The sequence below is a fragment of the Eurosta solidaginis genome, chromosome 3 (genome assembly GCF_040869045.1).
Source record: "Eurosta solidaginis isolate ZX-2024a chromosome 3, ASM4086904v1, whole genome shotgun sequence".
NCBI classification, from domain to species: domain Eukaryota; kingdom Metazoa; phylum Arthropoda; class Insecta; order Diptera; family Tephritidae; genus Eurosta; species Eurosta solidaginis.
The window spans coordinates 55,319,982-55,596,868 of NC_090321.1; the positions used below are offsets into that span (position 1 = coordinate 55,319,982).

At 37.4% G+C, this 276,887-nt stretch overlaps 6 protein-coding genes and 1 non-coding gene across 17 annotated transcripts; 4 read left to right on the top strand and 3 right to left on the bottom strand.

The window, feature by feature from the left end:
• Positions 1–3,421: 3,421 nt before the first annotated feature.
• LOC137243741 (transcription factor Adf-1-like) lies at positions 3,422–8,633 on the bottom strand. 5 transcript variants are annotated; one of them, XM_067771790.1, is made up of 5 exons: positions 8,453–8,633; positions 8,268–8,400; positions 8,077–8,212; positions 7,837–8,006; positions 3,422–3,456 (listed from the first exon to the last, which is right to left on the bottom strand). In XM_067771790.1, exons 1-5 carry the CDS (start codon positions 8,474–8,476, stop codon positions 3,437–3,439), a joined length of 483 nt encoding a protein of 160 aa, XP_067627891.1. In that variant the 5' UTR covers positions 8,477–8,633; the 3' UTR covers positions 3,422–3,436. The 5 variants fall into 5 exon arrangements, 4 of the variants coding, with proteins under 4 accessions (XP_067627891.1, XP_067627892.1, XP_067627893.1 ...); XM_067771791.1 differs by having other exon boundaries at positions 7,837–8,003; positions 8,453–8,632; XM_067771792.1 differs by lacking the exon at positions 3,422–3,456 and adding an exon at positions 4,548–6,364 and having other exon boundaries at positions 8,453–8,629.
• Positions 8,634–23,849: 15,216 nt separating this feature from the next.
• ND-B14 (NADH dehydrogenase (ubiquinone) B14 subunit) lies at positions 23,850–34,059 on the top strand. The gene is made up of 3 exons (XM_067771800.1): positions 23,850–24,097; positions 24,261–24,376; positions 33,805–34,059. The coding sequence occupies exons 1-3, from the start codon at positions 23,968–23,970 to the stop codon at positions 33,931–33,933; spliced, it is 375 nt and encodes a 124-aa protein (XP_067627901.1). The 5' UTR covers positions 23,850–23,967; the 3' UTR covers positions 33,934–34,059.
• On the top strand, positions 28,770–28,851 carry TRNAS-UGA (transfer RNA serine (anticodon UGA)). Its single transcript has one exon. It is a non-coding gene; the product is annotated as a tRNA-Ser (tRNA).
• A 310-nt stretch (positions 34,060–34,369) lies between the features above and the next one.
• LOC137243742 (uncharacterized) lies at positions 34,370–37,634 on the bottom strand. 3 transcript variants are annotated; one of them, XM_067771795.1, is made up of 7 exons: positions 37,260–37,632; positions 37,093–37,193; positions 36,877–37,019; positions 36,099–36,823; positions 35,217–35,935; positions 34,698–34,950; positions 34,370–34,615 (listed from the first exon to the last, which is right to left on the bottom strand). In XM_067771795.1, the coding sequence occupies exons 1-7, from the start codon at positions 37,285–37,287 to the stop codon at positions 34,602–34,604; spliced, it is 1,983 nt and encodes a 660-aa protein (XP_067627896.1). In that variant the 5' UTR covers positions 37,288–37,632; the 3' UTR covers positions 34,370–34,601. The 3 variants fall into 3 exon arrangements, with proteins under 3 accessions (XP_067627896.1, XP_067627895.1, XP_067627894.1); XM_067771794.1 differs by having other exon boundaries at positions 37,093–37,199; positions 37,260–37,626; XM_067771793.1 differs by having other exon boundaries at positions 37,093–37,634.
• Positions 37,635–56,902: 19,268 nt separating this feature from the next.
• On the top strand, positions 56,903–185,713 carry LOC137243743 (uncharacterized). 5 transcript variants are annotated; one of them, XR_010950596.1, is made up of 7 exons: positions 56,903–57,046; positions 57,105–57,202; positions 115,190–115,323; positions 124,746–125,607; positions 128,097–128,549; positions 142,090–142,313; positions 142,368–142,711. XR_010950596.1 is itself a non-coding variant. In XM_067771797.1 (6 exons), exons 1-6 carry the CDS (start codon positions 57,013–57,015, stop codon positions 184,855–184,857), a joined length of 1,803 nt encoding a protein of 600 aa, XP_067627898.1. In that variant the 5' UTR covers positions 56,903–57,012; the 3' UTR covers positions 184,858–185,713. The 5 variants fall into 5 exon arrangements, 4 of the variants coding, with proteins under 4 accessions (XP_067627898.1, XP_067627897.1, XP_067627900.1 ...); XM_067771797.1 differs by lacking the exons at positions 142,090–142,313; positions 142,368–142,711 and adding an exon at positions 184,633–185,713 and having other exon boundaries at positions 56,903–57,043; XM_067771796.1 differs by lacking the exons at positions 142,090–142,313; positions 142,368–142,711 and adding an exon at positions 184,633–185,711.
• A 6,249-nt stretch (positions 185,714–191,962) lies between these two features.
• Positions 191,963–202,357, bottom strand: LOC137243746 (zinc finger protein 431). Its single transcript, XM_067771801.1, has 9 exons — positions 202,253–202,357; positions 201,363–202,176; positions 201,196–201,303; positions 196,505–196,783; positions 196,403–196,429; positions 196,215–196,325; positions 196,004–196,144; positions 193,461–194,004; positions 191,963–193,389 (listed from the first exon to the last, which is right to left on the bottom strand). Exons 2-9 carry the CDS (start codon positions 201,829–201,831, stop codon positions 193,251–193,253), a joined length of 1,818 nt encoding a protein of 605 aa, XP_067627902.1. The 5' UTR covers positions 201,832–202,176; positions 202,253–202,357; the 3' UTR covers positions 191,963–193,250.
• Positions 202,358–230,019: 27,662 nt separating this feature from the next.
• LOC137243747 (uncharacterized) lies at positions 230,020–244,747 on the top strand. Its single transcript, XM_067771802.1, has 14 exons — positions 230,020–230,673; positions 230,750–230,846; positions 230,920–231,453; positions 231,516–231,755; positions 231,821–231,967; positions 232,031–232,306; positions 232,437–233,414; positions 233,653–233,781; positions 233,876–233,926; positions 234,136–234,228; positions 235,291–235,308; positions 235,601–235,888; positions 236,243–237,257; positions 243,952–244,747. Exons 1-14 carry the CDS (start codon positions 230,257–230,259, stop codon positions 244,430–244,432), a joined length of 4,764 nt encoding a protein of 1,587 aa, XP_067627903.1. The 5' UTR covers positions 230,020–230,256; the 3' UTR covers positions 244,433–244,747.
• Positions 244,748–276,887: the final 32,140 nt, after the last annotated feature.

Consider the following 276,887-nt stretch of genomic DNA (forward strand, 5'->3'; position numbering starts at 1 on the left):
AAACTGGTTTCTAAAATTTTGATGTTGACCGGGGCGTGACCTTGAATCTTCGGTGTGATAGGCGGAGCACGCTACCATCACACCACGGCGGCAGCCAATCCCACTTATGTAAACTGGTGGTTATGCGTACTCGCCTTCGTTTGCCGGAAATCATTAAAAGTATTACTAACAATGTTACGGGTTATCTTCCCCGGTGGGCTACTGCACTAGCTAAATATTAATGTCGTCCTCCCTAAGAACCATACGGTTCTATGAAACAATTTTAGCATTTTATAAACCAGCGAAAAAAATGGATTCTTGTGAAAAGCTTATTGACATATTTGAGCCCTCGATTTTGAAAGTGGTATAAGTCAAAAATTGTTTAAATCTAGTTTACCAGCTATTTCATATCGAATCCTAACAAAATAACATAATCTGAAGAGATTAGCTGTGTGCCATGAAAATTAACTCGATAAAATGTGTTTATTATTTGGTTGATAAACAAAATACAGTTACTGTTTTTTTCTGATAGTGGTATAAGTCAGTCTGTGCCCAAAGTTTGGCAAAATAATTGGTAACGAGCCGGACCCGTGCGCATCTTGCGCAACCAATCTAAAAGCCTCTTATCAAATATCAACAGAAATCAGCTGTTCTATCAATGAACTACAACTTATAGCTTGCGCTGCCATCTAGCGTATGATAGCAACTGCCGGCAATGCAGTGCAAATATTCACAATAGAGCCATAGTACAAACAGATTTCTTTGTGTGCTTACAATCGTTTATTTTTAACAAATTATTTTAATAAAATATAGCTAAACAAAAGCACTCCGGCCAAAATTGCCCAAAGCTCGCTAATAGCCCGAATCTCCATCTTGCCAACCAAAACTTTATTTATAGATTTGGACTCCAAATAAGAGCGAAAAAGGGACCCGTACATAAAAACAGCAGAGTCTAAGGATGTGAGTGGTAAATTTTATTTTTTGGAAAATAAAGATTGCCTTTGCTCCAAAAAATGTATAAATGGAATCGGATATGAAGACAGGAAAGCTAATTTTGATTCTTTTTGGAAATTAGCAAGTTTCGAAAAACAGAATTTCTTTCTGTATGGTTTGGTTCGAAAACATTCGATAAAACAAAGACGACCCAGAAATTACGAAGGATATATGAGAAAATGTAGTTTTAAGTTTCATTTGAAGCTTTTTTATACTTTCAAAATATCTAACGGAAGATTAAGTCGCCTCTTAAATGCTAAAACACCTGTAACGGATGGTCGTGGTAAAATGGCTGGTTCATCTAGAAAAACAGATGAAGAAAAAACTAGAGTGGTACGAGAATATATTCTGAGTTTTTCAGCATTTGAGAGCTATTACACGAGATTACATCAGACTTCAGGTCGAAAGTACCTAAGTGCTGGCTTAGATATTCGAAAAATGTATGAGCTGTATGTGAAAAAATTTTATGAAACTAGCACATCACGTGTGAAGGAGTGAACTTACAGGAAAATATTGAACACGGAGTTCAACTTAAATTTTCATACTCCTTATAAAGACACGTGCCAAAAATGTGATTCGGTAAAACTAAAAATTTAAGCATCCAGTAATGAAGACGAGAAGTTGCATCTTATGGAAATTCATGATTCACATCTTAACAGTGCCGAACAGGCTAGACAAATTTTAACAGATGACATACAAAAAGCAAAAAAAGATAACCCCAGTGAATATTACGGATTCATATTTGTTCTACAGAAAGCACTTTCTTATCCAAAACTTTCTGTTTCGGTAGCTTATTACCCACATAGCATATGGAAGATTGATTAAAGTATAAATCACCACAATGAGATATTTTCGACTCCTTTTGACGACTAAAAACTGTTTAATCAATTCTGCGATCAAAAGAAGACGCGAAATCGACTCCCTCTTATGAGTGAAATATGATTTATTGAAAAAGTAACAACAAAATGTAAAGCGATCACAAAAAATGATTAAAATAAGATTCCAAATAGACTCTTAAATGTCTCGATAATGGATCGCAAAAGCTTTAAAATACACTTCAAAATATTCCCACAAGACTCATAAATGATGGTAAATATAACTCGAAAAAGACTAAATACTGATTAGAAATATAGGTTAAAAGAGGCTCACCAAGTGTAGTCGCGCGTAGGGTACCATTTTCTCCCTACGATGGACTCTTTTCTGATCAGAAAATGAGCGCATATATGCTTATTTTGATCATGCTGGAGGCTCGAAAAAGACCCTAATATGATTAATAATTTCAAAAAATTCTGGGTGGGTATAAGCGCAACATGTATGTATGTATACAACTTAGGGTTACAAAATTTCCACAATGAAAATGCTAAAATGTATACATGGGATGAAACAATCGCCTTAAGAGGATCACAGGAAGTTGCGTCCTGCATCTTAAAGCACATTCGCGACATTACTACACAAAAGCATGTCATAGCTTACGAAAAATAGGAAAACAAGAAAAAATTCATAATTAAATTTTCGCTGCATTTGCTGCAAACTATAATATGGCTTTTTCGAAAATAGGCAAATATTTGGTTACGTGCAGCATCTATGGGTAGTTGCGCATGAATTTTATTTTTATTTTATTTATAGTTAAGAAGGGAGCGGCTGCATTCCATTATCCTATTTTTTTGTAAAAACGAAATATTTTTATGGGGCTCCTGACAGATGTTCGCTTAATGAAGCAAAAGGCCCTGTATGAAAAGGAAAACTTAATTATTTCATGAAATATAATTGTGATTCGATGAAGTTTCTGTGTGAAAACGGTATAAGTAATTTATAAAGTCATGCAGTTAATTTTGAAAGTGGTATAAGTCATTTCAACCTTTCAAAAGCACATTTCCTTTTAAAAATGGTTATAAATTTCACAATCATAATAAATACTTGTTTGTTGGCACTACTTTACTGTCGAAAAATCATATTCCATAATACAAAAATATTTTTTTAATCCTTTAAAATTCAAAACTGTAAAGATCTCGAAACAAGGAAAATATGACTTATACCACATTCAACATCAAGGGCTCATTTATACGCATGGCAAAAACCTTTTGGTTTAAGAAAGTCCTTAGTAGTATCTTTAATTACTTACTTAAAAGTTAGTGCTTAACCGTTTAAACGGTTTTGACCGTTCAACAAGTCGCTTCCGTTGCTTCTTTAGGAACAATTAGGGAATATAAATCGTTTTCTACCTGGTCCTTCCAGCGGAATCCGTCGCCCTCTTCATCTCCTTCCGTAGGCGGTTCCGATAAGATTACATCCTTGGCCGGAGCGCGGTCGATGTGTTGGACTTTTGAAGTTGGACTGTTTTGAAGTCTTCATAAAGGTCGTGCGAACGCGATTAAATCTTCTTCGGTACTCGTCATCGCCAACGCGTAGAGGTCCGTAAATTTATCGAAGAGCTTTTGTCTCAAACACTCGCGGAATTTCAAGTCTAACGTTGTTTGCTGGTACCTAAATAAACGAACTATTTTTAGTTTTTCGAACTTCTGGCGTGGTTGTCAAGATGCAAGTGCGCTGACCCTTTCTTGTCTACATTCACCATGAAACCCATCTGATGTGTATACATATACTTAGATATATACATACATATATATAGATACATACGTATGTACCTATGTATTATGCTTTTGCTACTCCGAACGATACCTCCGATAATAATGTAATTATTGAGAAGAAATAACATCGGATTATTAACCAAGGCACTTTAACCAAGGACGTTTCGAACAAATTTTTTTTGGAGTTTTTCGTAGCTTCATTTTCCGTGACTTGAAATTAGGACCTAGGCGGCTGTGTGTTTTAATCTGCATATGTATACATACTTCTATACTAATTATATAAAAATGTTTATATGGGCAATGTTTGTAACGGCTAATCTCAAGAAGTACCAAACCGATTTTTATGAATTTTTTTAAGAAAGTATTGGCGCCAATAAGCAGGGTGTTTATCAGCTTTTTATTTTTTCCATTTTCACAAACTAAAGCCCTTTATTTTTAGGATAAAGTTGATGAAACCCCTCAAATAATGCCAGCATAAGATTTTTCGATGGCCAAGCCGAAGCTACAGCGGGCCAACAAAAACAACTTTGTGTTTGTGAAGAGATACATACATATACTCACAGCCAAAGAGAGTGCGTCATTTCGCTCTTGGCAAATGCACGGGTTTTTTGCTTTGTTATTGTTTTGCGACAACCACTGAAAATCAAAACAGTCAATTCCGTACAAAGCAAGCAACACATATGTACTTATGTATGTAGTAAAGTTGATTAGAAACACACATTATATGCAAATCCAAAATGTGATTTGCTTTGATATTGTTTTGCTACAAACAAAGCAACACATATGTATGTAGCTTAAGAAAATAATAAACGCGCTCTTTCTGTCCCTTCCTCCCTTTGCCATATTTTCAATTCTGTTATTTATTAGGGAAGAATGATGCTCTTTGGACCAAAGGGGCGAGTTGAACAAGCGCTTTTGCACTAAGCCGAGCTGATGTACAATGTACATACATATGGATGTTAGCGCGCGCAAATCAAAGAACGTATCTCTTTTTCAAACTTCATTGTATTTATGATTGTATGCTGCAAAACATTGCTTAGAAGTTACTGAATATTGTTCTTAAATTAAATTAAATTAAATTAAAAGGTAAAGTTTTAAATTAAATAGTTAATTATAAATTTATCATTTTGTAAAATAATCCTTTAGACATGTCAAAAGCAAATGCCCTACCGCAAAATTTGATTGAAGAACTCCCTATTTCAAGATTTGTTTCATCTCGGTATAAATTCAATACATTTTGAGCTGAGATAAATTCTGACATGGAAGCGTTCTTCAATCAAATTCGAAAAAAAATTCTGATGTAGGGTGTTTTTGAAGAGTTTTGAGGTGGGGCGTTTTTGAAAAGCGTAATGTTATTTTAATTGTTGTCTTTTTGCGTTTTTGTCTTTTTTCTTTCAAAGTTGTTCATTAAAAAATCGTTTATATCGTTAATGAATTTAAATAAAAACAAGTGCGGATATTCCCCTATTTCTGTGTTATTGTCAAAGGTGGCTGGTGTTGACGTCAGCATTGACGACATTGAAAATTGGAACGACGTTCAAATTACGGAAGATGACGAAGATTGCAAAGTATCCGATAATGATAGCGAATAATCAGCTGTCGAGCAAGATATGCAACAACAGAAAGTGAGTTTTTCGGAAGCAGTTGGATGCATCAATACCTTGATAAAGTGGTATGAAAACAATAATGATACAAATCAGATATCAGATCTTATTAATATGCGGGCGAAAATTGTCAAAAGCTATTAGGTACACAAAAGAAAAAAAAACAAACAAGTCTCGACTGCTTCTTGAAACCAGCTCTTACAAATTAATAAGTACATATCGACGTGCCATACGAAAAGTAACACAATTTTTTTTTCATAGGATTTCTTTGTAAAAAAAGTTTAAAGTGTTATTTTTCATATGGCACGTCGATATTTACAATGTGAATTAGTTAATATGTATGGTCTGTGAACTTGAAACCAGCCAGTACAAATTAAATCTAAGTTTATGCTCTGTAATAATTAAAACTAAGTCATTTAAATAAATTCAATGTGTTATATCCCAAAAACTATGTTTATTACTGCATTTTTTCAAATTTGAAAACCGCTTAGAAAAGTTAATATTTCGGAAAAGTAAACTACCCTTGCGCCATTTTGGTTTACTTTTTCGCGATTCTACTGGACATGACATAATATGTCATTTACTTCAATAGTGTCATAACTCAAAAAACATAACTTTTGAGTTAATAACATATAAACGTACCCAATATCATGATCTATGTTGTATAAAAAAATCTTTGTGATCAGTTAAAAATTTACCACGTGCTATATAAATGAAAATATGCCTTTATACGAGCAACATATGGCAGTTGAAATCTTTGAATGGATCTCCTGGAAAATTGTGTTTTTTGAATTATGACACTATTGAAGTAAATGAGTTATATGTATATCTATATTAAACTATACCCAAATAGCAAAAACTCTATAGATTAATTTTTTGCGGCGTAACGAGGTAAGCCGGGTACTTGCTAGTAGACATATAACATTAGCATTTTAGTTTTCATTATACCTTCTATTTTTAATTTTGTTTACAACTAAGCTTAAAATATCAATCTGTATTTCATCTTTTTCTTCAGCGCTAAGCCGCGCAAGTTTTACTCGCAATAGATCGAAAAAAGACTCATCATCTTCATTTGCTCTCCTACTCTTCTTTTTCGCTAGTGGGTCTTCCTCCCTTCTTTTTTTGGGCGATGGCGCGATTTCAACGGTTGATTCATGTTCGCTATTCGAAACATGCGAAAAATTGAAAGTCAAAAATGTACTGAAAATAAAAATAAAGATTTTTTGTTGTAGTTGTAACGGGTTGTGAAATACTGTCCTAGCGCCAGTCATTGGTCGAATTTGAATTCGGTAGCCTTAGTTCTGGACTTGCTTGGAGTTTCTAGAACTTAACATCTTCACATGTTGTTGTTGTTGTTGTAGCGATAAGGTTGCTCCCCGAAGGCTTTGGGGAGTGTTATCGATGTGATGGTCCTTTGCCGGATACAGATCTGGCACGCTCCGGTAACACAGCACCATTAAGGTGCTAGCCCGACCATCTCGGGAACGATTTATGTGGCCACATTAAACCTTCAGGCCATCCCCTCCCTCCCCACCCCCAAGTTCCATGAGGAGCTTGGGGTCGCCAGAGCCTCATCTGTTAGTGAAACAGGATTCGCCGCGGATAGGTGAGGTTGACAATTAGGTTTGGAGAAGCTATATATTGCGCTGGCAACCTGAAGGTTTGTTTAACTTCTACATATCAAAGCTACCTTCTCCACCAGAAGGAGTCACTATCTTTTCCTACGCCGATGACTGCACAATAATGGCCACAGGCCCAGGCCCACAGATCGATGAACTTTGTAACAAAATAAACAACTATCTCACTGATATCTACAGTTTCTTCGCTTCGCGAAACGACATTGTCACCGACCAAATCATCGGCGACCTTATTTACAACATGGACGCGCCAAATTTCGACCATTTTAGAACATCCACGTCGATGGCACCACACTACCGACTCTCTTACACCCTAAAATTTTGAGTGGGAAGTTCGAACAGGATCTACATTTTGAGGAGCATGCAGCCGCAATTGTACCGAAAATCCAGAGCCGTAATAAAATCATTAAATCTCTTGCCAGCAGCACTTGGGGTAAAGATAAAGAAACGCTCATTACCACTTAAAAAACCGGCCGATTGCATGCTACGCGTCCCCGATATGGTCGCCAAGCCTGAAGGCTACTCACTGAAAGCAAATACAGGCCTGCCAAAAGACTACTCACTGGAAGAAGCCTTAGGCCTGCCAAAATACAGTCTTCGATCCGCCACGGGTTGTCGTCTTCTTATGTCCCCAGAACACCATCTACATAATGAGGCGAGAATACTCCCCATTAAGGAGAGAAATGAAATGATAACCAAACAGTTCCTGTTGAATACCCAGAAACCTGGGCATCCCAACAGGCATCTGACTGATGAGCCAACACCGCCCAGGGGCTTAAGGAGTCATCTCCGTAAGTATTATGAGGAAATGCGGCACCTGAAAACACAGCCGTATGAAGCCAAAAACTAAACAAGCAGGCACTCAGTGAACTCCACAGACAGGCGTCGGAACTCTGTGTCAGGAATAGCCCAGTGAATCCTGTACTCAAAGAACAATACCCAAAACTTGCAGAAGAGGAACGCACACTCCCTAAGGAAACGCGAGTCACTCTAGCTCAGCTTCGATCTGGATACTGTAACAGGTTAAACTCTTACCTATCCAGAATGAACCCCGACATACAAAATATATTGTGGAACCAACGCCTCTAACACTCATCTCATTATGGTCCATCCCTGTTGAAACAGCAAGTTTCTTTGAACTCCCGTTAGAGGATATTGATGCCAATTTGTGATTGGTCGCACCTATTGGATGGGGCGCAGCACTGCTACAACAAGAACAACAACAACATTTTTAGGCTTGACACCAACTACTTATGAATACTTGTATGTACCCACCTGTCCGCTTGCAGGGCCTCATTAAAAAATGCCATCTCATCCTTCAGTTTCCATGGCTTCCGACCGCTACCACTATGGGCTATCTCTTTACGATTCCGGTCTGTCAACGACCGCCATCTTTGCTTGCAGTTATAGGCTAAAAATGGAATAGGATGTTAGTATACGGTCTATTAAAAACACAGTATGTTTACAAGTATTTGACACCATTTGTGCAACAGATTCCCAAGCTGCCTCCTTAACCTTTGCATTCTTGTAGTCTGGATGTTTTCTCCTGTACAAACATTCATAATTACGTATTGCTGCTATAAGATCTTTGTTGTCGATCTGAAATGCAAATTCAACAAATAAAATGCTCCTATTTACCACATAAATATACTTTATAATCTACGCTTTCCGCCATACTAGCGCGAACACATTTAACAGTGTACAGAAAAAACAAATTCTGTTATTTGATTTGATTTTCTACGCACTCCGTATTTGGTTAAGAAAACTTTGTATATTTGATTGGTCTGATAAATGACTGTCGTGCGTGCATATTATTCGATACACTCAAATATATCGATGGAGTATTGATACAATCGTTTCTTTAACACCACTACCAAATTAAGGGCCATTTTATATTTATTTGTTTAGTGTTTAATTTTATCTGTTTTTTTTTACATCTGTAGACGGTTTAAGCCAAATTAAACTTCCTTAAGCTGGAGACATTGGTGCTTTATCGGTAACCGTATCGATAACCTTATAACAGCTGATTCGACCAACCTTATGAGAATCAATGCAATCGATTATTGGTGCCGCTAAGGTCGTAACCGTATCGTAGCTAACCAATTGGGTTTTGGTTTACCGTCGTAACGATAAACAGCTGATTACTTTAGGGATACGGATACAGCGATACGACATACGGCACCAATGACTCCGGCTTTAACCCTAACGCCATAGTCGTTACCATACCCATATTCATAACCATCTCAATGTGATCGATTAATGGTGCCTTAACCTAAAAACCGGGAAAATTTCATAAAAATTATGAAAACGCAAAAAATTACAAACATATTCCACAAAAAGTAAGTATCTTAGTCATAACGTATCCAAAACAATGAAGAAAATCTAAAAAAAGTTATTAAATTCCCCAACTCAAATATTTTTAGGTTATGGATATGGCGAGAAATCAAAAACCAATTGATTGGCTATGGCGTTAGCGTTATGGTATGGCACCATTAATCGATTACATTCCTTTCCATAAGGTAGGTTCGATCAGCTGATTTATCTGGTTATAGCTTTATGGTTATAAGTCACCATTAATTCGCCCTTTACGCTTAAACTTTATATGGACTGCTAAGCCGTCAAATTTAAATACACCTGTGGAATTGCTGCGCATAAAATTTGTCCTACTAAGGCCCGGCTTATCAGTAGTTCGTTAAGCTAAGCTTAAACTAAGTTTGCTTAAACTCTAGTCAAATTTAAACTCCAGATAAAGTACTGAGCAAATTTTCAGTCACAGTTTAAGGCCACCTTTGGGCTAGGCTGTTTTGAGCGGCAACATTGGTTTTTTTATTATCTAGATAATTTGTAGATACGGCAACAGCTGGATTTTGTTTACCCAACAACCATGGAAAAAATTTATATATACAGTTCCGGAAGTGATATCCAACATCATTATTTAATTATTCTTAACCGAGATAATTCTCGAGTTGATATTCAACTTCATTCTCCAGTCACTATCCAACCTTTGAGAAATTTTGTAAAATTAAAAGTTTTCCAGTTGATCTCCAAAGTCATTAATATTTTCCAATAATTATCCTAATTTCGAGAGATTTTGAGAAATGTACAGTTCTCAAATGAATATTCAACCCATTTTTCCAGTTGATATCTTACATTATATATCGAGTTAAGGTGGAGTTGAAAAAAATCTCCAAGGTGGTACCACCAAAACCAACAGCTGTTTATTGTGAGAAATAAACACCTGGTTGATAGCAGTAATGAAGCGTAATTAATCAAGAATAATTTATATAGGCGGCCGCCGTGGTGTGATGGTGGCGTGATCGGCCTGCCACACCGAAGATCCTACATCAACATCATTGAATCATACATTTGAGTCCAGTTAGAGAACCGCAAGTTGTTAATTACATTTTTTCAACTTAAGTAATAGCATATTTTGCTTTATAAAAAGTTCCCTCTTTTCCTGAGTACACTATGATTCTCGAGTTGAGCCACTGTTTCGAAACAACTTTTGAGAGTTTAGAAGTATGCTTAGTTATCAACATGAGCTCTAATGGTACTCAAGCCCAAATGCTTGTTGGGTATATTCGGCGCCATTTTGTACGAACGCAAATAACTGATAGGTTAACTAGAGTTTAACCCTGGCAGATCGGCCGCTTAAGCTTAGCTTAAACTTCAGTTAAAGTAGACTGAAAAACTGCAGAATAAGTTTAAGCGTAGTTTAACTGACAACCTGAGTTGAACTTCTACTGAAAAACCGGGCCTAAATTTCATTACGCATTATACTCAGATGTAACTGAAATATCTGTCTATGTTTCACCCTCTACACTAATTCTATGTATTCTATGCGTGTCCACAGTTCATCGCAACTGATTCAGCTATATTTTATACCGTATGGCCAGGGCCGTAGGGAGAAAATCCGGGCCCGGGACTAAACAATTTACGGGCCCCTATAAAAAATCGACTAATACATTTGATTAATTCGAATTAATGACGTCTCATTCATGAATCATTATTGATGGATTACATAAAAAAAAAATTTGCCACATCGACTAAATGATTTTTGTACTAAGAGCTGAAAATAAAATTAAACGAGTAAGGAAAGCTAAGTTCGGGTGTAACCGAACATTACACACTCAGTTGAGAGCTGTGGAGACAAAGTAAGGGAAAATCACCATATTGTAAAAAGAACCTAGGGTAACCCTGGAATGTATTTGTATGACATGTGTATCAAATGGAAAGTATTAAAGAGTATTTAAGAGGAAGTGGGCCATAGTTCTATAGATGGACGCCATTTAGGCATATCGCCATAAAGGTGGACCAGGGGTGACTCTAGAATTTATTTTGTACGATATGAGTATCAAACGAAGTGTGTTAATGAGTATTTTAAAAGGGCGTGGGCCTAAGTTCTATAGTGGACGCCTTTTCGAGATATCGCCATAAAGAAGGACCAGGGGTGACTCTAGAATTTGTTTGTATGATATGAGCATCAAACGAAAGGTGTTAATGAGTATTTTAAGAGGGCATGGGCCTTAGTTCTATATGTGGACGCCTTTTCGAGATATCGCCATAAAGGTGGACCAGGGGTGACTCTAGAATTTGTTTGTACGATATGGGAATTAAATGAAAGGTGTTAATGAGTATTTTAAAAGGGAGTGGGCCTTAGTTCTATAGGTGGACGCCTTTTCGGAATATCGTTATAAAAGTGGACCAGGGTTGACTCTAGAATGCGTTTGTACAATATGGGTATCAAACGAAAGGTGTTAATAAGTGTTTTAAAAGGGAGTGGGCCTTAGTTCTATGGGTGGACCCTTTTCGGGATATCGCCATAAACGTGGACCAGGGGTGACTCTAGAATGCGTTTGTACAATATGGGTATCAAATGAAAGGTGTTAATGAGTATTTTAAAAGGGAGTGGGCCTTAGTTCTATAGGTGGACGCCTTTTCGAGATATCGCCATAAAGGTGGACCAGGGGTGACTCTAGAATTTGTTTGTACGTTATGGGTATCAAATGAAAGGTGTTAATGAGTATTTTAAAAGGGCGTGGGCCTTAGTTCTATAGGTGGACGCCATTCAGGGATATCGCCATAAAGGTGGACCAGGGGTGACTCTAGAATTTATTTTGTACGATATGAGTATCAAATGAAAGGTATTAATGAGTATTTTAAAAGGGCGTCGGCCTAAGTTTTATAGATGGACGCCTTTTCGAGATATCGCCATAAAGATGGACCAGGGTGACTCTCGAATTTGTTTGTACGATATGAGTATCAAACGAAAGGTGTTAATGAGTATTTTAAGAGGGCTTGGGCCTTAGTTCTATATGTGGACGCCTTTTCGAGATATCGCCATAAAGGTGGACCAGGGGTGACTCTAGAATTTGTTTGTACAATATGGGTATCAAATGAAAGGTGTTAATGAGTATTTTAAAAGGGAGTGGGCCTTAGTTCTATAGGTGGACGCCTTTTCGGAATATCGTTATAAAAATGGACCAGGGTTGACTCTAGAATGCGTTTGTACAATATGGGTATCAAACGAAAGGTGATAATAAGTGTTTTAAAATGGAGTGGGCCTTAGTTCTATGGGTGGACGCCTTTTCGGGATATCGCCATAAACGTAGACCAGGGGTGACTCTAGAATGCGTTTGTACGATATGGGTATCAAATGAAAGGTGTTAATGAGTATTTTAAAAGGGAGTGGGCCTTAGTTCTATAGGTGGACGCCTTTTCGGAATATCGTTATAAAAATGGACCAGGGTTGACTTTTTTCTAAAGTTATATTTTGCGTCCATAGACCAATACAATTACCATGTTTCATCCCTTTTTTAGTATTTGGTATAGAATTATGGCATTTTTTTCATTTTTCGTAATTTTCGATATCGAAAAAGTGGGCGTGGTTATACTCGAATTTCGGCCATCTTTTATACCAAGATAAAGTGAGTTCAGATAAGTACGTGGACTAAGTTTAGTAAAGATATATCGTTTTTGATCAAGTTATCGTGTTAACGGCCGAGCGGAAGGTCAGACGGTGGACTGTGTATAAAAACTGGGCGTGGCTTCAACCGATTTCGCCCATTTTCACAGAAAACAGTTACCGTCATAGAATCTATGCCCCTACCAAATTTAAGAAGGATTGGTAAATTTTTGTTCGACTTATGGCACTAAAAGTACTCTAGACAAACTAAATGAAAATGGGCGGAGCCACGCCCATTTTGAAATTTTCTTTTATTTTTGTATTTTGTTGCATCATATCATTACTGGGGTTGAATGTTGACTTAATTTACTTATATACAGTAAAGATATTAAATTTTTTGTTAAAATTTGACTTTTAAAAAATTTTTTTTTAAAAAGTGGGCGTGTTCTTCATCCGATTTGACAATTTTTATTTAGCACATATATAGTAATAGTAGTAACGTTACTGCCAAATTTCATCATGATATCTTCAACCACTGCCAAATTACAGCTTGCAAAACTTTTAAATTATCTTCTTTTAAAAGTGGGCGGTGCCGCGCCCATTGTCCAAAATATTACTAATTTTCTATTCTGCGTCATAAGGTCAACCCATCTACCAAGTTTCATCGCTTTATCCGTCTTTGGCAATGAATTATCGCATTTTTTCGGTTTTTCGAAATTTTCGATATCGAAAAAGTGGGCGTGGTTATAGTCCAATATCGTTCATTTTGAATAGAGATCTGAGATGAGTGCTCAGGAACCTACATACCAAATTTCATCAAGATACCTCAAAATTTACTCAAGTTATCGTGTTAACGGACGGACGGACGGACATGGCTCAATCCAATTATTTTTCGATCCTGATGATTTTGATATATGGAAGTCTATATCTATCTCGATTCCTTTATACCTTTACAACCAACCGTTATCCAATCAAAGTTAGTATACTCTGTGAGCTCTGCTCAACTGAGTATAAACAGAATATTTACTATTGTAACGAATTTAGGGAAATTCCGCTTATTCCAAACCTTCTGCTAACGTTCGAATCGCTAAACTGTTGAATAAATAACTCCAATATTCAATAATGCAAAATGGTTTTTATTATACTACTTTGAAAGTACTTCACAATAACACTTATGCTTAACAACCAACAGCGTGCTTCAATCAAAACTGATTAGTCATGCCTCAGCTTTCGCTGCTTTTACTCTCTCGGTTTCCTTGTTCACCCATTTCTCCTAAGGTCTAGTAATTTGGTGAACTTCATGCTTGGTTACCAGCTATATACATGTATATTTGTGGTTTGTAGCCATGTGCGGGTGTATATGTGAGTACTACATCGGCTGATGATGACATGCGTTTGTGAGTATCTCTCTGCTGCCTTGTATGTATGTGTGTACATGACGATTGATTTGTTTACGTGCATACGAGTGGCTGCTTAGTATCGGCTTAGTGATGATAATATCGCTTAGTAATGACAATATTCGTCACACTATAGCCGTGTTTTTTAACACGCGTATATCCGTTTACGCTTAATCTTTATATGGACAGATAAGCGACAAACTTTAAATATACCTCTGAAATTGCTGCGCATAAATTTTGTCCTACTAAATTTCAATACGCATTATACTCACATGTAACTGAAATATGTGCTTTTGTTTCACCCTCTATACTAATTCTATGTATTCTATGTGTGTCCATAATTCATCGCAACTGATTCAGCTATATGTTATACCCTATGGCCATCAGAGCGTTGTGTCTCCGCTTTTCAGTACACTCTGTTGCTGTAGCTAGTTGTTTAACCACAGCCGCTAGATGGGTCTCCTAAGCATTATCTAAGCGAGGATAGGCGTTTTTTTTTACGCGCAAACGAAACGTATACGCGTGTAAAAAAAACACGGCTTATACTGTTTTATTGTATTGTAGAAATAAAATTCTCTTTTAACAGCCAGAAGATATTGTTTCAAATAATCTTTTCTAGTTATTTGGTAAAATTTTAATACGTTTTTGATAAATTTAATGATGATTATAAATATTAATTATTCAATATAGGAGGTTCGGATATCAAAGAGTGGCTTTTCTTGCTTTTTTCGCTGCAAAATTTTTTATAATAATATCAAAATTTAACTGTCTTGCCAAAACGGATTCAACACAAAGCGTGACAAGTCCTGAAACTCGCTCTGAAGATGAACGCGATCTATGAAAGTTTTTAATTCTTGAAAGGACGCTGAAGGAACGTTCTGCACTATCTACAGTGACAGGTATAGTGAAAAGATACGTAAAGCAACACAAATGTTGGGGAAATTGTATACATATTTTGAACATAGATGGCATTTAGCAATTCCAATGGTGACAGACCTTTATCAAAATTTGCTTCGTAAATGTATTTCAAGTGAATTATTTCGCATTCTAATCTTTGAGAAATGTCCGACTTGTGTTTTTCGACAAAATTTTTGCTGCGCTCGCCCGAACCGTAGTTTCATCCATGTCTTCAAATTGCCACGGAAAAGAAAACGTTTCGCTCAAATTTCTCATAGCTGCAAATCGTTCAGTAATGCCAGTGATTACCGAATCAACGATCACCATAAATGTATTGTTTTTAAAATCAGACTCTCAATGATCTGTAATTATCTCATTTAAATTATCTTCAGAACGTATTTTGGGGTTTCTCTTTCGAATGTCCGGACACTTTGGCGAGATGTTCAATTGAATAGCAATTGTTTTGCATTCGTTTAAAATTGTTTCCCATTGGTTCCTTATCAACTTCAAATCAGCTAATAAGGCATGAAGATGTCGGATCTTGTTGTTGTTGTTGTAGCGACAAGGTTACTCCCCGAAGGCTTTGGGGAGTGTTATCGATGTGATGGTCCTTTGCCGGATACAGATCTGGTACGCTCCGGTAACACAGCACCATTAAGGAGCTAGCCCGACCATCTCGGGAACGATTTATATGGCCACATTAAACCTTCAGGCCATCCTTCTCTCCCCACCCCCAAGTTCCGGGTCGAGGTCGCCAGAACCTCGTCTGATTCGCCACGAGGTTGACAATTGGGTTTGGAGAAGCTATATATTGCGCTGGCAACCTGAAAGGGTTGCGCTACACAGCCCCTTGAATCTGGTATGTACGACAGGCATACCTACCGCAGGTATATTCTGACCCCCTAACCCGCTGGGGAGATGTCGGATATGTTTCTCTCTCTCATTTGTCAGATGTCGGACCTCAACATGTATGGTGGCGTGTCTAGCTTGGAGGACCACGTTTCTTTCATTAATGGTAGTCAGTATTTTGAACCAAATTGAGGACAGCAAGATAGATTCGAACTTGTTTATGTACTTGAGAATGCCGGTAACATCGCCGTATGCTTGCGCAGTCAAATTTGGCTTTTGTCTGAAAGACTACGAAGAGAGCTCGGTACATTTTTTTTAGGATGTCCCTTCGTTGTGGACTGCAGCTGAAAGCAGTAAAACATTTTTGTACAACTCCGAAGAAAGTAATTGCAGCCGTACAACTTTCTGCAGCATCAAAACCACATAAATTGAGACTGTGGGTTGCACAAGGCGAGTAATCAGCATTCGAGTTTTTGACGTAATGCTCCGTTGTAAGCTCCTTTCATATTGGCGCCGTTATCGTACCCTTGTGCACGACAATTTTAATGGGATTTCATGTTTACCTAAAGTATGGCAAATTAGATCAGCGATTTCGTTTACCAAGATATATACTTTCGCTTTTGAAAGCAAGGCCTCTTTCCCCCAAAAATAAAATAGTGTCCAAAATTCTATATAACATTTCTTTCCACTTTTGAGTTGCAGTGATTAGCTGTTCATTGATAAGTGTGTCAATTGTAGCCTCCTTTTGAATTAGATTTTGTAAAGATCTTGAGTATTTTCGTGTGGTGGCAGTTTATCGTATAGCTTCTTCTATACCTGGAATTTCGAATATCCGCACAGCAAATTTTAGGTCGATTTAAAGTATTGGTGCTTAACAGACGACATGGTAGGCAATAAAAAGCATTGCTACTCTCACTACACACTAACCAGTCACGCGAGGTAGGAAATGTCTCGCCACGACAATCACGTGGAAAAATAACAGGACACTTTTGATGACCTCGACGAATTATTTCGTTGACTTCTTCAGATCGCAAAAACTCATTATTCACGGTACCGATATCGAAGTCGTTTAAATAATCTGGACTTTGATACAGAGTTCGTGGTATTGTTTGAAGACTTTTTGAAGATGAACCTTCATCAGTGTCACCATGAAAACTTTACGATTTCGGATTCATATAAACATACATTTTTGTTTGATGCTTTTATTGTCTCCCCAGGCCCAGGCAAAATATCATTATCAATATTCGTTGCTTTTGAAATGCGGCTTAAAATTTGCACATGGAACAACTAAGGACGCTCCAGAATTTAAAAAAATGCCTTAGTACCTCTAAATCGCGGCCCCTGAGAAACCCCGGGCCCGGGGGAATCCCCCCCCCCATTCCCCCTCCCCTCTCGTCGGGCCTGCCTATGGCCATTAGAGGGTTTTGTCTCCGCTTTACGGTACAACCTGTGCTGTAGCTAGTTATTTAACCACTGCCGCTAGATGGGTCTCCTAAGCATTATCTAAGCGAGGATAAGCGTTTTTTTAAGCGCAAACGAAACGTATACGCGTGTAAAAAAACCCGGCTTTTGTTACAAATGAATTTTGTCGGCGTGTGTTCAAACTTTGGTAGAAAGGTAAACTCCCATGAAGAAAGCTTGGGGTTGAGTGTCTCTTGTAACCAGCCTGGTCAACTGTTGACAGAGATTCAAGGGGTTGTGTAGCGCAACCCTCTCAAGCATCTACCAGCATAATTTAGAGCTTCTCCAATCTCACCTACCCACTGCGAATCTGGTTTATTTAGCGGAAAAGGCTCGGGCGACCCTAAGCTCCTCTCGAAAGGCGGGGGTTGGATGGCCAAGAAGGTTCAACGTGATCAAATCGTTGCCGAGATGGTCGGAGTAGTACCTCAATGGTGTTATGGTACAGGAGGAATACGCCGCATTATCCGGCAAAAAAATATAGAACAGTTGACATGACTAATGAAGCATTCATCATTATTTTACTGCGCAAGAAAAAAAACTTTCGGCAGCTGTAATAGTATTGAAGGAAGTCTATGGATTAGTTTTATAAGTTTTAAGCACATATGTATGACCATAGTACAACGAAAAGTTCTATCAGAGCGAAGCAGAGGAAACGAAATATCCCTACTTAGTTTTGCGGTACAGGCAGAAAAATAATTCCTTTGGTGCTTGATATTGGTATTAGTTATCTCCACACACTGAAAGCGGGTGTTATTTGCATCGCAATAGCCAAAATCTGTTTTCTTCTTTTTCTTCTAGCGATAAAGATGCTCCCGGAAGGTTTTGGGGAGTTTTATCAATTTTGATTCCTTTCCGAAACTCCGGTACGTTCCTCTAAAAAGCATCAACGTCCTAGTCTCATGAATTCATGAACGCGTTACATTAAGTTGCAATGCTTTTTTCAACGGATTGCTATCAAAAATTGTATTCACTAATTTTATGCACATGGCTCTAATTTGCACATGCACTTATCTGCAATAAATTCCCGAAAGGTTTATCTGTACGTTGACTTATGTCCCATCGCTTGAAACTAGATTATTGTGTTATATTTTTTATTTTTGCCGCATCCTACACAAGTATTATTCTTGTATAGTTAAAATGTTTGTAACAGTGCTTCGCGATATGTTGTATGTGAATGGGCAAGGTTAAATAAGTCTTAATAGCCAAGTCTGAAGTTCCTTTCTATTTACAATCCCAAGATCTTGCGTGATTGTGGTGATATACGGCCATTATTTTGTACTAGGATTAAGTTACCAATCAAATACGACACACGCCAGACGAGGACATGTCGCAAGCGAGCACCGACACCATCAGAGCTCGTGAGAGCACAAACCCTCCCACCAGCAAGTAGTAGCGATTTAAACGCGCAGCCAAGAGATGAAATCGAAATCCCCACTACACAAGAGCTCATCGAGAGCCTTGAACTCGAGGAGCTGGCACTGGAGAGACGGGACGAAAGTGAAAGCGGCTTGTCGAATGACGACGATCCAGTGAGGACGGCCGGGCCAAAATGACCGGAAAAAGCATTAAAATAGCTCAGATCAACCTCCATCACGCCATTGCAGCTTCGGCTGTACTAGCGAGGAGGTTCGCCTCGGATTATCTGGGCATCGCCCTCACTCAGGAACCTTGGGCTTACAAGAGACACGTGAGGGGCCTTAATGTAAGTAATAATAAAGTAATTTGGGATCCCTCTCAGCAGACACCTAGAGCATGTATAATGCTTAAAGCAGATATTAACTATTTTTGCATTACAGACTTTTTAAGTCGAGATCTGGTGGCGGTACAAATCAATGTGAAGGTGAATGGAGACGACTTCAGTATTGTGCTAGCCGAAGCCTAGTTCCCGGGGACGACTACACGGTCCCTCAAGATAACGTGCAAAAGCTGGTGGCGCACTGCAAAAGAGCCAAACTTCCGCTAATTATAAGAAGCGATGCTAACTCCCACAACATGGAGTGGGGCAGCAATGATACCAACCAAAGGGGTGAGTATTTGCTAGAATATATAGCCAGCAATGATTTGAATATATACAACGTCGGCAGTAAACCGACGTTTGGCAAAAGAGCCAGGGCAGAAGTTCTTGATATAACACTTGGCAACAACCTAACTGAGAATATGATCTCGAAAGGGAGGGTCTCAGCAGAAACAGCAGGATCATAAGGTTTGAGCTGTGTGCTCTATAAGGGCAAGCCAACCCTAAAAGAAATCCCAGAAAAACAGACTGGGGCAGCTACAAGAGTATTATAGAGGCAAACATAGATAGCCTCAAGAATAAGTGTAGAAGCACTAATTGTACAGAGTTAGAGAGCAGAGTGGATAGGGCCAATCAAATAATTATAGATTCCTTCAACTCCAGTTGCCGAGTCTCCTTGGTAAAGGGTAAGAAGCCAACCCCCTTGTGTTCGCATGGCCTGACATTACTAAGAAGGAAAGTTGTAGACTGAACATACACATGCAGAAGCTATGCTTACTATCGAACAACACATGCCGATTTTGTAATCGATCAGCGGAGACGGCGGATCATATCCTCCTGGAATGTGACGCAGTCTCAAGACGTAGGGTTTGGTTTATGGGATCACCTTGGCCAGAGCATTCTCACATTAAATCCCTCAAGCCAGGTGAGCTGTCAGGGTTCATCAGAGATGTCGGCTTGGATGAGTTGCTGTGAAGAAGATAGGTCACAATAGACCAATGGTTGCAGTCGAGGTATCAAATGACGCGTCTTGACATCAGTATTAATAATCCAAAGGCGGAAAATAAAAATTTTAACTCGTTCAAAAGATATTAACGAAAAACCGAAAAAAGACACGCAGGTACCTCCGAAACCGGGGGTGGAATACATAGAATTTTGGGCAGAACACCTTTCTGCGTTAGCGGCCTTCGGCCGCGCTTATAAAAAAGGTAATAGTATGCAAATTTGTGTATATAGTTAAAAAATGTTACTTTAGTTAATAAAAGTGTGTGAAAGGTATATTACCAAAGCAAAAAAGAGTATTAAACACCACAACAGCTTGGTTAGACATTGTTGAAGCGTTTAAAATGCTAAAAGGTGTTGGAAACTAGAAATCACCCTTTTCTCTAGTCCGCGGTGGTTTAAAATTACCTTTCATAATTTACAAAGGCACGGGGATGCAAACAACGTTTAATACCTATTTTCCTTTGGTTTCGGGAACGGATATAGCTGAAGAAATTTAATTCTTTATTTTTTCAATAATTGTTTGCTTTTTGTAGCGACGCTCGAAAGTAGCTTCGTGTGCAGATCTTGAGGCGTAGAAAAATGATAGCTATATGAAATATCTTGTATTTTGGGTAGTAGTGCAGTTTACGGTACCCACCCTAAAGTTGGGCCAAGATTTTCGAGTGAGGTATCAGAAGACGCGTATTAATCTCGAGAACAATAATCCGAAGGCGGAAAAGAAAACTTTTATCTCTGTTTGGAGATATTTGCAGTTGAAGTTGCCGATTTTAATGTGGTTGTTGTTGTGTTTGTACCCACAAAAAAAAGGACGTGTGGCACTCGGGGACTGCTGCGGTAAAGCTATTGCATATTATCAACTTATGCAATTATAATATTTATGCAACATTTTGTTTTCTTTGATATTAATTCAAGTTTTGTCTTTGATATTAATTCAAGTTAACCTTTTTAAGCGTGGTGACCGATAAGAAAACAAATTTTTTATTTTTATTGAATAAATGAGATGTTAATATTTAACTTTCACTTTAACTTTATTTTTAACTTTAACTTTAACATTCACTTTAACTTTAATTTTAACTTTAATTTTAACTTTAACTTTAACATTCACTTTTACTTTAACTTTAACTGTAACTTTAACTTTAAATTTAACTTTGACTTTAACCTCAACTTTAACTTGAACTTTAACTTTAACCTTAACTTTAACTTTAACTTTAACTTTAACTTTAAATTTAACTTTAACTTTATTTTAACTTTAACTTTCGCTTTAACTTTAACATTTACTTTAATTTTCACTTTAACTTTAACATTCACTTTTACTTTAACTTTAATTTTATCTTTAACTTTAACTTCAACTTTAACTTTAACCTTAACTTTAACTTTAACTTTAACCTTAACTTTAACTTTAACTTCCACTTTAACTTTAACTTTATTTTTAACTTTAACTTTAACTTTAACCTTAACTTTAACTTTAGCTTTAACTTTAACTTTGACTTTAACTTTAACCTTAACCTTAACTTTAACTTTCACTTTAACTTTATTTTTAGCTTTATCTTTAACTTTCGCTTTGACTTTAACATTCACTTTAACTTTAACTTTAACTTTAACCTTAACTTTAACTTTAGCTTTAACTTTGACTTTAACTTTAACTTTAACCTTAACCTTAACTTTAACTTTAACTTTCACTTTAACTTTAACTTTATTTTTAACTTTAACTTTAACTTTCGCTTTGACTTTAACAATCACTTTAACCTTAACTTTAACTTTAACTTTAACCTTAACTTTAACTTCCACTTTAACTTCCACTTTAACTTTAACTTTATTTTTAACTTTAACTTTAACTTTAACCTTAACTTTAACTTTAGCTTTAACTTTAACTTTGACTTTAACTTTAACTTTAACCTTAACCTTAACTTTATTTTTAACTTTAACTTTAACTTTATCCTTAACTTTAACTTTAGCTTTGACTTTAACTTTAACTTTAACCTTAACCTTAACTTTAACATTCACTTTTACTTTAACTTTAACTTTAACTTTAAATTTAACTTTGACTTTAACCTTAAATTAAACTTTAACTTTAACTTTAACTTTAACTTTAACCTTAACTTTAACTTTAACTTCAACTTTAACTTTATTTTTAACTTTAACTTTAACTTTCGCTTTAACTTTAACATTCACTTTAATTTTCACATTAACATTCACTTTTACTTTAACTTTAACTTTAATTTTAGCTTTAACTTTAACTCCAACTTTAACTTTAACTTTAACCTTAACTTTAACTTTAACTTTAACTTTAACTTTAACTTTAACCTTAACTTTAACTTTAACTTTATTTTTAACTTTAACTTTAACTTTAACCTTAACTTTAACTTTAGCTTTAACTTTAACTTTGACTTTGACTTTAACTTTAACTTTAAGCTTAACCTTAACTTTAACTTTAACTTTAACTTTCACTTTAACTTTAACTTTAACTTTCGCTTTGACTTTAACATTCACTTTAACTTTAACTTTAACTTCAACTTTAACGTTAACTTTAACTTTAAACTTAACTTTAATTTTAACTTTAACTTTAGCTTTAACTTTCACTTTAACTTTAATTTTATTTTTAACTTTCGCTTTAACTTTAACCTTAACTTTAACTTTATGATCCGGGGTGGGCGTGAGCTTAGCACCTGCTAACAAGCCAACCTAATATAAACGCACGCAAGTCATTTTCTGTTAAAAAAGTCTCATGCACATACAACTTGTATGAGAGCAACTCAAATTGAATTTGCTGCGTGAAAACCTAATTTGATTTCCAATTTTTGTTCTGCGTGACATTTTGACTTGACGTTTGCCCACATGCTTTACATTGTCGCAACGCATGCTTATTTGGGTTAGGGCAAAAAACGCCGGTTGTTTGCGTGGGCTAAAAAAAACGCAGTGCGGTTTTATTAAGCTGGAGACATTGGTGCTTTATCGGTAACCGTATCGGTAACCTTATAACAGCTGATTCGACCAATCTTATGAAAATCCATGCAATCGATTATTGGTGCCGCTAAAGCGGGAGTCATTGGTGCCGTATGTCGTATCGCTGTATCCGTATCCCTAACGTAATCAGCTGTTTATCGTTACGACGGTAAACCAAAACCCAATTGGTTGGCTACGATACGGTTACGACTTTAGCGGCACCAATAATCGATTGCATTGATTCTCATAAGATTGGTCGAATCAGCTGTTATAAGGTTACCGGTACGGTTACCGATAAAGCACCAATGTCTCCAGCTTTAGGTTGGCTTGTAAGCGACCATATATGTATACGATAACCGATAGCACAATGTCTACTTCGTGAAAATCAACGACAGCTCTTTTAGTTTGATTTCGATGGTCGTAATGTGAGGAAGTGTCGCACGCGCGCTTAAAACAGAGTACCAAAGAGTGCTCGTGAGACATTTTCACCGTTCAAGCATTGAAATCAAACTAAATAAATAATTGATTTTGCTTTCGTGCTCGCTACGCGTTCGTGTTTACTAACACATTCTCAATTTGGTAACCTGCCCACCGCTGATTATGATAGAGATCCAATATTATGTATTTGGCCTGTTGCTAACACCGAACCTTTACGAACATTTTCGAATCTTTTCGAGCATTTTCGGATCTTTTTTGACAAATATCCGTTACGGTTTTTTTTTGATTTAGTCGCCAAGCCCGCGATAAAATCTATGCAATAGCTTAAAAATTGTGCATCACCGTGGCGGTAGCAAAAGTTGGTTGTGTACGCTGATTACAATTAAACTTTTTACCATCTCTTTTATTTAGATTTTTGACAATCAGCTGATTTCTTCATTGTTGGGAAATTTTAGCTGCCAATTCTCTGCGATTTCTTGCAGACTCAAAATTTTAGTAATTTCATATAAAATAATTAACCAAAAGACGAAGCTATGGCCGGACGTGAAGCCGTAAGAAAAGCTGTACAGCAAGCCCGTCCTATATTGTCGGTGGACCGTGACGAAGCACGTAAACGTGCGCTCAATCTCTACAAAGCTTGGTATCGTCAAATACCCTATATTGGTATGTAGAATGTTCGTTATGTCATCGGTTGGGAAATGTATGCCGCGCTTAAAGCCATAAACAAATAGAAAATATTGCATATTCCATGGCATTGCTCGGGAAGCACCACAGCTTCGTAATAAAAGTATTCGTTTAATTAAACTAACAACTATTTTTCTTTTAGTTATGGACTATGATATCCCCAAATCAGTGAGCCAATGTCGAGCTAAATTACGTGAAGAATTTGAAAAGCATCGCGATGTGACCGATGTGCGAGTGATCGATATGCTAGTCATAAAGGTAAGGTATAAGATGTTTATTCAGCAGTGTACAAAGTGTTGGTTTTTAAAAACTATTCCACATGTTTGCTGAATGCATATACTAACTATAAATACCGTTGTGAAAGGATGAGCGGGATCCATGGTATTATTGCGCAGAGAATGCTGTAAAAAATTACCATGGGTGAATCTTACACCAAATTGGAGATCAAAATTATATCCGCGCAAGACACTTTCTGCACAGTTTCGGCTTTTCCGATATTTTTTGACGTGTTTATCAGTTTTGAGCTTCCGAAAATTTCATTCACAACGAAAATTTGGAAAATAAATCGTCAAAGTCTAAGCCAAAAGATTATCTTTTTAAGCACCGGAACGATCCATCTAAGAAATATCACAACGACAGCATCGCGAAAAACCTTAGGGGATGCGATAACATTAGACTCTAAATAACGCAAGGGCAAAGGCGAAAAAAGTAATTGAAATAAAAATGTTCCAAGGCATTTAGCTCATGAAACTATTCACTAACGGCTGTAAGGACTTACCCCCAACGGGTTAGGGGGTTAGAATATACCCGCGTTAGGTATGCCTGTCGTAAGAGGCGACTAAAATACCAGATTCAAGAGGTTGTGTATCGCAATATATTCAGGTTGCAAGCGCAATATATATAGCTTCTCCAAACCCAATTGTCAACCTCACCTTCGAGCGGCGAATCCCGTTTCACTAACAGACGAGGCTCTTACGACCCCAAGCTCCTCATGGAACTTGGGGGTGGGGAGGGAGGGATGGCCTGAAGGTTTAATGTGGCCATATAAATCGTTCCCGACATGGTCTGACTAGCACCTTAATGGAGCTGTGTTACCGGAGAGTACCGGATCTGTATCTGGCAAAGGACCATCACATCGATAACACTCCCCAAAGCCTTCGGGGAGCAACCTTATAGCTTCAACAAGAACAACTAGACCCTTTCCCCAAGAATTAATGCAGCATACCCAACCAACTAACAGTTGGTGTAAATGATTTAATATTAATATTATTCTAGGTCGTATCAATTTTCTCCACTGTAAGGTGTGAACTAATTGTTTGAGAGCGCACATCAAAGCGACTAACATATACTCGATTCGTGAATATATAGGGATAGTGAACTTTTCTGATTTTTGTTAATTAACACTTTTGCCAATATATTCAGATTAGCCCGGTCCCGGAAAGTCCATGAATAGAGTTTGTACATCAAGTAGTTACTGAAACATAATTAAAATAACATCAAGTTTGGCTTACAATAGGAAAGAAGAACTTTCTTATGATCTGGATACCACGCTTAAAACTCTTAACTGTTGCGGCCGTTGGTTTTAAGTATAAAGAAGTATTGTATTTAGGTATATAACTAATTGTATTGAAGTTATCTAAAATATTTCCTTAATCATTTTTTTTTTATTTTTTTTTTTTTGAGTTTGATCCAACTGCCAGGTAATTCTTCAAACTTGACAAATAATTCAAAAATATTATTGTAGAATTAGTTCTTGACAAAAATTCCAATCTTGATATGTTTCGAATAATCTTGTGTTCTTTATATTAATTATAGAAATAGTTCTTGACAAAAATTCCAAGCTTGATACTCATCTTGTAAATCTTCTTCGATGTTTTTATATTCAGCGTAAGTTTTCCCTTTTAATATTTTTTTTAAATTAATATGTATATATGTATATATATATATATATATATATATATATATATATATATGATATTTAATTATTTAAACAAACAAACAAAAAAATAATAACAATCGGATAAGTGAAAAGAAACAGGTGGATACGACAAAGGAAAAAATTAAATTTTATAATTTCCTCAACAAGTTAAAAAAGGAATAATACTATCATTTATTAAAAATCAATTTTTGTTTCATTAAAGAAGTTAATCAATTGAGCTACTTTGGTAAGATTCATATTAACAAAAATATCATTAAAAGAAAAATTATTAATAAAAAGATCATGTTTAATCTCATTCAAAAAATGACAAACAACAGTCTTATGATATACATCATCAATTAAACCACACCTAAAATAAGGAGAACTTAAAACTCCAATTTTGTGTAGATATTGTAACGAATTTATGGAAACCGCTTATTTCACACCTTCTACTAACGTTCGTATCGCTAAACTGTTCTCCAATATTCAATAATGCAAAATGGTCTTTATTAAAGTACTTCACAAATACACTTATACTTCGCAACCAATAGCGTGCTTAAATCAAACTGAATTGCTCATGCCTCAGCTTGTGCTGCTTTTATACTCTTCGGTTTCCTCGTTCGCATACTTCTAGGCGTTTCTTCTTCTAGAATTTACTACTTAGTTACCAGCTATACAATTACAAGCTATAAACTACAGATGCACGTTTATAGCTTCTCGCTTGGAAATGAGTGATACTTCCACCGATGATTGCATACTTTTGTGCGTTTCTCAGGTATATGCATGTGTTTTTGCGTTTCTCTCCGCTGCGTACATATGTGTAGACATAAAGATTGATTTGTTTATGTACATACCGGTGACTGCTTAGTATCGGCTTAGAGATGATAGTATCCCTTAGTGTTGCTATTATTCGTCATAATATTATGTATCATATGTGTGACCAGTTAAAATTCTGTTAATTCTTTTAATATCATAAGTAGACAAACTAATTTTACCAAACCAACAAAAGTTTTTCTTATATTAAAAATTAAAGCAAACAAATTTGGGTGATCCTTTAACAAATTAAAAAATTTAAATAAAAAGCATCAAAAATCATATTTATTAAAATTTTTTCAGCCTCATCAACAGTGAATTTAACATTTTTAAAAACACCATCATAAATAGCCCTTTTAGCTAATTCATCAGCTTTCTCATTACCATAAATTCCAACATGACTAAGTGTCAAAATAATATGCCTGTTATCAAAATTACTATCAATAATTTTCTTATGAATTCTAATAGCAATAGAATTAATAGTATTATTATTTTTCAAAATTTGACATGAAACTAAACCATCAGTAAAAATAACTGCATTAGAGCAATTATTAACAAAGGCAACATCAATAGCTTCTTCAATGGCTAACAATTCACCAAAAGAAGAAGAAGCTTTAAATGATAAATTAAAACAAATTTCTATTCCATTATTTAAATAAAAAATTCCACAACCAGTACTATCATCAGAAAGAGAAGCATCAGTATAAAAAATTTGAAAATTACGAGATCTATAATCATTTAATCTTTCATTATAATAATATTTAATAATAATATTTGGCAATTACGATTTTTTCATAGGTAAAGTTTTATCAATAATTAACAAATTCGATCGAGAGAAATCATGAATAACCATATCAATATTATCAAAAATTGACTTATATTCTTTATAAATAGAAGAATAGTTAGAATTACAATTCATATAATCAACAATAGAAGATTTAATTGGATCATTATAAGCAAAGATTTTAATTAATTGTTTAGTCATAAGCAATTTACAACGTTCAATCGGCGGCAATTCATTTGATAAAGCAAAGATTTTAACTAATTGTTTAGTCATAAGCAATTTACAACGTTCAATCGGCGGCAATTCATTTCATAAAGCATAAATAGTATAAATAGGCGTAGAAGGAGTGACTCCCAAACACCTTCTAAGATATTTATTTTGTAAAGTGCGTATCTTAATAGAAGAAGATGAAGTATTTACCAAAGATGTATTGGAGTATTCAATTTTATAAAAATTAATATTAGCCGTGTTTTTTAACACGCGCGTATACGTTTCGTTTGCGCGTGTTAAAAAACGCCTATCTTCGCTTAGATAATGATTAGGAGACCCATCTAGCGGCTGTGGTTAAACAACTAGCTACAGCAACAGGGTGTACCGAAAAGCGGAGACGCAACGCTCTGATGGCCATAGGGTATAACATATAGCTGAATCAGTTGCGATGAATTGTGGACACACATAGAATACATAGAATTAGTGTAGAGGGTGAAACAAAGACACATATTTCAGTTACATCTGAGTATAATGCGTATTGAAATTTAGTAGGACAAAATTTATGCGCAGCAATTTCAGAGGTGTGTTTATAGTTTGTCGACTAGCAGTCAATATAAAGTTTAAGCGTAAACGGATATACGCGTGTTAAAAAACACGGCTATTGTGTCCTAAAATCTAGCTTTTTTTCTTATGAAGGGTATATAAAAATGCTGTATTCATGAAAATAGCAACACTGATTAGCAGCTGTGTTTACAAATTTCAATTGATGGCAGCCCCAACTGATTGTTGCGAAGCAAGCTTAAAATAGAATTTGACATTTCATTCTCATGTGCAAATGCTCCAAATATTGGCTCTCCTGTTATGAGGGCAGTACGCTCTCTTTTCGTTCGCCACGAAACTAGCGTTTGGCAACAGTAAAGTATGTAGCTGCGGTGTCCGAGTGGTTAAGGAGATGGACTTGAAATCCATTGGGTTCTGCCCGCACAGGTTCGAATCCTGTCCGCAGCGAGTGGATTTGTTTTTTTAAATTAAACTTTTTTTATTTTCGTTTCGCTTTTTAATTGGAATAAGAATTATCCATCGAGTTGCTATTGCTCCGTTTTACAAAAGTAACACATCTCTCTAGACGCGATACTTTCTTCGACAAAAGATAATTATTAGCTTCCCACTACAACATTCATAGAATGAGAGCTGGGCAGGTCCGTATAAGGAATATATTGCTTTGGACAAATTCTTACATATATCTATAGTCGTGACATCGACTTTAAATTGCGTTTATGAGATTTTGATATAGCGCACTGGTGGATGTATCATCCTGAGAAAAAAGGGGCTTAAGGGCTTAGAATATACCCGCGGTAGGTATGCCTGTCGTAAGAAGCGACTAAAATACCGATTTGATTCAAGGGGTTGTGTAGCGCAACCCTCTCAAGGGGCTGCCAGCGCAATATATAGCATCCCCAACCTAGTTGTCAACCTCACCAACCTGTGGCGAATCCTGTTTCATTAACAGCAGAGGTTCTGGCGACCCCAAGTTCCTCATGGAACTAGGGAGTGGGGAGGGCGGGATGGCGTGGAAGGTTTAATGTGGTCGTATAAATTGTTACCGAAATGGTCAGGCTAGTAACTTTATGGTGCTTTGTTACCGGAACGTACCCGCTTCCCAAGGTAGTCGGTTCTATGAACCGGAGCGACTCGGGCTTTTCCCGACCAAGGACTGTCATTTTAGTGTAACCCCATTTAATTTGTTGCGCCCCTCCCATACACTGTCATCCTCCCAGCAGCTCCTTGCAGCGGGACCGCCCCATATTCTCTTGCTCCGGGAAGGCATCGAAGCCAATCCGGGTCCGTCTCCTGACCCCGGTCCTGAGAAATGGTTTTGCTGCATCTGCCGGAAAAGAATCTTTTTAGGACGGTCATACTCTGTTCAGTGTGTCTCGTGTAAGGGATGGTTGCATCGTTGCTGTTCACGCTCAAGGGCGTCCCGTAGTCTACGCCTTAGCGCCCCCACTACCTTCCAGCACGCCGGAACAAGTACCCGCTGCTGCTCGCTCCCCACGGCGCCAACAACTCAAACGGCTGCTACCACTCATAACTACTATCTCCGTAGTAGTCGGTAGCAATCGGTGCATCAGCCCCTGCCCCCGTCTTCTTCCCCCTCTTTTCCGGCAGCAATCGTGTAGGTCAGCGAAACAGACTCTTAGTCCCTATCCCCGTTTGCCAGCACAGAATATATATGTTTGCGACATCCGCTCAATGCAGCTCCTGCCTTGGGCGGTGCCACTTTCCTAGATGTTCTGGTCTCTGCGACGGCAACCCCCCGACGGGTTTCATTGCGCCATGTTGCCAGGTGGCTAACCCAATTACACCGGGTACCCCAATGCTTATCCACGGTCGTCCTGTCCCAGGGCCACAGCAGCAGTTGCGTCCTAGCCTTTCACAACCCAGGCATAGTCACCCATCTCCTACTCCTAGAGTGACGACGTCTCCCCCGTTGCACTTCAGAATTCTGCAGTTAAACTGTAATGGATTAACTGGGAAGATCACGGAGATAGTCGATTTCATGAAGCGGCACAACATCCGCATCGCCGCGATTCGAGAGACTAAACTCACAGCAATATCTGCTCTGCAGACCTGTTCTGGGTATAATGTCCACAGAAAGGATGGAGACAGCGGAAATGGAGGCGGCCTCACGTTTATCTTACACCACTCAGTGCTATATCATTTATTTGATCCCGACATCGGCCGCAGGGACAGTGTCTTAGAACGTCAAGGCTTATCTGTCCGGTCAGGCGATGCAAACCTAGAAATTATCAACATCTACATCCCTCCTGCCACCTGTTGCCCCAGTGGATACCGCCCTAACATCAGCGCCTTAATTGCATTATTTTAGGAGAGTTCAATGCCAATCACGATCTATGGTATTCTAACTTGCAGTCAGACAGTAAGGGTGAAATGATGGCGGATCAAATAGAAGAAACGACGTTCTGCACAATAAACGGAGATGCCCCCACACGTATGGTAGGATGCTGTCACAGTTCGCCGGATATATCTATCGTGAGCGCAGGACTCGTAAACTGCGTCAACTGGCAGCCGATGGTAACATTGGCATCCGACCACCTGCCTATACTTATTTCGCTCGAGCGTACCGCCGACTTCATTGTCACAGAAAAACGCACTTTCATAAGCTTTAAAAAAGGAACGTGGGACGAATACAAATCATTTACAGACAACCGCTTTGCTGCCCTCCCAATCCCGACTGGTGCTCGCCAAGGGCAGCATGCTTTCCGCAAGGTCATTGAATCCGCCTCGGCTCGCTTCATTCCCGCCGGTAGAATTCCCGAAATTCGGCCTCACTTTCCGGCGGAGGCCGCAAATTTAGCGAGAAAACGTAACCTTATAAGACAGCTCGATCCCGGCGACCCCCAAATAAGGGATATAAACCAACGCATCAGATTGCTTGTGGATGAACACAAGCGGACGAAATGGGAGGAGCACCTAAGCGGTTGTAACCTCTGTGCCGGTGTAGGTAAACTTGGGTCCACCGTAAAGTCCCTATCGAATCCGTCTAAGCACGATGACAAAATTTCCATCGCTTTTGGCGATAAAGTGCTGTCGGATGCGAAAAAATGCGCGAGCGCTTTCTGCCAACAATATATAATGCATTCTACGGTCGACAAAGATAGACGGAGGGCCAACAGACACGCACATAAACATAAATTAAGCGCGTCTCCGATTACCATCACCTCCAAAGAGGTTGAGGATACCATCGGTCATGCTAAGCCATCCGAAGCAGTGGGCCCGGACGGCATAGCCATGCCGATGTTTAAAAGCGTAGGGAAAGAGGGTTTCAAATATTTAGCGCATGTCTTCAACCTGTCTCTTTCCACCTTTGTCATTCCCGAAAAATGGAAAATGGCCAAGGTGGTCCCGCTACTAAAGCCTGCGAAACCAGCTAACATAGGAGAGTCATATCGCCCGATATCTCTTCTGTCGCCAGTAGCCAAGACGCTTGAAGCCATTTTGCTCCCGTACTTCAAAGCAAATTTGCAGCTAGCCTGTCATCAGCATGGCTTTAGAAAACTCCATAGCACCACCACCGCGCTAAATGCCATTAGCACCCAGATAAATTGTGGTTTAAATCAGAAGCCCCACCATAGAACAGTACTCGTTGCGCTAGACATATCAAAAGCTTTTGATAAGGTCAACCATGGCACGTTATTACAAGATCTGGAAGGATCTACCCTTCTCCCATGTCTTAAAAGGTGGACCGCAAATCTGGGTGGTCGGCAGGCATCGGTGCAATTCAGAAACGAAATATCAAATCCAAGAAGAATTAAACAAGGGGTGCCTCGGGGTGGTGTCCTATCCCCACTTTTGTTTAATTTTTACATATCAAAACTACCTTCGCCACCAGAAGGAGTTACTACCGTTTCTTACGCCGATGACTGCACAATAATGGCCACAGGCCCGGGCCCAAAGATCGATGAGCTTTGCAACAAAATAAACGGCTACCTCCCTGATCTCTCCAGTTTTTTCGCCTCGCGAAACCTGGCATTATCATCAACTAAATCATCCGCGACCTTATTTACAACTTGGACGTCCCAAATGTCGACCATTTTGAACATCCACGTCGATGGCACTACGCTACCGACTGTCCTACACCCCAAAATCTTGGGTGTGACGTTTGATCAGGATATACATTTTGGTGAGCATGCAGTCGCAATTGTACCGAAAATCCAGAGCCGTAATAAAATCCTCAAATCTCTTGCTGGCAGTACTTGGGGAAAAGATAAAGAAACGCTCATTACTACTTACAAAGAAATTGGCCAGCCGATTGCATGCTACGCGCCCCCTATATGGTCGCCAAGCTTTAAAACTACTCACTGGAAGTAGGTACAGGCCGGCCAAAATACCGCTCTCAGAATCGCAACGGGTTGTCTTCTTATGTCCCCAGAGCACCATCTACATAATGACGCGCGAATACTCCCCATCACCTGGGCATCCCAACAGGTATCTGATTGAAGAGCCAACACTGCCTAGGGGCTTAAGAATCATCTCCGTAAGCATTATGAGGAAATACGACACCTGAGAACTCAGCCGTATGAAGCCAAAAAATACAAACAGGTCCTCAGTGAACTCCACAAACAGGCGGCGAACCTTTATGCCGGAAATTGACCGGTGAATCCAGTACTTAAAGAACAGTACCCAAAACTTGCAGAAGAGGAACGCACACTCCCCAGGGAAACACGAGTCACTCTAGCTCAACTTCGATCTGGATACTGTAAAAGGTTAAACTCTTACCTATCCAGAATCAACCCCAACATACAAGATGTATGCCCCGCATGGAATGTGTCCCCACATGACACCAAACATCTCTTTAATTGTAATGTGGAACCAACGCCTCTAACACCCCTCTCATTAGGGTACACCCATGTTGAAACAGCAAGTTTCCTTGGACTCCCGTTAGAGGATATTGATGACAATTCGAGATAGGCCGCACCTATTGGATGGGGCGAAGCACGGCTACAACAACAACCGGAACGTACCGGACCTATATCAGGCAAAGGACCATCAACATCGATAGAACTCCCAAAAGCCTTCGGGGAGTGTCTTTATCGTTAATACAAAAACAACTTAAGTTGGTGTATGGGCGTGTCTAATATCGGTAAAACGAAAATCTTTTGGCTTCTAGAAAAGCATCACAATCAAGAAGAATGTGCTCTGCAGTTTCACCTAAACCTTTGCAGAATTGTCATTGCCTGCAATGCCTTGGTCGGGTTCCTGCTTTAATGCAAAATTTGCTTTTGGATATATTGTTTGATGCTGTAAAGCCATCAGAGCGTTTGATTGGCGGAGCCTAGTCATTTGACGCCAAGAACTACAAATATTCCTTTTTCTATTTTATTGAAATCTTTCGCATTCCCTCTTTTATTACAATAAGTAAAATATTTCTTTTTGTAGGGTCAAATGGAGCTAAAGGAATCTGTGGAAATCTGGAAACAAAAAGGTCACATAATGCGTTACTGGAAGGAGAGCCAAGATCCCAAGCCAACTGATTTCTTGTCGAAATTCTTGCAAGGAGTTAATTAGCAAATTTTTCGAGATCATCACATACTTGTATATTAATTACAAATATTTGGCGTATTTGCAACAAGCTGCTAGTACTTGTGAATAGTGATAACTTTAAATAAATAAATAAATGTATAAAAAACGAAAGCTGCTTACTGATTTTTTTTTTCATTGGCAGTCTGTTATATTTGAAATTCATTTAGCATGAAACACGAGAAAACTAATTAAATTTAAACAAAACATGTTATCAAAAAGCTTAAGGCTCTTTTTAATCATTCTTAGCATCGCAGAACAGTCGCTAAAAATTATAGGCAATGATGAATTAAAATTTCAATGCAGAAGAATAGTCTGCAAAGTTACAAGTTCATGTGACCATTTCGATGTTATGTTTTGCTTTGATGAGTATGATTAACTGAGTCTTTACATGATTCCTTCTACTCGATAACTATTCAACAAGTTCAAACAATTCAAAATTTATTTCATATAGAAAAAATATCAATTTTTACAAAAATGTTTAAAAATTTAAACATATAGTAGATATAAATATGTATGTATATGATTTAGGTATGTTTGTATGTATTTATATGTATATAAATAGGTATGTGTATCATCTTGCATCGTATGTATGTTTTACAGCAAACTAATAGGTATGAAGAAGTGGAACGATTTCTCAGCATCTAGACTACAACTCACCACATGATATCTGCAAGTTGTGAATAAAGGCACCAAAACATTTACAAATATATATTTTGGTTAATTTAAAAATACAATCAAAATTATCTAACCAAAGTTTTGTGGATAGATTTGTCCAAAAACATCGTATGCCAAATTAATATCATCCTCATCCATATCTGAATCGGGAAAGTAAAATCCATCATCTTCTTCATCGGTTTCATCGAAGTCATCATCATCCTCTAGCCAACCGTCATCCCAAATATCATAAAGATCGACTTCATCATTAATGCCCAAATCTAAGTTCAATGCGTGGAATGCCACTTTAATAATACCTGCCTTTAAAGCTGAATCATATATTGGGCACTGCAATGAAAAGAAATAAAATTATAGCGCCTAGTAATTGAATGTCTTAAGAAAAGGCAATCTGCCGTTGTTGTCGGAAGTGTGCACATAATTTGGCTCAATTCCACTCTATCTAAATATGGATTTAAAACATTTTCTACGTTCTGATAAAAAATAAATAAAATTGTGCTCATTGATTATTTGCGCTTTTAAGATTTAAAAGCAAGAGAAAAGGTATAAGAACCTTAACTTAGCCAAAAATTGAAAAAAAAATATCTGCTACTTACCACCGCCAATTCATAATCTTCGATAGATGTACCATATACAAAAATTGTTAAAGGCCTTTTAGATTTTTCTTTTCTCTTTCTTAGTATGTCAATTGCTTCCGCAATGAATTTGGTTGAAATATTTTTGCAAAATTGTATATTTAAATGATGTAAACGTGTACAATTTTGCAATAATCTTAATAGCGCTTCATTTGTTATATCCACGGCACCTTTGATGACCAATTCTTCGAGTAATTCTAATTTGCTCAATTTTCGTAAAGCTTCATCGCCTATTGCCCTATTACTGGCACAAAAGAATGTTTTCAATTGTTTTAGTTCTGATATGGGTGTAAAGTGTTCGGAAGTGAGTGAATTTCTAGCAAGAATTTTTAAGCTTTCTAATTGATCCGCTTTATGCACAGCCAATTCTGTGAGCAACATTGTATGCGAAGTGCCGCCAAATGAAGCGCTCCGTAATAGTTCAAGCTGTTTGAGGGCTGGTAATCGAGCTATACGCTCAAACGGAAAATCAGGGCATGACATTTTCAAAACTTCCAATTCCTTGCAATGTTCTGGCATTTTTTCAAAAAAATGTGATGATAAACGTTCACAACGTCGTATGTCGAGTGATTTTAAATTCTTCATTTGTTTGCAAATTTCAATTAAATTCGTTGTTTGTATATTACTACATCCATATAAGTTGAGTGTCTTGAGTTGTGCTAAAGCGCCCATAAATTTGCCTGTGTGTGAGAAGATATACAAAAGGAAACTAGATTATGTACATATAAATATACATATGTAAGTTTGTATATACATACTTACAATTATAGTTGATTAGGGGTTAGTTTATTTTTATATTGAATCTATTTGGAACAACAGCTGTATAGATATTATTTCGCTTACCTGTTACCTCATAGTTTTCGGAGAGCTCTAGTGTTTCTAGATTCTTTAAATGTAATAATGATTGTACTGACATATCATTTAAAGAACAATCATGCAAATGCAATTCCACCAAGTCGGGAAAGTTACGCAGTAATTTCTTCAAACAATCTGGTCGCATTTTACTGTCATCGAATGAAATACGTTTTAAATTCTTACAGAATGAACGTATGAATTCAGCGATACGTTCGCGGTTCTTATATGGTATATTGCCAGCCACGTGCTCAATATATTCACCAGCAAAACGAAAAAAATCACGTATTTCCCACAAGGTCATTTGCGACATTTTACAAAGATCAAAGATTTTATACTCGCGCTTACAATACATTTTGAATACATCGTAGAAACGTTGACATACGCGTGCGAAATGTATTTGGTCGCGCAGCACCAATAACCCACAAATCATTTCTAAGCAATCATCATTTAGCGATAGAACATTTAAATCATTCAAAGTTGCTGATTCAATAGCTGTCATAGCTGTAGCCGCCTCCTCCACTTGAGGTTCTGAAGCTATGTTTGGTGGTTCTTGTACATTTTTTTCTTTGCGCTTTTTTGAGCAAGATGCCGTATTACAGTCATGCGTGTGCATACGTCCCAATGTTTTATCGGCACCAGGCTGATTCCAACTATCACCAGCTTTAACACCAATGCGTGATCCCTGCAAACGATGATTGGTTTTTACCAATGCCCTAAAAACTATACATCAACACATTAACTTCAAAGATGAATACAAGCGATGTACCTGCATGCACTCACTGGGTCGCTGAAGTTAACAAACCCCACTTTGGGTGCAGCTCTCCTTGACTTCTTTTTGTCTGCGACTAAACGCACGCTAGCAACTTCACCAAACTTTGTAAAATAACGGCGTACATCATCCTCGGTAAACTTTAAATGAGGCACAAAGATGTAAAAATGTGCAACACATGTTACTATACACAAAGATAATTCCATCGCTCACCTGTTTTGGTATACTATATACAAAAATGTTGTGAACCAATACGTTATCCTCTGTGAAAGCCTTTTTATCTTTTATAACGAAATTTTGTTTGTCGGAAGCCTCTGTAACTGTAATATTTTCAAGACACAACATTGACGACATCTTTAATGCGGCACGGCAGTACTCACGGAGTTCAAGGACATCAAATAGTGACATTCTGTTTTAATAGGATTCCAATATTGAATGAACAACTTCCACACGTCTTATTCCCACAAGAGTTCTAACCAGGTGCCGCAAGCAAAATATTTCCTTAAATGTTTCCTCTTTTTGGTTTCTGAACAATTTTTTTGATTCTGCTTCTTTTTGCAACATCCGTTCACGTTTGAATGAGCTGCTGAATATACAGTCACCATAGATATGAGGCTGAATACTTGAACGTTTCTCGAGCTGGTATTGGCGCCATATTTGAAAATGAGAAAAAACAAAAAAAACAGTATAATCAGAAAAGAATTCGCGTTCCAATGGCCAGGAGTCCAGGGGCCCTATTCGCTAACTGTGAGTTTGAAAATGTACACAAAAAATTGTGTAAACTTTGAAATTCTTTTTCCGTAAAGCAAAACCTTTGTAAATTTTACCAAGTAGCGCAACTAACAGCTGATCGGTGAAAATTCGCACATTCACACGCACAGTTCTCGACTCAGTTTCAAAACAAAACTTTAGATTATTTAATTCAAATTTTAAAGTGAGATAATCCTTAAAAATTTATGTTTACAGAATATATATGGAATTTTTGTTGTTATTAAAACAATAGTTTTATTTATATTAAAGCTTTTATCATTTTTTTTTTTAACTTTGAAAAATCTCCGAACACCATTCCTTCATTATGTGACATTCGACTGCCTAGTCCACTGCCTTCCACTCTATTCGCAACATAACCTCTACTTAAGCTGCCAAACTATATAGTAAACAATGAGCAAAACTGTGAACAAAAAAGCTCACTGATAAAAATTTCGTGAGTTTTCTTGGCAGCCAGTGTACACTATTCTGACATTCAAAACTCATACGCACTGTTGCAGAATGACTTTTTTGTTTTCATGGCGTTTGATGAATATTTTCTCACTGACATAAGCCGGAGTCATTGGTGCCGTATGTCGTATTGCTGTATCCGTATCCCTAACGTAATCAGCTGTTTATCGTTACGACGGTAAACCAAAACCCAATTGGTTGGCTACGATACGGTTACGACCTTAGCGGCACCAATAATCGATTGCACTGATTCTCATAAGGTTGGTCAAATCAGCTGTTATAAGGTTACCGATACGGTTACCGATAAAGCACCAATGTCTCCAGCTATAAGACTTTTACATTCAGCGCTCATTCAGCAAAACAATGTACACAATAATTTACAGAATCGCATGAAAATTTGAAGTGCAAATTGTGTGTGCAAATGAGTTTTCAATGAGTGTACATTTTTCAGTTTTTCACAGTTACGGAATTGACCCCCAGTTCACGATAAAAATTTGACAAGCAAATGCACTGGGTGCCTTCGGAGAAAAAGAAAAATGTTGTTACTTGGCAAACATGTTTCCGTCAGCTATTGATAGAAATTTTGTTTCATGAACGGCGAGTTGAGCCAGCTGTCAAGTGAAATAACTATCTAATTTTGTTTTGTTGATATTCCGACAGGGTGGATAAAGGAACAATTTTCCGTCATCCCTTGTCAAATTTGGTTTGAGACAACCCGGTTTCGGCGTTGTGCCATCATCAGTGTCGATTTTCGTTCTGATCTGTTGTTGTCGTTTGACCTGTATTTATAGTTCGTAGGTACATGAGCAGGTATTGTCAAAATTGATGCTTGTGTATGTGCTGTGTGTTCATTCAGAACCGAGGGTGGTCGATCGATTTGTGTGGCTGACTGAGGCAGGTAAAAATTTGTTATTTTAGTCGTTTACCTTATTTGTGGGTTTGTTGTTTTGGTGCGTTAATTGTTTTGGGTTTATTTGTTGTTCTGTGTTTGTCTGTTGTACCTATGTGATTACTTTCTTTCTTGTAAACAAGTTTTAAAGGCTCGGATATTGTGCCAGAAATTGTGTTTATCTGTTTGTTTATTATTCTACCGTCGAATGTTTTCTGTTTGTAGATTTCCATGTTTTCGAATACGTTGAGACGTAGGCCTTTTGCTTGTACCCACCCAGCATTTTTTGAAATTATTAATAATATTAGAGTCTTTTTCGAGTCTCCAGCATGATCAAAATAAGCATATATGCGCTCATTTTTTGATCAGAAAAGACTCCCTCGTCGGGAGAAAATGGTATCCTACGCGCGACTACACTTACTGAGCCTCTTTTAACCTATATTTTTAATCAGTATTTAGTATTTTTCGAGTCATATTTATCATCATTTATAAGTCTTGTGGAATAATTTTGAAGTGTGTTTTAAAACTTTTGAGATTATTTCTCGAGACATTTAGGAGTCTACTTGGAATCTTATTTTAATCATTTTTTGTGATCGCTTTACATTTTGTTGTTGCTTTTCAATAAATTATATTTCACTCATAATAGGGAGTCGATTCCGAGTCTTCTTTTGATCGCAGAATTGATTAAACAGTTTTTTTTATTTATTTATTTGTTTGTTAAAGTCAACAAAGACACAAAGCGGTCGACTACGGGATATAAGATACAATACATATAACAAGGAAAGAAAACATAAGCGTAAAAAACAAAATTTCAAGTTAAAACTTAAATAATAAACAATCAAATTAATTAATTTAAATTTTAATTAATACATAAATCAAATCAAAAATAAAAATTAGTTAAAATCAATATTGAAATAAAATTGACATCTTATTTAAAAATTTTTAAAAATATCATACCAGACGTGAGAGTATTTCCGTACGGATAGCAGCAATCGAATACTCAAAACTAATGCAGTTGTACAGTTCGTTATAGCGCGAGCACCAATTGCGAAGAGGGCTATATTTGGCAAAATTACGCCGTAGAATGGGTAAATGAAAGAGTACATAATGTCTTGTAGTTCTCGCAGGAACAGAAAAATTCAGTCTGCTTACAAGGTCAGTGGAGTCTATCTCACCGATAATCAGTTTATGAAGGACATTACTCGGGGTAATGTTCTTCTATTCTCTAAAGTTGGCAAACTAATGAGAAGAAGTATATTTCTATAAGGTGGAAGATGTTGATTTGATTCCCAGTTAAGACCGCGTTAAGCGAAGATTAGAAACTGCTTCTGTACCGATTCAATCCGATCTATATGATTTTTATACCCCGGGGACTATTTACAGGAACAATACTCAAGTATTGGGTGAACCAAAGATATGTAAAGGGTCTTGGTTAAATAAGGATCATCAAATGCTTTAGCCCATCTTTCAATAAATCTGAGTACACCCGATGTCTTGTTTACAGATGAAATATGCATGTTAAAGCTCAATTTCGCATCAAAAAGAACACCTAGGTCACATACTACAGATATACGCTCCAAGGGAGCACCATCTAGCATATAGGATTTTAAAACTGGGTTGACTCTGTGAAATGTCATTAGTTTACATTTGCAGCAGTTCAAAACTAGTAGATTTACTGTACACCACAATTGAAATGAGTCAAAATCGGCCTGAAGTAAATCCAAACGGGAAGAGTCAGAAGGCAAGTATGTATAGCATAGTTTAACATCATCTGCATACATTAGAACATGGGAATACGAGATAACCATTGGTAAGTCATTTATAAAAAGGGTAAAAAGTAATGGACCCAGATGGCTACCCTGAGGCACACCAGAAGTTACTTCTATCGACTCTGAGAGACTGTTTTTGAACATAATTCGCTGAGTTCTATTTAAGAGATAGCTGCGAAGCCAAAGTAATAAATTCTTCGAAAAACCCATTAAGTCAAGTTTATGAGTTAAAAGCTCTTGATTAACAGAATCTAATACTTTGCTGAAGTCGGTATAAATAACATTGGTTTGGTTATTGAATAAAAATCAATCCATGACTAGAGAGATGAACTCAAACAAGTTGGTTGTGGTTGATCTTCTACACACAAAACCATGTTGGCTGGGTGATAATAAAGAAGTACATACATATTGAATTTGGCAGGTGATGATCTTTTCAAACATTTTAGGAATAGCCGAAAGTTTAGCCATGCCCCTGTAGTTCTCGATATTGGACCTACTACCTTTCTTATGTAAGGGAATAATAAATGATTGCTTCCAAATTGAAGGGAATACAGAAGATTCAAGAGATAGTGTAAATAATTTAAGGATCGGCTTAGATAAGTTAACAGCGCAAAACTTTAGAACACAACTAGGGACACCATCTGGACCCGGAGAGGTATTTGGTTTCAACTCCAGAAGACTCTTCAGAACAGTATCTATATCTATGACAGGAACGAGAATACAATTAGAACTTCCTTAGGTGTAAGGATAGAGATCCGATGGAAAAAGTTGAGATGAATAGGTCGACTTAAAGTATTCAGCAAATAAGTTGGCAACATCATTATCCGAGCTTGCGTTCTTACATCCATAAGCAAAAGCAGACGGAAATCCTGAGGTTTTCTCTTAGAATTGACAAAACTAAAGAATTGTTTCGGGTTGTTAAAAAATTTAGGCTTACACCGATTTAAGTAACGTTTATAGCACTGTTGATTAAGACGATGAATCTAGCAACTAAATATATAGAAAAATCGGAGCATGATCCTGATATTTTAAATCGTTTGTATAGCCTAGATTTAATATTATATAGTCTTACAAGATGTCTTGAGAACCACGGGGGTCTGCCCGTTCCAGCATTGCTATGACGAAGAGGCACACGGCATGCAAAGAAACCATCGAGAGAACTGTAAAAAATAGAAGTTGCTGACTCGACATCTTTACAAGCATATAGATCCGACCAGTCATGGGTGGAAATAAGATAATTCAGCTTATTAAAAAAAGTTTAATTCACTGTTGCCAATCCAATTTACTGTAGGCAAATTGAAGTTACCAAGCACCACCAGGCGGTCCCTATCTCGCAACTGAGAGTAAACACTACGTATAGATGAGCTATGTTGAGTATAAACATACATATCCGAACGTGTCGGAATATAGCAGCAGCAAATAAATAGACTAGCACTACGTAATGAGATCTTTACTGCTATAAACTCAATATCAGATTCATAGTCCAACGACAGTAATTCTGACGGTAGGCTAGAGTCTACGGCTATAAGGACACCACCCGCTCTAGATACATGACCACGCCTATACACGACATAGTTACACGAGAAAATCTCTGAGTTTTAATTATCTTCCTTAAGCCAGGTCTCAGAAAAGGTTATCACTTGCGCTGTGAACGAAAAACTGTTTAGAAATAACGAACTCAATTTGGATCGTAAGCCACTAACATTCTGATAATGAATAGATATATAAGACAAACCGATATTTACGTCTGTGGTATTCTTGCCGAGTCCGGTAAGTTTTTTGAAATTCTTACATTTGCCTTTTTTGTGAACAAATGTACCACCGAATGTTTCGGCCAAAAAGACTGTTCAAGAATTTTGTCAAAATATGCATCAGGCACTGATATTTTAAAAGACGAGATGTCCTTTTCATACTTAAAATTAAATTTGTAAACACTTAATTAAATAGGTTTAGAATCAAGCTTGGATACAGTTAGTTATGTCATCTTCCGTCAACGATGCGTGAAGCCGTGATACAAATATCGACCTACGAGGCGACACAGCAGTCACCTCTCTGCGGACCTCAGGTTGCACTCCAGTATTAACATCATTAATAATATTATCAGCGTTATCAGCAGACCTATCATTGGTATTTACAGCATAAGAGGTACTTGAGGTATCGACGGCATCATTATTAGTATGTGGGGCGACAGTATGTACAATATCGGCGGTGGTGAAATTGTTTGAAGTAGCGGCGCCAGAATTTTCAACAGTAGACAGCCTGGCGTCACTGCAGACAGCGGACGGTGACAAAATAATTGACGAAAAAGAAGGTGGGATGGGCACAGAGAGGGGTGTAGGTGTGAGAATAGCCGATGCATTATCAGTTATATGTAGCTGTGAACATTCTAGAGGAGTGTTGAGGGGGGGAGGGGGGGGGGACCCCTACACTGCGAATGCGAGCCAGAAGCAACGGCGAGAAAGTGCATAGATCCATTGCATATGTAAGCACAGCATCGTTGTTGTGTTCTGAGGGCAAAGTACACGAGCAGTGAGCTTTGAGCGCACCAATTTCGGCAGCCAACACACCAATGCTATCACGATTGTTCTTATTGTTTTTGTTTTTATTTTTATACTCAGTTGAGCAGAGCTCACAGAGTATATTAAGTTTGATTGGATAACGGTTGGTTGTACATATATAAAGGAATCGAGATAGATATAGACTTCCATATATCAAAATAATCAGGATCGAATTAAAAATTTGATTGAGCCATGTCCGTCCGTCCGTCCGTTAACACGATAACTTGAGTAAATTTTGAGGTATCTTGATGAAATTTGGTATGTAGGTTCCTGAGCACTCATCTCAGATCGCTATTTAAAATGGACGATATCGGACTATAACCACGCCCACTTTTTCGGTATCGAAAATTTCGAAAAACCGAAAAAGTGCGATAATTCATTACAAAAGACAGATAAAGCGACGAAACTTGGTAGATGAGTTGAACTTATGACGCAGAATAGAAAATTTGTAAAATTTTGCACAACGGGCGTGGCACCGCCCACTTTTAAAAGAAGGTAATTTAAAACTTTTGCAAGCTGTAATTTGGCAGTCGTTGAAGATATCATAATTAAATTTGGCAGGAACGTTACTCCTATTACTATATGTACGCTTAATAAAAATTAGCAAAATCGGAGAAGGACCACGCCCACTTTAAAAAAAAAATTTTTTTAAGGTAAAATTTTTACAAAAAATTTAATATCTTTCCAGTATATAAGTAAATAATGTCAACATTCAACTCCAGTAATGATGTGGTGCAACAAAATACAAAAATAAAAGAAAATTTCAAAATGGGCGTGGCTCCGCCCTTTTTCATTTAATTTGTCTAGGATACTTTTAACGCCATAAGTCGAACAAAAATTAACCAATCCTTTTGAAATTTGGTAGGGGCATAGATTTTATGACGTTAACTGTTTTCTGTGAAAATCGGCGGAATCGGTTGATGCCACGCCCAGTTTTTATACACAGTCGTCCGTCTGTCCTTCCGCATGGCCGTTAACACGATAACTTGAGCAAAAATCGACATATCTTTAATGAACTTAGTTCACGTGCTTACTTGAACTCACTTTATCTTGGTATGAAAAATGAACGAAATCCGACTATGACCACGCCCACTTTTTCGATATCGAAAATTACGAAAAATGAAAAAAATGCCATAATTCTATACCAAATACGAAAAAAGGGATGAAACATGGTAAGGTAATTGGATTGTTTTATTGACGCGAAATATAACTTTAAAAAAAACTTTATAAAATGGTTGTGACACCTACCATATTATGTAGTAGAAAATGAAAAAGTTCTGCAGGGCGAAATAAAAAACCCTTAAAATCTTGGCAGGTATTACATATATAAATAAATTAGCGGTATCCAACAGATAATGTTCTGGGTCACCCTGGTCCACATTTTGGGCGATATCTGGAAAACGCCTTCACATATACAACTACCACCACTCCCTTTTAAAACTCTCATTAATGCCTTTAATTTGATACCCATATCGTACAAACTCATTCTAGAGTCACCCCTGGTCCACCTTTATGGCGATATCTCGAAAAAGCGTCCACCTATAGAACTAAGCCCCACGCCCTTTTAAAATACTCATTAACACCTTTCATTTGATACCCATATCGTACAAACATATTCTAAAGTCACCCCTGGTCCACCTTTATGGCGATATCTCGAAAAGGCGAACACCTATAGAACGAAGGCCCACTCCCTTTTAAAAATACTCATTAACACCTTTCATTTGATACCCATATCGCACAAACAAAGTCTAGAGTCACCCCTGGTTCACCTTTATTGCGATACCTCGAAAAGGCGTCCACCTATAGAACTAAGGCCCACTCCCTTTTAAAATACTCATTAACTCCTTTCGTTTGATACCCATAATACACAAACGAATTCTAGAGTCACCCCTGGCCCACCTTTATGGCGATATCTCGAAACGGCGTCCACCTATGGAACTAAGGATTACTCCCTTTTAAAATACTCATTAACACCTTTCATTTGATACCCATATCGTACAAACGCATTCTAGAGTCAACCCTGATCCACCTTTATGGCTATATCCCTAAATGGCGTCCACCTATAGAACTATGGCCCACTCCCTCATAAAATACTCTTTAATGTCTTTCATTTGATACGCATGTCATACAAACACATTTCAGGGTTTCCCTCGGTTCATTTTCCTACATGGTTATTTTCCCTTATGTTGTCACCATAGCTCTCAACTGAGTATGTAATGTTCGGTTACACCCGAACTTAACCTTCTTTACTTGTTATTTTTAGCACTGCGCTTATTTGAACTTGCTTTTTTCTTCGCTTTGTCTTTGTTGCTACGTTTTTCTTCCTCTATGTTGACAGTTTGGTTACAACAAATTAAGTTTTTTATGCCATCTATTTGAGTAGACAAATCCCTGAATTTTACTTCAAAGGTAGTCATTATGGCTTCCAGCTTGTTTTTGAGAGGCTAGGACGGAGTCAAATGCCTTCGAAATTTTAACAGGCGCATTTACACACTCCGCTCACATGTAGCGTATATGATAATTTGATTTTATTAGTTTGTCATATTCAGTGATGGCGCCCTCACAGCACGCACGATGGAAGCGCTTTTTACAAAATCCATTACACGGCACACTTGTATTGTCAGTACGACCAAAACCCTTATCACATTTTCCGCAAAAGTCATCCATTATTAAGTTGAGATCAAAAACTCGAGAACGAAATACCAACTCAAAAACGAAAACAAAGCGAGCAAGTAGATTCAATAATGAACGTCTGGTCACCTTTATATAAGCTGATGGACAGATGTCTTCACACACAGTGGCGCAGTTGACCGCTTGGCAAGTGTCAGGTTAGTTAGTAATGGCGCAAAGTGTATTTACTTGTTCTTGTACTAGCTGTTGTTGCATGCAATTAAATTTATAAATGCATTAGTTATTGTTGTTGTTGTTGCACTGCAATTTAATTTTAGATTCACAATTATCCACTTTTACAAGAAATACGCCAGAGAGAAAAAAACGTCCATTAACTTCCGATCAATAGAAAGGATATAACCATGTATTTAGAAATTCTCACAATTGTTTGACACTTTAAACCAATTAATTAAATTCTCAAATAGACGAGCAAAGAAACTTTCGACTTGCTTAGCCAGAGTTGCCTTTTTAGTCGCCAAAAGGAGTCTCATTGTGGTGATTTATACTTTAATCAATCTTCCATATGCTATGTGGGTATGTGAAGAATCCTAACTGTTTTATTGATGTTTGCTGGGAACATTCATTCTCGACCATGTGATTCGCGAAGTTAGACTTTGTTTGGATTCTGTATTTTTTTGTTGTAAACTCTAATATGTCCTCTGAACCTCGTTCTTATTTGCCGTCCTGTTTGTAACTATGTTGGCATCCGCAGGTGAGCTTGTATACGCCGTGGCTGTTAATCGGATCATCTGAGTTAGTGCTAGTTCGTAGTTTTCGCCCTAGCTTTTTCGATGTTTTGAATGCTGTGTTAATGTTGTATTTTTTAAAGAAGTTTTCCAATTTATATGTTGCTTTTCTAGTATATGTCATTCTCGTCCAGTAATTATTTTCCTTTTCATTATTTCTTTTTGGTTCTACATTTGTCCTTCTGAGCCGATCTACTAGTGCTTTTTTATATCCGTTGTTTGCAGAGATGTTATATATGACCTCAAGTTCTATCTTATATGCCTCTTATGTAAGAGGTGTTCTTTCAAGTTTATGTACCAAATGCCTTAATGCTTCATTTTTATGCTGTTTGAGGTATTATGTATTGTTACGAATATTAGCAACACTAAGGGTACTGCCATCTCTAAGCCGATGCTAAGCAGCGCTTGTATGCCCATCCATAAATCAATCATTATGTATACACATATGTACGTTATAATTATATGGCAGTAACCAAGTAAATTCTGGAAGCGCCTAGAAGATGCAACGAGGAAATCTCAGAGTAAAAAAGCACCAACGGTAGAGGCGCGAGAGCTAGTTTTGATTAAGCACGCAATCTGTCGGACAATAGTAGAGTTATTTATTGTGAAGTACTTTAATAAAGGCCATTTTGCACTATTAAATATTGGAGTTATTTATTCAACAGTTCAGTAATTCGAACTTAGCAGAAGGTTGCAAATAAGAAGATTTGCAAGTAAATTCGTTAAAGTATTATTGTGTCGGCGACCGTAGACTTTCTATATATGTCATAGTTAATTCTTTTGGTTTCTTTATCAATATTTATCGTGAGGTCTAGATAGTTGATTCCTCCGTCTTTTTCGGTTTCCATTGTAAATTTTATATTTTCGTGCTGCTTGTTGAGGTACTCCAGTACAAGCTGTTCGTTATTAGCAGTTAAAACGCATATTATATCATCTACGTTTCTAGCATAAAATGACACGCCTAATTTTGGCCTCAGCTCCTGTATGTACTTTTCTTCCAGATTTTGCATGAACACTTCCATAAGAATGGCTGATGTGGGGCTTCCCTGCAAAAATAGTTGGATTACGTGTTCCATTTTCTTCGAGTACTCTAACAATACTCCTTTGCAATGCGTTTGCGGACCACCATCAGCCGATCAATGCTCGTTTTTTAACGACAGTGATCACGACACGATGACGATCGAACAGTGTTGCCAAAAGTAAAATATTGCATGCAAATAACTAATAATAAAATTTTACTTTGGCAACTCTGATAAAATGCAACAGCGCACTGGTTTTATGTATACATATTATATTAGTTTCTTTATTCACGTATGCGTATGCGTATTATATTAGTTTCTTTATTCACGCAAATGCTAAATAATATAAAAATATTCGTAGTATAAAATATAAAAGTTGTATTGCCCCTCTTCATTTACTTTCATTTTAAATTAAATTCGCTCCGACAATTCTTTCCGACACAATTCCTCTTTAGTACTTTGGCATATGATCCTCTGTGGGTGCTCCATGGAGTACTACAGTGAAACTACTTTGGAAAGTAATCTCACGTATGCACTCTATGTAATACTCACAAACAAAGCGAGATAGGGATCACCTACTCCTCTCCTAGGACATCGCAATGTTAATTGGAGCACATTTTTTGTATGAATACAGATTAGATTTGGAGCAGTCCTATACTCCCAAAGGAGTATTCCTTACATTATTTATAGAGTACTCGCGTTTTTTGAAGGGTTCCCATTTGTTTGTCTATAACTATCCTTTAAATTTAAGGAAAAGAACTTCTTAAATTATTTTTTACACTCCACCATAATATTAAGAGAAACAATTTCATTAATAACCAATACTTTAAAATGTCAGAGGGGCGAATAAACACATTGAGCAAGTGTAGCGAAAAAATATATTTAATCATTATTTTGAAGTAAAATTCCTACCCTTGAGTGGATCGTAACTAGTCAACGATACCCTCAGAAAATTATCACACAACGACTGCTCAACATTTGTATTTCCTGCAAGCGCCCAATGTGATGTATATGGATCCACTTGTTGCTGCATTTGCACTGTCCATTGAAACACGGAGAGTGTTGACAATACGGCAAAAGAACAGGTACCTTCACCAAAGAGGATAAATACAATAAGAGCCCCCTACAAGAAACGCTGATAGTTTTACTAATACACTCACACTTGTAATTGACAATGCTGATCCTGCAATGACGTAAACATTCATACTCAATTTTATGTACGTTCCTTTGTTCGCTCACGCATGTCCGCATGTACCCAACGACAGCCTATAATCATGAAAAAGGACTCAAACTGGGAAAGCTTCGGACACCTGGTACAGAACAAAAGAACATACAGCAGATACCATTATGCATGTGAGACAGATACATAATTCTCAACGGAATTTTATGTACGCGAGAACAGTTTATCCGATTTAATCATGTTGTCACTACTGACTCTCATATGACCATCAAATGATTATCACGACTGTTTTGTTATTTTTTAAATTCCGCCATTTTCAGCCGACGAAAACCATATAAAATATAAGTTTAAAAAATGAAAAGAGAGCATTTCAACGCTCCATGCTAAAAGAAAAAAATCGAAAATAATATTAAAAAATACCAAAAGCTGTCGGAATGTGTGGGGCGCACTCAAAAAATTGATACGCGAAAAATAATAGTGGTTAGTGGTGATTTATTTTTAAATGTGTTTCCGCATGAGGAAAGCGCTCTTCTGTTGTTTTGTTATTTTCTGAATTTAAATTGAACATTCTGAACTCGAATTCTTATAAAACTATTTATTTTAAACAAATAAGAAATACGTATGCTTTTATCACGTACAAAATTAAAAACGTAATGAAATGAAGTAAATAAAAAGCAAAAAGCATTGTTTCATTTTTGGCGGAATATAACAATGGTCATTTATGATAGTTTAACAGTCAAACCTGATATCTACAGTAAACTATCATTTATGACACTTTTTGATAGTTAGAGTGTCAGCACTGATCCAGGAAAATGAATGAGAGTGAGCAGTACGGCTATATACTTAATCAGTAGGCCATGTTGGTGTATAAGAAGGAGACAAAAACTCACACGTACACAGTTGTTTACATCACATTTGCGCAAGTCCCCTTAAGTTTGGGATAGAAAGTTTGTATGAGGCGCTGATCGTTAGGTTGACATTGCTGACAATCAGATGATAGTCATATGATAGTCAGTATTCTTGTAGGGGCCGTCACTTGTTATTTTTTGGTATTTACTCGATGTGTACTGAGAGGCAGTCGCAACTTTTTTTTTGGGCGAGATGTTTATAAATGTCTTCTATACATTTACATTTTCGTGGGGCGTTTGTGTTTATTTTTCGACTGTATTTAATTAATTTATTTATTTCTCTTTCCAAAAATCACAGTTGCACAAGTGGCCAACACGGCATGGATAAATGCGAGACAATTAAAAATGTCCCTCTCAGAAAACATTCAGCATCAATTTTTTCAATTTCCAGCGAGATACTCGCCACAAAATAACGAGTGACGGCTCTTATTGTATTTATCCTCTTTGCCTTCACCTTGAGAAGCTGAATAATAATTTATTTGGCTTTTGATATTAAACCCAACCAATTACCTAAAAAAAATGCATGGAAATCGCATGATTAGCTGATGGTGCTTACAGAAAACAACCCTAGGTGGGTCCACGCAATACTATCTACAAAATTTTTCTTCTATGTACAATAAAATCATCATGTTCAATCGATGTTCGATTACTTAAATAATTTGCTCAATAGTGTTTTCAAAAATATTTGTAGACGACTGATATATTACATTATAAACATATTTTAAAATGTTTTCAAAACTGGCTGCGCAAATTTAATGTATTAACCAGATTTTAAAAATGAATATTAATATGTAGTCTAATTTTCTGTATACACATTTAAAAGAAAAGTTGATTTGAAACCCAAATGGCAATTCATGGCACTTCAATTTAATAACCGCGAGCAAAAAACAAACCTTTCTTCCATTCTCAGGCCATTCGCGACAGCCGTTCTCGCTGTCAGCTATTATTTGACAGGAAGGTATGGCAATGGAGGAATAGAAAGATTTTTCACTTATATCACGGTTGCCACGTTTGGTCCATTTGGACCAAAAATGGGCCTTTCCAACCACATTTGGTCCGCTGTTCCCTTTTCCAATTTTGGTCCTTTTTAGGCTAAAATCAGTAGAAACCCTGGATGAGAATAGCTTAAGCTGCAACCGTGTTAACTTTTATATTGACAGTCAAGCAGCAATTAAGGCAATAATCTCGCATAGCACAGCATCTAAATGCGTGTTAGAGTGTAAGCAGTCTCTGGAGAGAATCGGGACAGGGAGAAGCATACATCTATATTGGGTCCCAGGGCATATAGGAATAGATGGGAATGAAAAAGCGGATGAACTAGCTAAAAAGGGCGCATCCCTTGAAGCTTGCTCCGTAGATGTCCCAATTAGATTGGGCGAGATTAAGCGAAGGCGAGAGGTGCACATGATCGACCAAGCGGAAAAGGCGTGGGTTCAAGCGCGGGGCTGTAAAGTGTCGAAGATTATGTGTAGGTCTTACAACCTTAGACTAACACAGTTGCTCCTATCATTAAAAAGAGAGGACTGTAGACTCATGACGGGTATTCTGACTGGACACTGCCTTCTGGCGTCACATGCCTTTAAACTAGGCTTGGTCAGTGATAGCAGATGTAGGAAGTGACGGTTGGAGGAGGAAACGATCGAGCACGTTCTGTGCTCGTGCCCTGCACTTGCCAGGCTAAGACTCCAGCTACTAGGAGTGATACAGCTGTCAGATCTAGAAGCAGCAAGTGACTTAAGTCCTAGGAAGCTTCTAGTATTTGCTAAGAGGACGGAGTTATTTTATAACATAGGTCCTGGTTTTTGATAGGGTTTTTCAGTTTGGTCGTGAAAACAAACTTCTGGTAACACTTCGGACTCAATCAGTCTATGTGAGGTCCTCATGGACCGGCCAGTTCAACCTTTTTACTGTGAATTAAATTATTCTATTAATAACTTAAATTTTATTATAATTTTATTTTGAGGCGATTAACTATAAACGATTGTTTGTCCTTCTACTACTGTTATATAAACTCTTTTTAATTGAAAATTATTTTCTATTTTTTAGTTCGGTTTGCTATAAAAGCGTGTTTTTTTTTAGTTTTTTAAACTATTTTTTCTTTGCAGATTTGATCAACATTGCCACTCATGGCCGCATCCCATAGTTCTGCTGCCGCTAGATATGAATTACCAAAGAGGATATAAATAACAAGAGGCGTCAGTTCGATAGGTACTTTTGTAATGTACCCACTTGGCGGGTATTAGAAAATTACCTTCCACACATCTTTAAGAAGTTTATATTAACACATATTGGATTGTTAGAAAGAGGACGAATTGTTTAATTAATACAATCTCTTAAAACAAACAAAAATACGTCATGAAAATTTGTAGAAGCAATTTAAAATTACCCCGTAAATTGGACATTACAAATTTATTTCGCAAAAAGTACGAACTGACGCCTCTTATTATTTCTATTCTCTTTGGAATTACTCTATAAGAATACATGCAAAGAATATTTTGCCGCGTAGTGTAGTACAGCTCAGTGTATCCTTAGCTAAGCAAAAATTACTTAGAATAGACATAAAGCAAAGGACAAATCTTGGGGTATTAAGCGCGAATTAATGGTGACTTATAACCATAAAGCCATAACCAGATAAAACAGCTGATCGAACCTACCTTATGGAAATGAATGTAATCGATTAATGGTGCCATACCATAAAGCTGGAGACATTGGTGCTTTATCGGTAACCGTATCGGTAACCTTATAACAGCTGATTCGACCAACCTTATAAGAATCAATGCAATCGATTATTGGTGCCGCTAAGGTCGTAACCGTATCGTAGCCAACCAATTGGGTTTTGGTTTACCGTCGTAACGATAAACAGCTGATTACGTTAGGGATACGGATATAGCGATACGACATACGGCACCAATGACTCCGGCTTAACGCTAACTCGATTACATTGATTTCCTTAAAGCGCCAAATACACGACACGAACATTTCCGCGAACATTCCCGTTATGTCATGTTTCTGCGACCTTTTCTGTCGTGTATGGTGGTGTTTGCTGTTCGTGCGTGTATGGAGAAATAGCTCATAATCGTAGTAATTTCTGAACGGAACAGACGTGCGCGGAAAAGTAAAATGGACAATAAAAAATTTCTGAGTGAATTTATTGAAGAACTGCTCGTTTTTTAAACCATTCTTTGCACCAAATTCTTTTTTTGCGATCTTCTCTCTTTTTTTTACGCTTAATTGCCACAGTGAGCAATATTGCTACAGCACAATTGTTGTCCGTATTCATCGCTGTCTGAAAGAGAACTAATGTTCGGCCAAAAGTTCGTATGGTGTATGGCCAAAGCTGCGAACAAGATTGCGGAATGTTCGCGGAAATGTTCGTGTCGTGTATATGGCGCTTAAGTTAGATTCGATCAGCTGTTTTGTCTGGTTATGGCTTTATGGTTATAAGTCACCATTAATTCGCCCTTTACTCTACACGACAAAATATTCTTATGCCCGGTTCATTGTGAATCAAACTAAGTGTGATATCTTCTGCATAGACGTCAAAATTCCAAAGTGATTGCATCACCTGATTTGTAATTGACTATCACTGTCTCATTCTGTATCTCTTTCAATCACCCGCTGAAGATAGCCGGCCCTATGCACCGCCATATTGATCACCCTGTCAAAACGCTAAAAAGTAGCCATATTGAACATCCTGTCAGGCAGTTGACAGATAAGATATCACACTTACCCTTCAAAAAACGGGAGTACTCTATAAATAATGTAAGGAATACTCCTTTGGGAGTATAGGACTGCCCCAAATCTAATCTGTATTCATACAAAACATGTGCTCAAATTAACATTGCGATGTCCTAGGAGAAGAGTAGGTGGTCCCACTCTCGCTTTGTTTGTGAGTATTCCATAGAGTACATACGTAAGAGTACTTTCCAAAGTACTTTCACTGTAGTACTCCGTGGAGCACCCACAGAGGATTATATGCCAAAGTACTAAAGAGGAATTGTGTCGGAAAGAATTATCGAAGTGAATTTAATTTAAAATGAAAGTAAATGAAGAGGGGCAATACAATTTTTATATTTTTTACTACGAATATTCTTATGTTATTTAGAATTTGCGTGAATAAAGAAACTAATATTTCTCTATACTATAGTATGTATACATAAAACCAGTGCGCTGTTGCATTTTATCAGAGTTGCCAAGGTAAAATTTTATTATTAGTTATTTGCATGCAATACTTTACTTTTGGTAACTCTGTTCGATCGTCATCGTGTCATGATCACTGTCGTTAAAAACGAGCAATGATCGGCTGATGGTGGTCCGCAAACGCATTACAAAGGAATATTGTTAGAGTACTCCAACATGAAGAAAATGGAACACGTAATCCAACAATTTTTGCAGGGTAGTTTGATTCACAATGGCCCGGTTTTTTAGTGCGAGTTTAAACTTCAGTTAAAGTTGACTACAGTTTAACCTTGCCACTTTGTTCGATAACATAAAATGCTGCTGCTCATCTCAGCTTAAGCGGCCAAAGTGGCAAGGTTAAACTGTAGTCAACTTTAACTGAAGTTTAAACTCGCACTGATAAACCGGGCCTCAATATTCTCATGGAGCTCCCTGCAAAAATTGTTGGATTACGTGTTCCATTTTCTTCATGTTGGAGTACTCTAACAATACCCCTTTGCAATGTGTTTGCGGACCACCATCAGCCGATCATTGCTCGTTTTTTAACGACCGTGATCACGACACGATGACGATCGAACAGAGCTGCCAAAAGTAAAGTATTGCATACAAATAACTGATAATAAAATTTTTCTATGGCAACTCTGATAAAATTCAACCGCGCACTGGTTTTGTGTATACATACTATAGTATAGAGAAATATTAGTTTCTTTATTCACGCAAATGCTAAATAACATAAGAATATTCGTAGCAAAAAATATAAAAGTTGTATTGCCCCTCTTCATTTACCTTCATTTTAAATTAAATTCACTCCGATAATTCTTTCCGACACAATTACTCTTTAGTACTTTGGCATATGATCTTCTATGGGTGCTCCATGGAGTACTACAGTGAAAGTACTTTGAAAAGTACTCTCACGTATGGAATACTCACAAACAAAGCTAGAGCGGGATCACCTACTCCTCTCCTAGGACATCGCAATGTTAATTGGAGCTAATTTTTTGTATGAATACAGATTAGTTTTGGAATACTCTTATACTCCCAAAGGAGTATTCCTTACATTATTTATGCAGTGCTCGCGTTTTTAAAGGGCTATTCACATTTTAGGGCTAATTAAACTTCTTTAACCCTAACGCCATACTCGTAACCATACCCGTATCCATAACCATCTCCAATGTGATCGATTAGTGGTGCCTTAATTAAAAATCGTGAAAGTTTCATAAAGATTAAGAAAACGCAAACAACTAAAAAAAAACATATTCCACAAAAAATAACGTATCCAAAACAATGAATAAAATTAAAAAAACGTTATTAAATTCAAAAACTCAAATATTTTTGGGTTATGGATATGGCGAGAAACCAAAAACCAATTGGTTGGCTATAGTATGGTTATGGCGTTAGCGTTATGGTATGGCACCATTAAGGAAATCAGTGTTCGATTACATTGATTTCCGTAAGGTGGTGTGATCAGCTGTTTTATCTGGTTATAGCTTTATGGTTATAAGTCACCATTAATCGCCCTTTAATCGATTACTTGATTTCCATAAGGTAGGTTTGATCAGCTGTTTTATCTGGTTATGGTTATAAGTCACAAAGCACAACGTGACGTGGCAATGAGCGATAAAGCTGGAGACATTGGTGCTTTATCGGTAACCGTATCGGTAACCTTTTAACAGCTTATTCGACCAACCTTATGAGAATCAATGCAATTGGTTATTGGTGCCGCTAAGGTCGTAACCGTATCTTAGCCAACCAATTGGTTTTTGGTTTACCGTCGTAACGATAAACAGCTGATTACGTTAGGGATACGACTACAGCGATACGACATACGGCACCAATGACTCCCGCTTAAAGTTCATCAAATAGTCAAAGAAATGTAGTCATTCCGATCTTGTCTTTCCGCGTGAGTGGACGTGTGGTGTCGTCCTCAACTCAAAGTCAATTTTTTCGGGCTTTTTTGCGTTGAGTGGAAAAGTAAAATAGGCCTCAAGGTTGGCTGCTTTGCTTCCCTCGGGCGTTTTGGCGGAGTTAGAAGATGCAATGCTTCCCTGACCTGGAGTTAGGGCGGTTTTATGCACTCCTAATAGGAATCAGTGTCATTTGAAATCTGGCGTGGTACCATTGAAAAATCTAACCTTATTTTTATATACTAAACAAGATGTAACGGGATATTGTAATTTAGGCATCCAGGTAGTATAAGGGCTCTTTTAAGCACCTTGCCTTACGACGCTTGCGGATGCAGTGTCTTTTATAGGTAAGGACACATTAGGCTGCACTACGCAGCACTGCATTGCACTACAAAATATTCTTTGCATGTATTCTTATGAGGCAATTCACACCTAGCGTCAGCAGCACTGCGCGACCCGGAACAGCGCGGCAAATTTGATCAACTAGGCAAAAAAGCCGCGTTGGGAAGTGTCGCGCAGTGCTGCTGTCGCTAGGTGTGAATTGCCTCATAAGAATACATGCAAAGAATTTTGCACCAATCTGGGAAAAAGAGTGTGGAACTCTCCTTCCTCATATCTTGAGGATGAGATGTCTTGGACCCATAGCCACGACCTTTTTCTATTCCTTTCCTCTTCTTTGCACAAAATTGAAATAATTACAGCTTCAAAAACTGTGTCGTCCATTTTGCAAACAGAAATAAACACAAACTTTTCCCGCAATGTGTCGCTCGATTGCCGTTTAATGTGAATTGCCAAAATATGTCGCTCTGTGAGGCGCCGCTGCCGATACGTGTCGCGCAGCGTAATGTGCGCGTACCTTATATCCAAAAAAAAAAAGAAATGTCGCGCATTGTAGTGCCTCTAGGTTGAGAGAAAACGGTTCTACCTTGCGCTTTTATGAAATATATTGAGCATCTGACCCAAGCATTAAATTTGAAAAAATTTAAATAACAATAATTTTTTTTTGTGTATGCAACAATTTTAATTCTGTGGGGCTTAAAAATTTACCTCTTCCAAAGGTGGAATACGATTATTTCATTCACAAAGAACAAAAATGGAAACTGGACGCGGTAATAAGAGAGGAAGTGGTAAATCATCAGTTTATTATATGAGCTATTAATATATTTTTAGTATTAAATTTAACAGGTTATGGGTTGCGTAATACAAAGATGGATCCTAATATTGTATATACGGAAGACAAAGTGCCTGTCTACAATGTGACCTTTCAGAAACCGCCAAATAAAGTAAGTACATTCGTTGTAGTCTTCCATTAAATTGTAGGTTAGGTATGCTCCCTGTGAGGGCAGAAAGGCAAAAGCGTAATAAATCGCTTCGACACGTCTTGACATCAGTATTAATAATTTGAAAACCTATAATAAAAATTGGTAACGTTTTACAAGACGGTGCACCACCTAATTTTTATCAAAAATTTTCATAGGTTGTATCCAAAGACGCGTCCCGATTTCCGTTTTAACAATCCGAAAGCGGAAATGAAAAATTTTATTTCTGTTGAAAGTTAGGTAAAAGTTTAGTTGAAGGGTCGACTGCTAATACGGTACCAAAAATATCGAGAGAGGTGTCAAACGACGCGTCTTGACATCAGTATTAATAATAAAAGGTTTAAATCGTTCAAAAGATATTAACGAAAAACCGAAAATATTACCCGCGGGTCCCTCCGGGGATGGTATCCATGGTATTTTTGTGCAGAACACCTTTTGTACCCTCAAGGGTTACTTTACTGTGTTGCAGGTTTATCCGTAAGACTCGCAGCACCATTAGGCTGTGTTCCCGCCAGAGCAAACCTTTTGAACTGCCTTCGACCAACTTCTACCACCTCATGGACCCATTCCAAGCGCTCGATCTCCACTTCTGTTGGGTCGGCCACTGCTCCCAGGCGTTGGACAATTATTAGTGCTGCACGGTACTGCGAGAGAGCTCTTTTACTTCCTCTGCTCCTTACCCTTCTCCACTCTTCTACTCCCTCTTCATTTGTGTGCTTTTCCAACACGGAGTTCATTGAGTCAGCACTACTCTCGCTCCCCGAGTCCGACGCATCACTTAATGCGTTTTTGTCGTCCTTGGCTTGTGACTCAGTCCTCTTATCATCGCCCTTATTACAATTAGGTAATGAGTCGACAAGGCGGGCTCAGCGATCCAGTGTTATATACGGAGAAAATACCGTCCGTCACAGCAGCGCCCCTTACTGTAGTAAGGCCATCAATACTTCCCTAGGTGGCCCGGTATAGGGAAGGCTCCGTTAGAATACAGCCGAATTTATCCCCTGTCTGTAAATCTTCCAATAGGCACGGTTTGCATAACCCTGGATTAGGGGGTTGGCAGTTCTTGGTCACCGACATCCCGCCGCCCTCCTATGAGTCGAAACGGCGTAGATGCCAGTCATAAACGGCTCCGCCTCATAGTCGGGCGCTATGGAGTTCGGCTAAGCCCTCACACCAACGACAAGGTGCCTACCCTAGTGAGGGATATTGGCACAGAGTCAGTCAAATTAAAATAGGTTTTAAATTTACTTGCAGCTTTTTGACAGATTAAAAAATAATAATAAATGTAAGGCGCGAAGAGATTTTAGGCTGAGCTTTTCTTGCAATTTGCGTCGTGCTCCTTTTTATTTTCCTACAACTTGACGGGACGGGACCTACAAATTTTGTGCCGCCTTCAAACGCCATCTGCAAAGTAGATAAGTTTTCACTGAGAAGCTTTTCAAGGCAAAAATACAAACGCTTAGAAAAACTGTCTTCTAATTGAAACAACTTGTTTCTAAAATTTTGATGTGAATTTGCCCGGGGCGTGAACCTAGGATCTTCGGTGTGGTAGGCATAGCACGCTACCACCATACCACGGCGGTCGCCAACCGGGACGAAAACTTATATGCGATATTTTTAACCGTTTGAAAGGGTGAAACTATAAAAAATCGGTAACATGATATATACATATGTACATAAGTACAACAATACTGTACATTAAGTACATGCTTTTTTTATACTCCGTTGAGCAGAGCTCACAGAGTGCACTAACTTTGATTGGATAACGGTTGGTTGTACAGGTATAAAGGAATCGAGATAGATATAGACTTCCATATATCAACATCATCAGTATCGAAAAAAAATTTGATTGAGCCATGTCCGTCCGTCCGTCTGTCCGTTAACACGATAACTTGAGTAAATTTTGAGGTATCTTGATGAAATTTGGTATGTAGATTCATGGGCACTCATCTCAGATCTCTATCGGACTATAACCACGCCCACTTTTTCGATATCGAAAAAATGCGATAATTCATTGCCAAAGACGGATAAAGCAATGAAACTTGTTAGATGGGTTGACCTTATGACGAAGAATAGAAAATTAGTAATATTTTGGACAATGGGTGTGGCACCGCCCACTTTTAAAAGAAGGTAATTTAAAAGTTTTGCAAGCTGTAATTTGGCAGTGGTTGAAGATATCATGATGAAATTTGGCAGGAACGTTACTACTATTACTATATATGTGCTAAATAAAAATTGTCAAATCGGATGAAGAACACGCCCACTTTTTAAAAAAAATTTTTTAAAAGTCAAATTTTAACACAAAATTTAATATCTTTACTGTATATAAGTAAATTAAGTCAACATTCAACCCCAGTAATGATATGATGCAACAAAATACAAAAATAAAAGAAAATTTCAAAATGGGCGTGGCTCCGCCCATTTTCATTTAGTTTGTCTAGAATACTTTTAATGCCATAAGTCGAACAAAAATTTACCAATCCTTCTTAAATTTGGTAGGGGCATAGATTCTATGACGGTAACTGTTTTCTGTGAAAATGGGCGAAATCGGTTGAAGCCACGCCCAGTTTTTATACACAGTCCACCGTCTGTCCTTCCGCTCGGCCGTTAACACGATAACTTGAGCAAAAACGATATATCTTTACTAAACTTAGTCCACGTACTTATCTGAACTCACTTTATCTTGGTATAAAAAATGGCCGAAATCCGAGTATAACCACGTCCACTTTTTCGATATCGAAAATTACGAAAAATGAAAAAAATGCCATAATTCTATACCAAATACTAAAAAAGGGATGAAACATGGTAATTTGATTGGTTTATTGACGCAAAATATAACTTTAGAAAACTTTGTAAAATGGGTGTGACACCTACCATATTAAGTAGAAGAAAATGAAAATTTTCTACAGGGCGAAATCAACAGCCCTTGGAATATTGGCAGGAATACTGTTCGTGGTATTGCATATATAAATAAATTAGCAGTACCCGACAGATGATTTTCTGGATCACCCTGGTCCACATTTTGGTCGATATCGCGAAAACGCCTTCACATATACATCTAAGGGCCACTCGCTTTTAAAACCCTCATTAATACCTTTAATTTGATACCCATATCGTACAAACACATTCTAGAGTCAACCCTGGCCCACCTTTATAGCGATATCTCGAAAAGGCATCCACCTATAGAACTAAGGATTACTCCCTTTTAAAATACTCATTACCACCTTTCATTTGATACCCATATCGTACAAACACATTCTAGAGTCACCCCTGGCCCACCCTAATGGCGATATCTCGAAAAGGCGTCCACCTATAGACCTAATGCCCACTCCCTCTTAAAATGCTCAGTAACACCTTTCGTTTGATACCCATATCGTACAAACATTGTAGTCACACTTGGTTCACCTTTATGGGGATATCTCGAAAAGGCGTCCACCTATAGAACTAAGGATTACTCCCTTTTAAAGTACTCATTACCACCTTTCATTTGATACCCATATCGTACAAACACATCTAGAGTCACCCCTGGCCCACCCTAATGGCGATATCTCGAAAAGGCGTCCACCTATAGACCTAATGCCCACTCCCTTTTAAAATACACAGTAACACCTTTCTAGAGTCACCCCTGGTCCACCTTTATGGCGATATCTCGAAACGGCGTCCACCTATGGAACTAAAGCCCATTCCCTTTTAAAATACTCATTAACACCTTTCATTTGCTACCCATATCGTACAAACATATTCTAGAGTCACCTCTGGTCCACCTTTATGGCGATATCTCGAAAAGGCGTTCACCTATAGAACGAAAGCCCATTCCCTTTTAAAATACTCATTAACACCTTTCATTTGATGCCCATATCGTACAAACACATTCTAGAGTCACCCCTGTTCCACCTTTATGGCGATATCTCGAAAAGGCGTTCACCTATAGAACTAAGGCCCATTCCCTTTTAAAATGCTCATTAACGCGTTTCATTTGATACCGATATCGTACAAGCACATTCTAGAGTCACCCCTGGCCCACCTTTATGGCGATATCTCGAAAAGGCGTCCACCTATAGAACTAAGGATCACTCCCTTTTAAAATACTCATTACTTACTTAATTGGCGCTTAACCGTCTAAACGGTTATGGCCGTCCAACAAGGCGCGCCAGTCGCTCCTTCGCTCCGCCAACCGGCGCCAATTGGTCACACCAAGGGATTTTAAATCGTTTTCCACCTGGTCCTTCCAACGGAGTGGGGGCCGCCCTCTACCTCTGCTTCCATAGGCGGGTTCCGATAGAAACACTTTCTTGGCCGGAGCATCATCTTTCATTCGCATAACATGGCCTAGCCAGCGCAGCCGCTGCGTTTTAATTCGCTGGACTATGTTGATGTCTGCGTATAGCTCGTACAGCTCATCATTAAATCTTCTTCGGTACTTGCCATCGCCAACGCGTAGAGGTCCATAAATCTTTCGAAGAACTTTTCTCTCGAACACTCCCAAAGCCGCTTCATCTGCTGTTGTCATGGTCCATGCTTCTGCCCCATATAGCAGGACGGGTACGATAAGTGACTTGTAGAGTATGATTTTCGTTCGCCGAGAGAGGACTTTACTTTTCAATTGCCTACCTAGTCCAAAGTAGCATTTATTGGCAAGATTGATTCTTCGCTGGATTTCAGTGCTGATGCTGTTGCTAATGTTGATGCTGGTTCCCAAATAAACGAAGTCTTTTACTATTTCGAAATTATGGCTGCCAACATTAGCGTGGTTGCCAAGGCGCATATGCGCTGACTCTTTGCTCGATGACAGCAGGTACTTCGTTTTGTCCTCATTCACCATCAAACCCATCTTTACCGCTTCTTTTTCCAGCTTGGAGTAAGCAGAACTAACAGCGCGGGTGTTTAGGCCGATGATATCAATGTCATCAGCATATGCCAGTAATTGCACGCTTTTATAGTATATTGTTCCAGTGCGGTTAAGTTCTGCAGCTAGTATAATTTTCTCCAGCATCAAATTAAAGAAATCGCACGATAGGGGGTCACCCTGTCTGAAACCTCGTTTAGTTTCGAACGGCTCGGAGAGGTCCTTCCCAATTCTGACTGAGCTGATGGTGTTGCTCAACGTCATTTTGCACAGCCGTATAAGTTTTGCGGGGAAACCAAATTCAGACATAGCGGCATATAGGCAGCTCCTTTTCGTGCTGTCGAAGGCGGCTTTAAAGTCGACGAAGAGGTGATGTGTGTCGATTCTCTTTTCACGGGTTTTTTCCAAGATTTGGCGCATTGTGAAAATCTGGTCGATGGTAGATTTACCAGGTCTGAAGCCGCACTGATAAGGTCCAATCAGCCGGTTCACGGTGGGCTTCAATCTTTCGCACAATACACTTGAAAGGACCTTATATGCGATATTAAGAAGGCTGATTCCACAATACTCATTACCACCTTTCATTTGATACCCATATCATACAAACACATTCTAGAGTCACCCCTGGCCCACCTTAATGGCGATATTTCGAAAAGGCGTCCACCGATAGACCTAAGGCCCACTCCCTCTTAAAATGAGTAACACCTTTCATTTGATACCCATGTCGTACAAACACATTCTAGAGTCACCCCTGGTCCACCTTTATGGCGATATCTCGAAAACGCCTTCACATATACAATTAAGGCACACTCTCTTTTAAAATACTCATTAACACCTTTACCTATATCGCACAAACAAATTCTTATTCTAGAGTCAGCCCTGGTCCACCTTTATGGCGATATCCCTAAATGGCGTCCATCCATAGCACTATGGCCTACTCTCTCTTAAAATACTCTTTAATACCTTCCATTTGATACACATATCATACAACCACATTCCAGGGTTACCCTGGGTTCATTTTCCTACATGGTGATTTTCCTTATTTTGTCTCCATAGCTCTCAACTGAGTATGTAATGTTCAGTTACACCCGAACTTAGCCTTCCTTACTTGTTTTTAAATAGATAAATACTGCGCAGATAAAAGAGCACTATTCCAAATTCGGAAAATAAACAAGTAAGGAAGGCTAAGTTCGGGTGTAACCGAGCATTACATACTCAGCTGAGAGCTTTGGAGACAAAATTGTCTTTTTCATGGATACATACAAATGGTGGTACTAAAAAGTGGAGCAACCTGCCTTTGCTATCTTTCTTCAGCTATCAATTTGTTTTATTTTAATATTTTTTTGTTTAATATGAAAATTTGGTTAAATTTGAAGGTATTTCTTTATCTTTTTTTTTAAATCACCCCTAAAATATTTTCGAAACACTCTTAATTATGAGTCCGATTAAAGTCCGAAATTGTAGACCAGGGTTGACTTTTTTGGAACGATTTTCATTCATCCTTTGTCAAATAAGGGAAAATCAACATGTAGGAAAATGAACCTAGGGTAACCCTGGAATGTGTTTGTATGGCATGTGTATCAAATGAAATGTGTTAATGAGTATTTTAGAAGGGAGTAGGCCTTAGTTCTATAGGTGGACGCCTTTTCGAGATATCGCCATAAAGGTGGACCAGTCACCCCTGGGAATTTGTTTGTACGATATGGGTTTCAAATTAAAGGTATTAATGAGGGTTTCAAAAGGGAGGACTCTTAGTTGTATATGTGAAAGCGTTTTCGAGATATCGACCAAAATGTGGACCAGGGTGACCCAGAACATCATCTGTCGGGTACCGCTAATTTATTTATATATTTAATACCACGAACAGTATTCCTGCCATGATTCCAAGGGCTTTTGATTTCGCCCTGCATTTTCTGTTCATCTTCATTTTCTTCTACTTAATAGGTAGGTGTCACATCCATTTTACAAAGTTTTTTTCTTAAGTTATAGTTTGCGTAAAAAAACCAATCCAACCACCATGTTTTATCCATTTGTTCGTATTTGGTATAGAATTATGGCATTTTTTTTAATTTGTCGAAATTTTCGATATCGAAAAAGTGGGCGTGGTCATAGTCGGATTTCGCCCATTATTAATACCAAGATAAAGTGAGCTCATATAAGTACGTGAACTAAGTTTAGTAAAGATATATCAATTTTTACTCCAGTTATCGTGTTAACGGCCAAGCGGAAGGACAGACGGTCGACTGTGTATAAAAACTGGGCGTGGCTTCAACCGACTTCGCCCATTTTCACAGAAAACAGTTATCGCCATAGAAGCTATGCCCTTACCAAATTTCACAAGGATTGGTCAATTTAGATCGACGTATGGCATTAAAAGTATTCTAGACAAATTAAATGAAAAAGGGCGAAGCCACGCCCATTTTCAAATTTTCTTTTATTTTTATATTTTGTTGCACCATATCATTACTGGAGTTGAATGTTGACGTAACTTACTTGTATACTGTAAAGATATTCAATTTTTTGTTAAAATTTGACTTACATTTTTCTTTTAAGGTGGACGTGTTCGTCATCCGATTTTGCTAAGTTTTATTTAGAACACATATAGTAATAGGAGAAACCTTCCTGCCAAATTTCATCATTATACTTTCAACGACTGCCAAATTACAGCTTCCAAAACTTTTAAATTACCTTCTCTTAGAAGTGGGTGGTGCTACGTCCATTTTCCAAAATTTTACTAATTTTCTATTCTGCATCATAAGGTCAACCCACCTACCAAGTTTCATCGCTTTATCCGTCTTTGGTAATGAATTATCGCACTTTTTCAGTTATTCGATATCGAAAAAGTGGGTGTGGTTATGGTCCGATTTTGTTTGTTATCTGAGATGAGCGCCCAGGAACTTACATACCAAATTTCATTAAGATACCTCAAAATTCACTCAAGTTATCGTGTTCACGGACAGACGGACGGACGAACATGGCTAAATGAATTTCGTTTTTTGCCCAGATCATTTTGATATATAGAAATTTGTATCTATCTCGATTAGTTTATGCCGTTAAGGGGTACCGCTTGCGAGCTCTGCTCATCTGAGTATAAAAATCTGCATATATATGGTAGGACATGTGCAACACCGACCCAATGTATTATTCAGTACTGGCGCGTGTATACTTACAGCATCAGCTGTGTTTTTTTTTACAAGCGTATACGTTTACGTTTACGCGTAAAAAAAACGCTTATCCTCGCTTAGATAATGCTTAGGAGACCCATCTAGGGGCAGTGGTTAAATAACTAGCTACAGCACAGGGTGTACCGAAAAGCGGAGACACAACCCTCTGATGGCCATAGTGTATAACGTATAGCTGAATCAGTTGCAATCAGTGGGCACGCATAGAATAGATAGATTTAGTGTAGAGGGTGAAACATAGACACATATTTAAGTTACATCTGAGTATAATGCGTATTGAAATTTAGTAGCACAAATTTTTTGCGCAGCAATTCCAGAGGTGTATTTAAAGTTTGAGGCTTAACAGTCCATATAAAAGCTGTGTTTTTACATCTATAGACGTTTACGCTTAAACTTTATATGGACTGGATTACGTGTTCAATTTTCTTCATGTTGGAGTACTCTAACAATACTCCTTTGCAATGCGTTTGCGGACCACCTTCAGCCGATCATTCCTCGTTTTTTTAACGACCGTGATCACGACACGATGACGATCGAACAGAGTTTCCAAAAGTAAAATATTGCATACAAATAACTGATAATAAAATTTTACTATGGCAACTCTGATAAAATGCAACCGCGCACTGGTTTTATGTATACAAGTTAAATTACTAAAGGTTATTTAGTTGAAAAAAAATGTTTTATTGGGAGCTATGGCTCCTTTATTACTCAATGTCAGAATTAGAACTAACTTTTACAAATATTATTTTCTTACAACTAACTTATTTTGTCGCCGCTCTACCGACTGCGCTGCTGTTGCCGCTTTGTGAATTCGCTGACGATGCGCTTCCCACCGCTTGCTGCATTTCTGCTTATTTTCGTGATGTTATGACTTGGTTGAAATGTTGACGATGCATTTCTCACCGCTTGCTGCATTCTTAGTTATTTTCGTGGTGTTATGTTTCGTTATGGAATTTTGTTTACCAGCTTGTGCAACAAGTGTCTTCTTGATTTACTATTTGGCGTGCGTCGTGCTAACAGCTCCCCCCCTGAAATTCAAACGTCTGCGTTTGAGGTGCTGGGTTTTTGAAATATTTGATTTAGCCCCTCTATTGCAGCCTCTGTCAGTTCGATGGGCTGCTGCTGGTTAACCTTTTTGAGGGGTAATCTTGACCTTGTAATGGATATAATAATGATTATAGCTACCAGTGCGATACTGATATTAGTGGCATAGTTGAAATGATTTGCAGATTTTGTGTATTCTATTAGTTTCGTGTTATTTATGTTTATCTGCTTTAGCATTTTTAGGGACAATATTTCTTCGGTTGTATTTGATTCTGAAAATGGTTGAAGTACAGCGGGTAGGGGCTTGCTTGTGCGCTTTTCTGTATTGGAAAATTTTTTCCCGTTGATTATAATTGTAGCGTTGTTGTAGTGTATTATAAATGTGCCGTTAAGGGATGTAGTTTCTTCATTTATTACGATTTCTCCTTTAAAGTCGTTCAAAAATAGGATGTCTGTTGAGAGTGCTTCAACTTCCGGTATGTGTTGACTGTTGGTCACTGTGCAGTTCGGTAAGCGGCTGTTTAGGAGATTACTTATACAATAGTCCCTACTTAAATCTAACAAATTATTTTTTGAACATATTTGAATTGAGTTGTATTGTTTACATTCTTTTTGTATGCCATAAAGGTTTCTTTCACAGGTAAGTATTGATTCGAAATTTATTTTATTAATCTTATTGTTTTTCTTTATTGCTCTAATGTCTATTGTTTTACAAGTTTGTTCTTCTACCGTGGGTAGACTTATGATATAAATGATAATTTTGCCATTTGTTGCTATTTTAATTTGTGAAAATTCTAAAGCTTCATCCAAATTTATAAACGGAATATTATCTTTTTCGAAAATCTGTTTGGCAATGTCTACTTCTTCGCTTGACATAATATATGAGTTTACTATATTGGCTTTCGCCCAATGAATAGCATATGCTATATTTATGATTTCTTCCTTTAAAATTTCTAATTTGTATTTCAATTTCAAAAATGCTTCTATTTCCCTGCTTTTGTCATTTTGCAATTCCCTGGTAATATTGTTTGTAATATTTGTAATTTCATTTATCTTTTTTATTGTTAGTTTGTTAATAATAACCTGATTGTTATTATTTTCAAGGACGTTATTTAATTTATTTAAAACTATTTCATGATCCTCGTGGTCTGGATTTCCTGCGATCCATTTCCACGCACTACCTATGAAATTTAGTGACCTTTTCGATCTCCCCTCTATTTTTAGATTTTTTAGATGAGCCTTAATTTGTGATATGAGAAGGGGTAAGAAGGGATAATTGGGATTTTTATAGAGTTCTTCTGCTTGTGTTTTCAGTTCTATATGCTCCAGGATTTCGTTGTATTTGTCAATGTCGATTTCGTGTATTATTCTAAATGTTCCGGTCTGTAGTTTGGGTGTTCCATTTTCTATTGTTACAAGTTGGGAGTTAGAGTAGTCGAGTATTTGTACCTCTGCTAGGCAGAGCGGTATGAAAAATCTGCAAAGAAGAAGTTTTACACATCGTTTAATTAGTTGCGTATCCTACTTTTGTGTACTATTTGTCCTTTTTCGGTAATTACTGTACTATTTCGATCCTCCTTAACTATTTCCTTAGTATATGGCTTACTTAATTTAGTCCCTAACCTCCTGTTTTTCTTGACGTAAATGATTTGACCTGGTAAATATGATTTTACGTTATGTTTCTTTCTGTTGTGGTATTCTATGTCCTTTCTCTGTTTAAGTGCCAGTTTCTCTAAGTTACTTTGCCTACTTCTTTCTATATCTTCTGGAGTAAACGTAACATTTCTACCGAAATATAAATCTACTGGCCTCTTTTTAGTCACAGAATGGATAGTATGATTGTATTCCGACACAGCTCTTTCTAGGAGCTCGTCAAAGTTCCTGTGTCCTCCATTCTCTTTGAGGCAACGCATTATTTCCACCAGAGTAGAATGGAACCTTTCTACTTGCCCGTTTGCCTGGCTTTTGTATGGTGGTGTTGTAAAAACTTCTATTCCCAACTCGTCCGTCATCATAAATTTAATTGAACTAGAATTCAATGAAGGTTCGTTGTCGATTACAATCAGTTTTGGCACTCCGAAATAGAAAATCAAGTCTCTTAAAGGACCTCTAACGTCTACTATTGCCCTGCTTGCAAGCTTGTGCGTATTTCGTAAATTTGTCCAGGGCAGTCATAATTACTTTACCTTCTGTTAAAAAAATGTCTATGTGGACCGTGTGTCCGGGATATGTGGGTAATGGCGTCTCGCCAATTTTGGGTTGGTTGGGATGGCGTTCGTATTTGTTTTCTTTGCAAGTTGTGCAATTAGTTACAATTCTTTTTATTTTGCTGAGCATTCCTGGGAAATAGCTTTTTTCCAGAATCTGTACTTTGTTTTCAACTGCATTTCTGTGGGCGCGTTTATGGATGTCTAAAATGGTGTTTTCCTGGTCCTGTTCGTTGGTGATGTCGTCAACTAATTTTTGGGTATAGCGTATCTTATAGTTACTAAAATGTAGTGGATAGATGTTTTGGATCATGCCCATTATCCTTTCATCTGTGTTGATTCCGTTGATGACGGAGGGGTTAAGGTATCGTTTTAGGTGCGTAGTGAGAATTTGATTGTCATATTGGGGTTCTGTAATTATGTGACGATGGATTGTTGGAAATATTATTTTAAATTGATATGAAGATGTTTCGTCTTGCTTGAAAAATATTTGATTTTTAAAAACGTTTATTGGGGCCTCTGTACATGGTATGAGGTTATGGCTTGAGCTCTCGTCACTGTGGATTGTGGGAGTGAGGGAATTTATTTGGGGAGGTATCCTTGATAAGGCGTCTGCGACCAAGTTGGAGTACCCTGGTTTATACTTCAGTTCGTAATTATATTCCTCCAGGATTGCTTTCCATCGTTTCATTTTGCTATTCGTATTCCTTGTACTTAAAGCGTATGTAAGCGGTTGGTGGTCGGTAAATATATTTACTTTTCTTGACCCGTACAAGTAGTTCCTTAGGGAGCTTAAGGACCATATAATGGCCAGCATCTCCTTCTCATTGGTTGCATAAGATTCTTCAGTTTTGTTGAGGGTTCTGGATATGTATGTTACGGGTTTTTTATTTTGTGACAGTACGGCGCCTATTGCGAAGTCGGATGCGTCCGTGGTCAGTTCGAAGTCCTTTTCAAAATTCGGATGGGACAGAACGATGTCCGGTGAAGTAAGGATGTTTTTTATTTTGTCGAATGCATTTAATGCTTCCTGATCTAGGGTAATGAATTGCTTCCTTGATGCGTTTTTGGAAATATTTCCAAATTCGCCTCGCAAAATGGCCGTAAGTGGCTTGGCGATCTTGGATAAATCTTCTATAATAGCCTGCCATGCCAAGGAACGAACGAAGTTCCTTAAGATTTTTAGGAGGAGGCATATTAACTATGGCTTCTACCTTTTTTGGGTTTGTTTTTATTCCTTCCGGGGTAACAACGTACCCCAGGAATTCTACTTCCTGTTTGGCAAACTCGCACTTGTCTAGCTGTATTTTCATGTTTGCACTCTGTAGGGTTCTGAACACTAATTCAATATTTTTTAAGTGTTCCTCTTCGTTTTTCCCAAATATTATTACATCATCGATGTAGACGTAACATCTTACACCGATATGTTGCCGGAGGATATCATCCAGTGCCCGTTGAAATGTGGAAGGGGCATTCTTAAGCCCAAATGGCAATCGGAGAAATTCGTACTTTCCGTTGTTTACGGAAAATGCCGTTTTCTCGATATCGGACTCACGAAGTGAAATCTGATGAAATCCGCTTTTAAGATCAACAACGGTAAATAGTGAATTATTTCCGAGGTTTGCAAGAACCTCATTTATTTCTGGTATAGGGTACTTATCGGGGATTGTAATTGAATTGAGCTTTCGATAGTCGATCACCATCCGGTATTTCTTTTTACCAGAGGCGTCCAACTTTTTGTCGACTATCCAGACTGGTGAGTTATAGGGGGATTTTGATCTCCTAATTATCCCGTTATCTAGAAGTTCCTCTATTTGCCTTTCTATTTCCTCTTTAAGCGCCATTGGATAAGGATAAGGCTTGGAATATACGGGTGTGTCGCTGGTAGTGCGGATTTCGCCCTTTACTAAAGTAGTATATGTTAGTTTTTCGTCGGGATCCGAGAACAGATTGGGACATTTCCCAATTATGCCATTAATTTTTGATTGAATTTCGGCAGAAAGATGTGGTATTTTTATTCCTACATTATTCAATTCTTGTGACACCCTTTGTTTTAGAGGGATAACTATATTTTCGAAAATTGTCATCATATTTTTATCAGTGTGGATTGTTGCTTGCAGTTGTTTGAGCGTGTCGTTACCTATTATTCCGTGAAAGGAGTTTAATGTTGGTAAAATGAAAAATTTAATTTTGCCTACGCCGTGTCCGAAAATATCCACGTACGTGTGGTGAGTGATCTCTATGTCTCCTGCGACAGAGTTAACTTTAAAAGTATGCTCATTAGGAATTGGATTTCTTATCCTCGAGGATTGTATGTAATTTTTATTCGAGCCGGTATCTATTAGAAAGTCTAGTCCATCTCCGCTCCTAGCAATGAACTCGTAATAGGGGAGTGAAGATGGAGTTAGTCTAAAAAATTAATAGTATCTAGTTCGGTGCAATCCTGCCCGTTCAGGGCCGGATTATTGTTTGTGATTAAATTAAGGTTACTTTTTGGTATGTGGTCTGGTTGATTTTCATTTCCATAATTAGTTAGGACGGGATTATCCTCGTAGATTTGGTGAGGATCTACCTGATCGTAGTATTCATCCGGTTTAGTGTAGTCCGTATTGGCGTAAAAAGTTCTTTGCATTTTATTTGGTGCGTGAGGATGTTGGGTAGAAAGGGGACGCTTCTGCGCGAAGTTGTTTTGGTTATTCTGCGGCCGGTTTTGATAGTTGACCTGCCTGGAATGTATGGACTGGTCTACATCCATTGGTACTGGTGGTTTTGGTGGTAGATTATTTCTGTTATTATTGGAGTAATTATTTTGATTGTTGTATCCTGTTGGGTTCGAACGGAAATTTGGGTTATACTGGGGATAATTGGTTTGGCCGTAGTATCCCGTGCGGAATCCTTGGTCATATCCGGGGTAATTGTAGTTGCTAGGACGATTTGTCTGTGGAATGAATGGATTATTTGGGTACCTATTTGGTTGTCGATTAAACTGTTGCAACCTCGGTGCAAAACTAGGTTTTGGTGCTAAGGAATAAGTCAGCTCGGGATAGAAGGGTCTGTTATTGTTATAATTTGTGGTATTTCGTGGTAGTCGTGGCGGTCCATTGATAATTGAGCTATTCACAGTGTTCGCGTGGTTCATTCGGAAGGACATGTTATCAAGTTTTTGACACAGGTGCAATGCCTGTGGCAGGGTGGTTGGTTCACGGATACTGAGAAGACGGGGTAGGTCTCCATTAAGCCCGCGAATAAACGTATCCAGAGCTTTCTCTCTGTAGGAGTTTGTCATGGCTCTGATGGACTCTTCGCCCAAGTCGAGACAGGAAATTTTGTCAAGGATTAGTGAAAGATGTTGATAGACCTTCTGATAGAAGGTAGAGATATCATCGTGGCGCTGGGCCAGTGTGGTCATTTGGTATTCTAAAGTACCAATATCTCTCTTGTCGGAATAGTGCATCATGAGGCACTTTCTAATATGCATCCAATCTAGTGGAGTACTATAGGATTCGAGAGCCGTGTCGGCATCGCCCACAATTTTGTGTCTGATTGTATGTAGTATGGCGAAATATTTAGGTGTGTCTTTCAAAGATTCATATGCTTTTAGTATTCTGTCGACACTTTTTCTCCAGGAGCTAAATTCACCTGGTCGTCCTGAGAATTCTCTCAGGCATTTTACCATATCTGGTACCCTATCTAGATCGTTTATATTTTGCGCATTTAATGTAACACTATGGTCTGGTGGCAAATCATTAGGGGAAGTCCTATTCATTCTATCCAACGCTTCTATAGCTGCTGATTCTACTGCCGTCGTATTAGAGACTGGAAGATTTCCCTGACGGGTATTTCCGTATTCCAACCTAAGTTGGTTCAATTGATCAACGAGTTCCTCCGCGGATCCTGGCATTTTTCTAAAGTTTTTTTTTTTTTTTTTGTATATATTTGATTGCTAATTTCTTTTAGTTCTTCTTTTATTTCACAAGGCACAACTCTGTTTACTTTTCACAATGATTTCTGTATAATATTTTCTTTAGATTTTATGGATTTGTTTCCTAATTTCTAGTTAATTTTTCTTTCACAAAAAGCAATTAAATTTACTTTTCACAATAATTCCCTTTTCTTTTTGTTTCACAAGCGCAACTCAATTTACTTTCTCGCAATGATTTCTGTGTAAATTTTTATCTTTGATATTATGGATTTGTATGCTAATTTCTCTTTTAATTTTTCTTTTTCTTTCACAAAGTACATTTAGATCTACTTTTCATAATAATTTCTTTTTCTCTTTTTTTCAATTGTTATTATTATTTTTGTTTTCAATTATTTACTTATTACTATTTAATCTTACGCTAGTATCATGTCCATCAAATTAAGGGTACTAATGGGGGTTTTAAAAGGGAGTGGTGGTACTTGTATATGTGAAGGCGTTTTCGAGATATTGACCCAAATGTGGACCAGGGTGCCCAGAACATCATCTATCGGGTACCGCTAATTTATTTGTATATGTAATAACTACCACGAACAGTAATCCTGCCAAGATTCCAAGGGCTTTTCATTTCGCCCTGAAAACTTTTTCATTTTCTTCTACTTAATATGGTAGGTGTCACACCCATTTTACAAAGTTTTTTTCTAAAGTTATATTTTGCGTCAATAAACCAATCCAATTACCATTTTTCATCCCTTTTTTCGTATTTGGTATAGATTTATGTATTTCATTCACCTAGATAAAGTGCGTTCACATAAGTACGTGAACTAAGTTCAGTAACGATATATCGATTTTTTTATCGTGTTAACGGCCGGGCGGAAGGAGAGACGGTCGACTGTGTATAAAAACTGGGCGTGGCTTCGACCCATTTTCACAGAAAACAGTTATCGTTATAGAAGCTATGTCCTTATCAAATTTCACAAGAATTGGTAAATTTTTGTTCGACTTATGGTATTAAAAGTATTCTAGACAAATTAAATGAAAAAGGGCGGAGTCACGCCCATTTTGAAATTTTCTTTTATTTTTGTATTTTGTTGCACCATATCATTACTGGAGTTGAATGTTGACATAATTTACTTTTATACTGTAAAGATATTAAATTTTTTGTTAAAATTTGACTTGTAATTTTTTTTTTAAGTGGGCGTGGTCGTTCTCCGATTTTGCAAATTTTTATTTAGAACACATATAGTAATAGGAGTAATGGTCCTGCAAAATTGTATCATGATATCTTCAACGACTGCCATATTACAGCTTGCAAAACTTTTAAATTACCTTCTTTTAAAAGTGGGCGGTGCCACGCCCATTGTCCAAAATTTTACTAATTTTCTATTCTGCGTTATAAGATCAACCCACCTACCAAGTTTCATCGCTTTATCCATATTTGGTAATGAATTATCGCACTTTTTCGGTTTTTCGAAATCTTCGAATTTCTCCGATTTCGTTCATTTTAAATAGCAATCTGGGATGAGCACACAGGAACTTACATACCAAATTTCATTAAGATACCTCAAAATTTACTCAAGTTCTCGTGTTTACGGGCAGACGGACGGACATGGCTAAATGAATTTCTTTTTTCGCCCAGATCATTTTGATATATAGAAGTCTATATCCATCTCGATTAGTTTATGCCGTTACGGATTACCGTTATGCGAACAAAATTAATATACTCTGTGAGCTCTGCTCAGCTGAGTATAAAAATGGCTTAGGTATGGATATCACTTAGTTTTGTAACGTCGTCGCGTCAAGTTCGTTTTCCCCACATCTCAACCACGTGCTATAAAAGGACGCTATTCATGTGTTTGAGAATAAAATGGCGTATATTACGGAATGTATCTAAATATATAGTAGCCTCAATTACGAAGAAACCTACGCGCATGGTTCTGGCCTTAGTGTATTACCTGTGTTGGTGGAGCAACTGTACAGCAATCTAAAGACATCAAACTTCTGAATGATTTCACAAAATAAGAATTAGTTATGGCATTATAGCTTCTAAGTAAGCTGGGCCAAGGTAGTATTTCATTCAAATAAATAAATGGAAGCAACAAACAAACAAACAATAGGTATGTACATTGTTCACTATATATTTCACATCATATATATCCGTTTATTTGGATAAGTATTACGAATGGGATACGATTATTGTTCAGCCCCATTCATGAAAGGTATGAAGTCTTCGGCAGACAGTACCGTCCTTGCTTGTTGAGTATAACGTATGTACATTAAGATTAATTTTGTGGGCCCTGTTTATACCTTATGGCCACAGCAGTACAGCGCCATCTAATAACGGGTAAACGGAATATATGGTTCCGTGCCTGAGCTTCGACAGAGATCTTGGGGCTACAATTGAGCCTGAGAGTTGGTGCAAGGGTGCAGCAATGGCAGAACATACTAAACACTTGTATACGGATTGTTCCAAATTAATGGAAAGGGGTTGGGTCTGATGTTTACTGTGTAGATCCAGAAATAAGTAGATCCTACAGGCTGACAGATTACTGCAGCGTTTTCAGGTGGAAATAATAGCAGTGAAGAAAGCAACAGCAATTCTGGAGGAAGCGTGCTTAAGCTGCAGTCGCGTCAATATATCTATTTATAGTCAGGCTACGATAAGCAATAATCTCACACAGAACTTCATCAAGAAGTGTACTGGATTGCAAAGAAGCATTAGAAAAATTTACTCAGGGTGGACAATACATCTTTACTGGGCTCCCGGTCATAAAGGGATAGAAGGAAACGAAAAGCCCGATGAATTGGCAAAGGAGTGTGCAACACTTGCTGAGTCGACGATAGACGTCCCAATCCGTTTGAGAGAAATCAAAAGGAGACAGGAGTTGCGCTGCGAAATTTCTAAGATCATGTGCAAAGCCTACGATGTTGGACTCACATAGTGGCTTATATCTCTGAAAAGAGAAGACTTAAGGCACACGATGGGCATACTGACTGGACACTGACTTCTGGCGTCACATGCCTATAAGTTAGGCCTCGTCAGTAACAGCAAGTGTAGGAAGTGTGAGCTGCAGGAAGAAAGGTCAAGGCTCCATCTATTAGGGGTAGCAGAGTTGCCAGGTCTCGAGGCAGCAATTAAGCTGGGTCCTAGAAAAGTTCTAATATTTGCCATGAGAACAGAGTTATTCTATAATAACATATGTCCGGCACCTGATTGGGGTTCTTCCGTTTGGTCGTCAAACAAATTTTGGTAACACTGTGGACACATTCAGTCTATGTGAAGTCTTTATTGACCGGCCAGTTCAACCTATAGGTTAGGTATACATAATTGAGTCATGTCAAGAATTTGACATAACAAAAATACATAGTTATGCAAAGAAAAACTTTTTTTTTCCAGTTGCAATAAATGGCAAGAGGACTTTTAAATTGCCTCTTATATCGCCAGGTTAACAAACGTATAAGGGTAATATACTTGCAACATTAGACGTGCATAAGCAACTAACATATGTCGCCAAGTAAAAACCCGTAGCACAAATTTTCTCCTTAAAAAATAAAAAAAATATTTTCTCCTTATAATTGCTAAATATATGGCTTGTTGCCATGTGCTTTTTCAAAATTTGCAATTCATCCTGAATTATCTTTTTATGTATGCATCATAATTTCACTCCCATCCAGCAAGTGGTACCCCCATCATGCCCAAGCCAGCAGCCTCAGGCATCCTCCCATTGTAAAAAATATTAATAGTCATCATGTGTCGTGTTGATTTGTTAAATTAATTTAGTCACTTTATGTAGATGAATTAAAAAAAAATTAAATGTCACATTAAGTTTGACCATGTGAATAATGCATATGTATGTATTCATAACTGCTCATTTTGTGGTTACTCATGGGTCGTGTTGATTTATTAAATAATCCAGCTGGTACCATATGTGATAATTTATTTTATTCATGTGATTATTAAATTTTTATAACATGTTTAATTTATTTGTATTAGATTTCATACTAAATGTGGAGTCTAACATTTTGTGTAATTCCCATCAAAAACAAAAAACTTGTATGTATATATTGTCACAAAATTTTATCTTATCCACTCATTATACTTTTGTCCAAATTAATTTATATTTTTCCAATTTATAGTTAATGTCTCATACAAAGTTGTATTCATATATAATTTAAAAAGTTCCAGTGTAATAGATAGATTAGGGTATTTTCAATCCCGTTACTTGTACTTTTTGTCCTTTGTGGTGTTATATGTTATCACAATTTATATGTAAGGTATAATCTCTACCCCGTTATATGAATAGTTCATATAATAAATTAAACTTTTATCGTATCCAATCTTTGTACTTTTGTCCAATTTAGTTTATATTTTTCCAATTTACAGTTAATGTTTCATGTCAAGTTGTATTCATACACAATTTAAAAAGATCCAGAGTAATAGATATATCTCGGTTGATTATCCATGTAGCTTCATGCGAAGATTTTATATTAAATGTTGTCCATAACTGTTTTATTTATCTAGATTACTAATTTTTTTTTTAGTAGTATTTTATGTATTTATTTTAACTTTCGATTTTAATGTTACGTAGAACTAATCGCACATGCAGTAAAGGCAATTGATGAAGGAAAGTAGCATTACTGTTCTTTTTACAGTTTCGTAGCTCCGTTATTTCATACAGCATTTTTTTTCCATTATACAAAGTTTAAAGTCTTGTTTTGTAGCTCCATTATCTTCTACAAATTCAATTTTAATGTTACATATTATTAATGTTTTTTATACACGAATGCCTTTTTAATTAGACAAAAAGTTAATTTTAATTGAACAAAATCTATAAATTTTACTCTACATAGCACATTTATTTTTCACAAAACCGTTTTACACTTAAACGAATGTGTAATTATGGCGACATTTTTAACAAAACGATGTTACTGCTTCGGCGGTATACTTGCGATGAAAAAACTTTTTTGTTAACTAGTTAAACCTTGGCGGAACCATACAAGGTGGCAGCACGGTGACATACTTACAAACATAAATAAAAGTTCTATGTACTTTGTTTTTGTAAATTGATGGACTAATGTCAAAATCGTACTGCCCCGGAAGTTGATGTATCAAATTATTTTAAAAAAGTACAAATCAGTTGTCACCGTGCTTCCACCTTGCATAGTTCCGCCATGAGTTAGGTTAGGTTGAACTGGCCGGTCCATGAGGACCTCACATAGACTGATTGAGTCCATAGTGTTACCAGAAGTTTGTTTTAACGACCAAACTGAAAAACCCTATCAAAAACCAGGACCTATGTTATAAAATAACTCCGTCCTCTTGGCAAATACTAGAAGCTTCCTAGGACTTAAGCCACTTGCTGCTTCTAGATCTGACAGCTGTATCACTCCTAATAGCTGAAGTCTTAGCCTGGCAAGTGCAGGGCACGAGCACAGAACGTGCTTGATCGTTTCCTCCTCCAACCCGCACTTCCTACATCTGATATCACTGACCAAGCCTAATTTAAAGGCATGTGACGCCAGAAAGCAGTGCCCAGTCAGAATATCCGTCATGAGTATACAGTCCTCTCCTTTTAATGATAGAAGCAACTGTGTTAGTCTAAGGTTGTAAGACCTACACATAATCTTCGACACTTTACAGCCCCGCGCTTGATCCCACGCCTTTCCCGCCAATATAGATGTATGCTTCTCCCTGTCCCGATTCTCTCCAGAGGCTGCTTACACTCTAACACGCATTTAGATGCTGTGCTATGCGAGATTATTGCCTTAATTGGTGCTTGACTGTCAATATAAAAGTTAACACGGTTGCAGCTTAAGCTATTCTCTTCCAGGGTTTCTACTGCTTTGGTTACGGCTAATATTTCCGCTTGGAAAACGCTACAGTAATCCAGCAGCCTGTATGATCTGCTTATTTCCGGATCAGCGCAGTATACCGCAGACCCTACTTCTTCCACTACTTTGGAACCATCGGTGTACACATGTATCGCCTCGTCCGCCATATGCGCACCCTTGCGCCAACTACCTCTATTGTGGCCTTAAGATCTCCCTCGAAGCGCAGATAGGGAATTAGGTAGTCTGTTCGTCTTGTGATTGATGACCGCCGTGAGTTAAAAACAAAGAGATTTGATCCAGCGAAATGAAATGGACACGTAATTGTTTATTTATATATATGTATGTATGTATTTTACACAGTTGAATTTTGTTATCAAATTGATACATACATGTGTACAATGAAAGTATTTTCACGGAATATATACAGAAAAGAACAAAGGGTACACTTAATTAGTTTGATTTGTTTCCAAGCTGCTAATACGTTCATTGTATACTACCAGAAAGCTATAGTTGGGAACAGTGCACTAAATTCTAAGTAACAACACTGCTCGAACTTACATCGCAAAACATTCTCAGTCGCGGTGATAAGTACACAGTGATAAACAGAAGGAAAGATTTACTGGATTTCTTAAAAAGGTAGGGTCCAATACTCCCCCGAAATATATTTTTTTTAATGATCTTGAAATAGTTCCGAAAACAACGAAGAGATCCGGCGATAGCTAAAAAATGTTCGGTGGCAGTCCCTCCGATATGATTCCCGAAACAATGCTGAAATACTTTCGAAAACAATCTTGAAATATATGGAGATAGTCCCGAATTAGTCTCGACGATATTGTTATGAAAACAGGCATGAAGCTGTACCAAATCAGCCCCGAGAATATCTCTAATACGGTCTCTAAACGGTCCCGAAATAGTCCTAGAAAATCTTGAAATAGCTCCGAAAATGTTCTTAAAATAATCCTGAAACGGTTCTTAAATAGTCGTATTAGTCCTTAAATGTCGAAAATATTCCCGAAACGGCCCCGAAATAATCACGAAAACAATCTCGAAAATATACACGGCGGCCGCGTGGTGGTAGCGTGCTCCGCCTAGCGTACCGAGGATATTGGGCTCAACTCCCGGGCAAAATAACATCAAAAATTTAAAGAAAAGTTTTCCTAATCGGGGTTGCCACTCGGAAGTGATTTGGCAAACACTTCGAGTGTATTTCTGGTTCTCAGTGAAAATTCATCTGCCTTACAGATGCTGTTCGGAGCACTACGCAAATTGGAAAAGAAGCTCGGCAAACAATTTTTCGGAGGCTATCGCGCCTTGCATTTATTTATTTAATTCCTAAATAGTCATAAAATGATCCCGGCGATTTCGTGCGTTCCTTTTCTGCAAGTTTTGGATATTGTTCTTTGAGTACAGGATTCACCGGGCAATTCCTGGCATAGAGGTCCGACGCCTGTTTGTGGGTTCAATGAGGACGTGCTTGCGATTTTTGACTTCATACGGCTGTGTTATCAGGTGCCGTATTTCCTTACGGAGAATACCACTTAAGGCCCTGGGCGGTGTAGCCTCATCAATCTGTTGGGATGCCCAGGTTTCTGGGTATTCAACAGAAACTGTTTGGTTACCATTTCATTTCTCTCCCTAATGGGGAGTATTCTCGCCTCATTATGTAGATGGTGTTCTGGAGACTTAAGAAGACAGCCCGTAGCGGTTCTGAGGGCGGTATTTTGGCAGGCCTGTATTTTACGCTTGGCGACCATATCGGGGACGCGTACCGTGCAATCGGTTGGTCTCTGGACTTGTGGTACAATTGCGGCTGCATGCTCTCCAAAATGTAGATCCTGATCGAACGCCAAGCCCAAGATTTTGGGCTGTAAGACAGTCAGTAGCGTGGTGCCATCGACGTGGAAGTTCAATATTGTCGACATTTGGTGCGTCCATGTTGTAAATAAGGTCGCTGATGATTTAGTCGGTGACAACGTCAGGTTTCGCGAGGCGAAGAGACCTGCTTTTTTTGTTTACAAAGCTCATCGATCTGTGGGCCTGGGCCTGTGGCCATTATTATGCAGTGTAGGAAACGATAGTGGCGAAGGTAACTTTGATATATAGTATAAGTTAAACAAAAGTGGGGATAGGAAAGCACCCTGTGGCACCCCTTGTTTAATTCTTCTTGGTTTTGATGTTTCCTTTCTAAATTGCACTGATGCCTGCCGACCACCCAGATAATTTGTGGTCCAACTTTTAAGACATGGGGGAAGGGGAGACCCTTCCAGGTCTTGCAGTAACGTGCCATAGCTGAACGTATCAAGAGCTGTTGACAGGTCTAACTCAACGAGTACTGTCCTATGGTGGGTGATTTAACCCGCAATTTATCTGAGTACTAATGGCATTTAGCGCGGTGGTTCCGCTATGTAATTTTCGGAAGCCATGATGATGATTGGCTGGTTGCAAATTTGCATTAAAGTGAGGAAGCCGAATGGCTTCAAGTTTCTTGGCTACTGGCGATAGGAGAGATATCGGGCAATATGAATCTCCTATGTTAGCTGGTTTCCCAGGCTTTAGTAGCAAGACCACCTTGGCCATTTTCCATTTTTCGGGGATGACAAAGGTGGAAAGGGACAGGTTGAAGACATGTGCTAAATATTTGAAACCCTCTTTCTCTAGGCTTTTAAGCATCGGCATGTCTATGCCGTCTGGGCCCACTGCTTTGGTTGGGTTAGCATGACCGATGGCATCCTCAACCTCTGTGGCGGCGGTGGTAAATGGAGACGCGCTTTTTATGTGCGTGTCTGTTGGCCCTCCGTCTATCTTTGTCGACCGTAGAAGGCATTATGTATTGTCGGCAGAAAGCGCTCGCACATTTTTTCGCATCCGCCAGCACTTTATCGCCAAAGGCGATGGAAATTTTGTCATTGTGCTTAGACGGATTCGATAAGACTTTACGGTGGACCAATGCTTACCCACACCGGCAGAGAGGTTACAACTACTTAGATTCTCCTACCATTTCGCCCGCTTGTGTTCATCCACAAGCAATCTAATGCATTCGTTTATATCCCTTATTTGGGGGTCGATCGAGCTGTCTTATTAGGTCACGTTCTCTCGCTTAACTTGCGCCCTCCGCCGGAAAATGATGAATTTCGGGAATTCTTCCGGCGGGAATAATGCGAGCCGAGGCGGATTCAATGACCTTGCGGAAAGCACGCTCCCTTGGCGAGCATCAGTCGGGATAGGGAGGGCAGCAATGCGACTGTCTGTAAAGGATTTGTACTCATCCCACTTTCCTTTTTTAAAGTTTATGAAAGTGCGTTTTTCGGTGACGATGAAGTTGAGGTACGCTCGAGTGAAATAAGTATATGCAGGTGGTCGGATGCCAATGTTACCATCGGCTGCCAGTTGACGCAGTTTACGAGTCCTGTGCTCACGATTGATATATCTGGCGAACTGTGACAGCTTCCTACCATACGAGTGGGGCGTCTCCGTTTATGGTGCAGAACGTCGTTTCTTCTATTTGATCCGCCAACATCTCACCCCTTCTGTCTGCCTGCAGGTTTGAATGTCATAGATCGTGATGGGCATTGAAATCGCCTAAGTTAATGCGATTATCGCCAGTGAGTAAGGCTCTGAATTAGGGCGGTATCCACTGGGGCAACAGGTGGCAGGAGGGATGTAGATGTTGATGATTTCTAGGTTTACATCGCCTGATCGGAAAGATAAGCCGTGACGTTCTAAGATACTGTCTCTGCGGACGATGTCCGGATGAAATATATGATATTGCACGGAGTGGTGTATGATAAACTCGAGACCGCCTCCACTTCCGCTCTGGTGATCTTTTCTGTGGACATTATACCCGGAACAAGTCTGCAGAGCAGATTTTGCTGTGAATTTAGTCTCTTTAGTCTCGCAGCGATGTGGATGTTGAGCCCCTCCATGAAATCGACTATCTCCGTGATCTTCCGAGTTAATCCATTAGAGTTTAACTGCAGAATTCTGAAGTGCAGCGGGGGAGTAAGTGACGGGTTACTACGCCTCAGTTGTGGGAGACCAAGACACAATTGCTATTGTGGACCTGGGACTGGCCGTCCCTGGCTAAGCATTGGGGTACCCGGTGTAATGGCGCAATGAAGCCCGTCGGCGAGTTGCCGTCGCGGAGACCATAACATCTAGGAAAGTGGCAAACATATATATTCTGTGCTGGCAAATGGTGCAAAAGGTGGTAGGGACTAAGAGTCTGTTTCCTTGACCTGCATGATTGCTGCCGGAAAAGAGGAGGGAAGAAGAGGGGGCGAGGGCTGCTGCTCGGCATTGTTACCGACTCTACTACGCCCTTGGGCGTGAACAGCAAAGAGCCACAAACGATTTATAAAAGTTACGAGGACGACGGGTTTTGGGATCTAGCCCAGAACAACCTGTCCGATGCAACCATCCCTTGCACGTGACACACTGACAAGAGTATGGCCGTCCTAAAAAGATCCTTTTCCGGCAAACGCAGCAAAATCATTTCTCAGGACCGGGGTCAGAAGACGGACCCGGATTGGGTTCGATACCTTCCCGGAGCAGGAGAGTATGGCGCAGTCCAGCTGCAAAGAGCTGCTGGGAGGATGACAGCTTATGGGAGGGACGCAACAAATTAAATGGGCTTACACTGAAATGACAGCTCTTGGTCGGGAAAAATCCCGAGTCGCTCCGGTACATAGAACCGGCTGCCTTGGGAAGCATGAACTTCACCGTCTTCTTAGTTTCCACATAATTACTTTTACATTGCAACATTTTTGACAACCGCTTTTTTGGCGCCGCTTTCGACGAAACCAAGCCTTTAGGTAAATGGTTTAAAAGCAACAATGTCATGAATTTGAAAATAATTTCGGCTCGTAAAACGAATAGGTACTTTAGGGAGAATAGAACCGCCAGCGGGTTAGGGGGTTATAATATACCCGCGGTAGGTATAAATTCATGGGTTGTGTAGCACAACCCTTTCAAGAGGTTGCCAGCGCAATACAGCTTCCCCAATTGTCAACCTCACCCATCCGTGGCGAATCCTGTTTCATTAACAGCCGAGGCTGTGGCATCCCCAAACTCCTCATGGATCTAGGTGGTGGGAGGGGGGTATGGCCTAGAAGGTCGTATGTGGTCATAGCAAATCCTTCCCGAGATTTTCGGGCTTGGTATCGGAACGTACTGGATCTGCATCCGGTGAAAGACCATCAACATCGATAACACTCCCCAAGACCTTCGGGAGTGTACTTATCGCTACAACAACAACGACAGGGGGGATAGAACGCAATTCAAGGACCTAATCAAGTGAAAACGACTTTATAGCTCGAAATGACATTAAAAGCAAAAATGCTGGTTTCCAAGACCAAAATAATGACGTATCAATTAAAAAATTGGATGTATTTGACAAAAAGCATGCAAAAAAACAATTACGGCTGTATTTCGAAAGATTTAAATAAATTAAAAAACACTCAACAAAAGCTTCAAATTTAGGGACGGACGTCACACCTTTTTTTAATGGGGATTAACCCGGTCTAATGTACATACATCCCACATAAAACAATTATGCGCGTATAATTCACAGCGAACATACACACAAACTCACTTTTCTTTTTACTTTTCTATTAAAAATAGAAAATGCAAAAAAACTGATCACAAGCTACACAATCAATAACTTGCGTACCTAGCCAAAACATTTCAGAACAAAAAAATAATAATAACGCCAAAATGTGAATAAATTCACGAAAACAAAAAATTTATAGATTATGGGTATGGCTGAAAACCAAAAACTAATTAATTGGCTATGGTAAGGTTATGACAAAGGCGGTATGCCATGATATCAATAACAAATACATTGATTTCCATATGGTTGGTTGGATCAGCTGTTGTTGTTGTTGTTGCAGCGATAAGGTTGCTCCCCGAAGGCTTTGGGGAGTGTTATCGATGTGATGGTCCTTTGCCGGATACAAATCCGGTACGCTCCGGTACCATAGCACCAGTAAGGTGCTAGCCCGACCATCTCGGGAACGATTTATGTGGCCACATTAAACCTTCAGGCCATTCCCTCCCTCCCTACCCCCAAGTTCCATAAGGAGCTTGGGGTCGCCAGAGCCTCGTCTGTTAGTGAAACAGGATTCGCCGCGGATAAGTGAGGTTGACAATTGGGTTTGGATAAGCTATATATTGCGCTGGCAACCTGAAGGGTTGCGCTACACAGCCCCTTGAATCTGGTATTTTAGTCGCCTCTTACGACAGGCATATCTACCGCGGGTATATTCTGATCCCCTAACCCGCTGGGGTGGTTGGATCAGCTGTTTTATGCCGATATGGATCGGTGAAGTTTGCCTCAATTATTCCGTCATTTTCTTCTTGTCTATGTTCTATTCATAAACGAGGGGACTTTAAAGCTATTTTTAAAGTTTCATCTCACAACCTAAGGCATTTGCATGCGTCACATCTTAAATGCATACAACCAAAGTTTATTTTTTTAAATCGCAATTACATTTTTATTATTTATTAATTTTTTATTAAAAGATTTTTTTACATAATGTATAAAATCTCGAACTTCAATATTATTTATGCTTATAAATACATTTGGAAAATAGGTGGTGGAAGGAAAAAACCCACCTGCTAGTACCCCACAAAGGTTGCCTTCCGCAACGGCCGGCGCACCAGCATCTCCCCAACACATATCCCTTTTCTGTGCCCCAGCTGGAACTGTTAAACAAATTGCATTTGTTGCTAAATTTACCCCAGTGCACGCATAACGTCTCGCACATTCGTTGGTTGCGAATATTTTAAATTAAGCAGATTGGAGTATAGGCCAAGGTTTCATAATGTTTGCATATTTCGAACCAAATCCACTAACTCGCAATTTTACGCCCGGGTTTAAGTCAGTGCATAAAGGTATTGTTTTTATATTTTCCCGCATGGGGAATTTTTCCTTCATTATAATCACAGCTAGATCCATTCCTACCACTTTCAAATCATAATCATATGGACGAATTATACTCCCCGCAGTGCGAACTTCTTCTTCGTTTAAATTGGATGTACCAGCTACAAAAGTGTATCCAGTCTTGAGAAATTTTTGGTTCAAGCAAAATGCAGACGTAAGCATCTTCTTCGTAGTGATTAAACTACCAACGCAGAGATAATCCCAGTTATCAATATATTGCCGTCAAATATGGGCTGTTCGTTATTTCCGAATCACTGCCACCTATCACGCGATATTGTGAATTTGTATTAGTAAAAACGCAGCTAATGAAGACAGAGTCGCGAAAGAATTTCTTAAATTCATTTTAGTTTTAGATTTTCCGTAGATTTTTAAGTTTAAAGTGAAGGAAGTTGAAATTTGTGGGTGCTATTTATACACAATTTTGTTGTGAAAATAAAAATGTGCTTTGAATTGGAAAAAAGACAGCCTACTAAATTTTTGTGATTGTAACAGCATAAGTGTGACAAGAAAACATTTTAGTGTAGGTACATTCGATTATTGAATACAAAAACAAAAACATTAACACAGCAATATATCGGCACTCTGTACCCAGCCTGTAGTAGCAATATGGAAGTGTGACATACATGGTAATTGGAGCCGCTGAGGGTCCTGGGTTCATCTCCCGGGCAAAGTAACATCAAAAATTTGGAAAAAAAAAGTTTTTCTTTTGCGTAGTCACCCCCTGGAAGTGATTCGCCAAACACTCCGGGTGTATTTCTGCCATTAAAAACTTCTCAGTGAAAATGCACCTGCGGCATAAAACGTGTAGGCCCAGTCCCACCAATTTTTAGGAAACATTAAAAGGAGCACTTCACAAATTGAAAGAGAAGCTCGACCTTACATCTCTTCGGTGGTTATCGCGCCTTGCATTTATTTATTTAATTGTTTATTTATATACAATGATGGGAAAAATAATAGGGACAACTTAGTGCGAAATACTAAATCTATATATAAAAAACAAATTCTGTGTGTGTGTGTGTGTTCGCTATGGAAACGTATTTCCCACACTTCAATCATCACCAAATTTTGGCTATATGTTCCTTCGATCAACACGAATGTTTTAGGCTAAAAATAATTTCGATATGTATAAAAGGGGCGTGGCGACTCCCATACAAATGGAATCTTTGGTACTGCATAACTCTGAAGGTATACATGCCAGAACATTGAAATTCAGTAAGGAGTTATATGAGGTCAATCCATAGCACCACCAAGAAAATGTGGAATTGGAAAAAAGGAGGCGTGGCACCTCCCATACAAATGGAATATATCATACTGCATATCTCTGGATGTAGTAATGGTAGGATAATGAAAATTGGTAAAGAGCTATATGACGTTAAGTCCTAACACCTCCAGTAAAATGTGGAATTGGAAAAGAAGGGGCGTGGCACCTTCCCTATAAATGGGATTTTTCAGAACTATGGCTGCCGTACAAACTTAGATTATTTTAACACCTAAAGTTTGACTGCATTGTTGAGTTTGGCTGTTATTCCCTTTGGACGTTTAGTAATCTGCCGCCGTTAAAAAAAATTTGTTAGCTTCAGTCTATCTACATCTTCTATAAAAATTAAATTCTGTGTGTGTGTTCTCTATGGAAATGTATTTCCCACACTTCAATCATCACCAAATTTTGGCTATATGTTCCTTCGATCAAGACGAAGGTTTTTTATATTTCAGAATTAAGAATTTTAAATAAATTTTTTTTTTGCTGTGCGAACGGGCAATCTTAGCTCCCAAAAATGATCATGTTAACAAAATCAATGATCGCATTCAAAACCAAATTCCTGGTGAAGTGACGAAATATAAATCGATCGAAGATCAAATTGTGAATTATCCAATTGAATTTCTAAACTCTTTAGAACCACCAATCATGCTTCTTCGGAATTTAGACCCACCAAAATTGTGCAATGGAACCAGACTTTGCGTCAAGAAATTAATGCCGAATGTAATCGAAGCAACGAAGGACAATCGCTTACTGTTGCAGGATTAAATTTAGAGAGTCCATGAATTTCCCATGGCCAGCTATATGTTGCTTGCTCTAGAGTTGGAACGCCAAAAAATTTGTTTATCTTTGCACCGAACGAAAGAACCAAAAATATTGTGTACCCACATGCATTACATAAGATACAATAATAAAATGTTTTAAACGAAAATAAATAAATAAACGAAAATTTCACCAAATATGGGTACAAAATTCAATTCAATTTACAGAACAATAAACTAAATTTTCAACAAACAAAACAGAAAAAATTGCGCAACATTCATTCGATCTCGGGCGTTACAACATACGCCGGGTAAAGCTAGTAAATTACATAAGCAGCACTTCAATATCTCTCTTGGAAAAATGCACCCTATAAAAATAGCATTTTAAGGTTTTTCTTTTGCGAAAAAGTGAACCAGTAGAAGTTTGGCTTGGTTCTCGATCTGGATCGGGTGGCTGGGGTGTCTTCCTATTCCCAGAAGCGTTCGAGAGGGCTGCTGAGATCCGGTTATGTTGCCTCACTGACTTAAGTGGTGAAGGCCGATACTAGTTCCCGGACTGATCCGCTGGGTATCCATTCGATTCTGAGGGATAAGGCTTTATTAGGGGTTATACCGCGATAATCCTGTCGATTTTTGAAGGGTTGAGCTGACTTTGGAGACTTTATTAGTTGGGAGAAAATGAGTGAGTTGATGGTGTAAAATAGCATTGGTACAAATCTTTTTGCTTAAATCAGAGGAGCAAAGTGTGACATCGCAAGTTGTTGGATTGGGGACGCCAAAAAGGTTTTTGAGAGCCTTGATCAATGAGCGCACTAATTTTATGATATTGCCACGGGTTGTTTCGCAGCTGCCAAGAAATGTGCTAACACTGTGGGATCCTGAGGTTTCTCCGTCGCTGTTTGATTCGCTGCTTGACTTGACCATAGATGGTTGTTCTTCATCTCTATGGTGCTGAGTTGAGGTTTGGGCCAGGATTATCTGTGGTCTAGAGGCCGTCGCAGATAGTGCGTTTTATTGGGCTTAATGTAGGAGGGAGTGAAGTCTTCTTTGGCAGTAAACGAATGAAAACTTGCACTGACAATCATGCTGGAGATGGTACGAAATACAATTTTTACATATATATTTTTTTTTTATTTTAGGCAAAATTTCATTGCGTAATTGGAGTTACACAGCTTACACTAGACCTGGTATGGCTCTGCATGGAAGTTGTTTGTTTTGTTTTTGTTTAAAAAATGTAGAGTTTCGAGTAGGACTTAGAGGTTGTTCCCAAAGAGAGGGAGTTCCAGTGGGCAGTTTCGACGAGCATGTATACACAAGGATGGGGTCCCATTTAGAGGTTGGTGCTACCAGGGTACATAAACAATTATTTATTGTGGTGTAGTGTGTCTTAAAATTCATTCATTTATGCTTATATATATTTTGACACGAGCCAGATAAAAAGCAGGCACAGTCAACCCGTAGCCAAATCGTCTCTTAGGTTGAGCTAAGCAAATTTGATTACGCTAGGCCAATAGGTTCGTACGTGTGTGCGCACATAAGCATTTTACGGCACGCACAGATGTACATATGTATGCAACTTTGTAGTAACTATGTACTGTAGAAAATAAGTTTTCTTATTCAATGTGCTTTGGATAGCTCTCACCAAATAGCCAATTCTTTTTATTTTGGTTATTTCAGTGGTTTGCTGCTTTTAAATTTTCTCACCATTTTGACAGTATATTTGCTGAAGACTAAAGAGGGTTTTTATTTGGTTATTCATCAATATTCATCGGTTTTCGTACCGAGCTCTAAGGGCATCCCATGATGTCTGGAAGCTGTCATCCGTTAGGAGGTACTATATCTCAAGTTGGCCTGCCTAACCTCTTGTCTTTTGTCGCAGGTGATAAGGTTTTTCGGCTTGGGTTAATCGGGGATGATAACCATAGATAGCCGTAAACATATCTCTAAATACTGGCCAGTCGTCTTAACTTCGGTCTCGCGGGAATGGGGAAAGGGATACGTTTAGTAATTCTGTTCGGTCACCTATCAGGTTTGCTGACCATTTAGAGTAAAAATCCTCCATTCTATTACTTTCGAAAATGAAAGTGAGAAGACTTTAGTCCAGTCCACCAACGGGGAGAGGGATCATTTTTATTTTCCAATTCCATGTTTTGGTTTTAAGTAAGTGCAAAAAAATTACGATTAGTATTTTAATTTTTTAAAAAGTGATGTACAAAATCAAAACCACACAATCATATTTTTTGACCACGAGCAGCAAACCTGCATAAGTGGTACAGCAAAAAAAAAAAAAAAAATAACAACACCAAGGCGATCAAGCATGTAAAGTAAATTAAAATAGTAATATAGCCTATTGTGTCATAAAATGTTATTTATTAAAACAACCTTTAAATGTTATATTTATAGGGTGCACTATTCCAATTAGGATATTGAAGTTCTGCTGATATAATTGATTTAGTATTTGACAGTAAATTGTCCCTATTCTTTTTTCCATCACTGTAAGTATTTGCACAGTTGAGTTGGTATATTAATTTGAGAACGATCGTGTGATATGTGTACAATGACTGTATTATTCAAGAACAAATAGAGAAAAGTACAAAGGGTATACTTAATTAGTTCTATCTGTTTTCAAACTGCTAATTAATTCTATTGTATTCTCCTGCCTTCATAGTTGGGGGTAGTTCACTAAATTTTGAGCAATAACACTGTTCGAAACTAAGTGGGTTGACATAATCAAGATCTTGTATTAATGTTAATGGGACGTAATTTGCTACCGATTTAAACGTTTGTTCATCTTTAACATATTCGTTAAATTTAATGAGCTTAAGACGACATCTGTAGGAATATAGAAATTGAGTTTTCATCGCTACAAATAAACAAATACGAGCTGGACCCGTGCGCATCTTGCGCAACCAATATAAAAGTCTCTTATCAAATATCCACAGAAATCAACTGTTCTATCAATCAATTAAAACTTACAACTTGCGCTGCTATATAGCGTATGGTGGCAACTGACGGTAATGCAGTGCAAATATTCACAATAGTGCCGTAGTACAAATAGATTTCTTTGTGGGCTCACAATCGTTTATTTTTAACAAATTATTTTAATAAAATATAGCGAGCCCAAAGCTCGCTAATAGCCCGAATCTCCGTCTTTACAACCAAAACTTTATTTATAGATTCGGATTCCAAATAAGAGCGAAAAAGGGACCCGTATATAAAAACAGCGATTAGAAATAATATATGTGATAGTTAAAAAAAAACTAAAAAACACTCTTTTAAGTAATATCAAGCTAAAAATTATTTTCAAAATAAGTAAAAACAATAATGAACGAAAAATACTACGCCTTTTCCAGTTTAAGTTCAGAAATTTGCAACTCCAGTTCAGAAAATTGCAGTTCAAGTTGAGAAAATAACAATCAAGTTCAGAATTTCCAATTTAAATTCAGAAAACTACAATTCAAGTTCAGAAATTCCAATTTAAATTCAGAAAACTACAATTCAAGTTCAGAAAATTACAATTCAAGCTCAGAAAATTGCATTTCAATTTCAGAAAATTACAACTCAAATTCAGGAAATTATAAGTAGGGTGTTATTTTTCAAAAGTTATTCCAATTCATACTAAGTAATGTAATACTTATATGTTATTTGCGGAAGTGTTGATGCTTCGTTGACAAGTTTTCCCCATGGCGGGATGTTTGGAAGCAGTGGAAGGGGCTGACCTCCACAGAGTTGCGAGAGGCAGGTGGAGAAAGACTTGATCTGTGCACACAGTACTTATACGTTACTTGCGGGATTGTGGACGCTCCGTTGATTTCGTCATCACTGCTGTCATACTCAATGCAGATCAATGCTTGTGACCTTTATAGTATAGCTGGATGTCCTTGTAACTAACCTCTTATGAGAGGAAAAAGAAAAAGAGGAAACCGTTTTTTTTCGCTATCTCCTTCATGTGAGCAAAATTGACCAACATTTACCATCTTACATACTTTTATTCTCAATTACATGAAACACAAAATTCCTGACAATCTTTCTGAACTTGTATTGTAATTTTCTGAACTTGAATCGTAATTTTCTGAACTTTAAATGTACACCTTTTCCAGTTTAAGTTCAGAAATTTACAATTCAAGTTCCGAAAATTGCAATTCAAGTTCAGAAAATTACAATTAAAGTTCAGAAAATTACAATTAAAGTTCAGAAAATTCTAATTCATGTTCAGAAAATTCCAATTCAAGTTCAGAAATTCCAATTTAAATTCAGAAAATTACAATTCAAGTTCAAAATTTAATTTCAAATTCAGACAATTACAATTCAAGTTCAGAAAATTACAAATCAAGTTCAGAAAATTGCATTTCAAGTTCAGAAAATTACAATTCAAATTCAGAAAGTTATAAGTAGGGTGTTATTTTTCAAAAGTTATTCCAATTCATACTAAGTAATGTAATATTTATGTTATTTGCGGAAGTGTTGATGCTACGTTGACAATGGTGGCTTGGATATACTGTACCCAAGTCTTCTCCAAGGCGTGTATATCCCGAGCTAAGAAATAAAATGGAGGATAACTCTTTGCAACAAGTGCATGAGGACGCTCAGGCCATGAAAGTACTTGGAGGGTACGTGGATGGAGAGACCTCCACAGAGTTGCGAGAGGTAGTACTTATACGTTACTAGCGGGATTGGGGACGCTCCGTTGATTTCGTCATACCTTTACATAGAATATAGCCGAATGTCCTTGTAACAAACCTCTTATGGGAGGAGGAAAGAGAAGAGAGGAAACGGTTTTTTCGCTTGTCCTTCATGTGAGCAAAATTGATTTAAGTGAGTTAAGAAGTCCAATGCTTCCTTAACAGATAGTAGGCCTTCATATCCTTGTGTCAGATTATTAGCGCTAACATTTACCATCTTACATAGTTTAATTGCCATTGCATGAAAGCAAAAATTCCTCACAAACTTTCTGAACTTGAATTGTAATTTTCTGAACTTGAAATGTATTTTTATGAACATGAATTGTAATTTTCTGAACTTAAATTTGAATTTCTGAACTTGAATTGTAAATTTCTGAATTTGAATTGTAAATTTCTGAATTTAAATTGAAAATTCTGAACTTTAATTTTAATTTTCTGAACTTAAACTGGAAAAGGTGTAGTTTGCTGAACTTGAATTGTAATTTTCGGAACTTAAATTGGAGTTTCTGAACTTGAATTGGAACTTTCTAAATTTGAGTTGTAAATTTCTGAATTTAAATTGGAATTTCTGAACTTTTATTGTAAATTTCTGAACTTGAATTGTAAATTTCTGAATTTAAATTGGAAATTCTGAACTTGAACTGTAATTTTCTGAACTTAAACTGGTAAAGGTGTAGTATTATTGCGAAAAAAGCGCCAGGCGCTCGATTTGCGAAAAATATCGCACAAAGCGCCAAATAAGTGATATTTTTTATTTTATTTTATGACTCTCTGAGAAGGGTTCACTCACTTTAATCACAGCTATATCCATATCTAGTGTTTCCAAATTAAAACCACATGGATAAAATAAACGCTGCGCTTTTCGAATTTTTTCTATTTATAAAAATTTGTTTGTGGGAATAAAAAACAAACAAAAGATTTTTCCTCTAGATCTGAGGAATAATAATAATTTTTAATCAAGGTTAAATGAATTGAGGTAAATGCTAATTATTTTATTCACTCCGCCCATTATAGCTTGTGGAAGTCTTTGAGCAAATTATGTACCTCATAAAATTTCAGGTATAATAAAAATTGAGCAAACAGCTTTTCCATAATTGAATAGATTGGGTTAATCGGGGATGATAACCATAGATAGCCGTAAATATATCTCTAAATGCTGGCCAGTCGTCATAACTACCGTGGAATATTTCGGTGTCGCGGGAATGGGGAAAGGGATACATTTTATAGGAATCTACTAGAGCTGTTTTTACCTTAAGGAGTAATTCTGTTCAGTCACCTATCAGGTTTGCTGACCATTTAGAGTAAAAATCCTCCATTCTATTACTTTCGAAAATGAAAGTGTGAAGACTTCAGTCGAGTCCATTTTCCAACTAGCTTTACCCGGCATACGTTGTAACGCCCAGGATCGAATGAATGTTGCGTTATTTTTTCTGTTTTCTTTGTTGTAATTTAGTTGATTGTTCTGTAAACTGAATTGAATTTTGTACGTATATTTGAAATTTTCGTTTGAAACATTTTATTATTGTATCTTATTGTAATGCATGAGGGTGCGCATTATTTTTGGGTTTTAAACCCCCCCTCCCTTGCGTCAGGATCATTTGATTTTTTAGGTCGTTACAATTCAAAATTTGATGCTTTTATGTCAATGTTAATAAATTTCTTTATAATTCTGCTACGTATTCACTTTGTTGGTGATATTATATTTTTAATATGCAAGCATATGTATGTCCGAAGTGAACACTTATATTTTAATCATATTCTGTTTCACATTAATTCTGCAATTTATTAAATATACAAATTTACATGTTAACTTTTACTATAATTTCATAAAGAAGTTTCCTTGTAAATTTGCCTGACGACCATCTACATACATATCAGAGAAGCAGAAATCGAACACAACAACGTTCGTTTACATTCAGCAACATGATCGTGTTCAATGATCCAACTTGCTTAAACGAACACAATCGACATCGACATTGATTTAAAATCAACCAACTTATTGCATGTGTGAATATAATCAATTCAGGCGTTTGCTCGTTTGCCTCAACCGCGATTACATTCATCGGAATGAAAAGGCAAATATGAAAACTCCATGCGTCTGAATATTTGCATGATTCTTCTGCCCTTACGTCACGGCGACAAGGTACATATAAGCTGGAGACATTGGTGCTTTATCGGTAACCGTATCGGTAACCTTATAACAGCTGATTCGACCAACCTTATGAGAATCAATGCAATCGATTATTGGTGCCGCTAAGGTCGTAACCGTATCGTAGCCAACCAATTGGGTTTTGGTTTACCGTCGTAACGATAAACAGCTGATTACGTTAGGGATACGGATAGCGATACGACATACGGCACCAATGACTCCGGCTATAAACATACATATAAACATTGCTTACGGTTCTGTTTGTTTGCCGAACTAAATGATACTAATTCTCGTGCTTTGATGTTATTCTCCACATTTAAATAATGTTAAATTTACAGCATTTTTTCGAAGTACACATTTCCTATTTTGAAATATAATGCAAATTTAACATTATTTTCCATGTGGAAAACACATTATTATAATGTAATATCTACATTTTTTTCATATCAAAAACACATTTCAAAAATGTAAAATTCAAATTATTTGATAAATGAAAAAATAATGTGTTTTTCACATTTTAAAATGTAAAAAACGCATTAGTGTTTTTTCCGTGTAGATATGACTTTTTATACTCAGTTGAGCAGAGCTCACAGAGTATATTAACTTTGATTGGATAACGGTTGGTTGTACAGGTATAAAGGAATCGAGATAGATATAGACTTCCATATATCAAAATCATCAGTATCGAAAAAAAAATTGATTGAATTAAATTTAAATTCTTAATTCTGAAATACCTTTGTCTTGATGGAAGGAATCTACAGCCAAAATTTTGTGATGATTGAAGTGTGGGAAATACGTTTCCATAGGTAACACACAGACACACAAAATTTGATTTTTATGTATATAGATGTAGATAGACTGAAGCTAACAAATTTTTTTAACGGCGGCAGATTACTAAACGTCTAAAAGGAATAACAGCCAAACTCAACAATGCAGTCAAACTTTAGGTGTTAAAATAACCGAAGATTGTACGGCAGCCATAGTTCTGAAAAATCCCATTTGTAAGGAAGGTGCCACGCCCCTTTTTCCCAATTCCACAATTTACTGGAGGTGTTAGGACTTAACGTCATATAGCTTCGTACCAATTTTCATTATCCTACCATTACTACATCCAGAGATATGCAGTATGATATATTCTATTTGTATGGGAGGTGCCACGTCCCCTTTTTCCCAGTTCCACATTTTCTTGGTGGTGTTAGGGATTGACCTCATATAACTCCTTACTGAATTTCAATGTTCTGGCATGTATAGCTTCAGAGTTATCGACTTTTAACTACACGGTGATGCAGAGACTTGAAACTTAGAACATAGTTTGCGAGTCGATGGCACTACAATTCGTGGAAAACAGAATGCCGCCAGGTGGAAGACAAATCGAGATAAACGAAAATCCCTGAAACAACGCAGGGAATCTTGCGATCGATTTTTAAGTAACTTCCCGGTGAGCTAGGGACTTGAAACTTGTGCCGTGAGTCAGAACCCGGTGACAATGCAATATTAGATCAAACAAATTTCGCTAGGTGGCGCATGGATCGAGATATTGAGAAAACTAGTTTTAAATTGGGAATATTGCAATCCATTTCTAACTAACTTCCTGGATATCTAGAGACTTGAAACCTGAAATATAGTTTAAGACTCGGTGACAGTGCAATGGCAAGGGCCAACGCAATACACGTCCTTGCATATTTTTAGGCGTACGCGACCTTCACCACGATTCTTTTAAACTTTCAGGCGTATGCGAATTTTGCCACGATTTTCAGCTGTGCAAATTAAGTAGCTGACAAACGAGGTGGAATTGTCTTGTTATGATGCGAGGTGGAATTCTATTGTTTTCGCCAGTGTTGCCAGCGAAAATTCCACTAATTGTCTTAAATCTTGGGAGTTAACTATGAGGATTATCTTCAAGTTAATTCCGATCAAGGCAGTTAATTTCGGACTTTCGTTCGTCTATCAGCCGCTTAACCCACTATTCTTTATCATGAAGCTTCTTATACTTTGATTTTCTTTGGTGAATTTTTGGGAGCAATGACCTAACAAGTGGTGAATCACGGGTTCTGGTGAATGAACTATTAGTGGCGGTGATGCACCACAGCCAAAAGGTAATTGTCTAAACAAATTATGTTGTTACTAGACTTTAAAATTTTCTAAACTCTGCCGGCACAAATTTTGTATGCTTATTGCGTTAAGCCAGAACTCCATGGATAGCCTCGTGGACTTTGCAGGCGTTCTAGAATTCCACCTCGTTTGTTATCTATTCAGTCTACACAGCTAAAAGTCGTGGTGAAAGTCGCATACGCCTGAAAGTTTGGAAGACGCGCGTTGAGTTGGGCTTAAAGACCTTTAAGGCCCAAGGCCTTTTAGGCGTTCGCAGCTTTCACCACACGGAGAGAAATCTATGGCTCGATCACCCACAACTATTGATACTACATTAAATAAAAATTGTTAATCCTGTCCCATCAATAAATATGGATATGCTGTATCACTGTACGAATGATGAATCAGTATTGAACTGGTATCCAAACAAAGTATGCGTAAGAAATCAATTAACTATTGATAAATTCGACATTCTTAAAAGAAAATTAAATTTGACATTTGGCTTCAGCATGATTAGAACCCTGCTCATCTGGGCTATGAGCCCAGTGCTCTACCATTAGGCTACGGCATGTCATGAAATTTCCAGAGAAATATTCAAATATATGAAATATAAAAAAAAATTGTATCCAAAAAGCATTTCAACAAGTTGTAATATTGCTCTCACGCCAATATAAAATAGTACAGTGCCGTCCATAAATATTTTTTCTTATTAGGTTTATTGAGCTAAAAGGCTTCAAGGTGAATAAAACTTATTTTTTAATTTATATTCATTTATAATTTATTTTGTCGATATTTCAACTTCAATCTGAAGTCATCATCAGGACTGGGGACAAAACAAAACAATAATAATGATTAATTTAATATATACTTAAGTACATATTCAAAACAAAGTCACCACTTACACATGATATGTATGGATATGTATGATCGACTAATTGGAGGAATCACAGAAAAATAACAAATAAGGTAAAAATGCAAAGAGATTAAAAATAAACAATTTGGAAAAATCCCGTAAGTATAGACAATTTTCATGAACCGCAAGTATAAACAAAGAATACAATAACAACATACATAACAACATGACTTAGTTTAACAATTATGTGTGTGTGCATGTTCCCCTGTTTGGATTGTTGTGCTGCTATCAAATGACCGCCTTATGATGTTGTTGTTTCAAAACCAAATTTCTGTAGGCTTGTGCACAATTTTCTGTGTCCATTTTAAAGTTCATTCTTTGTTCATTAGGGGTGTTCAAAATATGTAGCATTTCTAAAGTGAATCTTTTATTATAATGTTTTTCATTCTCTAGAATGGCTACGTTTTCAAAGTCAGGGTAGTGTCCTGTGGCCTTGCAATGGGAAGTTAAAGCCGTCTTGTTGTCCGAAGCATTATTCCTTAATTTTATATTGGACCTATGAGCGGAAATCCTTGTCTTGAGTTTGAGTTTTGTTGTCCCAACATATGCTTTGTCGCATACGTAGGACCCGTCACCATTGCACGGGATTCTGTAAACAACATCAGATTTCTCCTGACTTGGAATTTTGTCCTTCGTTTTGCTGAAAATGGTTTTCAACGTGTTATTGTACGTGAACGCCAACTGATACTTTTCTTTGTCGAGCATATCGGATCTCGTAATCCTTTCCGATACTCCTGGAATATAAGCCATAGATTTGTATATTTTACAGTCTTTATCCTTTTTCACCGGTTCTTTGGCGCTCGTTGATTGATGATTTAGGATTAACTTGTTGATCAAGTTCTTAGGAAAATCATTATTTTCCAAAGTTTTCTTGATTTTTGTGAAACATCTTGTCACTAATTGTCAGAACTATTCTTATATAATTCTTCGCAGTGTTCAAGTTAGTTCTACGTTGGTGTTTGGAATGATAATTTATCAGTCTTCCGGACGCCGTAGGTTTTTTATACCAATCCATGTATAATTTATTATTATTTCTAATTATAAGTGTGTCGAGGAAAGGAAGTCTATTATCATTTTCTACCTCCATAGTAAATCGAATTGTTTTATAATATTTGTTGAGCAATTGAAGCATGTTATCTAACTCCTCTGTTTTAGCGATTGCAAATATGTCGTCTACATATTTTGTTAACAGACGTGGCTTGGTTGTTGATTCTTCCTCGAACTTAGTTAACAACTCCTCCAGAACTATATCTGCTATGACTGGGGAGGCTGGTGATCCCATTGGCATACCTGATCGTTGCTCGTAGATTTTGTCATTATACTTAAAATAACGGTTTTCTTTCACACAAAATTTTACTATATTAAGGAATAGCTCCTTTGTTAACAAAGTGTGCTCTTAAATATCACCCCACTTCGAAGAGATAATATCAATAGCTGCATCTACGGGAATACTGGGGAACGAGGACACCACGTCGAACGACGCCAAGCTCTCATCATCGTATATATGTGTAAATTTAATTTTATCTTTAAACTCCGTGGCATCTTTGACGTTGTATTTTGAACATTTTGTACCATTTTTTAGTGTACCGACAACATATTTACACAGCTTGTATGAAGGAGAATCAATGGACGAGCATATCGGCCGAATAGGTATGCCCTCCTTGTGAATTTTTGGCAGTCCATAAATTTTGGGTGGATTTGCATTCCTGGACATGAGAAAATTCTTTTCTTTTTCCTCAATGAAGCCATTGTTGAACATCTTCATTACAAGTTCATTGTTCTTGTCTTGTAATTTGTTAGTCGGATCTCTTTTCAGAACTCTATAGTCTGAAATATTGTTCACTATAGCTTGCATCTTTACCGAATAGTCCGTTTGATTCATCGCTACAGTTACATTGCCCCTATCCCCATTTAGTACTAGGACATTCTTATTATTATTAAGGAACTTCTTTGTTGAATGTAGAGCCTCTAAAACAATTTTTTCTCGAAATGATGTCTTCTTCTTCAATTGTTCATGTATGCCGTAAAATTATTTCTTTCAATTTCCTGTCGTTCCTTGTTTTGTATTGTTTGAATGATATTTTCCCCGTCATCTATTAATTTAAAAGGTGGAAATGTATCTTTTTCGAATGGCAGAACGTATTTAGGACCGAGGGATAAAAGCCACTGAACTTCTTCAGGAATATCTAAAGATGTGGTGTTGTGAAAAAATTCCGGTACCACCCTAATGTTTAGGTTCTTTTTTTGTTTCTCTTTTAAGCTTTGGAACTTGTTAATTTGTTTTCTTCTAATATTTTTGGCAAGATTCTTTGTGAGAAAAATCTCACTATCGAAGAATGCCGAAGAGTGCTGAGAGTCGAGGCTTTGTAAAATATCTATTTATACTCAGTTGAGCAGAGCTCACAGAGTATATTAAGTTTGATTGGATAACGGTTGGTTGTACATATATAAAGGAATCGAGATAGATATAGACTTCCATATATCAAAATAATCAGGATCGAAAAAAAATTTGATTGAGCCATGTCCGTCCGTCCGTCCGTCCGTCCGTCCGTTAACACGATAACTTGAGTAAATTTTGAGGTATCTTGATGAAATTTGGTATGTAGATTCCTGAGCACTCATCTCAGATCGCTATTTAAAATGAACGATATCGGACAATAACCACGCCCACTTTTTCGATATCGAAAATTTCGAAAAACAGAAAAAGTGCGATAATTCATTACAAAAGACAGATAAAGCGACGAAACTTGGTAGATGAGTTGAACTTATGACGCAGAATAGAAAATTAGTAAAATTTTGGACAATGGGCGTGGCACCGCCCACTTTTAAAAGAAGGTAATTTAGAAGTTTTTCAAGCTGTAATTTGGCAGTCGTTGAAGATATCATGATGAACTTTGGCAGGAACGTTACTGCTATTACTATATGTACGCTCAATAAAAATTAGCAAAATCGGAGAAGGACCACGCCTACTTTTAAAAAAAAATTTTTTTAAAGTAAAATTTTAACAAAAAATTTAATATCTTTACAGTATATAAGTAAATTATGTCAACATTCAACTCCAATAATGATATGGTGCAACAAAATACAAAAATAAAAGAAAATTTCAAAATGGGCGTGGCTCCGCCCTTTTTCATTTAATTTGTCTAGGATACTTTTAATGCCATAATTCGAACAAAAACTAACCAATCCTTTTGAAATTTGGTAGGGGCATAGATTTTATAACGTTAACTGTTTTATGTGAAAATGGGCGAAATCGGTTGATGCCACGCCCAGTTTTTATACACAGTCGTCCGTCTGTCCTTCCGCATGGCCGTTAACACGATAACTTGAGCAAAAGTCGGCATATCTTTAATGAACTTAGTTCACGTGCTTACTTGAACTCACTTTATCTTGGTATGAAAAATGAACGAAATCCGACTATGACCACGCCCACTTTTTCGATATCGAAAATTACGAAAAATGAAAAAAATGCCATAATTCTATACCAAATACGAAAAAAGGGATGAAACATGGTAAGGTAATTGGATTGTTTTATTGACGCGAAATATAACTTTAGAAAAAATTTTATAAAATGGTTGTGACACCTACCATATTAAGTAGAAGAAAATTAAAAAAGTTCTGCAGGGCGAAATAAAAAACCCTTAAAATCTTGGCAGGTACTACATATATAAATAAATTAGCGGTATCCAACAGATGATGTTCTGGGTCACCCTGATCCACATTTTGGTCGATATCTGGAAAATGCCTTCACATATACAACTACCACCACTCACTTTTAAAACTCTCATTAATACCTTTAATTTGATACCCATATCGTACAAACTTATTCTAGAGTCACCCCTGGTCCACCTTTATGGCGATATCTCGAAAAGGCGACCACCTATACAACAACCACCACTCCCTTTTAAAACCCTCATTAATACCTTTAATTTGATAACCATATCGTACAAACTTATTCTAAAGTCACCCTGGTCCACCTTTATGGCGATATCTCGAAAAGGCGAACACCTATAGAACGAAGGCCCACTCCATTTTAAAAATACTCATTAACACCTTTCATTTGATACCCATATCGTACAAACAAAGTCTAGAGTCACCCCTGGTCCACCTTTATTGCGATACCTCGAAAAGGCGTACACCTATAGAACTAAGGCCCACTCCCTTTTAAAATACTCATTAACACCTTTCTTTTGATACCCATATTGTACAAACAAATTCTAGGGTCACCCCTGGTCCACCTTTATGGCGATATCTCGAAACGGCGTCCACCTATGGAACTAAGGATTACTCCCTTTTAAAATACTCATTAACACCTTTCATTTGATACCCATATCGTACAAACGCATTCTAGAGTCACCCCTGGTCCACCTTTATGGCGATATCTCGAAAAGGCGACCACCTATACAACAACCACCACTCCCTTTTAAAACCCTCATTAATACCTTTAATTTGATACCCATATCGTACAAACACATTCTAGAGTCACCCCTGGTCCACCTTTATGACGATATTTCGAAACGGCATCCACCTATAGAACTTAGGCCCACTCCCTTTTAAAATACTCATTAACACCATTCGTTTGATGCCCATATTGAACAAACAAATTCTAGGGTCACCCCTGGTCCACCTTTATGGCGATATCTCGAAACGGCGTCCACCTATGGAACTAAGGATTACTCCCTTTTAAAATACTCATTAACACCTTTCATTTGATACCCATATCGTACAAACTTATTCTAAAGTCACCCCTGGTCCACCTTTATGGCGATATCTCGAAAAGGCGAACACCTATAGAACGAAGGCCCACTCCCTTTTAAAAATACTCATTAACGCCTTCCATTTGATACCCATATCGTACAAACAACACATTCCAGGGTTACCCTCGATTCATTTTCCTACATGGTTATTTTCCCTTATGTTGTCACCATAGCTCTCAACTGAGTATGTAATGTTCGGTTACACCCGAACTTAACCTTCCTTACTTGTTTCAAGTTGCTTTTCTCTTTTTCTTTTTGTCTTTTAAGTTCATGCTTGATACATATAATGTGCTTTAGGAGTTTTATTTGTACATTACCTACATATGTATGTCGATACAACTTTAGTAAACTTACGTGTAAATTCCTTATTGGCAATATTATTGTTGATGGTGTACGTTATATTTTTTGTTGCATTTGTGATGAATTTCGGAAGTAAGCCGCTTCTTTTGCATCTCTCCAAAAATTTCGTCGATTCGGTAAGACGTGTGATTTGTTGTGTTGTCTGTTGGTAACGTTTTATCGTATGCAAATAAAAAAGTAAAGTCCCATCAAAAAAAATTTCTTAATTGCGATATGACTTTCTATTAGATGCAAATAAAAAATACATAAATATTTAACTATTATCTGTTATATTTAATTTAATTTAATTAATTTAATTTATTATTATAAATGTTCAATTTTTATGCTCACGCTGTGCCACTGTTAAATAATTTGTCAAAATTGTTGTGCTAGGAACAAATTTTCAAATAAAATACAAATACAAATAAAAAATAAGATTGATAGTGGATCCATTCCAAATAGATATCGCACGAAATACGTCGCTATCAATAGCAAAAATGATATAGCAGCCCAAGCATTTCCCTCAGTGCACGATGTTTAGATGTGTAAATTGAATAGCTGAAAGCTGTGAAACTAACTATAGCAATACACAATGCAAATACAAGACACAAACCCTTCTGGTTTAAGGCCATTATATCCAACAGATGTCGTTGGGTGATGCACCACAGCCAAGCGAATTACAGCGACCTCTGCTGGATATAATGGTCATATACATATAACCAGAAGGGTTTGTGTCTTGCATTTGCAGATTTACCTTTTGGCTGTGGTGCATCACCCAGCGACATCTGTTGGATATAGTGGAATTACTTAAATTACTAATCAAAGTTGCAATTGCCTTTTTGTAGGCAGTACTATAAACTTGAAAATAAAAAGATGATAAAAAAATTTTAAGGACTACCTTTATATAAATGGGCCAAAAAATAGAAGACAATTTTTCCTTTAAAACATAGTCTTGTTGAATTTTGACTAAAAAACTTTAACAATAGCTCTTGTAAAAGAATTTGGGGATTTAAATTTATAAAGGTAGAGCGCGTGTTTAAATTTTAAATAATCAATTAGTGAATCCCAAGTACATGGTTTGCCGTAAATTGAAAGATTGCGCTCCACCTTTATAGTTTTAAATCCCAAAATTCTTTTACAAGAGCTATTGTTAAAATTTTTTAGTCAAAATTCAACAAGACTATGTCTGTATTAAAGGAAAAATTGCCTTCTATTTTTTGGTCCATTCATATAAAGGTAGTCCTTAAATTTTTTTTATCATATTTTTATTTGGTTTTAAGTGCAAAAAAATTGCGATTAGTATTTGTGAAGAAAATTAAACTTTCCCCTGCAGCAAATTATACTCACCCCACTCACTCGCTTAGAAAAGCTACTTATATGCAAAGGAAATTATACTCACCCGTGAAAATTTCACAAACCTTAATTTATTAAAAAAAACAAAAAATATGACCTTAAGGCCCAGTTTTTTAGTAGTTGGTTAAGCTAAGCTTGAACTAAGTTTGCTTTAACCCTAGTCAAATTTAAACTCCAGTTAAACTACTGAGCACTTTTTAGTCACAGTTTAAGTCCGCGTATGGGGGTAGGCTTTTTGTACGGCAACACTGTTTTTTTTTTGTTATCTAGATAATTTGTAGATACGGCAACAGTTGGATTTTGTTTACCCAACAAACATGGAAAAAAATGTCTCCAGCCTTAGAGAAATATATACATATCTAGTTCCAGAGCTGATATCCAACATCATGCTGTAATTGTTCTTAAACCAGATAGTTATCAAGTTAATATCCAATTTCATTCTCCAATCACTATCCAACCTTTGAGAAATTTTGTTAAATGTATAGTTCTCCAGTTGCCCTCCAACGTCATTCTCAAATTATTTTCCGACCTTTGAGAGATTTTGTGAAATGCACAGCTTTCAAATGCATATCCAGTATATTTCTCCAGTTTATATCCTACATTGGGTATCGAGTTGAGGTGGGTTGAAAAAAAATCCTTCCCCGAGGTGCTACCACCACAGCCAACAGCTGTTTGTTGTGAGAAATAAACACCTGGTTGAAAGCACTAAAGAAGCGCTATTAATTAAAAGTAAGTTATACATATTTTATTTTCTTGAAAATAATGTAGCATTGTAATCTTACATTTGAGTCCAGTGAGAGAACCACACATAAATACAAGTTGGGAACTATATTTTTTTAACTTAAGTAATAGCATTTTTTGCTTTATAAAAAATTTCCTTTTTTGCTCAGAACGTTATGATTCTCAAGTTGAGTCCTGTTTGGAAACAACTTTTGCCTTGTTATCAACATGAGATGTAGTGGTACTTAAGCCCAAATGCGTGTTGGGTATATTCGACGTCATTGCCAACGAACGCAAATAACTGATAGGTTAACAAATTTTTATTTATTAAATTTTTCAAATTTAAACTGAACTTTATTGACAATGTGTTTCCAGTCCAGTTTTATTGAAATTAATTACTAGCGTGCAATTAAAAACTTATTTTTGAATGATAACAAAGAAGTATAACTTCTCACGCGCGTACATAAGTATACGCACCATTTTTCTTTGTAGCGATGTAAACTCGATTTCTATATTCCTAGAATGCCGTCTTAAGGTCACTAAATTATACGAATATGTTAAAGATGAACAGATTTTTAAATCGGTAGAAAATTACGTCCCATTAACATTAATACAAGTTCTTGATTATGTCAACCCACTTAGTTTCGAGCAGTATTATTGCTCAAAATTTAGTGCACTACCCCCAACTATGGCGGCAGGAGAATACAATAGAATTAATTAGCAGTTTGAAAACAGATAGAACTAATTAAGTATACCCTTTGTACTTTTCTCTATTTGTTCCTGATTAATACAGTCATTGTACACATATCACACGATCGTTCTCAAATTAATATACCAACTCAACTGTGCAAATACCTACAGTGATGGAAAAAAGAATAGGGACAATTTACTGTCAAATACTAAATCAACTATATCAGCAGAACTTGAATATCTTCCTTGGAATAGTGCAACCTATATATAACATTTAAAGGTTGTTGCAATAAATTACATTTTATGACACAATAGCCTATATTACTATTTTAATTAACTTTACATGCATGATCGCATTGGTGTTAATTTATTTTTTTGTTTAGGTGTACCACTTATGCAGGTCTACTGCTTGTGGTAAAAAAAAAAATAAGATTGCGGGGATTTGATGTTGTACAGCACTTTTTAAAAATTTTGCACGCTCTAATGTGGATATAAACACATCCATCCATATATTTGCTTTTGCAACTCTTTTCACGAGGATTTTAGGCCCGGTTTTTCAGTACAAGTTCAACGCAGTTTGTCAGTTAAACTACGCTTAAACTTATTCTGCAGTTTTTCAGTCTATATTAACTGAGGTTTAAGCTAAGCTTAAGCGGCCGATTTCCTCACATTAAGTGTAGCATTCGCGGATTAATCGAATGTTATTATTTTTAAATACAACCACACGTACAGAAGAAATATATATATGGGGTATTCCATCCCATTTCGACCAATTTTGAACCCGACCCCTTTAGAATTGACTGAAAGTTTTTCTTCTTTTTCTAGCGTATCAAATTTTTTCATCCAACTCAAAAAAAGTTATGAATTTAAAAAAAAACACCGTTTTTGTTTTCAAAATGCTATAACTTTTTTAAAAATTGACCGTTTGGGATCTTTTTTTTTTTTAAATTTGTTTTTAAATGTACTTTTCGGAAAAAATACAAACAAATTTTTAAAGTTTTTTTTTTTAATTTTTCAGTTTTTCGAGGTTTTTTCAAATTTTGCCATTTTTTTTTTTTCTCATAAAAAACTTAAGTCAATTCTGCAATCATCCCCACTAATCCCGTAGTGGGCCGCTTTTTTTTATATTTTTTTTTTATTTAATTGAAAAAAAAAATTTTCAAATTTCGTTCGTTCGAAATGGCGTCGAATATACCCAACAAGCATTTGGGCTTGAGTACTATTAGAGCTCATATTGGTAACTAGACATACTTCTAAAATCTCAAGAGTTGTTTAGAAACAGTGGCTCAACTCGAGAATCATAGCGTACTCAGCAAAAGAGGGAACTTTTATAAAACAAAGAATCCTATTACTTAAATTGAGACAATTTAATTAACAACTAGTGGTTTTTTAACTGGACTCAAATGTATGATTCCATACTACAGTTTTTTCACGAAAATAAAATGATATATATATAATTTAAAAAATAAATAAATATGACATGCTATCCTCCGAAGAGATTTTAGGCAGAGCTTCTCTCCCAATTTACGTCGTGCTCCTTTTAATTTTTCCTACAAATTGGCCGGACGGCACTTACTGGTTTTATGCCGGCTTCGAACGGCATCTGCAAGGCAGGTGAGTTTTCACTGAGAGCTTTTCATGGCAGAAATACAAACGGAGTGTTTGCCAAACACTGCCGAGAGACAACCCCGCTTAGAAAAACTTTTATACTAATTGAAAAACCTTGTTTATAAAATTTTGATATAGCTTTGCCCGGGGCATGACCCATTACTGCTATCAACCAGGTGTTTATTTCTCACAATAAATAGCTATTGGTTTTGGTGGTACCACCTTGGAGATTTTTTTCAACTCCACCTCAACTCGATATGCAATGTAGGATATCAACTGGAGAAATGTGTTGAACGTTCATTTGAGAACTGTACATTTCTCAAAATCTCTCGAAATTAGGATATTAATTGGAAAATATTAATGACGTTGGAGATCTACTCGAAAACTTTTAATTTTACAAAATGTCTCAAAGGTTGAATAGTGATTGGAGAATGAAGTTGGATATCAACTCGATAACTATCTGGTTTAAGAATAATTAAATAATGATGTTGGATATCACTTCCGGAACTATATATATAATTTCGCTGGAGAATTTTTTCCATGTTTGTTGGGTAAACAAAATCCAGCTGTTGCCGTATCTACAAATTATCTAGATAATAAAAAACCAATGTTGCCGCACAAAAAGCATACCCAAATGCGGCCTTAAACTTTGACTGAAGAACTGCTCAGTAGTTTAACTGGAGTTTAAATTTGACTAGAGTTTAAGCAAACTTAGTTTAAGCTTAGCTTAACCAACTACTGAAAAACCGGGCCTTAGTGTATAAACATTAGTGTACATACATACTTACAAGCATACCAAAAATAGAGGCGCTATTTCTATTTTGTTGGTACATATGTACATCCGTATACATATGTTCATTGCACTCAAAGGAAGTTTGCGCGTGACTTTTGTGTCCCATTTTTTAAATTTTAACTCTCATCAACTTTTCATAACGCGCCTAGAAAGAAACGACTGAGCAGCGTCGAAAAAATGTGGCAATACCAGCCTAATCAATAGTTATTTCTGGTGTCCATTTACAAAAGTCGTATTTTTGAAATATTTTATGCAAAGTACGCAAAGTATGTTATTGATGTGTGAAGGAAAAAATCATGTTTTTTAACCCATTACGACGTGATAAATATTTGCGCCGTTTTATAGCACATAGCTGCTTTCAAACATGATTCAAATTTGCTTTTGGCGGTAGGGAAATGCATGCAATTTTTGTTTCAAAATGCTTATGGGAGGTGTAGCTTTATCAATCAGATGCCTGTTGGGATACCCGGTTTTCTGGGTATTCAACAGAAACTGTTTGTTTAGAATTTTATTCTCTCCCTAATGGGGAGTACTCTCGCCTCATTGTGTACGTGATGTTCTGGGGACATAAGAAGACAGCCCGCCCGTAGCGGTTCTGAGGTGCGTAACCTTTAAGGGCCCATTACTGATACTTAGCATACTTGACTTGGCTTGAGAACTGTCACTTACAGTTCTGTTAAATGAACATTGCATGTTACTGATTACTCAAAACTTAGCAACACTTAACTTGACTTAGAAGTATGTTGAATTTTGATTTTCTATGTAAGTTCTAAGTGACGTTTATATTTTGAGATGCCATTTGCTTGTTTCCATTTCATTTTGACATTTTGTCATACAATTGACATTTATTTAAAAATAAATTTCAACGCTGATTATGATGCCAGGTTGTATGCGCCAAGTGGAGTATAATCGTGGCTAAGCTGCCAAGTTAACGCCAAGTCAAGTCAAGTCTATGCTAAGTATCAGTAATGGGGGCTTTAGGCTTGGCGACCATATCAGGGACGCGTAGCATTTAATCAGCCGGCCAATTGCTTTGTAAGTAGTAATGAGCGTTTCTTTGTCTTTACTGCAAGTGCTGCCGGAAAGAGATTTGAGGATTTTCTTACGGCTCTGGATTTTCGGTACAATCAAAAATGTAGATCCTGATCGAACGTCACACCCAAGATTTTAGGGTGTAAGACAGTCGGTAGCGTAATGCCGATTTCGGGATCAAATAGATTATATTGCGCTGTGTGGTGAGTGATAAACGCGAGACCGCCTGCATTTCCGCTCTCGCGATCTTTTCTGTGGACGTTCTGTCCAGAGCAGACCTGCAGAACAGATCTTGCTGGGTGTTTGGTCTCTTGTATCCGCAATGCGGATGTTATGCCGCTTCATGAAATCAACAATCTCCGTGATCTTTCTAGTTAACCCAAACAATTTAACTGCAGTATTCTGAAGTGCAACGGGGAAGACGTCGTTATTCTGGGGGTAAGAGATAGGTGACTACGTCTGAGTTGAGGGAGGCCAGGACGCAATTGCTGTTGTGGCCCTGGAACTGGACATCCCTGGGTAAGCATTTGGGTACCCGGTGTAGTTGGGTTTGCGGCCTGGCAGTATGGCGCGATGAAACCCATCGGGGGGTTGTCGTCGCTGAGACCAAAACATCTAGGAAAGTGGCATCGTCCAAGGCAGGAGGTGTATTGGGCAGATGTTGGAAACATATATATTCTTTGCTGGCAAACGGTGCACAAGGTGGTAGGCACCTAAGAATCTGTTTCTCTGACCTACTCGAGTGCTAGTGCCGGAAAGAGTGGAAGAAGAAGACGAGGACGGGGGCTGATGCTCGGTGTAGGGTTATCTACTTGTAAAAAATTACTTGTTATATTTTAAATTTATTATTATTAGATTATTTTTTTTTAATTATCAAAAAATTTAAATATTTTATGTCATCAAAAATATCTTTTAAAAAAATAACGTTTAAATATATTAATCCAAATTAAATAGGAAAATATTTTTTCTATTAAAATTTTTAAATAGCATATATTTTCTAAATCTTTCATTAAACCAAATTACAAACAAATTATTTTAATATAACAGAATATTTATCATCTACACATAAAAAAGTTTAATTTTTGAGTAATTTGTGCACACAAATTTGCCATCTACTATCATTCCTAGATTCTCCAATCGCATCATTATAAATAACAATATTTCACGCTCAGGTATGAAGAGATTTTTAACATGAACAACATACCATAGCAATATTAACCCAATATTAATCCACATACACACTACTACAATTAGTCAACACACAAGATTGCGAGAGTAAAATCTATAAGTACATTGAATCATTTAAAGCATCAAAAGATGAGATATTTACATCAATACCAAAGTAACTTAACATTGCTAAAAATTCCGATAAGCAAAAAAAAGTGCAATATATATACAATACAAAATACAAACGATTTGCAGACTTCAACACAAAGTTCTTGCAGTAATCAATATACACTGTAAATTAATATTAAAAAATAAATTTTTCGTTTCAGTGGAGGGGGAGTAAAGCGCAAACTACGGGACGCCCTTGGGCGTAAACAACAAGGAGCCACAAAAAATTTATAAAAGTTACGAGGACTTCGGGTTTTGGGCTCTCGCCCAGAACATCCTGTCCGATGCAACAATCCCTTGCACTTTTCCGGCAAACGCAGCAAAACAATTTCTCTGGACCGGGGTCAGGTACAGGTCCTGGATTGGGTTCGATACCCTCCCGGAGCAGGAGAATATAGCGCAGTCACGCTGCATGATCTGCTGGGAGGATAACAATTTATGGGAGGGACGCAACAAATTAAATGGGGTTACACTGAAATGACAGTCCTTGGTCGGGAAAAATCCCGAGTCGCCCCGGTTCATAGAACCAGCTGCCTTGGGAAGCGAGATGGTTTGTAGTTATTTTTACTTTGAAATCAAAGCCCTTTCGCCAAAAAAGCTATTAAAAAAATTTATAAGCAAGTAAGTAAGTATAAGTATAGGTCTTGAAATGATGCCTCTAAAAACGACTCTTTGTATGAAAAAAATTTATAACTCCGTCTACAAACTTGTTTCAATTTTTTTTTTGCCATCCAATTCAACACATTGATGTATCTATTAAAATTTAGACTTCTTTGAAAAGGTGTCGAATAACACCACAGAGAAATATAAAAAACGTCCAAGCCAATAACAAACCAAATAAACTTCCAAGAAATAAAAATCCCGCATTTTTCGTTAGAATGTCAAAGCCTAATGTGCTATTATTATACTCAGTTGAGCAGAGCTCACAGAGTATATTAACTTTGATTGCATAACGGTTGGTTGTACAGGTATAAAGGAATCGAGATAGATATAGACTTCCATATATCAAAATCATCAGTATCGAAAAAAAATTTGATTGAGCCATGTCCGTCCGTCCGTTAACACGATAACTTGAGTAAATTTTGAGGTATCTTGACGAAATTTGGTATGTAGGTTCCTGGGCACTCATCTCAGATCGCTATTTAAAATGAACGATATCGGACTATAACCACGCCCACTTTTTCGATATCAAAAATTTCGAAAAATCGAACAAGTGCGATAATTCATTACCAAAGACGGATAAAGCGATGAAACTTGGTAGGTGGGTTGAACTTATGACGCAGAATTGGAAATAAGTAAAATTTTGGACAATGGGCGTGGCACCGCCCACTTTTAAAAGAAGGTAATTTAGAAGTTTTGCAAGCTGTAATTTGGCAGTCGTTGAATATATCGTGATGAAATTTGGCAGGAACGTTACTTGTATTACTATATGTATGCTTAATAAAAATTGGCAAAATCGGAGAACGACACGCCCACTTAAAAAAAATTTTTGTTTTAAAGTGAAATTTTTACAAAAAATTTAATATCTTTACAGTGTATAAGTAAATTATGTCAACATTCAACTCCAGTAATGATATGGTGCAACAAAATACAAAAACAAAAGAAAATTTCAAAATGGGCGTGGCTCCGTCGAACAAAAATTTACCAATCCTTGTGAAATTTAGTAGGCGCTTAGCTTCTAGGACGATAACTGTTTTCTGTGAAAAAGGGCGAAATTGGTTGAAGCCACGCCCAGTTTTTATACACAGTAGATCGTCTGTCCTTCCGCTCGGCCGTTAACACGATAACTTGAGCAAAAATCGATATATCTTTCCTAACTCAGTTCACATAATTATCTGAACACATTTTGTATTCGTATAAAAAATGGCCGAAATCCGACTATGACCACGCCCACTTTTTCGATTTCGAAAATTACGAAAAATGAAAAAAATGCCATAATTCTATACCAAATACGAAAAAAGGGATGAAACATGGTAATTGGATTGGTTTATTGACGCAAAATACAACTTTAGAAAAAACTTTTTAAAATGGGTGTGACACCTACCATATTAAGTGAAAAAAAATGAAAAAGTTCTGCAGGGCGAAATCGAAAGCCCTTGGAATCATGGCAGGAATACTGTTCGTGGTATTACATATATAAATAAAGTAGCGGTACCCGACAGATGATGTTCTGGGTCACTCTGGTCCACATTTTGGTCGAAATCTCGAAAACCCTTCACATATACAACTACCTTTTAAAATTCTTATTAATACCTTTAATTTGACACCCATATTGTACAAACACATTACAGAGTCACCCCTGGCCCACCTTTATCGCGATATATCGAAACGGCGTCCACCTATAGAACTAAGGCTCACTCCCTTTTAAAATACTCATTATTACCTTTCGTTTGATACTCATAATGTACAAACGCAATCTAGAGTCAACCCTGGTCCACCTTTATAACGATATCCCGAAAAGGCTTCCACCTATAGAACTAAGGCCCACTCCCTTTTAAAATACTCATTAACACCTTTCATTTGATACCCATATCGTAAACAAATTCTAAAGTCACCCTTGGTCCACCTTTATGGCGATATCTCGAAAAGGCGTCCACCTATAGAACTAAGGCCCACTCCCTTTTAAAATACTCATTAGCACCTTTCATTTGATACCCATATTGTACAAACAAATTCTAGAGTCACCCCTGGTCCACCTTTATATCGATATTTCGAAAAGCCGTCCACCCATAGAACTAAGGCCCACTCCCTTTTAAAATACTCATTAACACCTTTCGTTTGATACCCATATTGTATAAACGCATTCTAGAGTCATCCCTGGTCCAAATTTATGGCGATATCTCGAAAAGGCGTCCACCTATAAAACTAAGGCCCACTCCCTTTTAAAAGACTCATTAACACCTTTCATTTGATACCCATTTCGTACAAACAAATTCTAGAGTCACCCCTGGTCCACCTTTATGGCGATATCTCGAAAAGGCGTCCACCCATAGAACTAAGGCCCATTCCCTTTTAAAATACTCATTAACACCTTTCATTTGATACCCATATCGTTCAAACAAATTCTAGAGTCACCCCTGCTCCACCTTTATGGCAATATCTCGAAAAGGCGTCCACCCATAGAAATAAGGCCCACTCCCTTTTAAAACACTCATTAACAACTTTCATTTGACACCCATATTGTACAAACGCATTCTAGAGTCACCCCTGGTCCACCTTTATAACGATATCCCGAAAAGGCGTCCACCTATAGAGCTAAGGCGCACTCGGACTATAATCACGCCCACTTTTTCCATATCGAAAATTTCGAAAAACCCAAAAAGTGCGATAATTCGTTACCAAAGACGGATAAAGCGATGAAACTTGGTAGGTGGGTTGACCTTATGACGTAGAATAGAAAATTAGTAAAATTTTGGACAATGGGCGTGGCACCGCCCACTTTTGAAAGAAGGTAATTTGAAAGTTTTGCAGCGTTGCTCCGCCCCTTTTCATTTAATTTGTCTAGAATACTTTTAATGCCATAAGTCGAACAAAAAATAACCAATGCTTGTGAAATTTGGTAGGGGCATAGATTCTATGACGATAACTGTTTTCTGTGAAAATTGGCGAAATGGACGACAGATGATGTTCTGGGTCACCCTGGTCCACATTTTGGTCGACCACTCCCTTTTAAAACCCCCATTAATACCTTTAATTTGATACCCATATCGTACAAAGACATTGTAGAGTCACCCCTGGTCCACCTTTATGGCGATATCTCGAAAGACGTCCACCTGTAGAACTAAGGCCCACTCACTTTTAAAACACTCATTAACACCTTTCATTTGATACCCATATCGTACCAACACATTCTAGGGTCACCCCTGGCCCACCTTTATTGCGATCGAAAAGGCGCCCATAGGTGGGAACTATGGCCTACTCCCTTTTAAAATACTCTTTAATACCTTCTATTTGATACCCATGTCATACAAACACATTCCAGGGTTACCCTAGGTTCATTTTCCTACATGGTGATTTTCCCTTATTTTGTCTCCAAAGCTCTCAGCTGAGTATGTAATGTTCGGTTACACCCGAAATTTGCCTTCCTTACTTGTTTTTAATTTTATTTTTTATGTTTTATCTATTATTTTATGCATTATAAAGATAACCGGTCGATTATGTACTTCTATCGGCTTTTGCAAGACGGGGTCTACAGCTTATACGTAAATATTTGTACGATGCATACATATATAAATATTAAGGTGGCCCTTATATACTAAATTATAGATATTTTCCAGCCTCAGCCTTCAAACAATGATACCACGGTCTAAAAAATTACGTATAAATTTTGGTCCCGATTAGAGACGGTTAAAAGTTGTCGCACCTGGATCAAAGTTAAGAGTTTTCTATGGAGACTCAAACAATTCGAATTAAATTTTTTGTTATCCAATACCCAAAATCGATAATGGCCGTGTTTTCTTTTACCTTTACGATCGTCGCCAATTACACATAGTAGTAGTGCATGGTGAAATAGTACAGATCCGTTTGGACTTAATTTATGCCCGACAATTTCATAATTGCAAATAAAGGATCTTCGGTTTGGTAGGCAGAGCACGCTACCACCATACCACGGCGGTCGCCAACCGCGACCAAAATTGCGATATCTTTAACCTTGGTGCTAGCGTTTGAAAGGGTGAAACTAGAAAAAATCGGTAACATGATATATATTGTAACGAATTTAGGGTAATTCCGCTGATTTGCAACCTTCTGCTTACGTTCGTATCGCTAAACTGTTGAATAAAACACTCCAATATGCAGTATTACAAAATGGTCTTTATTAGACTACTTTGAAAGTACTTCACAATTAAACTTCACTTCGCAACTGATAGCGTGTTTAAATCAAACTGCTTCGTCATGCCTCAGCTTGGGCTGCTTTTATAATCTTCCAATTTTTCCTACAAATTGGCCGGACGGGACCTACATGTTTTATGCCGACTCCGAAGGGCATCTGCAAGGCAGATGAGTCTTCACTGAGAGCTTTTCTTGGCAGAAATACACTCGGAGCGCTTGCCAAACACTGCCGAGGGGCGACCCCGCTTAGAAAAATTGTCTTCTAATTGAAAAACCTTATTTCTAAAATTTTGATGTTGCTTTGCCCGGGGTGCGAACCCAGGGCATACGGTGTGGCAGGCTGAGCACGCTACCATCACACCACGGTGGCACTAAGGTCTAGTAATTTCGTGAACCTGATGCTTGTTTACCAGCTATATACACGTATATTTGTAATTTGTATCCATATGCATGTGTATATGTGATTACTTCTGCGGCTGATGATGACATGCATTTGGAGTATCTCTCTGTTGCCTTGTATGTGTGTGTAGATGATGATTGATTTGTTTATATATATACTGCTTAGTATCGGCTTAATGATGGTAGTATCGCTTAGTGATACTAATATTCGTCACAATATGTAAGTACCACACTAATGTACATTAAGCACATGTTTTTTTATTTTTTACAGATAAATGCAGCACAGATAAAACAGCACTTTTCCAAATTCGGAAAAATAAAAAATGTGCATATAACATATGGCAGGACACGTGCAACACCGACCCAATGTATTATTCAGTATTGGAATAAGGAAGGCGCTGGCGCGTGAGTATACTCACAGCATTATTGAACACACTTACCAATTAGTTATTTATTATGTATATTAATCTATTATGCAGTGAGCTTATTTTACTCGAACCATTTTGTTAGTTCAATAAAGCTGTTGATGTCATTTATGGAGCATTTTGATACCTCTCTTAGATCGGACAGTACGAAACCGCCCACCTGATATTAGCCAGGGCTTGACACCCGCAGAGGAAATGGGTGACCGTTTCTGTACAACTTTTTTGGCTGCATCCTCTGAATAGTACGCTGAAGGTTAATCCCACTCATTCTGCGTGTGAGACAAACGGCTAATGTCCTGTGATTGAGGCTGTCATCCTAAATATATCTTTCCTAGACAATTTTAGCGAATCCTCAGTTTTTTCGTGGTTGTAGTCCGCACAAATTCTTTGGTAATCCTACATGTTGGGCGCCGTGTTGTGGTGGTAGCGTGCTCCCCCTACCACACCCAAGATCCTGGGCTCACCCCCGGGCAAAACAAAATACACATTTTGCGATGTTTTCTTCTGAGAAAATAATGTGTCCCTGTTGGTTATTTTGGGCCCTCTCGTTGTTGTTGTTGTTGTAGCGATAAGGATACTCCCCGAAGGCCTTGGGGAGTATCATCGATGTTAATGGTCCTTTGCCGGATGCAGATCCGGTACGTTCCAGTACCAAGCCCCCTAGACCCCTGATGAGTTCGGGGTCGCCAGAGCCTTATTGAAACAGGATTCGCCACGGATAGGTGAAGTTGACAATTGTAGAAGCTGTATATTGCGCTGGCAACTCCTTGAAAGGGTTGCGCTACACAACCCCTTGAATCTATTCGGTATTTTAGTCGCCTCTTACGACAGGCATACCTACCGCGGGTATATTCTAACCGCTAACCCGCTGCGGGATCGGCCCACTCGTGATTTGGTGTGTTTCTTTCACAAAATATTTTCCAGTGGATTAGGAAAGCGGTCTCTTTTTTTACAAATAGAGCCATTTTGCATAGCGTCCGTTGACCTAGACCAAAAGTAGAACTTAAGAGTGCGAAATTGTCCAGAAAAGAAAACGGCGTTAGAAACAAGTTTTTTCAATTAGAAGAAAGTTTTTCTAAGCGGGATTGTTGTAGCGACAAGGACACTCCACGAAGGCCTTGGGAAGTGTTATCGAGTGTTATCCGGGAGGTATCGTACCCCATTCCGGGTCCTGGGAAATGATTTTGCTGCGTTTGCCGGAAAATAATCACCCCTATTACGGTTGTCAACGTCAACCATCACTTCGTATCGTCGTCGACATCACGTCGTATCAACATCAATGTCACGTCAATGCATAATTGGTATTTACTAAGGCAATGTATTGATGTCGACGTGATATCGATAAAAACACGATCCCTATATTTTTGACAACTGTTTATTTACAATTTGTATTGAGTTAATTTTTTGTTTAGTGGACAATTAGTGGATCTAAATAAGTGCTGAAATCTATTAGTGCACAATTAAGCATTCCGGGCAAAATACACACCAAGGAATTTGTTTACGAACCTTAGTGAATATATTGTAGATGATTGGATTTCTCTTTAGTACACCATTAGCAACTCCCTACCTCCCAGAGCGTGGTGCACTATTGGAAAACTTAATCGAATTCGAGAGGGGTATCAAAATACCCGAATTGACCTCGGTATTAGTAATCTGAAGGCGGAAATAAAAAATCCTTGAAATTTCACAAAAACCTTTTAATGAACCACTTGAAAGCTTGCAACTGTTTTTGCAAAATTTTCCAAACGCAAGTAGAATTTTTATATTCTTAATTCGGATTATTAAAATCGAGGTCAATACGTGTCTTTTGATACCTCTCCTGAATTTTTTGGGCGTGTTTTAGCAGTCGACCGCTACCCTAGAACATTACCACAATTCTACTAAACTGACTGTTGTTGGTTATTTTGACTATTTTCTGAAATTGAATAAAAAATTAATAAAAAAGAAGCATAAAAATCATAAAAAAGCTTATTTTTTGAATTTTTAATAGTTGAATTCTGTATTACCGCGCTTGTCGTCACCAAAAACTGTGTCGACAAACTTTGTGTCGCGTCACGTCAACACAACTTCAATATTGTTTTAGCCAATACCAAAAAAGCGTCAACACCTATCAATAGTTATCGACGTTGACAACGCCGATACCAATTCATGAGCGTCGACACTAATTTTCTCACTATTGACAACCGTAATAGGGGTGAATCTTTTTAGGAGGGTTATACTCTTGTCACTGTGTCGCGTGCTAGGATGGTTGCATCGGCCAGGTTGCTCTGGTCTAGATCCCAAAAGCCGACGTCCTCGTAACTTTTATACATTTTTTGTGGCATCTTGCTGTTCACGCCCAAGGGCGTCCCGTAGTCTACGACTCATCCCCCCCCCCCCCCCCCCCCCCTATCCCTCCAGCAGATCTGCTGCTCAGCAAGCCACAACAAGTACCCACTGCTGCTCGCGCCCTACGGCGCCACTAGCTCATACGGCCGCTCCCACTTATAACTACAATCTCCGTAGTAGAGTCGGTGGCAAGGCCGAGCATCAGCCCCCGCCCCCGTCTTCTTCTCCCCGCTTTTCCGGCAGCAATCGTGTAGGCCTGGGAAACAGACTCTTAGTCCCTACCACCTTTTGCACCGTTTGCCAGCACAGAATATATATGTTTGCGTCATCCGGGTACCCCAATGCTTATCCAGGGACGTCCAGTCCCAGGGCCACAACAGCAATTGCGTCCTGGCCTCCCTCAGCTCAGGCGCAGTCACCCGTCACTTACCCCTCGAGTGACGACGTCCCCCCGCTGCACTTCCGAATTCTGCAGTTAAAATATAATGGATTAACTGGGAAGATCAGGGAGATAGGCGATTTCATGAAGCGGCATAACATCCACATCGCTGCGATTCAATAGACTAAACTCATAGCAAATCTGCTCTGCAGGCCTGTTCTGGGTATAATGTCCACAGAAAAGATCGCGAGAGTGGAATTGGAGGCGGTCTCGCGTTTATCATACACCACTCCGTGCAATATTTTATATTTCATCCCGACGTCGGCCGCAGGGACAGTGTCTTAGAACGTCACGGCTTATCTGTCCGGTCATGTAAACGTAGAAATCATCAACATCTACATCCCTCCTGCCACCTGTTGCCCCAGTGGGGCTCATATCAGAGCACTATTCACTGGCGATAATCGCATTATCTTAGGCGATTTCAATGCCTATCACGATCTATGGCATTCAAACCTGCAGACGGACAGCAGGGGCGGATCAAATAGAAGAAACGATGTTCTGCACAATAAACGGAGACGCCCCCACTCGTATGGTAGGAAGCTGTCACAGTTCGCCAGATATATCAATCGTGAGCGCAGGACTCGTAAACTGTGTCAACTGGCAGCCGATGGTAACATTGGCATCTGACCACCTGCTTTTACTTATTTCGCTTGAGCGAACCGCCGACTTCATCGTCACCGAAAAACGCACTTTCATGCACTTTAAAAAAGGAAAGTGGGATGAGTACAAATCCTTTACAGACAGTCACTTTGCTGCCCACAAACGGGCGAAACGGGAGGAGCATCTAAGTGGTTGTAATCTCTCTGCAGGTGTGGGTAAGCTTTGGTCCACCGTACTGTCCCTATCGAATCCGTCTAAGCACAATGACTAAATTTCCATCGCCTTTAGCGATAAAGTGCTGTCGGATGCGAAAAAATGCGCGAGCGCTTTTTGCCGACAATATATAATGCATTCTACGGTTAACAAAGTTAGACGGCGGGCCTACATACGCGCACATAAACATAAATTCAGCGCGTCCCATTACCATCATCGCCAAAGAGGTTGAGGATGTCATCGGTCATGCTAAACCATCTAAAGAAGTGGGCCCAGACGGCATAGCCAAGCAGATGCTTAAAAGCCTAGGTAAAGAGGGCTTCAAATATTTAACACATGTCTTCAACCTGTCCCTTTCCACCTTTGTCATCCCCGAAAAATGGAATATGGCCAAGGAGGTCCCGCTACTAAAGCAAATTTGCAACTAGCCTATCATCAGCATGGCTTTAGAAAACTACGTAGCACAACCACCGCGCTAATGCCATTAGCACCCAGATAAATTGCGGTTTAAATCAAAACCCCCACCATAGGACAGTACTCGTTGTATTAGACCTGTCAAAAGCTTTTGATACGGTCAACCATGCCACGTTACTGCAAGACCTGGAAGGGTGTACCATTTCCCCAAGTCTTAAAAGCTGGACCGCAAATTATCTGGGTGGTCGGCAGGCATCGGTGCAATTCAGGAACTCAACATTCAAACCAAGAAGAATTAAACAAGAGGTGCCACAGGGTGGTGTCCTATCCCCACTTTTGTTTAACTTCTACATATCGAGCCCCGCCCCGTTTTCTTCTCCCCTCTTTTCCGGCAGCAATCGTGTAGGTCAAGGAAACAGACTCTTAGTCCCTACCACCTTTTGAGCAAATGCGCGAGCGCACCAGAAGGAGCCACTATCGTTTCCTACGCCGATGACTGCACAGTTTTTTCGCCTCGTGAAACCCGACATTATCACCGACTAAATCATCGGCGACCTTATTTACACCATGGACGTCCCAAATGTTGACCATTTTGAACATCCACGTCAATGGCACTACGCTACCGGCTGTCTTACACCCCAAAATCTTGGGTGTGACGTTTGATCAGGATCTACATTTTGGTGAGCATGCAACCGCAATTGTACCGAAAATCCAGAGCCGCAATAAAATCCTCAAATCTCTTGCTGGCAGTACTTGGGGTAAAGATAAAGAAACGCTCATTACCACTTACAAAGCAATTGGCCAGCGGATTGCATGCTACGCGTCCCCGATATGGTCGGCATGCCTAAAGACAACTCACTTTAAGAAGCTACAGGCTTGCCAAAATACCGCCCTCAGAACCGCCACGGGTTGTCTCCTTATGTCCGTAGAACACCATCTACTTAAAGAGGCGAGAATACTCCCCATTAGGGAGAGAAATGAAATGCTAACCAAACAGTTCGTGTTGAATACCCAGAAACCTGGGCATCCCAACAGACATCTGATTGATGAGCCTACACCGCCCAGGGGCTTAAGAGATCATATCCGTAAGCATTATGAGGAAACACGGTCCCTGAGAACACAGCCGTATGAAGCTAAAAACACAAGCAGGTCCTCCGTGAACTCCACAATCAGGCGTCGGACCTCTGCCATGAATTGCCCGGTGAATCCTCTTACCTATCCAGAATCAACCCCGACATACAAAACATATGTCCTGCTTGTAATATGTCCCCACATGACACCAACCATCTCTTTAACTGTATTGTGGAACCAACGCCTCTAACATCCCTTTCATTATGGTCCACCCCTGTTGAAACAGCAAGTTTCCTTGGACTCCCGTTAGAGCATTGATGACAATTTGCATCCACATGCAACCTTCTAGGCCATACCGCCCTCCCACCCCCTAGATCCATCAGGAGTTTGGGGTCGCCAGAGCCTCGGCTGTTAATGAAACAGGATTGCCCACGGGTAGGTGAGGTTGACAATTAGGTTGGAAAAGCTATATATGGCGCTGGCAACCACTTGAGAGGGTTGCGCTACACAACCCCTGGAATCAATTTGGTATTTTAGTCGCCTCTTATGACAGGCATACTACCGCGGGTATATTTTAAGCCCCTAACCCGCTGGCGTATTTCTAAGCGGGATCTTCCTCGGCAGTGATTTGGTAAGCACTCTAGTGTATTTCCGCTGTGAAAACTCATCTGCCTTGCAGATGCCGTTCGGAGTCGGCATAAAACATGTAGATTCCGTCCCGCCAATTTGAGGGAAAAATTAAGAGGGGCACGAAGCAAACGGGAAGAGAAGCTCGTCCTAAAATCTCTTCGGAGGATATCACTCCTTATATCTTTTTATACTCAGCTGAGCAGAGCTCACAGAGTATATTAACTTTGTTCACATAACGGTAATCCGTAACGGCATAAACTAATCGAGATAGATATAGACTTCTATATATAATGTAATGTATTTATTTATTACGGCTTTCCTAAGCCTAAGTTAAATCTATTTTACATGTTTATAATTGTCTTCTGGACTATGCAATCTAGAATAGTTACATCTATGTCCTACCTTGGAGTACTATGGACGGGAGACTTCCAGATCATGCGAACAAAGTGTTGTGCTAGTGTAGTATGTAGGCATTTTACGCATGTTAGTAAAACGCGAAGGCAACATCTGCACGGCGATGCACTGAGTTAATCGAGTGATGCGTTTCAGTATGTGCTTCGGCAACTTTTTTGTATGCGTACAAGAGCTTGGAAGTCTATGTCAAAATGAACTGGGCGAAAAAAGAAATTTATTTAGCCATTTCCGTCCGTCCGTCCGTCCATCCCTCCGTAAACACGATAACTTGAGTAAATTTTGAGGTATCCTGATGAAATTTGGTATGTAGGTTCCTCGGCGCTCATCTCAGATCGCTATTTAAAATGAACGAAATCGAACTACAACCACGCCCACTTTCGATATCGAAAATTTCGAAAAACTGAAAAAGTGCGATAATTCATTACAAAAAGACAGATAAAGCTGTTTGGCTGTCTGATTTACCGCTGGACCGTTAATAAAGTTTTCCAACCGTAAGCAGCAGGCCTTCTCTATTCCAAGTAGCTCTGCTTGAAAGATACTAGCTAAGTTTGGAAGACGGATTGAGATAGCGACTACAAAGTACTCGGAGAAGACCCCGTCACTAACACCACAGTCTATTTTAGATCCGCCAGTGAATAGTGAGGTGACACGCTCCTTGCATACTATGTTGGCTGACCAATCCGGCTAAACTCATACATTTTTCACACATTTTTATACTCAGCGTGCTTTGCACACAGAATATATTAACTTTGATTCGATAACGGTTGGTTGTACAGGTATAAAGGAATCGAGATAGATATAGACTTCCATATATCAAAATCATCAGTATCGAAAAAAAATTTGATTGAGCCATGTCCGCCCGTCCGTCCGTTAACACGATAACTTGAGTAAATATTGAGATATCTTCACCAAATTGGTACACGAGCTTATCTGGACCCAGAATAGGTTGTATTGAAAATGAGCGAAATCGGATGATAACCACGCTCACTTTTTATATATATAACATTTTGGAAAACAAAAAAACTGATTATTTAGTAAATAATACACCTAGAATGTTCAAATTTGACGTGTGGACTGATATTGAGACTTGATAAAAATTTGAAAAAATTTTTTAAAATGGGCGTGGCACCGTCCACTTGTGATAAAATCAAATTTACACAAATTATTAATCATAAATCAAAAATCGATAAACCTATCATAACAAAATTCGGCAGAGATGGTTTTGCCTTTACTATAAGGAATGCTTTGAAGAAAAATTTACGAAATCGCCCACTTTTATATAAAAGGTTTTTAAAAGGGTCGTGGACGAATAAAATAAGCTACATTTTTGCAAAAAAGAGATTTATATCAATGGTATTTCATTTCCCAAGTGGATTTATAATAATAAATAGGAAAAACTTCAAATTTTAAAAAATGAGCATGGCACCGAAGAAAAGTTAACGGATCGTAATAAAATTGGTTACACAAATTTTCCCTCTAGCAGGAAATATTTCTAGAAATAAAATAGTTAAAAAAAAATTTTAAGTTAAACGGTTTTATTGAAAACAATACTTACATGAAATATACTAAAAGCTAGAAAATATTTAGGTAGGGCCTAGGTACTAGTCATCACACTCCTCCTCAATCTAGGGCGTTGATCAGACAATTAAATAAAAGCGTTGGGCGAGTGAAATTTCTAAAAATGTGAGGCGTAGCATCATAACCTGATTAGGGTTCAGTTGGTCTTATATAGTTGATGCGGAGTGTGATGACTACATAGTACCTATGACCTAACTAATTACTTTCTAGCTTTTAGTATTATTATTACTTCATGTAAGTATTGTTTTCAATAAAACTGTTTAACTTAAACATTTTTTTTGTAATTATTTTATTTTCAAGTTTTTAGTCTTTGTCTTTGTCCCTTCTCCAAATCCAAAATATTTTGATGTCACTTCTACCGGACTGTATGTAATATTTGTTCCAAATATGAGGCAATCCGGACATCATAGGTCGCTTTCTATTCATGTATGTATTATGTGTACCAAATATGGACCAAATCGGACCACAAATACGATTTTTTTGAATATCTCGATCTTTGCGCCACCTAGCGGCGATTTTTTTCATAGGTCGCTTTCTATTCTTGTATGTATTATGTGTTCCAAATATGAGCCAAATCGGACAACAAATACGATTTTTGTGAATATCTCGATCCTTGCGCCACCTAGCGGTGATTTTTTTTCATAGGTTGCTTTCTATTCATGTATGTATTATGTGTTCCATATACGGACCAAATCGGACCACAAATACGATTTTTTTGAATATCTCGATCTTTGTGCCACCTAGCGGCGATTTTTTTCGTAGGTCGCTTTCTATTCTTGTGTGTATTATGTGTTCCAAATATGAGCCAAATCGGACCACAAATACGATTTTTGTGAATATCTCGATCCTTGCGCCACCTATCGGCGATTTTTTCTTATTATTGCATTGTCATCGGGTTCTGAACTCTATTCCAGGTTTCAAGCTTGTAGCTTATCGGGAAGTTACTTAAATTTCAATTACAAAATTCTTGCCAACCAGCCAACCAACCATCCTGTCAAGTCAAGCTAAATAAAACCGTTTGAAATGGACGAGATCAGTTAAAGACCACGCCCACTTTTATATAAAAGACTTTTAAAAGGGTCGTAGACGAAGATAATAAGCTATATCTTAGCGAAAAAGAGCTTTGTATCAATAGAATTTTACTTTCTGAATTGAATTATAACATTAAATTGGAAAACACTAAAGTTTTTGAAAATGGGCCTGGCACCGCCCCTTTTATGACTAAGCAATTTTCTATGTATGGGCAGCCATAACCCGAAGAAAATTTAACGAATCGTAATAAATTTGGGTACACAAATTTTCGCTATAGCAGGAAATATTTCTAGGAAAAATGGACTAGATCGGTTAAAGACCACGCCAACTTTTATATAAAATATGTTTAAAAGGGTCGTAGACGAAAATAATAAGCTATAACTTAGCAAAAAATAGTTTTGAATCAATGATATTTCACTTATCCAGTTTTATTGTAAGAGGAAATGGGGAGATATTTTTTTTAACGGGCGGTGCCACGTGTTATGTAGAAAACTAATTTATCTGAAATGAAATGTACAATTGAAGCTCATGCTTAGTATATAATGTTCGGTTACACCCGAACTTAGACACCTTTACTTGTTTTAAATTAACTGAGCTAAAAAAAAATCTGCCTCTCAGCAAGTAATTTTTAGTATTCCATGTTTTACTACTATTCGTTCCTAGTTATACTTTTCACATTTCAGAGCTTTGAAGCAACGAACTCACCAATTCAATCAAGAACGTGTCACATTAAAAGCATGTCCTAGTTGGGAACAACCAATCGAATTTGAAAATTTCTTAATTGATAATAATAATGTTAATTTAATTAAACTGAATGATTATTGCTTAGAGATAATTTTTCAAAATCTTGATTTATTGCATCAAATACGTTTGTCATTATGTCATCCACGTTTGGAGCAAATATTTGTACGTATGATATGTCCACGTATGCAACGGCATCTTGATTTGCAGAAGTTATATGGATTTTCAACATGGGAATTACGCCAATTCTTCCATACTTTTGGTATATATTTGGAGGGTATTATTGTTGGTCAAAAATATCCCTACTATAGTTCTACATCTAGTATTTGTAATTTTATGCAAGAATGTAATGTACGCATTAGAAGTTTACATATCATATCACGTTCACCCTGGCAATATGTTTATTTCTTTAATGTTATAAAACTGGACTGCATCACTGAATTGGAATTATATAAATGTAATTTAAAAGATTCCGATTTGGAGAACTTACGTAAATTACATAATCTACAAACGCTTGGTGTTGCTGGTAATCATAATATACATGGAACTTCATTAAAATATTTGTGCAAATTGGAACGTTTAAGTTTATGCGGTTGTGAAAGTATTTCTAGCGATACATTGATGGATTGTTGCCGATATTTAAATTTAATTTTTTTGGATGCTCGTTTAACTTGTCGCACACTCAATACGGTAACTATTAACTATTGTGAGACACTGGAAACGCTTAAGGTGTCACGACTCGATGAGAATGTTGCAAAATTGCCGAAGCTAAGGTCCTTGGAAGTCTATAATTTTAACACGACGGTATGTATAATTAAAGCTTATATTTATGTAGGACCGCACCTTTCTCTTATGTAAATTTGTTCATTCTCTTTTATTTATTTATTTATTTTTAATATTACAGTCTTTTGACTTAGATTAAATCTATGAGATCACAATTATACATTGTACAGTCTTTGGATTTTGCATAATTGATTTTGATTTATAAAATGTATTTTTGAACTCCTTATTTTTACAATCTTTTAAGTCCCTAGGTAGTTCATTGTATTCTTTTTAACAAATTCGGATTTTACAATTGGCAAGTGAAAATTATTATATTCAGCGTGCTTTGCACGCAGTATATTAACTTTGATTGGATAACGGTTGGTTGTACAGGTATAAAGGAATCGAGATAGATATAGATATATATGCAAATATAGATATATATGCAAATCATCAGTATCGAAAAAAAATTGATTGAGCCATGTCCGTCCGTCCGCCCGTCCGTCTGTCCGTCTGCCGTTACTACGATAACTTGAGTAAATATTGAGATATCTTCATCAAATTTGGTACACGAGCTTATCTGGACCCAGAATAGATTGGTATTGAAAATGAGAAAAATCGGATGATAACCACGCCCACTTTTTATATATGTATATAAAATTTTGGAAAACACAAAAAACCTGATTATATAGTAATTAATATACCTAGAATGTTGAAATTTGACGTGTGGACTGATATTGATAAAAATTTGAAAAAAAATTTTAAACTGGGCGTGGCACCGCCCACTTGTGATAAACTCAATTTTACAAACATTATTAATCATAAATCAAAAATCGTTAAACCTATCGTAACACAATTCGGCAGAGAGGTTGCCTTTACTATAATGAATGCTTTGAAGAAAAATTTACGAAATCGGTTAAGGACCACGCCCACTTTTATATAAAAGATTTTTAAAAGGGTGGTCGACGAATAAAATAAGCTATATCTTTGCAAAAAAGAGCTTTATATCAATGGTATTTCATTACTCAAGTGGATTTATAACAATAAATAGGAAAAACTTCAAATATTAAAAAAATCGCGTGGTACCGCCCCTTTTATAACTAAACAATTTTCTATGTTTTTGGAGCCATAACTCGAAGAAAAATTAACGGATCGTAATAAAATTGGGTACACAAATTTTCCCTATAGTAGAAAATATTTCTAGTAAAAATGGACGGGATCGGTTAAAGACCACGGCAACTTAGATATAAAACAAGTTTAAAAGGGTAGTAGACTAAAATAATCAGCTATAACTTAGCAAAAAATAGTTTTGAATCAATGGTATTTCACTTATCAAGTTTTATTGTAAGAGGAAATGGCGAAACATTTTTTTTTAACGGGCGGTGCCATGTGTTATGTAGAAATGAAATGTGCAATTGAAGCTCACGCTGAGTATATAATGTTCGGTTACACCCGAACTTGGACACCTTTACTTGTTTTTATTTAATAATTTGGGAAAAATTTAAACAACGTGACATCAGGATGGACAAGGTGACAGCTATTTCGATTATACCTTGTAAATCTCTTCAAAGCCGGGAGTGGAATTTGAATCCGCACTCCTACGTTGGTTGAAGTGTTACAAACGCATTCAGCCACGTCATGCCTTAGTTGTTGTAAACTTTATCCCAATTGTTATTATTATCAAATTATTTTTGTTTCTTGTGCTATAGTTATGAACATCATTGTTGTATTTCACATGAACATTTAGATAATTTGGTAGGTTTCCTAATTTCATATTGTGTATGAATTTCAATGTCAACCTCACCTACCGAATCATTTTAATTAATAGCCGAGGCTCTGGTGACCCCGAAGTCCTGATGGATCTAGGGGTGGGAGGGCGGTATGACCTAGAAGGTTTCATGTGGTCATACCAAATCGTTCCCGAGATGATCGGGCTAGTACCTTTATGGTGCTTGGTACCGGAACGTACGGGTTCTGCATCCGGCAAAGGACCATCAACATCGATAACACTCCCCAAGGCCATGGATGGATATTCAATTGATTAGTCATCTGTCCGGTCCACGCCGTGAGGAGGTCGCTTTGGACTTGATTATCCGTCCAAATTGTGTTAGGTCAATAAGCTTGAAAGGCTATGGAGATAACCATCAATTTTCAAGCATACCTTATCTATAAAAGGGCGCGAGTCCACTGCCATTATTGTTTAGTATCTTTGTTCGTTTGTTGTGCTTGCGTTTATTGCTTCATTTTTGCTGTTGTAACAGTACTTCGCCATGCTCAATCGGTACATCAATTCATGGATTGTGGTACACATCTTCTAAAGGAAGGCATTGTGGAAATTTGGTGCTATAACTTTCAGTTTGCACATATATGGTTTTGTCATTTGTATTCCTGTTGCACTGCCTATGTTACCACCCATCTCTCAGTACCTTCTGTTTCTGTCATCTGTTTAACCATTTCTCATAATCTTATAGCTCGTTTCGCATAAATAACTGATTTGATCCAATGATAAAAACGTTTTTATTTTCATTTAGCATATGGCGTCACATTTCTATACAGCTTTAGCTCAAAATCATGCTGACGATTTATTAGAATTAAAACTAACCGGCCAAGCGTACATACTGTTCCCAACAATTGCTTCCAATATAGGACGTCTACATAAATTACGAACACTTTGGTTGGGTGATAATAAATTTAATGTTTCTAAAGGTGTATTAAGACTGATAGCAAGTAATCTCCCCAACCTGGAAGAAGTATGTCTCAATTATTCGTCCCGCATTAATGATAAACACGTATTGCCACTCATAAGAAACTGTACTAAATTGCAACGCCTCAATTTACGTCGATGTCGACATATTACAGACGAGTTGATTTGGAATATATTAGTTATACTACAGAACCGTGCAATAGCAGAAAAAAGAGGAAAGAAAGCTCAACCGCTTCTTATATTGGTGTATGGCACACGCATTAAAAAGGATATTTTACAGGTATTTCAACCATTTGAAAAACTCACTTTAAAATTTGTCCCAACGTAGTGAGAAGTACAGCTAAGTTTAAAGGCTTTAGATAGATAGATAATTAATTAAGGATCGCACTGCGATCATTGGTCTATTGTGCCCTCATCTTCTTCACAGCACATCATCCAACCGACCTCCTTGATGAACCCTACCAGTTCACTTGGCTTGAGTTATTCAATGTGAGAATGCTCTGACCATGGTGAGCCCATTAAAAGCTTTATACTGTTTTCACACAGAAACTTAATGATCTCATTTCACCTGCTAATGAAATCGTAAATTTTTTGCTTTCACACAGAAGTAACTGCTCGATTAGTATGAAGGATGAGACAGACAATCATGGCGGAACGATACAAGGTGGGAGCATGGTGACATACCTACAAACAAAAAAAATTCCATGTACTTGTAAATTCGATGGACAAATGTCAAAATCGTACTGCGCCGGTAGTTGATGTATCAAATCAAATAAAAAAGGTTATAATCAGCTGTTCGATGCGGCCACCTTGTATCGTTCCGCCATGCAGACAATGACATTTGCTTTGAAAACTAAGAAGCGGAAACGGAAGCGGAACGGTGCCAACAGAGTTGCATTGTGCTTTTGACTTCATTAGGCATTCGATTAGCTACTAATGAAATAATAATAGATTCGAATTTTGTAGGGAATATTGAGCTCAATAAGCGTCTTAATGTAGAAAACTGCCTTTATTATTCAATAAGCCGTCTGTGTGAAAACAGTATTACAAACAGCATGTTTTAAAAAGGCAGCGCTGAGCCACCGGCCAGTTGATATATTAACATATTCTTAAGTTTTAAGAAAAAGGGCTTCGTTAATTACACAGTGCTACAGTGATTTTGCACTTTTCAAGTGACCTAGTTTACGTTGTAGGCCTTGACGAGTACATCATGATAATGTGTTTAAAAATTGTCTAACACCTCCAAATTTTCAAGTTATTGTCCAAAAGCCGTTTTTCGTCTACTGCGCGCACTCTAACAATCATAACGTCTTTTACCCAATTTTCGATAACTTTACGATTTTGTAAAGAAGAAGAAGCTTCAAGCTGATATATATTTGTTTATACTATATACGAAAAATTGGGACATTTTCCAAAAGTTATCTAAGATTTATCCATTTTTTCCCCATTTTTCATAGTTCGACGTCTTTTTTATGTAACATATAAACAAAATTACTTTTTGACTATCATTCCCAAAGAACTATTTATCCCGAGTAAGAAAAGTCATGGTTTATCAAAATCGGTTGATAAATGTTTATGTTACAACGCTTATTGTAAAAAAAAAAATTAACAAAAAAATTCTAACAATGGTCTGTACTATGTTAGTTGCTGTGAATCGCATGTATAAATTGAAAATATTTTCACTTAGTTATAGATATTAGAGAAAAATTGTAAAGTTTACAAACGGCGATGGTTACTAGGACATGTTTCTGAATTTCACTTCTTCATCAGCTAGCTGTTCGGGAGCTGAGTATTGAACTCGAATCTCCAACATTCATACCTGTGTAAAGGCAGATGCCTTTAACCAACCACTCAGTTATATGAATGCCCCGTTGCTCGCTTTACAATTGGTCTCTAAGAATTACCTATTTGTTTCTATTCCTTTTATTCACCATTTAGGCACATACACTGTGTATGTAGTTTATTCCCAATAGTGTGGATATGATTTTAGGCGCGCTTATGAAAGCTTAGTAAAATTTGTTTGGATTTTTATGGTATTTGTTTTTAATACTTCCGCTGTTACTATTATATCAATATGATCATATCATATCATTGTCCTAGTAACCATCGCCGTTTGTAAACTTTACAATTTTTCTCTAATATCAATAACAAAACAATTGTATAAAGGAATATGAGCAAAGCTCGCTAATTAAATACATATTTTCACTTAGTTTTGGAAAATTAAAAAATTAGAAAATTAAACTCGTGTAAAGGTCTATCGCTGTTTTATTTCTGATACAATGTGTTATAATCGTAACAAGTTTTGTTATATCTGTGGTTTGTTCGTTGACAAGCAGCATCGCGTAAAATTAGAGATGAATAAATACGTGAAAGACGCTTTTAACAATTTCTTCGACCGCGCGTATGGTAAAAGTGTTTGGTATGAACTAATATATGCCTGTCCAACATGCTCCAGTGCACTGAAAAAATGCAAAAAACGACCTTTACCATTTTCAACCCCAATGGTTGGGCATCGTCAAATTTTCCGTAAGGAAGAAGATTACTATTTCTGCCAAAGAAACACCGTTAGTCATCACTATAATACACGCGACCGCATAAAGTATGCTGTTGTAGTAACCGTATCTCGCCCAGTGAAGGACGAAAAAACGAATACTCATGTTGCAACTCTTGAATCGAAAAATGCATTGGAATAAGAAGAAAATTCTGACTGTTCAGAAATTGACAAGGTATTTCTTCCAACTGGGGTTCTAACAACGGAACGTCATGTAGTCTAAAATGAAGATTTCCGTGACCTTGTGCGTGATTTAGAAGTATCTTGGAGGCAGACAGAAATTTTGGGATCGAGGCTGAAACAGTGGAATATTGTGGAAAACAACTTTAAGGGTACATTCCCGAGGGATGACAGCCTATGTCGTTCGAAAAAATATTCCGAGTTAACGACGTCAACAATCAACTTGTTTATTGTTCAGATATAGATGAGCTCTTTCTTTGTCTTGATCACGAACACTCACCAGAAGAGTGTCGTTTATTTTTGGACGGTTCGTGCGAAAGTACAGTGGCTCACAGCTTATTTCGTGCAGCTATGGAACAAAACTTTTGAGCTATATAGAAAGGAAACTAGTGACGGTGTCAAAAAAAAATTCAAATGCACAATTTTAATAAAAATATGCTTTTATTTCAACAAATACTTCATGTGTTTACACGTTTGTGCTAATTATTTAATAAAAACTAAAATTATCTCAAAAACTAAGGTCACAGCTTATTTCGTGCACTGCGCCCTGTCTTAGAAAAAACTACTTTTTATTTAGTTTAGTACCTCGTATGACCACCTTTTTGTTAAATAACATCTTCAAGATAATTTTCCATAGATGAAATTCGTTTTTGAGCGACTTCGGGTGGTACCTTATGCCTTTCTTCGAAAAGAGTAGTTTTTAAATCACTAATCTTACCAATCTGCCTTTGCCGTGTAGGCGATTCCAAAATTGACCATACATTTTCATTTAAGACGAGAGATTGTGGAAGTGGATTCATGAGGTGTGGACAGTTCCATATTACCCATGCATGTACAATCCCGACACACTCCCGGATTTGCGAAATCGATCACGTACACCTAAATCAGGGGCGATTCGCAACAAATTGCCTTTCGTAAGGTTAAATACAAATTTTTGTCCATTGTGGCATCAAAGAAAGTTATAACCCATCACACTTCCACCGCCATACCCTACAGTTGCCTTGAAAATTTTATTTTTGAGATCTGAAATTGCTTAACACCGCACGTATCATCTCTGAATCAATATTTGTATATATTTGGCTTATATGGCATGATTAAAGTGAGGTGTAAAGCAAATAAAGAACTCAAAAAGCAATTTCAGAGCTCAAAAATAAAAAATTGAAGGCAACTGTATGGTATGGCGGTGAAATTGTGATGGGTTTGGGCCTACTTGGCTGCCTCTGGAGTTGGCAAAATAACTTTCTTTGATGGTAAAATGGACACAAATTTTTATTTAACTTTACCAGAAGACAATTTGTTGCAAATTGTCCCTAACTTAGGTGTACGTTATCGATTTCGCACATATCCAGGATTGTGCCGATATTGTGCAGGCATGAGTAGTATGGAACTGTTCACACCTCATGAACCCACTGCCGCAATCTCTCGCCTTAAATGAAAATTTGTGGTCAATTTTGGAATCGGCTGCAGGGCAAAGGCAGATTGGTAAGATTAGCGATTTAAATACTACTCTTGTCGAAGAAAGGCATAAGGTACCACCCGAAGTCGCTCAAAAACTAATTGCATCTATGGAAAATCATCTTGAAGATGTTATTTAACAAAAAGGTGGTAATACGAGGTACTAAACTAAATAAAAAGTAGTTTTTTCTAAAACAGGGCGCAGTGCACGAAATAAGCTGTGACCTTAGTTTTGAGATTATTTTAGTTTTTATTTAATAATTAGCACAAACGTGTAGACACATGAAAATTAAGTATTTGTTGAAATAAAAGCATATTTTTATTAAAATTGTGCATTTGAATTTTTTTGACACTGTCACTAGTTTCCTTTCTATATAGCTCAAAAGTTTTGTTCCATAGCTGCATGAAATAAGCTGTGAGCCACTGTAATTGTTTTATCGAAAATATCTTTACAACTGATCTGTCAATTTATTAGGTTTGAAAGCTATCCTACTGCCATGGCGCAACGATACAAGGTGGCAGCATGGAACAGCTGATTATAAACTTTTTTTATTTGATTTGATACATCAACTTCTGGCGCAGTACGACTTTGACATTTGTCCATCGAATTTACAAAAACAAAGTACATGGAATTTTTATTTATGTTTGTAGGTATGTCACCATGCTGCCACCTGTATCATTCCATCATGCCTACTGCATAACGAGAACCAGTTTCCATCAGTTCCAATAGCATACGCTACCAATATGAAAGAAACGTATGTGGAAATGAAGAAAATTTTACACTCCATAGATTATGATAAGCATCAATGGCCAATTGTTTGTGATTGGAAAGTTCTCACAATTCTTTTCGGAATGCAAGGAGGATACACAAAATATCCTTATTATCTGTGCGATGGGACAGTCGAGGAAAAGATAATTTCAAACTCAGTGAATGGCCGTGCAGGAAAACACTCGAAATAAGAAAAAACGTCGTTAACATTCCACTCGTTCAGAACGATAAAGTTATTTTGCCACCGCAACACCTCAAGTTGGGCTACATGAAGCAGTTTGTCAAACGACTTGACAAAAACAGCGAGCCTTTTTTGCACTTGAAAGCCGTGTTTCCATAACTAAGTGACGCAAAAATCAAGGAAGGTATGAAAATACTTTTCAATTTATACAAGTGATTCACAGCAAATAACAGAGCACAGACCATACAGAATTTTTTTTATTAATTTTCTTGTTTACAATAAGCGTCGGAACTTAAACATTTATCAACCAATTTTGATAACCCATCACTTTTCTTACTCGGGATAAATAGTTCTTTCAGAATGAATGTAAAAAAAAAAATTTTTTTTATGACATGTTACATAAAAAAGACGTCGAACTATGAAAAACGGGGGAAAAATGGGTAAATCTTATAGCGTTTTCTTTTTTGGCTGAAGTGTTACGCTTTTTGTACGCCGCGCAAAGGTTGTTGTTCTATTCTATAAAACAGGCAACGCCTTTACGGGGTATTTCGTTCTTATGTGAAAATTGTTGCCTGCTCGCAACGCAAAAGCGTTATACTATTTTCACACAGACGGCTTATTGAATAATAAAGGCAATTTTCTACATTAATACTGTTTTCACACAGACGGCTTATTGAATAATAAAGGCAGTTTTCTACATTAAGACGCTTATTGAGCTCAATCTTCCCTACAAAATTCAAATCTATTATTATTTCATTAGTAGCTAATCGAATGCCTAATGAAGTCAAAAGCACAATGCAACTCTGTTGGCAGCGTTCCACTTCCGTTTCCGCTTCTTAGTTTTCAAATCAAATGTCATTGTCTGCATGGCGGAACGGTACAAGGTGGCCGCATCGAACAGCTGATTATAACCTTTTTTATTTGATTTGATACATCAACTACCGGCGCAGTACGATTTTGACATTTGTCCATCGAATTTACAAGTACATGGAATTTTTTTTGTTTGTAGGTATGTCACCATGCTTCCACCTTGTATCGTTCCGCCATGATTGTCTGTCTCATCCTTCATACTAATCGAGCAGTTACTTCTGTGTGAAAGCAAAAAATTTAAGATTTCATTAGCAGGTGAAATGAGATCATTAAGTTTCTGTGTGAAAACAGTATTACACTTTTACCCTGTATAAAATGGCGGTGTGGCAGTGCAACTCTGTGAAACTCTCAATTCGCTCTTAAGTTCCACATATACTCTGTTAATATGACTACCCAGATTGCGCATTCATGAGTTCAAAACTGCTTCGTTCTGCGCATATACGTCACAGTTGACTGTTTAAGCGAATAAAAGAAAGAGAGAAAAAACAAGAGCTAAAGGAAACTGACGTAAGAATTGCCCATAAAAAAGAGCTGGGGCCCTATTCAGTAACTATGAGTTTTGAAATGTACATTTTTCTTTCATACAAATTATATGAAGAAAAAGTGTACATTTTAAAACTCACAGTTACTGAATAGGGCCCCAGATCTAATGTTTACATGCTCAATGCGCAATATTCTTGTGTGATTTGTGATATGAGTGAATATGGTGAGTTGAAATGCCCTTTGTATGTACTATAAATGTTGGTTGACAATTTTCTGGGGTAGGAGTAACTCTATTAAGGTTTTACCATTTACTTAGGCAAAAATATTATTTCAGAAAAGGAAACGCTATTAGATAATTTTGGAAAATGTTGTAATTTTTTCGTATAAAGTATAAACAAATATATATCGGATTGAAGCTTGAATCTTCTTTCCAAAACCGTAAAGCAATCGAAAATCGGTTAAAATATGACGACGTTATGATTGTTAGAGTGCGCGCAGTAGATGAAAACCGGTTTTTGGAAATTTGGGGGCGTTAGACAATTTTGAAACACATTTTCATGATGTACTCGTCAAGACCTACAACGTAAACTAGGTCACTTCAAAAGTGGTTTGAATATTTTTTGTAGCACCGTGTTATCAGTATGTGTATATGTTTATATATATATATATTATTATTATTATTTTTTTTTTTATTTTTTATTATTATTATTTATTATTACGGCGTTTTAAGCCTAAAACTTAGATTATTACAAATTATAAATACATTTTAATTATAATAGTATTTCTAGCGTTTGGGGTGTCGGAATGCATGAGATTCCGATCAGCACGGGAACTGGTGGTCCCAACGGGCGAGTCTTGGAGTCATCTCATTGGGAGGTTGGAAGGACGTGTTCACAATCCTGCCCTACTCCAAAACGTATGATTACAGTTTTATTATGTATGCTGTCGGAATGCATTTGATTCCGGTCAACCCAAAAGCTAGCAGCTCAGCAGAATGAGCCACTCTTATCGGACGGTTGGAAAGGGTGTTTCCAATCCTCCCTGTACCAGCTTTTTAATTAATTATAATATATCATTGTTGTAGGAGTATACGTGATTCACATGAACTGTTTGTCTGGGACGATATTTTCAGGAATTCTTTCCCAATTTGATTGCGAGCGATATATGTATTTGCCCTGATGCATAAGGTTCCTCTGTGTCTATCTGGATTGCCATGTACGCTCAAGGATCAGTAACATGAAATACAGATACAAAATATTTTATCTTATTGGAATGGTTTTGCAATATTCTAATAAACTTTTTTTGAAAGTGTTTAAGTTTTCACAATTTTTAACATGATTAGGTAGTTCATTAAAACATTTCAGGCCTTTGTAAAATATATTTTGCTTGTCCATTTCTGTTTTGAGAAAAGGTAATCTAAAATTATTATTTTCCCTGATTATGTAAGAATGGGTTTCATTCACATAAGCAAGTTTTTCACTTAGGTAGGCTGGTAATTTACCATGCTTGATATAAAATACAAATTTCATACTATGGTAAAATATCAACTGTTTCACACTCAACCAGTTTAGTGCATCAAGCATACTTTATGGAAGTGTCGTACCTCACTTTCAATATAAATCTCATAGCTTTGTCCAAATCTTCTTGCATTTTGCTCCTTGCTATTGAAATGTCCGTTTCATTTACTTCAAGTAGCGCATCATCTGCAAACAACCTGATTTTACTATATTTCAGTGCTGATGATATATCGTTTGTGTAAATGTTGAACCGACCCTTGTGGTAAGCCTATGACCACTTTTGCGGTCTGATAAGAAGCTTCTAAACCACTGCAATTCATTTTCCCTAATACCAATTTTTTGTAGTTTATCGAGCATTATATTCCTATCAATTGTTTCGAACGCTCTTTTCAGGTCAATGAAAACTGCTACAATATGTTTTTTTTGGCTCAGCTCTTCCTTCCAGCTAGATATGACGTAATTTAACGCCGTCTCGCAAGAGTGCCTTTCTCGGAAACCGGATTGTTCCTTTATAAGGATTTTATTATTTTCTAAGTAATTAAGCAGTTGATTTTTTATTACAATTTCCAGAATTTTTCTATGTTCGGCAATGTATTTATCGGCCTTAGTTCTTCTGCCATTACTGAATTTTTTACTTTCCTAATTGGTACTATTGTCGAAATTTTCCACATGTCTGGCACTATTCCAGTAGTCATGGATTTGTGTATAACGGTTGCATAGAAGAAACCCATGTACGATACCGAATCTTTAATTACGCCTTCTGAAAGTAAATTTTTCTCCCCAGTTATATTTTTGAACCTTTTTGCTATACGTATAACATCCTCAACCGTAATTTCTTCGAGTTTTAAACATGACCTAGCTGTAAGTTGGAAGTCGTTCTGACTCTGAACTACTTCAATTTCCCTGTTTATATCAACAATGCTATCTATAAAGAAGGAGTTCAATGCTTCAGCAATATCGCGAGGTGTATCATATGTCACACCTTTTACGATCACCGTCAAGATCTTTTCTTGTGACCCCGTTAAGTTTACAGCATGCTTAAGATGCTTCCACATTAGCTTGCTATCTGAACTATTGATGTCAATATTATTCTCCATGTATTTAATCTTTTTAAATTTGATTAGTTTTTTGTAGTACTTCGCGACCATGTTATATTCGGTATAGTCACCCGTTGCTCCAGCTTGTGAGTGCAACCGGTATTTTAGTTTATTCAATTCTGTCAATTCTTGATCATACCATTTATTTCTTAACTTTACCGTACTGTTTTTTTCAAACGTTAGTACTCCCATACAATCTAGTAAACAAGTATTTATATAGTTGACCATGTCGTTGACATTCATGCTTCTTATTAAACTAAGATTGCAATTCCTCAGTAGAGCCGTCAAGTTATCGGCAGAATAATTCTCCCAAGATGTTGATGAAATGACTCCTCGTAACGGGTTTGAATTACTTACTTTTATAGCAAATGAAATAGTTTCGTGATCGGATATTCTGTGGTCTTCAAGATTTACACAAGACAGTATATCAGCGTTTGCATATAATAAATCTATTTTTGTTTGAGAAGTTTCCGCGACTCTTGTATTGAAATTTATTTTTTGTTTCATTGCGCTACGAGTACAAATGTCATTCAGTTTGTAGCTACTCGAAGAGTTGATATTTAAGTTTATATTGAAATCTCCAACTAGAAGTGAATTCGTACCTGATTCTAATACTTCTGATAAAATACTCTCTACGTGATTTAAAAATTCACTGTCACTAGAACTTGGGGAATGGTACAACACACCTATTTGCCACTTAATGTCCACTTGCTTTAATTTTACTATAGCACACCATACATTTCTATCAATTGATCGATTAAACCTGATTTTGTACTTGATTTCCTTTTTCAGTAATAAAACGACCCCTCCCGTATGTCTACTATGAGAGTCGCAGCGAATTAATGTATACGGTGCAATATTAATTTCAGAATATGTACGAGTACATACGTGTTTGCGGTATATTCATATGAATACCCTTCAAAAAACACGAGTACTCTATAAATAATGTAAGGAATACTCCTTTTGGAGTATAGGACTGCTCCAAATCTAATCTGTATTCATACAAAAAATGTGCTCCAATTAACAATGCGATGTCCTAGGAGAGGAGTAGGTGATCCCACTCTCGCTTTGTTTGTGAGTATTCCATAGAGTACATACGTGAGAGTACTTTCCAAAGTACTTTCACTGTAGTACTCCATGGAGCACCCACAGAGGATCATATGCCAAAGTACTAAAGAGGAACTGTGTCGGAAAGAATTATCGAAGTGAATTTAATTTAAAATGAAAGTAAATGAAGAGGGGCAATACAACTTTTATATTTTATACTACGAATATTCTTATGTTATTTAGCAATTGCGTGAATAAAGAAACTAATATTTCTCTATACATACTAAAGTATACATAAAACCAGTGCCTGTTGCATTTTATCAGAGTTGCCAAAGTAAAATTTTATTATTAGTTATTTGCATGCAATATTTTACTTTTGGCAGCTCTGTTCGATCGTCATCGTGTCGTGATCACTGTCGTTAAAAAACGAGCAATGATTGGCTGATGGTGTCCGCAAACGCATTGCAAAGGAGTATTGTTAGAGTACTCCAACCATAGTATAGGTCTACAAGTAGGATATGTAGCAGCGCGCACATACACAGTCACGCTCACCTGATAAAATGCTTGTTCTTGTTCGTTTTTGTGTGGATGCTATTTGGCACTGTTGTACTTCTTAGGTCCAAGAAAAGTGTAGTAGCTACTAGCGAAAACTGTGTGAAATTTTTATTGTAAAATTACAAAGAAATATCCTTATTTACTTTCAAATGAGCACTTAATTACATCTCTTTTTAAAATCCATATGTTTTGGAATATTTTAATTAACAAATTGTGATACTTTATTGTTGGGAATTCAATGCAAGTTTAACAGAACTCCGTTTTATGTCCAAATATTGAAAATAAAAGACCCAGTAAAGTACGTATAATATGTGGAGGGGAGTTTTTATCTGTATTAAATAATGCAAATTAACAAAAGACAGTTTCCAAGTAATTTAACTTACTTATTTGCTATTATTTTTCCACCAACATTTCTTTGATACAATTTTTCACATTCTTTGAAGTAGTTGTTCGAGAATGTTAAGGCAAAATGTTGCAGGGTGGCATAGAAAACATAATATATAAAAATTCAGTTTGATTCAAATTTAGATTGTCAATTTATAACGCAGGGTAAAACAGATACAATAGAATCAAATAAAGAGTCGGTTACAGGTTCGTTTATTCAACATTTATTAACGGGGACGATTGCTAAAATACGACCAAAACCATCGGGGGAGGTATTAATATACGCCTTTTTGCCTCGCTCCCAATAATTCGAATACTTTTTCGCCTTTGAACTATTGATAACAGGACAAAACGCGTCTTTTCATTTCTCTTTCCACATTTTTGGACGGGTTATAGCAGTGGACCTTGGTTTCAAACTTTTTTTCGCGGAAAACTTTTGAACGGGTACAAAAACTTAGCACTCGTGTTTGTATTCTTAATGCTCGAATAACTACGCGTCCTCAGATACCCCAATCTTGAACTGTACAATTTTCTGTAGGACGCATATAGGTGCAATACATTTTCATACTAAATTCGTTCAAAAAAATTTACCATCACGGCAACCCATATCTGATATTCCGCTCCTTTTTTTGTTTCCCTGCGTCGCTTTCCACGAAAGCAACCCCGGTAATTTTGACACTTCGTTCAGTGTCAAACGCAGGTTCCACTGAGTTCCACACTAGTTTGACACTGAGCGAAGTGTCAAACGGCAGTGTGTTAGAAAGAGAAAGGAATTGTTTGCTTCTCATACATATCATACTTGTAAACCTGTACTATGACTCCAACATGAAGAAAACACGTAATCCAACAATTTTTGCAGGGTATGTTTTAGTTCAACTTACGTGAATGGTGGTTGCTGGAGTGTGCTGCTTGTCCTTTCGATGATTGCAAAAGAAGTGGAAGAGCCACCGTCTTCAAAAATTTTGCTAACCCTTGAAAACGGTAAAATCGTTCCATTCTTGTAGTTAACTGATTCAAGGTTCGATTCGAGCTCAAGGCCAGAACAATAATTTTTTTCTAATGATAATTATTGTTATTTTTTAATTTTTCTAAATTTGAAAAATTGTATTTTGTTTTTGGAATAGTAAGCAGAAAATTTTTCAGGCAACCTGCCATAGCTGCGCAGATAGATCCATTTCGAAGGGTGCTAAGCCTTCATCATCAGTACGCTTTAGGCATGCTGCGCTAACCATTTAGCTATACAGCGGTGGTTTGTTTGACTGGCAAATTTGCTACTTCTATTCCTTTTTACCAACTATAATATATAATGCTGGATTTTTGTTTATTGTCAATTACTTTGTTTTACATTCCCAAGTGCTCATGGTTTATTAACAATTGTTTTTGTTTTTATCGGCCTATTGATTAATGATTCAAGGTTCGATTCGAGCTCAAGGCCAGAACAATAATTTTTTTCTAATGATAATTATTGTTATTTTTTAATTTTTCTAAATTTGAAAAATTGTATTTTGTTTTTGGAATAGTAAGTAGAAAATTTAGATGGCGCAACACTGAATAAATATAGTTGGTAAAAAGGAATAGAAGTAGCAAATTTGCCAGTCAAACAAACCACCGCTGTATAGCTAAATGGTTAGCGCAGCATGCCTAAAGCGTATTGATGATGAACGCTTAGCACCCTTCGAAATGGATCTATCTGCGCAGCTATGGCAGGTTGTCTGAAAAATTTTCTACTTACTATTCCAAAAACAAAATACAATTTTTCAAATTTAGAAAAATTAAAAAATAACAATAATTATCATTAGAAAAAAATTATTGTTCTGGCCTTGAGCTCGAATCGAACCTTGAATCATTTATCAATAGGCCGATAAAAACAAAAACAATTGTAGTTAACTGTTTGACAAAAGTAGTCAAACAGTTAATGTTAACATCTCGCATACTAGGGCTACTTAAAATATTTATGTTTTGGACCGTGGGCATAAACATAGCGGCCCCCTTGCGATAAGCAATCCCCTAGAAGAACAACAGCCAGCCACCAAGATTCAGAGTTAAAAGTTCGATAGGATTCCCCTGTAGGAACAATTTCAAAAATAAAGAAAGTTATATACGTGTATTCAAAGTTTCAGTTGCACTTATTGTGTTATAAATTCATTTGGTTAGCGTATAAAAAATGCATGTATAAATTCAATAAGTTGATTGTATAAAGTTCAAAAATTCATATGTGTAAATTCAAAATTTGAGTATAAATGCTTAACAACTTTAATATATATAAGTATAATCACACCTATTCTGCATTTCGATTACGTTCCCGTTCTACGCTCCACTCTAGTCGAAGTTGGGTATTCTGCGTTATGACGGAATTGTAACGAGAAGAGGAAGAGCAAATGATTTTTCGAAATAAGCTGGTTGTACGGAATGTGGTAACATTGGAACAAAATAAATTAAAGAAAATTTGTAAAAAACACTGAAAAACATTTATATTTTATTATCCACGCCATTTTGTACAAAAAAAAGCAATATAATATATTGCCGCAGTGTTATATTTTTTTGAGTGAAATGCTTTCATAATTGCAAGTGGTTTTGTCGTTCTTTTGGCCAATTCCCCGCCATAGCCACCAAGTTTTGTTAAAACGGATTCCTGCACGAATATAGTTGACATTTTCTAAATTTTTTGGATGCTAATTTCATTGCATTGGCCTAAAATACTTTATGAAGATTTATTTATTCTTTCCGCAAGGATTGTTTACGTTTTCGCTTCACCTTCCTCTACTCCGGCAGCTTGCTTTGGCATATAACGGGACCCAACGAACAGACACAAATTATAGCTTCTATTATAATGGAATCAATAGCCGCGGCATGATTTGTGGAGTTGGAAAGCAACGCATACGAAAATGGTCAGGCGAGAATGGAAATGCAAATATTGCGAGATTTGTGTAATCCATTTGAGATAAGTGACGAATTGTAAGAAATTGAACTTGAAAGTGGTAAAGTTTAATGACTTATTTTCTTATTTAGGTTCAAAAAAAAACTTTCGACTTAATAAGGATGCTTTCAAGTATGTGTTAGATACTTTTGCGGGGCAAATTCGCCCAAGGACTTCGACATCGACATCAGCCCTTAATATTGTAGTAGCCGCTTTAAGATTTTTTGCAGAAGGCATGGAATAGGGGCGGATTATAATGTAGGAATGCTACTTCCTCCCAAAATGCCTGGGCGTGGCTCCGCCCACTTGTGATAAAATCAATTTTACAAATATTATTAATCATAAATCAAAAATTGTTAAACCTATCGTAGCGAAATTCGGCAGAGAGGTTGCCTTTACTATAAGGAATGCTTTGAAGAAAAATTAACGAAATCGGTTAAGGACCACGCCAACTTTTATATAAAAGATTTTTAAAAGGGTCGTGGACGAATAAAATAATCTATATCTTTGAAAAAAAGAGCTTTATATAGTAGTATTTCATTTCCCAAGTGGATTTATAACAATAAATAGAAAAAACTTCAAATTTTAAAAAATGGGCGTGGCACCGCCCCTTTTATGGCTAAGCAATTTTCTATGTTTCGGGAGCCATAACTCGAAGAAAAATTGACTAAAGTTGGGTACACAAATTTTCCCTATAGCAGGGAATATTTCTAAAAAGGATGAGATCGGTTAAAGACCACACCCACTTTTATATAAAAGATTTTTAAAAGGGTCGTAGGCGAAAAGAATAAGCTATATCTTAGCGAAAAAGAGCTTTGTATCAATAGTCTTTTACTTTCTAAATTGAACTATAACATTAAATTGGAAAACACTAAAATTTTTGAAAATGGATGTGGCACCGCCCCTTTTACGACTAAGCAATTTTCTATGTTTCGGGAGCCATAACTCGAAGAAAAATTTAAATATCGTAACAAAATTGGGTACACATATTTTCCTTATAGCAGGAAATATTTCTAGTAAAAATGGATAAGATGGGTTAAGGACCACGCCCATTTTTATATAAATGACTTTAAGCCATAACTCGACGAAAAATTTGGTGCACATGTATGCCTTTTAATAGGAAATATTTTCAGTAAAAATGGACTAAATCGGTTAAATCGCCTTCTTTTATATAAAAGATTTTGTAAAAGTGCGTAGATGCAGGTAATAAGCTATTTGTAGTAAAAGTTGAAAATTTTCGTTAATAACCCTGCCCTTTTTTATAATAACGCTTTTTAGTACAATGGCAATTATGTGTTTATGTTTATTGTTCTGTTATATCTTTATTTTAAAATAAACAGTAGGGAAATCCCCATATCTGGTCATTGATGTTAGCCTCTGTACCCTTTTTGCTTCTTTTAAACGAAAATTAGTTCAGAATAAAACCATATGTATATGTCTTATTTCGCAGCCTTGTAACACTATTAAGCACATAATACAAACAACAACAGCCTTTCAAGTGTACAGCTGGGTATGTAATGTTCGGTTTCAGTTTTAATCCAAACAGATTACTGGAGTTGCAAAGTATATCACAACACCCTCAAATATTATTATGTTTCGTAAGCAGTCTCAAGAGCAGAATGGTAATTGTCCTCTGGTAGGACGATAGGAACACGCATTGGCTTTAAAAGAATTTAGATACGTCCTCAACGTATATTAAGTCCAAAACGTTTCCGCACTTGTTAGGGATAACATTTCACCCAAAAAAACGCTGTAACTCTCTTTGGACGGAATTGAAACAATGGCTTCTAAAACAGAAAGGTGACGACAGGCAAGTATTCGGAAAAAATTAAAAGTAATAAGTTACGCAGCTACACAAACAAAAATGGAGGAACAAATCATTAAAATTGATCGACTTTTGACCGACTTTTGGCATTACCCTTCAAAAAACGCGAGTACTCCATAAATAATGTAAGGAATACTCCTTTGGGAGTATAGGAGTGTTCCAACACTAATCTGTATTCATACAAAAAATGTGCTCCAATTAACATTGCGATGTCCTAGGAGAGGAGTAGGTGATCCCACTCTCGCTTTGTTTGTGAGTATTCCATAGAGTACATACGTGAGAGTACTTTCCAAAGTACTTTCACTATAGTACTCCATGGAGTATCCACAGAGGATCATATGCCAAAGTACTAAAGAGGAATTGTGTCGGAAAGAATTATCCGAGTGAATTTAATTTAAAATGAAAGTAAATGAAGAGGGGCAATACAACTTTTATATTTTTTACTACGAATATTCTTATGTTATTTAGCATTTGCGTGAATAAACTAATATTTCTCTATACTATAGTATGTATATGTAGCGACTTTCGCTCTACAATTGCGCATGTGATGTCAGCCTAATGGTCTAATTCAATGTAATACCTCAACAGCTGATTTAATTCGCCGTGCCCTTGACACTGAAAATTAAAATCACTGTTCGGTACCTTAACTGCGTTCTCTCGCCCTCTTTTCGGCGAACATTCATCAGAGACGGACATCACTTTAAGAAGCTACTTTTCCCCAGCTAAATGCAAATAAGATTTGCATAATATAACCTAAATATTTATAACTAAATAAATACAATCAAATACACTAACAATTGATTGATTTGGCATCCGAACATTTGGTAAGTTGCAGAAACCGCTCCGCTACATTGGTGACCCCGACGAAGAATTGTTTCGCAAGCAGTAATTTTGCGACTTGCTATCATCATCGTTTGTGAAATCATCACATTGCCACCCGGTAAAGTGCGCGTTGCTACATATTTATGCATAACCACAAATTTGCACAATAATCGTAGGAAAAGCAACGCACATTTAATTTTGCTAATTTTCTCATCTCGATTTGATATTTTCCTTCTGCCCGAAGTACGTAAAAACTAACATTACTAATTCGGAGAACACTGCGCCTGAACTGAAACCTATATTTGCTAAATCTGTAGTGAGGCAAATTCAATTTAATCCTGATAAGCCATCTCTTTGGTTTGCCCAAATCGAAGCTCAATTTATTATTTTAAATGTTTCTAAAGAAGTAGACAAATTTTACCATGCAATTTCGGTAATTGACGGCCGCTACGCCGCAGAAATGGAGGACATAATTGTCGCACCGTCGGTAAATCCATACTCGACCCTTAAAACGGCGCTAATAACGCGTTTTTAAAAATCCAAGGAGGCAAAGCTGCAACAATTACTGGATGACGAAGCCATCGGCGACAGAACGCCTTCTCAATTTTTGCGCCAACTCAAATCTTTGGTAACCGGAGTTGGTGAAGACGTTATTAAAGCAAAGTGGTTATCAGCGCTCCCTAAAGACACGCGCGCCATGCTTGCACTACAAACCACCGCTTCGTTAGACGAGCTAGGTGCCAGCGCTGACAAATTGCACGAAATTCTTCAGAATAGGCAGACTAGCTGCGATTTTCTCAAGTACTACGGACGTGAGTACGCAAATATCAGATTTAACTAAACAAGTGGCCGCTTTGACTACTACTATTAACAATCAACGGTCTAGGCGAACCAGCCGAAAACAATACCAACCTCGACATAGGTCACGCAGTTTTTCAAAAGTTCGCAAACTAAATTCGAAAGGAATTTGCTATTACCACGAAAAGTTTGGTAAAGATGCTAAACGCTGTACTGGGGGCTGTAAGTTTTCGGGAAACGCGAAAGAGAATCACTAATGGCGGATAGTGATTCACTACCCGACTCTCGCCGCCTTTTTATTAAAGATCGCACCTCTGGTACGTCATATTTGGTGGACACAGGTTCCGATCTGTCCGTATTTCCTAGGTCATGGTTGAGAACCCAATTACCTCCAGTCAACTACCAGCTCCACGCAGCAAATGGTACGGTGATTCAAACTTACGGCACCAAAATAATTTCATTAAATCTCGGCCTTAGACGCGAATTGACATGGAACTTTATCGTTGCGGATGTAACGAAACCCATTATCGGGGCAGATTTGTTGAGTCACTTTGACTTACTTGTCGACCTTAAGCGAAAATGTTTGCGTGATGGAGTTACATGGTTTACATCGCCTGCGTTTTTTGCCAGCGCAACCGGCGCTTCATCGATTAAAGCAATCGACGGCGACACAATTTTTCACAGATTGCTCAGTAGGTACCCTGAAATCACCAAACCTGATGGTGTCAATAAACCTAAGAAGCACGCTACACAGCACCATATTCAAACTACAGAAGGACCTCCAGTAACAAGCAAGGCTCGCCGACTTGCCCCAGATAAGCTTAACATCGCTCGCGAAGAGTTCAACAAAATGATAAAACTGGGTATTGCACGACCTTCAAATAGCCCCTGGTCATCAACACTACATCTACAACCTAAACGTTCTGGCGAATGGCGACCTTGTGGAGACTACCGTGGTCTCAATGCTCGCACTGTTCCTGATAAGTACCCAGTACGCTACTTGGAAGATTTTACGGCAACCCTCAGTGGTAAAGAAATATTTTCGACTATCGATCTAGTACGTGCTTTCAACCAGATCCTAGTGGCACCGCAAGACATTTGCAAAACCGCCATTCTTACACCTTTCGGGCTTTTCGAATTCCCTTACATGACGTTTGGACTTCGGAACGCCGCGCAAACCTTTCAAAGGTTCATCGACGAGGTGACACGCGATCTACCATATATTTTTTCTTATATTGACGACATACTCGTTGCGTCAAACAACGAGACGGATCATTTGAAACACCTACGGACTTTATTTCAACGACTTCAAGATTATGGCCTTGTTATCAACCCTTCAAAATCTGCTTTTGGCAAGAGTGAAGTTCGTTTTCTGGGTCATACGGCAAATAGGCATGGCATCAAGCCATTAACTGAAAAGGTTGACGCTATTGTTAATATCGAGCTACATTCTACAATAAAATTTTTGCGAGGATTCCTTGGAACAATAAATTTTTGCAGGAAGTTTATAAAGAATGCCGCAGAGATTCTTGCCCCACTTAACAAACTATTGGAAGGGCCGAACGTGAAAGGCTCCCAAAAAATTGACTGGACCGAGGAACGAAAAGCTGCATTTCAGCAAGCGAAAAGCGCTCTTGCAGAAGCCACCCTTTTAGCACACCCAAACGTAACAGCACAGTGGGCCATATTCACAGACGCATCAGACTACGGGGTAGGAGCAGTTTTGCAGCAACTTGTCGGTAAAAACTGGCAACCGTTAGCATTCTTCAGCAGAAAAATGCCGCCGTCTATTCAAAAGCTGTCAACGTACGACCGCGAGTTACATGCAGTTTACGAGGCGGTGAAGCACTTTCGTCATATTTTCGAAGGCCGTTTCGTCATCATTTATACGGATCACAAACCACTACAGCATGCGTTTCAGCAACGTACAGAGGGGGCTTCATCATGCCAGTTTAGAAGGCTGGATTTTATAGGCCAGTTCACGTCTGATATCAGACATCTCTCAGGGCGTGATAATACAGTAGCCGACACCCTTTCGCGTGTAGAAGCCATCTCACCTACCATTTCCATACGTCAGCTCGCAGATGTACAGCAGACAGACATAGAACTCCAACGTCTAATCAACAATTCCAACACCGCTTTAAACCTACAGAAGCTGCGTATTGAGGCAAACGAGCCTACATTATACTGCGACGTATCAACGGGTACTGTCAGACCCTACGTTCCTATGCCTTTGAGGAAAAGCATCTTTGATGCGCTTCACTCTCTCGCACACCCCGGAATCAAATTGTCCCAAAAACTCGTTAGTCAGCGCTACGCGTGGCCTTCGTTAAACAAGTATTGCCGTACGTGGGCCAAAGCGTGTATCAACTGCCAGCGCAACAAAATACAACGTCATGTGTTTTCGCCAATAGGAACCTTCCAACCGACTTCGCAACGCTTTGAACATATCCACATAGACTTTGTATCTCTGCCGTCGTCACGCGGTTTCAATCAGTGTCTAACTATAGTCGACCGCTTCACAAGATTTCCAGAAGCGGTGCTTTTGGAAAACGGAACCGCAGAGACAGTAGCACGCGAACTCATACGAAATTGGATTGCGAGATATGGAGTTCCCAGAAGAATTACCTCGGACCAAGGCCGGCAATTTGAATCCAAGCTATTTCAAACACTGTCGCAAGTTTTTGGAATCAAGCACCTAGGAACAACACCGTATCATCCACAATCCAATGGCTTAGTTGAACGTCTCCATAGACAACTTAAGTCAGCAATTTTATGCCACAACGAATCGTGGTACGACGCTCTACCCGTGGTATTACTTGGCCTTCGTGCGGCCTGGAAAGAGGACATATCAACAACTCCTGCCGAACTTGTGTACGGTGAGCCGATACGCCTACGATTGATTTGGCATCCGAACATTTGGTAAGTTGCAGAAACCGCTCCGCTACATATACATAAAACCAGTGCGCGGTTGCATTTTATCAGAGTCGCCATAGTAAAATTTTATTATCAGTTATTTGTATGCAATATTTTACTTTTGGCAACTTTGTTCGATCGTCATCGTGTCGTGATCACGGTCGTTAAAAACGAGCAATGATCGGCTGATGGTGGTTTGCAAACGCATTGCAAAGGAGTATTGTTAGAGTACTCCAACATTAAGAAAATGTAACACGTAATCCAACAATTTTTGCAGGCTTATACTCTTTGCGGAGAGATTAACCAAAGAGGAGCGGACCAGCTCCAAAATTTCAACCTTCGCTAACGCTGAAACTCCATCGCCAAAACTATCTAAAACAGTATCAAGTGCGCAGAAAAAAATGAAGGAATGAATGGTCAGAAGGAATAAAACTTACAACTCCTATACTTTTACATATGAATTAAGGGCTAATTAAACTTCCTTAACCCTACCCATATCCATAACCATCTCCAATGTGTTCGATTAATGGTGCCTTAACCTAAAAATCGTGAAAATTTCATAAAAATGAAGAAAACGCAAATAATTACAAACATATTCCACAAAAAAAAAAGTCTCTTAGTCATAACGTATCCAAAACAATGAATAAAATCTACAAAAAGTTATTAAATTCACCAACTCAAATATTTTTAGGTTATGAATAACCAAAAACCAATTGGTTGGCCATGGTATGGTTATGGCGTTAGCGTTATGGTATGGCACCATTTACATTGCTATATCTTAGCGGCATCGATCACATTGATTTCCATAAGGTAGGTTCGATCAGCTGTTTTATCTGGTTATGGTTTTATGGTTATTAGTCACCATTAATGCCTTTATGCGGTACTAAATGTCGCATGCTTATCTGCGCACTTGAATCTAAGGCTGATCACATTCACGATGGTGGTGTAGCCGCCACATCTATCATATTTTTACACATACCCTGCAAAAATCGTTGGATCATGTGGTCCACTGGAGTACTTACATTTATACTCCACAGTAATGCAGCAATGGACCAACTCATGTTTCTACACGAACATATTGTAAGCCGATCATTGCTCGTTTTTAACGATTGTAATCACTACACGATGTTTATTAGACTGTGGGTACTCCATGGATTACTCTGATGTAATGCAGAGCTAGAGTATATGGTCCAGTCCTAGGACATCGCAATGTTAAATGGACCATATTTTTTGTATGAATTGTGGTTAATTTTGGAGCACTCGCTTGGTCCATAGCGAGTACTCCATACATGCATGCATGGAGTACTCGCGATTTTTGCAGGGATGTTCTTATGAGTGTCGTTATTTTCAGCGCGACAGGTCTGCACGACAATCAATCACGAAAGCTGTTGTAGTCAAATTAAACCTAATTCTATTTTTGGGAAGCGACAGTGAGTGGCGTCCTTTTTATTTTGTCAATAAAAACTAAAATAGGAGTAAATCTATATATGTACCCCCATCCCATTTCGACCAATTTTGAACCCGACCCCTTTAGAATTGGCTGAAAGTTTTTCTTCTTTTTTTAGCTTACGAAAGACGTTTTTCAGAAGTTTTTCAAATTTTTTCATCCAACTCAAAAAAAGTTATGAATTTTTAAAAAAACACCGTTTTTGTATTCAAAATGCTATAACTTTTTAAAAAATTTACCGTTTGGGATCTTTTTTTTTAATTTGTTTTTAAATGTACTTTCGGATAAAATTCAAAAAAAAATTTTAAAGTTTTTTTTTTTTTGTAATTTTTCAGTTTTTCGAGATGTTTCGAATTTTGTCCTTTTTTTTTCTCATAACAGACTTCAATCAATTCTGCAATCATCCCCACTATTCCCGGAGTGGGCCGAGAATTTTTATACTCAGTTGAGCATAGCTCGCAGAGTATATTAACTTTGATTGGATAACGGTTGGTTGTACAGGTATAAAGGAATCGAGATAGATATAGACTTCCATATATCAAAATCATCAGGATGGAAAAAAAATTTGATTGAGCCATGTCCGTTCGTCCGTCCGTTAACACGATAACTTGAGTAAATTTTGAGATATCTTGCTGAAATTTGGTATGTGGGTTCCTGATCACTCATCTCAGATCGCTATTTAAAATGAACAATATCGGACTACAACCACTCCCACTTTTTCGATATCGAAAATTTCGAAAACCCGAAAAAGTGCGATAATTCATTACCAAAGACGGATAAAGCGATGAAACTTGGTAGGTGCGTTGACCTTATGACGCAGAATAGAAAATTAGAAAAATGTTGGACAATGGGCGTGGCACCGCCCACTTTTAAAAGAATGTAATTTAAAAATTTTGCAAGCTGTAATTTGGCAATCGTTGAAGATATCATGATGAAATTTGGCAGGAACGTTACTCGTATTACTACATGTATGCTTGATAAAAATTAGCAAAATCGGAGAACGACCACGCCCACTTAAAAAAAAATATTTTTAAAGTCAAATTTTAACAAAAAATTTAATATCTTTACAGTATATAAGTAAATTATGTCAACATTCAACTCCAGTAATGATATGGTGCTACAAAATGCAAATATAAAAGAAAATTTCAAAATGGGCGTGGCTCCGCCCTTTTTCATTTAATTTGTCTAGGATACTTTACTAAGTCGAACAAAAATTTACCAATCCTTGTGAAATTTGGTAGGGGCTTAGATTCTGGGACGGTAACTTATTTCTGTGAAAAAGGGCGAAATCGGTTGAAGCCACGCCCAGTTTTTATACACAGTCGACCGTCTGTCCTTCCGCTCGGCGGTTAACACGATAACTTGAGCAAAAATCGATATATCTTTACTAAACTCAGTTCACGTACTTATCTGAACTCACTCTGTATTGGTATAAAAAGTGGCCGAAATCGGACTATGACCACGCCCACTGTTTCGATATCGAAAATTACGAAAAACGGAAAAAATGCCATAAGTCTATACCAAATCGAAAAAAGGGATGAAACATGGTATTTGGATTAGTTTATTGACGCAAAATATAACTTTAGAAAAAAACTTTGTAAAATGGGTGTGACACCTACCATATTAAGTAGAATGAAATGAAAAAGTTCTGCAGGGCGAAATAAAAACCCTTGAAATTTTGGCAGGAATACTGTTCGTAAATTAGCGGTATCCAGCAGATGATGTTCTGGGTCACCCTGGTCGATATCTGGAAAACGCCTTCACATATACAACTACACATATACAACTAGCACCACTCCCTTTAAAAGCCTCATTAATACCTTTAATTTGATACCCATATCGTACAAACACATTCTAGAGTCACCCCTGGTCCACCTTTATGGCGATATCTCGAAAAGGCGTCCACCTATAGAACTAAGCCCCACGCCCTTTTAAAATACCCATTAACACCTTTAATTTGATACCGATATCGTGCAAACACGTTCTATAGTCACCCCTGGTCAACCTTTATGGCGATATCTCGAAAAAGCGTCCACCTATAGAGCTAAGCCCCACGCCCTTTTGAAATACTCATTAACACCTTTCGTTTGATACCCATATTATACAAACGCATTCTAGAGTCACCCCTGGTCCACCTTTATGGCGATATCTCGAAAAGGCGTTCACCTATAGAACTAAGGCCCACTCCCTTTTAAAATGCTCATTAACCCCATTAATTTGATATCCATATCGTACAAACAAATTCTAGGGTCACCTCTGGTACACCTTTATGGCGATATATCGAAACGGCGTCCACCTGTGGAACTAAGGATCACTCCCTTTTTAAATACTCATTAACACCTTTCATTTGATATCCATATCGTACAAACAAATTCTAGAGTCATCCCTGGTCCACCTTTAAGCCGATATCTCGAAAAGGCGACCACCTATACAACTACCACCACTCCCTTTTAAAACCCTCATTAATACCTTTAATTTGATACCCATATCGTACAAACACATTCTAGAGTCACCCCTGGTCCACCTTTATGGCGATATCTCGAAAAGGCGTCCACCTGTGGTACTAAGGCCCACTCCCTTTTAAAATACTCATTAACACCTTTCGTTTGATACCCATATTGTAAAAACGCATTCTAGAGTCACCCCTGGTCCACCTTTATGCCAATATCTCGAAAAGGCGACCACCTATACAACTACCACCACTCCCTTTTAAAACCCTCATTAATACTTTTAATTTGATTCGTACAAACACATTCTAAAGTCACCCCCGGTCCACCTTTATAGCGATATCTCGAAAAGGCGTCCACCTATAGAACTAAGCCCCACGCCCTTTTAAAATACTCATTAACACCTTTCGTTTTATAGCCATATTGTACAAACACATTCTAGAGTCACCCCTGGTCCACCTTTATGGCGATATCTCGAAAAGGCGTCCACCTATAGAACTAAGCCCCACGCCCTTTTAAAATACTCATTAACACTTTTCGTTTGATACCCATATTGTACAAACACATTCTAGAGTCACCCCTGGTCCACTTTTATGGCGATATCTCGAAAAGGCGACCACCTATACAACTACCACCACTCCCTTATAAAACCTTCATTAATACCTTTAATTTGATACCCATATCGTACAAACACATTCTAGAGTCACCCCTGGTCCACCTTTATGGCGATATCTCGAAAATGCGTCCACCTCTAGAACTAAGGCCCACTCCCTTTTTAAATGTTCATTAACCCCTTTCATTTGATACCCATATCGTACAAACAAATTCTAGAGTCAACCCTGATCCACCTTTATGGCGATATCCCTAAATGGCGTCCACCTATAGAACTATGGCTCACTCCCTCTTAAAATACTCTTTGATACGTTTCATTTGATACACATTAGAGATATACGCCGCCGATAAACGCCGCCGCCGCCGCCGAATGTCAAAAATAACTTTGCATCACCAAATTCACCAAGATGTTGAAACAAAACCCTAAAAGAAAAGTTTTATAATAAATTTAAATGCTCACTTTGCTTAATTTTTCAAAAAATTGATAATGAACAATACAAATAAAATGGCCCAACGCGAACATGTTTTCAAAGTGACCTCAAGTTGTTAAAAAGGCAAATTACCAAAAAAAGGTGCCGATTTAAAAAAAAAAATTACATTGCGATTGGCTAAAGGAATAAGGGAAATCAGTTGCAAAATCCTTTAATAGGTTCTAGGGGCATAAACACTCCTTTGAAATGATTCTTAGTCATACTTAAGTTGAGGATATATGTACGTATGAGAAGGGTTTGAAAGATCAATTGGGCTTACATTTAAACACCTGTTGTTTATTTGCGAAACTATACAATAGCGTCTGAAATGTTAATTTTGATTTTCACACTTCATCCTTCAATACCCAAGTCTCCCGGTTTAACATTTCCTAAAGTTGGCGGTCCTTATGCAAAACTAGTCCCTTGGAGTGAATAACATTGTTTATAGCCTACCAACCAAGTTTAAATATCACTTACACTTTACGGCTCCTTATACAAATGTGAATATGTAGGCACATATATTTACCAGGTGAGGCTTTGTCCTTCGCAAGAACACTCGAAGTGGTGAGGCAAAAGCTTTCCCAAGACAATCGAACAAATGACTGGTATGCTAGTACCCTAACGTAGTGGACAGTCGAACTAGTCTGAAAACTGAAGCTACGCGGTCATCCATTCTAAAATATCGTTTTCATTTAACGAATACTATTGAAATCAATGTTGTGAACACAGACGTCTGCAAAATTTGATCTAAATTTTAAAAATTATATCCAGGGTCCTTGTAAAATTTTAATTATGTAGATGCGCCGAGGATTATACGATTTTCACCCATGAGTTACGCAATTACATCCACTTAGGCTGCTTATGATTTCGAGGGCGGCATGCTTGGCCGAATAGTTACTCCCCAACGTTTCAAGGTGTTTCTCTGGTGTAGCTCGGCAGCATAGCGCGACAAAAACATCCGTTATAAAGTCTTCGGAACTACACCTAGAGCTTCTAGGAAAGTGACGTCGACGAAGGTACATATGTGTTCGAAGTCTCAGTCCTATAGCTTCTGTGTTGGCATATGGTGTAAGGGTCAGGAGGCGTGGTAGCGACTGGTGGTCGGGATTGCTACTGTTCGCACATCGGGAATTGTAGCTACTAATCATCGGGAATCGTAGCTCGGAAAAACTGGATGCGCCCTGTACCACGAGAGGCATGAATATTAATAGACCATGAATAGCAACCGTAAGTCGCCTTTGTGCGTGACCGCCAAGAAGCCACAAATGATTTAAAGAAATTGTGCTCGCGACGATTATTAGGAGTTAACCCCAGGTGAAACTACGCTTTGCACGAGATATACAGACAAAAGTGTGACCACTTTACGTATCTCTATTTCTTTTCAGCAGACGCAGCAGTACCAATTCCGAAGACCGGGGTTAGGTTCGAAGCCTCCCTGGAGTAAGTGAACGAGGGAGAATCCCTCCGCAAAGAGCTACTACTGAGAATTTTTGAACAATCTGCGAGTTTTTGAGGCAAAAACCCCGGATCTTTCCGAAATGCCCAAAACTTTGATTTCCTTAAATACATCCAAATAAAACCTTTCCTAAATACTTTTTTTTTTAATAGAAAAATCAAGCTTTTTAAAGTAAAAACACCGGCGTATGCCGGCGCGCCGCCCACGCCACTCACGCCGCCGCCGCCGATAAAGTGATCGGCGTAAACCTCTAATACACATGTCATACAAACACATTCCAGGATTACCCTCTGTTCATTTTCCTACATGGTTATTTTCCCTTATGTTGCCACCATAGCTCTCAACTGAGTATGTAATGTTCGGTTACACCCGAACTTAACCTTCCTTACTTGTTTTTTTTTTTATTTAATTGAAAAAAAAACTTTAAAATTTTTTTTGAATTTTTTCCGAAAAGTACATTTAAAAACAAATTTAAAAAAAAAAACAGATCCCAAACGGTCAATTTTTGAAAAAGTTATAGCATTTTGAAAACAAAAGCGGTGTATTTTAAAAATTCATAACTTTTTTTGAGTTGGATGAAAAAATTTGAAAAACTTCTGAAAAAAGTCTTTCGTAGGCTAGAAAAAGAAGAAAAACTTTCAGCCAATTCTAAAGGGGTCGGGTTCAAAATTGGCGAAATGGGATGGAATACCCCATATATAAAAATGAAATGATGTTCGTTCCTGTCCATGTTTTGCTGCCGATACCAGGCTAATTTTATTCGTTCTTTTTCATATTATAGGGATCAAATAGGGGAAGGTTTTTAGCAAAAAAAAATTTTTTTAAATATCTAGGGTCTTGAGATATAGGTCAAAACGTGGACCTGGATAACCCAAGATGTGTTTGTATAATATGGGCATCAAATGAAAGCTTCTGATAAGTACTTTAATCTGGGGTACTTTTACGTACACCTTGGTCTCGAGATATAGGCCAAAGTGTGGGCCCGGGTACCCCAAGAATGATACAATATGGATATCAAATGAAAGATGTCTATGAGTGCTTTCGTACATGATAATTTTTCGTACCCCTGGGTGACTAGGGTCTCGAGATATAGGCCAAAACGTGGAACCAGATACCCCTAGAATGTGTTTATACAATATGGATATCAAATGAAAGCTGTTGATGAGTTCTTTAGCAGAGGGTAATTTTCATACATCTGGGTGACTAGGATCTCGAGATGTTGCCCAAAACGTGGATCAGAATAACCTTGGGATACGTTTTTACATTATGGTTACAATCCGGCATATCGTCGTCGATCCACTGATGACAATGGTAAATCAACAATATTTAAGATAGGAAATCAAAATGTTGAAGTTGACAATCGTTGGATTGTTCCATATTGTTCATTGTTGTCCAAAACATTCAAAGCGCATATTAACGTGGAATACTGTAATTCCGTTAAATCAATTAAATATATTTGCAAATATATAAATAAAGGAAGCGATATGGCTGTATTCGGTGCAGTCCAAAATGACAACGACGAGATTAAAAAATATCAAATGGGGCGTTATATAAGCAGTAACGAAGCGATATGGCGAATTTTTTCATTCCCAATACACGAACGACACCCAACAGTCGTCCATTTAGCGGTTCACCTTGAAAATGGCCAACGCGTTTATTTTACTCCTGAAAATGCAGCGCTTAGAGCATTGTACAGGTCTACAAGTAGGATATGTAGCTGCACGCACATACACAGCCACGCTCACCTGATAAAATGCTTGTTCTTGTTCGTTTTTTTTGTGGATGCTATTTGGCACTGTTGTACTTCTTAGGACCAAACAAAGTTTAGTAGCTGCTATCGAAAACTGCTTAAAATTTTATATTACAAAGAAATATACTTATTTACTTTCAAACGAGCACTTAATTACATCTCTCTTTAATAACCATATATTTTGGGCAATTTTAATTAACAAATTGTGATACTTTTTTACGGGGACGATTGCTAAAACACGACCAAAACCGTCGGGGGAGGTATTAATAGACGCGTTTTTGCCTCGCTTCCAATAATTCGAATACTTTTTCTTTTTGGACTATTGACAACAGGACAAAACGCGTCTATTCATTTTTCTTTCCGCTTTTTTGGACGGGTTATTGCAGTCGACCTCGGTTTCAAACTGTTTTTCGCGGAGAACTTTTGAACGGGTAGAAAAACTTAACTCCCGTGTTTGTATTCTTAATACTGAAATAACTACGCGTCCTCAGATACCCCAATTGAAGACTTTTTTATAATTTTCTGAAGGACCCACATGGGTGCACTTAAAATTTCCTACTAAATTCGTTAAAAGAAATTTACCATCACAGCAACCCATATCTGATATTCCGATCCCTTTTTTGCTTCCCTGTGTCGCTTTCGACGAAGCAACCCCGGTAATTTTGACACTTCGTTCAGTGTCAAAACTCATGTTCCACGCAGGTTCCACTGGGTTCCACGCTAGTTTGACACTGACCGAAGTGTCAAACTGCCGTGTGTTAGAAAGGGAAAGAAATTGTTTCCCTCTCATACATATCATACTTGTAAACCTGTACAATGGCTTAGAGCAACAAGTGCACCGTCTACAACTTTGACTGCCTTTGTTCATTGTTATGGAATGCGCATTTCCTACGGGAGCAGTAAGGAAGGCAGTCGGCATGATCTGGGGGTGCTCTGTGGCTAGTCATGTCGGCTAGGCGGGGTCCCTGCCAACCTTACTGTTCCTGCGCCATAACAAAAAAAGTTCCTATCATGCCTTTAAAAAAAACTGACAAAAGCGCAGAGTCGACTCAAAACGCTTATAATTCAAAATAAAACAACATCCGGCCGAACCGGATGTCACGGACAGACCGTTGCAGCATTCAAAAATTTAAACTTCAAAAAAAAACTAGACAAAAACTATATGACGCAAAAAAAATTACCGAACCGGACATGACCGGTTGCTAATGCGGCAGTTACCCACGAACGTACGTACCAAAAACGTGTCAGCTGACACGACCTATCTTATGAGTGTACAATGTAAACGAAAACTCACCGACGTGCAACGCCCGTACGTACGTAGCCCGGAACGTAGAAATCAAAACAATTTTAATTTTTTCCGTAAGTTACCCACGAACGTACGTACCAAAAACGTGTCAGCTGACACGACCTATCTTATGAGTGTACAATGTAAACGAAAACTCACCGACGTGCAACGCCCGTACGTACGTAGCCCGGAACGTAGAAATCAAAACAATTTTAATTTTTTCCGTAAGAAGGTGTCAGCTGATCGCTCTCTCACTAGACAGAGTTGCTTAGTAAACTTTTGTGCGCTAATTTTTGACCGTTTGCAGTTTTATGCAAAAACACCTAATTAAAGTCTGAAAAATTGTGAAAATAATTCGAAATAATTATGTAAAAGTGCAGATTATAAATATGTAATCTATTTATATTTATTTAATATTAATTCCAGCCTTTTACAACATCAAAAATTAAATTAGAAAAAGTTGATGTTTCCATAAGCATGCATGCAAAATGGTCAATGGCAACAGTGCTTATCTGTAAACAATACACACACAAATATGTTATGTACATGTACACAGCCGCACACATTGATTCCTACGGGCTTGAGGGTTCGGTCAAACGTGTTTCGTATGACAAACGTCCGTACGTACGGTACACGTCGGTGGGTAATTTCCGCTTAACGCTTAAAATCAAAATGACAAAAAAAGCTAAAAATTAGAACAAACAAAAAAAGGCCGAATATACATAGGGGGCGCCGCGGGTGTTGTTGCGACGCCCGGTGCTTATTCCCACCCTCAAATCCATGGCCACCGACGCGTCTATTTTTCGGTGGCCCCTTACCTGAATTACCTGTGCCCTCTAAATAAAGGGAGACGTCAACATTCCCATTTTAATTATAATGTGTATTCATTATAATGTTATTCACAATGTTTATGCATCAACACTAGCAACAACATCAGCACTGAAATCCAGCGAAGAATCAATCTTGCCAATAAATGCTACTTTGGACTAGGTAGGCAATTGAAAAGTAAAGTCCTCTCTCGGCGAACGAAAATCATACTCTACAAGTCACTTATCGTACCCGTCCTGCTATATGGGGCAGAAGCATGGACCATGACAACAGCAGATGAAGCGGCTTTGGGAGTGTTCGAGAGAAAAGTTCTTCGAAAGATTTATGGACCTCTACGCGTTGGCGATGGCGAGTACCGAAGAAGATTTAATGATGAGCTGTACGAGCTATACGCAGACATCAACATAGTCCAGCGAATTAAAACGCAGCGGCTGCGCTGGCTAGGCCATGTTATGCGATTGAAAGATGATGCTCCGGCCAAGAAAGTGTTCCTATCGGAACCCGCCTATGGAAGCAGAGGTAGAGGGCGGCCCCCACTCCGTTGGAAGGACCAGGTGGAAAACGATTTAAACTCCCTTGGTGTGACCAATTGGCGCCGGTTGGCGGAGCGAAGGAGCGACTGGCGCGCCTTGTTGGACGGCCATAACCGTTTAGACGGTTAAGCGCCAATTAAGTAAGTAAGTAAGTAAGTTTATTCACAATTCATTTTTAGTTTCACTATTAACTATATTAGCAAAAAAAAATAATATATAGTACGGGTGGAATTAGGCAAAATGAAAATTATATATATATATAATAATGAATAAATAAATTACCAAGGAAAAATTACCACATTCCTGTTTGGTTGTACGTACTATTAAATATTTCTTAGTAGTATTGTTTTATTAAAATTTCAGGCTTATAATAACCGTGGCATTAGGATGCAACAATGCTTAGTTGTACTATGATTTTCTCTTCATATACGTATACATAACTTGGAAAATAAGAAAAAAATATAAATACGCGGAGTTTGTATGTAAAATGAAATTTGTGCAGCAGGCCTACTCACATTCAAATTTATCGCAATTCCTAAATAATTCCCACTCCAAAAAAAATGCAAACGCTCAAATGTCTGTCAATTATTTTGGTTAGATATTAGGTATTGTTTATAAAAAGAAATTCGGACATAGGTACATAGTACATTTGTATGCATACCTAGATATGAACAAACAAGCACATAACTAATTTAAAGTAATATAACCATTTTTTCTTTTATTTGGTTCTATGGGTCATACACTTGACCTTTCATTAGTTATGTCTTTGATTATTTAAAAAATGTTATTGCTAATAAAATTTAAAGTTTCCTATTTGAAGCTGCATACTTTGTATGCACATTTTTCTTCTATCTATACTCAAATACATGTAGTTTTCTTTTTGGCTTCACCCAACAAACATTTAGGTTAGAAAACGATTAGAAGACGAATCGAATTCTAATGTATTTCTCTAAGGAAGATTTGCGAAACTGTCGCGAATTACAGCATTCTCGACAAAAAGGGGACTTCGTTCTCGATATCGAGAAAAGGGTTAGAATTCTAATCGAATTCTAACGTCAAATTGTAATGAGTTTCTAATGAGAATTTTGAAGTGATTCGCAATCAAGTTCAATTATTTAAAGTCGGCAAAATTTTCATTGTTTCATTATATCAAATACGTTTATTTGGTTATAATCTTATGTATTAAGATTGAACATATTTCAAAGGCTTTTTCTATTATAATAAATTAAAACCGTACTTAAAGATTGAGCTTAGCGTTGGTTTGAGGTAGGGATGAGGAAGCGTTTTCTTCATGCGATTCAAATAGCACTTCAATAATCTGCTCGCTTTCCTTTTTTAACTTTTTTTGATACTTACTACATTTTCACAATTTGTGCTATTTCCACTTTTTTATTTTGTTTGTAAGACACTTATACTGTTTTCACACAGAAACTTAATGATCTCATTTCACCTTCTAATGAAATCGTAAATTTTTTGCTTTCACACAGAGGTAACTGCTCAATTAGTATGAAGGATGAAATGTCAAGCGAATAAAATGGCAATGCTATATGACAGACAATCATGGCGGAACGATACAAGGTGGCAGCATGGTGACATACCTACAAACAAAAAAAATTCCATGTACTTGTTAATTCGATGGACAAATGTCAAAATCATACTGCGCCGGTAGTTGATGTATCAAATCAAATAAAAAAGGTTATAATCAGCTGTTCGATGCGGCCACCTTGTATCGTTCCGCCATGCAGACAATGACATTTACTTTGACAAATGACATTTTTAAGCACTGAACACACCAAAAACTAAGAAGCGGAAGGCTGCCAACAGAGTTGCATTGTGCTTTTGACTTCATTAGGCATTCGATTAGCTACTAATGAAATAATTATAGATTCGAGTTTTGTAGGGAAGATTGAGCTCAATAAGCGTCTTAATGTAGAAAACTGCCTTTATTATTCAATAAGCCGTCTGTGTGAAAACAGTATAAGAATGAGTGACCATGTCGTGCAAATAATCGATAACTGTGACAATAATCATAACATCGCATTTCTAGTGTTATTCGAATCGTTTCACGGTCGAATTCTAACGTAGTTCTCTAACCTAGTTTTCGATTCGAAATGCATTAGAGAACTACCTTAGAATTCTAATGTAAAATTACAATATTTTTCTAACGTTAGAAACTGTGTTTGCTGGGCTGTTGCGTTTTCAGTTTTGTTTTAAGTGATTTACATACGATATTTAGGTAACTCAAAAAAAAAAAAAGGCATACTCAAATTTGTTCTAGCTGGCACATTGAAATAGCCTTACTAATAATACGGACATTCTCTTTATCAAAAAAAGACTATATATATGTATATATTGATAGTCCTTAGTTTTAACCAAATTTGTTCTCTTCAAAGTAAGTCGTATGGTGATAAAACGCTGGTTCTTTTCGTTTACCAACACATGTGGAGGGAAAAAAAACGTAAAGCGAAGTGGAACGTTAGTGAAGAGCTCGAAAATGCGAACCTACATAAAACTTTAAAGAGAGCAATACAATTGATTTATGTTTATATAGCTAAATCATTAACCTACGTTTGGTTTCAACGCTTACACAAAGATTAATGAAGAAAATTAAAAATTTATTTAATATTGAAAACGTTTGCTTCGCTCATTTTGTAAACTCACTTAAAGTTATTCCTAAAATTATTTACAGAAATGCTTGTTGGGTGATATCTTTAAATTAAGTGTCTGTATAATTGGTATGAATAGTGTTTAATTTGTAATTCTGGTACATAACTAAATAGCTAGTTTCTAACTACGTTGGCAGCGACTCACCCGGTATGCTGGTACTTAGTTAGCCGGTAAGAGGCTGTAGTGTGGGCTTCTGCCGGCGTGTTTCCTGATGATGTTGTTGTTCTTGTTGTTGCTGGTGAGGTGTTTGGCGCTGTTGTTGCTGCAGGCCTGTAGTTGTTGTCGTATCTGGTAGTTGTTGGCGCTATTGTTGCAGCAGGCCTGTAATTGCGGCCCTGCAGTTGTTGTTGTAACTGGTGGTTTTTGTAAGTCTGATGGTGGTTGCGCGTGTGTTTGGCGGAGTCCCGTGGTGGTTGCGCTCGTGGTTGGCGCGGTCGAGGCGGTAGCGTGCGCAGGGTAGTGCGCTGGTGGTTGTCCTCGTGGGGTTGTAGGCGCCACGGCTAATGGTTGCGCGTGGTTTCTAGTGGCCGTGCACGGTTTTGCACGCCAGGTGGGCACGACTGGTGGTTTCGTCGGCGCTATAGCGGTTGGTAGCGCGTTTGGGTGCTATACTGGGAAAAGCTGCCACACTTGTACGTTGCTTGTAAAAGTGTCAAATCGCTTTATGTGGTGGGACAACGTAGAATTTATTATATCCAATTTCCAATTAATTGCAGTGCGCTTCTTATTTACCCTGCCTCCTCTTTTTACATATAAAAGAAGCGCTCATACAAATCACCATTTTGTCCTTTCGTAACGAACGAAAATATATACCCAAGCCTGGTTGCGTGCGCAGTCTGGACGATTAAGGATTTTATGTGGGATCCACTCCCTTGCCAGTGAATAACACACTCGATCCGATTTCGGGGCTATAAAATTATGGCCGCAATACAAAAATGCAAAAACTATCCCCAATGATTTGTACTCCCTTCTCGATTTTTCTACCGGAAACAGCGTGTTTTCTTCGAGATCGCATTACCACCGTGGCGACATCTAGTGTCCATTATCGATTAAAATTGCCATGGGTCCTTTTCTTTGCCATCACTAGCCACTAGGTGCGTTCCAAAGGTGACTGTCCCAAGCGGACCATAACATCATTTATGTCATTCGGACGATTTTGCAAGAACATTGCTATATGCCGAAGTGCCACAATATTTTACGTGGGATAAATCCAGGAAAACATTTCAAAGGCGAAAACAAGGAAAACCAGTTCAAGGTCATCCTAATGTGTTCTCAACAGATGCATTCGGACGCATTTATGCAGTTCATCCAAATAATGCAGAGTGTTTTTACTTGCGCGTGTTGTTAATTAATGTTCGTGGCACACCATCATTCCAAGCTTTAAGAACAATTAATGGTGAATTGTGCGCTACATATCGTGAAGCATGTCAACAATTAAATTTGTTGGAGGATGATAAGCATTGGGAAGATACGCTTGCCATTTCAGCTGTAATAGCCAATCCACATCAAAAACGAACATTATTTTCAATAATAATTGCAATGTGCTCCCCATCTAATCCATTGGAATTATGGAATAATTTCAAAGATTATATGGCAGATGATATTTGAAACCAAATGCGTCAAAATACTGCAAATTATGAGTTGGAATTCACATTGGAAATTTACAATGAAGCATTGATAAGGATTGACGACATTTTTTTGTCGATGTGAAACAAATCGTTAGTACAATTGGGCATGCCAGCAGCAAATCGTCCATTGCATGATATGTTCAATCGAGAACTGGAGCGTGAATATACCATTATGATTGTAATGAACTAAACACATTTGTAACATCAAATTTAACGAAATTGAATGACCAACAGCAACATGTTTATGATACAATCATGAATAATGTTAGCCATGGAACTGGTGGATTGTTTTTCTTGGATACTCCTGGGGGAACAGGCAAGACCTTTTTGATTTCATTGATATTAGCAACAATTTGATCACATAATAACGTTGCATTGGAACTCGCTTCTTCCGGAATTGCGGCTATATTACTGGAAGGCGGTCGCACAGCACATTTTGCATTAAAGTTGCCTTAAGTATGCAGGTAAATGAAACACCAACATGTAATATTTCGAAAACATCTGGTATGGCCAAAGTTCTTAAAGTCTGAATGCTCATCGTATGGGACGAGTGTACTATGGCACACAAGAAATCATTGGAAGCACTTGATAGAAGATTGAAAGGTCTACGAGGAAGCCAAACAGTCTTTGGAGGTGCCATGATTTTATTGGCTGGAGATTTCAGGCAAACATTACCTGTGATCCCAAAATCCACGGCTGCAGATTAAATCAATGCATGTTTAAAATCATCGGATTAATGGAGACATGTAAACACCCTTACACTTACTACAAACGTACGATCCCTCAGCAGCTGAATTTTCACAACAATTACTGAAAATCGGAAATGGAAAAATGTCTGTCGATCCAACAGGAATGATTCCATTGCCTAACAATTTCTGCAGTTTCGCACAATCTAAAGAGGCATTGATACAGGGTGTATTTCCAAACATAGTTCAACATTACAAAAACTATGATTGGCTCAGCGAAAGAGCAATTTTAGCTGGAAAAAATAAGGACGTCAATGATATAAATGCAGCTGTTCTGGATCAAATACATGGTGACATAGCATATAAGTCAATGGACACTATTACTGATCAAGACGATGTCGTAAATTATCCAACTGAATTCTTAAACTCACTCGATTTGCCAGGCCTGCCACCTAATAATTTACGATTAAAAATTGGAGCACCGATTATTATGCTGCAGACTCGCTGTGAAGAAGCTAATGGGTAACGTTATCGAAGCAACAATTTTGAAAGGGAAGTACAAAGGAGAAGACGTTTTGATACCCAGAATTCCACTGATTCCGACGGATTTACCATTCGATTTCAAATGTTTGAAGTTCACTATTCGCTTTGCCTTCGCTATGAAAATTAATAAGCCGCAAGGACAGTCTCTACAAATGTGCGGTATTAATTTAGAATACCCAATTTTTTCTCATGGACAATTGTATGTATTTTGCTCACGGGTGGGCAAACCATCGTCATTATTCATTTACGCGAAAGATGGAAAAACCAAAAACGTTGTCTACCAAAAAGTGTTACAATAAAGTTCGAATGAAATTGTATCAAAGAATTTGCTTTGTTTCGTATTAATTTTATTCTCTTTCATCAAATCATTGAATTTATCGCCTAGCGCAGCGGGCGAGGGTACGCTAGTAACAAATAAAAAAAAAACTAAAATCATTATTTTGGGCGTTTTTTAACATACATAAATACAATTTTTTTCTAAATTTTTCGCTACTGTTTGCTGTAACTTACATTGGTGGCTCCGCTTTCAAAGTAATCAAGACAAGTGTCGGCAAAAATGTTGTGTGGATGTATTAGTGAGAGCGCTTTGATCGCACGAACCAATTGATTCGCTGATCATTCGCTTGTAAAACTGCAACCATTGTGAATGATGACAAAGTGTGATCACTTATCTGTCAACTGCCTGACAGGCTGTTCAATATGGCTACTTTTCAGCGTTTTCACAGGCTGTTCAATATGGCGGCGCCTATCTTCAGCGGGTGATAGAAAGAGATACAGAATGAAACAGCGATAGTCAAATACAAATCAGGTGATCCAATCACTTTGGAATTTTGACGTTTATGCAGAAGTGATCACACTTTGTCATCATTCACAATGACTGCAACGGCTAAGCACGCAATAAATAATAAATTATTGATGCGCACAATGGCAAGCGAATATTTTATGTTGAACAACGCCTTTGGGCAAATTCAATGGGGTTTATGCTACAAAACATTTTCAGCGACGTATGTAAATAACATCAAACGACATTTTGAAAGTTCGCATAAAAACTTAAATAAGTTGAATGCAACAAAAAAATTAAAACTTTTTGAGGAGAGTTGCATTTTTTCATATTAAATTAGTTAAATTAATTCATATTAATAAAATGTATTTGCGTAAATACGTGCATACATTTTTCGCTGCGCAACTAGCGATACCAACACTCGATGTTGACACGCCAACTGCTCATTGCAGACTGAACCATTCACTAAACAAAGAGCGCAGGCTATCTGTGTGAGCTGCTCACCATCTTAAGATGTATGAAACGCCGATGCCTGAATCAAGAAGCCAATGCTTGGCTACGGTTGTCGTCAAGCTTTGCTTTATTGTGGTTGTGGTCTGTAGACGCCGTGTTGAATGTGATCAGCCCTACTGTTTTAGATATTTTTGGCGATGTAGTTTTAGCCTTAAGCGCCAAATACACGACACGAACATTTCCGCGAACATTTCCGTTATGTCATGTTTCTGCGACCTTTTCTGTCGTGTATGGTGGTGTTTGTCAGTTCGCGCAAATGTTCGCCAAAAATCAAAATATTTTAATTTTTGGCGAACATTTGCGCGAACTGTTCGAGCGTGTATAGCGAAATAGCTCATAATCGTAGTAATTTCTGAACGAAACAGACGTGCGCGGAAAAGTAAAATGGGCAATAAAAAATTTCTGAGTGAATTTATTGAAATGTATAAATCTTTGCCATCATTGTGGCAAGTAAAAAGCAAAGATTATTGTAATAGAATTAAAAAGAATAATGATTATGCGACTTTAATCGAAAAATTAAAAAATTTTTTGTAAAAGTTGGTCAAATGTTGCCTTGCTCATTCGAACGTAATTTTTAAAATCATTTTGTGACGTGAATTCCAGTTCATTAATAAGCTCACTTTGCCCAAGAACTGCTCGTTTTTTAAACCATTCTTTGCACCAAATTATTTTTTTGCGATCTTCTCCCTTTTTGTTACGCTTAATTGCCTCAGCGAGCAATATTGCTGCAGCACAATTGTTGTCCGTATTCATCGCTGTCTGAAAGAGAACTAATGTTCGGCCAAAAGTTCGTAACGTGTATGGCCAAAGCTGCGAACAAGATTGCGGAATGTTCGCGGAAATGTTCGTGTCGTGTATTTGGTGCTTTAGCGAAGGTTGGAATGTGGGGGCCGAACAATTTACACTACACTTCTTTCAGTTTCAGTTCAGAAAGTTGCAATGGAAGTTGAGAAAATTACAATTGAAGTTCAATTGAATTTGCAGTAGTATTTTTTTACTTGGTGCCACTTACACACATAAGCACTAGGGTATCCGAATTTTTTTCCACTCGACACCCCATACATATTGTTACGCATATTAGCAAAACTAAGGAGTGCTGCCAGCTCTAAGCCGATGCTAAGCAGTGACGTGAATGCACATCAATAATTCAATCATCATGTATCTACATAAACGAAACAATAACTGCGTCTACATATATGTACCATGTACGTATACGAGCAGCGGAGAGTCAATGCACAAAAAAATGCATATATCTGAGATACTCCTATAAGTATGCAATGAGAAAAACTATAAAATTGTGCAATTGTAGTTACAGCTGAGATGTTTGAGAGCTAATGGACTAGTAGATTCTGGAAGCGCCTAGAAGATGCGAATGTTAAAATCAAAGAGTATAAAAGGCGACAGATGTAGATGCCCTGGAATTCAGTTTGATTTGAGTTGTCAAGCAGTTTCGACTAAGACGCTATCTAGCGAGCAAGAGCAGCATTATTTTGAATAGTAGAGTTTCATTTGAGCTATCAATCAGTTTGGTTATTAAGCATTCGTTGCACAGTTTGAGTGTTATTGTGAAGTACTTTAATAAAGGCCATTTTGCATTATTACAAATTGGAGTTATTTATTCAACAGTTTAGTGATTCGAACTTAGCAGAGTATTGGAAATAAGAGGATTTGCAAGTAAATGCGTTACAATTGGTGTCAGAAGAGGAATTGTTGAATAAACTCCACAGGACAACAAGGACATGGCAAAGTTCAGTGAATTGAAGATCCAGCAACTAAAAAAGGTGTTGGAGAGCCGTGGATTGAATACAAGCGGCGTTAAACTCCAACTTCAGGCACGGCTACGAGAGGCAATGGAAGCAGAAGGAATTGATGTGGACGAGTATGTCTTTTATCCTGATGGGGACGAGACAACAACAAAAATTGAAGAGAAACACGAAACATCGCATACAGTTACGAGCACAGACTTGAACATGATTTTGGCTGCAATATCTGCTCAAACATCGACAATGTCATCTCAACTAGAAGAACAGAAAACGTATATGTCATCTCAACTAGAAGAACAGAAAACGTATATGTCATCACAGATGGAATCCCAAGAGACACGAATAACATCGAAGATTGAAGCACAGGAAACGCGTATGTCAGAAATGTCGACACAGATAACATCCAAGATGGAAACACAGCTCGAAGAACAGAAGACATATATGGCATCCCAACTGGAAGAACAGAAGACATATATGGCATCCCAACTGGAATCACAGGAGTCACGTATTTCAGAAATGACTTCGCAAGTGTCATCTCAACTGGAAGACCAAAAGACATATATGGCATCTCAATTGGAAGCGCAAGAGGCACGTATATCTGAAATGTCGGCAGAAATTTTGGAACAGGTATCATCAAAACTGGAAGCGCAGGATGCAAAAATGGCTCAATTTCAGGCAGAAGTAGATGATTTAAAAGGTCGTATGGAGCAGTTACAACTTAATCGCCCAGCTGTTTCAGCAAGCAATCCAAAGGTAAAAACACCATCCTTTGACGGTTCTGTTCCTTTTCAGGTCTTTAAGCCACAGTTTGAGAAGACCGCAGCAGTGCACAACTGGAATGCGGAAGATAAAGTTGCTGCACTGTTCGTGGCATTGAAGGGGCCAGCAGCGGAAATACTACAGACGATTCCCGAAGGAGAGCGGAACAATTATGAAGCATTGATGGCTGCTGTAGAACGACGTTATGGAAGCAAGCATAGAAAACAGATATACCAAATGGAGTTGCTGAACCGCTTCCAGAGGCCTGGTGAAACATTGCAAGAGTTTGCGTCGGATATGGAAAGGCTAGCACATTTAGCGAATGCGGACGCACCCGTGGAGTACACTGAAAGGGTAAAGATTCAGAGCTTTATAAATGGCATACGGGACGTCGAAACAAAGCGAGCTACATACGCAAACCCAAAGCCAACATTCGCAGAAACGGTGTCACAAGCTCTGATTCAGGAAACAGCGTCGCTTCTGTGTAAGCCAGTTTTCAAAGCACGCCGTGTGGAAGTAGAAAGGCCAGAGTGGGTAGACGCAATATTGGAGGCGCTGAAAGGATCGCAAAAGCGGAGTGAAAAAATTACCAAATGCTTCAAATTCGGGAAGTCCGGTCACATTGCACGTCATTGCGATCTTGGTCCTAATAGTTCCAACAATGGGGGTGGCCGTAAACGCAAAGCTGGAGGAAATGAGCAAGAGCGTGTCGGATGTAAAGAACGAAAACTTGCCCCGGCTATTGAATGTCCTGTGATATCTGTGTCGCAAATTGGAAGGAAATCAAGCAGTCTTACTGTCAGAGGGAATGTGGATGGCAAGGAGCGTGTACTGACTGTAGATACGGGCGCATCTCATTCCTTGATCCGATCTGACTTGGTCAACAGGAGAGTAAAACCGTTACCTGGAGCGAGGTTGCGTACGGTCACTGGCGTGTATAACCAAGTCCGGGGATAAGTGATCTGTGAAGTCTTAATTGGGAAGGTCATGGTTTTACACAAATTCGTTGTGGCGGAGATTGTTGATGAAGTTATATTGGGAGTGGATTTGTTGGTTCACTTAACTTCAGTTTGGAAAAAGGGTTCAGCAGTAAGCGAGTTCTGGTGGAGGAGATTCGACAGAGACCACGAAAGTCAAGGAAAGTAGATCGAGCAAAGGTTGATGGATCGAATGGGCCAAATAATGCGAAATCAAAAGTACCTGCAAGAAAAACACTGGCATTGAAAAACCCTAATGGATGCACTAAAACGACGGAAAGAATTTTCCAGAAATAATGCAAGGGTGGTTTCAAGCCAGCGCGTACTACTGTTGTGAAACGTCAAGACGATACTGATGATGCAAAGTCAATCCGTCAAGATCAAGCTCTGCGAAGTAGTTCTTCATTGGCCAAGCAACAGAGTGTGAAGGAACGAACCAGGGTATTGAGTAGTACGATGAAACACAGGTACCATGAGAACAATAATTCGAAAGGTTTCTTGGCGGGAGATTTGGTACGGTTATACAACCCTCACCGGCGGAAAGGTGTTCCATCCAAATTTCGGTGCAGTTGGGAAGGCCCGTACAAGGTTGTGAAGAAGATCAGTGATACCATCTACCGCATACAAAGCATTGAGAAACCACGAAGTAGAAGAGTGGTACATTTGGCGATGCTAGCAGCGTTTAGATCGAGAGATTTGTCTGATCGGGACGATCAGACTTAGGTGGAGGGCAGTGTTACGAATATTAGCAAAACTAAGGAGTGCTGCCTGCTCTAAGCCGATGCTAAGCAGTGACGTGAATGCACATCAATAATTCAATCATCATGTATCTACATAAACGAAACAATAACTGCGTCTACATATATGTACCATGTACGTATACGAGCAGCGGAGAGTCAATGCACAAATACATGCATATATCTGAGATACTCCTATAAGTATGCAATGAGAAAAACTATAAAATTGTGCAATTGTAGTTACAGCTGAGATGTTTGAGAGCTAATGGACTAGTAGATTCTGGAAGCGCCTAGAAGATGCGAATGTTAAAATGAAAGAGTATAAAAGGTGACAGATGTAGAGGCGCTGGAATTCAGTTTGATTTGAGTTGTCAAGCAGTTTCGACTAAGACGCTATCTAGCGAGCAAGAGCAGCATTATTTTGAATAGTAGAGTTTCATTTGAGCTATCAATCAGTTTGGTTATTAAGCAAGCTATTCGTTGCACAGTTTGAGTGTTATTGTGAAGTACTTTAATAAAGGCCATTTTGCATTATTACAAATTGGAGTTATTTATTCAACAGTTTAGTGATTCGAACTTAGCAGAGGATTGCAAATAAGAGGATTTGCAAGTAAATGCGTTACAATATGTACATATTTACTTTAAGTCAACAAATTATAAAAGCCATATAATAATAACATATCATTTAAGCCATCATTTGAGCCATGCTGGAAAAACTACATTTGCCAGGTCAAAATATATGAGGGGAGAGCAAGACTCTGTGCAAACGATCTTGCATCATTGCATTTGCAAGTTGGTGTAGTATATTTACACAATACACCAATTAAAAATTCGCCTATGTATTTGCTACGTTATAGCAAATACGCAGCGTCAAAACTGTACTGGCGTCCATAGCAAAAAAGCACGAAAGTGCGCTTACTACCTTTTAGGAATTTTGAATGCCGATAAATTTCTGCAATTACAACTCATTAACTAAACAAATACTTATTTTAAATTAGCTGTTAAGGATAAAACAAGATTTTTATATTGATGATTACTTGTAAAATTTTAAACTTCCCAAATAAAAATTAAAATTTCTCCGATTTAACTTTTCACACTTTACTGCTTTTTTAATATGGACGCCAGTGTAGTCTTGTCAACATAGAATATCAAATCAGCAACTGTCAACCTAAACAAATTGTGCAACGAAACAGTTAAAAATGAAGAAGTTGTTCACGATGGGTAGCTTATATTTGCTATTGCAATGTTTCCAATACCAAATGTACAAAATTCTGAACTGCTTTGTGGAATAAACAAATATTTCCTAGAAAAATTCAATTTACAGCTCCACTAAAAGGTATTTAAACTAATTTGGATAAACACACTGTTAACTATTTCTTAAGTCAAAACCATGGCTCAGTTATATGGTTGGCTCATCTCATCAGCTGATTTTTTTTTTTTCATTTCAATGGTAAAGGGATTGTCAAATGGAGATGGCAAAAGCAAAATGTACCCAACACATTGACAATTACTTACTACCGTGGTGGTAAATTTTTTATAAGGAAATAATTTCACATCACTTCAAGTTATTTTTTTAGTAAATGCATCGAATTTAGCGCATTATTTTCCCACAACACACAAGAACTGCAAAGTTTTATATTTTCTCTGTTTAGTTTTTCTGCACAGAACACTTCTTTGTAATAAATATGAATATGAAAAATAAAAAAACACAACATTTTTATTGTTGTTAGGTTCAAAACAAGCCACCTGCCTTCAGACTAGCATTCTTAAACGGCCAGCAACTAAACCTGTCATCGAGTATCAAATATCTGGGACTAACAATTGCCTGCAAGTTGAATTGGAAAGTATGCATCGAAGAGCGGCTACGGAAGGCCTGCATCGCCTTCTATGCCTGCAAATCAATGTTTGGTGAGAAATGGGGACTCAAGCCAAGCATGGTACTTTGGATGTACGAGGCGGTGGTGCGACCGGTGCTTACCTATGGTTCTATAGTCTGGTGGGAAGCTCTGAATAAGAGCTACTATCTCACCAGCCTGCAAAAAGTCCAGCGAACTGCGTGCGTTGGTGCCATAGGGGCCGGGCGTATTTGCCCCACGTATTTGCTTTAGACCCCATTTTGCACCTACTTCCAATCGACTTGCATATACTTTGTACATCGTCACAAACCGCACTGAGACTCAGGGAGTCTGAGTGTTGGAAGGATACTCAACAAGGGCATTGTAGTATCCTAAAGCAACTTCCGGATGGTACATGTAGTACCGAGACAGATTACTACCCTCGCCAACTGAAGTTTGAGTACGGTTGTAATACCGCCATTCTCAGCAGGAACGAGTGGAAGAGAAACCCGGGCATAAGGATCGACGAAATACAAATCTACACTGACGGCTCCAAGATGGAATGGGGAGTGGGGGCCGGAGTCTTCTCTGAGTCTCTAGATTTGTCTGCATCATTCAGACTCCCATCTCACTGCAGCGTGTTTCAAGCAGAAATCCTCGCGATTTGACAAGCCTGCAAATCACTGGAGGGTTTGAATGTAGCTGGTAAAGTTTGCATCCTGTCGCATAGCCAAGCAGCGATAAAAGCGCTTTCCTCGCGACTCATATCCCAGTTATCCATCCAGCTAGAACTACGCGTTATCTGGGTCCCGGGTCGATGAGCTAGCACGTAGGGGCTCATCGGAGATGAACGAGGAAATAACCAGTGTCGAAGTAGGCATACCCTTAGCAGTAGCCAAGGGGAATATCCAAAGCTTCTACTTGAAGAAAGCACAAACAAAGTGGAATAACATCACCACCTGTGCGATATCAAAATCCATTTGGCCAAACTATGATGGAAAGAGGACGAGAAGTCTTCTGAACAAATCCAGGGCTAGCACACGCAAACTGATAGTAGTCTGCACCGGTCATTGGGCAGTAGGTACGCATGCGGAAAAGATGGGCATTCCGTATAACGAGTACTGCCGCAGCTGCAAAGATCCAAATGCCAGGGAGACAGTATAACACTTTATGTGTAAATGCCCGGCTCTAGCTAGAGCCCGGCTAAGGTTCTTTGGAACCCCGTTTCTAGAAGACCTCAGAGGGTTATCTGTGATAGCAATCTCGAATATTCTTAATTTTATCAACAACTCTGCTGGTTGTAATACATTGACCGTAACATTCCGTAGGTTTTTAGACGAGTTACATGGCATCAAAACAGCTTTAAATAGCCACTTGGGCGACCAGGGTCGCAGACATTTCACCTTCCTACCTACCTACCTAGGTTCAAAACACGTCTTCATACATTTTTGGACGTGTTTCAACTGCCGACCCCGATTGTTAAGTAATAATAGCCTGGTTCTTTCTAAAGAGAAAAATCCTATATAAATTTATATTGAAAATATATCGCATTTATGGCATAATTCACAGAACTAGAAGGACTAGTTATTAGTTTAATAATTTGTTTTGAGTTTTAAACAAAAGTTTAAGAGGCGGTTCGGGCCAAAAGAGTTGATAACAGTAGATACCCTATTATGTGTACAAATAGGAGCGTTCCATGGAGTTGTCGAGCTCTGGCTCACGATCAAATCTCATTGGAACGATCTGGATCTACTTTATGAGAGCTGGCAGGACTAATATAAAACGTCTGTTTTGTTGATCGTGGTCAGTACAAATCACCTACCCAGATTGCGCATTAACGACTTCAAAATTGCTTCGTTCCGCGCACCTACGTCACAGTTGACTGCTTGAGCGAATGAAGGAAAGATAAAAAAACGAGCTAAAGGAAAATGACGTATGAATTGCTCATAAAAAACAGCTGATCTTTTGTTTACATGCGCAATGCGCAATCTTCTGTGTGTGATTTGTGGTGGTCACACACGTATGAATTGACTATTTTCCTTTAGCTCTTTATTCTCGCTCTTTTTTTTTTATTCGCGCCAGAGTCAACTATGACGTAGATGCGTAGAAAGAAGCAATTTTGAACTCGTGAATCCGCTTAGACGGTTAAGCGCCAATTAAGTAATACTGTTTTCACACGGAAACTTAATGATCTCATTTCACCTTCTAATGAAATCGTAAATTTTTTGCTTTCACACAGAAGTAACTGCTCGATTAGTATGAAGGATGAAATGTCGAGCGAATAAAATGACAATGCTATATTTATTTATTTATTTATTTATTATTTAAAGTCGACGACAAACTATGGTCGACTGCATAATATAAAAGATATATAAATATACAACTCAAAAGATACAATTTAAGATATATCGAGCTTTCAACAATGTTATATTACAAACAAAGAAATATTAATGAACATTACTATTTAATTTCAGAATATAATAATAATAAGAAATATGAGCAGAAATAAGATCTTATGCCGAAATCTTATACTGGCGGAATGCATCAGATTCCGCTCAGCATGATTTCGGAATGCAGTGGATTCCAATCTCCCTGTTGGAATGCAACAAGATTCCAATCAGCATGTCATGGGAATCCGGCAGTGCTAAGAGTAGTGTAATGAGGATACGCCATCACAAGGCATAAAAAAGTAACATGACCTGTGTTGTTGGAATGCACCGGATTCCAATCAGCTCGATGCCTGACCCATAAGATTATACTGCCGGAATGCATACGATTCCGGTCAGTGACTCATGAAAAAGCATGTTTTTTACGTTTTTGGAATGCACCAGATTCCAATCAACACAGTACTGTCTTGTTCCTTCTTAATGATACATGTTGATAAATGTTCCTCCATCCTTAAGCGAGATAGTTCCTGTTTTTTATCGAAGGAATAAAATGCCGGCAAATTAAATTAGCTTGTATCTCTTAAATTAGATAGGCAAGTATTGCATTACGTATAGTGGCAAAAGTACATTCAAGACTGATGCAGCTATACAAGTCATTGTAGTGCGCGCACCAGATAAGAAGAGGATTATTTTTAGCAAAGTTTCGTCGACAAAGGGGTAAATAGAAAGGAACGTAGTGTCTGGATACTCTAGGGGGAACCGCAAAAAACAAGCGGCTGAGGAGGTCCGCGGAATCAATTTCTCCAATAATGAGCTTATGGATGAACAATACCCCCAGTAATATTCTCCGATTTTCCAGAGTGGGTAAGTTAATAAGAAGAAGTCTACTTCTGTATGGAGGAAGGTGGAGACTTGAGTCCCAATTAAGGCCGCGCAATGCAAATATCAACAGACAATCATGGCGGAACGATACAAGGTGGCAGCATGGTGACATACCTATATACATAAATAAGAATTCCATGTACTTTGTTTTTATAAATTCGATGGACAAATGTCAAAATCGTACTGCGCCGGAAGTTGATGTATCAAATCAAATAAAAAAAGGTTATAATCAGCTGTTCGATGCGGCCACCTTGTATCGTTCCGCCATGCAGACAATGACATTTACTTTGACAAATGACATTTTTAAGCACTGAACACACCAAAAACTAAGAAACTGAACGCTCCCAACAGAGTTGCATTGTGCTTTTGGCTTCATTAGGCATTCGTTTAGCTACTAATACTAGGTACAAACACACACCAAATTGGCAATTTATACCATTTGGGCAATTTATTACGCAATTTATCATATAATAAATTGTAATAACAAATTGCCAATTTAAAAAAAAATTGCGTAATAAATTATTTCAAACTGCAAATACAGCCTTGTAAAGTGCGTTTATTGAGTAGATTTAAACGTCAGTTGTGCATGGCTCAACTATATGGTTGCCTCATCTCATCAGCTGATATTATTTTTTTCATTTCACTGGAGTAGGAAATGTCAAAAGAGGATAGCAAACACAAAATCAAACCAAAACATTGAATACATTTAGTTACAACACACAAAAATTTCAAAGTTTTATTTTTTCCATTCCATTCGCCTAATTCCAACACGCACATTTTGACATTCTGAACAAATGTATGTTGTTGCTGTAGAGATGGGCCAACCGGCTATCAAATTACTATTGTGTAAGCTAAATTGAGTTGTATGAACACCACTCAATTTAAATTGAAATTGCCTCAGTTTATTTTTCTGTTTGAACATAGTATAATGAAATAATTATAGATTCGAATTTTGTAGGGAAGATTGAGCTCAATAAGCGTCTTAATGTAGAAAACTGTCTTTATTATTCAATAAGCCGTCTGTGTGAAATCAGTATAAGTATGGTAAGAATGCGCAATCTGGGTAGGTGATTTGCTGATGGTGGTGTTCCACATTTTACAAATTTATTTTATTAACATTTAAATAGTTTCACACGTAAACAAACTATTTATTTTCCTTACATTTTCTTCAAGTTGTTTACTCTTTCCGTGTTTTTGCTGTTAAATATGGCGAAATCTTTTATGTGCACATATTTATTTCAGTGCTACCAACTCAAAAGCAATGATGACATGATACGAAACATATCGTTTCGTTCGAAATGATATCGTTTCGTTCGTTAAGCATGCCTGCAAACTTCATTCGTTTCCAAGAATGGGTCTTGAAGATCAGAGTTGCGTAAACCGCGCAAAAAAAAAATCCAAGAAAAGCGGTGCGTTTTCATTATTTTTCATTTCAAGTGTATTCAACTACATAAGCGGATCAAAAATTTGTAAAAAAGGTACAAGAAATAACAAAATTAAATGAGCTGTTATATTAACGCACGAAAAGAGATAAGTACATTTTATCTTAGCTATCAAAAAATTAAATTTCACGTGTAGTCACGGAAAAATTTTTAACGGGTAAAATAAGCTTTTTTTTGTATTTGTGATCCTGTGATTCGAGTTTTTTGATATCCCATTTGACAATCTTGAGTAAGTTTTCGGTGAAAGTCATAAATTAAACCTTTACCATGTAAAATACCCCAAAGTTATTCCGAAATGCCCAAATTTGATTTTGAGGACAATGTTATAACAAATGCACATTTTCACGCGCTCTCAGAGAGCGAGAAGTTTCATATCATGTCATCATTGCTCAAAAGTTGTTAGCTCTCAAAAAATCTACGACAGAAAATAAAACGAACAGAACTACTATACGGATCTGAAATAGAACCAGATAAATCACAGCGTTGTTGTTGCATTTGCATGTTAAATTTCTATCCGTATCTGGTTCACGCGTCAATACAGGGCCGGATTAACAAGTATGTAGAATAGGTAGTTGCCTGGGCTCACGAAAAATGAAAAAGACTTAAAATTTTCTTACAAACATAAAAATTCTAGAGAGTAAAAGAAAAATATAATCAGAACTGACAATAAATTTTACTCAAATAAATAAAACTCAATTGACCACATTCAAAAGGCGACGACCGAGGAACTAGACAAGGTTCCTAATTCCTAATTTCCGACTCATTTGACAAATTGTATGATAAATGAATGTATGTAAATGAATGTACTGTAATGAATTTGGTGATTTCCTGATATTTTTTGTACGGATCGTTAGAAGAGAGTTTAGTTTCATTCCGTGAAAAGTTCAATGATTTCGAAGAAAAACAAAACAATTATTACCTGGTGTAGGTTATACAGAAATCGTAAAACATACTCGTCGTAGAAAAAATTAACCTAATGACGGAAAAGCAGAGCTTTAGCCTCGCCATGCTTTTAGGACAAAAGGTTTCTTCGAAATCATCGACAATCTTCACAGTGAAATCAAACGACGTGCGAAAGTGTATGTGAAAGTTTCAGAGATATTTTGTTATGGTTACGCATTTTCGGTGGAAGCAGTAAGGAAGGCGGTCGGCATGATGTGGTGGTGCACAGTGGCTAGTCATTGTCGGCTGGGGCGGGTCCTTGCCAACCTTACTGCAGAAAACAGAAAAAAATTCCTATCATGCCTATCAAAAAACTCAGCTGTCAGATTAAAAAAGAAACTGACAGAAGCGCAAAGACCGCCTCAAAACGCCTATAATTCAAAATAAAACAACATCCGGCCGAACCGGATGTCACGGACAGACCGTTAAGATTACTTTCTTACTTACTTAATTGGCGCTTAACCGTCTAAACGGTTATGGCCGTCCAACAAGGCGCGCCAGTCGCTCCTTCGCTCCGCCAACCGGCGCCAATTGGTCACACCAAGGGAGTTTAAATCGTTTTCCACCTGGTCCTTCCAACGGAGTGGGGGCCGCCCTCTACCTCTGCTTCCATAGGCGGGTTCCGATAGAAACACTTTCTTGGCCGGAGCATCATCTTTCATTCGCATAACATGGCCTAGCCAGCGCAGCCGCTGCGTTTTAATTCGCTGGACTATGTTGATGTCTGCGTATAGCACGTACAGCTCATCATTAAATCTTCTTCGGTACTCGCCATCGCCAACGCGTAGAGGTCCATAAATCTTTCGAAGAACTTTTCTCTCGAACACTCCCAAAGCCGCTTCATCTGCTGTTGTCATGGTCCATGCTTCTGCCCCATATAGCAGGACGGGTACGATAAGTGACTTGTAGAGTATGATTTTCGTTCGCCGAGAGAGGACTTTACTTTTCAATTGCCTACCTAATGCAAAGTAGCATTTATTGGCAAGATTGATTCTTCGCTGGATTTCAGTGCTGATGTTGTTGCTAGTGTTGATGCTGGTTCCCAAATAAACGAAGTCTTTTACTATTTCGAAATTATGGCTGCCAACAGTAGCGTGGTTGCCAAGGCGCATATGCGCTGACTCTTTGCTCGATGACAGCAGGTACTTCGTTTTGTCCTCATTCACCATCAAACGCATCTTTACCGCTTCTTTTTCCAGCTTGGAGTAAGCAGAACTAACAGCGCGGGTGTTTAGGCCGATGATATCAATGTCATCAGCATATGCCAGTAATTGCACGCTTTTATAGTATATTGTTCCAGTGCGGTTAAGTTCTGCAGCTAGTATAATTTTCTCCAGCATCAAATTAAAGAAATCGCACGATAGGGGGTCACCCTGTCTGAAACCTCGTTTAGTTTCGAACGGCTCGGAGAGGTCCTTCCCAATTCTGACTGAGCTGATGGTGTTGCTCAACGTCATTTTGCACAGCCGTATAAGTTTTGCGGGGAAACCAAATTCAGACATAGCGGCATATAGGCAGCTCCTTTTCGTGCTGTCGAAGGCGGCTTTAAAGTCGACGAAGAGGTGATGTGTGTCGATTCTCTTTTCACGGGTTTTTTCCAAGATTTGGCGCATTGTGAAAATCTGGTCGATGGTAGATTTACCAGGTCTGAAGCCGCACTGATAAGGTCCAATCAGCCGGTTCACGGTGGGCTTCAATCTTTCGCACAATACACTTGAAAGGACCTTATATGCGATATTAAGAAGGCTGATTCCACGATTGTTGGTGCATTTTGCAGTATCCCCCTTCTTGTGGACTGGGCAAAGAACACTTAGATTCCAACCGTCGGGCATGCTTTCGTCCGCCCATATTTTGCTAAGAAGAGCTGCTGCATGCGCCTTACCAACTCCTCGCCGCCGAACTTGAATAGCTCCGCAGGCAATCCATCAGCGCCCACGGCCTTGTTGTTTTTCAATCTGGTTATTGCTATTCTAACTTCGTCATAATCGGGCGGGGGGACATATATTCCATCATCATCGATTGCGGGATCGGGTTCTTCATCTCTGCGCGGTGAATTGCTGCCTCCATTTAGGAGAGCAGAGAAGTGTTAAGATTCAAAAATTTAAATTCAAATTAAAAAAAAAAATAACGCAAAAAAAATACCGAACCGGAAGCGACCGGTTACCACTCTGAAAATCAAATAATAAAAAAAAGCTGAAAAATTAAAATAAAGAAGAAAAGGACCGAATATATAGAGGGACGCCGCGGGTGGTGTTGCGACGCCCGGTGCTATGCCCACTTTCAAAATCCATGGCCACCGTCGCACCTAAAATTCCGGTGGCCCCTTACCTGGTAACCCTACGTACCTTCTAAATGAGCCAGAACACCAGCATTCCCATTTTAATTACAAAGTTTATTCAAATTTCATTATTATTAACGTATGTATGCTACAAAAAAAAATTTTACGGTAGTACAGGTTTCTTAACCAGGGCTACCGCCTAGGCTCCAAAGCCAAAACAAGGCTGCTTATAGCATCGTCCCAAGACAACTTCAGAACAAAAAAAAATGTTGAGCTACGAGCAGCTATTTACGCTATGAAAATGTATGTAAGTGCGTGTAGCATATAAAGGGAGAGAAAAAAAATGATCCAACAGTTTCCCACTTTATTGGGCCGAAATTGAAAACGAAATCTAATAGGAATATTTAAGTCTGGCTTAGTTTGTCCTGTTGGGGGTTCCTTTCTTTTCTCTTACTTTTGCTCGTAATATTTCAAGCTATACCTATATTTATGTCACCGCCATTTTTTTTTGATAAGGGTTATAAACGCTTGGTGTGAGAAAAAAAAATGTAATTAAATGTGCTTATGGATAGTTAATATACTACATACAAAGTAAAAATTTGGTTTAATGCCCTTTTTTTTTTTTTGTTATTCACAAAACATATTTTAGGGCTATAAAGTTTGGATACAAATTCCAATAATTGGGGCCCCCTTACAAAATTATTATGTTATTGTAGTAGAACTTATTTTGAGTTTAACAAAATAGCAAATTGGTATAACGCATAGTATAATGACACTAATATGTAATATGTACTAAGAAAATTTGTTATAAAAGCAATTAAGATTAAATTTGGGGTAAATCATACTCCTCGAAGAAATCGTTTCACATATTCAAGTAAAACGTAAACTTTTAAATTCATAGTAAAATTAACGGAATCGTTTTACATGCTCAGGGAAAACGTGAACTTTTAAATTTATAGTAAAATTAACGAAATCGTTTTACATGTTCAGGTAAAACGTGAACTTTTAAATTTATAGTAAAATTAACGAAATCGTTTTACATGTTCAAGTAAAACGTAAACTGTTTTGCATTTACCAGTCAGTGCTGGTATTGTTTTGTTTTTTTTTTTTCTTGCTTCTAAGTTAATTAAACCTCTTTAACTTAACATTACGTTACTTTACTACAAGTGGATGCTGCTTGCTCTCTTTAACTTAGGTATAGGCATGTATGTATGTATTACATGTTAAGATTCTATACTAGGGTTGTAGCCTTAAATTTGAATATGTTGGTATATTAATACTATATGTTGTTGCAGTCATAAAAAAAATGAAAGAACAAGGTTTAGGCTACAAATACGTATATTTAGTCAGTATCGGAACGAACTCACCGCTTTAACCGCTGATATTCGTTGTCGTAATCGGGATGGCCGCAGGCCTAGGTTCGCTGCCCTGCGGTTGTTGTTGTAGCTGGTATTGTTACGCTGGTATCGTTATAGCCTGAATGGTCGTGGCTGATAAGGTTGCGGCTAGTATTGTAGCCGGTATGGTCGTAGCTTATAAGGTTGCGGCTAGTATTGTTGTAGCCGGTATGTCGTAGCTGATAATGTTGCGGCTAGTATTGTTGTAGCCGGTATGGTCGTAGCTGATAAGGTTGCGGCTAGTATTGTTGTCGGTGGTACCGCCTGCTGTTGGTGTTAACATTAGTGGCCGCAGGCCTATGGTCGCGGCCCCGCTACGTGCGTTGCAACTGGTGGTGGCGATACGTCTGGTGGTTGTTGCGCGCGTGGCTGGCGCTAATGAAGGTGTTGGGGGAGGTACTACCGATGGTGATGCCCGTGGTAATAGTAGGCGCCGTTGGTGGTGGTTGGCGCTTTGGTCCGAGGTAACCGAATGACCCGGGTGGTGATAAAGCTTCGTGCTGGCCTTTACGAGCCGGATGACTTGGCCATTTTGACGTTAGTTGTATTACGCGGCAGCGTACTGCTGGCCCTGGATGCGGAGGTGGTGTCGGACGCTTTTCCGCAGGTGGTAGTGTTCTTCGTAAACGTAGAGGAAGGGGTTTATCTCACTAGGTGTGACTGTGAACTCCGACCTACTTCAACTGGATCTTGGGTCAACACAACACAACCGGTGTAAGGTTTATTACCACCCAAAATTAGACGCGTAGAAGCGAGGTTTGTCGGAATGAACGGTTTCGGTACTTTGCGCTATCGACTCCTTCCTAGTTTCTGGGCATTTACCTGTTTACGCGCACAGCCGGCGAGGGTGTTTTGTGATGAGTTGAGTATCGTTGGGGAGGCGCAGTTGAAGTGAGCAATAAAGTTACTGAAGCAGTATATTAACTGAGCTTGACGCCTTTGCTGTTGAAATTGTGTCCCTAGGTGTTATACGATCCCTTATATATAATTGCAGGGCCGCCAGAAATTTTGCTCAAGCAATTTACCAACCTTCCTCCTTTTTTTCTTGCCGGAAACATTGTACAGGTTTACAAGTATGATATGTATGAGAGGGAAACAATTTCTTTCCCTTTCTAACACACGGCAGTTTGACATTTCGGTCAGTGTCAAACTAGCGTGGAACATGAATTTTGACACTGAACGAAGTGTCAAAATTACCGGTGTTGCTTCGTCGAAAGCGACACAGGGAAGCAAAAAAGGGATCGGAATATCAGATATGGGTTGCTGTGATGGTAAATTTTTTTGAACGAATTTAGTAGGAAATTTTAAGTGTACCCATATGGGTCCTTCAGAAAATTATAAAAAAGTCTTCAATTGGGGTATCTGAGGACGCGTAGTTATTCCAGTATTAAGAATAGAAACACGGGAGTTAAGTTTTTCTACCCGTTCAAAAGTTCTCCGCGAAAAACAGTTTGAAACCGAGGTCGACTGCAATAACCCGTCCAAAAAAGCGGAAAGAAAAATGAAAAGACGCGTTTTGTCCTGTTATCAATAGTCCAAAGGCGGAAAAGTATTCGAATTATTGGAAGCGAGGCAAAAATGCGTCTATTAATACCTCCCCGACGGTTTTGGTCGTGTTTTGGCAATCGTCCCCGGTAATAAAGTATCACAATTTGTTAATTATAATTATCCAAAACATATGGATTTTAAAGAGAGATGTAATTAAGTGCTCCTTTGAAAATAAATAAGGATATTTCTTTGTAATTTTGCAATAAAAATTTTACACAGTTTTCGTTAGCAGCTACTACACTTTTCTTGGACCTAAGAAGTACAACAGTGCCAAATAGCATCCACACAAAAAACTAACAAGAACAAGCATTTTATCAGGTGAGCGTGGCTGTGTATGTGCGCGCTGCTACATATCCTACTTGTAGACCTGTACTATGGCCGGAAACTCATGGCAATTTTCGATAGTGATGGCCGGTCGGTTTTTTTCCTTGTTTTTCGATACTTTTTATCGCAACTTTCGCCCCATCACTAGGTGTGTTCGCGCGAATACGTTCCCAAGTGGACCGTAACCGTAGACCCCGTAGCAGCAGACCCTAACAATTTGCATTTATCATCAACTTTTCTCTAAGTGAAGGAGACCTCCACGAAGCTTTAAATAACTTAGTTCGTTTTTATTCTAAAGATTTTGGAGAATTTTTCATTGAAATGAAACAATTCCAAAGTTACATGAACTCCAGATACACTGATGCATAAAAAACTCATAGTCATTTGTATAAGATTATAATGGAAGATCAATTAGCCGATGTATTTGCTAACACAAAAATAGCTCTTTAGATTTTTTAACATTAATCATCACAAATTGTTCTATCGAACAATCCTTCTCGCAATTAAAAAGAATCAAAGCTGCTGAAAGAGCTACAACGCGACAAGAGCGACTCGAGATGTAAGGTATACTTTGCATTGAGTCAGATTTATTGAACAAAATCGATATTGATGAATTTGCCGGAAAGAAATGTAGAAAACGACATGTTTAAGATGTAGATATTAATTTTAGTGATATTATTACATCGTGACAATAAAATTTTTATGAAAGGTATAAGTTTGTATTTTTCAATCGAAAAAAGAAGGGAACGGACGTGAAAAAAGGGCCCCCAAATTGATGGTTGCCTAGGGCCCCGTTGAGGCTTAATTCCGCCCTGCATCAATGGAACGTTACTAATGAGTTGCGTGCTGTCAACTCTCAAAGCACTGGTCCAGATCGTTCCAGTGTGATTTGATAGTGATCAAATGGACTGTTTTGTAATTTAACAGTATGGTAGTATGGTAAATAGAAAAGCATTTTTGTATAAGAATCCGCTCATTTGCATAGGCTCAACATTTATTTGAAAGTTATATATATTTTTTTTAAGTTTTTATTAAGATTTCAAGTTATTTCTTCTTTTTGTTATTTTGTGGAACACAAGAGCGAAGCTTACAAACAAAATCAACATCTACTGAAGCTATTATTTCATGTCGATAAACCGTTAATGGGTCTCACAAGCGAAGGCAGTACTTTTGATATTGCAGATACTGAAACAAATTGTAACTCGTACGAGGATATGTATGATACATATAGTGATACGGATTCTGATTCTGATGATAGCGATTATTATGATGATGATGAAGATGATCTATTTTATTACATATGATTTAAGGTATATGTATGCTTATCCTAAAAATTAATACATAGATATATATACATATATTTATATAAATAGTAACCTTGTAAAAACATATTGATTACTCGGACTATCCATGTAGTATTAATATACAACATTTAGATGTCTGATTCTCAAAGTTTTTTAGATATTATGAAAATATTCGGAACTCGGTTTTAAAATTCCCAGCCCTTATATAAAGAAAATCAAACCTCGTCTTAATATTTTATAGACTTATATATAAAGATAGATATGTCTGAGTAAACAATACCTATAAAATTGATAATGAGAAATTATTTTATCAAAACTATATAGTAATCTTATTTGCTACTTTACAAATTTGATGTAAATTTGCATTAAAGCAGATTGCGCTAAATAATTTTCAACTAAATATTTTGTATTTATGTATATAAATCGAAATAATATGCTATTTTGAAAATTAAAAATAAATACATATTGAGACGAATATTACCATCTCTAAGCTGTTACTAAGTAAATGCACATAAACACATTAATCATCATGTACATACATACATACATACAAGCAGCAGAGAGATACTCGCAAACGCATGTTACCATCAGCCGAAGTAGTACTCACATATACACACGCATATTGTTACACACTACAAATGCACGCTCGGACGGCTGGTGACCAGGTAGAGGATTCTAGAAGAGGAAACCTGTAGACATTTGGGCAGAGAGTATAAAAGCAGCACAAGCTAAGTAGTCATAATCAGTTTGATTTAAGCACTCTATTAGTTGCGAAGTTAAGTTTAATTGCGAAGTATTCTTAAAGTAGTCTAATAAATACCATTTTGTAATACAGAATATTGGAGTATTTTATTCAACATATAAGCGGAATTTCTCTAAATTCGTCACAATATATACCTTTTAGTTTTGGTTAACGCCAAACTATTTTGTTGTGGCGGCGGCCTTATTGATCCACAAAGTGATCATGAATTTGCCCCAAACTAGCTGGGAACTAGTTTCGGATTACACTGTTACTTAACCCCAAACATTTGCCACTGCTAACATCGTTAGGAATTGCATCGCTCTTCGTTTGTATTTGTACGAAGCTGCGCGTCATGGTTTTTTCGCCAGAGCAACTATACGATTTTTATTTGCACTGATAAGTTTTGACGGCACGATGCAGAAGAATTGAAAGTTTTTTATCTTTACCTTACGCTTTCCGACAATTTCGTTTTTCAACTATTTCATTTTTTAAACTTACCAAATGCTTTTAATATCTACAATAAGTGAAATTTGCCCAATGAAGTTTAACACTTGCCGAAATAAAATTTTTAATAAAATTATATTATCAGTGAGCCTTAAAGTCTGGAATTGCAGCTTAACTCCAACGCAAATATTACCAGAAACAATATAATATAGAGACATTGCATAGACGAAAAATCGTGTGAGGCAAGCTTCACAAAATTCTAGTAGGTCACATTCACCACTTACCACAGCAGAATTTGTTAAACTACCACTGTCTGTATTTGTTATTTAATAATTATTTGTACACTTTTTATTCAGCTAATGTGTTCAGAATTTTAACTTTTACTCACTAAATCTCAAATCAGTGTATTTCTGTGTTTAAATTATTTTAAAAATTGTGTTAAAGTTTTTGGTGTGGTGAAAGTGACCTACTAGAATTTTGTTACGCTCCGCTGCTTTCCACCGAAGTTCGCGCATGCAATATCTTTATATTCAAAAATTTTTGATATTACTAGCTTTGTATATTTTTCAGTAACAGAGTATTAAAAAAATTTTGACTGAATTATTACTGGAGTGATTGGGTGGGTGTTACTACATCTACCGTTGAGTGGAATATCACTCTACCACGGCTGCCGTTTGCATAACGCCCTATCTCAGCTTAAATACAATACATGTTTACATTATGTGTACCGTTTATGAAAATAAGTCTGAGATAGGGCGGTTTCAACCGAATTCTGAGATAGGACGTTTTGAAACAAATTCTGAAATAGGGTGTTTTTTGAAAAATATTTTGATAGGACGTTTTCGAACGGTCATCCAATATAGGGTGATATTCCACTCAGCCGTCCATATATAAAAAAAAAAATATAAAACATTTGAAAATACTTTCATGAACTCAACTCTCGGGTAAATTCTGCAAACATGGAATATGACTATTACGTCATAAACAAATATCATTATTTCGTATAATATACGAATGTTGAATTAAATTTTGAATAATTTAAATTTCATACTTCAATATTTGTTTATTTTCGTAGCATGAAACTGTTTTAAGTTATTCGCTATGTTCTTAATTTTTAAATTTTGTTTACATGTTAATCTAAATAAAGATAAAGAATATTGTGTTCGCCTAAATACATACTATGATGTCCAAATTGCTTGGTTATTACTTAAAGGGCCAATTAAACTTCCTTAACCCTAACGCCATAATCGTAACCATCTCCATTGTGATCGATTAATGGTGCCATAACCTTAAACATCTGACATTTTCATAAAAATGAGGAAAACGCAAAAAATTACAAACATATTCCACAAAAAGAAGTCTCTTGTCAAAACGTATCCAAAACAATAAATAAAATATACAAAAAGTTAATAAATTCAACAACTTAAATATTTTTAGGTTATTGATATGGCGAAAAACCAAAAACCAATTGGTTGGCTATGATATGGTTATGGCGTTAGCGTTATGGTATGGCACCATTAATCGATTACATTGATTTCCATAAGGTTGGTTCGATCAGCTGTTTTATCTGCTTATGGATATGTCACCATTAATTGTCCCTTAAGTTAGTTTTGGATTTCTCAACGAAAAATTATCGATATTTTATCATCATATTATCGATTTGCCACTAATTTCTTATCGAAGTGTTATCTATATGTTATAAAAAAAGGTATCGATTACTTATCAAAAATTTATCGATATGTTATCAAAAGAAAAAATTTGTTTGCGTTTGGAAACTTATAAATTTGTTATCGTGGTGTTACCAATTTGTTATCGGTGTGCTGTAAAAAATTTATCGATTTTGTTATCAAATTTTAATTCGAAAGTTATCGATTTCTTGTCGGAGTGTTACCAATTCGTTATCGGCATGTTATCGACTCATCGGTTTGTTATGAAACATACTACCTACCTATAAAAATTCAATATAAAATCGATGACACATCCGTAACTTTTCGATAGCAAGCCGATAAGAAATCAGCAAGAAGACGATGACAAAGTGATAACAAATCGATAGCCAATTGATAACAAGCCGAAAATTCGACGATAATAGTTCGCTATCCATAATATAGCGATAAGAAGCCGACGAAGCTCTTCTCAAAGAGCCCAAAACTATTTGTTTCTGGTAAAGTTACCTCTGTTTTGTTTTAAATTCAACATTAGTTTCTTAGACGCACACTCGCATGTTTACAATTTTACGGGTTCTTGCTACTCACGACTTCTTTAACTAATTTTCGTTAATTTATGAAAAAACGTTATGGAATTTTATAATGAAAATCTTGCGAACCAATTTCTCAAAAGTTTTCGAAACCGTTAAAGTAAAGTATTTTAAAGTCCTCACGAAATATATTCTGTGAGTTTTCGGAAACATTTTGAGTTCCAATCAATTTTGGTTGAACAAAATAGAGGTTCAAGGTCTTTGAAGGACTTTGAAGAGTGGTTGAAATTTTCCACGATACCAAGTATGTATAAGTTTATTATTTATATGAAAAAAATCTAAATCCCCTCGGAAACAAATATTAAAAAAAAAATTTTTGGAAATTTGAAGAAATTTTATTAGACTAACCTTGATGGGAGTAAAAAACTGCATACACAAAATAGTTCCAAACATTTTTTTTCATTTGAAAAAATTTTCCATCACTAAATACGAAAAACTTTATAAACCAGTAGTCCGATTTAAAAAATAAATGTCATTTTTACACGTTTATTCAGTTACAATTTTTATTGTTATATGTTTAAACTTTTTCATTTATTTTTATTTTGTAACAATTTACGATTTTATTGTACTATTTCCTACTTTTGAGTTGCAGAGCGCCACTTCTCCCCAAAATCTTCAGCGTTCCGGGCCACTTTCTTGGTCCCCTTGATTTCCCTTTGTACCAAAGCCCAATATCTTTCGATTGGTCTTAGTTCTGGGCGATTCCGCGGATTTGCTTCTCTAGGCACTAAAATCACATTATTTATTGAGTACCATTCCGAAGACAACTTGCTGTAATGGCATGAGGCTAGGATGAACTGGCCGGTCCATGAGGACCTCACATAGACTGATTGAGTCCGTAGTGTTGAGGCATGAGGCTAGGTTCGGCCAAAAGAATCCTGAAACCTTATGCTGTCTTAGAAAAAGCTTCAGGCTTTTCTCCAAGCACTCTTTAACATACATTTGCGTGCTTCTTTCGTATCTAATTTTCGGGAAAGTTTTGTCTGTCTTTTTGTTTTGAACTTTTCGTCCACATTACCCCGCGAGTCTGCAGTGTAAAATTCTTGGCCTGGAAGCAGCAACTGTTTTTTTGAAAAAAATTGTTTTTAATTTTTTGGCACGCTGCTTTGCTTCAATGTTCTTCACAGCATTTCTGTCTGGAACTTTTTATACTCAGCTGAACAGAGCTCACAGAGTATATTAATTTTGTTCGCATAACGGTAATCCGTAACGGCATAAACTAATCGAGATATATATGGACTTCTATATATCAACATGATCTGGGCGAAAAAAGAAATTCATTTAGCCATGTTCGTCCGTCCGTAAACACGATAACTTGAGTAAATTTTGGAGTAGCTTGATGAAATTTGGTATGTACGTTCCTGGGCCCATCTCAGATCGCTATTTAAAATAAACGAAATCGGAACATAACCACGCCCACTTTTTCGATATCGAAAATTTCGAAAAACATAAAAAGTGCGATAATTCATTACCAAAGACGGATAAAGCGATGAAACTTGGTAGGTGGCTTGACCTTATGACGCAGAATAGAAAATTTGTAAAATTTTGGACAATGGGCGTGGCATCGCCCACTTTTAAAAGAATGTAATTTAAAAGTTTTGCAAGCTGTAATTTGGCACTCGTTGAAGATATCATGATGAAATTTGGCAGAAACATTACTCCTATTACTATATGTATTCTAGATAAATATTACCAAAATCGGATGACGAACACGCCCACTTAAAAAAATTTAAAAGTCAAATTTTAACAAAATTTGAATATCTTTACAGTATACATATAACTAAATTATGTCAACATCAACTCAAGTAATACTATGGTGCAACAAAATACAAAAATAAAAGAAATTTTCAAAGTGGGCGTGGCTCCGCCCTTTTTCATTTAATTTGTCTAGAATACCTTTAATGCCATAAGTCGAACAAAAATTTACCAATCCTTGTGGAGCATATCTCCTATGCAGTTAACTGTTTTCTGTGAAAATGGGCGAAATCGGTTGAAGTCACGCCCAGTTTTTATACACAGTCGACCGTCTGTCCTCCCTCTTGGCCGTTAACACGATAACTTGAGCAAAAATCGATATATCCTTACTAAACTTAGTTCGCGTACTTATCTGAACCACTTTATCTTGGTATAAAAAATGGCCGAAATCCGACTATGACCACGCCCACTTTTTCGATATCGAAAATTACGAAAAATTAAAAAAATGCCATAATTCTATACCAAATATGAAAAAAGGGATGAAACATGGTGATTGGATTGGTTTTTTGACACAAAATATAACTTTAGAAGAAACTTTGTAAAATGCTCTACCACATTAAGTAGAAGAAAATAAAAAAGTTCTGCAGGGCGAAATCAAAAGCCCTTGAAATCTTGGCAGGAATATTGTTCGCGGTATTACATATATAAATAAATTAGCGGTACCCGACAGATGATGTTCTGGGTCACCCTGGTCCACATTTTGGTCGATATCTCGAAAACGCCTTCACATATACAACTAAGGGCCACTCGCTTCTAAAACCCTCATTAATACCTTTAATTTGATACCCATATCGTACAAACATATTCTAGTCACCCCTGATCCACCTTTATTGCGATTTCTCGAAATGGCGTCCACCTTTAGAACTATGGCCCACTCCCTTTTAAAATACTCTTTAATACCTTCCATTAGATACCCATGTCATACAAACACATTGCAGGGTTACCCTAGGTTCATTTTCCTACTTGGTGATTTTCTCTTATTTTGTCTCCAAATTTTTCAGCTGAGTATGTAATGTTCGGTTACACCCGAACTTAGCCTTCCTTACTTGTTGAATTATAAAGGTCTTGAAGTCAGCCTCCTTTTTAGCTTTGCGGACCAGAAACTCGGAACAATCCAGTTTCTGCGCCAATTGTCTGCTCGAAATACTGGGGTTTCTACGGAAACTGGTTATAATTTTAGTCTTATTTTGGTCACTGATTCCTTTTTTCTGGCAAAACAAGGATATCGAGTGACAGCCAACTTCTCATTGAAGTTACCTAAAACTCTTGACACAGTTTTTGGGCACATTTTTACATTTTTTTGAAAGTCCACTGAGGATGGTCTTGATAAACTTGCACAATTTGTTTACGTACTTCCAAATTGCTTGCCAGTTTTGGTCTAATAAAAATGTTTAGAGAAAATATTTTTGACATTTATTTCAAAGCATGTCGCAAAAAAAGAATTTAAACACATCAATTTGGACGAGAGTTATTTGATTAAATAAAGGTTAAATTTTTTTCAAACGCAGACCTTACTTAAAGTTATTTTTTTTTTTATTTCATTATGTAACTCGATTCGAAAGAAATTTCTATCGAATTTAGAAAAAATTTATGTAGTTTGACAGCTTTTGTACACACTATAAAAATGTGATAAATATGGTGTGTTGGAAGCGTGCTCCGCAGACCACAACAAAGATCCTGGGTATTTCTGCCATGAAAAGCGTCTCAGTGAAAACTCATCTGCCTTGCAGATGTCGTTCGAAGTCGGCATAAAACATTTTTTAGGGAATATTATAAAGAGGCGCAACGCAAATTGGAGGAGAAGCTCCACCTAGATCTATCCGGAGATAGTTTGAATCTTATATTTTCATTTCTATATTTTTGATATGTGAATATCGCGGAAACTAAGAAAACAAATTAAATAATTTCGCTTTCGCATATATGTGTTTTATTTTTTCACAAAATTGTTATTTTTTTAAATCAGGTATGATGTACTTTATTTATAATGGCTTAAAATTACTTTAAAAAAATATAAGTTTATTTTGAATTATGGAAAATAATACATTGTTAGCGTGGACTAGAGTATAGCTTCTTAACCCTAGAAAGATAATGTTATTTTTTTACCCTAGAAAGATAACGTACGTCTGAGAAACGTGTTCAAGTTTAAGGACCTTAAAGATATAAAAAAAAGAGATTTTTTTTGTTTTTTTTTTTAATCACTTATTTGATATATATTCACTTGTTTTAAATGTTTTTTTAAAGAAAAATACTGTTTTTTTAATATATTAAAAATTAAGTTTGACTTGTCTTGGACTTGTCCTTATAAAAATCAGTCTTTTTCGAAGGACCTCAGTTTATAGCAAAAAAATTTAAATAAAATAAATTTTTTTGTACTTCAATTGAATGAATTAACTGTTTTAAATTATACTTAAAAAATTTTAGCTAAAATGACCATTAAAAATTACATATAAAATTTGCAGTCACGTAGAAGATAACGATACATCTCTTAGACGTATTTTTAAAAAACAATCGTAGTTTGTTACTACTAGTTAAGTTACTACTGAAAAACACCCCCACTGACAAGCTGGTAATGGTAGCTGAGAATGAGAATGTTCTCTCTTTACGATTGTGGGAGACTGAGAGCAAAATTAAAACGACGTACATACGTCTCACAGACGTACGTTATCTCATTAGGGTTGAAATGGGCTCGGAACGAGACGACCCATGTGAAAGCAATTAGACTTAAAAATATACATATTTTATGGTTTCTGAAGAAGCATTAACTATTCTTAAATACTATTTTATCTTCTTAAATACATTTTTCTGCTTCTGATGTGCAAATTGACAATGTTTTTAAACATTTAAATATTTAGGTTAAAAACACGATTGGAGTAACTTTGATTTTTAGTTAATGGATAATCCGCATGATGATGGGTAATTTGTTAGTTTCCACTTTTTTCTAAAGTTCAATAGGATCAAATAAACAAAATTCAAAAAACTTAAAAAAAATATATATATAAAAAACTTAAGAACAGTTAATTTCTTTGGTATATATTATCTCGAACATAAATATCTTCAATAAATTTCGGATAATCAGTAAAGTAGAAACATTGACTAGAAAGTACTTATGCAGGTAGCCGTAGCATATTTGGTTAGTAAAGTGCTTGGTACATAAGTCACAGGTCCCATATACGGTTCATGTATTCTTGCAAACTTCATTCAATTCACAGATGCCTCAATATCTGCCATTTTTCGTATATCATGCGTATTGTAGCGCCCCATATGCTGCTGAAAGATTTTCGTTAATTCCTCTTCGGTAGGACATATTTTATGTACTGCTTTACTGTGACGACGCAATCTATTGTATGTAAAAAAATATAGATGACAATGCCATTGGTAATTCATACTTGCAAATATTTATCAACTTACGATTCACGACGCAAAAAATCCTTCGAACAGCGTTCACACTTATATGGATTACCAATATGTTTGTATTTATGATCGTTAAGCTGCGAACGCGTACGAAATTGCGCTTCACACCCAGAAACTTTACAAATAAACGTTTCATTCAAATGTATACGTTCTTTATGATCTCGTAGCGCATGCGTGTAACGATACGATGCCGAGCAGATGTCACATTTATATGGCAATTCGCCAGTATGAATAAGTTGATGCTTTTTAAGATCATGATGTCGTATAAATGTGCGATTGCATTGATTGCATTTAAAATTACGAGCATCATGACGTTTAACATGAAAACGTAATTGAATACGTGTGCGATATGTATTGCCGCAAATTTCGCATCTAAATGGTGAATCAGCTTGAGGATCAAAGGAATGCATTTCACGTTTATGATTCATTAATTTTGTGCGATTGGCAAAAATTTCGTTACAAATTTTACATTGATAGGTTTTCATTTTGCCATCACAACGTAACTCATGCCTTTTACGTTGACTAAGTTCGTATTTTTTGTCTAAGTGGGAGAGAAGATTTATTATATTAATTAATTAGGTAGCATCGATCGTTGTTTCAAAATCGATCAACCCGCAACAATTGCAAAACTGATACTTGCTAACATCCTCACAAAGATGAATTTCATTAAGTAATTTCTCCGTTTGTCGAAGTTCGAAATAACAAAATAAAAGGAATTATAGCCTTCAAAATTAACTAGCAGACGACACTTTTAGCTTTGAAGTTGAACACAATTTTGAATGTTGGAACACAACAAATCAAGAAATTTTTGGGTGGGCAAATTCCGAACTCCGAAATAAAATATCGTCGGCTTCGTGAGCAAATGTGCTAAGTCTATTTTTCGTAACTTTTCAGGAGAGGGAAAAAACCGTCTAGCTTTTTATGTTCTAAATATTTTTAATATCTGAAAATGCAGTTTCCCTTCTGAGTTCATCTTGTTTAAATACCAGTTATCAGAGCAGTTTTAAATAAAGCCAATGCAGAGTTATGAGCTCCTTTTTATTTCGTAAACAAAGATTTATTTTTAAGGGTACTCATTTCATTTAGTATATTTTATTATTTTAAACCAAATAATAACATTCTTATTTCATTGATGTGAACAAAAATACTATTTTAATTCGTAAAATAAATCAGTGGTGAGGTAAATCATCATAAAACTTATGGTGGTCCTTGGTTGATTTGATGCATTGCAAATCTCATATTTTTTGGCAGGAATTTTTCTTTTTTCTGTGTGAAGCTGTTGCAAGTTGTAAAACTCCATAGCATCAATGCTTTTGTTGAGTTTTTGCGGTAAAACTTTCCATGCTTCATTTGAACTAAAGTATTAACATATACCCTTTTTTCCCAAAAGTTTTTAAATATGTTCTCTCTAATGCACATTTTATGACGTTACCTTTTTTACAGCGACATCTTTCCTTCAATATCCGTCTTTCCTTTCCCTTTTCGTAGTTCTAGTTGTTAACGACTCTCTGTTTTCCCAAATACCACTTTCCTTTCTCTCTATTTTTTCTATTTTTGACCGCAAACCAATTAGGATTTTCAGTAATAACAATTTTTCGAAGCGGGGTCGCCCCTCGGCAGTGTTTGGCAAGCACTCCGAGTGTATTTCTGCCATGAAAAGCTATCAGTGAAGACTCATCTTCCTTGCAAATGCCGTTTGGAGTCGACATAAAACCAGTAGGTCCCGTCACGCCTGTTTGTAAGAAAAATTAAAAGGAGCACTGCGCAAATTGGAAGAGAAGCTTGGCCTTAAATCTCTTTGGAGGTTATCGCGCCTTTCATTTATTTATTGTTTACATAGAAATCATGGGCTGCTTGAGTTTTTGTTTTGCAATTTTATTTACTACGAGTAGTTGCTTGCTAAAGTAGTTTTAATAAAAATGTTAGAAGTATTCTAATAGAGTTTGCACATTAAACAAGTAGGAAAGGTAGCTGTTTCGGCAAAGTATAGACGCTAATAGTCAAAAGTCAAGCTTATTAAAACAATAAAGAAACAATTGTATATAATTCTATAAAAAAATTGAATAAAACGAATAAAAGTTTGTTTTCACCTGGACCTAACACATGATTTTTTTTGTTTTTTGATTTTTTGTGGACTTAGCACATTTGCGTAACATTCCATTTCAACATGTAAAACCGACATTGTGGTTACTTTTTTTTGGTATACGAATTATTTTTAGCTGTACCATCTTCCTGCATTAAAATCTCAGTTTTCATAAAAAGTGGACTTAGCATATTTGCTCACGAAACCGACGATATATATGTTTTGGAGGTACTTCTTTGCTTATAGATCATTTCCGGTGGAAAAAAATTTGATCCAGCCAAGTTTTCTACAGTGTTACTTGTAAAATAATGACCAAACAATTATTTTTCTTTTACTATTCGGTATTCGAATAAACTTTGAATGTTTTCAGATAGGTATTTTTACAATTGTTTGCGAACCGGTTTTCCAACTATATCAACCACTGTGATAGATAAGTTTTGTTTGTATACATTCTTACCACATTTGTTGCAAACGACATGTTTTCGTATACGCACTGCTGTACTGTATATTATGTTCGAATGCTCATACTCTGCATGTTTAATAACTTTATCACGGCTGGTAAAGCAACGTAAACATTTTGGACATTGATAGGGCAGCTCTGTAATCGTTATACATTTTATTTGAGATTAAATATGTTAAGAAAAATCAAAATTAATAATAAATCTTACTCTTTATAATATGTTTTAAATCAGTTGAGTCATGCATATTCCGCATATGCTGTTTGATGGCTTTAAATTCAGCATGCTCGTAGCTACAATGACTGCACATGTACATCGTACCTATGACGTTAAAAGTTTCTTAGTAAAATGTATATTTGAATATGCATAGTTAAATTAATATTGACAGTATAACATACGTTGTTCAAAATCTGTTGGACCCAACGCTGAAAGACAGATAAAGATATATACATCTATGTTAATATGTATATGTGAATATTTGGTATAATCTATTCTCCTACCATTGCTGTCACACGATTTTGGCTGTAGTTGGTCCAGCGTTGGATTAACACCATGCGATTTAGAATAGTGCTGCACCATACCTTTTACGTTACGTAATTTCTGCGTACACATACTACAAGCATATGGTTGCATGCTGCGGTGCTCGTACATATGGTCTTCAAATCGACGGTAATTGCGAAAGTCTACAGCGCATTGAATACAAGTAATTGCTATTTTATCCTCAACTTCCTCAACACGAAATTTTCGTTGACTTTTTAATGAAGCGATAGTCTCGTTTTCTTAAATACATATTACATAAATTTTTTTAAAGTAGATGTTTCAAAATGAAAATCGTATCTCGGTAACACACTTAGGCAATTCACAAGATTTTCTATTAGTTCGCTATGTTTCGTATGTGCTGTTTTAATCGAATTTCATATTGGACAACCATGAAAACAACTAAAAACTTAGGATTTTACAACGAATACGACACTTTTGTGACTTGCCCAAGTTGTTATATCGTTAGCTTAATGTGAAAATGTGCTAAGTCACTTTTTACGAATTTTACAGGAGACGAAAAAAACTGAATAATTTTTAAAATAAGACTTTTTTCAAAACTGTGAATGAGGATACCTTAGTTGCAATACGTTTGAGTGTAGAAGCTATGAAAAAGATAAATTAAATCATGTATGCTAACTCAGCAGCTATATTATGCCTTAGCACAATTTCCTCACTCAAAACAAATTTCTTCTCCTGACTTAGCACTTTTTACTCAATATGTTTCCCCATCACTCCTCCCCTTTAATGAATGAAACAGGGATGCACCTTAACGTTAATCGTTTATCAAAAAATTTCCACCGTTTCCGTTGAAACACTTCGAAATATTATCGATAAAGAAATTATCAAGATAAATTGTATCTCGTTTTTAACCGAAACGAAAAGCTTTCGTTAACGTTAAAAACGTTAACAAAAACGTGATACTTTATGTTTGAATTGTGCTGGCAATGCTATAGCCATGGTGAAGCCGTAAGGTGGTAACAGCGAGCGGGCATACACACACAAACTCCATGTAATAATGTTTGTGTAATTCGTTGATGGTAATGTCAAAAATACTCTGAGAAATGTTCGTACTGTTAAAATTCATGAGAAAAGTTGCAATCAGCTTGGCTAATGCTTTCACCTTTAAAGACCATTAATCAGCTTTTCCAGCATAGTTTGAAATTAATAATCAACATAAACGATTTGACTTCGTTTTGATATGGCAGAAAACGAAACAAAATCATTTCGTTAATTTGACGTTCTTAACGTTAATAAGCGAAACGAAATGACTTTGTTTCGTTTATTAACGTTAATTATCGTAACGAAATGAAATCGGTTCTGTGCTTAACCATGCCTGGAATGAAATATAACACTAAAACTATATATTTATCAAAAAATACTATTTATTTGTCAAACTATTTCTAACTATTGGCGGCCACCGTGGTGTGATGGTAGCGTGCTCCGCCTACCACACCGAATGCCCTGGGTTCACACCCCGGGCAAAGCAACATAATAATTTTAGAAATAAGGTTTTTCAATTAGAAGAAAATTTTTCTAAGCGGGGTCGCCCCTCGGCAGTGTTTGGCAAGCAGTCCGAGTGTATTTCTGCCATGAAAAGCTCTCGGTGAAAACTCATCTGCCTCGCAGATGCCGTTCGGAGTCGGCATAAAACAAGTAGGTCCCGTCCCGCCAATTTGTAGGAAAAATTAAAAAAAAGGAGCACAACGTAAATTGGAAGAGAACCTCGGCCTAAAATCTCTTCGGAGGTTATCGCGCCTTACATTTATTTATTTATTTTATTTCTAACGGTTCTGATCTGGACTCTTTTGCCGGATGATGCGCAGACAATAACTTAAATTCAAACAAATGCTGTGTTGTGTCTTATTCCATAAAGACAACTGACACATACTTTATCTACAAACTAAATGCTAAATCTCTTAATCGTTGTCAAGAGAGTAGAGACTTGGGCGTAATTTTTGAGTCCAAACTCTCTTTTTCTAGTCACATTGATTACGTTGTTTCAAAATTTGTTGCAATGGTTGGGTTCAGTAGACGTAACACCAGTGACTTTAAGGACCCTATGACATTGAAGGCATTTTATATATCCTTGGTCAGAAGTGGTATTGAATATTGCTCAATAATATGGAATCCTTTCTATGAATCTAACTCCTATAAAATTGAGAGTTTCAAAAAATTTTTCAAAATTGCTTTACGTATGCTTCACTAGCCAGACGGCCTCCCATCATATACAAGCAGTCACAAATTGCTTGGTCTTCAGGCTTTGCATTACAGAAGAACTTTTATCTCACTCATGCTTGCCTATAATATAATAAACTTTAGCACGAATTGCTCTGATTTATCTACTTTGTTAATTCCATATATTTCACTTCGTGATCTTCGGCATAGTAGATTATTTATCGAAATAACTCATAAAACGAATTATGCTATGAATGAACCTAGTTATAACTAGGACTATACATCTAGCAAATCGATTCAGTAGAGTTGTTAATTTTAATAACAGCTTATATAAGTTTAAGCTTGAATTGTTTTCCATTTTTAAATAGTCTGTAAGAAAGCATGTAGTTATCGACATGTAAGAATTGAAGTAGATTATAGTCAGCGCAAAGCATTTATCATACACCAAAGGCATGTCTCAATTGGGTAAATCCAATTTCAAGGGGTTGTGTTCGCAACCCTCTCAAGGGGTCGCCAGCACAATATATAGCTTCTCCGACCCAATTGTCAACGCACCTAATCGTGTCGAATCCTGTTTCATTGACAGCCGATGCACTGGCGACCCCAAGTTCCTCATGGACTAGGGGGTGGGGAGGGCGGGATGGCTTTTAATGTGGTCATATAAATCGTTCCCGAGATGGTCGAGCTAGTAGTACCTTAAAAGTGCTTTGTTACCGGAACGTACCGGATCTATATCCCGCAAAGGGCCATCAACATCGGTAACACTCCCCAAAGCCTTCGGGGAGTGTCTTTATCGTTAATACAACAACAACAACAAAGCGTGTACTTTTAGACTGAATGAATTAAATAAATAAATAAAATGCGCGCACAAAGAAATGACTAGTAATTCAGATTGATATTATTGACAGGTTGACCTAGCACAGTTTTTGTTAACAGCTGACGACTTAGCACATTTACACATCATTGCCCACAGCACGTAAAAATTAAAAATTTAAATATTTTTTTTTGTGATCGATGTATTTTGATTTCAGTTTTAAAACTGCATTAAAATACAAATTTTCAAAAAAAGTGACTTAGCACATTTTCACATTAAGCTAACGATATATTTCTCATAAGTATTTAGATACACTGTAACAAGAATTTCATAACAACCTTTGAATCCTTTGATGGTCTATCAAATAAAAGAGGGTTAGGTTAGGTTGCAAGGGCTGAGCTGGACACTTCGGTAACAGCTCACTACTTAGGCCACCAATGGGCCCATTGTAATACCCTATACGGTCTCAAAGAGGACCCCTACCCTGCCTAAAGCGGGTCATAACACTTCGTGGAATTTATATATTTTGCTAGAGCCTTCACTTCATAGCTAGGGACTTCAGCAAGGTCATGTAGAAAAGGTTTACCAAGGATGGCCAACCTACGCCTACTAAGCGCTGGACAATGACAGAAAAGATGCTGGACACTCCTCTTCTGTACATCTGCAGCTGCGACAATAGTCAATGGTCGTTGCCCCCATTCTAACACCATGCGTGCCTATTAAACAATGCCCTGTTAGAACCCTTATCAGGGACGATAGAACTGATTTGTTTAAAATCAGAAGTGCTGCTGTGCGTCCCTTGTCATATGAGGACCAGGTTAGACTGGATGTCTCACACGATGATATGGCTGACCATAGTCCATTTGCAATTCTTAGTGCTTGTGTTCACACGAAGCCTGAAAGTGGCCATGGGTATACCTATCGAAACATTTCCCGGAATGCCTTTCGGTGGTGCCTCTTCTGGCCAGTTCGTCTGCTCTGCAGTTGCCTTCAAAATCCCTGTGCTCAGGTATCCATATAAGGCTGATACTGAAGTGCTGAGCCATCTCGTTAAGAGATCTGCGGCATTCAATGACCGCCTTTGCGTTGTCGACGAATGAGTCCAGGGCCTTTAATGTGGCCTGACTGTCTGAGAAAATAAACACCCGTTTACCATCCTTAGGCATAGACCCGAGATAATTCACAGCCCTGTGTATTGCCAGCATTTCCACTTGGTAATAAAAGAAAGATTAATACTTTTTTTTTTATAACGCGCGTAGAATTTGTATCTTCAAAGACGAGAAAGGTCGGGTAGTCCGGCAAACCCAGATTATGTTGAACTTTTTTTATTATTTATTATTTATTTATTTTATTATTTTAAAAAGTTTTTTGTCTACTGTTTTGAAGTGCGCCTCTAGACGCACCCCTTGCAGAACTTTTTATATCAGACTTAATTTTAAAATAAGTCAAAAGTGTATGGGGTTTACCCATGCTAAATAAACTAACTCTCTTCAATGGATTTGGCAGGTGAAGAAGTGGTAGTTCTTTGCGTTCAATACTAACGATTTGGTTTAATCACCTCGAATCATATTTATGACACGATTCGATGGGAGAAGTTCGGATTGACAATTAATTGAATTAACTTTGTATCACACTCTACAACTATTTGAACTTAAGAAGTACCTTTTAGCTCTTCCATATTCGTAGCCGGACTTTCGTATGATTCATCTGCAGCATCCAAGTCCTCATCTTCATCATATTCAATAAGTTTATCAATATCCAACGTCCATTCTTAATAAAAATATTAACAAAGCGTTAGTAACTGTTTAATTCATTTTTAAATTGTTTACCTTCATTCCATTCAGAGCTTTTTAATTGGACATCCTCTTCCAAGTGGTTTGCAATATCACTTTCCAATAAATCACAATTTTCGGAAATAACCTTTTCGACTTCCTTTTCAACTATTTCCCATTCGTCATTGCGTCCAACTTCCGATAGCTCACTTGTTTCAGCATTCTCACAATTTTCCACCATTATTTGCCTGCGTAACGTCACTAATGTTTGACGTGCCGTTTTAAGGAAATTATAGGCGTTTTGAAGATCTTCACTACACTTCATGCAGATATACTTTGGCAACACGTCTACCACATCTGCCATATTCTTTTCATCACTAGAACGCATACAATAGTTCCAGCAATCGTTCAATGTTAGCTGCAGGTCAATGTTTTTTTGGATTAAAGTGCAGTATACGCTAACGAAGTTCCCAATGTTTGTTAGGCAGGCACGACATGTAATAATTTCCTCCTCGGTAACCGACATGTCTGTTGTTTTTTTTTCCTCAACAGCAGTGCAATTTGTATTAAATCTCAAGGACGTAACTGGTTTATAAACATCAGTTGACCAGAAAAGGGGTTCTTCGTGTTTTATCACTACGCTTAAAATAGAGCAAATCCATTCTCTACATCATCGAACAGATATGTATGTATCCAACTTTAGAGTGATGACATATGTGAAGATAAAGAATATAAATATACATTTACGACTTCTGCCTGAAGGTTGTTGACTTTTCCACCCTCATCTCAGCATCTCTTGCCATTTGTATATTCGAAAGGCTTTTGCTAACATTGCAGGATACCGGGATAAGTTCACTTCTCAATGAGGTGTCTACGCAGAAAGTACAAAAGTTAACATATTTATTTAATAATAAATAAGAATATTAAAGTGATGCAGAAGCACTTACATCGCGTCGAAGACTTGGATCATAGTGTACCTAGACAAGTGTGACAACTAAGCGATAAACGTCAAAACTACAAACAGCCTCGCTCACCTGATGCAAATCTCAGGTCTAGAGTTGCATTTTTCGTACGTAAGAGTACTGCAAGCTGAGTTGCATTTAATAGTTTAATAAAACTTTGTACTATTTACAGATGAAAAAGTTGCATATATTCCCGCGTAAATAAGAATACTAGAAGATTTGTAGCCTGCAACAATGCGGAAACATACGGAAAGCAAAATTTATTTAAATTAAAGTCAAAATATAAAGCGGCACACGTGTAACATGGAATATTTTCACTTCTAAGGCTGATTACACAAATGCATAAGGGCAAAATTATATAAACGCTTGGGTCGCTTCAAAGCAATGATAACGTACGGTGTTTCATTGTTTTTCGTACGGCGTTGTCAAAGCGTAGGCACGCAACGAAGGCATTTATGTAAATTTTTCGATACTTCGCCCGACAGATGAATTAATGAATGCAACACAGCCAAAGCGTCTATGTAAATCCGCCTTAATTTTTGTAGCTGTGAAAGTCTCCTGCAAACAAAATGGTGCTGTAAATGCAAACAAATCAAACTCCTGTATGATACTACTTTATCTCCAGCTCACCGGGAAGTTAGTATAAAATCGATTGCAAGATTCCCCTCGTTTTTCAAAGATTTGTAGTTATCTCACTTAGCGCGCTACCTAGCGGAATTTTGTTTTCTGTAGGTTGTATTGTCACCAAGTCCCGAACTGTGTGCCAAGTTTCAAATCTCTAGGTCACCGGGAAGTTAGTTGAAAATGGATTGAAAAATTCCCAAATCAAAACTAGTTTTCTTAATATCTCGATCCATGCGCCATCTAGCCAAATTTTTTTGATCAAATATTGCATTGTCACCGGGTTGTGGCTCACGCCAAGTTCCAAGTCTCTGGATCACCGAGAAGTTAGTTAAAATTCGAAATTTCCATTTTAAAATAAATTTTCTGTATATCTCGTCCCGTGCGCGACCTGTCGGATTTTTTTTCACTTGCATTGTAACTTCCCCAGATCTGAACTATGCTCTAAGTATCAAGTGTCTAGCTCAACGGGAAGTTACCGAAAAATACTTTTCCGTGGGTCAAAAATGAAAGCGACTTAATATAAAGGTACTAGAAGACCCGGCAGGCGTTGTCCTGCCCTAAATTTGGCCAATCTGCATACATTTTAATAACCTTTTTCCGTCTGACTCTGCCCTCCCTCCCTCTTAACTTTTTCCTAATCCTTTTATTCACTCCTCCCTCCGTCTTTTTCGCTTCATCTATCTCCATCTTCGTCTCATTCTATCTCTTTCTCAATCTCCTTCTCTCTTTTCTCTTCTCTCAATTTCTTCTCATTCTTCTGCATCCCTTATTGCGTGTCCCAGAAGGTGGTATGTATTTTATTCCAGTCCCAGTCCAAGTCGCACTCCGAGTCTCAGTCACAGTCCTAGTCCTAATCTCAGTCCCAGTCCGTCTCTGGATAATATATTACTCTGTACTAAAGCACTCATCAACAGCTTTCATTTTATATCCATATTGTATAAACACTGTCTAGGCATCCACTGGTCCACGTTTTGGCCTATATCTCGAGACCCTAGTCACCCAGGGGTAGGAAAATTACCCTCTGCTAAAGCGCTCATCCACAGCTTTCATTTGATATCCATATTCTATAAACACATTCTAGGGGTACCCGGATCCACGTTTTGGCCTATATCTCGAGACCCTAGTCACCCAGTCACCTATCCTATATTTCAAGTTAGATCAAACTACAAACGGGGTGCAAAACAAATTCAAAATCGGGTTAGTAGTTTAGGAATCCATTGGCCTCAATTGTATGACACGTGTTTCTTATATATTAAGATAATATAAAAACCCACGAAATACACAAGCCAGTTTGTATTTCGATAGGGTTTTTTGACATTAGGCCGTTTTTTCTTTATTTTTTCTGACAAATGAAAATTTTGTTTTTAGTTTCAAAATTTTGTGCATAAAAACACAATTAAATTCAAAGTTAAAATTGTGTGTGCAAATGAGTTTTCGATAAGTGTACATTTTTCAGTTTTTCATAGTTAAGGAATTGACCTCCAGATTCTTGTGTTACATAAATATAGTAAACTTGGGTACAGAAATTCAAATTAAAGTTTTTCACAATAATTAGAAAAACTTTACGTTTTCTCTGCTTTTTACACTTAAAGGAGTAACCCTCCGTAATAAATTAAACTTTTAATGAAAATGAATAACTCTGAACTGAACACTTTTCGCCATGATCTAAATTTAAAATGCTGTGGAACAGGAGCAACACTTTTGTGACTACATAAACCCTGTTTCAATCTTTTACCCCAATCAGCATTTAGGTGATTCAATTTTGAATTTCCCTACATATCAATACAAATTTATTACTCTTTCTGACTAAATAATGAGTTATCGTACAATTGAACAAAAGAAATAATCAAATATGAATACTTTTGATGATGATAAACTAAAAAGCATTTTTCGACCACTTTTTGGAATCATTTTTGAAGTCCTTTAATGACTAAATTTTAATATTTCATCAAAACCAACAAAAGGAATAATCAAATATGCTTACCTTTGATGATCAAAAACTGAATATAGTTTTCCAATCACATTTTGGAATCATATTTGAATCAAATGTGTTTACTTTAGGTGATCAAAAATTTATAATCATTTTTCATTCAGCTTTCTGAATCTTTTATGAATATATTTGTTGACTGAATAATGAATTTTATACTTGTTGAAATTTTACTTTTCATTCAAAATTTTATAGTTTTCACATACACATATTTTTTCAATCATGAAGCTAAGAAAAAACATATAAACATTTTATTATTTATGCAAAAGATATTCTTCAAGACAAAAATAATGTAATGCTGCTCGTGAACGAAGATTTCCCCAACCATTTCTCCCCTTCAGCTTCCCAAAAAATACATGATGATTGGACAATACATAGGTTGTGAGCTATTTGAACCCCAGGTAAGTGAAACTATCTTGACATACCTGGATACGGCTTCAACATCCCGTATCGTATCCATATTTTAAGATGCAGACGATAATGCTGATGTTGGATGTTGTAGTCGCAGGTGTATATCGGTCAAGTTTGTTTGCGAGTTAGATGTGGTTCGAATAGCTCACTTCCACATGCTTTCTTCCCCTGATGAAATAAGATTATTATGTATTATCCTATTTTGAATGAGATATGAAGAATTAGTGCATTATAATGGCATTCAAAAATGATTCAAAAATCTCAACCAAAACGATTGAAATATATTCACGGATATGATCAGAAAATGACTGAAAAGCAGTCAAATATTACTCTAAAACTATTAAAGCTCAATTTCACAATGATATCAAATATGAATAAAAAGCGTTTCGAAATAGGAATCATAAATGATTATTCAAGAATAATCACATTTATGGTACATTTTTCTCCCGACGATACGTTAATTTTCGAACAGAAGATGCTTTTAAATTTGAACGTTTTTGATCATTTTGGGGTATGATATTTAAATATTTTTTGATCAAAATTTTCAATAAATGTTGGCTGGGACGTCTCTGCACAGAACCCTATTTGACCGTTTTCAACCGAAACAACAATGGCAACCCAGATTTTCCCGTTATGCTCACTTAAGCGAGTGCCTGTCAGAAAGAAGTCAACACACTTGTACTTGTACACCATGATTCAATTACTAGAGGTTTGTTTTCCAATGATGACAGATCTTTGACACTCCCGAATTGGAAAATCTGGACGGGTTGCTTTTACGAAGTAAGAAAAACGGGGAATAATTTAATCCCCTTCAGTGAAAATTGTAGTAGAAAAGTATCTTTGGTAGTATATTAATAGTGATAATAAATTTTTAAATACCAACAGGTTTTGCGGGAAATAATTAATTTTCTACTAAATATTTCGTGAATTGATAAAGTTATGTTGGTTTGGTCATTCTTTCAGACATTGTTTGAAGAATGCCGTACCTTATAATTTTATTCAAAAATGCACTATCTCAAAATTTGTTTCAAAAACTCCCTATATGAGCATAAGTTCAATGCATTTTGTCATAAGAGGGAGTTAATGAAAAGCATTCTGAGATGAAGCGTTCTTCAATCTAACTCTAATATAGGGCGGTTTTGTGACAAATCCTGAATTGGGAAATTTTTTAAAAATATTTTGATATAACACGATTTTGAACCGGCAGCCGACATGGGGTGATACGCTACTCAGCAGCCGCAATGAACTGACAAAAACAAAAATAAAAGAAAATGGCTTATTGTCTTAGAACCTTATATTCCTCCCTTGAGCTTGGCAGAGGAGTTAAGCTTTTGTACGGTCCTGCTACACAGGGAGTATTCACCTTTTTATTCTGAAATTTCGGAAAGCTCTTTTCCGTTAAGTATTCATGGAAGCGTTCCGGATAAACCGTTAATTTAGAATATTCGGAATACGTCCATTTGATACTACCTCACGAGATCCGAATATATCAAATAAGTATATACAAAATATTCCAAATATAAACCGATTCCCCAAATTCTTAAATGGAGACGAATGTTCCGAACATACGGAATTAATAGAACAGAAGGTCGACTTTTAATACGCGTCCAAAAATATCGAGAGAAGTGTCAAAAGACGCGTATTGACCTCGATAACAATAATTCGAAGGCGGAAATATAAATTTTAGCTCGTTCAAAAGATATTGACGAAAAACTGAAAAATTACCCCGGGTTGCGTTGGCGGCCTTCAGCCGAGCTTATAAAAATTTATCCTGGCCACCCAATGGGGTGGGATCAAAATTAAATGCGTGCAAAATTCCTTTGTACACAAAATCTTTTTCAGTGCACAAAAACATTACAACAACCACATGAAAATTACCAACTTCAGCTGCAATTATCTCCGGACAGAGATACAATTTTTCTTTTCCGCCTTCGGATCATTGTTGTCGAGGTCACCTCTCTCGATATTTTTGGACGCGTATTAGCAGTAGAGTCCTGTTCTAGACTTTTACCTGAATAAGTTAACATGCCCAATGAGTACATTTCGTGACATTTTTGCGTGAATCGATTTAATAGTCGAGGTTTTGACGTTGAACGATGAATTTTGAATTGGTTTAGGTTTCGTATATTCATAAGTTTACGAAAGTGCACTTTTTCTTGGTGTCTTCACTGTTCATAACATTAAAAAATAAATAAATAAACGTCAGGCGCGATAACCTCCGAAGAGATCTAAGGCCTAGCTCTTCCAATTTGCGTCGTGCTCCTCTTGATTTTCCCTACAAATTGGCCGGACGGGACCTACATGTTTTATGCCGACTCCGAACGGCATCTGCAAAGCAGATGAGTTTTCACCGAGAGCTGTTCATGGCAGAAATACACTCGGAGCGTTTGCCAAACACTGCCGAGGGGCGATCCTCGCTTAGAAAATTTTCTTCTAATTGAAAAACCTTATTTCTAAAATTTTTTTGGTGTTGCTTTGCCCGGGGTGTGAACTCAGGGCATATGGTGTGGTAGGCGGAGCACGCTACCATCACACCACGGCGGCCGCCTACCTATGTTCAATGTTCAGTCATACTAATGGATCGAGACATAGTTAATAAATTCACTATAAAATTAAAAAAAATGGTCTAAGGAATTATGCAGTTCAGTACTTATCCGGTATTTGTAAACTGATTGCTTCCTATTTGTAATACTAATATTTTTCGAAAATTCGCAAAGAAACAGCACAGTTAACGGATGTCAATTCGATTTGGGAGCAAAATGGCCGCAATTGTCAAAAAAAATTTCTGTCGAGCACACCTCTTGTGATTGAATCATGCTTGTACACTATGACTTGGATTCGGCTTGTTTACAAGTAAATCATAGATGAATTGATACGAATCTCTTACTTACGCTCTCATATTTTCGCTCTCACGAGGGATTTATCTTCTAGTTGTTGCTGGCAACAATCACAGATAAATCCCTCGCGCCAGCTGAAGCGGGTGCCAGAACAAAAAATGTGCCAGCCAAAACGAAAAACGTGCCAAAAATTTTGGTAAACTTTAGTTTGACCTACAACTGTAGAATAGCGTTCAAAAATTATGGGAAAAAGGATAAAAATACTTGTTTTAGTGTAGGTATTATTAGTTCGAAGGCGGAGGGTAAATATTATCTCCCATTCAAAAGTTATCACTAAAAATAGGTTTTGTAAATATGAACTCCCGATGCAACCAGCCCATTTTGATCACAGAACCTGGAACGCCAGACATGTAGGATAAGCCCTATCCATTAAATAATGTTAACTATTATATCATACGTCCGATTTACTGAAATTTCAAAAGAATGTATGGTTTTCACTGCGAGCTAAATGCGTTACAATATTTGACTAATTAATTTAATCGAAATGTAAATTTTACTTAGATTTGTTTATATTTAACTCTAACTAGTCGTATTATTGTAAAATAACTTTAAGGAAATAAATATTTTACAACTATCATTTTATGAAATGATTGAAACTATAATCGCCGAAATGTATGTCAAAAATCCATATTTTCAGATCTATTAATTTTTGTTTGGAGTGGCATCATTGATAAATGTTATAAAAAATGTGCATTTTGACAGCGCTCTCTCGAAACAAAGAGTTGCAAATCCATTCATCTATGAAGTAAATTGGCCACTAATGGCATATTTACATTAAAACCTTGGTCGCTTCGGATTGGAGAAAGCGTTAAGGCCATTGTTTACTATATAGTTTGGCAGCTTAAATCATAGATTAGATTGATACGAATCTTTTGCTTATGCTCTCATATTTTCGCTCTCACGAGGGATTTATCTTCTAGTTGTTGCTGGCAACAATCACAGATAAATCCCTCGCGCCAGCTGAAGCGGGTGCCAGAACAAAAAATGTGCCAGCCAAAACGAAAAACGTGTCAAAAATTTTGGTAAACTTTAGTTTGACCTACAACTGTAGAATAGCGTTCAAAAATTATGGGAAAAAGGACAAAAATACTTGTTTTAGTGTAAGTATTATTAGTTCGAAGGCGGAGGGTAAATATTATTTCCCATTCAAAAGTTATCACTAAAAATAAGTTTTGTAAATATGAACTCCCGATGCAACCAGTCCATTTTGATCACAGAACCTGGAACGCCAGACATGCAGGATAAGCCCTATCCATTAAATAATGTTAACTATTATATCATAGGTCCGATTTACTGAAATTTCAAAAGAATATATGGTTTTCACTGCGAGTTAAATGCGTTACAATATTTGACTAATTAATTTAATCGAAATGTAAATTTTACTTAGATTTGTTTATATTTAACTCAAAATAGTCGTATTATTGTAAAATAACTTTAAGGAAATAAATATTTTACGACTATCATTTTATTAAATGATTGAAACTATAATCGCCGAAATGTATATCAAAAATACGCATTTTCAGATCTATTCATTTTTGTTTGTAGTGGCATCATTGATAAATGTTATAAAAAATGTGCATTTTGACAGCGTTCTCTCGTAACAAAGAGTTGCAAATCCATTCATCTATGGCTTAAATTGAGGTTATGTTGCGAATATAGTGGAAGGCACTCGAATTAAGTGAACGAGACATTCGAATAGAGTGAAATGAAGAACAGTAGGAAGAGCAGAGTTGCATTGGATCAATCATTGCATCAATATTAAAGATAAATTTTGAAAAAATAATTAAATACTTGAGTATAAGCAAATATTTTCTTTCAATTAATGCAATTAAGTTGTACTAGATGCTATATATTCCAAAATTATAACATTTTATGTCTGTTTAAAAATTTAACTTCAATTTCCCTAAGGTTTCCGTAATATGGCCATTAGTGATGTCTGTGTGTGTGCAAATTTTGAGCGATCAGCCGCTAGTTGCGCTACTTGGTAAAGTTTAAAATGGTCAAGGCCATGGTGGAATCACCAGGTGAAGTAAATAAAAAAAGACGGAAGATGTACACTATCTGAAACGGTAGTGTTGTATTTTCGGCGGTCAGAAGAGGGTAAAATTTTTACCCGCTTTGAAGAATTAGGAGTAGAAAAATAAATACCTTGCTACGAAAGCCATTACAGAAATTGCTGTTTTCAGCATATCAGTGCCACCTAACGCCAATGCAAAATTGAATACAAAGGACAAGTGCGAGTTAACATTACTTTTAGGATCAAATAAAAATAAAAAATTTAATTTGGCCACTTTAACTGACCTCAATTTCAACTGCAGTTGAAACTTTCATTGAAAAACCGGACATGAAAGAAACATGTGTTATAGATCTAAAGTGCATACATATGTATGTACGTCAGTTATTTAGTTGTACTTGTCTGCCTTTGGCGGAACTTAAATGGGTTTCGGATTCGATGAAAAGCTTTACAGTCACACTTGGAAGTGATCGTGATAGTCTTAAATGTGTTTCCGTCCCTTAAAATTCATTGACATGTTCATCTGCTTTATTGATTTTTCGTTGAGAGTCGGGATTAAAAAATATGCTCTTCTAATATATAATAACAAACTTAATCAGAAGATCCCCAAACATTCCTGACAGTTGAATTCGTGATGTATTACTGATGTTACCAAGTTATTATTTACCAAAATATGTCAGGGGATAGACTAGCCCAGTGACATTCGGCCTAGAACGATAAGATGCTGATCCGAAGCGAGCTGGATTCATATATTCTAAATTACAATCTTTAAGTGTAACATTCCTCTCATCTTAGTGTTCTGATTTTTAGGGCCAAACAGCAACAGTTAGTTACAATTTTTTGTATATTTAGAATACTGTTTAGCCGAAGTTTTTTCAAAATAAGGTATAATACGACAATTTTGGGGTTCTTGTAGGAATGAGAAAAACATTCTTCGAAAGTCGTCACTAGTACTGTACAGGGGAAAATCCTCACTTTCATAAACTTCAAAAAAGGAAAGTGGGAAGAATATAAATCCTTTACAGACAGCCGCTTTGCTGCCCTCCCTATCCCGACTGATGCCCGCCAAGGGGAGCGTGCTTTCCGTAAGGTCATTAAATCCGCCTCGGCACATTTCATTCCCGCCGGGAGAATTCCCGAAATCCGGCCCACTTCCCGGCGGAGGCCGCAAACTTAGCGAGAGATCGTGACCTTATAAGACAGCTTGATCCAGGCGACCCCCAAATAAGGGATATAAACCAACGCATCAGATTGCTTGTGGATGAACACAAGCGGGTGAAATGGGAGGAGCACCTAAGAGGTTGTTACCTCTCTACCGGTGTGGGTAAACTTTGGTTCACCGTAAAGTCCCTATCGAATCCGACTAAGCACAAAGACAAAGTTTCCATCGCCTTTGGCGACAAACTGCTGTCGGACGCGAAAAAATGCGCGAGCGCTTTCTGCCGACAATATATAATGTATCCTACGGTCGACAAAGATAGACGAGGAGCCAATAGACACGCACATAAACACAAATTCAGCGCGTCACCAATCACCATTACCGCTAAAGAGGTTGAGGACGCCATTGGTCGTGCTAAACTATCCAAAGCAGTGGGCCCAGACGGCATAGCCATGCCGATGCTTAAAAGCCTAGGGAAAGAGGGTTTCAAATATTTAGCGCATGTCTTCAATCTGTCTCTTTCCACCTTTGTCATACCTGATAAATGGAAAATGACCAAGGTGGTCCCGCTACTAAAGCCTGGGAAACCAGCTAACATAGGTGAGTCGTATCGTCCGATATCTCTCCTATCGCCAGTGGCAAAGACGCTTGAAGCCATTTTGCTCCCTTATTTCCAAGCAAATTTGCAGCTAGCCCCTCATCAGCATGGCTTCAGAAAACTCCATAGCACTACCACCGCGCTAAATGCCATTAGCACCCAGATAAATTGCGGTTTAAATCAATACCCCCACCATAGAACAGTACTCGTAGCGCTAGACCTATCAAAAGCTTTCGATACGGTCAACCATGGCTCGTTTAATAATTTGGGAAAAATTTAAACAACGTGACATCAGGACGGACAAGGCGACAGCTGTTTCGATTATACCTTGTAAATCTCTTCAAAGCCTTTTCTCCCGGGAGTGGGAGTCGAACTCGCACTCCTACGATAGTTGAAAATGGTTGTAAACGCATTCAGCTACGTCATGCCTGTTGTAAAGTTCTTCCCAATTGCCTTCTTTTTTGCATATTTTAATCTTTTACACATTGCATACTTCGTATGCAATTATGTGTTAAAGCTATGCTTGGTACGGCGGTTTTCAAAGAAACTTTGGTTTTTGTTGCTGTTTTCGTTCTATTTATAGAACTACAACGAATTAACCAATTTTTTCTGTTTGTATGATTTTTTAATAATCGGGGATTGCCCATATTGCTTTTCTAAATGTATGAAAACATTTATTTGAAGCAATTTTTTTATTTTATAATTTATTTAATAATTTGGGAAAAATTTAAACAACGTGACATCAGGACGGACAAGGCGACAGCTGTTTCGATTATACCTTGTAAATCTCTTCAAAGCCTTTTCTCCCGGGAGTGGGAGTCGAACTCGCACTCCTACGATAGTTGAAAATGGTTGTAAACGCATTCAGCTACGTCATGCCTGTTGTAAAGTTCTTCCCAATTGCCTTCTTTTTTGCATATTTTAATCTTTTACACATTGCATACTTCGTATGCAATTATGTGTTAAAGCTATGCTTGGTACGGCGGTTTTCAAAGAAACTTTGGTTTTTGTTGCTGTTTTCGTTCTATTTATAGAACTACAACGAATTAACCAATTTTGTCTGTTTGTATGATTTTTTAATAATCGGGGATTGCCCATATTGCTTTTCTAAATGTATGAAAACATTTATTTGAAGCAATTTTTTAATTTTATAATTTATTTAATAATTTGGGAAAAATTTAAACAACGTGACATCAGGACAGACAAGGCGACAGCTGTTTCGATTATACCTTGTAAATCTCTTCAAAGCCTTTTCTCCCGGGAGTGGGAGTCGAACTCGCACTCCTACGATAGTTGAAAATGGTTGTAAACGCATTCAGCTACGTCATGCCTGTTGTAAAGTTCTTCCCAATTGCCTTCTTTTTTGCATATTTTAATCTTTTACACATTGCATACTTCGTATGCAATTATGTGTTAAAGCTATGCTCGTTACTGCAGGACCTGGAAGGGTCTACCCTTCCCCCATGTCTTAAAAGGTGGACCGCAAATTATCTGGGTGGTCGGCAGGCATCGGTGCAATTTAGAAACGAAACATCAAAACCAAGGAGAATTAAACAAGGGGTGCCACAGGGTGGTGTCCTATCCCCACTTTTGTTTAATTTCTACATATCTAAGCTACCTTCACCACCGGAAGGAGTCACAATCGTTTCCTACGCCGATGACTGCACAATAATGGCCACAGGCCCAGGCCCAAAGATCGATGCGCTATGCAATAAAATAAATGGCTACCTCCCTGATCTCTCCAGTTTTTTCGCCTCGCGAAACCTGGCATTATCACCGACTAAATCTTCCGCGACCTTATTTACAACATGGACGCCCCAAATGTCGACCATTTTGAACATCCACGTCGATGGCACTACGTTACCGACTGTCCTACACCCCAAAATCTTGGGTGTGACGTTTGATCAGGATCTACATTTTGGTGAGCACGCAGCCGCAATTGTTCCGAGAATTCAGAGCCGTAACAAAATCCTCAAATCCCTCGCTGGCAGTACTTGGGGAAAAGATAAAGAAACGCTCATGACTACATATAAAGCAATTAGCCAGTCGATTACGTGCTACGCGTCACCCATATGGTCGCCAAGCCTAAAAATCACCCACTGGAAGAAACTACAGGCCTGCCAAAATACTGCTCTCAGAATCGCCACGGGCTGTCTTCTTATGTCCCCAGAACACCATCTGCATAATGAGGCGAGAATACTCCCCATCAGGGAGAGAAATGAGATGCTGACCAAACAGTTCCTGTTGAATACCCAGAAACCTGGGCATCCCAACAGAAATCTGATTGATGAACCAGCACCGCCTAGGGGCTTAAGGAGTCATCTCCGTAAGCATTTTGAGGAAATACGGCACCTGAGAACCCAGCCGTATGAAGTGAAAAAACACAAGCAGGTCCTTGGTGAACTCCATAAACAGGCGTCGGACTTTTATGCCGGGAATTGCCCGGTGAATCCAGTGCTTAACGAAAATTATCCAAAACTTGCGGAAGAAAAACGCATACTCCCAAGGGAAACGCGTGTCACTCTTGCTCAACTTCGTTCTGGATACTGTAACAGGTTAAACTCTTACCTATCCATAATCAACCCCGACATACAAAATGTATGCCCCGCTTGCAACGTGTCCCCACATGACACCAACTATCTCTTCAATTGTAATGTGGAACCATCGCCTCTAACACCCCTTTCCTTATGGTCCACCCCTGTTGAAACGGCAAGTTTCTTTGGACTCCCGTTAGAGGATATTGATGACAATTTGTGATCGGTCGCTGCTATTAGGTGGGGCGAGCATTGCTACAACAACAACAACAACAGGGGAAAATCCTTGGTTGAATATGACGCGAATGCAAATAGTTTGTTTTAACAAAGTCCTTTTTCAATTTTTTCGGGAACAAATTAAACATATGTATACAATGATAATATCACAAACATGGAAGTATTAGTTTAGCACGGCCTTACTTATGGAAGAGAACACCAAAGATACCCTAACTGATGAATTTTTGTAATTAAATCCAGTAAAGGTCCATCGATATTCACCTCATAGTTTATGTGAAAAAAGTACTAAAAGTGGCATATTTTACTCCTGAAAAATGCAAAAAGCAACACATTTTTGGGGACATCATTGGTGAACATTTTTCAGATAGCCGAATGACAGAACAAAGAAGAATTTAGAGCGAGACTATTGACGGCTTACTTCACCTGGTTATTCCACCATGGGTCAAGGCGTTGCAGTAATTGAAAGAAAATATTTGCTTATACTCAAGTATTTAATTATTTTTTCAAAATTTATCTTTAATATTGATGCAATGATTGATCCAATGCAACTGTGCTCTTCATTGCACTCCATTCGAATGTCTCTTTCACTGAATTCGAGTGCCTTCCACTCTAACCGTAACATAACCTCAATTTAAGCTGCCAAACTATATAGTAAACAATGATTTCAAGTCGTCAAAGCTATGTCGCACCACCAAACCATGATGTAATAACGACAAGGTGGTCTATGTAGTGACAGCTCATTACAAAATAAAGGATGAGGGAAAGAGGAAGAAAAGGAAAGGCCCTTTTGTGAAATAGTATTAAATTTAGTACTATTTTGTATGAAAGAAATAAGTACATTTTTTAACATGTTTCATGAAAAATTTCTTATATTAATATATGTTAATGACAGGCTTTCCGAATAAGCTTCTAGTTCTGCTATAAATAGCTTCTGAGAGAATTCAGCAGCCCTAGCAAATTCCGTTCAAAGTTTGCATAAAACATGCAGACCGGCGACTTAAATATAGATCACTATTCTTTCTTCAAATGCTTATTGGCCCTAATGGTTTTGAATTCGAGGGTATAAGGCAAACTTGAAATATTTTGCTTAGTTTGTGTTCCGAAGGGCAAAATGAATTACAAGAAGATTAAGTCAGCTCACGGCATGTGTTAACTTAATGAAGACCAAAATCCTCCCCTTATACTGCCTTCTATTCGATGTAGTATAGCTAGGTGGTCGTAAAAGAAGCAGCTACTTTGACAAAGTCACTTTCGATATCTCGGATGTTTGTTACGAGCGACGAGAGCTCTTTTCCAATTCGAAAATTCTTGAAATCGAAGTAAAACGGTGCAGCTTCAGGAAAATGTTTACGGACTTAGGATACTCCCGCGGTAGGCATGCCTGCCGTAAGAAGCGACTAAAAAAACCTAGGGTTCAACGCGGTCATATCAAATCGTTCCCGATCGGTATCTTACGATCGATGTATTACCTTAATGTAGCTAGTTACCGGAGCGTGCCGGATAAATATCTGTCTACATTCACGGCAATTTCATTAAGGGATGAATGAAGTTGGGAATTAATATGGACGATAGGCTGGTGAACCTGATCACGGATGGGTCCAGACTGAACGGCAGGGTTGGGGTGGAGTATTCTGCCATTAGCTCGGTGTTAGTCCGAAAATTGGAATGCCCGATCACCGCAGCGTCGTCCACGTTAGGCTGACCTCTTAGCCTGGGCGAACTGAAAGTGTCCGTCAGTAGAGATTTAGCAGGGCTGCTATAATTACTAATAAGCCTAGTGGAGACATTACTTTTTACCTTGTCGGGCGTTGTTGGTTTATCAGCATCAAATCGGGTGACGGCTACAATATAAGTCGCATGTCTTATAACTCCATCCTATAATCACTACTAAGCAGCGAACCAGTGGAGGGGTTATATTGTGTCGACCCACAGATCCTAGAAGATTGGGTCATATGTAGAAGTTCACCCACGGAGAAAACCTTATAATAGCCGTTCATGTGGGAATGACCAGAAATATTCTTTTGGGATGTTTGGTGATGTGATAAAATAAAAATATCTTTGAGAACTTCTTATGGATTGCTTTGGCAGCTAGCAGTCAGCTGTAGAAAGGTGTGATGTTACACTTTACATCTCAAACCGCGTTAGGCGCTATGATGAGCATCTGCCACGTAAAACCACATTCCATTGAAAACATAACAAAATCCAGGAATGCGAGGTACCGATAAAGTAAATATGACCAATGGAAGTGGTCAAGCAAACGAACTATGCTTGGTTTCGGTTTCGTGGTAGTAGAAAGAGGAGCGCGAGTAACGCACATGTAAAAAAAGTCGTGTCTGCAAACTTCAACGCGAGGAGGGACAAAACGTATATTTGGCGCAAAGCCGGAAGGTTCAGCCCCTACAACAATGCCTCTTGCAATGAATTGAGACTGATCTACTTTGCCTGCGACCGAGACATGTTTTATACTCCTGTCCTGTCCTGCCTTTCGGTGGAAAAAATAAAAAAAGATTACTACAGGTGGGAAGACATGTTTGAATTTTTGGATATGCGCAACCCAAAATGGTATCCAACTCGCGACAGCAAAAGGCAGATTACCTGGAAAAGGAAATGAGAAGATCAACTTGTAAAAAACTGTTTAAAAAGTGCACTATCATAATTATTTTAAACATTTTACCTTCATGTTTTAACGAAAATATCCTAATTTCTAAAATATTGTTTAGTAAACAAAATTATTTTATCACGGATTTGAATGATAGAAAAGTCAACACAAAATAGAATTGGAGAAAAAAGTGATGCCTTTGCATTATTTTGGAGGAAAACTGATTTGTATGGTTTTTACTAAACTTTTTACTCTGAATAAAAAAGTAGTTTTGTAAAGAGGCAAATTGAGTTTCAGAGTGGGAGTTCAAGATGGCGGATTAGAAAGAGAAGCTGCCAACGTCAGTCACCTTGTAATTGCATCATGCACCCATAGCGCAACGATACAAGATGGCAGCATCGGACAGCTGATTATTAAATTTTTTTTTTTGATTTGAAACATCAACTTCCGGCGCAGTACGATTTTGGCATTTGTCCATCGAATTTACAAAAACAAAGTACATGAAATTTTTATTTAACTTTGTAGGTATGTCACCATGCTGCCACTTTGTATCGTTCCGCCATGCATGCACCAAACGTTTATTTTATCCGTGCTAAGGTGAAGGACGCATTGTGCTCCATTAAGCGTAATGCACATTATACGGCGGCGTGGTCGTGTCGTGTCGTACGCCTGTCGCTAAGTGTGCATGGTTTCATAAGAATACATGTATAGAATATTTTGTCGCTACATGTCGCGTCTTATAATGTGCATGAACCTTTGCTACGCGGCAAAATATTCTTTGCATGTACTATTAACTGTTAATTAATTAAACAAAAAAGTGAAGCTCCACTACCGCAACGCGTCGCGCCAAGGCGAATTCAGTACCTGTATGGATTCGCTTTGGTGTGCACTTAAGGCGTGGTGCATAATGTCAAAGAAGCGTATTAGACACCGCCACGATGAAATTAATATTCAGGTGTTCTCATTCCGTTGACGTTTTCCCTTATTCTGACAAGCTCGGCATGCATAATCACGAGGGTTGTCTATCATTCATAACTGCCTTTGAATTCTACAACGATGGGAGTAGATTTTACTACTTACTTAATTGGCGCTTAACCGTCTAAACGGTTATGGCCGTCCAACAAGGCGCGCCAGTCGCTCCTTCGCTCCGCCAACCGGCGCCAATTGGTCACACCAAGGGAGTTTAAATCGTTTTCCACCTGGTCCTTCCAACGGAGTGGGGGCCGCCCTCTACCTCTGCTTCCATAGGCGGGTTCCGATAGAAACACTTTCTTGGCCGGAGCATCATCTTTCATTCGCATGACATGGCCTAGCCAGCGCAGCCTCTGCGTTTTAATTCGCTGGACTATGTTGATGTCTGCGTATAGCTCGTACAGCTCATCATTAAATCTTCTTCGGTACTCGCCATCGCCAACGCGTAGAGGTCCATAAATCTATCGAAGAACTTGTCTCTCGAACACTCCCAAAGCCGCTACATCTGCTGTTGTCATGGTCCATGCTTCTGCACCATATAGCAGGACGCCTACGAAGTGCTTTGGAGATATGCTCCCACTGCTCCTGTATTCCTTCAGGATGAGTTGTGTTCTCAGAGAGCAGGTGTGAGAGTCGAGTTGGGAAATCATTGGCAGTCTGTTGTGATTGAAGCTTTTCGACGTCTAGCTTCCCTTGTGTTTTTTGCTCCTTGGTTTTAGCCGCGTTGAGGCGGTAGCGTATTTTGGCTGCAACGAGATAATGGTCCGAGTCGATGTTAGATCCTCGGATGTTGCGCACATCTAAAACACTGGAGGCATGCCGTCCGTCTATCACAACGTGATTGATCTGATTGCAAGTATTTCGATCAGGAGACAACCATGTAGCTTGATGTATCTTTTTATGCATGAACCTCGTTCTGGATATGACCATGTTTCGAGCACCGGCAAAGTCAATCGGCCTCAGTCCGTTAGCAGAAGTTTCATTGTGTAGGCTCAACTTTCCGACTGTAGGGCCAAAAACACGTTCTTTGCCCACCGTGGCGTTAAAGTCACCAAGCACGACTTTTATATCGTGACGGGGACAGCGCTCGTATTTGCGTTCTAATTGTTCATAAAAAGTGTCTTTCACCTCATCGTATTTCTCCTCTGCCGGCGCATTTTTACTATAGGTTTAGAAATATAATAACTATAGACAACATTTTGCAGAAAACTTAATTTTTTAAGAAATTTGTAGGAAAAAGTTAGCAATAAAAATTTAGTACTTTTGTAGTACGAGTAAATACTGGCAAATAGAGCTGCCGAAAAAGTGGGGTTATGTTATTGACATCACGTTTATTATTTCATCATGAGACACCGCAAGCGAATATGTACGATTTGATGTCGAGCACATGTAAATGAGTGATAAGCTTTGTATGCATAGAAAAATTAAGAACAAGACATCGGATTTATTTTTAGAGTTTAGTTTTAAGCTACCCTTCAAAAAACGCAAGTACTCCATAAATAGTGTAAGGAATACTCCTTTAGGAGTATAGGAGTGTTCCAAAACTAATCTATATTCATACAAAAAATGTGCTCCAATTAACATTGCGATATCCTAGGAGAGGAGTAGGTGATCCCACTCTCGCTTTGTTTGTGAATATTCTATAGAGTATATACGTGAGAGTACTTTCCAAAGTACTTTCACTGTAGTACTCCATGGAGCATCCGCAGAGGATCATATGCCAAAGTACTAAAGAGGAATTGTGTCGGAAAGAATTATCGGAGTGAATTTAATTTAAAATGAAAGTAAATGAAGAGGGGCAATACAACTTTTATATTTTATACTACGAATTATCTTATGTTATTTAGCATTTGCGTGAATAAAGAAACTAATATTTCTCTTTATTATAGTATGTATACATAAAAGCAGTGCGCGGTTGCATTTTATGAGTTGCCATAGTAAAATTTTATTATCAGTTATTTGTATGCAATATTTTACTTTTGGCAATTGTGTTCGATCGTCATCGTGTCGTAATCACGGTCGTTAAAAAACGAGCATTGATCGGCTGATGGTGGTCCGCAAACGCATTGCAAAGAATTATTGTTAGCAGGCATGCTTAACCAACGAACCGATATCATTTCGTTACGATAATTAACGTTAATAAACGAAACAAATTCATTTCGTTTCGTTTATTAACGTTAAAAACGTCAAATTAACGAAATGCTTTTGCTTCGTTTTCTGCCATATCAAAACGAAATCAAATCGTTTATGTTGATTATTAATTTCAAACTATGCTGGCAAAGCTGACTGATGGCGGAGTCATTAAAGGTGAAAGCATTAGCCAAGCTGATTGCAACTTTGCTCACGAATTTTGACAGTACGAACATTTCTCAGAGTATTTTTGACATTACCACCAACGAATTACACAAACAAATTACATGGAGTTTGTGTGTGTATGTCCGCTCGCTGTTACCACCTTACGGCTTCACCATGGCTATAGCATTGCCAGCACAATTCAAACATAAAGTATCACGTTTTTGTTAACGTTTTTAACGTTAACGAAAGCTTTTCGTTTCGGCTAAAAACGAGATACAATTTATCTTGATAATTTCTTTATCGGTAATATTTCGAAGTGTTTCAACGGAAACGGTGGAAATTTTTTGATAAACGATTAGCTTAACGTTAAGATGCATCCCTGATTGTTAGAGTACTCCAACATGAAGAAAATGGAACACGTAATCCAACAATTTTTGCAGGGCGGTCGTTAAAAAACGAGCAATGCTCGGCTGATGGTGGTCCGCAAACGCATTGCAAAGGAGTATTGTTAGAGTACTCCAACATGAAGAAAATGGAACACGTAATCCAACAATTTTTGCAGGGTAATTACATATAAAGATGAAGCGGCACTACGCTACAGGACAATATATTCTTTGTATGCATTCTTATGACACAATTTGCATCTAACGGCAGCTGCTGTCCTACGCGACGCGGCACTGATCGACAAAGTTGATCAACTAGGCAATAAAGTGTTGCGTACTGTAATGCCGCTATGCGTTGTTTTGTTGTATTAACGATAAAGACACTTCTCGAAGGTTTTAAACGACCTATGTTAAGTAAATGCTAAATAAATATTTACACTCATATATTTTGTATGGAAATAGAAGCCAAGGAATTTTGGCATTTGACGACGCATGGTGATTGACGCACAGTACGTATAGAATATTGAATTTCAATTGATTTTTATGTATGTATGTATGTATTTATTTGAAAATTTGTTCCTAGCACAACAATTTTGACAAATTATTTAACAGTGCCAGTCATGAATAGCATGAGCTATAAAAATTGAACATTTATAATAGGGGGACTCATGATAGCATATAAACTTATAAGGTGTCAAATTATATCCATTTACACACGCGGTTATATGAACGCACCTAGTAATACTCTTGATAAACTTGATTGTTTTTCAGCTGTATTATTTCCAAAAAAAATTTTTTGATTGTTATACAAATTAAAAAATACCAAGATTAAGTGAAAAATCAAAACTAAAACGCCTTTACTTGCTGATGTTGGATATTTTTGATGAAAATGCCGTCTGTAATGTCTGCAAGGTTGCATTCCTATGAGTTTACCGCGTTTACACAATGAAATGTGCGCGTAAATTTATACAAATTGTGTAAATGATTTTTCATACAAAATTTGACAGCTCGTGCGTAAACTGTATAAATTTATACGTTTACACACTTTATAAGGCATTTATACGGTTACATGAGTCCCCCTAATAATAATAAATTAGATTAATCAAATTAAATTAAATATAACGGACAATAGTGAAATATTTATGTATGTAAATGTAAATCTTAAAACTAAAGAAAAGTAATTAATAAATATTAAAAGACAGCAGTAGTGATGATAACCTTTGGCTGGTTATATGATGTGATTTAAATTTTAATATATGTATATTTAACTTTGTTTCCCTAGCGCAATGTCACTTAAGACTCAATGTACAATACAGTAAATTATTTCATTGCAAAACCAGACCGGGTGAATTAGTTCCTACAAATCTTCAGAAAAAAGTAGTAGAAATTTCTTTAAATCTGATTGCTGCAAAAAAAAATCACAGAAGAAATTTTTCTGAACTTAAGTGTCATTTCATATGGTTTTTTAAGACCGGCATAGGTCTCTATATCTGTTACGAAATAAACCTGCACTTCCATATTGGCAATTCTGAATGCGATTGGTGGATATATGTATAGCAAGAAGTCACAGCGTGGAAGCGTAACATAGAGCTAAAAGCATATGTTTATTTCTTCTGCGCCGAGAGTTTTTTTTAACGTATTAGTACACAGGACGCTAAAAATAAAAAATAAATATAAGGCGCGATAACCTTCAAAGAGATCTAAGACCGAGCTTCTCTTCCAATTTGGGTCGTGCTCCTATTTTTTTCCTCTACAAATTGGCGGGTGGGACCTTCTTGTTTAATGCCGACTCCGAACGGCAACTGCAAGGCAGATGAGTTTTCACTGAGAGCTTTTCATGGGAGAAATATACTCGGAGTGCCGAGGGGCGACACCGCTTAGAAAAATTTTCTTCTAATTGAAAAAACTTGTTTCTGAAGTTTTGGATGTTGCTTTTTCCGGGGGATGTACCCATGACCACGGCGGCCGCCAGGACGCTAAGTTATGGTAAACTTCATTTCGGAGAGCCAGTGTGGAATATAAAAACGCCAAACAATCACAAGCATGCAAAACCATTACAATTCAGCTTAAGCACTTGTCATGGTTCAATTATATGGTTGGCTCATCTCATCAACTGATTTTATTTTTTTCATTTCACTGGAATAGGGATTGTCAAAATGAGATGGCAAACGCATAATGTAACCATACCATTGACAATTAGTTTCTGCTGTGGTGGCCAATTTTTTATAAAAAAAAATAGTTTCACATCACTTTAAGTTATTTTTTAGTGAATGCATCTAATTTAGCGCATTACTTCCCCACAACACATAAGAATTGCAAAGTGGTACCAATTTTTTAGAGTTAAAATATTATGTGAGTGATGTTAATTTTTGTTTACGTGTATGAAAGTACATATGTATGTACGTGCGTCTTTTGTGTACCTTATATTAGTCTTAGCTTAGCTAAAATTGTTGTGTTTGTGGCACCTTATTGTTGTAAATGTAAATTATTTCAAAATTGAGACAATGTATGTATGTAATGTAATTATTTCTTATGTTTTATTGTTGAAAATAGACTTCGCCCCTCAAGAAGCTAGGATGGCTAGCGAAACGTAGGACCGCAACAGTGCAATAATCACCACCTTTGTATTTCCTACTGGAAACATATATGTAATACTCGTATATTGCTTCAAAAGGCTAGGTACATTCCCGAACATCAGATTGCCGATATATTGCTGTTTAAACGTTTTTGTTTTTGTATTCAATAATCGAATGTACCTAAATTTAAAGTTTTTCTTGTCACACTTATGCTGCTACAATCACAAAAATTTTATAGGCTTGTTTTCGAATTCATTTATTTTGCATTTATGTCGACGTGCCAGCACCTTATAATGTTCTACCAAGATAAAAAGATATTGTTGCGGAGCTGGCAACACTATTCACCACCTTCATATGTTTTCGTTTGTTTAATTGCAACAACGAAAAAAGCGACAATAGTATCGACAGGTTTTCCGCGAATAACTTTTAAACGAGATAAAAAATATAGTTTCTGCTTTCGGATTCTGAATCTTGACGCAAATACCGCTATCGACATGTGCGACCCGAATTTTAAGTGCAGGACTTAAGTTGAAATTTTACTAAATTTGGAAATTAAAAAGCTTATATTTCATAAACTAAGCGTTTCCTAGAGTTGCGGATGATAATTTTGTGATTTTTAGGACCCCTATAGTGTTAAACTATATTTTTATTAAAAATTTATTTCACAGTCAAATTAAATATATTTTCAAATTTTAAAAACTCCAAAATAACTTATTTGAAAATTTTCATTTTGAAATAACATTAAAAGTAAAATAACATAAAAATAATTTACAAAATTTAAGTATATTTTGCAAAGTAGATAACCCTACATATACTCCCCCTCCAATGAAACCAAAAATTTATTTTTTAAATGTTAATTGTGTTGTAGATTGAAAAATGTTTGAATTTTGTGTTGTAGATATATTGTATTTTTATTTTTTAATTGTCAGAATTTTGAGAAATGTATTTTTGTGTTAATTGCGTTACAAGTTTATGTTGGTATTGATGTAAGTACTCAATCTTTTGATGATTCGATGTACTTGATAGTTTATTTTATTTTGTAATTTTCGGTAGGTGTTGTTATTGTTTCCTAATTGTAATAATATTTTATGCATATTAATATTAGGTTGTGTTATTGCTATGTTGTTGAGGCTAAAAATAAGTTAATAGCTGTTTGTAAAATATTGTCAATTATAATTATGTTTTTGAAGAAATTAGAATGAGGTTGAATTATAGTAAATGGCAAGTTTGTGTTCACAATCATTCAAAAATTAAAATCTTGTATTATGCAGAATATACGTTAAATATATATTTGTACTCTACATAATGTATGTCCAAGTTGGTGATAAGGAATGAAATGTTGAACCTTTATTCGTTTGAGGTAGATATGAAATTGTTATGATTTTAATTTCAATATGAAAAAATTGATATGTCAATAAAAATTATTTTAAGAAATCTTTTGAGATTTTTTAAAATTGATTATAGTAATTAGTTTTATTTTAAAAATTTAAAGTTATTTCTTTGCTCTTTGGGTTGTTTAATATAAATTTACTTGTATTGTGAAGTTTGTATGTCTGTTGTTGTAAAATTTCTTAAATGTGTTAATGATATATATTTTTGATTATAAACTGGAGAAAGAGTATACTAATATAAATAATAAATTGAATATTGTTTTAAACCAATTAATATAAATTTTTAAATTATGTAACATTATTATTCTAAATGCAATTATTTTGTTTAGATTAAATTTTCATTTTATTATGTAACAAAAGATTGAAGAAAAAAACTTCTTTTTATGAATATAAATATTTTGTTGGGTACACCTTCCTTTAGTTAATTATACATGAATTTTCTTTTGTATATGATATATATATATTTTTAATTAGTTATTGTAAAAATAATATTTTTAGTCATATGTTTTTTTGCATTTATAGTAATATATCCTCGCTAACAAACATGTGCAGTAGAGCGTGAGGGATGTGATTGTAATCTTGATTTGTTTATTGGTTGACCCGACTGGCTTAATGGTTGGTTAAGTGTTGTTATGGTTACGCATCTACGGTGGAAGCAGTAAGGAAGGCGGTCGGCATGATGTGGTGGTGCACAGTGGCTAGTCATTGTCGGCTGGGGCGGGTCCTTGCCAACCTTACTGTTCCTGCGCCATAATCAGAAAAAAGTTTCTATCATGCCTATCAAAACTGAAAGCTGTCAAAATTAAAAAACCCTGACAGAAGCGCAGAGACCGACTCAAAACGCTTATAAATTCAAACTAAAACAACATCCGGCCGAACCGGATGTCACGGACAGACCGTTAAGCATTCAAAATTTAAACTTCAAAAAAATCAAACGCAAAAAAATTTACCGAACCGGACACGGCCGGTTACTAACGCTGAAATGCAAAAAAAACGCTGAAAATGAAAAGGGCCGAATATAACATGGGGCGCCGCGGGTGTTGTTGCGATGCCCGGTGCATGTCCCACCCTCAAAAACCATGGCAACCGACGCACCTATATTTCGGTGGCCCCTTACCTGGTAACCCTACGTGCCTTTTAAATGAGCCAGAACACCAGCATTCCCATTTTATTTACAAATTTTATTCAATACTCATTTCTATTAACGTATGTATGCTACAAAAAAAAATACGATAGTGCAGGTTTCTTAACCAGGGCTACAGCATAGGCTCCAAAGCCAAAACAAGGCTGCTTATAGCATCGTCCCAAGACAAATTCAGAACGAGAAAAAAAATGTTGAACTACGAATAGCTATTTACATTATGAAAATATATGTAAGTGTGTGTAGTATATAAAGTGAGAGAAAAAAAAATGATCCAATAGTTCACACTTTATTAGGCCGAAATCGAAAACGAAATCTAATATGAATACTTAAGTCTGGCTAAGTTTGTTCTGTTGGGTGTTCTTTTCTTTTCTCTTACTTTTGCTCGTAATATTTCAAGTTATACATACATTTATGTCTCCCCCTTTTTGATAATCGTTATAAATGCTTTGTGTGAAAAAAAAAAATGTAAATAAGTGTACTTATGTATAGTAAATATACTACATACAAAGTAAGAATTTGGTTGAATACCCCTTTTTTTCATTCACAAAACATATTTTAGGGCTATAAAGTTTGGATACAAATTCCGATAATTGGGGCTCTATTACAAAATTATTATGTTGTTGTAGTAGAACTTATTTTTGAGTGTAACAAAATATCAATTTGGTATAATGGCATAGTACAATCATAATAATATGTAATATGTACTAAAAAATTTGTTCTAAAAGCAATAGAGATGAAATTGTGATAGCGCTATGTATTATATGCACGTATATTATTTTCTTCTGGTTGTTCGAACGATATTGCTAGCAATAGTGATTCATATGTATATATATATATATATATATATATATATATATATATATATATATATATTGTATTTGTATGATATAAGAAAAGAAAGTTTAAATCTTTTAGCCAATTCGTGCATAATCGGCCAATGCTTTGTTTTCTGTTTATGGTTGAGCTCCAAAAATGGATCGCTAAAACGTTTCACGTGATAAAGACGGCTTGTTATGAATAAAATTTATAGAGCTAACATCAAACATTTTAAAGCGACAAAATATATTATTAAAATGATATCAAAAAAAAGATGTATGCCCTTTGTTGTAAAGCTAACAATTTCTAGTATTCAATAATAAAATTTGACAAAAAAAATCGACCCTTGTTAAATGGCTTAGCCGGGCTGTATAAAACTCTCTAGGTACTGCTTAGAAGCTTCTTTTAACTAATTACATCTAAGTTTATACTTTGCTGGTACTTAGATAGCCGCCAGAGTACGTACCATGGGTCTCTGCCGGCGTGGTTACTGGTGATGTTGTTGTTGCTGATGAAGGTGTCGCTGTTGGCGGTTATGGCGCGCGGTCTTGGGCGCGCTGTGTTGGTACTGTTGGTGGTTGTTGCACTCTGGTCCGAGGTAATCGAGTGAACCTGGTGGCGATAAAACTTCGTGCTGACCTTTACGATCTGAATGACTTGGTAATTTTGGCGTTCGTTGTATTACGCTGCAGCGTACTGCTGACCCTGGAGGCGGAGATGGTGTCGGACGCTTTTCCGAAGGTGGTAGTGTACTTCGTAAACGTAGAGGAAGGGGTTTATCTTCGGATAACAAGGGATGAGAACCATTTAGTTTAGTGCCGTCCGAATCCGAATCGGAATCACTAGAACTTTCCTCACTAGGTGTGACTGTGAAACGCCGACCTACTTCAACTGGATATTCTATACGTGGAGCTTGTGTCACCACCACACAACCGTTGTAAGGTTTATTACCACCCCGAAATAGACGAGTAAAAACGAGGCTTGTCGGAATGGACTGTGTCGGTACTTTGCGCTATCGACTCTTCCTAGTTTCTGGGCATTTCCCGGTTTATTCTTTGGTAGTTGGGTTAAGGATTCGGCCGGCGGTTCCTCGTTGCAGCCCTTTGGTTCTTCACAATACTCCTTAGAAAATATGCACAGCACGCGAGGGTGTTTTGCGATGAGTTGAATATAGTTGGGGACTTGCAGTTGAGGTAAGCAATAGTGCTAATGAAGCAGTCTCTGAGCTTGACGCCTTTGGTGTTGAAGTTGTGTCCTAGATGTTATACGATCCTTTTGGTATGGTCGCAGGGCCGCCAAAATTTAGGCTGAAGCAAATCACAAATCTTCTCGTTGGTATAACGCCTTATAGGACTAGTTTTACGATAAACCTTTTTGGTTTTATAAAAATTTCCGATTAACTGCGCAAGTAAAAAGCTAATTCTTGCGTTTTTTCCCGGCCGGAAAACTCGTGGCTATCTTTTCTTTCCTTTTTTAAAATTTTCTTACTCATTTTGGTGTTTCTGCGGCCGGAAACTGGTGGCATTTTTTTCGCTAGTGATCGCCGGTATTTTCTTTCTTGTTTCGATACTATTGCATCGCAACTTTTTGGTCCCATCACTAGGTATTAGGTGTGTTCGCACGAAAACGCTCCCAAGTGGACCGTAACCGTAGACCATAACAGCAGACCGTAATACTGTTTTCACACAGAAACTTAATGATCTCATTTCACCTTCTAATGAAATTGTAAATTTTTTGCTTTCACACAGAAGTAACTGCTCGATTAGTATGAAGGATGAAATGTCAAGCGAATAAAATGACAATGCTATATGACAGACAATAATGGCGGAACGATACAAGGTGGCAGCATGGTGCCATACTACAAACAAACAAAATTCCATGTACTTGTAAATTCGATGGACAAATGTCAAAATTGTACTGCGCCGGTAGTTGATGTATCAAATCAAATAAAAAAGGTTATAATCAGCTGTTCGATGCGGCCACCTTGTATCGTTCCGCCATGCAGACAATGACATTTACTTTGACAAATGACATTTTTAAGCACTGAACACACCAAAAACTAAGAAGCGGAACGCGGCTAGCTACTAATGAAATAATTATAGATTCGAATTTTGTAGGGAAGATTGAGCTCAATAAGCGTCTTAATGTAGAAAACTGCCTTTATTATTCAATAAGCCGTCTGTGTGAAAATAGTATAACAGTGCCCAAAAATATATTTGTTATTTCTTTTGTTTGTATAATTAATTGGAAATGCATTTCAATCTCGATTTCTTGCATTGTTAAATGTTGCTTGCATAGCCCGTCGTTTATCATTTGTAATATATATTGCAGTTAGGAAAAAGAAGATAGCACCCAAAACTTCAATAAAACTTGTCGAAAATAATGAATATTGTAACGCTTTAAATTTAGTTATATCGGTATCTTAGAAATTCGTAGTCCTCAAGTCAATATCTTCATTATTATATGATAAGACACTTGAATCCGTAATAACATCTGTGATATTTTGATGTATAAAATTGGAAGTAACTATTTGCAAATAAATCACTAATAGACTAAAATAAATTTAGCTCCGTTGGTAGAATCGCGAAATTATATAGTGTTAATCTATATTTTTATTAAAAATTTATTTCAGTCAAATTAAATATATTTTAAAATTTTAAAAATTCTAAAATAACTGATTTGCAATTTTTCATTTTTAAATAACATTAAAAGTAAAATGACATAAAAATAATTTACAAAATTTAAGTATATTTTGCAAAGTATATAACCCTACAACCCCCTCCACCCCTCGAAAAAAAAGTTGGAAAATCGTGGCACCTTATTCAAAATATTCCCCTTAAAGTTTATTAAAATTGACCGGAATAACCCAAAATGCAAAGTTTTTTATGCTTTCTCCATTCAATTCACCTAACACCAACACGCAGATTTTGACAATCTGAACAAAGGTATGTTATTGCTGTAGAGATGAGCCAACCATATAGATGAGCCATGGCACTTGTTTACACAACCTCAGGCACCTCCAAATGTACGACCCTATTTTGTAAGCATCTATTTTGCTTTATTTCTTGTTCGCATATACTTTACTTTGGTTTGACATTTCATAAGTTCACAATGCAAAGCAACACAAAAAAGAATAGTGAAAAAATTGTGATTTTACCGTTTGTGTGTCGCTTTTTGCTATGCAAAACATTATTTTAATTGATTTAAAAGTATTTTATTTAATATTTAAAAAAAAAAGTATTTTTAATTCATATATAAAGTTTTGTTATAATTGTGTGCAAGAAAATTATACTTGCGTATATTAAAAATAACACGCTGTGAAAAAGTAATACCGATATTGCAAAGCCTTTCAATGGATGAAGAATATGCAATGGAGGGAACGGCACCAATGGATTACAGGCTAGTTTGTAGAACGTGCCTCGCTTCAGAAGCAGAATTTTATAAACTGGAAGCACCAATATTTGTCGATGATGAAGATACAGATGAAAAGCCAATTAGTTTTTTGGAATGCCTGTATTACTGTACAAGTCTGGGTGGTGATAGAGATGAGGATGAAAAATTACAATTTCCAATATATATATGCACGGAATGTAGTGCAGCGCTGCAAGTATCGTACAATTTTTTAAGGAATGCGCGTGAGGCGCATGAAATACTGCGACAAAAGTTAACTGAATTCTCAAACACATTACATCAGAAAACGGAGCAGGTGAAACTTAAAAATGGTGTGGTAGAAGAGCAGCAAGGCAGCAGGACTGTAGGTGATGGCTCGGTAAGCTATTGTTAATAATATTTAACAATTAATTTTGAAATTAATATTTGTTTTAAATTTATTTACTAATAAAAAGAGTATGGAAGGCACTAAAATGCGCTTTCGTTGCAAAATTTGTAATGAAAAGGTCGAAACCAAGAAAGCATTAAAGGAACACGTAAAATTCCATTTAGGTAAGTTTGTAAAGGTTTGAGCAAACTATAGTTTTGATTGATTTTAATAAAATTTTACTATTTACTCTACTAGATATAATATCATACTGCTGTGAACTATGCAGCTTCGAATGTAAGAAACGCGCATTGCTGATGGATCATTACAGGCTTGTGCACAACGCACAAGCAACACCAGAACAACTAAAACCAAAAACGAAAACAACGCCAGCAGTAGTGAAAAAATTCGAAATGCTAGATGATGAGGATCCAATAAAACAGGAAATGGATAAAATACATAATGTTCAAATGAATGAAGACTCTACACAAACAACGACAAAGCAAGCTGAACTCCAAAATCAGCAACAAGAACTAGATATGAAATTATTATTAACACCTGTTAGTAGTAATGCTTCGGCCGCTATGGCATACATTGAAGCTGCCGCTGAAGCAACTGGTAATAACGCAGATGCTGAAGCTTTGACAGTGAAAGATGAGGATACAAATAGCATGTCAACAGAGTTGGAACAATACGGTACAGACCAGTTCAATGTCGCAGCAAATGAATTAAGCGTTGGTAATGAATTTATCGTTATGGCGGATGGGACGGTAGAGGAAGTGATGGGCAATGGTCGGTACGAAAAATGTAATATTTGACCAAAACTTATGCCATTTTTTTAAAATATATTTTAGGTGTTGTTATTGAATATATTAATGCAGCTGAGGAAGGGGTCACATTGGATAACGGTATGGTTATGGATAATATTATGCATGTAGCAAACCCAACAGAACTTAACGAACAAGCGCAACCTCCTATGTATATGGATGTCGACGATATTATAATTGAAGAAACTATAAACATGGAGTCGGCATCTACAACGAATATGACATCAACGTCTAGACATAGGATGTCACCAGAGACCACTGTGCAAAGTAGGTTATCGTAACTACTTAACTACTTATAACATAATTTTCAATCTGTACTCACATATTTGTAGCACTACAAAATATTGAAGATGAATTGCCGCCTCCATCAATTATTACACCGACTAATGTACTTACGGCGAAGCGTATTAAGTGCAAGATATGTACCTGTCATTTTCAAACACAAGATAAACTTAAAACGCATATGTTAACTCACAACGGTTTGTCAAGAAAAAAAATTTATAGAGTTTTTATAAAAGTTGCGTTTTGTTATTGATTTTCAGAAATTCCACATTTCTTTTGTGATCAATGTTCATTCTATACATTCTTCAAGATTGATTTAACGCAACACTATAAAACCAAACATAAAGTCCAACCAACGCAAAAGCAATTGCAACCCAGAAACAGGATCAAACCTAATGAAAAACCAATTGATATTAAGCATGTGTATGCCTGTGACTTGTGCCTATATGAAACGCGTGTAAAATCACATTTACGACGCCACTACTTGAGCCAGCATCAAGAACAAGCTACTGAAGTGCAATTGCGACCCACAATCGGTAGGTTATATATATTTATACAGTATTTTGTATATATATTTTTGCTATGTTATTTTGATTACATTCGTAAATTTTAATAAGTTTGATGTATTCACAATAATTATAATTAAATGTATAATAATTCTCTCAGATGAGTCAATCATTATGTCTCAGCGAGAGCCTACACCGCAACCCGATTCGCCTTCAAGACAGCATGGCAAATCATTACGTCCCGACTATCCGAAGGGATTGAATTGTAAAAAGTGTTTGAAAACTTTTTATTGGCGCGACAAACTCAAAGATCATTATAGACAACACAGTTTAAACGACGATAATAGCACGGACACTAATGCTATCGGGATTGCTGTTATGGCCAATAGCTTAATGGAAAATAATGCGCCAGGCACAAGTTTGCTCAAAAACAGTGCAATACATTACCAAATCGCAAGCACACATGATGCGAATAATGTCAATGCTATGATCAACACTGAAATTGGACAGTGTAATTTCGCCAACAATGGCGAACCATCCGTTATGGATGAGCAGGCAATTGTTGATGCAGTGGTAGCACAAGCGGAAGCTGCTGCGATGCAAATGAATGTGCAAATTACAGCTCCAGCGCCAGATATTATAATGGATATACCAGTGGCGGCAACAATTTCAACTACCACAGTACCAATGGATGGACCTGTTGGTGTTAGTGATGGTAATGGCGGTGGCGGCGTTTGCATTCAACAACCCCCGGCAACAGTAGCTGTAATGGCGGGTGGTTATGCGTGTCAACAAATACCATCGGATGCAATACCACAAATTGTTGAAACTGATACAACTATAGATAATAGTGAATTGGATTTCGTTTTTAATGATGCACTGTTTGAAGATTTCGAAGAAGAAAATGAAGATGAAGAACATGAGGAAGATGATGGCGAAGATTTTCAAGACTTGTTGCTTACAAGTGATGATGATTTCGAAGATCTATTACAGGATCAGCAGCAACAGCATGATAATAAAATGACAGGTGGTGGACCTGAAAAAATGAATATTAGCACCTATCAGCCATATTGTGTCCACTGCAATAAAAAATTTTTAAGTCAATATCAATTTGAGAATCATATGTTTGTGCATAGAGGTAGGTTTCATATCGTTTTTTAACCCGCATATCCGCATATATTAGACTCACTTGCATATTTGTATGTATGTAACTCTTTTATACCAATTTACAAAAAAAAAAAAAAATATGTATACCAGAGGCACTCGTTTTTTTTGGTGGTGGTACGGATATGTTTGCGTTTTATTAGTTGGGTTTTAATAGAACAATGTGCCTATTAAAAAATTTTAATTTTTTTTTACTTTTTTTTTTTACCCAGGTTTGGCTCCCTATCGTTGCGAAATGTGTACTAATTTGTATAATACAAAGCGTGCATTGATACGACATTACCGGGCTGTGCACAAGAGAATGCCCACAAGAGATATGATACAGGCTAAAGGAGATAAAGGTAAGATAAATTGCCTTTTTTCAATTTATGTACAAAAATGGAGAATATATACTTATTTACATATTTATTTGCTTGAATTAACATTATAATGCAGTTGTTGTTGATCACACGCCAATTGAGCATTTGGATATAATAGAACAAAAAGGTGAGTGAAAAAGAAAAAAAATCAAATTGAAAATATATTCAATTTCGAACCTTCAGCAATTGAGCTGGGCCCTTATTCCATACCTCGAATCGAAAAAAATTGTATTCCAAGTCAAATTCAAGCAAATTTACAATCGATTCGAACTTATGAGTAGCGCTCAAAGGCCGTGATTACATAATTTTAGTTGCATTTTTTTTTCTCCCAATCAGCGGTCACATTAATGTGCGCCAAATGCCCTTTCGAGTCAGTTGAGCTGCACGTAATGCAAATGCATTTAAATACCACACATGGTCTTATGGATGGTAAGTAAATGTTTCACATAATATGATTTATAGCTTGAATTGATTAAGAACCTCGAAAGTGCTTAATTTAAACTATGGGTCAACTTTTCCATGCTCAAAAGTGTATGGGATGCTTCGTACACTCTGGCTTACACAATATTTTACTCCGTTACATATTCGTCTACTAATAGCAAAAGCGTACTTAATACCTACGCTCCTTTATGGTTGCGAGGTATACTCCAATTGTGACTATGTATGTAATAGGAAACTTAATGTTGTGTATAACAACATTGCTAGATACGTCTATAGGTTGAAAAGACTTGACCACGTCTCTCAGCATGCTTACAGGTTGCTAAACATTTCTTTCGATAACCTTATTAAACTTAAAACGCTCACTACGCTACATAAATTAATATATATGAAGGAACCTGACTATCTGTATCGGAGGCTAAATTTTCTCCAGTCGTCTAGATCTGTTCTCCTTACCCACTTCAGACATCGTATGCTAATATCTGATCGCCAGTTCTTCATTAATTCCATACGTCTTTGGAACTCGCTCCCTTCTAGACTTAGGCTTATAAGCAATGCTCTGCTCTTCAATAAAGAATTAACAAGTTTCTATAATAACCTAGACAATTAAAATACTGATTCCTTCTAAGCAAATGTACTTTATCATTCCTTTATTTATCTATTTACTATTTATTAAATATATTATTTGTTGTAACCTTTTCTTAGCCATATTCATTAGCTTTAAGTTTCAAGATTAGATTGTTCCTATTTTATGCCTTTTACCGACTAGCATTGTAAAATAATTGTTGTCAAATTGTTGTGCTGGGATGAATTGCCTAATAAATACAAATACAAATACAGTATGTCACTTAAGCCCAACTTATGTTTCCCCCAGGGAACTCTGTTAACTAATTTCGACAATTGCGAGTTAGCGATCTGAGCGTTAGAAAAATTGCAAAGAAGTAAATGAAATAAAATGGGAAATAAGCGCTTTGGGGGATCGGAAAATCCTTAATTGACATATTCGAATCTTTAAGAATACATCTAACTAATATACCGTTACTTTCTTTACAGAAAACTACATTCTTCAAAGTAAGTAGACACGTAAACAGACTATACATATGCAGCCACCTTATTGAAATTTTCTAATTAGGGCTGGCAGTTTTCAGAAAATATAGAAATCAGATTACTTGATGCGAGTATTCCAAACCGGTCTCCTGATACGGCCTTATTAACAGAATGTCTGAGCTACTTCCTTTTTGACAAAACTTAAGTTATGGCCTTTCTATTAGAATAGGTCAAAATATATAATACCAGCCCTGATCCAATATATATAACTATAAATAATGTTTATATTTCATTTTGCATTCCTTCCTGTTTCCAGAATTACCATTTGAATGTCCTCGATGTATACGGTCATATGCATCGAGAGCGAGACTCATACGCCACTTGGAACGTAGCCATTCGGTAGCGACTATAATACAACAGCATCGAACCACAAATAATGCTATGCGAAACGAGATACACATGCATGAGTCGCACCAACAACAGCAGCAACAACAACCATACATAGAATTAAAGGATACAATTATAGCAACAACAACTACGCCAATAGTTTCAGCCGTACCCATAGCAGTGACTGCATCCCCATCGTCCACAAATACAAGTTGCGGTAAGGTTATAAAGGATTTAAATAAAAATCAAATTACGCAAAGTCAAAAATTAAAAATGTTGCTTGAAACTGATACAGATTGTTAATTGAGAAAAAAAGGTTTAAAAATCATCTTCATACATATGTACATGTTTATAAACGTATGTTTGTATGTTATAATGTACAGATAACAACTAAGTTATAATAAGTTGAGAAAATAAAATTAAACTAAAAAAAAAAACATGCAAACAAATATTAAAAAATTAATAACGTGAAACAAAATAATAAATTAAAAAATAAGTTAAACAATTTAAAATAAAATAAAAGTGAAGCAAAAGATTCCAATCAACAAAATCAATTGTACTCCGCATGCAGGCCGAGGCAGAATAACGCATTCATATCAAACCAATTACAACAGCAATCTAAATGGCGATGATAATGATAATGAAGGCACACTTAATGATGATGTTGGCGTTTGCGGCTATGTTGAAATTGAAAAGAACAACGAGAATCATCTGCAAAATAGGAATTATGAAGTTAGTGACATGATAAAAATGTCACCACTATCGAAGTTAATTGCCGAAATGGAGAATGAAGAGCAATCCGAAATTTATAATACCATATCGACCACAGCTAACACAAAACTAACTAACCAACTCCATATAGAACGTTCAAAAAAGTATGTAACGATAACGCCAGCAAAGAAAACCAACATAAAGGGGACAACGTCCAAAGGGGGAGATAAAAACAAAATTGTGACTAACGCCATTTACCAACACACAAGCGATCATAACGAACTTTTTGATAAATATACGTGTGGGTTGTGTTCGCATAGTTGGCGTACCGCTGCTGAATTGCATGCTCATGAATGTGGTGATGTTAGCAAGCCAAATGCTAATCCCGCATCTCAATTAGATATAGATACAACCGATGTAACGCTAACGGACTCCACCGAAAATATAAGAATCTATGCTAGCAATCTAATGTCTGAACGTTCACTTTATCCTTTTAAATGTGATATCTGCCATTGTAATTACAAATCCAGTGAATTACTAAAACATCACATGAAGCGTCATGTTGCGCGCATATTTCACTGTAGCGTTTGCCCTAAAACGTATATCAATCGTAGCGAATTGAAGTATCATCTATTATCGCATACTGGCGAGAGACCACATAAATGTGATATTTGCCCGAAACAATTTCGTTATTCATGTCACTTGAAACGACATCGTGATGTGGCACATTTGGGCAAGCGTGTACGTTGCCCTGTTGCGAATTGTGGGCGTACATTTACAACGCAGGCACAACTGAAGATACATTCGTGGGCACATGATGGTAATGAACCGTACAGATGCAAGTATTGCAGGCTTTCATTTAAAAAACGTGAAGGGTGAGTACTATTGCCTTCTTAAGATAAATGTAATTATTAGAAAATTATCATTAGAAAAAAGTTGTAAATTTCGAGTTAATGAACAATTCCATATTGAATTGGAAAAATATTCAAACCCTTTAATAAGCTTACGTTTTGCGTTTTGATAATAAATCTAAATTCAGTATTTAACGTAAAGTTTAATGCTTCTACGGAAATGTCATTGAGATTTCTATTTTCTAAGTTTATAATAGAAAAATTTAATTTATACTCAGATAACGTTTTTTTGAAATCAATGCTGAGATAGGAATTTCTTCAAACAAATGCAATGGTGCATTTTCGAAGCAAATTCTGAGATAGGGCGTTTTTGGCTCGGTACCAGAGATATTTAGCAATGAGAAGTGCTCCCTTCTACTGGCTTGTTCAGCCCATTGATGTTTTCCCTTAAGCAGAGTAGACACATCAAAAGAAAGAGGTTACACACATACCCCACGCATATGGTAGGAAGCTGACATAGTTCACCATTCATCTCTATCGTGAGCGCGGGACTCGTAAACTGCGTCAACTGGCAGCCGATGGTAACATTGGCCTCCGAACACATACCCATACTCCTTTCCCTCGAGCGATCAGCCGAACTCATCATCACTGAAAACCGCACTTTCACAAACTTTAAAAAAGGAACGTGGGAAGACCATAAAAAATATACAGACAATCGCTTTGCTACCCTCCCAATCCCGACTGATACCCGCCAAGGGGAGCGTTCTTTCCGCAAGGTCATTGAATCCGCGTTATTGTTGTTGTTGTAGCAGTGCTTGGCCCCATCTAATAGGCGCGATCGATCACAAATTGTCATCAATGTCCTCTTACGGGAGTGCAAGGAAACTTGCTGTTTCAACAGGGGTGGACCATAATGAGAGGGGTGTTAGAGGCGTTGGTTCCACAATACAGTTAAAGAGATGTTTGGTGTCATGTGGAGACACATTACAAGTAGGACATATGTTCTGTATGTCGGGGCTGATTCTGGATAGGTAAGAGTTAAACTGTTACAGTATCCAGATCGAAGTTGAGCTAGGGTGATTCGCATTTCCCTAGGAAGAGTGCGTTCCTCCTCTGCTAGTTTTGGGTATTGTTCTTTGAGTACAGGATTCACTGGGCAATTCCTGGCATAGAGGTCCGACGCCTGTTTGAGGAGTTCACTAAGGACCTGCTTGTGTTCTTTAGCTTCATACTCTGGTGCCGTGTTCTCAGGGGCCGTATTTCCTTATAATGCTTACGGAGATGACTTCTTAAGCCCCTGGACGGCGTAGGCTCATTAATCAGATGTCTGTTGGGATGCCCAGGCTTCTGGGTATTCAACAGCAACTGTTTGGTTAGCATTTCATTTCCCTCCCTAATGGGGAATATTCTCGTCTCATTATGTAGATGGTACTCTAGGGACATAAGAAGACAACCCGTGGCGGTTCTAAGGGCGGTATTTTGGCAGGCCTGTAGCTTCTTCGAGTGAGTAGTCTTTAGGCTTGGCTTGATTTTGGGGTGTAAGACAATCTGTTGCGTAGTGCCATTGACGTGAATGTTCAAAATGGTCGACATTTGGGACGTTTATGTTGTAAATAAGGTCGCCGATGATTTAGTCGGTGATAATGTCAGGTTTCGCGAGGCGAAAAAACTGGAGAAATCAGGGAGGTAGCTGTTTATTTTATTGCGGAGGCCACAACGTAAGCCAGAGTACTTGACCTTATAAGACAGCAAGATCCTGGCCACCCCCCAAATAAGGGACATTAACAAACGCATCAGACAGCTTGTGGATAAACACAAGCGGGTGAAATGGTAAGAGCATTTAAAGAATTGTAACCGGTGTAGCTAACCTATGGTTTACCGTAAAGTCCCTATCGAACCCGACTAAGCATCACGACAAAATATCCATCGCCTTTGGTCATAAAGTGCTGTCGGATGGGGAAAAATGCGCGAGCGCATATAACGCGCTAGACTTATCAAAAGCTTTTGATACAGTCGAGCACGGCACGTTACTGCAAGACTTGGAATGGGCCTCCCTTGATCCAAGTCTCAAAAGATGAACCGCAAATTATCTGTCTGGTCGGCAGGTATCGGTGCAATTCAGGAAAGTAACATCTAAACCCAGAATAATTGAACAAGGGGTACCACAGGGTGGTTTCGCTTTTGTTTAACATCTATATATCGAAGCTCCCTTCGCGATCAGAGGGAGTCAGCATTGTATCCTACGCAGATGACTGCACAATAATGGCCACAGGGCCAGCTCACACATCGATGAGCTTTGTAATAAAATAAACAGCTATCTCCCTGATCTCTCCAGTTTTTCTGCCTCGCGAAACCTAACATTGTCGCCGACCAAACCATCATTATTAACAACATGGACACGGCGAATGTCGACCATGATGGACATCAACGTCGATGGCATTACGCTACCCTCTGTCCTACACCCAAAAATAATAGGTGTGACGTTCGATCAGGATCTACATTTTGGCGAGCATGCATTCGCAATTGTACCTAAAATCCAGAGCCGTAATAAAATCCTCAAAACTCTTGCCGGCAGCATTTGGAGTAGAGATAAAGAGAAGATTATTACCACTTACAAAGCACCCCAGCGGGTTAGGGGGTCAGAATAATCCCGCGGTAGGTATGCCTGTCGTAAGAGACGACTAAAATACCAGATTCAAGGGGCTGTGTAGCGCAACCCTTCAGGTTGCCAGCGCAAAATATAACTTCTCCAAACCCAATTGTTGTTGTTGTTGTTGTAGCGATTAGGTTACTCCCCGAAGGCTTTGGGGAGTGTTATCGATGTGATGGTCCTTTGTCGGATACAGATCCGATACGCTCCGGTAACACAGCACCATTAAGGTGTTGGCCCGACCATCTCGGGAACGATTTATATGGCCACATTGAACCTTCAGGCCATCCCTCCCTCCCCACCCCCAAGTTCCATGAGGAGCTTGGGGTCGCCAGAGCCTCGTCTGTTAGTGAAACGGGATTCGCCGCTCGAGGGTGAGGTTGACAATTTGGTTGGAGAAGCTATATGTTGCGCTGCACAACCCCTTGAAACCCAATTGTCAACCTCACCTATCCGCGGCGAATCCTGTTTCACTAACAGACGAGGCTCTGGCGACCCCAAGCTCCTCATGGAACTTGGAGGTGGGGAGGGAGGGGATGGCCTGAAGGTTTATTGTGGCCACATAAATCGTTCCCGAGATGGTCGGGTTAGCACCTTAATGGTGCTGTGGTACCGGAGCGTACCGGGTGTGTATCCGGCAAAGGACCATTACATCGATAACACTCCCCAAAGCCTTCGGGGAGCAACCTTATCGCTACAACAACAACAACCACTTACAAAGCAATTGGCCGGCCGCTAGCATGCTACGGGTCCCCGATATGGTCGCCAAGCTTAAAGGTTACTCACTGGAAGAAAATATAGGCCTGCCAAAACACTGCTATAAGGATCGCTACGGGCGGTGTTCTTATGTCCCTAAATCACCACCTACACAGTGAGGCGAGAGTTCTGCCCATTTGGTAGAGACATGAAATACAAAATGTATGCCCTGCTTGCAACGTATCCCCACATGGCACCAACCATCTTTTTAATTGCAATGTGAAACCAACGCCTCTAACACCTGTTGTTGTTGTTGTAGCAATGCTCGCTCACCTAATAGCCGCGACCGATCACAAATTGTCATCAATATCCTCTAACGGGAGTCCAAGGCAACTTGCCGTTTCAACAGGGGTGGACCATAAGGAAAGGGGTGTTAGAGGCGTTGGTTCCACATTACAATTGAAGAGATGGTTGGTGTCATGTGGGGACACATTGCAAGCGGGGCATACATTTTGTATGTCGGGGTTGATTCTGGATAGGTAAGAGTTTAACCTGTTACAGTATCCAGAACGAAGTTGAGCAAGAGTGACACGCGTTTCCCTGGGGAGTATGCGTTCCTCTTCCGCAAGTTTTGGATAATTTTCGTTAAGTACTGGATTCACCGGGCAATTCCCGGCATAAATGTCCGACGCCTGTTTATGGAGTTCACCAAGGACCTGCTTGTGTTTTTTCACTTCATACGGCTGGGTTCTCAGGTGCCGTATTTCCTCAAAATGCTTACGGAGATGACTCCTTAAGCCCCTAGGCGGTGCTGGTTCATCAATCAGATGTCTGTTGGGATGCCCAGGTTTCTGGGTATTCAACAGGAACTGTTTGGTCAGCATCTCATTTCTCTCCCTGATGGGGAGTATTCTCGCCTCATTATGCAGATGGTGTTCTGGTGACATAAGAAGACAGCCCGTGGCGATTCTGAGAGCAGTATTTTGGCAGGCCTGTAGTTTTTTCCAGTGGGTGATTTTTAGGCTTGGCGACCATATGGGTGACGCGTAGCACGTAATCGGCTGGCTAATTGCTTTGTATGTAGTCATGAGCGTTTCTATATCTTTTCCCCAAGTACTGCCAGCGAGGGATCTGAGGATTTTGTTACGGCTCTGAATTCTCGGAACAATTGCGGCTGCGTGCTTACCAAAATGTAGATCCTGATCAAACGTCACACCCAAGATTTTGGGGTGTAGGACAGTCGGTAGCGTAGTGCCATCGACGTGGATGTTCAAAATGGTCGACATTTGGGGCGTCCATGTTGTAAATAAGGTCGCGGAAGATTTAGTCGGTGAAAATGCCAGGTTTCGCGAGGCGAAAAAACTGGAGAGATCAGGGAGATAGCCGTTTATTTTATTGCATAGCTCATCGATCTTTGGGCCTGGGCCTGTGGCCATTATTGTGCAGTCATCGGCGTAGGAAACGATTGTGACTCCTTCCGGTGGTGAAGGTAGCTTAGATATGTAGAAATTAAACAAAAGTGGGGATAGGACACCACCCTGTGGCACCCCTTGTTTAATTCTCCTTGGTTTTGATGTTTCGTTTCTAAATTGCACCGGTGCCTGCCCACCACCCAGATAATTTGCGGTCCACCTTTTAAGACATGGGGGAAGGGTAGACCCTTCCAGGTCCTGCAGTAACGAGCCATGGTTGACCGTATCAAAAGCTTTTGATAGGTCTAGCTCTACGAGTACTGTTCTATGGTGGGGGTATTGATTTAAACCGCAATTTATCTGGGTGCTGTTGTTGTTGTTGTAGCGATTAGGTTACTCCCCGAAGGCTTTGGGGAGTGTTATCGATGTGATGGTCCTTTGTCGGATACAGATCCGATACGCTCCGGTAACACAGTACCATTAAGGTGCTGGCCCGACCAATGCTAATGGCATTTAGCGAGGTGGTAGTGCTATGGAGTTTTCTGAAGCCATGCTGATGAGGGGCTAGCTGCAAATTTGCTTGGAAATAAGGGAGCAAAATGGCTTCAAGCGTCTTTGCCACTGGCGATAGGAGAGATATCGGACGATACAACTCACCTGCACCAGGCTTTAGTAGCGGGACCACCTTGGCCATTTTCCATTTCTCAGGTATGACAAAGGTGGAAAGAGACAGATTGAAGACATGCGCTAAATATTTGAAACCCCCTTTCCCTAGGCTTTTAAGCATCGGCATGGCTATGCCGTCTGGGCCCACTGCTTTGGATGGTTTAGCACGACCAATGGCGTCCTCAACCTCTTTAGCGGTGATGGTGATTGGTGACGCGCTGAATTTGTGTTTATGTGCGTGTCTATTGGCTCTCCGTCTATCTTTGTCGACCGTAGGACGCATTATATATTGTCGGCAGAAAGCGCTCGCGCATTTTTTCGCGTCCGACAGCACTTTGTCGCCGAAGGCGATGGAAACTTTGTCTTTGTGCTTAGTCGGATTCGATAGGGACTTTACGGTGGACCAAAGTTTACCCACACCGGTAGAGAGGTTACAACCTCTTAGGTGCTCCTCCCATTTCGCCCGCTTGTGTTCATCCACAAGCAATTTGATGCGTTGGTTTATATCCTCTCTCACTCTGGTCCACCCCTGTTCCTTGGATTTCCGTTAAATGATATTGATGACAGTTTGTGAGTGATCGCACCTATTGGGGCCATATAAACGTTACAAAAATGTCATTTATCAAGTAGTTTCCTCCTCTCAAGGAAACTCATACGCTTTCTGCTACCTTTTTCCAAAGATTTTTTTAAAATAGGTACACAACGAAGACTTTGTTTCATGAATTTTTTCTTGAGCAACAGTCCTGAAGAACACAGTCGGTTAAATAACGTGGACTGTTTTTATAAGTTTTTTGAATGGAATTTTTAATACAGTTTGAGCACAAGTATTCTTTTTCTTTTTTGAGTGTACTCTATTTTACTTAGCCGCATTATTTAGTAAAATTTATGTCACTTTGTATTCTCAAACGGATCATAGAACACGTATTTCTTTTTTAATACACGTAACTACTGTCGGTCGTCGTGGTGTAGTGGTAGCGTGCTTTGCTTACCACACGGAATATCCTGGGTTCATTAGAAAACACTTTTTTTTAACCGGGATCGCTTTGGCAGATGCCGTTCATAGTCGGCATAAAACATGCAGGTCATGCAAGGAGTACGACGCAAATTGGAAGAGAAGATCGGTCTAAAATCTCTTCGGAGGTTAATGCGCCTTCCATTTGAAAAAAAATAATTTTAATACTGTAAATAGAACTGAGAAAAAGTGAGGTTATGTAAAATGACTTCACCTTTAATATTTTCACTATGATCTTTGTCCATTAAGCAATTGTCTTTTTCTTTTTTCTTTATTTCACAGGTTGCGACGGCACACTCGCCGCATGCATCAGCGCGATTTAACCGAAGAAGAAATCGCCGAGATCTATCGCAAGAATGTTGGTCACACAAATCCTCACGATTTTACCGTATCTCTTTCGGATGGGCAAATGCTGAGACGTTCCGATGTAGAACTAGCCGCACAACGGCCATATGCAGATCTCGCTGCGACAGCATCAACAACATTGGCAGCAGCAGAAGTCCCTGTCGTTAAAAATGACACTCAAACCAGCAATGATCTCTCACCACTACTTGCGTCCAATAGTCATGATAAAAGGCATATTAAATTTGAAATGGAAGTTGTAGAAGAAGAGGTGGTTTCTGAATCAACCGCTGCAACGCATGTGCTAGGAGGTCACAGTCACTTATTAGTGGCACACGAAGAAACAATACATACATGCATTTTACCGGGTATGGGGGAGCAAGGACGTTTGCCACATTTGCAAACTCCGGCACATTTTTAAGTACATAGATTTATACATGTAGAAGGGAAAAGAAATGCTACATATATATATATATATACATTATAAGATACAGCAATTATTTTATATCACCACCATCGGCAATTTAATCATTAACATTACACATAAAAAAGTGCTTTAAAATTTAAGTTTTTATGTTATAAATATTTTAATATTAAATATTTTTCGCGTGCATACGTATAATTAGCGTTCAACACACATACATACATGCATATATGTATGTAATTGCACACATCATAGTTTAACTAATAAAACATTCATCTCGAAACAATTTACTTTCAATATTAAGTATTTATAATCAAAATAATTAAATGCAAACTTGGTATTGGACGAAACCAATTTTTAAGAGATTCATACACAAACAAAACAGTTATTCCCACGTTTTTCGAAGACAGCACCCAAAACATTGGCCTTAGAAGCTTGAAAATGGAGCAACCCTAATATATACATATTTTTATTTATGTTTTATAAAGGAAAAATACGGGTGTGATCTGGCTTCTTTTCTGATTCCCTATCTGCGCTTCGAGGGTGATCTTAAGGCCACAATAGAGGTGGACGGTTGGTTCAAGGGTGTCAAAATGGCGAACGAGGCGATACATGTGTACACAGGTGGATCCAAAGTAGTGGAAGGAGTAGGGTCTGTGGTATACTGTGCTGATCCGAAAATAAACAGATCCTACAGGCTGCCGGATTACTGTAGCGTTTTCCAAGCGGAAATAGTAGTCGTAACCAAAGCAGTAGAAACACTGGAAGAGAATATCTTAAGCTGCAACCGTGTCAACTTTCATATTGACAGTCAAGCAGCAATTAATGCAATAAACTCGCATAGCACAGCATCTAAATGCGTGTTAGAGTGTAAGCAGTCCCTGGAGAGAATCGGAACAGTGAGAAGCATCTATATTGGGTTCCAGGTTATATGGGAATAGATGGGAATGAACTAGCTAAAAAGGCTGCATCCCTTGAAGCTTGCTCCATAGACGTCTCAATTAGACTGGACGAGATTAAGCGAAGGCGAGAGGTGTACATGATCGCCCAAGCGAGAAAGGCGTGGGTTCAAGCGCGAGGCTGTAAAGTGTCGAAGATTGTGTGTAGGTCTTAAAACCCTAGACTAACAAAGTTGCATCTATGATTAAAAAGAGAGGACTGTAGACTCATGACGGGTATTCTGACTGGACACTCCCTTCTGGCGTCACATGCCTTTAAATTAGGTTTGGTTAGTGATAGCAAATGTAGAAAGTGCGGGTTGGAGGAGGAAACGATCGAGCACGTTCTGTGCTCGTGCCCTGCGCTTGCCAGGTTAAGACTCCAGCTATTAGGAGTGATACAGCTGTCAGATCTAGAAGCAGCAAGTGGCTTAAGTCCTAGGAAGCTTCTAGTATTTGCCAAGAGGACGGAGTTATTTTATAACATAGGTCCTGGTTTTTGATAGGGGTTTTCAGTTTGGTTGTTAAAACAAACTTCTGGTAACACTACGGACTCATTCAGTCTGTGTGAGGCCCTCATGGACCGGCCAGTTCAAACTAACCTAACCTGGCTTCTTTTGTTATTTCAACTGTACAATTTTTATTTTTAAAGTGTCAAAGGCCAATTAAAAGCTATGCAAGCTCAAAAAACGCCCAACTAACGTTTTCTTTTTCGGGTTTAAGAACAAAATTAACTAACAATTCAAGTTAGTTGTTGTGGGGAAAAGCGGTTATTACCCTTTTGATTAATGCTTGAAGCCCCAGATAATTTCTCTTCCCCACTCCTCTCTCGGTGCCCGGGATAAAGTCGAAACTGGTAAGAAGGCTAGAGTGTCCGAAGTCAGAAAGCCCATAGCCCATATCACGAATCCTGACCAACGACCTTGCCGCGGCTACTTGGTAATGAATAAATCTATTCCCATTCCCAATCAATTATTTCAATTACAATTACTTTACGGCGGCCGCTGTGGTGTGGTGGTAACGTGCTACTTCTATTACACCGAAGATCCTGCACATACGTCCATTCCCGCCAATTTGTAGGATGGAATGTCTCAAATCTGTATCCTATAGGAAAAAAATATTGGATTTAATAGCAAATAAAACGAGCACAAATGTAGCGGCGGTAGCCGTGGTGTGGCGGTACCGCGTCCCCTACCACAACAAAATTGCTGGGCTTACATCACGAAAAAAACAACATGAATATATTTTAGAAGTGTTTTCTAGACTATATAAACGTCTTTCTCTGCTATTAGTCGTAGAGCCAGCTTTGAAAATATGGCAGAGTTTCAGGATGGCAAATTTTTTCATCCATGCTAATTAAACTTCCCTAACCCTAACGCCATAGTCGTAACCATACCCATATCCATAACCATCTCCAATGTGATCGATTAATGGTGCCTTAACCTAAAAATCGGGAAAATGAAGAAAACGCAAAAAATTACACACATATTTCACAAAAAATAAGTCTCATACCGTATCCAAAACAATGAATAAAATCTACAAAAAGTTATTAAATTTACCAACTCAAATATTTTTAGGTTATGGATATGTCGAGAAACCAAAAACCAATTGTTTCGCTATGGTATGGTTATGGTGTTAGCGTTATGGTATGACACCATGTTACGGTCTGCTGTTATGGTCTACGGTTACGGTCCACTTGGGAGCGTTTTCGTTCGAACACACCTAGTGACTAGTGATGGGGCGAAAGTTGCGATACAAAAGTATCTAAAAACAAGAAAGAAAGACCGGCGATCACTAGCGAAAAAATTGCCATGAGTTTCCGGCCATGGAAAGTAGAAGAACGTAAAAAAATTTGCCAAACGAAAAAAAGTAAAGTAGCCATGTGTTTCCGGGCTTAAAACAAAGAAAAACTAAAGAGAAACATTAAATTATAAAGAGAAAAGCGGCATTCACCGAAAAAAGGACGAGAAGCGACACATAAAAGTGCTCCTACTAATTGCACACTGCTTGCCGTTTAACTGAGCCCCACATGCTTATCAACCAACTACCCGGTCAGCACATTGGCAAAGTAATTTTTGCGAATACTTTTTTCGCCTTCTAATTGTGGCGAAGCTTTTAGCTAGAATCTAACCGTTTGGAATCTTCCGTCTTTTGTTGCAATTTCCTGTGGACCAAAAAGGACATTTAAGAAACATTTACCGAACCTTGCGGATACGACAGCATCGACAAGTCCGAATTCAAATAACCTTTTTTATAATAGTACCAGCACAAGCGAAATTGCTGGAAGACTCTTAAACCAAGACCTCCGCCTCCGGGGCCCGCAGTACGCTGCAGCGTAATACAACGAACGCCAAATTAGCACCAAATCATCCAGATCGTAAAGGTCAACACGAAGTTTTATTGCCACCAGGTTCACTCGATCACCTCGGACCAGAGCGCAACAACCACCAACAGTACCAACACAGCGCGCCCAAGACCGCGCACCACAACCAACAACAACGTTTGAAACCGGGTGAGTCCGTTCCAACTCGGGGAAATTATATTATGTATTTATATGAAGTGATAAAATTCGTCACTTACAGATTATCGTTTCAAATTTTGTAATTCACTCCAAACACACTTAATGAACCTAAAGACCCTTTTCTGTAACTCGATTCGAAAATACGGTATATGAATTCGGAAATTTTGGTGCTCTTAACTCTATTGACCCGTCGGATATGTGCAATGTAAAACCAGTTCTGTAATCTTGCGAGTAAGAAACATTGTTCTGTAAAGCTTGTGAAAAGTCAATACAGTCAAGAAATCGAAAGCCAAAATTATAAAAGTTCGAGTTCTGCGAATTATTTTATTCAAGTTTAGTTGCAGAATAGTGTCGCCGGTATATATATAGTAATTTACATATTTAAATGTGCCACTTTGAAACATAATTTTTTTTATATACATGTGAAAGCCATGGAAATACGGTATATGAATCCGGACATATTGGTGTTCTTAACTCTATTGACCCGTCGCACAGTGTTTCGTGTAGAACAAGCTAGCTGGACAAAATTATTTTATGAGATTTTCCGTTTCATATGCAGTCATTTATTACAACTACGTCATTTTTTCAGCCATATGTTCTTTTTTTTTTATTTTTTTCCAAAATTTTACTTCATATGCATACATTTGCTTATTTCATATACAGTAACTCATGTGAATAAGTGACATAGATCCAAAAAAAATTTAAAGGACTTAAGAATATTACTTTATTGTACTTAAATTGAATGGAATACAAATCTCAATACTCTAAAAAATTCTAAAAATTCGAAAAAAAAAATTAAAATGTTTTATGAAAATTCGTCGAATTTTTTAAATATAATTTAGTTTTTGTTATAGATCGTGACAAATTTTCTTATGGGAAATTAGTTAAAATAAATTTGCGAAAGCGAAAATTGTAAGAATTATTCAAAAAGGGGTGTCTACTTATTTATGTGAGTTACTGTACATATGTACATACATATTTTGTATTTATTTGAGTATTTATCCTGGCACTACAATTTTTACAGAATTATTTTATAGTACCAGTCAGGAATGTGAAAGTGAATTACAATAATAATAATAACAATGTAAATAATTAAATTAATTATGTGAAAATTACTTATTACAAAAACTTAAAAGTAAAGTATCATACAAAGTAGAAAAGACAATAGATTTAAATTGAATAAAACCTGATCCAACAAAAAGTTATAGGGAAGGTTATCTTTTATAATTATGTTATTATTCGCTATTATCACTTTCATTGGATGAGTCACTTGTGGAATAGTCATGAACATCAGCAACACTACTGTGAAAGCTTGAAACAACTGGGGTATTTATTGACTCCTCAACATTATCGGGGGACAGCAAATTTAAGACTTCTGAAGTCAGACTTTTAAATTTTTTCTTAGGTATCTCCCTAAAACTGTTAACTAAAGGATTCGATGTTATAAGCAACATATTCATAAGATCTCTATTCGTGGCTTCACGCGACTGCTTTTGTGTGTTATCAGCCCTGAATCGTCTCAAATCTTTGTTACGGGCTTCCTGTGCTTCCTCGGAAAGTTGACCAACAGGTAAAATTGCTGATTTTATAATATCAGTACTATGCACTAAGAATTTATGAACTGTAACAGGCATATTAAACCATGGATAGGGATCTATGTATAGTTTTTTAGTCTCGACCGCAAATTTTTCAAATTTTTGGATATTTATATTGTACCCAGATGCTAATGCGCGAAGGAGAGTGTCGAATCTTTTGATGAGCGTTACATCCAATTCCGTAATCTCAGCACTAGCCTCAGAATTTTCGAAAAACCTACGAGCAGTGTTGCCGTCATTGGTATTGCCGAAACCTGGTTTTGGTTTATCTTCATCAATCCATTGTATGTACCTGTTTTTATGCCTTGGGGACTGGTGCGGTAGGTTGGGGCAGGTTGAAGTCAATGATCTTCGCCTTTTTGCTTTTGGTGTGATCTTGTTGACCTTGCGCGTTTATTTTTGTATGTTTTATGGCTACGTGTTTGTTCCCTGTACCAGGGAATTGGTTTTGCCGTTTGTAGATCAGCTTTAAAGGTTCAAATATCTCGTCGGAGCTGGTAGGTACATACATCCTATTTGATATGTAGAGATAACTAAATCTACAAAAAAAAAAAAAAATTTTAAATAAAAAAATAAAAATAAATGTAAGGCGCGATAACCTCCGAAGAGATCTAAGGCCGAGCTTCTCTTCCAATTTGCATCGTGCTCCTCTTGATTTTTCCCTACAAATTGGCCGGACGGGACCTACATGTTTTATGCCGACTCCGAACGGCATCTGCAAGGCAGATGAGTTTTCACTGAGAGCTTTTCATGGCAGAAATACAATCGGAGCGCTTGCCAGACACTGCCGAGGGGCGACCCCGCTTAGAAAAATTTTCTTCTAATTGAAAAATCTTATTTCTAAAATTTTGATGTTGCTTTGCCCGGGAGTTGAACCCAGGGCATAAGGTGTGATAGGCGGAGCACGCTACCATCACACCACGGTGGCCGCAAAAATTTAAAATAGATGTGCAAATAATTCGCAATGATTTTTTCTTTGGACTATTAGAGAATACTTGCGACTATAACATATGTAAAATTAAGCCCGGATGTCCGCGAATGTATGTAACTTTTTTGTCCCTAAAGTTAAAAATATAGGGAAAAAATACCTTTTCTTCTTAATAACGGAATGCTAAATATATTGAAAATACTCTAATTGTGAAAGAATTACTATTAAAAAATTTTACTTACCTTCGAGCTTAGAATCCACTAGAAAAATTATGTAAAAGTGTTCACTTAAAAGAAATATGAATCTTAATATTCCACAAGAATTTTGAAAATTAATCAATGCATTTTACGGCTACTCCTGCCTTCTTACTTCAATTACTCAATATATATGAGCAAAAATATCAAATAAAAGCAAAAATCCCGCTATTTTGTTTGTTTTCTTTCATTTCTCATTACACTTTTCTTGGAATAAGAACTTTGTTTTTGTCCAGCTAGCTTGTTCTACAAAGCTCGTGAAAAGTCAATACAGTCAAGAAGTAGAAAGCCAAAATTATAAAAGTTCGAGTTCTGCGAATTATTTCATCCAAGTAAAGTTACAGAATAGTGTCACCAGTATATATAGTACTTTACATATTTGAATATGTCACTCTGAACCATAATTTTTTTTATATACAGCCCAATTCTAAACGAAAATTCCGTGCGAGTTTTTTCCCTTCTCCCATTCCTCGTATTCTAAATAAAAATTCCTTGGGAGTTTTTTCCCTTCTCCGTTTCCTCATATTCTGAACAATGTTCGAAAAAGCGGAAGCCGGTTATAGGAGAAAAGTAGGTATTATGAATGTGAGGGAGAGGGAGATTTCTCTGCCATTTCATAGGAGTTTTTTCACTAGTTAAATTAAAGGGAATGCATCAAAATAGTTAAAGGAAATTGGTTATTTTAAGAAAGAACACTTATTTGTACAAATTTGTGCTAAAATATGTATTTACATTCTACCACAATATTCTCACTGTTAATACAACAACAACAACCACAAAATTCTTCATTTTCAGTCGAAAAGTATATCATAAGCAACGGAAGAACTCTTCGCATATTTGATGCTGCCATTCAGAAATTTCGCAAAGATTTTTAAGGCTTTAATAGATTTTGGCATATGGCGAAAGGCGAACTCAACTCGACTTGGCCGCCAGAAAATTGCTTTGTAGAATGAATGCAGGCAACTCCGGCGGATTTGTGTTATCCCGCGGGTCTTCTTCTTATGCTCCTCTGTTGATGTTGCTGTGGCACCAATTCATTACTCATTTCAGTGAATACCACATGAAATGCAATAATGTGCATTGTTTATACCTTATTTCTTAATTTCAAACAAATTGGCAACAATAATTCAACTTTTCAATTTTTTAAACAAAATAAGAAATGCGCAACGAAATTTCAATTGACAAAACAGCTGACTTCGAAAATTCAAAATTCCTATTCCCCAATTATTCTTCTCGCTAGGAGAAAAGAATTGGAGGAATTTTTCCGCGGGAATAAAAAAATCCGCGAGAACAAAATTCCGCGAGAATATTTAGAATTGGTCTGATATTGTCACGAATATTAGAATCACTAAGTGATACTCACATCACATCGCTAGGGTGATTCTAAGCAGTATTTGCGTAAATAAATAAATCAAATATTTAATAATTCAAAACGGTCTTTATTACACTTATACTTCACAACTGTTATCGTGTTTAAATCAAACTCAAGTCAGACTACTCCGCTTTTGCCGCTTTTATACTCTTTTCTGCATCGTTGGGATATTCCAGATGTTTCTCCTTGTAGAATGTTCTACTTGTTTTCCATAGTAATTGAGCTACCAAAGAGTATATATTTGTCAAGAGGCGTCACTCGATACTTTTGTTGTTGCCAAAGCAAATTACTCGATGTTTTCTCAAGGTAGTCGTTGGTTTTTTTTATCAGATGTATTTATAAAAACGCCTTCTATATATTTTCGTGGGGTATTTGTGTTTATTTTATTGATTGTATTAAATTAATTAATTAATTCTCTTTCCAAAAATCGTAATTATGCAAAGTCACTTTACCGCATAACTATATAGGATTCAATTAAAAAAAACTAAACAAAACTTCCTTGAGAATCACATTCGACATGACAGGGTTGCTTTGGCAACAACAAAGTATCGAGTGACGCCTCTTAACAAATATATACTCTTTGGAGCTACATATATGTATACCTATTTGTAGTTTATAAACTCTCATATAGGCATATATGTGTATATATGGGAGTAATACTCTGACTGTTGACTAAATATGTACATCTGTGTGCGAGTTATCTCTTCGTTGCCTTGTATGCATGTGGGTAAACGACGGTTAATGTGTTTATGTGTATTTCCCCGCTGCGTGTATGTAAATGTTGCTTGTCGTAATGTGTAGATAATGATTTATTTATTTACGCACATACTGCTTAGAATCACCCTAGCGATGTGATGTGAGTATCACTTAGTGATTATAATATTCGTGACAATATATATACATGCGAAAGCCATGTGAATGGGTAATGCATTACACATTAGCGACATATGCCTTTCCGCGAGAAATTAGAATCTAGTCGCAACAAGGGATAGAGGATTTATGTCTTTGTGATCATGAACCAATAAACTCGTTTTATAATTTTTTTTGAAATATTTTTTTTTTACTGCTCCACTATACTGTTGCGACTGAAACGTTACTTAAAAATTCATAAACTGCATGATCTCTATATGATCACACGGCACAAGTTGGTATGTACCAACTAAGACTAAAGCTATAAAAGCTTATTAAATTGTTACGAGAGTTTTGTCCGACCATATATATTGGTGTGGCATTCAAATTTTCATAGACTCGAAATAAGACAAATAAAAATGAATTTAATGCAATTGTACTTGCAAAAAGATAAAGTATGTATTACATTCAGAACATAGAACATTGGTATGCAATTTAAATGCAATCATAGAAGTTCCAGATAATATTCTAAGATTAGGTTAGACCACTAAAATTTGTAAGTTGTACCTAAACATTTAGTTAAGAAGTTTCGCATTCCGAGGGGTTGGGTTCCTTTTATTTTCCTTCCACTTGCGCTTCAGTAACCCTTCTAGATTTGCTACATTCGGAATTGTCCTTATATATATATATATATATATAAATAGTGCGTACATACAAATTTGATGCACACGGGCGAGCGTTGTCGCATTTAGGACACTGCAGTCTAACTCTACTGGAGCGTAGTTCCAGTTGACTTATTTAATTCAAGGCAATTTTCTTTGCATTCTTACGTATTAGCGAAATGAAATGGAATTTATTGTAACCAAATTAAATACGTCAACATAAGGATAGAAAATAAAACGAGCTCCGTGGCCTTATTGAAACGACATACTTATGTTCGAAACAGTACATTATATTAGGTAATGCCTTGAATTTAAAGATGTATAAATAAATAAATTGTAATTAAAATGGGAATGCTGGCGTCTACATTCTTTTAGAAGGCACTTAGGCATTCAGGTAAGGGGCCACCGAAATATATGTAGGTGCGTCGGTGGCAATGGTTTTTGAGGGTGGGTATATGCACCGGGCATCGCAATAACACCCGCGGCGCCCCCAAGTTATATATTCGGCCCTTTTCTTTTTTATTTTAATTTTCAGCTTTTACTTGTATTTTTATTTTCCAGCGTTTTTTTCGAGTTTGATTTTAACTGTTAGTAACCGGCCATCTCCGGTTCGGTAATTTTTTGCGTCAATTTCTTTTTCTTCGTTTTTTTTTTGAATTTTTGAAATTTTGAATGTTAACGGTCTGTCCGTGGCATCCGGTTCGGCTGGATGTCGATTTAATTTTGAAGTTATAAGCGTTTTGAGTCGGTCTCTGCGCTTCTGTCAGTTTATTTTAAATTTGACAGCTGAGTTTGAAAGGCATGATATGACTTTTTTTCTGATTATGGCGCAGGAACAGTAAGGTTGGCAAGGACCCACCCCAGCCGACAATGACTAGCCACTGTGCACCACCACATCATGCCGAGCGCCTTCCTTACTGCTTCCACCGAAAATGCGAATCCATAACAACCATTAATCGATACATTGATTTCCATAAGGTAGGTTCGATCAGCTGTTTTACCTGGTTATGGTTATATGGTTATAAGTCACCATTAATTGGCCCTTAAGGTTGCATTTTAGTAATATTATGTACATATAATAAGTAGGTCTCTTAATCTTAAAAATCGAGTATTCGATAATAAAATGATAAAATTAATGTAAATTTATAAAAAAAATAAATAAATCGCTTCATGTGTAGAAAAATACATACATACATATGTACAATGCAATGCATATTTATAGAATATCAGTACTGTACCATTGCCAGTTTGCTAAATGCGACTAAAACTTATCAAAGACTGCTATTTTTGAATTACATATTATTGAGCGCTATATACACTCACGGGAAAAAGTATTGGCACATGGGTTTCTTGCAGTTTTCACCTAGTTTTTCGTAAGCAAAATAGTTTTCGCTATTTTTTTTATATAAAAACATATACAAATATGTCGTCGCCCGCTAGTCAGAAGCATGAATGTTGAATTTTTCCAATTTTGTCTTAGAGGCCTTCTGGGATTACCCTTTAGATTCTCAAGGTTCTACTTAAATCTAGAGCTTCCTACGTACATGGAAACCCCAATAATTTGCAATGCCATTTTCACGAATGTATAATTCAGTTACACAAAGCTGAGTCAGAAAAATTAATGTTGCACATTCATGTTTCTGGCTGACAACAAGGTAATGTGTTCTTGTTTGTATGACACATTTGTTGATATGGCTCAACAATTTTTGAAAAAAAGTAAGAACAGCACACATTCGTATGTTCGAATGTTCGCGTATACGTGCCTGAATGTTGGGCACCAACTCTGTAACTCACCAAAACTTTTCGAGGTTCGCACACAATTGAGTTACACCGTTTTTCCATAAATCAACTAAATAAAAAGAGCACGATTACATACACATACCATATTAATCTTAGAAAATAATAGTGATATTTAACATAGATATTAGCTTCATTTATGGAAAAACTCTAATAAAATTTTGCAGTAGTGGGGAACATCGAAATAGTATGAAAATATATTCAATGTCGTAGACCAGAAAGAACTGAAAAACAAGTAAGGAAGGCTAAGTTCGGGTGTAACCGAAAATTACATACTCAGCTGAGAGCTATGGAGACAAAATAAGGGAAAATCACCCAGTTGGAAAATGAACCTAGGGTAACCCTGGAATGTGTTTGTATGACATGTGTATCAAATGGAAGGTATTAAAGAGTATTTAAGAGGGAGTGGGCCATAGTTTTATAGGTGTACGCCATTTAGGGATATCGCCATAAAGGTGGACCAGGGCTGACTCTAAAATTTGTTTGTACTATATGGGTATCAAATGAAAGATGTTAATGAGAATTTTAAAAGGCGTGGGCTTAGTTCTATGGGTGGACGCTATAGTGTTAACTACTTTGTATTCTTTACTTTAATTTTTAAAATAATTTTTAATTGAGTTTTCGTGTTAACTTAAAATTTTTGAATAACTTCAAAAAAAGAAAATTCTAATTATTTGGACAATATTTAAACTCAAAAATAAATAAAAATAAATGTTATATTTCAAACCGAAAATAAAAGGGTTTTAAATATCAACCTGAGTGTTGATATAATGGCGATCCTCAATCGAACCAATTAAATCGCAATAAATTCAAGAACAATATATTTTATATTTTTTGACAAAAGTGGTGTAATTCTTCCGCGCAACCAATTTTTCCCATCTAGCTGAAAGTAGCTTCTAAAAGAAGCTAATAAGAAGTTTCAATATATCTTCAACAGCCGCCTTGTCAATATTAAATGCAAAACTAAAATATTGTTGCGAATGTTAACAAAACTAAGGGGTGCTGCTATCTCTAAGCCGATGCTAAGCAGTGACGTGAATTCACATCAATAATTCAATCATTATGTATCTACATAAACGAAACAATAATTGCGTCTACACATATGTACCATGTACGTATACGAGCAGCGGAGAGTCAATGCACAAACACATGCATATATCTGAGATACTCCTGATAGTATGCAATGAGAAAAGCTATAAAATCGTACAATTGTAGTTACAGCTGAGAAGTTTGAGAGCTGATGGCAACTAGTAGATTCTGGAAGCGCCTAGAAGATGGGAACGTTGAAATCAGAGAGTATATAAGGCAGCAAATGTAGATGCGCGGGAATTCAGTTTGAGTTGAGCTATCAAGCAGTTATTGGTTAAGAACGCAATCTGGCGGGCAATAGTAGAGTTTCATTTGAGCTATCAATCAGTTTGGTTATTAAGCAAGCTATTCGTTGCAAAGTTTGAGTGTTATTGTGAAGTACTTTAATAAAGGCCATTTTGCATTATTAAATATTGGAGTTATTTATTCAACAGTTTAGTGATTCGAACTTAGCGTAGGGTTGCAAATAAGAGGTTTTGCAAGTAAATTCGTTACAATATAAAAGACATATTTGGTTCAAGTCATCATGAATTGCTAAACAGAATTTAAAAATATATGAAGAAAAATGAAACAACTCAGTGTAGTTTGTGAACTAGAACATTTAATACATGAGCGAAATGAATAATTAAACCGAATTTTCGCGCTTAATTATATATATATACTGTAAATATAGTGTTAACTACTTTGTATTCTTTACTTTAATTTTTAAAATAATTTTTAATTGAGTTTTCGTGTTAATTTAAAATTTTTGAATAACTTCAAAAAAAGAAAATTCTAATTAGTTGGAAAATATTTAAACTCAAAAATAAATAAAAATAAATTTTATATTTCAAACCGAAAATAAAAGAGTTTTTTAAATATCAACCTGAATGTTGATATATACGCCTTTTCGAGATATCGCCATAAAGGTGGACCAGGGGTGACTCTAGAATTTGTTTGTACGATATGGGTATCAAACGAAAGGTGATAATGAGTATTTTGAATGGGAGTGGGCCTTAGATCTATAGGTGGACGCCTTTTCCAGATATCGCCATAAAAGTGGACCAGGGGTGACTCTATAATGTGTTTGTAGGATATGGGTATCAAATTAAAGGTATTAATGAGGGTTTTAAAAGGTAGTCTTGGTAGTTGTATATGTGAAGCCGTTTTCGAGATATCGACCAAAATGTGGACCAGGGTGACCCAAAACATCATCTGTCGGGTACCGCTAATTTATTTATATATGTAATGCCACGAACAGTATTCCTGCCATGATTCCAAGGTCTTTTGATTTCGCCCTGTAGAACTTTTACATTTTCTTCTACTTAAAATGGTAGGTGTCACACCCATTCTACAAAGTTTTTGTCTAAAGTTATATTTTGCGTCAATAAACCAATCCAATTACCATGTTTCATCCCTTTTTTCGTATTTGGTATAGAATTATTGTATCATCGGCCTAAACACCCGCGCTGTTAGCTCTGCTTGCTCCAAACTGGAAAAAGAAGCGGTAAACATGGGTTTGATGGTGAATGAGGACAAAACGAAGTACCTGCTGTCATCGAGCAAAGAGTCAGCGCATATGAGCCTTGACAACCAATCTACTGTTGGCAGCCATAATTTCGAAATAGTAAAAGACTTCGTTTATTTGGGAACCAGAATCAACACTAGCAACAACATCAGCACTGAAATCCAGCGAAGAATCAATCTTGCCAATAAATGCTACTTTGGACAAGGTAGGCAATTGAAAAGTAAAGTCCTCTCTCGGCGAACGAATATCATACTCTACAAGTCACTTATCGTACCCGTCCTGCTATATGGGGCAGAAGCATGGACCATGACAACAGCAGATGAAGCGGCTTTGGGAATGTTCGAGAGAAAAGTTCTTCGAAAGATTTATGGACCCCTACGCGTTGGCGATGGCGAGTACCGAAGAAGATTTAATGACGAGCTGCACGAGCTATACGCAGACATCAACATAGTCCAGCGAATTAAAACGCAGCGGCTGCGCTGGCTAGGCCATGTTATGCGAATGAAAGATGATGCTCCGGCCAAGAAAGTGTTTCTATCGGAACCCGCCTATGGAATCAGAGGTAGAGGGCGGCCCCCACTCCGTTGGAAGGACCAGGTGGAAAACGATTTAAACTCCCTTGGTGTGACCAATTGGCGCCGGTTGGCGGAGCGAAGGAGCGACTGGCGCGCCTTGTTGGACGGCCATAACCGTTTAGACGGTTAAGCGCCAATTAAGTAATTAAGTAAGTTAGGTGGCACTGATATGCTGAAAACAGCAGTTTCTGTAATGGCTTTCGCAGCAAGGTGTTTATTTTTCTACTCCTATTTTTTCAAAGCGGGTAAAAATTGTACCCTCTTCTGACCGTCGAAAATACATCCCTAACGTTTCAGGTAGCATACACCTTCTGTCTTTTTTTATTTACTTCACCTGGTGATTCCTCCACCATGGTTCGGGTTTTTTTTTTTTAATTTGTACGATTTAACCATGCATGATCATAATTTTCTCATACCTGCATCCAGCTTACTTCCACCATTAGAGATGTTGCAGGTCTTCGCAGCGGGACGATTCACCTAGTCCAAATGGGGGATATTAATTTGTGGAGGTGGAATTTTTCCGACATCTTTTTCCACCACTTTGGCGATAAGTGGGACATCTCGATTTTGTTTTGATGACATGCAGAGAGCAGCGCATTTATACATTTTCCCCTTTATCACCGACAGAACTAGAATAAGCTAGAACACTCAAGAAACTTTGAATAAAATTCTTTAACGGAGGTCCAATGAATCGAGCAGTTTCAATATGGTTTTACCAAACAGAAGTTGCTATTACAGATTTTTGTTCCATATTACAGACGAATAGATGGTTTGTGCTATACAGATGTCTTCTTATCTGCCTTGGAGGCGCAACTACATCAATCAATGTCTTTTGGGATGCCTCGGTGCTCAGATGTCTTGTGAGGATCCTCAGTGGCACTTCTAAGTGCGAAATTTGGAGCCCTGCAACTTTCTCCGTTGCTGCGATTTAATATTTTGCTGCATCTTTGTGCGTTGTAGGCAATTTCGGATGCATTTGTATTGAAGCAAAGACTGTGTTCGAACGTCACAACCAAAAGTTGTTGGGGTTCCACAGTTGTAACGTTATGTCATCGAAGTGGCTGTCTAGTTGTTGTGTTATGTGCAAGGTCCACATAATGAACAATATGGCCGTATGCACATTAAATCAGTGCCAAATCCTTTGATCTGAAAAATTTTAAGAGACAAGGGATATAAATGATTATTTTGCAGCATAGTTTTCTTTTGTTGATTCCAGTCTGCACTCGCAGAACCATGAAGCTGCCGGATAAAACTAAGTTCCTCCTCTTAGTCTTTCAACCTGCCGGGGAATGAAGCTCCCTCCGTTGTTGCACTTCAGCAATGAGGACAATGTTTTCTATATTTCAGGATTACGGTGCCAGAGTTATGATGACTTTCCCAGCGTTATGATGGCTTTCCCACCAAAATGATTACACTCCAACGATTAAGAATTCGGGGGTTCTTATAAAAAAAGTTTGAGCTTAATGTAAAAATATTAAATATAATAAAATAAAAATGTTATGTTTGTTTATGATAATTTTTTGTAATGAAATAAAATAACAAAATATGTTTGTATGAAAGCCGTGAGAATTTAAAAAAAATTTAAAAAGTCATTTGACTCTCACCGGCTTTACCTTGTAATATTTGTATCATTCTTCAGCGTACGACTTCATTGGTTTATTAATTTTTGAATATATAAAGTTATATTGTTTTGGTAATAAAAGCGCAAGAAAACCGCACTACCTCACTATGATTTTGTTTATGCCAAACCAGATGAAAACTGCAAAAAGTCTGCGTGCAAATACTTTCTTTCGTAAATGTACCCCATAATCGAATGAGCCAAGATCCCGCATTCCGGAATTGTTGTATTTGTAATCGAATTTGAAAAAAAAGTTTGATGACGTTGCGCTTTTGAAATTTTTCGATTTATTACATTTCTCTCATGTTTCGCTACCAGTGTTCGGAGTATTTAAAACTGTTACCTGAGCAAACGACTACGCCAGAGTAAAAATAAAATTTTCGGAGTATATTTTTTCTTCCGTTTTGAAAGCGGGCGAACAACTAACATCAAATTGATTTGGTGGCTTGGCAAACCTTTCGATTGTGTTTTTGCCATAAAATGTTTCTTAGCAAAAAAGTTATCTGCCTTATCAGATGCACATGGAGTCGGCCTAAAAAATGTAGGATGACCAATTAATGCTCCCATTAGCACAACACATTCTATCTCCCCGGATATTTATCGCGAAAAAATATTATTATTATTATTTTGGTTACCATACATATTTCATGCTCTTTTAATGACAGAAAGTTTCAAGACCGAGCAGATTCCTGTAGTAACGATAATGGCGACCTGTTAACTGACGTACAGAGTGTGGGGGAAGACGAAGCCGACACCCCGATCGCCGATGACGAAAAACACTTCCCGGCATCCAATATCACGGCTAAAAAATCACAAGGTGCCAAGTAATGACGGAATACCCGCCGGGCTGTTCAAACATGGAGGCGAAGATAAAGAAGCAAAAAAAGTGGGTCTTGCAGTAAATTTGGACAAGACGAAGTACTTGCTGTCATCGTCGCCTTTGTAGCCACGTCACTGTTCACGGATATAAATTCGAGACTGTGAAGGATTTCGTTCATTTGGGAAGCAGCATTAAAAGCAAAAACAATGTCGGCCTAGAAATCACATGGAGAATAATTCTTGCCAACAAGTGTTTCCTTATGCAATTGAAAAGTAAAGTCCTCTCTCGACGAACAAAATTCTCGCTCTATAAGTCACTCATAATACCTGTCCTGATGTATGGCTCGGAATCATGGAAGATATCGAGAGAAGATGAAATGACCCTTGGAGTATTCAAGAAAAAAGTTCTCCGGAAGGTTTATAGTTCTATCCGTGATGTCAACGGCGAGTGTCGAAGGAGGTATAATGATGAGTTATATGAGATTTACGCAGAAATGACGATGGTGCAGCGATTGAAAATCCAAAGGCTTCGCTAGCTAAGGCATGTTATGCGGATGAACGAATACGCTCCGGCAGCTTGTAAATAGAGGAAAGAGAAAACCTGCACTGAGTTGGCAGAGACATTTGGAGGAAGATTTTACCTTTGGTCCCCCAATTGGCGACTGTTATCGCAAAGCAGGGTTAGCTGATCTCGCTAACTCAACGTACTTCAAGAAGTGCTGTATGTTAAATTTTGGCAGGATTTACAGATCACACCCAAACACATTTTTTGCTTACATTTTACTTCTTCTTTTCTCATTCCGTACGAAAAAAGTACAACAACTGTGAGTAAAATGTGCACAAACATGTCTTAAGACATAAACAATGAATTCACGACATTTCATCCAATCGTCATTTGTAACCTATTAGATTTTAATACGTATACAATAAAAACTTCAACCAAAAGATATTAGTTAGTAATACTATTTAGATTTCAACTCGACCCAAATAAACCTTTGAGATACAAAAATGTAGTAGGAGGTAAGAGCGGAGCAAAATACTCCGATTGGAATAAAGTCTGAACACTGCGTCAGTAATGAAAAATGTTTTCAAAAGCGTGACGTCACGCCGAGAAAATTTATTTCGCGGCAAACTATGATTTTTGCTCTCTCATTTTTTAATGCGGGATCTGTTTATTGGTTCATGAGTGTACCCTTTAAATATTTTTGTTTTTTAACCTATGAAAATTTACATACAACTTGTTTGAGTACCATTTAATCAAATACAACTGTTTTGAACATGATACAAAAAAGAAAGTAGTTCCACTCAAAATTTTTTGACGTATTTGGGGACTTTTGAAGTTTCATAATATTTGTTGTATTGCCAGAAGCGTTGCCATACCGTTACTGTTTAAGGCGAAATTGTGGTTTTTCGAGATAGAATTTTCCTTTAGGATGGTTCTCTCTAAAAAATGGTTTAACAATTCCCTCCTAAAGCGCAGCGCATGAATTATGCAATAAATAAAAAAAAAAAAACAAGTAAGGAAGGTTAAGTTCGGGTGTAACCGAACATTACATACTCAGTTGAGAGCTATAGTGACAACATAAGGGAAAATAACCATGTAGGAAAATGAACCGAGGGTAACCCTGGAATGTGTTTGTATGACATGTATATCAAATGAAAGACATTAAAGAGTATTTTATGAGGGAGTGGGCCATAGTTCTATATGTGGACGCCATTTAGGGATATCGCCATAAAGGTGGATCAGGGTTGACTCTAGAAATTGTTTGTACGATATGGGTATCAAATGAAAGGTGTTAATGAGTATTTTAAAAGGGAGTGATCCTTAGTTCCATAGGTAGACGCCGTTTCAAGATATCGCCATAAAGGTGGAACAGGGGTGACCCTAGAATTTGTTTGTACGATATGGGTATCAAATGAAAGGTATTAATGAGGGTTTTAAAAGGGAGTGGTGGTAGTTGTATAGGTGGTCGTCTTTTCGAGATATCGCCATATAGGTGGACCAGGGGTGACTTTAGAATGCGTTTGTATAATATGGGTATCAAACGAAAGGTGTTAATGAGTATTTTAAAAGGGCGTGGGGCTTAGTTCTATAGGTGGACGCCTTTTCGAAATATCGCCATAAAGGTGGACTAGGGGTGACTCTATAATGTGTTTGTACGATATGGGTATCAAATTAAAGGTATTAATGAGGGGTTTAAAAGGGAGTGGTGGTAGTTGTATATGTGAAGGCGTTTTCGAGATATCGACCAAAATGTGGACCAGGGTGACCCAGAACATCATCTGTCGGGTACCGCTAATTTATTTATATATGTAATACCACGAACAGTTTTCCTTCCAAGATTCCAAGGGCTTTTGATTTCGCCCTGCAAAACTTTTTCATTTTCTTCTACTTAATATGGTAGGTGTCACACCCATTTTACAAAGTTTTTTTCTAAAGTTATATTTTGCGTCAATAGGCCAATCCAATTACCAAGTTTCATCCCTTTTTTCGTATTTGGTATATTATTATGGCATTTTTTTCATTTGTAGTAATTTTCGATATCGAAAAAGTGGGCGTGGTCATAGTCGGATTTCGGCCATTTTTTACACCAATATAAAGTGAGTTCAGATAAGTACGTGAACTGACTTTGGTAAAGATATATCGATTTTTGCTCAAGTTATGGCGTTAAAGGCTGAGCGGAAGGACAGACGGTCGACTGTGTATAAAAACTGGTCGTGGCTTCAACCGATTTCGCCCTTTTTCACAGAAAACAGTTATCGTCCTAGAATCTAAGCCTCTACCAAATTTCACAAGGATTGGTAATGTTTTGTTCGAAATATGGCATTAAAAGTATCCTAGACAAATTAAATGAAAAAGAGCGGAGCCACGCCCATTTTGAAAATGTCTTTTATTTTTGTATTTGTTGCACCATATCATTACTGGAGTTGAATGTTGACATAATTTACTTATATACTGTAAAGATATTAACTTTCTTTTAAAAAAAAAAATTTTTAAAAGTGGGCGTGGTCGTTCTCCGATTTTGCTAATTTTTATTAAGCATACATATAGTAATAAGGGTAACGTTCCCGTCAAATTTCATCATGATATCTTCAACGAGTGCCAAATTAAAGCTTGCAAAACTTCTAAATTACCTTCTTTTAAAAGTGGGCGGTGCCGCGCCCATTGTCCAAAATTTTACTAGTTTTCTATTCCGCGTCATAAGTTTAATTCACCTACCAAGTTTCATCGCTTTATCCGTCTTTGATTATGAATTATCGCACTTTTTCGGTTTTTCGAAATTTTCGATATCGAAAAAGTGGGCGTGGTCATAGTCGGATTTCGGCCATTTCTTATACCAATTCAAAGTGAGTTCGGATAAGTACGTGAACTGAGTATAGTAAAGATATATTGATTTTTGCTCAAGTTATGGCGTTAACGGCTGAGCGGAAGGACAGACGGTCGACTGTGTATAAAAACTGGGCGTGGCTTCAACCGATTTCGCCCTTTTTCACAGAAATAAGTTATCGTCCTAGAATCTAAGCCCCTACCAAATTTCACAAGGATTGGTAAATTTTTGTTCGACTTATGGCATTAAAAGTATCCTAGACAAATTTAATGAAAAAGGGCGGAGCCACGCCCATTTTGATATTTTCTTTTATTTTTGTATTTTGTTGCACCATATCATTACTGGAGTTGAATATGAATGACATAATTTACTTATATACTGTAAAGATATTAAATTTTTTGTTAAAATTTTACTTAAAAAAATGTTTTTTTTTAAAGTGGGCGTGGTCCTTGTCCCATTTTGCTAATTTTTATTAAGCATACATATAGTAATAGGAGTAACGTTCCTGCCAAATTTCATCTTAATATCTTCAACGACTGCCAAATTACAGGTTGCAAAAGTCTTAAATTACCTTCTATTAAAAGTGGGCGGTGCCACGCCCATTGTCCAACATTTTACTAATTTTCTATTTTGCGTCATAAGTTCAACTCACCTACCAAGTTTCATCGCTTTATCCGTCTTTGGTAATGAATTATCGCACTTTATCGGTATTTCGAAATTTTCGATATCGAAAAAGTGGGCGTGGTTATAGTCCGATATCGTTCATTTTAAATAGCGATTTGAGATGAGTGCTCAGGAACTTACATACCAAATTTCATCAAGCTACCTCAAAATTTACTCAAATTATCGTGTTAACGGACGGACGGACGGACATGGCTCAATCTAATTTTTTTTCGATCCTGATGATTTTGATATATGGAAGTCTATATCTATCTCGAATCCTTTATACCTGTACAACCAACCGTTATCAAATCAAAGTCAATATACTCTGTGAGCTCTGCTCAACTGAGTATAAAAAATGTGGACTTTAGCCAATTTGTCAAGAAATTGCGATGTCGGTTAATAACGACCTCGTTTGAGCAAGCAATTGACAAACGTATGTGTTTTGTCAAAACACTTACATAAGAATGAAATATTTCCTTGCTTTGCATATTTCGATCCATGGTACCGTCCTCAGTACAAACAATTTTCGGGAGCTCTAAAAACTTATTAAAACCTTGTTTTCTAGGCTGATATTTTATATTAAAATATTTCGAAGGCATGGTTCTCATTTTTTTCTCTTTCTTATTTAAAATAGCTATGAAAGTATTTTAGTCGTATTCGTTAATATGAAATCCATCAAAATTAGAAAAATTCGTAACATTTTTCAATCTGTTAGCTTGTTTTTAGAGAAATTGTCATTGTCCCCGCAAAAGTCAAGTGGCTAACGTCACACTAAATGGAACTACCTCCATTTTTTGTATCATGGTTTTGAACAAAAATTTTACAAATATAAAGCAAAAATAGTAGTATTGAAAAGCAAAAGAAAAATTAGAAGAGAAATGCAAAATATAAGAGAAAGAATTTATAAATAAAAATTAGTTTTGTAGTTTTATAATTCCGGCTTAAGCTACATCCACCCTCATCTGTTAGTCAAACGAGATAAAGATATGTGGCCAGAAAATGTTAATTGAGAAGTAAAACCAATAATTTCGGTCTTTTTCAGAAGAGCATATGTGTATTATTAATAGCGTATTATTATCATCGAATGATCGGCTTCTTATTGGTTTCTTGTTATCGACGGGTAACAGATGTGTCATCCATTTTATATTGAATTATTTTCAGTATCTGTTTCATAAACCGGTGAGTCATCGATAACAAATCGAAAAGACGCATATCACACATTGGTAGCACTCTGATATGAAATCTATAACTTTTCGATAAATAATCGATAAAAAATTCGTTAAAGTTCGATAATAAATCGATAATTTCTCGATAAAAAATCGATAACTTTTTGACAACATATCGATGATATATTCCTTCCCGTTGCTTTGTTTCATTTAATTTTCTTTCTCTTCTTTCTTTCATTTTGTTTCCATTTCTTGTCCTGCCTTGCTTTGATTTGCTGTCTGATTTCCCTCATATCCACTTTTCCGCGTACGGTGTTTCCACAGTACGCTAAAGTGTGGTGACTACACTTACGCTTACACTCTGTATTACTCCAAACACCACACAAATACCACTCACTTCGCCTGAATTTTACATTTTATGTATATACCCCTATAAAATACCACTTAAAAATACTACGCTTACACTTACACTTTACCCCTTACGTTTACATACTTCCCCATACTAAATAGAACCAATTTTGATTTGATTAACATTTTATTATATTGTTGATCAACAAATAGGTTGCACATTGGTTGGATGTGTTTTCTATAGCGTTTCGTACTCAGACCTCAAGAGCTACGCCAATCGTTTACTTGGTGACCCTATGTGAATAATTTCAGCCGCAGAAGTCCTTGTAAATAGGGCTTTTAGCAATATTTGAAACAAGTCGAATTAAAGATTTACTATTCAACAATGACCGTCCCACATCGGGGATAAATTGAACATTTTATTTTATTAATCTTTGCAAGTCGTGAGTAGCCTTTTACAATACTCTACCGACGGACTTTGAAAGCGCTCTCCTGAAACTGGTAGTCGAATTGACTCAAAGAATTCATCAGCATTAATAATCAGCAGCGACGGCTGATCTGTTGACACAAGCAAACACTGGCAACCTGAACGAGACCTTGAGACTCCGCTGGCCATATGATTTCTGCTTCCTGGCAGCTGAGCCCTGATTCAGTTAAGCAAGCGCTGGGCTGACAGCACCTCTTGCCGTGTATCGAGGTCTTTTTAGCCATTTGTTGACTCCAAGCGTTCGTTTACAAAAGTTCCTATATCCCTGGTTATTTCAGTCTTTACAGGGCACTGCTCAATAAGGGTCCATGCGGTGCGCCTAGCTGTATGGAGGGCGACGAGGTGGAATCAGCTATTGCAAGGAAGAGGCGTAAATAAATCGGTGTGTGGCTTATTCGTAAATTTATCATTGCCACGCAGAGATTCGCTAAGTAATTAGAGTGCCAGGGACAAGCATAACAAGCTTTGATGGCAGCCAGACTGTCTTAAAGGCAGTTGAATTTAATTATGATTGTAAGTGGTACACAAGTTTCTGGATCCCCGGGAACATCGATATCTAATGGAGCGAAATTACAGATGATAGAAGAGGAATTGTTGAATAAATTCCGAAGATTTCGAATACAACAAGGACATGGCAAATTGGAGTGAATTGAGGATGCAACTGAAGAAGGAGTTGGAGAGCCGTGGATTGAATACAACCGGCAATGAACTCGAACTTCAGGCACGACTACGAGAGGCAATGGAAGCAGGAGGAATTAACGTGCAAGAGTATGTCTTTCATTTTGATGGCGATGAAACAACAAAATTGGAGGAGAAAAATGAAACATCGCAGACAATGGCGAATACAGACTTGAACACGATATTAGCTGCAATATCTGCACAAACGTCGACAGTAACATCCAAGATGGAAAAACAACTAGAATCCCAGGAGACACGCATAACATCGAAGATTGAAGCACAAAAACGCGTATTTCAGAAATGTCGACACAGATTACATCCAAGATGGAAACCCAACTTGAAGAACAGAAGACATATATGGCATCCCAACTGGAATTGCAGGAGACACGCATAACATCCAAGATGGGAAAACAAGAGGAGCGCTTATCATTGCAGGTGGCACAAATGTCTGCGCAGTTAGAAGCACAGGAAGCAAGGGTAACATCAAAGCTGGAAGCGCAGGATGCAAAAATCGCTCAATTTCAGGCAGAAGTCAATGATTTAAAAGGTCGTATGGAGCAGTTGCAACTAAATCGCCCAGCAGTTTCAGCGAGTAATCCAAAGGTAAAAACACCATCCTTTGACGGTTCTGTTCCTTTCCAGGTCTTTAAGTTTCAGTTTGAGAAGACCGCAACAGTGAACAACTGGAATGTTGAAGATCAAGTTGCTGCACTGTTCGTTGCATTGAAAGAACCAGCTGCTGAGATCTTACAGACCATCCCAGAGTACGAACGTAACAGTTATGAAGCATTGATGGCTGCTGTAGAACGGCGATACGGAATCGAGCATAGGAGACAGATATACCAAATGGAGTTACTGAACCGCTACCAGAGGCCTGGTGAAACATTGCAAGAGTTTGCGTCGGACGTTGAAAGGCTGGCACATTTAGCGAATGCGGACGCACCCGTGGAATACACCGAAAGGGTAAAAAATCCAGAGTTTTATTAATGGAATACGGGATATTGAAACGAAGCGAGTGACATACGCAAACCCAAAACCTACATTAACTGAAACGGTATCACATGCTCTGATTAAGGAAACAGCATCGCTTCTGTGTAAGCCAGCTTTCAAAGCACGCCGTGTGGAAGTAGAAAGGCCAGATTGGGTAGACACAATTTTGGAAGCACTGAAGGGATCACAACAGAAAAATGCTGGAGTTATGAAGTGTTTGAAGTGCGGTAACCCAGGTCACATTGCAGCACCGGTACTGGTAGTTCCAACTTGGCTGGTCGTAAACGTAAAGCTGCAGGAGATCAGCAAGAGCGAGTCAGATGTAAAGATCGAAAACTTGCCCCACCTATTGAATGTCCAGTGATATCTATCTCGAAAATTGGAAGAAACTCGAACAGTCTTCCATCAGAGGAAATGTGGATGGCAAAGAACGTATACTGAGTGTAGATACTGGCGCATCTAATTCCTTGATCCGATCTGATTTGGTCAACAGGAGAGTAAAGACATTACCTGGAGCAAGGTTGCGTACGGTCACTGGCGAGTATAACAAAGTACAGGGAGAAGTGATATGTGAAGTCTTAATTGGTACGGTCACGGTTCTACACAAATTCGTTGTGGCAGAGATCGTTGATGAAGTCATATTGGGAGTGGACTTCTTAGTTGACCATGACATCAGGATCGATATGCAGAGAAGGATTATGCGTTATAAGAACAAGAATGTGCCACTTAACTTCCGTTTGTAGAAGGGGTTCAGCAGTAATCGAGTACTGGTGGAGAAGACTCATTAAAGACCACGAAAGTCAAAGGTAAAGGTTGATGGAACGAATGGGCCAAACAAAGCAAAATCAAAGATACCTGCGAGAGAAACACTGGCATTGACAAACCCAAATGGACGCAGTAAAACAAAGGAAAGAATTTCGCAGAAAGAATACAAGGGTGGTTTCAAGCCAGGGCACACTACTGTTGAGAACCGTCGGAACGATACTGATTATGCAAAGCCAATCCGTCAAGCGCAAGCTCTACGAAGTAGTTCATTGGCCAAACAACAGAGTGTGAGGGAACGAACCAGGGTAATGAGTAGTAAGATGAAACACAGGTACGACGAGAACAAAAATTCGGAAGGTTTCTTGGGGGGATTTGGTACTGTTATACAACCCTCACCAGCGGAAAGTTGTTCATCCAAATTTCGGTGCAGATGGGAAGGCTCATACAAAGTTGTGAAGATGATCAATGATACCAATAACCGCATACAAACCATTGGGAAACCACGAAATAGAAGGGTGGTTCATATAGAGGCTAGCAGCGTTTAGATCAGCAAATTTGTCTGATCGGGACGATCAGACTTAGGTGGAGGGCAGTGTGACGAATATTAGCAACATTAAGGGATACTATCATCTCTAAGCCGATACTAAGCAGTCACTTGTATCTGCATGAACAAATCAATCATTATGTCTACACATATGTACATACAAGCAGCGGAGAGATACGCACAAACACATGCATATATCTGAGATACTCACAAAAGTATGCAATCATCGGTGAAAGTATTACTCACATATACGCGCGCATATGGCTATGGGAGAGGCTATAAACGTGCATCTGTAGTTTATAGCTACTAAGTTTATAGCTGGTAAGTAAGTAGTAAATTCTAGAAGAAGAAACGCATAGAAGTATGCGAACGAGACAGCAGAGAGTATAAAAGGAGCGAAAGCTGAGTAAGCAGCAATCAGTTTGATTTAAGCACGCTATCAGTTGCGAAGTATAAGTGTTATTGTGAAGTATGTTCAAAGCAGTCTAATAAAGATCATTTTGCATTATTGAATATTGGAGTTATTTATTCAACAGTTTGTCGATACGAACGTTAGTAGAAGGTTGCAAATAAGCGGAATTTCCCTAAATTCGGTTCAATATTTTCCCTAGGAGGTCATACGTGCTCTTTACCAACAGCTCGGCTGGTAGTATATCGTTTCCCGGCACCTTGTTATTCTTTAGACGGTATTTTGAAATTGTCACTTCATCATATTCGGGACAGCGGAACGTATATTCCGCTATCAGCAATTGTGGTATAGGGCTCGTATTCTCGCTCGCTATCAAGCACTAAGGAAAAATCTTACCTCTAAAAGCTTAGCACATCTTGTAAGAAAGTTATCAGGTCGCCGTCGTGGTTATTGTAAGAATCTTCCTGGCCGTGAAAGCTCCCCTCCGAATTTTTTGGCAGAATTTTCGGCCATTATTCTTAGCGGCTACCTAGCATAAATAAATACCTACCATCAACAGTATTTACAGTATCTCAAATTTTTACTGAAGCCTTATACCAAATAGTTAAGTCAGAATAACTTTTTTTAAATACCTATGCTATAAGCCACCCAGAAAAATGGTGACCATTTGAAGTGATGAGGCTATGTAACTCCGCGTCGCATAGGGAAGACGTAAAATAATATATTGGCCTTAAAAAACAATTAATTTTTATTGTAAAAATCTGACCTCGAGATAGCATAACAACAACATAATATAAGACCATGGCAAAGTTGACATAGTCATAATGCCATTGTCATAACCATATTTTTACTTAACCATATCTACTGCCATCATTTATTTGTGCCTTAACCTTAAAAAATTAGATAATTTCATAAAAAAAGAAAAAAAAAATGCTAAAAATTATTAACAAATTGCACAGTTAATAAGTCAAACAAAGTTAAAAAATTCTTCAACTCAAAAGTTTATAGCTTATGGATATGTCGAAAACCCAAAAGCCAGTTGGCTGGCTATGGTATGGTTATGGCTAGGGCTCTATGGTATAGCACCATTAACCAATTGTGTTCATTTCCATAGGTTGGTATGGCAAGTTTGCCAGGCCCTATACGTATAAATACCCCCCTAATGTACTTAAACACATTATACCGAGTTTTTGGGAAATTCCTGATAATTATGAACCTTTTGTTAATGTTCGAACTGTCGAATAAATAACTCAAATATTCAGTATAGCAATATCTCCTTTATTCACAACTTTACTGTAGTAGTACTTCACAATTACAATACCCGCGTACTTTACTAAAACGTGTTAAATTAAACTCATTCCTTACTCCTCAGCTTGCACTGGTTTTATACTCTCGGATACATCGTTCACCCATTCCTCTTAAGATATAGACTTTTCGCAAACAGCTGTTTATTTATGTCTCCTTGATGTATCTGATATTTACGTTTCTCTTCTAGTTATATGGTTGTGCATGTATGAGTAAGAACTTCTGCTCTTGGCTGCCGGCTACATATATGCATGTGAAATATTCTCTTTGCTGTTAGCTTAGCGGTTTATATGTATGTGTGGCTGCTTACTTTGCTGTTGTGTATTTATTTACTATCAGCATAGTGATGTATAGAACTGCTAATACTTGCCACAATATTATAATTGAACTTAACTTTAGCTGATTATGTATTAGATATACATATGTACATACTACGTAATTTTCGACTTCTTTAAAAACACTTGTGGCACTATTTATACTACTCGTATTGATTCTATTTATCTTTTGATCATCATATTTGGCTAAGTGTTTCATCTATTGAGCACCATATTTGCCTAGGTGTTTCGGATAGCAATATTTAACATTCAACGTCCACTAAAAATTCTACGAAAGCACTTTATTAAAGAAAGCAAATATTTCTACTCTTATTTAAAAAGCAAAATGTGTAGTGAACTTTTTTACAAAGCAAATATAAATATTCGAAAATAAGGTATATTAACTCTCTGAGTGCCAACAAAAAATGTTACAAGGAGATGATTTAATACTGATAGAATTGCGATTTTTTGTTTGAATAACAATACCAGTATATTTAAAAAAAAAATTCAGAAACCGTTCCTTCAGGCCAGAGCCATGGCTAGTGTATTAGAACCATACGGATCTCTCCCCAATAGTAAAGAGGAATTCACTCCACGCCACTTTGTGTTGAATGTTGATCTTTAACACTCGCCACAACTTTAACAGCGCCTCTTTGTTTATTTGGACTATCGATATATGCGAAGCCACTTCCAATCACGTATCGGTGTATTACTGTTATACCGCTTTCGGTCAACCATTTTTAACTGATCGCGCGGAGGTCTCCAGGCTCGACATTAGGGCGTTAGCAAAATTTATTGATTCCACAAAGTGGTTTGAACCGCAGTAGCTGTTAGAGCAAGGGTTGATAAAACCGTTTCTAGGGCATAACAATGGACCCATTGGTGGCCTAAGTGTTGGGCTGGGAAGCAGTCTTCTTGGCCCGGTCCTTTTAACCTAACCCATTACTGTTCTAGGTCTGCAACAGGTTTAGTGCGTCCTCTGATTTGACCACACATCAGATGCGGGCCTTGCGTTGGAAGTTTCGAAAAACACCCTTTCAGTATTTCAGGGTGCTAATATTATTCAGCTTTATTAACTTAAACCCATTGTACCTGCTGAATCGTAGAGTGGTAACGATTTTTTTGGTTTGTTCCGCCACATTCTAACTATGACATTAAGCATATTTCTTTCTTCAGATCTCTAAGTTTCGATAGATACCTGCCCTTAGGAATACCTGCGCTCTATTATCGCCATAGTCAGGAACAGACGAGCTGCCTCGTTCATCTTCTTGGTTTCAACAGGAGTTGCAGCATTATCTCCTTTTAGAAATTATCAGTATACCGGAGTCTCTTTATTACCGCACATAAGCTTATCGATCCGATCGTGGTAGCAGCTTGCTGGAGTAAGGGTATTTCGTATGGTGGCTCAGTGAGGGGAAGGCTCTGTTCAAATACCACGATACCCTGACACCAGTAATACCTGCCCGGAACAACTTGTTGAACACAAAATCGGTTTTTTTCAAAGAGGTACTAAGTCTTACGTAGTAAGTCACTTCTCCAATGCTTCAGAGATTCTATACGTACCTTACATGTTTTCCGCTTTTTTTTTAATATAAGAAGCATGCAAGTATAGTTGCAAACAAAAATTTTATTTTCGTCGTAGTGTTATTTCAAACGGAAATACCTAAACACAGTTTATGTTAAATGAGAATTGGAACTACCTTTCTATATTTGTATCTTGATTATAATGTACTTTTTCTGTAATAACAAACTTTAAAGTTTCTCTTTTCAAATCGGTTAACTACACCTGTCTCACATACAAATTGTAACATTAGTCACGTTAATTGTATGTATATTCTTTCTAATTAGTTTTATATACCGTAAGTTAATAGCTGTATGCGTTTTTTATGCAATTTGCAAAAGATATTTCAATTTATATTGTAAAAGGAATTTTAAAAACAATCCTAACTTTTAAGTACGATCAATGGTCAAGAATTCAAAGTATATTGTATTTTCGTGGTTATGTGCGATTTTTATGGTTTTAAAAATTTAATATGAGGCAAAATGTAAAAAAACTTATAAGTTTACCAATTAACGAGTCCTAATTTTGCCGCATAAGTATCTTTTGAAAAGTTTCAAGACCGGAATTTGATTCGCCAACAGATTATTTAAAAATGAAAATCGATAAAAGTCTATTTCTTGCTTGAAAACCGATTTGAGTAGCCAGGGCCGCATGAACAAGTAGGCAGAATAGGCAGATGCCTGGGGCCCCAGATTTTAGGGGGCCCCACTGAAAAATTGAAAAGACTTCTAACATTTTCTTACAAGTATAAAACTCTAGAGAGTGAAAGAAAAATATAATCAGAACTGAAAATAATTTTTACTCAAATAAATAAAACTCAATTCACCGCATTCAAAAGGCGACGACCGACGAACTAGACAAGGTTCCTAAAAAGGACATTTCCGACTCATTTGAAAAATTGTATTAGCGTGCAAAGAAGTGTATCGAAGTGAAAGGAGAGTATATTGAATAATAAAAAAGAATTATCTCAAAATGTATACTGGCTGTTTTTATTTTGGAAAATTTCGGTTATTTTTGGAACAGAGGATGTAGAAGCCTTCAAATCTATTTTGACTGCTATGCGTTCAGTGAGTAAGTCATTGCAAAGTGAAAGAGCAGATTTGAAAACGTGTGCTTTTTTGTACAGATCCTTAGAAGAGAGTTCAGTTTCATTCCGTGAAAAGTTCAATGATTTCGAGGAAAAAGAAAAACAATTATTACCTGGTGTAGGTTATACAGAAATCGTAAAACGTACTCGTCGTAGAAAAAACCAACCTAATGGCGGAAATGTTCCAGAAGTAGAATTTTTGCCTCGCGATGATTTTAGGACAAAAGATTTCCTCGAAATCATCGATAATCTTCGCAATGAAATCAGACGACGTGCGAAAGTGTATATGGAAGTTTCAAAGAGATTTGCATTTCTCATCAACTTTTCTCTCAGTGATGGGGACCTCCACGAAGCTATAAATAACTTAGTTATTTTTTATTCTAGAGGCTTGGAAGAATGTTTCATTGAAATGAAATACTTTCAAAGTTACGTAAACCCCAGATACACTGATGCACAAAAAACTCATAGTCATTTGTACAAGATTATAATGGAAGATTAATTAGCCAATATGTTTCCTAACACAGAAATAGCTCTTCGGATTATTTTAACATTAATGATCCCAAATTGTTCTTCCGAACGGTCCTTCTCGCAATTAAAAAGAATCAAAGCTGCTGAAAGAGCGACTGGAGATGTTAGATATACTTTGCATTGACTCACATTTATTGAACAAAATCGAACAACAAATTGATGGTTGTCTAGGGCACTGTTGAGGGTTAATCCGGCCCTGCGAGTAGCGATACTTTTTAATTATTTCTACAAACAGCAGGGATTTTTGGGGCTGTGCTTATAGTAATGCAGCTTGGTAGATTCAATTGAAGAGTTCACCTAATTCTGCGGAGAAGTATTCGGATTGCAGCTGAGATAAGTGATTTTGAATGATTCATATTGAACTCGAGCTCCAAGATATTAATACTTCCCTTCATAAATTCGAAGAGTTTGCTAGAAGCTCCAGCAAAGAAAACAAGTAAGGAAGGCTAATTTCGGGTGTAACCGAACATTACATACTCAGCTGAACGCTTTGGAGACAAAATAAGGGGAAATAACCATGTAGGAAAATGAACCTAGTGTAACCTTGGAATGTGTTTGTACGACACGGATATCAAATCAAAGGTGTTAATGAGTATTTTAAAAGGGAGTGAGCCATAGTTTTATATGCGGACGCTTTTTTGAGAAATCGCCATAAAGGTGGACCAGGGGTTACTCTAGAATGTGTTTGTACGTTATGGGTATCAAATGAAACATGTTAATGAGTATTTTAAAATGGAGAAGCCCTAAGTTGTATATGTGAAGGCGCTTTCGAGATATCGACAAAAATGTGGACCATGGTGACCCGGAACATCATCTGTCGGGTACCGCTAACTTATTCATATATGTAATACCACAAACAGTATTCCTGCCATGATTCCAAGGGCTTTTGATTTCGCCCTGCAGAACTTTTTCATTTTCTTCTACTTAATACGGTAGGTGTCACGCCCATTTTACAAAGTTTTTTCTAAAGTTATATTTTGCGTCAAAAAAACCAATCCAATCACCATGTTTCATCCCTTTTTTCGTATTTGGTATAGAATTATGGCATTTTTTCATGTTTCGAAATTTTCGATATCGAAAAAGTGGACATGATCATAGTCAGATTTCACCCATTTTTGTTACCAATATAAACGTGAGTTCAGATAAGTACGTGAACCAAGTTTAGTAAAGATATATCGATTTTTGCGCAAGTTATCGTGTTAACGGCCGAGCGGAAGGACAGACGGTCAACTGTGTTTAAAAACTGGACGTGGCTTCAACCGATTTCGCCCATTTTCACAGAAAACAGTTATCGTCACTGAAGCTATGTCCTTACCAAATTTCACAGGATTGGTTGGATTTTTATTCGACTTATGTCATTAAAAGTATTCTAGACAAATTAAATGAAGAAGGGCGGAGCCAAGCCCATTTTGAAATTTTCTTTTATTTCTGTATTTTGTTGCACGATATCATTACCGGAGATGAATGTTGACATAATTTCCTTACATACTCTAAAGATATTCAATTTTTGGTTAAAATTTGATTTAAAATTTGTTTTTTAAGTGGGCGTGTTCGTCATCCGATTTTGCAATTTTTTATTTAGGACACATATAGTAATAGGAGTAACGTTCCTGCCAAATTTCATCATGATATCCTCAACGACTGTCAAATTACAGCTTGCAAAACTTTTAAATTACCTTCTTTTAAAAGTGGGCGGTGCCACGCCCATTGTCCAAAATTTTACTAGTTTTCTATTCTGCGTCATAAGGTCAACC

Bases quoted from the DNA above. Each gene is read 5' to 3' on its own strand.
- LOC137243741 (XM_067771789.1), bottom strand. From the start codon at position 8,476: ATGGCGGAAAGCGTAGATTATAAA. The intron at 8,213-8,267 runs GTAAACATACTG...TTCCATTTTTAG, and splicing joins ACAAATGGTGTCAAATACTT to CCTATAACTGCAAGCAAAGA. The intron at 6,365-8,076 runs GTGGGTACATAC...TTTTATTTTCAG, and splicing joins GAGGCCCTGCAAGCGGACAG to TACATTTTTGACTTTCAATT.
- ND-B14 (XM_067771800.1), top strand. From the start codon at position 23,968: ATGGCCGGACGTGAAGCCGTAAGAAAAGCTGTACAGCAAGCCCGTCCT. The intron at 24,098-24,260 runs GTATGTAGAATG...TTTTTCTTTTAG, and splicing joins TCGTCAAATACCCTATATTG to TTATGGACTATGATATCCCC. The intron at 24,377-33,804 runs GTAAGGTATAAG...TTCTTTTTGTAG, and splicing joins TCGATATGCTAGTCATAAAG to GGTCAAATGGAGCTAAAGGA.
- LOC137243742 (XM_067771793.1), bottom strand. From the start codon at position 37,287: ATGTCACTATTTGATGTCCTTGAACTCCGTGAGTACTGCCGTGCCGCA. The intron at 36,824-36,876 runs GTACATCGCTTG...TATAGTTTTTAG, and splicing joins GACCCAGTGAGTGCATGCAG to GGCATTGGTAAAAACCAATC. The intron at 34,951-35,216 runs GTAAGTAGCAGA...TTTTCATTGCAG, and splicing joins AAGATTATGAATTGGCGGTG to TGCCCAATATATGATTCAGC.
- LOC137243743 (XM_067771796.1), top strand. From the start codon at position 57,013: ATGGAAACTGGACGCGGTAATAAGAGAGGAAGTG. The intron at 57,047-57,104 runs GTAAATCATCAG...TAAATTTAACAG, and splicing joins CGGTAATAAGAGAGGAAGTG to GTTATGGGTTGCGTAATACA. The intron at 125,608-128,096 runs GTATGTATAATT...ATTTTCATTTAG, and splicing joins TCTATAATTTTAACACGACG to CATATGGCGTCACATTTCTA.
- LOC137243746 (XM_067771801.1), bottom strand. From the start codon at position 201,831: ATGTCGGTTACCGAGGAGGAAATTATTACATGTCGTGCCTGCCTAACA. The intron at 196,784-201,195 runs GTACTTCTTAAG...TATGTATTTAAG, and splicing joins GAATATGGAAGAGCTAAAAG to AAAACGAGACTATCGCTTCA. The intron at 196,326-196,402 runs GTATGTTATACT...TTAACGTCATAG, and splicing joins TCCAACAGATTTTGAACAAC to GTACGATGTACATGTGCAGT.
- LOC137243747 (XM_067771802.1), top strand. From the start codon at position 230,257: ATGGATGAAGAATATGCAATGGAGGGAACGGCACCAATGGATTACAGG. The intron at 230,674-230,749 runs GTAAGCTATTGT...ACTAATAAAAAG, and splicing joins GGACTGTAGGTGATGGCTCG to AGTATGGAAGGCACTAAAAT. The intron at 237,258-243,951 runs GTGAGTACTATT...TTTATTTCACAG, and splicing joins TCATTTAAAAAACGTGAAGG to GTTGCGACGGCACACTCGCC.